The sequence below is a fragment of the Pleurodeles waltl genome, chromosome 7, assembly GCF_031143425.1.
Source record: "Pleurodeles waltl isolate 20211129_DDA chromosome 7, aPleWal1.hap1.20221129, whole genome shotgun sequence".
Taxonomy (NCBI): domain Eukaryota; kingdom Metazoa; phylum Chordata; class Amphibia; order Caudata; family Salamandridae; genus Pleurodeles; species Pleurodeles waltl.
The window spans coordinates 1,355,224,044-1,355,512,401 of NC_090446.1; the positions used below are offsets into that span (position 1 = coordinate 1,355,224,044).

The following is a 288,358-nucleotide window of genomic DNA, read 5'->3' on the forward strand; positions in this document are numbered from 1 at the left end:
CTCTCCACTGATGCAATCTCCCCTCACCCCATCACCCCTACAGATGTCCTCTCTCATCCCGCTGCACCATCTCTCTCCACTGATGCAATCTCCCCTCACCCCATTACCCCTACAGCTGTCCTCTCTCATCCCGCTACACCAACTCTCTCTACTGTCTGATGCTCTCTCTCCTCAGCCCGTTCCCATACAGATAGCCTCTCTCAATCCCGCTGCACCAACTCTCTCCACTGATGCTATCTCCCCTCACCCCATCACCCCTACAGATGTCCTCTCTCATCCCGCTGTACCATTTCGCTCCAGTGATGCCATCTCCCCTCACCCCATCACCCCTACAGATGTCCTCTCTCATCCCGCTGCACCATCTCGCTCCAGTGATGCCATCTCCCCTCACCCCATCACCCCTACAGATGTCCTCTCTCATCCCGCTGCACCATCTCGCTCCAGTGATGCCATCTCCCCTCACCCCATCACCCCTACAGATGTCCTCTCTCATCCCGCTGCACCATTTCTCTCTACAGTCTGATGCCCTCTCTCCTCAGCCCGTTCCTATACAGATAGCCTCTCTCAATCCCGCTGCACCATCTCTCTCCACTGATGCTATCTCCCCCCACCCCATCACCCCTACAGATGTCCTCTCTCAATCCCGCTGCACTATCTCTCTCCACTGTCTGATGCCCTCTCTCCTCAGCCCGTTCCCATACAGATAGCCTCTCTCAACCCCGCCGCATCATCCCTCTACACAGATGTCCTCTCTTTTCAGCCCATCCCCCTACATATGTCTTCTCTCATCCTTTAGATAGGCTCTCTCATTACTTTTACACTATCTCTCTCCACAGACACTCTTTCACCTCACTCTCTCTCCAGGTGCATCACTTATCTCTCCAGACGTCCTCTTGCTTCCTTACAATATAATACAAGCAAAGGCATTTCACTACCCTGAAATGCATTCAAGCCTTCCCTCCCACCGCCTCGTGTAAATACAGGAGATGCCCACGATAGACAATATTATCACCGTCTCTGTAAGATGTGTTTTTTTCCAGTCTCTAGGTTAGGTCAAGTCACTTTTCCTAATGTACTGTGGGTCTTGTGGTGACCTGCGTAGACTAACTTTATAGCCCTCTATGCTGTTATTATCGAGTTTCCTACTTCTCCACGGAAGGGCTCTTCCAGAGAGTCACTCTTTGCCACTCCCTTCTTCTCAGGTTCTCTCCCACCTGTCCACTATCCTCTCTGCACAGATATCCTCTCTCTTCTGAGCTGCCCCCTCTCTTGGGGTACTCTCTCTTCACTGCCGTCCCCTTGCGATAGATGCCCTCTCTCGTCTCTCCTGTCCCTCTCCACAGATACCTTCTCTGTTCATTGCTGTCCCCTCTTCCCGGATACTTTCACTTCTCTGCTGTCCCTCTTGACACAACTACCTTCTCTGTAGTCCCATCTCAAGGTTACCTTCTCTTCTTTGATCTCCCTCTCCATAGATTCCCTCCCTCTTCTCTGTCTTTCTGTCTACCCCCTCTCTTCTGTCTCTCTTCTCTGCTGTCCTCTCACCATTTATACCTTCTCTGCTGTCCCTCTTTCCATGAGTACCTTCTCTGCTGTCCTCTCTCAAGGATGCTCTCTCTTCTATGTTCTCCCTCTCCACAAATACACCCCCTCTCTTTTCTACTGTCCTCTCTCCATTCATACCTTCTCTGCTGTCCTCTCTCAATGATGCTCTCTTTTCTCTGTTCTCCCTCTCCACAAATACACCCTCTCTTCTCTGTCTTTCTGTTTACCCCCTCTCTTCTCTGCTGTCCCCTCTCCATTCATCCCTTCTCTGCTGTCCTCTCTCAAGGATGCTCTCTCTTCTCTGCTTTCCTTCTCCTCAGATACAGGGGCGTAGGAGACAATACATTTCTGGGGGGGACAGGGGCAGCCTTGGGGACTTTCAATCAACCCTATACAAATTGCTCGTTGTTTACAAACTGCAGGCTCCGATAAATATACACAATCATATATATTGGAAGTGAAATAGGGAGAAAGGAAGGCATGTTTTCACAGTCTGAAAGTATCTTTAATTGTTATTTACATTCACAAAGTAATTAGCTAAAATGTGAAAATAACATGTTGATTAACCTTGCATCTTCATGGAGGGTAAAAAGGAAGAACATACCCTTTGCGCCCCACACCCACCATGCTCTTCGCCTCATGCCAATTGGAACCGCACTGGAGATATCAAAAGCAATTACGTACAAGAGTTGTAAACTGTGCTCGGAAACCATAGTTCTAATAACACTTCTACTCCTGTGTGTGATCTTGGGCAGCTCAGCTCCACATCAGTCATAACTAGAAGCATTTCAACTGAAGAAGCTCTTGCAGTTACAGGCTATATAAACATGGATTCTCTAATCTCTGTATAAACTGCAGTCACTAATTTCTCTAGAAACTGCTGTTTTTGATGCACCAAGTCACTGCGTGTAAAGAAAAGACATTCACTGATTATAAAGAAAAGACATTGGAAAATGACTATGATAGGGTTATTACAGTCGAGTTCTGACATTACAATGCCTTCTGCCAGAGCTAGCAGCCAAGGTAAAAGGCAGACCAGGTCACAGAGCATAATTAATGCAGCTGTTTAAAGCAAAAAATGGAATGTTGCTTTTCTTTCTTCTGCTCTACTTTCATAGCTTTGAATGTCAGAAGCTATGCACTAAGGTTTTAAGTGGTTTGTGGGAAAGTTGGTGGTGTGACCATGTATTATATGGGGTAAAATACCCCCTGCGTACATAATGATATTGCAAGTCACCTTGAAGTTCATACCTTATAAACAAGCATTGGCAAAGCCGAAAGGTCTCGCCTATGCAAGTTCTATTGCCTTTGCCAATGTGTTTTAGCCATGCTGTACACTAGTGAGACTACTATTCAGCATGGCTCAAAGTTAATGGCATAAAGGAGAATGATGTGTCATCGACTGGTGTGGTGTAGTGTCATGGAGTAAGTAGAGTGTCCTAAAATGGAGCAGTAAACTAACTTTAAAGGAACAGGGCTCCCTTGAATAAAATGCAACACCACTCCCATAAACAATGATATTAAAGTAGTATGCAAATGGATTGTTTCATACATTTATTCAATCACAATATAAAAGATCAAATGTAGTGGGAAAACATCAACAGGGGAAATCGAGAAAGACTGGTATTCGGGCATTACACAAGTTATCTGGATGACCCAATGTCACCAATTACAAGAAAAATGTAAAAAGTAACCTATATAGTACAGTGGTTTAGAGGAGGCTGGCCTGGTTTGTATTGGGTACCTATGGTACTTACACCTTATACCAGGTCCAGTTATCCCTTATTAGTGAAATGTAGGCAGTGTCTAGAAGCCAGGCTCTCTAGGGGTAGCTGTAGCCAAGGCTTATCTAGGAGACGTGCAAAGCTCATGCAATACCACTGTAGTCACACAGCACTCATACACATGAAAGAAAATACTCAGTGTTACAAAAATAAAGGTACTTTATTTTAGTGACACAAATGCCAAAAATACCATAGAGACTATACTCCCTTAGGAGGTAACACCAATTATATACACTAGTATGCAGCAATAGCAATAAAAAGTTAGAAAAGTGCAATTAGTGAAAATCACAATGGTTAGAAATGGGCCTAGGGTAAACACAAACCATATACTAAGAAAGTAGAATGTGAATGTCGGTTTCCCACCTAGACAAGTATGGTGTGTAGAGGGGCGCTGGGAGTATTAAAAAACACCAAAGGTAAGTAATAGAACCCACCTCAGAGCCCAGGAACGCAGGAGTAAATGACAGTAACTTTCCTAGAACACACAAGAACACGAGAAAGAAGATAATGCAAGAACCAGAAGATACTTCAAGACACAAAGGGGGGAATCCTGGACCTAAAGACCTGTGGAAGAATGGGACTAGGTCCAAGAAGCACAGAAGAGTCCAGGGAGGACAGGAGCCCCTGCTAACCCGAATAAAGGTGCAAAAGAAGAACCACTGGTGAAGAACAACAGTCAGTACTGCACCCAAGAAGATGGATGCGGGTTCCTGGTTGGTGCAGATGATATCCCACACCGGATGGATGATTGCAGTCTGGTTTGAATCGCTGGATTCCGCCAACAAACCTTGGCACACGCAAAGCTCACGGTTAGCGGAAAATGGCACTGCATGGGACCAGGAGGGACCTGGTGGACTCTACTCAGAAGGAGGAGTCAGATGGGGCTCTCAGCAACTCAGAGAGCCCACAGAAGACCAGCCAGTGCACACAGGAGTCCTCCAGCACAGGGACAAAGGAGTTGCAAAAGGAGGCCCACGCAGCACAAAAACAAAGGATCCCACACCGCCAGAGAACTGCTCAGGAAGCTGTGCATTGCCGGAAGGAGTGCTGGGGGCCAGAGTTACATTGTGCACAAAGAATTTCATAGAAGGATGCCAACAAGCCTTGGCAACTGAAAAACACGTGGTGAACAGGGTTACTGTCATGCGTGGGAAGGTAAGCTCTTACCTCCACCAAAGTTGGACAGTAGGACGGCAGGACCATCGGGACCACTTCAGTCCACCACCCGTGATGTAGGATCCATGCAACTCAACAGGAGAGGGGACCCAAGCAGATGGTCGTCGTTGAAGAGAGGTGCCTGCTGAAGCAGGGGAGTGACTCCTTCACTCCAAGGGAGGTTCGTTCATTCTTCTGGTGCAGGCTGAAGACAGGCTGTCCTCTGAGGATGCCCGACCGGGAAACAGTTGCATATGCTGACAAGAGCTGAAGATACAATGTTGCAGAAGTCGTCTTTGCTTCGTTGTTGCAGTTTGTGGAGTTCCTGGAGGGTCCAGGTGCAGTTTCTTCAGTGAGAAGGTGAAGTAAAGGATGCAGAGGATTCCTGCTGGAGTCTTGCAATCTGAATCTGAAGAACCTCCCAAAGGAGAGACCCTAAATAGCCATAAAAGGGGGATTGGTCAGCTAAACAGGTAAGCACCTATCAGGGGACGGCTCAGACACCACCTGCTGGCACTGCCCACTCAGATGCTCCCAGAGTTTGCTGCCAACTTGGAATCCAAGATGTCAAAACACAGGGACCCTCTGGAGGAGCTCTGAGCACCACACCTGGGGTGGTGATGGACAGGGGAGTGGTCACTCCCCTTTCCTTTGTCCAGTTCGCGCCAGAGCAGGGACAGGGGGTACCTGAACCGGTGTAGACTGGATTATGCAAGGAGGGCACCAAATGTGCCCTTCAAAGCATTTCCTGTGGCCTGGGGAAGGAAGCTACCCCTTCCAAACCTATTTCCAAAGGGAGAGGGTGTAACACCCCTCCCCCAAAGGAAATCCTTTGTTCTACTTTCCTGGGCTTGAGCTTCTCAAGCAACAGGAGGGCAGAAACCTGCCGGAGAGGTGGCAGCAGCTGGGCATGCCTGGAAAACCTCAGAAGGCTGGAATGGCAATACTGGGGGTCCTCTAAGGAGCCCCCAGAGTGCATAAAATCATACAACCAATGCTTGCAAAAGCCTTGGGTTATGATTCCAACATGTTTGATACTAAACATACCTATGTTCCGAGTTACCATTATGTAGCTGGGAATAGGTAGTGACCTATTTCAAGTACATGTGTAAAATGGCATCCCGCACTCAGGAAGTCTGGGAAAATGGTCCTGGAGGTCGTGGGGGCACCTCTGCTAGTGCAGGGGTGCCCTCACACACAGTTACTCTGCACCCTGCCCTCAGGGCTGGAGGGCCTGCTATGGGGGTGACTTATAAGTGACCTGGTGGAGTGCAACTGGCAGTGAAAGGGTGCATGCACCTTTCCACGCAGGCTGCAATAGCAGTCCTGCAGAAGCCTTTGCATGGGCTCCCTATGGGTGGCAAAAGAAATGCTGCAGCCCATATGGATCTCCTGGAACCCCAATGCCCTGGGTACCTAAGTACCATACACTAGGGACTTATAAGGGGGCACCAATATGCCAATTTTAGGTGAAATACTGGGTTACCAGTATGCAAAAACCATAATTTAAGAGAGAGAGCATAACTACTGGGGTCCTGATTAGCAGGATCCCAGTAGACACACGCAAACACACTGGCAAACAGGCCAAATGTGGGGGTAACCAAGCTAGAAAGAGGCTACTTTTCTACAAGGTTAGCAAACACAACAATGATTTACAAGCTTTTATACACCGACTTCTACATGAATGACTCAAATAGTGAATCAAGAAGTCATTAGCTCATAGTACCTATGCTAATGCCAACTTATGTACAATATCACAAATTCAAGTCAAGGTACTTTGGCCGACAATATTTTGATCCCCTAGACAAGTATCAGGATCATCCTAAGCCTTCGTTAAGCTCGAGTTAAAAGGGTTACAGAGTGCTTGTAACCATAACGGCGAAGATAAATCGGACTCACGTCTCATATGAGTGAGAAGGCAATCAATGGAGATCTGAATCTCTAATCAAGCGCCAATGCCATAAAGTAGTAAGAGTGGAGTAGTGTCACAGTGTAATAGAGTGTCATAGAGTGGAGTGGCAGAGTGTCGTAGAGTGGAAAGGCATAAAGAAGAGTGAACTGGAGTAGAGTGAAGTAAAGTAACGTGAACTAGCATAGAGAAAGTTGGGTAGAGTGTTGTTGAGCACAGTACATTGTTGTATATTGGAGTGGCGTAGAGGGTTGTGCAGTGGCATTGAGCAGAGTATCGTAGATTGAAGTGGCATAGAGTGGTGTGGAGTGGCATACAGTGGAGTAAAGTGGAATGGAGTGGCGTATAGGGAGTTGTGTAGGGAGTTACAGAGTGGAGAAAGTGTTAGAGTTTAATGGAATAGAGTGTCAGAGTCTAATATCATGGAGTGTAATGTCATAGTGAAGTGTCATAGAGTGGAGTTGGGTGGTCTAGAGTGAAGTGGCATAGAGTACAGTGGTGCAAACTAGATTGGTGTGGAGTGTAGTGGTATAGAGTGCATTGGTTTTGAGTAAAGTGGTGTAGATTGCATTGGTGAATGCTGCACTGGTTTAGCGTACCGTGCAGTAGCGTAGAGTGGTGAAGAGTAGAGGGGAGCACAGAATAGATTTCAGTGGTTCAGAGTGATGTGTCATAGAGTGATGCGGTACATGGTAGAGTGGAGTGGTGCAAGGTAGAGTAGACTAGTGTAGAGTGCAGTGGTGGAGTACAGTGATGCAGAGTAGAGTGGCATAGAGTGTAGTGGCATATAGTACACTGGTGTAGAGTGCAGTAGAGTGGCATATAGTTGAGCGGTGCAGAGTAGAGTGCCGTGGTGCAGAGTAGAGAGGAGTATAGTTCAGTGGCAGAGTGCAGTGTTGCAGAGTAGAGTGTCATAAAGGGCAGTGGTGTAGAGTAGAGTGGCATAGAATGCATTGGTGTAGACTGCAGTGATGCAGAGTAGAGAAGAGTGGCTTAGAGTACAGATGTGCAGAGTAGATTAGAGTTGCATAGAGTGCCGTGGCATAGAGTAGATTGCTGCAGAGTACAGTATAGTGGTGAAGAGTAGATTGTTGCAGAGTGGAGCATAGTGATGTAGAGTGCAGTAGCATAGAGCGGTGCAGAGCAGATTGGAGTGGTGCAGGGTACATTGGCGTGGTACAAGATAGATTAGACTGGCATAGCATAGAGTAGAGTTGGGTAGATTGCAGTGGCATAGAGGAGATGATTTCAAAGTAGAGTGAAGTGCCCTACAGTGGAGTGGTGTAGAGTAGATTACAGTGCAGTGGTGCAGAAAAGAGTGCAGTGGGACAGAGCACAGTGGCATTGAGTGCAGTGGTGCAGAGTAGAGTGGCGTGGAGTTCAGTGGCAGAAAGTGCAATGTTGCAGATTAGAGGGTTGCAGAGTACAGTGGTGTATTGTAGAGTGACATAGAGTGCAGTTGCATAGAGTGCTGTGGTGCAGAGTACAGTGGCATTGAAAGCAGTGGAATAGAGTGCTGTGGTGCAGAGTAGATTGGCAGTGGGATAGAGTGCATTGGTTTTGAGTAAAGTGGTGAATAGTGCACTGGCAGAGTGCAGGGGTGTAGTGTACAATGGTTAGAGTAGAATAGCATAGATTGCAGTGGTGTAGAGTGGAGTGGTACAGCATAGATTGCAGTGGCGTAGAGTGGCACAGAGTGGAGAAAAGTGGTGTAGGGTGCAGTGGCATAGGGTAGATTGTTTCAGAGTAGAGTGAAGAAAAGATAGAGAAAAGATAATATACTTCAATATGCTGAAGTATGTAACGATAACAACAACATAAATAATAACGCTAGGCATAACGACCCAAAATGAAATATGGCTTCTCCCTGTTAGCCACGCTGTAATCAAGCACTTCATTACCTAGAAAACAAAACATTAAACATAAATGTTAGAAAAATATACCCTTCTAATAGCTAAATTGTTGTGTAAAAATGTAAAATCTGGGCTCAGTCTTGACTTCACTGTTTCACCAACTGGTGTGATCTTAGGCAAATACAAATATTGTGTTTCACAGAGTCTCCTTTCTAGCCTGCAGGCATCACGGTGAGTGGGACTCGGTTCTCTCTTTAGATCTTCCTCATTGTTTTGCAGCTCCTCTTGAAGGCATCCTGCAGTGCTCCTCTTCAAGGCAGCAGGTGACAGTAATCATCCAAAACTCTTTTCTCCTCCTGTGCCCTTTGTTCTTATGAGCACCCTTAGAACAGGACAAAAGGGCAGAGGGCGCAGGGGGCCTCCTGCCTCACCTTCATTTGGTTACCATCAGCTTAGAGGATTTGTCTGTACAGGGCTATCATAAGTAGCGCTTTTGTGCGCTAATGGCCGTCTGAATGACAGATGTGAGAGGGGAAATTATTGTGTCCCCTTGTCACCCCCACCTTCGTCCCCCGTGTCCCCCACCCTCCAAAATCTGGGGGGGATACATCCCCCGCGTCCCCCACACTTCCTACGCCCATGCTCAGATACCCTTTCTCTTCTCTGTTGTCTCTCTTTCTTCTCTGCTGTCTCTTTCCATAAATACCCTCTCTTTTCTTTGCACTCTCTCCACAGACACCCTCTCCTTATCTGCTGCCCCCTCTCCAAGGATGCACTCTCTCTCTTCTCTAGTGTCCTATACAGATACCCCCTCTTTTCTCTGTCCTCCCTCTCCACAGATACCCCTCTCTTCTCTGCCCTCCATTTCCACATATACACTCTCTCTTATCTTCTCTGCACTATCCAGTGCTTTAAATGGGGCGGTACTCACCGGTACTGAGTGCCGGTACTTCTTGGTGTTCCCCCTTTAAACTTCTCCTTTCGCTGGGAGAGTACCGGTACTCCTAGTGGTGCGCAAGTGCTGCAGAAAACGAGGCTTTCAGATGGAGCGTCTATAGTCAGAGTATTCCAGGGCGGGATGGCTGCTGCCGCCTTACATTCTAATTGGCAGTGCACCAGGAATGTGGAGATGTGGGTCCAAGGGCGAGAGCTCCTGACACTGAAACTATGGCGCTCTCAGAGCCTGAGTACGCAGCTGCCCCCCAGTGCTGGAGTACAGTACTATTGACTGACTGTCAGAGGGTCTAACGCCCTGCAGGCAAGCTTAATTCATAGTTGCAGTGCCTAACTGGTACTTTTTTGCAGTTTTATATAGCGCAAACTTAATCTGAGGGTATTAAAGCGCTTTACCTGAGAAGCACAAGTTCTACATGAAAGGATACTTTTTTGTTGTTATGGCATAGGGAGGTAAAATCCCCAGCTTCATCTGGGAAAATCACTTACTCTCCCCGTTCCCTAAAACAAAATAGTATGCTTTGATGTAAAACCTCTGCTTCTTTTGTAAAGCACTTTAATGTCCTGGGCAGTTTAGCGCTATGTAAAGCTGCAAAAAATATACCAACTACACCCTGTACATATGAGCTGAACAGAGCCGAAGGGCACTATCCATGGGAGAAAATGCTGATATTGTTAAATGCCTTCCTCACAGCCACGCCCCCCACACGCCCCTACGAGATCCTCAAGACCCACCCCAGCCAACTTGGTGAGTACTGTCACTTCTCTTTTTCCATTTAAAGCACCGTCCCTATCCACGGATGCTCTCTCTGTTCTCTGCTGTCCCTTGCCACAGATACCCTCTGTCTAATCTGCAATTCCATATCCACAGATATTTCCTCTCTTATCTGCTGCCCCTCTCCACAGATCCTCTTTTATGGTGTCTCGCACCACAGATACCCTCTCTCTTCCCTACTGCCCCTCTCCACAAATACCCTCCCACTTCTCTCCTGTCCCTTTCCACACACTCTGTCTTCTCTGCTGTCCCTTTGTAGAGAATCCCTCTCTCCTCTCTTCCCTCCCTCTCCACAGATACCCTTTGTTTTACCTGCTGCCCTCCGTCTCTCTCCTCTGCCGTCCCTGTCCATAGATTCCCTTTCACCGCACTCTCTCTCGGTCGAGACCTTCTTTCCTGCCCCTCTACTCAGATACCCTGTCTCCGTCCGTTTGCCATAGATGTCCTCTCTGTTACCCCTCTCTCCTCAGAACCCTCTATGTAAAACCCTCTTTGAGACTAACCTCTGATCTATATAAATAATATTTTTCTCTTTCTATCACTTTAAATGCATCATTTTTGCTCATTTTTGGCCTTCCCTGTTGCACCTGTCTCCCCGAATTTTCCTCTCTCTTCACCTGTTCAGTCTTCCTTATACTTTTCCTTTCCGTGTTCTTTGATTCCAGTTTACAGCTCCTGGCTTTGACAGTGATTTGTACCCTTCCTTTTGACCCAGGGTGGCTACAATATGGGAATCAATATCATATGTCACAAGCTCAGCCAATATTGGCATTTAGCCAACAAAACTTTACATTCTGAGGCTTGTAGTTTTGCTGTTCTTGTTTATGATTACAGGCCTTTGACCGAGCTCTCTAGTTTCCACTCAAGTGTAGTTCATCTTGTCCATTTTGTTGCTTTGCATTTCGGGACTCGCAGTTCCCATGACACCATTATAAAATAATGCCTACAAATCTCGAATTGAACTGGTAAACTTGAGACCTCTGCTTTAAATTGGAGAATGCAAAGTGCAATAGGCCGAGGGCACTGGAGGTCTTCAGATGTGACATGACATGGGGTGCCTAGGCAGATGTGACCTACTTAGTCTCTGTGTCGCTGGTGTTTATGTTAGTAGACCTTCATTCAATTCCTGGGCTTTCCCCCTGACAATTGTATAGCCACTGCCAACAGAACCGTGAGCTGTATGACAGTAAGGGAACAGACATAATTATCGCGCTATGTACAACCATGTAAATTGATATATACACAGTACTTATATTGACCCAATTAGATAAGTTAATGCTGTGGCAGTCTGTCAGGAAAATACCCCACACTGCCCTTCTGTCCTGCAAATGTGCTTCTTGGGCGCATCACCTCCTCTGCCGAAGGCTGTCTTCCTGTATTTGTAGCGGTTCCTAGTGCCAAGTTAGTACCTGTTATTTACAACAGTGCTTGGAAATCGCAGAAGTACGGTATTAAACGCAGTATAACAAAATTATTACTATGCGAATTGGCTCTGAATCACAGGATCAGTGGTATCTACAGGATTCTTTGAGTCTCTCTTCCCTGTTATCTTGCAAAGGTTGTGTGGGGTTTCCCTCCAGTGCACGTGTCCCCATGAGGATCCCGTTATGTTAAGTGAACACATCCAGGAAAGGTCATTCAAGGGCACGTGGCGCTTGTTGGTCCCTGACATCTGTTTTGAGGCCATCGTGGCTATCCCTAGCTGACCCCACAGGGGCCCAGTGTTTGGGAATCAGGAAATCCCCAGCAAGGTGTTCTCTCGGGGCAGTGGGTATGGCCCCGGGTGGGGTAATAATTCATACACACTAATGCACACCTCTCACAGTACTCCGCCCCTTTTCCCACCACCCTTCTTTCTTTATTTCGTTCTTTCACCCCTCACTTTTGTATAAAGACACACACGCGCACCCACACGTGTTCTATATCGCTGCTTGATTAGAAGAATGTTGGCTTGCAGCATGATTTATGTGTGAAGTGTTTTGGTGCTGACCACAGTGGGCTCTGATCTTGGCACTGGTCGTTGCCGGCCGTGACTGTGTGGGAAGTGTCGTTCTAAGTGCGTGGTGAGTAGAGGAGATTCTGTAGCTGGGCCTATGCTTGTAGTAGAGCGAAGCAGAGTGGGAGAGGTAGGTCTACAAGTAGAGTTAAGTTTATTGATAGTTAATAAAACCCCTTTAATAAACTCAATTTGCAGTTAAAAGCATATAATTTCACGGAGCAGTACTTAGTAAAATCGGAATCACTTGCATGTCGTTTCGTTTATTAATACAGAATTCATTTATTTTATGAATCAACAAATTAAAATACCCTCACACGTATTAAAACGAGTTAAAAACGTTTGTTCCGCAAGTGCATATTTAATCAGCAAAAAGTGTGGCTAAATATTTCCTAATGATTGTTTAACAAAACGAGACAGCAGCATATTACCCGTACTAGAATTTCATTATAGTATATTTACACATTCAGTAATTGACATAATCTCTATATCACCGGCCTCTTCTCAGTCTTTACGAATACTAAATCCTTGCAGCATACTTTGGGTAACACAAGAGAGAAAAAAACATCAAGCCACCTAAGCTGCAAACCCACTGAGTGTAATTTTAAACAAACAACCAAGACATAATCGAAGTGAGATCAGCAACACCAAAGTTGATCCCATCATAACTCAACTGCCAACCAAGCAATGCTCAGCAAAACGGACAACCCACTTGGGTTCGAAGAAGAATCTGGTCTCTCTTCCCAGGAACTCTATGAATAAGCAACCACTTATGATTGTCTGTTGCCATTGATTTACCTGAGCCTTATCCATTTTAAAGGTTCTAACTTCGCTAAGTAGTGGCCAGGTAAGTACGGCCATTTTAATCCTTGTAGGTGGAGCAAGAAAACTGTGAGTAAATTATAGCAAAATAAGAGTACATCTGTTTCTGAACGGATTAGTGGAGAGTCTAAGGTGGCCACCTTACTCAAGGTCATTTTGGTCAATACCTTCACTGTCTCCAGGCCTTAACTTTTCACCTACAAAAACTGAAACAAGACTACAATGTCCAGAAAGCAGAAGCCTATGCAAGAGGAGAAACACGTTTCTATTTATCTATAGGATTCAATATAGCACAAACCTAGCTGGGAAAAAGCAGTGCGTCGTAGAAGAAATTACTCTGAGATGCTCAAACTAGCAAATTAAAGAAAAGCAATCTTGAAAAAATGACTCGATCCAAGTTAGCCTACTTTACTCCCAGAGTTGCCCCTGCAACTTTACAGCCCAGTACACCTCAAGCAAAGACAGTCTAGCAAAAACAAAAAAATGGACGTAACTGTAGACCAGCTGGCTCATTATTCTTTGTCCTGTGAGGTCAGAAATGTGTAGGAAGCTGGCCCTCTATGTAGTGTGCAAAACTAGGCACACTGTGCAGAGGGTCCGGGCAACCACATGTTGCTTTGCAGAGGTAAAAACTACACCACCTAATGCTCTAATTTTTATGGTACCTTGGGCGAGCAGTTAGGGTAATCTTGAAGAAGTGCAAAGCATTTGTTGTACTTACAGTATCAATAAATCAAGACACACACTCAAAAGAATAACTTGAGACCAATTTACAAAAGTACTTCAGATCGGGTAAGTACTTTTAAAGTTCTGAATTTTTGAAGTTTAATAAACTTAGGGCCTGATTAGGTGTTCGGTGGACGGTTTGAACCATCTGCCGATCTATTGAGAGGAAGGTTGCCGCCATGCTGGCTACCTCCCCGCCAGACCCATTATGAGTTTCCCGCTCGGCTGGCTGACAGAAACCGAGTTTGCCGCCCACCAGCCTAGCGGAAAATTGGCAGAAGCATTGTCTCCGGCTCATAATCGAGTCGTCAGCAATGTTGTCACCGCAGGGTGCACCAGTTCCCTCTCAATGTTCACTGTTTGAAACAGCAGACAGTGAACATTGCAAGGGTGCTGGGTAGGGGATCCCCTGCACTGCCCATGGCAAGTGCATAGTCAGTGCAAAGCCCCTCCTGTGGCCACCTGCACCTGTTCCCCATCAGACTTTTTAAAGTCACCATAAAAAGGCTGGTGGAGAACATGGTCATAATCAGCAGGGCGGCACTACATGCAGCACCCACGTGGCTGATTCCAACCTCCGCCACCGCCAGCATGTCAGGATCATGGATCCTGGCACTGATGGCGGCCAAGGTCTTAATGTGGCAGTCAGACTGTCGCAGCAGCGGTGGGCCTGACTGCCACAGTGAGGCTGGCTGTCTTTAGACTGCCAGCCTTGTAATGAGGCCCTTAGTTTTGTTGTGCGTAACTACGTACTATAGTCAGCAATGGTGGACTTGATATAAAATTACATTTTATTTCAAGCAGTACATTTACCAAATTCTCCTTTTGCAGGTAAGTAGAGGTCGTCGATGGCCATTATTGGTCAGCTGTAGAAATTCAGGGGGCTACTAGATCCGGCGGGAGCAGCGAGAAGTAGTCTTTGGAGCTGGTGCCAGGACAGTGCGAGGGGCCACTTGGAAAAGCGCTGCACAGGCGGACTTAAAGGTAAGTCTGGTGGGTCCCTTTGGAGTATCGATGTTGCAAAGGGTGGCAGACCCTTAGGGCACAGCTGGATCTTCGGTGCCAGCACAGAGAGGCTGGGTGCAGAGCGAATTGGTGAGACAGGAGCTGTGCGCAAAGATGTCCTTTGGTAGCAGAAGGTAGGTCACTTTGAAGGTTGCTTACAGGTCAATAGGGGTACTCTGGCGGGAGGTTGTGGTGTTTTCTGAAGTCCCTTGACTGTGGCTTCCTGATGATACTTTAACATTCCAGAGTGGAATGTCCTTCTTGGTGTCCAATGTGAAGTTACCACTACCAAGGGCAATGGTATGGTTTGGCTGCTGAAAGGCTCCCTGCCACCAAACTTGGCACACTTTCACAGTTATTCCTCATGATCCATCAAGTGGAGTTTGGCCCAGCTGTGGCATCTGGTTCAGCAGTCAGCAGCCAGTCAGTGAAGTGGACCTCATTGGCTTGCTGGTTCCTTGTTGTTGTTGAGTGATACCTACACTCTGAAGGGATATTTTTGGTGATTTTTGAAGTGAGGAGCTCCTCTGGAGGTTTCTAGAGTCTGTCCGAAGTCCAAGTAACCCTTCAATGGCGATTGTCCATTCCTGGGTGCAGCAGGCAGGGTTTGGTGCATTTTCTTTGTGCAGGAGGACTTCTATTCTTGAGCCTTGGGTCTTCTTTGCTGCTGGTCTTATTTCGTCTTTGGAATCTGATTTCTTGGTCTAGGGATGCCCTCTAAAGACTGTATTTAGTGGGCGTTTTAGGGGTTACCTAGTAGTAACCAGTGGGTCATCTACCTTCGGGTGGCTACACCCACTAAGTGACCACTTCCTGCGGGCAGAGGTCACTTCCCTACACTTGATCAGCTATTTTCCTTCCTTGCAAGATGGAAGAAATGAAATGGAGAGGTCACCTCACATGCAACACCTTAGGCTGACCACTCCTCCTGTCCTTTGTGTGATTTCCACTCTTGCTCTCACTAAAAGTTGGATTTTGCAATGGGGGAGGCCATCTGCTGCTAGCAGCAGGCTTGGGGGTTGAGTTTCATTGGCGGTAAGCCCTTTGATGCTCTTAGGCAGGGGTGTGCACATTTCTGGGGGAGGTGGGTTAGCACCTCTGCCCAGGAAGGGCTTTGGTATCTGGCCCCAGAGAGAACTTGCTGTCCCCCCAGGGGTCCAGAATCCTGTCTGGTGGTGGCAGGCTGGTTGAGACCGGCCAGCAACCATGCCAGGGTAGTTAGCTTTTGCAGGGGGCACCTCTAAGGTGACCCCGGGTACATTCTGTAATAAGTCCAATAGTGGTGCCAGTATGGATTTATCATTCTGAGTTATTTGATATCAAACAATTGAGGGTTCAGAGTGGCCATCATGTAGCTGGGAAACTCATACAGACCAGTGTCCAGCACATGCATTTAAAATGGCTGCTCTGTTCACTTACTGTGTCCCAGGTTTGGCAAGGACACAGTAAGGGCATATTGCTCATGCAGCTATGTCCTCACATACAGTATAGTGCACCTTGCCTTAGGGCTAGACGACCTTCCAGAGGGGTGACTTACCTATATTGCATGCAGTGTATATTGGACAGGGCACACAGGCTGTGTGCAATGTAGAGTTTGCATTTTGGGATTGCACTAGGACACTTAGCCTGCAATGGCAGTGCTGAGTGCATCTGGATGCATGGCCCTTGAGGGTGACACAATATGTGCTGCTGCCCTCAGAGGTCTACCCTTAGTACCCAATGCCCTGGGTACTGAAGTACCATTTACTAGGGACTAAGGGCCAGATGTACTAAGCAGTTTGCATGTCGTAAACAGCGAATTTCGCTGTTTGCAATGTGCAAAATGCACTTTGCAATGCACAGACCTCGTTTTGCGATTCGGAAACTTGGTTACCGAATCGCAAAACAGGTTTGCGAGTCGCAATTAGGAAGGGGTGTTCCCTTCCTAATTGCGAGTTGCAGTGCAATACAGAATTGCTTTGTGACCGCGAACGCGCTCGCAATCCAATCGCAGTTTGCACCCTTTTGTAATGGGTGGTAACCCATTCGCAAAAGGGAAGGGGTCCCCATGGGACCTCTTCCCCGTTGACAATGGCACTGCAAACATTTAGAAAACGTTAAATTTTTCGTTTTTGTAATGCATCCCGTTTTCCCTTAAGGAAAACAGGCTGCATTACAAAAAAAAAAAAACTGCTTTATTAAAAAGCAGTCACAGACATGGTGGTCTGCAGTCTGCAGCAGGCCACCATCCCTGTTAGGGCTGCCATTCCCAAGGGGGTCGCAAATTGCGACCCACCTCATGAATATTCATGAGGTGGGCCTTTGCGACCCCCCTGTGAATCGCAGATGGTGTCAGGGACACCATCCAACATTCTGAATTGCGACTCGCAAATTGCGAGTTGGTCTGACTCGCAATTTGCGGGTCGCAATTCAGAATTTTGCTACATCTGGCCCTTAGAGTGGCAGCTAAAGGTGCTGCCAATTGTATCAATACCTTTGGAATTTTAGGGAAAAACACCTGCACTGGGGACCTGATTAGCAGGATCCCAGTGTACCCCAGTCCAAGTTGCATCCAGAATCCAGGCAAAAACTGTGGGTAAAGGATACTGCAACATGGTGCCGGTTTCCCACAAAATAAGGACCAACTTGATGTCAGTTCATAGAACCGATCAGTTGAACAATCGGAAACAAGGAGATTAGTATACAGTACAGGCCAGAGCAAGTGATTCAGTTCCGTAGTAAGAGATGGATGGCAGTTAAGTGTAATGATATGAGTGGTGTCAAAACAATGCCTTAGTTTGGACAAACAGCTGACCATTTTGAGTAACACAGAGAGTTTCTTCGCATCAACTGACAATGAATATGAGCAAGCTAAACTCGCTAGTAAAGTGGGTGCAGGAAGAAGTCAACCCAACAAATGCAACATCTTTAAAGGCTAGTGAATGTACCCAGTATATTACAAACAATGGTAGAGGGTCTAAAAATGAGGAAATATTTTTCTGAGTAATATAACTACAAGAGGCTTGAAATACAAATCAAAATTAATACAAAACAAAACCAGCACCTCTACAAAAAAACAGTAACAAGTGGATACTACAATAGAGTCATCCAAGCTAGTGGAAAAAGTAAAAGTACTAACAGTGATTTGATCTTGCAGTCTGGGGATACTTTAACAAATGGTAACCAGCTCAATCAAGTTACTAAGTTAGCCTCTACATTCGGTCCATACACTGTATGTTCCATGTACCTCTAAAAAGAACTGGAAAAAATGAAGGAAACTTAGGGCCTGAGATAGAGTTTGGCCGATGGTTACTCTATCACAAATATGACAGATATCCTGTCCTCCTTATGACAAACACGTTAGGAGGTAATGCACTTTTAATAAGGGGGACGAGATATTCATCACATTTCTGAGAGAGTACCCATCGTCCAAATTCTATCTTAGGCCCTAAATAAGAAAATGCCTGATACTATTATTAAAGTTAGCTTATTAAAAACAACCCATCCCTGAAGACTTATTCCATTTTTGCAAAACCAAGCACAACCTTCAAAACGCCTGGGACTGCCAGTGACCCGAGCTACAAACACAGACAAGATCAGTATTTAAACTTGGAAACTGACACTGCTGGAATACAACCAAGGATTCTTTTTTTTTAGCCTCTACAACAAAAGGGAAAAGCAAAGTCAGAAGGAAGATCATTGAGACTTCAAGAAAGACACAGATTTAGAAAAACAAGTTTTTCAAATGTATGCTGAGAAAGAGGCAAGCATTATATTAACAGCAAAACCTTTCTTAACTTAGACCACTGGATGGTCAAAATGTGGTAACAATAATGCAAACTTTTATGGCTCTTCCCAGTACCAAACTAAACTAAGGGACTCAATGTGATAAAGTGGCCATGAGTCAAAACAGTATTATTGTTCCAATAACAAACCCATTGTCTACACAACTAGACTTTTGTCTTAAATTAACTTACTATGGCCAAGATTTCTCAAAAATCAAGATATAAGCTCCATCGGAGAACATTTATTTTGTCATTGAAAGACTGCTAGAGAAAAAGGTAACTGTTTAAACTGTGCAAAAATTGCAAATAGCCAATGATAAACAGGATCAAACCAAAATGTGACATCTTACAAAAAAGTTCTGTTTTGTCAGCTTGAATAGCACAGTGTGACATGGAGTAGAGTGGACTTTGATAGAGTGGAGAGGCATAAAGTGGAGTGGTATAGAGTGGAGTGGTGTGGCATAGAGTGGAGTGGCACTGAGTGGAGTAGAGTAGAGTGGCATGGAGCAGAGTGGTGTGGCCTACAGTGGAGTAGCATAGTATAGAGTGGAGTGGTGTAGGCTTGTGCAGAGTGGCGTGGAGTGGTGTAGAGTGGCATAGATTGGCAAAGAGTGGTGTAGAGTTGTGTAGAGTGTCATAGAGTAGAACAGCATGAAGTGGCATAGGGTGCCAACAAGTAGAGCAGTGCAGAGTGAAATCACATAGAGTTGTATAGAGTGGCGTAGAGTAGAGTACAGTGGCATGGAGCATCAGAGAGTGGCATGATGTAGAGTAGAATAGAGTGGTGTAGAGTAGAGAAACGTATAGTGGTGTAGAGTAGAGTGGCGTAGAGTAGCCTAGAGTGACATAGAGTTGAATGGAGTGGCACAGAGTGGCATAGAGTGACATGGCATAGAGTGGGATGGTGTAGAGTAGAGTGGCATAGATTATAGTTGAGTAGAGTGGCGTAGATTAGAGTGGCATGGAGCAGAGTGGCATAGAGTATTCTGTCATGGAGTGGAGTGGCGTAGAGTGCTATAGAGTGAAGTGCGGTCACGTAAAATGGAGTGGTGTAGAGTGGACTAGAGTGACATAGAGTAAAGTGATGTAGAATAGAGTAGCATAGAATGAGGAATAGAGTGTAGTGGAGTGGTGTAGAGAAGAATGGCACAGGGTGGCATAGAGTAGAGTGGAGGTGCATACAGTGGAGGGCCATGGAGTGGCAAAGATTGGTGTACAGGAGAGTGGAGGGGCATGGAGTACAAAGGAGTGGTGTGGCATTGAGACATGTGGCGCAGAGTAGGCTAGAGTGGAGTTACATAGAGTGGAGTGGTATGGCATAGAGTGGAGTAGCGTAGAGTTGGCTGGCATGGAGTGAAGTGAATTATGTGGAGTGGAGTAGAGTGACATGAAGTGATGTAGATTGCCATGGAGTGGCATAGAGTTGAATGGCATGGTGTAGGGTAGAGTGGCGTAGCATGCCACAGAGAAAAGTGACGTAGAGTGGGGTGATGTAAACTACTGTTGAGTGATGTAGAGTAGAGTGCAGTGGCAGAGAGTAGCAGAGAGTGGCGTGGCATAGAGTGGTTTGGAGTGGTGGAGAGTAGAGTGAAGTATAGTGGTGTAGAGTAGAGTTGCCTCGATTGATAAAGAGTGGAATGCAGTGGCGTAGAGTGAACTAGCACAGAGTAGGGTGGTGTAGAGAAGAGTGGCATAGAGTACAGTGGCACAGAGTAGAGCGCCATAAAGTGGAGTCACATGGATTGGAGTGGCGTAGAGTGGTGTGGAGGGGAGTGGCATAAAGTGGTGTGGCGTTGTGTTGAGTGGATTGGCATGGAGTTTGTGGAGTGGTGTAGAAAATAGTGAAGTGGCATAAAGCGGAGTAGCGCAGAGTACAGTGGCTAAGAATAGTACAGTTGTGACTGTAAGTAACTCAAACAAGGGACCAAACTTAAAATCATTGCAAAGTTATGACGCAGAAAATGGATGAATCGCTGAAAGGCAATGAAACTAGACATGCAGAAGCAAGCATCATGAAGTTTAAATGTGTTGTTAGTGTGGCATTTATATGTCATAATGGTTTTATCTAATCCCTGTAAAATGTAATTTTATTTTAGTTGTACAAATAGACCAATAGATGCAGGCATAGATAAACAGAGTCCAATATTGTTTTTGAAAACAGAGCAAGTGCAGAAATCAGCAGGAGAACCATAAACAGAGAAAGTGTCCTGGAAAGCATATTTTTATCACATCGCGATCAGCAGACAGACACTAATTAAGTTAATTCAATCTGTGCTTGGGGTGTCCTTCACAAAAAGGAAAGGAAGTTATGCTTGACATTGCCTGTCCAATTAGGAGGCAGAATTTGTGAAACACGTGCTGTCGCAGTCGAGACGTAAAGCGAGTTCTCTCTGCACGCCCTCTGTGTCTATTCAATGTCTGTGCTGTCTTGCGTAAGTACTGAACTATTCATATTTTCCTTAACTCAAAGACGAGCTGACTAACGTAATCTGAAACTTTCCCCAGTTTCTTACCTTCTTCCCGTCTCAGTCTTTTGCTTAAGTAATCTGGCTCCTCCACAGATTTCACTTTACAGTTGTTTACCATTAAGCCTCAGAGGCAGTTTTTGAGTGTGTAAGAGGAGCAGTCAGGTTGGAAAGAATCCCATGCAACATTTTGCAGCAGTGTTGGGATCAATATATCAATGAAAAGCTGTAAATAAACAAGCATTGCCAAAGCGAATAGGTCTCCTTTTTGGGACCTATCAGCTTTGCCAATACCTTTTAGCCATGCTGTAATACATCCTCGCTGCTGTGCAGCACTGCTGAATGAAAAAAATCCCCATTGCTTCATTTTGTAGAGACACCCACCACACATGTGCACACCTAAAAAATAACATAACCACTTTTTGTTCTTTTTATTTGCTAATCCAACTAAGATCACCAAATAAAAAGAATGTGAAAAAGTTTTTTTTTAAAGCAGGGAGGACAAAGCAGGTGAAGGTAAGTATCACAGGTGGGGGCACGAAAGCAACACCGCAGGGCTGAAAAAAATGGAACCAGGAGGCAACAAAGAGGGTGAAGGTCTGTGGGAGCAGCACAGACAATGTGGGGGAAGCAAGTAAGCAGGAGACCAACATGGGCTGCGAAGGGCATGAGTAAAAAGTAAATGGGGGAGAGAAAGAGAGCATACAAGTGAGAAAAGTGAGAAAACGTTGCAGGCCGGGGAGCACACAAGGACAAGTGCACCAAAGAGGGGGAAGGGGAAAAAGATGTGTGACAGAGACAGAGAGCATTGCAGAGAGGGAAAGAGAAGGCACTCTAGCTGTACAGATGGAAAACACATGCATTCTCATTGAGTGTTTAAAGAAACAGAGAAAAGTAGCACCTGAAAACCTGAGCAAGGTAAGGGCACAGTAATTTAAATATGATTGAGGGGAGGGACAAACACAAGACATGAAAGAAAAGCCCTAACAAGCTAATAAATAAGAAGCATGCAATTGATAGTAACAATGAAGCCAAGCAGTGGCAAACAATGGGTGAGCTCCAAGCCCACTGTAAAACAGGACAGAAGAAGCGGTGCATAAGGGCCCAGGGTCCCAGTGACACATACAACTAAAACAACATATATACAGTGAAAAATGGGGGTAACATGCTAGGCAAGATGGTACTTTCCTACACAACCCCCCCCCCCCGAAACGAAGGACAATAAGACTAGCCATGACCTGATGAGTCTTCATTGTCTAAGTGGAAATATCTGGAGAATCCATCTGCATTGGAGTGGCTACTCCCAGGTCTATGTTCCACTGTATAGTCCATTCCCTGTAGGGATATGGACCACCTCAACAATTTAGGATTTTCACCTTTCATTTGTTTTAGCCAAAGTAGAGGTTTGTGGTCTGTCTGAACAATGAAGTGAGTGCCAAACAGGTATGGCCTCAACTTCTTCAGTGCCCAGACCACAGCAAAGGCCTCCCTCTCAATGGCAGACCAACGCTTTTCTCTAGGGGTCAACCTTCTACTAATAAAAGCAACAGGTTGATCCTGGCCCTCAGAATTAAGTTGTGATAGGACTGCCCCTACTCCTAATTCAGATGCATCAGTTTGGACATAGAATTTTTTAGAGTAACAAGGGCTTTTCAGGACAGTTGCAGAGCACATGGCCTGCTTCAGCTCCTCAAAAGCTTTCTGACAGTTTGCTGTCCATAATACCTTTTTAGGCATTTTCTTGGATGTGAGGTCATTAAGAGGGGCTGCAATGGAGCCATAGTTTTTAATGAACCTCCTGTAATACCCAGTGAGGCCTAGGAAGGCTCTCACCTGAGTCTGAGTTGTAGGGGGAACCCAATCAATAATTGTTTGGATTTTCCCCTGAAGTGGTGCAATCTGTTCCCCACCAACAAGGTGTCCCAGATAAACCACCTTACCCTGCCCTATCTGGCACTTTGAAGCCTTGATAGTGAGGGCTGCCTTTTGCAGGGCCTCCAAAACTTTCCATAGGTGGACCAGGTGATCATCCCAGCTGGAGCTAAAGACATCTATATCGTCCAAATATGCGCCTTTGCAGGACTGTGTTCACCAACCTCTGAAAAGTGGCAGGTGCATTTTTCAATCCAAAAGGCATTACAGTGAATTGGTAATGTCCTCCAATGGTTGAAAAAGCAGTTTTAGTTTTAGCATCTTCTGATAATTTGATCTGCCAATACCCTGCAGTCAAATCAAAAGTGCTTAGATACTTGGCAGATGCCAGTGTATCTATGAGCTCATCTGCCCTGGGTATAGGGTGAGTATCAGTTTTGGTTACCTGGTTGAGACCTCTGTAGTCTACACAAAACCGCATTTCCTTCTTTCCATCTTTGGAATGGGGTTTTGGTACAAGTACCACAGGAGAAGCCCATGGACTTTCAGAGTGCTCAACCACTCCTAGTTCTAACATTTTCTGCACCTCTTGCTTTATGCAGTCCCTGACATGGTCAGGCTGCCTATAGATCTTACTTTTGACAGGCAAGCTGTCTCCAGTATCTATAGTGTGCTCACACCAAGAAGTGGTACCTGGCACAGTAGAGAAGAGTTCAGAAAACTGACCCAGGAGATTTATGCAATGGTCTTTCTGCTCAGCAGTAAGACAATCTGCCAAAACTACACCTTCCACTAGAGCATCTTGTTCTGTGGAAGAGAAGAGATCAGGAAGAGGATCACTGTCTTCTTCCTGTCCCTCATCAGTTGCCATGAGCAGGGTGAGATCAGCCCTGTCATAGTAGGGTTTCAGGCGGTTGACATGGAGCACCCTAAGGGGACTCCTGGCAGTGCCTAAGTCAACTAAATAGGTGACTTCACCCTTTTTCTCAACAATTGTGTGGGGCCCACTCCATTTATCTTGGAGTGCTCTTGGGGCCACAGGCTCCAAGACCCACACTTTCTGCCCTGGTTTGTACTGAACCAAAGCAGCCTTCTGGTCATGCCATTGCTTTTGGAGCTCTTGGCTGGCCTGAAGGTTTTTACCGGCCTTTTTCATGTACTCAGCCATCCTTGATCTGAGGCCAAGTACATAATCCACAATATCTTGCTTTGGAGCTTTTAAAGGTTGTTCCCAACCCTCCTTGACAAGTGTGAGTGGACCCCTAACAGGGTGTCCAAAAAGAAGTTCAAAGGGGCTAAAGCCCACTCCTTTCTGGGGTACCTCCCTGTAGGCAAAAAGGAGGCACGGTAACAGGATATCCCATCTCTTGCGGAGTTTTTCAGGGAGACCCATAATCATGCCTTTGAGAGTTTTGTTAAATCTCTCCACCAGACCATTAGTTTGTGGATGATATGGTGTAGTGAACTTATAAGTCACACCACACTCTTTCCACATGGCCTTTAAGTATGCAGACATGAAATTGCTTCCCCTGTCTGATACTACTTCCTTTGGGAAGCCCACCCTGGAAAATATTCCCAGGAGGGCCTTTGCCACTGCAGGAGCTGTAGTGGTCCTTAAAGGAATTGCTTCAGGATATCTTGTGGCATGGTCCACTACCACCAAGATAAACCTATTGCCTGAAGCAGTAGGAGGGTCAAGGGGGCCAACTATGTCAACCCCTACCCTCTCAAAGGGAACCCCAACCACAGGCAGTGGAATAAGGGGTGCCTTTGGAGTGCCACCTGTCTTGCCACTGGCTTGACAGGTTTCACAGGACTTACAAAAATCTTTTGTGTCCTCAGACATCCTAGGCCAATGAAACAAGTGAACAAGTCTGTCCCAAGTTTTCATTTGTCCCAGATGCCCAGCTAGGGAAATGTCGTGGGCTAGAGTTAGGAGGAACTTTCTGTACTCCTGAGGAATCACTAACCTCCTGGCAGTTCCAGGTTTAGGATCCCTTGCTTCAGTGTACAAGAGGTTGTCCTCCCAGTAAACTCTGTGAGAGTCACTGACATCCCCATTAGCTTGTTTGACAGCTTGCTGTCTTAGACCCTCTAGTGTGGGACAGGTTTGCTGTGCCACACTCAGCTCCTCCCTGGCAGGCCCCCCTTCACCCAAAAGCTCAGCAGTGTCTGCTTCCAGCTCCTCTGGTGTAGGTTCTGCACAGGGTGGAAATTCTTCTTCCTCAGAAGTAGAATCCACTGTAGAGGGAGGGATAGTAGGAAGTGGTTTGCTTCTACTAGCCCTAGCTTTAGGGAGCACTTGGTCCATTGTTCCAGGATCCAAGCTTCCCTGTCCTTTTTGCTTTTTGGCCTGAGCCCTGGTTAAAGCAAAAATATGCCCTGGGATGCCCAGCATTGCTGCATGGGCCTCCAACTCCACATCTGACCAAGCTGATGTCTCCAAATCATTTCCTAGTAGACAGTCTACAGGTAAATCTGAGGCTACCACAACTTTCTTTGGACCAGTAACCCCCCCCCCCAGTTGAGATTTACAACAGCCCTGGGGTGGCTAAGTGTGTTGTTGTGAGCATTGGTTACTTGGTACTGGTGACCAAGTAGGTGTTGTTCAGGGTGGACCAGTTTCTCTATGACCATAGTCACACTGGCACCAGTGTCCCTGTAGGCCTGAACCTCAACACCATTTATTAGGGGTAGCTGCTTGTACTTATCCATATTAAGGGGACAAGCAACTAAGGTGGCTAAATCAATAGCCCCCTCAGAGACTAACACAGCCTCTGTGGTCTCCCTAACAAGACCAACCCCAACTAAGTTACCAAAAGTGAGCCCAGCTACTCCCTTGGATTGGCTATTAGTAGGTTTGCTCCCACCACCACTGCTATTAGTAGGGACACTAGGTGTAGCAGTAGGGGTTGTAGTGGTAGGAGGCTTGGTGCTTTTCTTTGGACAACTGGGATCTGTTGTCCAATGGCCTTTTATTTTACATAAATAGCACCATGGTTTCTTTTCCTTGTTTTGATTAAAAGAGGATTTGGGCCCACCACCCCCACCAGAGTGTTTTTGTGGGCCTGATGAAGACTCATTTTTAGATTTGTCCCCACCCTTGTCAGAAGACTTACCATCCTTCTTTTTGTTGCCATCTTTGTCACCCCCTGTATGAACCTTTCTGTTCACCCTTGTTCTGACCCATTTGTCTGCCTTCTTTCCCAATTCTTGGGGAGAGGTCAGATCAGAGTCCACCAAGTACTGGTGCAACAAATCAGACACACAATTATTAAGAATATGCTCTCTCAGGATCAAGTTATACAGGCTGTCATAATCAGTAACTTTACTGCCATGTAACCACCCCTCCAAAGCCTTCAATGAATGGTCTATGAAATCAACCCAGTCTTGTGAAGACTCCTTTTTGGTCTCTCTGAACTTTATCCTGTATTGTTCAGTGGTTAAGCCATAACCATCCAGGAGTGCATTCTTAAGAACTGTAAAATTATTGGCATCACTTTCTTTCACAGTAAGGAGCCTATCCCTACCTTTTCCACTAAATGATAGCCATAGGATAGCAGCCCACTGCCTTTGAGGGACATCCTGTACAACACAGGCCCTCTCAAGTGCAGCAAACCACTTGTTAATGTCATCCCCCTCCTTATAAGGGGGAACTATCTTATGCAGATTCCTGGAATCATGCTCTTTTGCAGGATGACTATGGGGAATACTGCTGCTGCCACCATGGGTTTCAAAACCCAACTTCTGTCTTTCCTTCTCTAATTCTAAAGACTGTCTATCCAAATCCAGCTGTTGCTTTTTAAGCTTCAGTCTGGTTTGTTCCACCCTCAACTTATTGAGTTCCCTTTCTAACAATCTGTCATCAGGGTTGGTGGGAGGGACATTCCTAGATACAGAAGTATGATGAGAATGGACAGAAGGAGACCTGTCCCTTACAGAGGGCACCCTAACAGCTTGGCTAACAGTGTAATGTGAGAGCACACCATCTGTATGATGTGACCCATCCTCTGTACCAACTATGCTAGACTGTCTAGTAATGGGCAGGCTAAGAAGTTTCTTTCCTGAATCTTTTCCTGGGGGAGTCCCTGGATCAGATTGGGAACCATTAGCTACTTTTTCAACAGATGGGGCACTTTTAGCCCTATCTTGTTCTCTAAGCATGTTAAGTAACAATTCCAAGGAAGGATTCTTCCCTACACTCAAACCTCTCTCTATGCAGAGACTCCTTGCTCCTTTCCAGCTAAGGTGATCATATGCAATTTTGGACAGATCAACATTTTGGCCTGTGCCAGACATTTTTAGAGAGAGTTAAAGTGATAGAAAAAGAGAAAAAAGTTTGTCAGAGCTTTTTAGAAAGACAGAAAAAACTTTTTAAACTTTTAAGAACTTTTTGAAAGTTTAGAAGTACTTTTCAGCACTTTAGACAAGAGTGAAAAGAGGAAATGCAAAACTTTTTAGTTATGTGTACACACACTGAACTTGTTTTGTATATTTTTCTCTTATGAAAAGTACAATGACAAGAGTGGTAAGTAGTCTCAAAGCACTTATCCCACCACTGCACAACCAATGTAGGAGGCTGGACTGGCTTGTAGTGAGTACCAAGGGGTACTTGGACCTTGCACCAGGCCCAGTTATCCCTTATTAGTGTATAGGGTGTCTAGCAGCATAGGCTGATAGATAATGGTAGCTTAGCAGAGCAGCTTAGGCTGAACTAGGAGACGAGTGAAGCTCCTACAGTACCACAAGTGTCACTTGCACAATATCATAAGAAAACACAATACACAGTTATACTAAAAATAAAGGTACTTTATTTTTATGACAATATGCCAAAGTATCTCAGAGTGTACCCTCAGTGAGAGGATAGGAAATATACACAAGATATATGTACACAATACCAAAAATATGCAGTATAGTCTTAGAAAACAGTGCAAACAATGTATAGTTACAATAGGATGCAATGGGGACACATAGGGATAGGGGCAACACAAACCATATACTCCAAAAGTGGAATGCGAACCACAAATGGACCCCAAACCTGTGTGACCTTGTAGAGGGTCACTGGGACTATTAGAAAATAGTGAGGGTTAGAAAAATAGCCCACCCCAAGACCCTGAAAAGTGAGTGCAAAGTGCACTAAAGTTCCCCAAAGGACATTGAAGTCGTGATAGGGGAATTCTGCAGGAAAGACACAAACCAGCAATGCAACAACAATGGATTTCCAGTTGAGGGTACCTGTGGAACAAGGGGACCAAGTCCAAAAGTCACAAGCAAGTCGGAGATGGGCAGATGCCCAGGAAATGCCAGCTGTGGGTGCAAAGAAGCTTCTACTGGACAGAAGAAGCTGAGGTTTCTGCAGGAACGACAAGGGCTAGAGACTTCCCCTTTGGAGGACGGATCCCTCACGCCGTGGAGAGTCGTGAAGAAGTGTTTTCCCACCGAAAGACCGCCAACAAGCCTTGCTAGCTGCAAATCGTGCGGTAAGCGTTTTTGGATACTGCTATGGCCCAGGAGGGACCAGGATGTCGCAAATTGCGTCAGGGGAGAGAGGGGACGTCGAGCAAGACAAGGAGCCCTCTCAGCAGCAGGTAGCTCCCGGAGAAGTGCCAGAAACAGGCACTACGAGGATGCGTGAAACGGTGCTCACCCGAAGTTACACAAAGGAGTCCCACGTCGCCGGAGACCAACTTAGAAAGTCGTGCAATGCAGGTTAGAGTGCCGTGGACCCAGGCTTGGCTGTGCACAAAGGATTTCCGCCGGAAGTGCACAGGGGCCGGAGTAGCTGCAAAAGTCGCGGTTCCCAGCAATGCAGTCTGGCGTGGGGAGGCAAGGACTTACCTCCACCAAACTTGGACTAAAGAGTCACTGGACTGTGGGAGTCACTTGGACAGAGTTGCTGGATTCGAGGGACCTCGCTCGTCTTGCTGAGAGGAGACCCAAGGGACTGGTAATGCAGCTTTTTGGTGCCTGCGGTTGCAGGGGGAAGATTCCGTCGACCCACGGGAGATTTCTTCGGAGCTTCTAGTGCAGAGAGGAGGCAGACTACCCCCACAGCATGCACCACCAGGAAAACAGTCGAGAAGGCGGCAGGATCAGCGTTACAGAGTTGCAGTAGTCGTCTTAGCTACTTTGTTGCAGTTTTGCAGGCTTCCAGCGCGGTCAGCAGTCGATTCCTTGGCAGAAGGTGAAGAGAGAGATGCAGAGGAACTCTGATGAGCTCTTGCATTCGTTATCTAAAGTTTCCCCAGAGACAGAGACCCTAAATAGCCAGAAAAGAGGGTTTGGCTATCTAGGAGAGAGGATAGGCTAGCAACACCTGAAGGAGCCTATCAGAAGGAGTCTCTGACGTCACCTGGTGGCACTGGCCACTCAGAGCAGTCCAGTGTGCCAGCAGCACCTCTGTTTCCAAGATGGCAGAGGTCTGGAGCACACTGGAGGAGCTCTGGACACCTCCCAGGGGAGGTGCATGTCAGGGGAGTGGTCACTCCCCTTTCCTTTGTCCAGTTTCACGTCAGAGCAGGGCTAAGGGGTCCCCTGAACCGGTGTAGACTGGCTTATGCAGAATTGGGCACATCTGTGCCCAAGAAAGCATTTCCAGAGGCTGGGGGAGGCTACTCCTCCCCTGCCTTCACACCATTTTCCAAAGGGAGAGGGTGTAACACCCTCTCTCAGAGGAAGGCCTTTGTTCTGCCATCCTGGGACAAGCCTGGCTTGACCCCAGGAGGGCAGAAACCTGTCTGAGGGGTTGGCAGCAGCAGCAGCTGCAGTGAAACCCCAGGAAAGGCAGTTTGGCAGTACCAGGGTCTGTGCTACAGACCACTGGGATCATGGGATTGTGCCAACTATGCCAGGTTGGCATAGAGGGGGCGATTCCATGATCATAGACATGTTACATGGCCATATTCGGAGTTACCATTGTGAAGCTACATATAGGTAGTGACCTATATGTAGTGCACGCGTGTAATGGTGTCCCCGCACTCACAACGTCAGGGAAATTGGCCCTGAACAATGTGGGGGCACCTTGGCTTGTGCCAGGGTGCCCTCACACTAAGTAACTTTGCACCTAACCTTTACCAGGTAAAGGTTAGACATATAGGTGACTTATAAGTTACTTAAGTGCAGTGTAAAATGGCTGTGAAATAACGTGGACGTTATTTCACTCAGGCTGCAGTGGCAGGCCTGTGTAAGAATTGTCAGAGCTCCCTATGGGTGGCAAAAGAAATGCTGCAGCCCATAGGGATCTCCTGGAACCCCAATACCCTGGGTACCTCAGTACCATATACTAGGGAATTATAAGGGTGTTCCAGTAAGCCAATGTAAATTGGTAAAATTAGTCACTAGCCTGTTAGTGACAATTTGAAAGAAATGAGAGAGCATAACCACTGAGGTTCTGATTAGCAGAGCCTCAGTGAGACAGTTAGTCACTACACAGGTAACACATTCAGGCACACTTATGAGCACTGGGGCCCTGGATACCAGGGTCCCAGTGACACATACAACTAAAACAACATATATACAGTGAAAAATGGGGGTAACATGCCAGGCAAGATGGTACTTTCCTACAGCAAGTGATTGTAATTCCCATATCTATAACATTTGTTCCTTTTCTTATTGTTATCCTTCTAATTTTCAGTACTTTTTTTATTTTGCACAGATCTCATACCAGTGTTCCCTTCATTGTTCATCTCACCCTTTTTGACGATCATTCACTAAATGAACCATTTCAGAGACATTACTTTGTTTCATCTCTTTCATACATTCTGCTGTTTGCTCTATTCCTTTAGCTAAGCCAGTCACTTCTTTCAAATCAGGGTTATGGGCTAGCAACTTCTCTTGCAATCAGGGATTATTAGTGCACTTTACAAGCTGATCACAAATTAGTTAATCGCATAAGGGACTAAACTCACACAAGTTAGCCATACCTTTCAAACATGCTATATAGTTAGTGACTTTTTCCTGTTTACCTTGAATTCTGAAAATGAATTTGTGTCTCTCAAGAACTATGTTCACTTTTTTCCCCAAAGTGCTCTTTCAGTTTGTGTAATTTTGTACTAAATAAATAAACTATGGTCACTTTTTTCCCCAAAGTGGTCTTTCAGTTTGTGTAATTTTGTACTAAATAAATGTTCCTAACCTTCTTCATCTTCCTCATCTTTAAGTGGGGTAGCAATTACATTTTCATGGAGCCTCCTGCTGTGTATTCTGGGATTGGGCAGCAAAATATGTTATTTTCTTAATGGAAAGAACTCTCCCCCAAAAGCAGTCAACTAGGATTGAAATAGCTTTTCTCACTCTTTCCATGGTAACGCTTGTTCCCCCTCATCACCGAGGAAAGGTGGGAGTTGAGACATGTTTGCAGTGGCCATAGTGCTTATTAAAGAGAACTATGCAATAATGAAACTTTAAATAAGCACATGACTAATTAAATAGTAGTAGCAAAACCAGCATTAAAGTAACACATTGCAATTTCTAATGTATGTCTAGATGACAGGTAACGTAACGACTTTCACGCTGTGGGGGTATAAATACTATAACAAACAAGTTCATGACATGTACTTGAAATGTACATTAAGGTAAATTAAGTTAGTTGTTTAAGTTTCCATTTTCAAATTGTGACTAAAGTAATGACGTAACGAAGTGAACGCACAACTTCATTCACACATTTGATTAAAATCAGAAAACGAAGCGAGTACTTGATGGACGTGAATTGCGCAATTAATGAGGAATTAAGCTTGTAAGGTGCTACGTGCTACTTAGAGATGTGCTCCCCATCAGGAATGATTTTCCTGCACATATCCAAGGTTTCCACGGTGAAGGTGGGCACTTGTCTTGCAACAATTTCCTTCAATTGAGTGGCTAAGATGAGTATAGGGGTGTGGTTGTTTTGCTGCCCCCTGCACAGCTGGACCCAGTTCCCTGCAATCGTCACCAGTGTTAAAGTTAAGACCATGTAGAATCTTCGTTGTAGAGAAGTCTTTATTACAACCTTCAGTCACAACCTTCGTCGGGACACAGTCAGTGACACAGTGTTCATAAAGTGTAAAAGGCCATTTATTTAGAACAGGATTGCCTTATATACATAACATTGTACAACTATACTTTAAACCAACTTCAACCCCCCCACCCCTTTCAAACCTCTCCCCAGTCCTCTTTTCACTCATCCCCTCCATTTGCCTCCATTCATCCTTCTTCCACTTCAATTCACCCACACATCCCCCTTTTTCTTTTACCCCCTGCCTTCTTCGGGCATCCCCCAAGCTATCATCCTTCACCTGTTTCTTTCTCCCCCCCTAGAAGGATGGCCAAGCCCGCATCTGACTCTCCACCCTCCCCCATCTACTGCCGCACACCTCCTGTCAGCAACCTGCCCTAACTGGCATCGACCCAACCCGGCACAAACTACATGAAAAAAAAACCTTTAAACCTGTATCTATGTAGGGGGGGTGGGTGGCCAAACTTTCCACCATGCAAACAGGCTAGCATGGGGAAGAGGCCAGTCCCATGCCCTTTACCCCTATAGATTCCCCTCCCATATCCTGCGCACTCCCCAACCAATCCTCCCCTCCCTTCGTCACTTCCCTCCCAAAATCTCCCGTGGAGAGACTAGACTACATCTGCTCTCCACGGGGCCCTCCAGAGCCACACTGACAGGAGAGGCAGTTGGGCTTAACAATCATATGGAATCAACTATCACAGCGGGGAAGGGAGATGGGCAATGCCGTACATAACATACATGTCATACGTATCATTTATCTACAATGAAGGCATTGTAAGACTCTAGAATAAAACACAGAAAATGAGTAATTCAAAAGGTAAAATTACAATAGACCCCTTCCTACCCTGCTTCTTGTATAATTTGTTTTAACCAGCATGATTATTGGGAAATTTGAAGATCAACAACGCCTCCCATAATCCCACTGCCCCCCCCAATCCTATTGACTAAGCTACGCTCCTGCTGAAAACCTGTTTGGAAAACAAATTGCACATCTGGGAAGGGAAAGAACCACAAAAGGAAGCCATCCGGTCTTTAAAATCAGGACAGGCCTTCTACTGATAAGGACGGAGAATACGGATCCACCTACCAAAAGATCTCAAGCTCAACCCTGACCTTCTGAAAAGACTTGCTCACCCCTTCACCGCTGCACCTCATTTCCCGTTAACGCCCTCACACTGTCGCCATGCCGTTCAGACCACTTCTATAAACACCGAACCTTGGCAGTGAGGAGTCTGGGAGCAGATGGCACCGCTGATCTGTGACACAACAGAGGTTTCCAGTAAAGTGCCCTTGATGCAAAATCTGATTATTCTCACTGTTCGTTAAGAGACACTTTTATGAAAGGAGACAGTGTCTTGAATTAGATACAAGAAGCAGTTCTTGGAAAACATTTAATCTTATTCTCACACACGTAGCTCCCCTTCCAAGCCCATTGTTAAAAACCAGACAGTGGTGTGTTTTTTGTAGACTGTCCGGATACATGCTTCATGTTCTGATTTTAAATTTAGTTAGTGTTTTAAATGGCCAGCTACTGTCAGCGCTGATTACCTGCACTTCTGTCATTTCAAAGGCAGAGTGCCTGCACTTCGACGAGGGGCAATATTTATGAAAGGAGAATGCTGACACTTCTCAGTAGCAAACTTGATCTCCGACATAGTGAGTAATTGCACTTCCATATTGCCACTTCAAGCACTGAACCTAATACCTCGTGTTTTTAATTACAGGCAGGGTCACTGGAATTATATGATTTCAGTGCCACAGCATTTCGTGGATATTCGTGGATATACTGCATTTACCACATAATCCATAATCTGCGCCATAATCTGCAGATTATAAAAAAAAAAATTCTAGGTCAACAGGATCAAAATTTACTAAAAACGTAGCAACACATGTTGTCGCCCAGTGGAGGGCGCTTCATTAAGGTTGCCTGGTCAATGTTCTCTTGCTTATTACTGTGTTCGGGTGTCAAACTGGTACTAATGAGGCAAATCCTTTGCTCAGATAGTGTTAACGTGTAAAATGTCAAAATAAGGCTGCATTATACTGCATGATTTATTATTTTCTTGCAGTGTAATTTTCTCCTCCCCTACTACATAATTTTGTCCTCCTCTTTTGCATAATTATGGTGGACCTGATTATAGGATATATGGTGATCTAATCTATCTATATAGAAATACCTCACTGCATATAATATAACAACGTGGCATAGCACACAATGACAATATAATACGCAACAGATACCACAAAGTTACATGATAAACAAATTCAAGACACAACACCAAATAATACCATGGCTAGGGTCAGCATGCAAGATAGACAATAATGCCAGGTAAAGTAATACAACAAAGCCTAATGAAGTATCAGATAAGATAAAATAACATAAATGATTAATGAAGTAACCTAACATGACAACAGAATAGCACAAAGTAAAATAACATAGTATGATGTAATATCAAGGTATCCTAATATATCAGAATAATATCAGGCGATATAGCATGACCAGACCTAACAGAATAACCATTCAACCTGACAAAATGTAATATTACCATGGACGTCATTCAGGGGTGGCCTGCGACCCCTGGCTCGCCCTTTGCTACCCCTGGCACAGCCTTTGCGACCCCTGGCCTCAGAGGTGGCAAATTCAGTGTCAGGAACACAGTGACAGCTCGTTCTTATGGTCATCAATTGGGACTCCGCCCTCTTTGTTTTCTGTCAATTTTGTATTACACTAATAGTGAATAATAATATAATATTCACTAGTAGTGTAATACAAAAGTACAATCAGCTGGAATATACCCTTCCATGGCAACTGTGGTAAGCAAAAATGCTTTTAAATTCATATTGTGTGCATACTTGCGGGTAGGAGTGTGTTTATGTGAGCGAGAGTGTGTGTAAGTGTAAATTTGTGTGCATGTATAGGTATGTGTGTATGAGTGAAAGTGGAGGTGAAAGGGCGAGTGATGTCACTTCCGCTACCCCTGGCATTTCGCTGAATTGATGTCCGTGAATATAACATAACAGGATAACTGTAAGAAATCTGCCTTTGGTGTGGAATCAGTTGAGCTCCTCTTTGAAGAAAGGAAGAAATCCTGAAACTCTGGGCTCTTTCCAAATGGGCCAGTTTATGCCAAGATCTTGCCGCCCGCCAACGTGACGCTCCAGTGAACTTGACTCTTAACGCTACAGTGACCACCAGCAACGATGGGCAATGCAAGAGCTGCACTTCGCACTGCAGCATTCATAGCCCATGGTGTTAACAAATGTGAATCTCCAGCAACAACCACCTGTGACGCCTGGCACGATCTTTGAAATACAGCGACGACTGTCTGTGACGCCCAGCCTGCAATTGGCGCTACAGCGACACCCATCTGTTATGCTCTCTCTGCTCCGTTAAGCATCCTCCATCACAAACTGAACTTTTCGCTCTGAACATTATAAGTTAAACCTAACAACTTTTTGCCAACCTACCAGAGGGCTAAACATATGTTAATTTTAGTGACTTTTGTGGTTCACCCTGATGAGGATTGTGGCTGTTGCTTCACAAGCACTCACACTCTACTAAACCAACAACCTTATTTTTCACAGTCAACATATACATTTAATTCAAAATAAGTCTGCTGAAGAAAAACTGGCTACAATATGGGCATACATGACGGTAATTGTGTTCTAGATACTTAATTGGTGACAAAGAGGCTGCATTTTTTTTTTTTTTACAGGGTTAAGGTATACCTGCTGTTAAGACCTTTCTGAGCCCAGCAATTATAATAGCAGTAAGATAACTCTGGGGGTAATACAGTTCTGGAAGTTTTCTGTGTTTTGTTCAATCACATTTTTGACTCATAAACTAGCATAGAGAATTAATGTTAGGCGTGGGCAGTGAACTCTGCTCTGCTCGCGGAGTTTGTGGAGTTTTTCCCATTCAGTGCTCCGCTCAGAGAGCGGAGTTCCCAAAAAATCCACATAGAGGAGTTTCTTCCTCACTCATGCTCACCAGTGTTAAGTTACGGAGCACAAGCTCCGAAAATCTTACTCCAGACTACCACCCAGTGAGGTTTCTCAAAGCAGATGGTCACGGATTTTCACAACCACCTGTTTTAAGAACTCTACCATTCACGTTGATGAAGCTGCTGCTCGAGTAGAAAATCTACTTGAGCGGCAGAAAATAAGTAGTACCGTCTTGAGCTGCGTGTGGTGCCGTTCGCGCTGATTTTACAGCACAGGACAAACACCCGGCACTAAAAATCAGTGTGAACGGCTCAACCTAACACACTCAGCCACTTTGTGGAACTCCGCGTAGCACAGCAGAGTTTTTTGGTCACTTTGCGGAGTTCCACTATGTGGAACGCTGCAACTCCGCCCAGGCCTAGTTAATGTGCCTGTCACAAAGTACATTTGTGTAACATGCAGATCACAGATTTGTATTTTATGTACATAAGTAAGTGGGCTGCTGCTTTTGAAACTGAAAATATTTTGTTACTTCCAGGGCCTAAGTCATGGGTTTAGATCCGTATTCTATTTTTTGCATTTTATTCAATCTGTTGTTATTCTAAGATTGCAAAGAAGGGCTGCTTTTTGAATTAATAAAGTCACATTTAGGGCTATCACAAACATTTTCTCAGGGGCCTTAAAGTATAGTCTGTGGTGAGACTGAGGGTCGCAATAATGCCAGTAGGGTGGTGTCAGGGGCTAGTAAGGGTGTAAGGTAAATGTAGACGAGGAAAAACATGCACACTGTGTGGTTAGCGAGTCATGCAGTTATTTTGAGAGTTTCACTCCATACTGCCTTCTAAATTAAGCTGCTTGTCTTTAGAAGGCTCATAGAATTGACAATACTGTTTACCACTCCCTGGGATAAGACTTCTCTGCTTGCTATTGCTACGTTTGGTGAATTAAGTGTAGTAAGGAAGCAATTTGATTATTGAATATGGACTGAAATAGAATCTCAGTCCCCACAATCTCCAAATGACTTAGACCCTCATTATGACCCTGGCGGTCTTCTGACCACCAGTGCCGTGGGGCGGTTTCACCGCCAACAGGCTGGCAGTGAACCGCCACATTATGAGTGTCTCTGACCCGGCAGGCGACAGAAGACCACCGGCAGTATTAGGAGCCGACTTTCCACCAGGGTTTCCGCAGCAGTAGCACCGCAACAAAAACCCTGGCGGAAATGCTACTGTTGATAGGGAATTTCTTCCCTGTCACGGGCAGATGACTCCCCCACCCCCTCCAACAAGCACAATGCCTCCCAACCCGCCTCCAGGTACAGCGCCCGCCTCCCCTCAGCACCCCTCCAGGAACAGCGCCCCCCGCCGCAGACATGCACACGCTCACAGACACCTACACGCACACACTCATTCACCAACACTGACATACCCACATTCACTCACATGCATCCATACACGCATTCACTTTGACACTCATACTCGCATTCACCACAGCACTCATACTCGCATTCACCACAACACTCATATTCACATTCACACACGCATACACCCTTACATTCGTACATGCATACTCACACGCATACACCCTTACATTCATACATGCATACACAGATGCATATACACTTACATTCACACACGCAGACAACACCCACTCATACACGCAGACCCAATACCCGACACCCTCCCACCCCTCTCCACTGTCGGACAATCGACTTACCTTGTCTAGCGAGGAGGTCGTCCACCAGGGAACGGGACCCGGCGCTTCCACCGCCGCAGCACCCTGCCATCAGGACACCACCACCCCATTTTACTGCTCATAATACGGCAGGCAGAGTTCTTTTCGCATGGTGGTGACAGCCATGGAACCGTCTCTGTGCCGCCGACTACCAGCACGACGGCTGACGGATTTCTGCCCAAATTGTGGCGGAAATCTTTCAGTAGTCGTAATGTGGCAGTCAGAAGACGGCCAGAACTGCCAGTCTTCTGGCACCTGCGGCTTCGGCAGTCTTAGGAAGAGACCACCAAAGTTGTAATGAGGGCCATAATGTTTACAAGTATGGAGACTATATGATCCCTACATTTTATAATCCTAATTGTTTTATCTAACATTTGCTGTACACAGATTTATCCCCTTGTATGATTTATTGTGTTTTGTGTGTGTGATGTTAAGCGTTCTTCCCCTGGAATGGGTAGCGCTATCCAAACCAAATAGAAAATAAATTAGCAGGTGCCATTTAAGTCATCATTAAAGTAATTGCTCATACAAGCAGAAAAATCTTGCATTTTACAGTACATGCACATCTCTTACATGGTGGTGGGATGTGGGTTAGATAAAGTTAAAAACCTGCCTCCAAGTCATAGTTTCTCTAAAGGACTTGTGAAGTGATAAACTAGTTTGTTTCTTTCCATTGCATTGGCATCTGCATGTTTGGCTCTAAATGCCTCCCAGCCATGATGATACTTGAGCAGAAGAGGACCACCTAAATCTGGCATTTGTGCTTGGGTGGAAGTGAAAATAATAAAGCATCCTTGCTGCCTATAGATTGCTGCACTGAATGGAATTTGGACAATGTTGGGGCAGTGCTAAATTATGTCCTAGTGGTGGAAATCACACCAGGACAAATTCTGTATATTTCCCTAGGTTGGCCTGGTTCCAGATCCGGCCCAGAAAAATTTGCCGAAACTGGGATCAGGTGTGATCTCCCTACTGTCCAGCACTGCACAGGACAGAGCAAGCAAGAGCGGGCAAAGTGAGCTACAGATGTAATATTTATTGCAGTCAGTGTAGGCACTGGAGTGGAGGCAGTAACCTGCGTCCAAACAGTCAATAGGATTAGGTGAGAGATGAATACTGCACTGGGCTGAGCCAAAATGTAATTGACAAAGTGTCAAGCCGCCAGCTGAAACAGGCTATTAGAAGTATGCAGCCCTGTCAGGTTTACCAGGTCCATACACGATGAGCTGCTCCAGGCAAGGTTTTTTTTTTAATTCTGGCACTTGTAGTCTTGTTTATTCCATTATAAAATAGGACTGCAAGTTTCAGCATTCAAAGAAAAATGCCTGGATAGGACCAACACATGGACCTGTCAAACGTGGCAGCTATGAGTAGGCCACTGGTTCGAGGGGAGGGCCCAACGCTAGTGTAAGTAGCCATCCCAAATTTATTAGGAGATATAGGCCCTCATTATGACATTGGCGGTAAATCCCGCTTACCATCACGCTGACGGCCGCCAACATACTGCCACGGGGGCAGATATCCGTTCACCATATTATGACACACACACACCAATCCGACAGAATACTGCCACATACACAAATCCGCCAGTTCAAAGGCCAGTGCTAAAGTGGCGGTCCCAACACCCATAGTGTTACACCAACAAAACAATGCCCACCACATTATGACACACAAATCACCACAGCAGACATTCAACAGTGGTAAACCATTGGCGGTACATACCGCCGCGCTCAGAATGGACACCCACATAAAAAAACACAACCACATTGGCCAATACCAAAAACACACACCTGACACCCATACATACACCACACCCACACACCCACACCTCTATAAAACACACACCCACAATGCCCACAACCCCTTACGAACACCAACTGCTACCAGGCGACTGAGAAGAAGAGCACAGAGACAACTAGACACACACACCACTCACACTCATACACCCCTCATGCACTCTACATCACATACCCCACTACATTACCCAACACACTCACACCAACACATCACACAACACCCAATGCACCACAAAGGCACCCCTGTTCCACTGAGGAGGAGTTAAGGGTCATGGTGGAGGAAATTGTCAGGGTAGAACCACACCTCTTTGGAGCACAGGTACAGCAGATTTCCATTGCAGAGAATCGTGGACAGGGTCAACGCCGTTGGACAGCACCCAAGAACAAGGGACGACATCAGGAAGAGGTGGAACGACCTACGGGGGAAGGTACTTTCCATTGGAGCAAGGCACCAGCTTGCCATACAGAGGACTGGCTGTGGGCCACCACCCCTCCCCCACAGCTCACAGTATGGGAGGAGCAGGTACTGGCATTACTGCATTCTGAGGGACTCGCTAGAGTTGGTGGAGGACTGGACACTGGTAAGTCAACATTTATTACCTATTCCCCCCAATACCTCCATGCAATCTCACACCCACACCATCATTCCCATCACTCCACTCCATACCACACACTGCACCTACACATCTGTCTAACCCCAATGCCAAGCCCTGCATGCCACCCCTCTCTGCCCTGCATGGACACCCATCACTAAAGCATGCTCAGCATAGGGAAACTAAAATACCCACAACACATCACCATACACAAGCAAAAGCTGGCAGGGAACACCAACGATAGAGGGGAAGCCAGGGATGTATAAATGTCATACACTTGAAGCATAATACAGCACTTACATCCCCACAGGTACCCAAGCAAATGTCAGTGGAGAGGAAGTGCCACCACTATCCAGTCCCCCAACAGAAGATGCCCCCAGTGATGACAGTGACTCTGGATCTGGATGACCAACCCGGCCCATCAGGGACCACTGGACAGCCGGTCACCCAATCACAGACCACCACAGAGCCTCCCTCATCAGGATCCAACAACACAGCACCCACCCAGCGTACCCAAACCTCTGTCCCCAGGACACATCAATCAGCAATGTGCCCACCTCTACAGGGACCCCAGGCCACACGGCACCCCCAAGACAATCAGGGACCTAGGGTCAGTGGCAGTGGGCACACCATTCAGGGGACAGGTGCACAGGCCAACAGGGAAACTGGGAGGAATGCTGTGCGCCAGAGCGAGGACAGGACCAAGGAACCGACTCTCCAGGAGGCACTTTCCGAGATCCTGGGAGCCTACCAACATTCCCAGGATACGATGGGACAGATCCTTGACAACGTGCAGGAGAACAGGCGGCTGCAGGAGGGACTGTACCAGGGGATCAGGGGAGGACTTGCCGGCCATCAACACCACCCTGATCTTCATTGCAGTGGTGGTGGCAGACATGGCCAACATCATGAGGGAGGCAACAGCACACCAGTGGGCCCCTACCACTATCCAGTCAACTGAACAGCCCTCCACCTCTGCTGCCACTAGTGCCACAGTACCCACAGGCCACCAGCATCCCTCCCCCTGCAGAAAATGAACTACCCCGCAAACATTCCCTGCGACCCAGACAGAAGCCAGAGACAATAGCCAAGACCACTTCCAGGAAATGAGACTCTCCTGGTTGTCCCCCTTGTGTCCCACACTGTCACCTTGTCCACCTTGAACTGCCATTGCTCCCCTTCCTATGGCCCCTTGGACACTACACCTGTGCTACAAACTGACTGGAACAATACCCTGGACTTTTTTCTATCATCACCCCATTCCATTGCACTTTCCCCTCAATTTCTTAGCACTACAATAAACAGCTTTGAACACAACTCAAATACTTGCATTTCATGTTTTGAAACAGTGAATTAATGGAAACAGTTATATCCATTGCAAATGAACTGTACAGTGTGAGAACATGGAAATAATGACCTTTAGCTGGCTGTAGTCAGCACATCAGTACACAGATGTCATTGCACTAACATCTGTAAAATGAGAATCCTTAAGCGACATTAAGCAGAGTTAAAAATTGGGTAATGCCATCATGCTACAGCCACACAGAATATACCCATAATCATAGAAATGTTAAGTTGCACTGTCTCAGTTGGGTGTCATTGGAAGTACTGACAGATAACTGATGTTGTGTTGTCCTCATCCTCATCCTCATCCTCAGCCTCTTCATCCTCACTGTCCGCAGGGTCTACTGCTGCCACGGGGGCAACTCCAGTCTCCTCCCCCTGCAGAAAAGGTACATGGTGTCTGAGGGCCAGGGTGTGCAACATGTAGCGTGCCACTACTATCTGGCAGACCTTCTTGGGTGAGTAGCACAGGGATCCACCTGACAGATGGAGGCTCCTGAACCTGGGCTTCAGAAGGCCGAAGGTTCTCTCAATGATCCTTCTGGTTCGCCCATGTGCCTCGTTATAACGTTGTTCAGCCCTTCTCCTGGCATTCCTCACAGGGGTCAGCAGCCACAATAGGTTTGGGTAGCCAGAGTCACCTGCAGGTATTGAGGGACAACATTTAGCCACACACTATCCCATGAGGTTAACATCGGAGGCATACACTAACATACACTGGGTGGAGACCAAGGCTCACCTATAAGCCACACCCTGTGCCTCTGTAGTTGGGCCATCACATTTGGGATGCTGCTGTTCCTCAGGACAAAGGCATCATGCACCGACCCAGGATGTTTAGCATTGACGTGGGAGATGTACTGGCCCGCTAGGCACACCATCTGCACATTCATGGCGTGGAAACTCTTACGATTCCTGTACACCTGTTCATTCTGGCGAGGGGCAGCAGCAATATGTGTCCTGTCAATCGCCCCTATAATATTGGGCATATATCCCATTGGATAGATTTCGGTCTTCACAGTGGCCAAATCTTCCACCTAGGGGTAAGCTATGTAGCTGCACATGGGTTTTACCAGGGCAGACCACACTCTTGCCCACACAATTGAGAACATTGGCTGTATTCCTGCTGCCAAACCCACTGTCACTTGGAAAGAACCAGTTACCAGGAAATGGAGAACTGATAACACTTGTACAAGAATGGGGATCCCAGTCGGATAGATGAGATCAGGTCTGGCTCCAACTGGGCACACAGCTCTGTGATTGTGGCCCTGTCTAGTCTATAGGTGAGGATAATGTGCCTGTCTTCCAGTGTAGCTACGTCCACCAGTGGTCTGTAGACAGGGGTATGTCTCCATCTCCTATTTATCTGCAGTGGTAGGTATCTAAGGGACACAAGAGTGAGTAGCCTGTCACAATTTGACAACTAAATCACAACAGCAGTCCACATTGTGCATTTATGTATTAAGAAGGTGTACATTTCGAAGTATGTGCCTATTTATCCTGTGACTCAGCAATTCTCGATAGGCCTGTTCACCCTCCCCTGGAATGGCGACCGCCTGTCCTCTGTGTGGAGGGATAGGTGGAAGTGAGGTAATTCCGTCACAGTCAGGTGCTATGGCGGTAAGCCGCTGTGCAATTCCTTATTGGATTATATTGGGCCCTATGGAGTACAGTGGCCAATGGGGATGTACGCTGGCGGTGATGGCCACCATTTTCTAACTCAATCCTCACTTGTTTCTTGACCTTAAACAGGAGAAGACCTACACTGCATGTGCTGCTGTTACCTGTGTCTGGAACCTACCATGGCCCGTGTGACTGGGGAAAGGGCCCCAGCCTTCACTTTGGAGGAGGTGGAGCGACTTGTTGATGAGGTCCTACCCCAATACGGACAGCTGTATGGGCCTTCAGACCAACAGGTGAGTACACTGTGGGCACGATGCATGTGGCATGGATGCATGGAGATCTGTGTGAAGGCATTGTGTAAGGGGGGATTATCTGTTGGCAGTGTACATATTGTGCGCTGGGCTACGTGTGTGCCAATGGTGATGGAAACGGGTATGGTGGGCCATGTGTGTGACAGGCTGGACTGTTAGTTTAATGGAGTTCTCCTGTATGTATCACCTCTGCAGGTCAGCGCCCATCAAAAGAAGGGATTATGGCATGCCATCGCCAAGGAGTTGCAGACCCTGGGGGTCTATGGCAGGTGGAGCACCCACTGTCGGAAACGGTGAGAGGACCTGAGACGCTGGGCACGGAGAACCGCGGAGTCCCAGCTGGGGATGCCCTCCCAACGAGGAAGGGGTACCCGTCAGACCCTGACCCCCTTGATGGCCCGCATGCTGGCGGTGGCCTACCTTGAGCTGGATGGGCACTTGAGGGAATCACAGCAGACAAAAGGGGTGAGTACAGTGGGTATCATTACATGTTTTGGCTGGTGGGGTGGTATCCGGGTGCTGGTTGTGTATTAGTGGGTGCCCCTAAGGCCAGGCCAGACATTGCAGCGTGGGCCATCTCTAGGGTAATGGTTGCATGTCAAATACAGGTAACCTAGCTTGTGCGTAGTCACTTTCAGGCAGGGCATCGTGGGTCCCAGGTGTGCTGCAGTTGGCGGTGTGTGCTCCTCATCATGCCTTGGTGACTAGCCATATCACTGGTAGTGCAATGCATATTGCTTAGGCCTGTTCCCTGTGTGTGAGGGTGCTGTGTACCCCAACGGTGGTGTTGGTGCAGTAATTGACCCAGTGTTTCCTTTTTCTCTCCCCCTTTTTTGTTCTGTCATGCTGTCCTTGTGTGCATTAGCATCATCTGGCGGAGGAGCAGGGGCACCGGCGACCAGAGGGAGCTGCATCCCACAGGACCCTGGAGGCGGAGTCCACAGACGCCGAGGGAACCAGTGGGAGGGAGGGCGACAGGAGCACCACGGCAGAGACAGGAGGAGATGACACAGACTCAGATACATCCTTTGATTGAAGCTCCCTGGTGGTGGCGGACACCTCTGTGACCACCTCAGCTGCAGGTACAGCCACCACCCCCTGTGCCAGCACCGCCCTCCCAGTAGCCCCTCAGCGAGTTGCCCGTGCCCGCTCACCCAAGAGGGTGGGCATCTCCTTCGCCCCAGACACCTCAGGCCCTGCCTCAGTGAGCCCTGCTACTCTGAGTGAGGAGGCTATTGACCTCCTGAGATCCATTGTGAATGCGATCCAGGGTCTGGCATCCCAGATGCAGCAATGCAATGCATTCTTGGAGGGCATTCACGGTGGATTGGAGGCCCAACAGAGATCGATTCAGGCTCTGTCCTCCTCTTTGATGGCAGCCATTGTCCCTGTTTCTACCGTTCCCCCTCCAACTACCACTTCCCAGTCCCACTCTCCTCAACCCCAACCCATCCCAGGCACACATACTGATAAGCATGCACAGAAGGCAACACACAAGAGTGGCACAGGCAAACACAAGCACCACACTTCATCCCACAGGCACTCATGCTAACACCATACAGTGACAGACACAACAACATCCACTGCCTCCAATGTCTCCCCCTCCTCCTCCACCTCCCTCCCAGTCACGTCCACACTCACACATGCATGCACTACATCTACATCCACTACCAGCATCACCACACCAAGCAGAGCACACACCTCACTGGCAGAAACCTCCACAACAGCCATGCACGCGTCCTCTCTGTCCTCTCCAACCCTGTCCCCCATTCCTAAGGGACACAAACGCAAGCATTCACACACCCATCAGCCATCCAAATCATATCAGCATACAGCCCATGTACCAGCACCCAAGTCCAGCAGACATACACGTCCAACAACCACTCCCTCATCCTCCGCTCCAATTACTCCTCCCTCCTCCCACCCCACCATCCCTAAAAAGCTTTTCCTTTCCCAATTTGACCTCTTCCCTACCCCTCCACCCATCCTGTAAGTATGGGCAGGGTACGAAGGACACAGCCCAGCACCTCAGCCAAACAGTCCATGGGGACAGTGGTAGCACCACCTATTCGTGGTGGTAAGGATACCAAACCTCCATTACAGAAGGGGAAGGAGCCAGCACCACCAGGGAAGAAGTGGAAGGGGCCTGCACCACCAGGGAAGAGTGTGAAGGGGCCTGCACCACCAGTTAAGAAGGGGAAGGGGCCTGCACCACCTGTGAAGAAGGGGAAGGAGCCTGCACCACCTGCGAAGAAGGGGAAAGAGCCTGCACCACCAGGCAGCGAGAGGAAGAGCCCATCCACCCCTTCCAGGAAGGGTAAGGGATCCACGACCCATGTACAGGAGGAGACGAGGCCTCTATGCCAGCGGAAGCTGTCAGGCTGACACCGCCACCACCACAAGGTGTCACTGGGCCCCCACCACCAGCTGTGGAAGTGCAGACATCGGACAGTGCAGAGGCTGCCCAGGAGGCTCCTCCATCCACCACCAAAGTGCAGCCATCGGATAGTGCAGAGGCTGCCCAGGAGGCTCCTCCATCCACCAACAAAGTGCAGCCATCAGACAGTGCAGAGGCAGCCCAGGAAGATTCTCCATCCACCACCAAAGTGCAGCCATCGGACAGTGTAGAGGCTGCCCAGGAGACTCCTCCAACAACTACCATAGTGCAGCCGTTACCTCCAGCGGACGCCATGTAGGCCACCCTCCAGGGGCTGCTGTGCAGGCTGCCCCTCCAGAACCAGTGGACAAGTCACCCACTCAAGAGACTGTGGCCTTGCACTCCCCAGGACAGAGGAATGGGCATGGAGCCCCCTCCACAACCAGTAGGCAAAACACCCACTTTAGAGACTGTGGCCTTGTACTCCCCAGGATAGAGCAATGGGCATGTTGCCCCTTCCAGAACCAGTGGGCAAGTCACTCACTTAAGATACTATGGCCTTCCACTCCCCAGGACAAAGCAATGGGCATCAAGCCTCATCCAGAACCAGTGGGAATGTTTCCGTATTTGGCTGAGGTGCCCCCCCAGCCCCCTTAGGTGCCTTCCCACTTGGCAAAATTATGCCCCTGCAGTGTTCTCTCCAGATGTGTCAGGATACAGGTTTGGCCTTGGACTGTGCCTTGTGGCCTTGTGTGCCCTTATGACTTTGGACTAGACATTGGCCCTTTATGAACATTTGCATATATTTGGTTCGTGTGGTGGGTTTTGCTGTGCTAATACATTGTCGGTACTTCAGCATTGTGGTCCGTGTTTTATTATGCCGTGTGTCGTGTGCCATTGGTTTACGTGTGCAGCTGGTTGTGTGTATGGAGTGTGTGTGTGTCTGGTGTGTTTTGTGCGTGTGTGTGTCACACTCATTTTCCTCCCACCCTCCATTGTGTGCTAGGCGGCTGTACTCACCGTCATCTTCTTCATCGGCGTTGGTGTTCCAGGTGAAGCATGACATAGAAGATCATCGCAAATTTCACAAATAGCACATACTCCAATGTCAGTGAGGGTTGACTGAGCGAAGCAAGTTTGTTTGCAAAACGTTATTGTTGGGGAAGCTGCCTGGCCCTCATCAATCTAAAAAAAAGAGAAACACAGTAATGGAAAACATTTATTTTTGTTAAAAAAGATGCACATTACACAGTAGCTTCAAGGGAACTACTTGTGTGTGAATGTGCTCCTTGTGAAAGGGAAGCATGTTGTAACTTTCAGTGAAGTCAGACAATTGCGGAAGAAAAATGTGAATGACACAACAGCAGGCTTATGGATGAAGTCTGACTAAAGATCCCTATAAGTAATTTTGCCATACACATCGTTTTTAGTAAAATTAAAAGCTCAAACTAACACCCAAACTAAAAAAGCCAATTGATCTGGTGTTGGCTGCCAGCCTCTTGCCTTTGCTAGTTTAGTTTTTTTGCTTTTGTAAATCTTTATTAAAAATAGATCAATAGATAGAGAGGGTTGAAGAGATAGATACATAGAGAGGCTTACAAAAACAGATAGAGAGACTCACAAGGACAGACAGGGAGGGTTGGATAGATAGATAGATAGATAGATAGATAGATAGATAGATAGATAGATAGATAGATAGATAGATAGATAGATAATTCAGATAATTTAAATTGGTTTGAAAGTACGGCCATACTCCTCAATTAAAATACATACCGGGGTGCAGTTATAAATGTGTTTCAGTGTGTGCATTCCAAGGAGAATTACTTTATAAAGAATAGATTAAAATGGACACAATCTGGTATACTCTGATATAGTAGCAGTCATATAATCAAAGGCAGCTGCTCTAAAAGTAATTAAAAACATAATTATCAGGCTGCAGGAACTGATAAAACCGGAATGTGTCCTTGCTGTGAGGAGCTGGTACAAAGTGTCCTTCTTTCAGATCTGGTGGTAAACACACAGGCAACACTGAAGTAATAATTAAGTACAGACAACACCTCTGGCACTTAAGGGAACTACCTTGTGTGCGGATGAGCTCCTTGTGACAGAGCAAAATGCAAGTGTAGTCAGTCAAAGTGAAGTTAGCCAATGGCCCACTACATCAGAAGAAAGATGTGAATGACACAACAACAGACCAATGGATGAAGAGGGCTAACTGAAAGCTCTTTTAAGTAAGTATATTGTAGATATCATTTTTGTAAAATCAAACCTAAAAAAGCAGCCTGTTTGACTGCTGCTTAATCAAAACCCACACCTAAAATAATCTCCTTAAGAGTTTCGGATTAAGGCCCTCATTATGATCCTGGCGATGTGGGCCGCCATGCCGGTGGTGGTGGGAAATCCCGACATAATGCTGACAGGGCCTCCTCCACCGCCAGGCTGCCTCCAACAGGCAGCCTGGCGGTGGACGGCATCATTATCCGACAGGGCAGCGCTGCTGCCCCTTGGATAATGATCCCATTTCCACCAGCCTTTCCATGGGGGGCTTCCCTGCCAGGGAAAGGCTGGCAGAAGGGGTGCTCCGGGGCCCCCCTGGGGACCACTGCACTGCCCATGCACTTGGCATAGGCAGTGCAGGGGTCCCTGTGCAGTGCCCCATCACGCATGTCACTGCCCGATTTACGGGCAGTGATCTGCGCGACGGGTGCAGCTGCACCCACCGCACAGAGGCATTGACTCCATATGAAGCCGCCCGCAATGTCCCAGCCAGGCATTCTGCTAGGCCGGCGGGAGGAAACAATGTTTCTGCCCACCGGCCCAGCAGACTGTTCATTATACGGCCGGCAGGGTTCCAGGGGGGCTGGTGGTCACTAGAAAGACCGCCAGCTTGAACACGGCGGTGTAAACCGCCAGCATAAACACAGCGGTGTAAACCGTTGTGTTTATATTGAAGGCCTAAGAAACAAAATATATTTATTAGACCATAATTTATTAATTAATTGTTTCAGCTGCACACCTTACAATAGAATAAAACAATATACATAAAACAATAAGAAAACTTAGTTTACACATAAAATAGCTAATCATGAAATAAAAAGACAAACAGCAGCAAAGCAACTCCTCATAGGGAGTTCACTAATCCTAGAACCACCTTGTACATATATGTGCAAATACAGTACCACCATCTGTGATCGTAAAAAAGTACCCCACCTCCCCCAATCTAAGCCAAGACATTTGTGAGGGGGACCCAGAGAAGGTGCCTGTGCATACAGCAATTGATAGTAACAAGGCATTAGAAAAAAATAACAAATAATACTACTGGGCCCACCCTCACTAAGAAGTAGGTGTGATACGGAATACAAAGAGGGAGTGTTTAGGCATTTAATATGAATATGGCAATTAATATGACTATGGCACCCACTGCATCCATACGAGAGGGAGTAGATAGTTCCATCTCATGTTAACATCAGGGCTAGACCTTACAAGATCTTATAATTCAATCAACCCCAGTTTAGCTGGTAGTTCCCTCAAAGAGGGCCACACAGCCCAGATATATGAGGTGACCAGATTATGTGCACTGATGCTACCCGACCTTACCCAAAGTGCTAGTGCAGTTTTGGAACAGTTAGCCCCACTAGATTTGAATAGAGGTTAGAGCCACCAACACCGAGCTGCGTCAAATTTCCTACAAAACAGAGTAAAGTGTGCAACATTGTCTATCTCCCCAGGCCTACAGTTACAGTACTCCAGTCCAGCTGCTATCTTGCGGGTGTGAACCAAATAGCCTCTTAGTGGCAGCACACCCAACCTATATTTTATATACAGAGTGCACTTCAGTTCAGGATATCGCAGATCCAAATAGTCTGGAAGGGTGGGATCATAGGTGTCATTAAAGTAATAACTTACAATAGATTTGGGCCTAAGTTCCTGGCAGACCCTTATCTTATTGAATTCTTGATACTGATCCTTTACCTGGCCCACAGTATCCTGTCCGACTCTATTGGAATCTGCCCACAGAGCCTCTAGATAGAGGTTTTCTAAAATCTTTTTAACATGAGCCCCCCATGATTGTCCCCCACATCCACCACTTGCAGTGACCTCTTCGAGGGTTTCCAAATACACTTCTGCCTTGGGATTGCGCACTAACCTTACCCAGTATAGCACTGACTCAGGGCTACTAGTTCTGATATTGGCACCAGGCTAAGCTCTGCAAAGAGGGCCATCAGGGGCATTCCTGGCCCTAATCCCAGTAAAGTTCTCAAGAAATTATTCTTGGCTACTTGCAGCACACCCATGTTTGCATATCCCCAAAGCTCTGCCCCATAGAGTGCTGCAGCCACTGCCTTTTGAACATATATTTTCAGGATGATACTAATGCTTGTGGTTCCAGCCTTACACTTAAGTATTGCCCCCGCTCCTTGCTTTAAGAGCATAGCTGCCATCCTCACATGATAGTCCCAATTTAGACTATCCGAAAACCACACTCCCAGATAATCAAATTGCTTAATGGTATTAATTGGTACGTCATTAATTGCTAATTTTCGCCTGAGGTTAGGAGACGGCTGCAAGGTCATACTCATGGTCTTATTACAGTTAATAATCAATGATTTTTCCTTGCAGTATTTTACAAAGAGATGAGTAGCCTATGGGCTGCGTTTTCTGTGCGTGCCATGAGCACCGCATCGTCTGCAAATAATAGTATTGGGACCCTCTTACCGGCTACAGCAGGAACATCTAACTGTTCTTCTGATAGGTAATGGACCACATCATTCAGGAAGAGGCTAAAAAGTAGATGTGCCAAAACGCAGCCTTGCCGCACACCCTTTTGTACCCAGAAAGAGTCAGTGCACACCCCACCCATCCCGTACATCACTCTGGCCGTGTTATTTGAGTGCAGTGCTGCTATAGCTTTCACTTAGAAAGCATCCACCCCTGGATCCAGCAATGATCTCCAAAGTTTCCCCCTGTCTACTGAGTCGAAGGCAGCCTTTTGGTCTATAAAGACCAAGTATAATGAAGACCTCCTAGTTACTGTGAATTTGTATGCAATCATATAGAGGCGGATAGCCTGGTTAATTGTTCCCACCCGGGACCAAAAGCTAGCTTGCACTTCTGTCATGACAGCCTGGGCTTCCACCCACTCCTGCAGTCAGTTTAAGTAAAACTTTTGCTAGGACCTTCCCAGTTCCATCGAGAAAGGAGATCGGGCGATAGTTAGCAGGACACCCTTGACTGCCCTTCTTGTAAATCGGAACAATAATGGCAGAATGCCAGGACTGGGTTACTACATTCACCCCAAGGGCTGCACTGAACACCTCTCTGATTACTTATGGGATTAATATTTCTATTGAATTGAGGCAGGTGGGCAGGACATCTTGCGTCAACATGGGATCCAAGGAACCAGCCAGGTCAGTACTGTATGAAGTACTATAATGGTGGACCCAAACTGCAATTTTCTACAGCATTCACCATTCCCTTCCCCACTTTGGCTACCAATTCCCAGATTTTCTTGGAATTATTCTCGACTTCTGTCTCCGTTAGTTCTGCCCATAGTGCATTTTGGTACACCAGTTTTTTAGCAGCCAGCAGCCACTTATAGCCTCTTCTACACTCTCTGAATTTCTCGTCACTGGCACGGCTATCATGGTGCCATGTTAAGGCATGGGAAACATCTCTCTTTACCCTTGCACACTCCTCATCGAACCAGCCTTTCCCCCAAACCATCTTCCTCTATTGTTGCCCACTGGCTTGGTCGCTGCAGGCTTGGTCCACAGAGCCCTCAACTCCCATACCATAGTATTATATGTGGTTAGGATCGAGGGACTATCACTCATCAGAGCATCTATAATAGATTGTACATATTTAACCACTATGGTGGTCATTACAACCCTGGCGGTCGGTGTTAAAGCGGCGGTAAGACCGCCAACAGGCTGGTGGTAAACAAATTGCAATTACGACCGTGGCGGAAACCGCCAACAAAGACAGCCACTTTAACACTCCGACTGCCACGGTGGTACAGACAAACAGCTTGGCGGTCACCGCCAATAGGCAGGCAGAAGACAAATTAACGCCCACAGTATCACAACCTACCAATCCACCACCTTTTCCGGGGCGGATTCCCCGCTGATAAAAACACGGCGGAAACAGGATTTCGAAGGGAAAACGCTCACCTCTACACACCCCACGAGGAACCAGGACACCATGGAGTCGGAACACCAAATTCTCCCTGCGATAGTCTTCCTGCTCCTCTACCAGGAGCGCGAACGCTGGCGGCAAAGACCACGGTGAGTACTGCACCAATGACACAGGAGGGGGAGGGAAAAAACAGGGACACACACACGCAACACCCCCAACCCCACCCTCACCCACTACAACACACACACTAATACATAGTTATACATGATAGTTACACCCCCTAGCCCCCCAGAAGAATGCAAGGACAAAAGAAAATGAGTGTTACCATTGTAATATATTAAAATCAAGTAGGCAAAAACATATATATACACCATCAACAAAATATAAACCAAGTTTAGTAATCCAGGTAGTGCTCCAATGAAGTCCGTGGAACACTGGGCCCACATGGTATGGGCGAGGCCCACACAAGATCCCCAACCATGACGGAGAAAACACTGCAGGGGCATCAGATACCAATAAAACAGGCACCTCAGGGGGAGGGAAAGGGGGCGCACCTCAGCCAGTTGAGTGCACAACGCCAAATCCATGAGAGGGCCACATGCCCACTGTTACATTCTGGGGAGTGCAAAGCCACAGTCTCTCAAGTCTCTACAGTGGGTGGGTTGCCCACTGTTCCATCATGGGGAGTGCAAAGCCACAGTCTCTCAAGTCTCCACAGTGGGTGGGTTGCCCACTGTTCAAACCTGGGGAGTGCAAAGCCACAGTCTCTCAAGTCTATACAGTGGGTGGATGTAGGAAGTTGGCTCTGTATGTACTATTTCAAAATAAGAAATAGCATGCACAGAGTCCAAGGGTTCCCCTTAGAGGTAAGATAGTGACAAAAAGCTCTATTTTGTGGTAGTGTGGTCGAGCAGTAGGCTTATCAGAGGGTAGTGTTAAGCATTTGTTGTACACACACAGGAAATAAATGAGGAACACTCACTCAAAGACAATTCCAGTCCATAGGTTTTTATATAGAAAAATATATTTTCTTAGTTTATTTTCAGAACCACAGGTTCAAGATTTACAAACAATACTTTAAATGAAAGGTACTTCACTCAGGTATTTTAGGAACTTTGAATCATCACAATAGCATGCACAGTTTTGGCAAAAATGGCAATGAGCTCTTTTAAAATTGGACACAGTGCAAAATTCAACAGTTCCTGGGGGAGGTAAGTATTGGTTAATTTTGCAGGTAAGTAAAGCACTTACAGGGTTCAAAGTGGGGTCCAAAGTAGCCCACCGTTGGGGGTTCAGGGCAACCCCAAAGTTACCACACCAGCAGCTCAGGGCCGGTTAGGTGCAGAGGTCAAAGTGGTGCCCAAAACGCATAGGCTTCAATGGAGTTCAGGGTGCCCTGGTTCTAGTTTGCCAGCAGGTAAGTAACTGCGACTTCGGAGGACAGACCAGGGGGGTTTTGTAGGGCACCAGGACACACACAAGTCAGCACAAAAAGTACACCCTCAGCGGCACTGGGACGGCCGGGTGCAGAGTGCAAACAGGCGTCTGGTTTGCAAAAGGTTTCAATGGGAGACCTTGGGGTCTCTTCAGCAATGCAGGCAGGCAAGGGGGGGGGGTCCTCGGGGTAGCCACCACCTGGGCTAGGAAGAGCCGGAGCTGGAGGTCGGATCCTTCAGGTCCTGGGGACCGCAGGTGCAGTGTGTTTCCCAGGCGTCGGGTTCTTTGAAGCAGGCAGTCGTGGTCAGGGGGAGCCTCTGGATTCCCTCTGCAGGCGTCGCTGTGGGGGCTCAGGGGGGTCCACTCTGGCTACTCACGGGCTCACAGTCGCCGGGGAGTCCTCCCTGTAGTGTTGGTTCTCCGCAGGTCGAGCCGGGGGTGTCAGATGCAGAGTGGAAAGTCTCACGCTTCCGGTGGGAAATGTGTGGTCTTTAAAAGTTGCTTCTTTGTTGCACAGTTGCAGTCTTTGTGGAACAGGGCCACTGTCCTCGGGAGTTCTTGGTCCTTTTAGATGCAGGGTAGTACTCTGAGGCTTCAGAGGTCGCTGGACCCTGGGGGACGCGTCGCTGTTGCAGTTTTTCTTGAAGTGGGGAGACAGGCCGCTAGGGCTTGGGCCAAAGCAGTTGGGGTCTCCATGTTCTCTGCAGGGCTTCAGATAAGCAGTCCTTCTTCATCTTCAGGTTACAGGAATCTGTCTTGCTTGGTTCTGGGGGCCCCTAAATACTAAATTTAGGGGTGTGTTTAGGTGTGGGGGGTTAGTAGCCAATGGCTCCTAGCCCTGAGGGTGGCTACTCCCTCTTTGTGCCTCCTCCCTGAGGGGAGGGGGGCACATCCCTAATCCTATTGGGGGAATCCTCCATCTGCAAGATGGAGGATTTCTAAAAGTCAGAGTTACCTCAGCTCAGGACACCTTAGGGGTTGTCCTGACTGGCCAGTGACTCCTCCTTGTTTTTCTCATTATCTCCTCCGGCCTTGCTGCCAAAAGTGGGGTCATGGCTGGAGGGAGTGGGCATCTCCACTAGCTGGGATGCCCTGTGGCGCTGTAACAAAGGGGGTGAGCCTTTAAGGCTTGCCGCCAGGTGTTACAGTTCCTGCGGGGGTAGGTGAGCAGCGCCTCCACCCAGCACAGGCTTTGTTACTAGCCACAGAGTGACAAAGGCACTCTCCCCATGTGGCCAGCAACATGTCTGGTGTGTCGCAGGCTGGCAAAACTAGTCAGCCCACACTGAAAGTCAGATATGTTTTCAGGGGGTATCTCTAAGATGCCCTCTGGGTGTATTTCACAATAAAATGTACACTGGCATCAGTGTTCATTTATTGTGCTGGGAAGTTTGATACCAAACTTCCCAGTTTTCAGTGCAGCCATTATGCTGCTGTGGAGTTCGTGTATGACAGACTCCCAGACCATGTACTCTTATGGCTACCATGCACTTACAATGTCTAAGGTTTTGCTTAGACACTGTAGGGGCATAGTGCTCATGCACCTATGCCCTCACCTGTGGTATAGTGCACCCTGCCTTAGGGCTGTAAGGCCTGCTAGAGGGATGACTTATCTATGCCATAGGCAGTGTGAGGTTGGCATGGCACTCTGAGGGGAGTGCCATGTCGACTTAGTCATCTTCTCCTCACCAGCACACACAAGCTGGCAAGCAGTGTGTATGTGCTGAGTGAGGGGTCCCCAGGGTGGCATAAGACATGCTGCAGCCCTTAGAGACCTTCCCTGGCATCAGGGCCCTTGGTACCAGTTACAAGGGACTTACCTGGATGCCAGGGTGTGCCAATTGTGGAGACAAAGGTACAGTTTTAGGGAAAGAACACTGGTGCTGGGGCCTGGTTAGCAGGCCTCAGCACACTTTCAAATCATAACTTGGCATCAGCAAAGGCAAAAAGTCAGGGGTAACCATGCCAAGGAGGCATTTCCTTACACAATCCCCCCCCCCCCCAAACAAAAGAGGATGAGACTAACCTTTCCCAAGAGAGTCTTCATTTTCTAAGTGGAAGAACCTGGAAAGACCAACTGCATTGGCATGGGCAGTCCCAGGTCTGTGTTCCACTATAAAGTCCATTCCCTGTAGGGAGATGGACCACCTCAACAGTTTTGGATTTTCACCTTTCTTTTGCATTAGCCATCTGAGAGGTCTGTGGTCATTTTGAACTACAAAGTGAGTACCAAAGAGGTATGGTCTCAGCTTCTTCAGGGACTAAACCACATCAAAGGCCTCCCTCTCAATGGCACTCCAATGCTGCTCCCTGGGGAGTAACCTCCTGCTAATGAAAGCAACAGGCTGGTCAAGGCTATCATCATTTGGGACAAAACTGCCCCTATCCCATGTTCAGAGGCATCAGTCTGCACAATGAACTGCTTGGAGTAATCTGGAGCTTTTAGAACTGGTGCTGTACACATAGCTTGTTTCAGGGTGTCAAAGGCCTGTTGGCATTCTATAGTCCAGTTTACCTTTTAGGGCATTTTCTTGGAGGTAAGTTCTGTGAGGGGTGTCACTATTGATCCATATCCCTTCACAAACCTCCGGTAGTAGCCAGTCAAGCCAAGGAATGCCCTGACTTGAGTCTGGGTTTTTGGAGCTACCCAGTCCAGAATAGTCTGGATCTTGGGTTGGAGTGGCTGGACTTGTCCTCCACCTACAAGGTGTCCCAAGTAAACCACAGTTCCCTGCCCTATCTGACATTTGGATGCCTTGATAGAGAGGCCTGCTACTTGCAGGGCCTTCAAAACCTTCTTCGGGTGGACCAGGTGATCCTGCCAGCTGGAGCTAAAGACAGCAATATCGTCAAGATAAGCTGCACTAAAGGACTTCAAGCCAGCAAGGACTTGATTCACCAACCTTTGGAAGGTGGCAGGGGCATTCTTTAAGCCAAAGGGCATTACAGTAAACTGATAATGCCCATCAGGTGTGGAGAATGCTTCTTTTCTTTTTCTCCTGGTGCCATTTTGATTTGCCAGTACCCTGCTGTCTAGTCAAAGGTACTTAAGTATCAGGCAGCACCTAGTTTGTCAATCAATTCATCTGCCCTTGGAATGGGATGGGCATCTGTCTTGGTGACAGAATTGAGTCCTCTGTAATCCACACAAAACCTCATCTCTCTCTTACTATCCTTGGTGTGAGGTTTGGGGACTAAGACCACTGGGATAGCCCAGGGGCTGTCAGAGTGCTCAATGACTCCCAATTCCAGCATCTTGTGGAATTCCACTTTGATGCTTTCCTTAACTTGGTCAGGCTGTCTGAAAATGTTGTTTTTGACAGGCATGCTGTCTCCTGTGTCCACATCATGGGTACACAGGTGTGTCTGACCAGGGGTTAGGGAAAAGAGCTCAGCAAACTGTTGTAAGACTTTCCTACAGTCAGATTGCTGTTGGCCAGAGATGGTGTCTGAATAGATCACTCCATCTAGTAAGCCATCTTTAGGGTCAGTGGAGAGGAGATAAGGGAGAGGTTCACTCTCAGCTTTCTGGTCCTCATCTGTCACCATCAACAGATTCACATCTGCCCTGTCATGAAAGAGTTTGAGGCGGTTCACATAGATCACCCTTTTGGGGGTCCTGCTAGTGCCTAGGTCTACCAGGTAGGTGACCTGACTGTTTCTCTCCAGCACTGGGTAAGGGCCGCTCCATCTGTCCTGAAGTGCCCTGGGAGCCACAGGCTCCAGAACCCAGACTTTCTGCCCTGGCTGAAATTCAACCATAGCAGCCCTTTGGTCATACCACATCTTCTGGAGTTGTTGGCTGGCCTCAAGGTTTTTACTTGCCTTTTCCATGTACTCTGCCATCCTGGAACCTAGGCCTAGTACATAGTCCACTATATCTTGTTTAGGCTCATGAAGAGGTCTCTCCCAGACTTCTTTTACAAGAGCTGGTGGCCCCCTTACAGGATGGTCAAACAGAAGTTCAAAGGGACCTCCCTTCTGAGGCACCTCTATGTAGGCGAAAAACAGACATGGCAAGAGGACATCCCATCTCCTTTTGAGCTTTTCAGGGAGCCCCATGATCATGCCTTTCAATGTCTTGTTAAATCTTTCTACAAGGCCATTGGTTTGTGGATGGTATGGTGTGGTGAATTTGTAAGTCACCCTACACTCATTCCACATGTGTTTCAGGTATGCTGACATGAAGTTGGTACCCCTGTCAGACACTACCTCCTTAGGAAATCCCACTCTGGTAAAGATACCAATGAGTGCTTTGGCTACTGCAGGGGCAGTAGTGGACCTAAAGGGGATTGCTTCAGGGTACATAGTGGCATGATCCACTACCACTAGGATATACTGGTTCCCTGAGGCTGTGGGAGGTTCAAGTGGACCCACTATGTCCACACCCACTCTTTCAAAGGGGACCGCCACCACTGGAAGTGGAATGAGGGGGGCCTTTGGGTGTCCACCTGTTTTACCACTGGCTTGACAGGTGGCACAGGAGACACAAAACTCCTTTACTTTCTGGGACATGTTGGGCCAATAGAAATGGTTGACTAACCTCTCCCAAGTCTTGGTTTGTCCCCTTTGCCCAGCAAGTGGAATATCATGAGCTAAGGTCAGTATGAACTTCCTAAACTCCTGAGGCACTAGTACTCTCCTAGTGGCACCAGGTTTGGGATCTCTTGCCTCGGTGTAGAGGAGTCCATCTTCCCAATAGACTCTATGTGTTCCAGTGATTTTTCCTTTGGTCTCTTCAGCAGCTCGCTGCCTAAGGCCTTCAAGAGAGGGACATGTTTCTTGCCCCTTACACAACTGTTCCCTTGTGGGTCCCCCTGGGCCTAAGAGTTCAACCTGATAAGGTTCCAACTCCATGGGCTCAGTTCCCTCAGAGGGCAGAACTTCTTACTGGGAAGAGAGGTTCCCTTTCTTTTGTTGTGTTGAAGCTGGTTCCCCAGTCTTCTTTCCTTTCCTCTTGGAGGGTCGGGCCATTATTCCAGGCTCCAACTCCACTTTTTCACCCTGAGCCTTGCACTGTGCCCTTGTCTTGACACACACCAGTTCAGGGATACCCAGCATGGCTGCATGGGTTTGAGTTCTACCTCAGCCCATGCTGAGGACTCCAGGTCATTTCCAAGCAAACAGTCTACAGGGATATTTGAGGAGACTACTACCTGTTTCATGCCATTGACCCCTCCCCATTCTAAAATTACCATAGCCATGGGATGTACTTTAGTCTGATTGACAGCGTTGGTGACTGGATAAGTTTGCCCAGTCAGGTATTGTCCTGGGGAAAACAGTTTCTCTGTCACCATGGTGACACTAGCACCTGTATCCCTCAGGCCTTCTACACTAGTCCTATTAATTAAGAGTTGCTGCCTGTATTTTTGCATATTAGGGCGCCAGGCAGCCAGTGTGGCTAAGCCCACCCCACTCTCAGAAACTAATGTAGCTTCAGTGTGAACCCTGATTTGCTCTGGGCACACTGTTGATCCCACCTGGAGACTGGCTATTCCAGTGCTAACTGGAGTAGAGTTTGAAGTGGAACCTTTCTTGGGACAGGCCTTGTCTCCAGTTTGGTGTCCCTGCTGATTACTGCTACGACACCAGGCCTTCTTGGGATCAAAGTTTTTACCCTTGTACCCAAAATTGGATTGTGAAGAGGCTTTGGACCCTCCCTCTTGGGCAGGTTTTTGGGGCCCTGTAGAAGACTCTTTACTTTTACCCTTGGATGTCTCAACACTCTTCCCCTGGGGAGTCTTTATGACCCCTTTCTTTTGTTCATCCACTGTGGAAGTCTTGGTCACCCTAGTCTTGACCCAATGGTCCGCCTTCTTTCCCAATTCTTTGGGAGAAATTGGTTCTAGGTCTACCAGATGCTGATGCAGTTTATCATTGAAACAATTACTTAACAGGTGTTCTTTCATAAACAGATTGTACAGCCAATCATAATCATTTACACCACTGCCATTAATCCAACCATCTAGTGTTTTGACTGAGAAGTCAACAAAATCAACCCAGATCTGGCTCAATATTTTTGAGCCCCCCTGAACCTAATCCTGTACTCCTCAGTTGAGAATCCAAAGCCCTCAATCAGGGTAGCCTATATGAGGTCATAGGAGTCTGCATCTTTTCCAGAGAGTGGGAGGAGTCTATCCCTACACTTTACAGTGAACATTTCCCAAAGGAGAGCACCCCAGTGAGATCTGTTTACTTTTCTGGTTGCACTAGCCCTCTCAAAAGCTGTGAACCATTTGGTGATGTCATCACCATCTTCATATTTAGTTACAATCCCTTTGGGGATTTTTAGCATGTCAGGAGAATCTCTGACCCTATTTAAATTGCTGCCACCATTGATGGGACCTAAGCCCATCTCTTGTCTTTCCCTTTCTATGGCTAGAATCTGTCTTTCCAAAGCCAATCTTTTGGCCATCCTGGCTAGCAGGAGGTCATCTTCACTGAGACTGCTCTCAATGCTTCCAGGGCTCCTGTGAGAGAAGCAGCATCTCTGACTATCACTTGTGGAGTCAGGGTTGGAGAAACCCTGGTCAACCTATCTAGGACTGGAGGTGGGAGTTCCTCCAAATCACTAGAGTCCCCCTCTGTGAGGCCATCATCAGAGGGGTTGTTTTTAGCAAACTCTGCCAAAAGCTCCTGGAGCTGTACTTTGGTAGGGTTTGAACCAGTCTTTATCTTTTTGATTTTGCATAGAGACCTTAACTCTGACATCCTAAGATGCAGATAAGGGGTGAGGTTGAGTTCCATCACTATCTCTTCTGCAGTAGACATATTGTTTCTAAAAGTTGGAATACTTTTTAAGAATCTAAATCTATCTGTAGAACTTAATTCAAACTTGGTCAAAGCTTTTTAAACTCTAAAAGAAATGCTAACAGGGATTAACACAAGGACTTTTAAAAATTTAGAAAAATAGCTCAAATTTCAAAAATCAGTTTCTGATGAAATTTTTTGGAATTTAGTCGTGTGATCGGGTATTGGCTGAGTAGTCCAGCAAATGCAAAGTCTCGTACCCCACTGCTGATCCACCAATGTAGGAAGTTGGCTCTCTATGTACTATTTCAAAGTAAGAAATAGCATGCACAGAATCCAAGGGTTCCCATTAGAGGTAAGATAGTGGCAAAAAGAGATAATTCTAATGCTCTATTTTGTGGTAGTGTGGTCGAGCAGTAGGCTTATCAGAGGGTAGTGTTAAGCATTTGTTGTACACACACAGGCAATAAATGAGGAACACACACTCAGACAATTCCAGGCCAATAGGTTTTTATCTAGAAAAATATATTTTCTTAGTTTATTTTAAGAACCACAGGTTCAAGATTTACAAACAATACTTTAAATGAAAGGTACTTCACTCAGGAACTTTGAATCATCACAATAGCATGTACAGTTTTGGCACAAATAGCAATAAGCTATTTTAAAATTGGACACAGGGCAAAATTCAACAGTTCCTGGGGGAGGTGAGTATTGGTTAGTTTTGTAGGTAAGTAAAGCACTTACAGGGTTCAAAGTGGGGTCCAAAGTAGCCCACCGTTGTTGGTTCAGGGCAACCCCAAAGTTACCACACCAGCAGCTCAGGGCCGGTCAGGTGCAGAGGTCAAAAATGTGCCCAAAACGCATAGGCTTCAATGAAGATAGGGGTGCCCTGGTTCTAGTCTGCCAGCAGGTAAGTACCCGCGACTTTGGAGGGCAGACCAGGAGGGTTTTGTAGGGCACCGGGGGGGCACACAAGTCAGCACAAAAAGTACACCCTCAGCGGCACAGGGGCGGCCGGGTGCAGAGTGCAAACAGGCGTCGGGTTCGCAATAGGTTTCCTTGGGAGACCCAGGGGTCGCTTCAGCAATGCAGGCAGGCAAGGGGGGGGTCCTCGGGGTAGCCACCACCTGGGCTAGGAAGAGGGCGACCTGGGGGTCGCTCCTGCACTGGAGGTCAGATCCTTCAGGTCCTGGGGGCTACAGGTGCAGTGTCTTTCCCAGGCGTCGGGTCCTTAGAAGCAGGCAGTCGTGGTCAGAGGAAGCCTCTGGATTCCCTCTTCAGGCGTCGCTGTGGGGGCTTAGAGGGGTCCACTCTGGCTACTCACGGGCTCGCAGTCGCCATGCACTTACAATGTCTAAGGTTTTGCTTAGACACTGTAGGGGCATAGTGCTCATGCACCTATGCCCTCACCTGTGGTATAGTGCACCCTGCCTTAGGGCTGTAAGGCTTGCTAGAGGGATGACTTATCTATGCCATAGGCAGTGTGAGGTTGGCATGGCACTCTGAGGGGAGTGCCATGTCGACTTAGTCATTTTCTCCCCACCAGCACACACAAGCTGGCAAGCAGTGTGTATGTGCTGAGTGAGGGGTCCCCAGGGTGGCGTAAGACATGCTGTAGCCCTTAGAGACCTTCCCTGGCATCAGGGCCCTTGGTACCAGGGGTACCAGTTACAAGGGACTTACCTGGATGCCAGGGTGTGCCAATTGAGGAGACAAAGGCACAGTTTTAGGGAAAGAACACTGGTGCTGGGGCCTGGTTAGCAGGCCTCAGCACACTTTCAAATCCTAACCTGGCATCAGCAAAGGCAAAAAGTCAGGGGGTAACCATGCCAAGGAGGCATTTCCTTACAGTGGGTTGCCCACTGTTCCATCCTGGGGAGTGCAAAGCCACAGTCTCTCAAGTCTATACAGTGGGTGGGTTGCCCACTGTTCAATCCTGGAGAGTGCAAAGCCACAGTCTCTAAAGTCTCTACAGTGGGTGGGTTGCCCACTGTTCCATCCTGTGGAGTGCATAGCCACAGTCTCTCAAGTGGATGACAGTCTCCACTGGTTCTGGAGGGGGCTCTGTGCCCAGAGAGCTTCATCCTGCTAAGGACAGAGGTAGTGGATGGATCTCTCCACTGGTTCGGGAGGGGGCATGGTGCCCAGAGTGCTTCATCCTGCTAAGGACAGAGGTAGTGAATGTATCTCTCCACTGGTTCTGGAGGGGGTATGGTGCCCAGAGTGCCAGCGGTGCTTGAGGCGGCGGTGCCCCGTTCAGCGGTGCTTGGAGAGGCGGTGCCCTGGCCAGCTGTGCTTGAGGCGGCGGTGCCCTGTTCAGCGGTGCTTGAGGCGGCGGTGCCCTGTTCAGCGGTGCTTGAGGCGGCGGTGCCCTGTTCAGCGGTGCTTGAGGCGGCAGGCTCCTTTGCAGTGACTCAGCTGCTGGCGGTCCTCTCTGTCCCAGCGGGGCTTGTGCTGGCGGTCCTCTCTTTCCCAGCGGGGCTTGTGCTGGCGGTCCTCTCTAGCCCAGCGGGGCTTGTGCTGGTGGTCCTCTCTGTCCCAGCGGGGCTTGTGCTGGCGGTCCTCTCTAGCCCAGCGGGGCTTGTGCTGGCGGTCCTCTCTGTCCCAGCGGGGCTTGTGCTGGTGTTACTCTCTAGCCCAGCGGGGCTTGTGCTGGTGGGCCTCTCTGTCCCAGCGGGGATGATGGCAGTGGCCTCCTGACCAGCGGGGATGATGGCAGTGGCCTCCTGGGCAGCGGGGATGATGGTGGTCTCCTCCGCTGTGCTGCTGTTCCCAGACTTCCTGGTTTCTTGTGGCCCTTCCCCACCTTGGAAGGCATCACAGCTGACTCCATACTCCCACCGGGACCCCTGGGAGCGGCTATGGTGGCTGGAGTCTTCCCCCTCTCCTGCCGGGCACTGGCCAAGTTTTGATGCTTCACAGGTGGGGGACTGTCCGTGCTGTGGCTCCGTGCCACACTGGCTGCCCTGGTGGCCGGTGCACTCCAGATTCTGGTGACTACAGGCACCACTGGTCCCGGAGATGTTGTGGCGGAAGTGCTAGTTCGGGACCTAGGAGACAGATGGGGTAGGGGAGGTGTGGGAAAGAGGTCAAGGTTGGACAGGAAAAGTCTTTTGGAGACACTGGGACGGGTATCTGGAGGGGGTTTGGGGGTGGAGGAAGAGGTTGTGGTTGTGGTTGTAGGAGGTGTTCGTTTGCTCACTTTGGGTGAAGGTGCATGCAGGCTGTCGTGAGGTGGATGGCTGTTGGGTTGGTGTGTGCCTGCATTTGTGTATCTTGGGCTGTGGCGTCACAGGCACACTGGGAGAGGACACAGGGGATGTGTGAATGGTAGTGAGGGTGGTGACTGCACGTGAGCGGTGTGTGGTGGTGGGTGTGCTGGTAATGACAGTAGTGGCTCTAGATGTAGTGCATGCAGGTGTGAGTGGAGACGAGACTGGGAGGGAGGAGGGAGACAAGTAGGAGGGGGACACAGTGGAGGCAGTAGATGTTGGTGTGTCTGCATGTGTCTGATGCTTGCGTGAGTGCCTGTGGGATGTGTGGTGCTTATGTTTGCCAGAGCTTCCCTTGTGTGTTGACGTGTGTGCATGCTGGTCTGTAGGTGCGCTTGTGATCGGCTGGAGTACAGGGGATTGGGTCTGGGTGGAGGAAGTTGGAGGGGGAGGCTAGAGACGGGGACAATGGCTGCCATCAGTGCTGAGGCCAGAGTCTGAAAAGCTTGCTGAAGGGCCTCCTGACCAGAATAAATGCCCTCCAGGAATGCATTTCTTTGTTGCAACTGCCTTTCTACACCCTGGATGGCATTCAAAATGGTAGACTGCCCAACAGTGAGGGACCTGAGGAGGTCAATGGCCTCCTCACTGAGGGCAGCAGGGGTGACTGGGGAAGGGGCTGAGGGGCCTGGGGCGAAGGTGATGCCCACCCTTCCGGGTGAGCGGGCACGGGGCAAAGGCTGAGGGGCTGCTGGGATGGCGGTGCTGGTAGGGGGGTGGTGGCTGTACCTGTAGATGTGGGGGCACAGATGTTGCCACCACCACAAGGGAGCTCCCATCAGAGGACGAGTCTGTGTTGCTGGTCTCAGCTCCTGTCCCCACTGTGGAGCTCCCTTCGCCCTCCGTCACACTGGTGAAGTCCGAGTCCGTAGTGTGGCCCTCCATGGCCATGTGGGATGCAGCCCCCTCGTGCTCCGGTGCCACTGCTCCTCCGCCTGATGATGCTAATGCACACAAGAACAGGGATACCACAAAAAGGGGGGGGGGGCGACAGAAGAAAGACATGTTGAGTGTATGCATTACCGCTACCGTTGGCGGACACGACAGACACAGAAGCCCCCTGCACTGCGCCGCGCTCTTGGGCTCCACTGTTCAATCCCTGGGAAATGGCCTACTAGGCTATGGATGACATCTGCACACATGGATGACACAGGGGCATGACTAGGTGTACTTGGCACTCTACAGAGGTGGTCTGGGGTGCCACATGGGCTGCCTTACGGAGGGACCTTGCCTATGAAACTCGCCCTGGCCTAGGGAAACCCACAGCCCACCTCCCCCACCCAGACACCTCCACTGCACGCAAAATCAGTAGGATGAGAGTGTACTCACCCCCTTGTGGTTGCTGTGATGCCCTCAAGTGCCCATCCAACTCTGGGTACGCCACTGCCAGGATCCTGAACATCAGGGGGGTCATGGTGCAGCAGGCACCCCTCCCACGTTGGGAGGCCATCCCCAGCTGGGCCTCCGCCATCTTCCTGCTTCAGCGGTGAATGTCCTCCCATCTTTTACGGCAGTGGGTGCTGTCTGTGGTAGACCTCCAGGGTCCGGACGTCCTTGGTGATGGCACGCCAAATATCTTTTTTCTGTTGGGCGCTAACCTACATGAATTGTACAGGGGGAAAAAAAGTTATTACCAAATGCACCGTCACAGTCATTGGCCCCCATCCCTACCCTTGCCATGATGCACATGAACTCACCGTTGTTTCATGCACGCCTCAAACCCCCCCCCCCCATCTTTCATCCGCCCCACTCCACACGGTCATAGCCCATACAGCATGCTCCCAGTGTATTTACCTGTTTGTCTGGAGGACAGTAGAGTAGCGTGTACTGGGGGAGGACCCCATCCACGAGTTTCTCCAACTCCTCCGATGTGAAGGCAGGGGCCCTTTCCCCAGACACACGAGCCATTGTCTCTTCCAGACCTAGGTCACAGCAGCACTTGCAGTGTAGGTCCTCTCCTGTTGAAGATCAGGTATCGAGTGATTGAACAGATAGAAAATGGCAGTCACGTCTGCGGCGGTGCGTACCTTCACCGCTGGCGTACATGTCATTGGCTCATGGGACCCATAGGGTCCAATGTTAGCCAATGCAGCATTGCGCTGTGGTCTTCGACAGCCTACCGCGACGGTGTACAATGCCAGCGCAGTTACCTCACATCCCATTGTCCCACTTTAGAGGTCAGGCAGCCGCCATTTCAGGGGCCCACATGGCTTCATTTTTAACTGCGTCACACATACCTAGGCCTAGACTCAACACACATACAGGCCACTTTTTGGATTATGATTCGTGTTCTGTGTAATCTGTGGGTACGTACCTCTGAGTTGGTTGACTCTGTGCTTGCTGTTGTCCTTCATAGGCACCGTCCGCTGGGACATGTGAGGAGATGGCTGCATCCTCCGGTGTACCGACCGTTGGTGGACCTGTCGACAATGGAGGAAAGACAGGTGATCATCACCTACAGGCTTGACCGTGCCACAATCCAGGAACTGTGTACCCAGCTGGACCCAGACCTGATGTCAGCTATCCGCCATCCCACATGAATCCCCCCTCAAGTGCAGGTGCTGTCAGTGCTCCATTTCCTTGCAAGTGGGTCATTTCAAACAACTGTGGCCATTGCATCAGAGATGTCCCAGCCTATGTTTTCCAACGTGTTGTCCAGAGTGTTGTCTGCCCTGCTGAAACACATGCTGAGCTACATCGTTTTCCCTCAGGTGGAGGATTTGCCTACAGTGAAAGTTGGTTTCTATGCCCTGGGACATATCCCCAACATCATAGGTGGCGTTGATGGGACCCATGTAGCTTTGGTCCCCCCCCGCAGGAGTGAACAGGTGTACAGAAACCGGAAGAGTTACCATTCCATGAATGTACAGATGGTATGTTTGGCAGACCAGTACATCTCCCATGTTAATGCCAAGTTCCCTGGCTCAGTGCATAACGCCTACATCCTGCGGAATAGCAGCATCCCTTATGTGATGGGTCAACTCCAGAGGCACCGTGTGTGGCTATTAGGTGAGCACCTGGAAGTAAGACAGTGGAATGGTTGTCTGGGTCTGTGGATGTCCCTATGAGTTAGTGTGTGTCTAATAGTTGTCCCTCTCCAATTGCAGGTGACTCTGGTTACCCCAACCTGTCATGGCTACTGACCCCAGTGAGGAATCCCAGGACAAGGGCAGAGGACCGCTACAATGAGGCCCAACACGGCAGATAATCGAGCGGACCCTCGGCCTCCTGAAGGCCAGGTTACGGTGCCTCCATATGACAGGTGGATCCCTATTCTACTCACCAAAGAAGGTGTGCCAGATCATCGTGGCATGCTGTATGCTTCACAACTTAGCTTTGCGATGACAGGTGCATTTTCTGCAGGAGGATGGTCCAGATGGCGGTGTTGTTGCAGCTGTGGAGCCTGTGGACAGTGAAGATGAGGAAGCAGAAGAAGAAGACATCGACAACAGGGACTCAGTGATCCAGCAATATTTCCAGTGAAACACAGGTAAGAATACAAACCTGCCTACTACATGTACTTTAACACTACTACCTCTCTACTGTCTGTCGTTTTCACCCAGTGTATGGTCACTGAGTTGTCACTTTCCCTTACGATTTCACAGATGTGGGTCCCACAGTGTGACATCTGCTTTTATTCCTCATGGACTACAGCTGTGTGACATAGGTATGTTGACATTACAAATGAAAGAGCTTTTTGACATTGTAATTACTAATACACTATTACGAAATCACAGACTGACTCCAGATTGTTTTGTGCTTTAAGGGTGTTTATTTTAGTGCTCAATATTGGATGGGGTAGCAAAATGGTGAGGGGTGATGGTGGAGGAATGTCCATGGCAGAGTCCAGTCTATTAGTCTCACAGGTGCATTGCCCAAATGGGCATAGGAAGTGGAGCTGGGGCAGTTTAAGGATGGACAGGGTGACAAAATGGGACAGAAGGATGACATTCAGGGTGGTCTCATTTCTTGGCGGGGGTCTTCGCATCATTTTCTGTCTTTGTCCTGGATCTCAGGGACGGTTTGCGAGGTGGTTCTCCCTCTGCAGGGGGTGGGGTGCTGGTGTGGTGGTCCTGTGGCAGTGCCTCCTGTCCACTAGCGCCAGCAGAGGTGGTAGGCAGTTCATTGTCCAGGCTAGTGTCAAGGGCCCCTTGTAGTGCCACAGTGTCCCTCCTGGTGTTGAGTACTTCCTTCAGCACCCCTACGATGGTGCCCAGGGTGGAATTGATGGCTCTGAGTTCCTCCCTGAAGCCCAAATACTGTTCCTCCTATAGGCACTGGGTCTCCTGAAACTTGGCCAGTACCGTTGCCATCATCTCCTGGGAGTGGTGGTAGGCTCCCATGATATTGGAGAGGGCCTTGTGGAGAGTGGGTTCCCTTGGCCTGTCCTCCCCCTGTCGCACAGCAGCCCTCCCAGTTTCCCTGTGTTCCTGGGCCTCTGTCCCCTGGACCGTGTGCCCACTGCCACTGCCCCCAGGTCTCTGTTGTGGTGTGGTGGGTTATACTGGGTTCCCTGTAGTGGTGGACACACTGCTGATTGATGTGTCCTGGGGACGGAGGTATGGGCCCGCTGGGTGGGTGCTGTGCTGGTGTTTCCAGAGGGGGGAAGCTCTGTAGTGGCCTGTGACTGTGTGATGGGAACCGACTGTCCTGAGGTCCCCGATGAGCCGGGCTGATCATCTAGATCCAGTTGGACAGAGGTGCTGTCATCACTGTGGGCCTCTTCTGTTGGTGGTGTGGACATGAGTGGACCATCCTGTCCTGTGACGTTGGGTAGGGGTCCTGCAGGGGTATAAAAGGATGTTTATTACCTCTGTGTGTGCCATGGTGTGCAATGGGTGGGTGACCGTGTACCTCAGTGCTTGCATTCCTGTGTGGGACCTTGTGTGATGATGGTTTAGGGGGGTGTATGGGTATGTGCAGTGGACATGCTTTAGTGATGGGTGTCAATGCTTTGTTCTTGCATGCAGGGCTTGGTGTTAGGATGTGTGGTTTGTGATGTTGGGACATTTGTGAGGAATTAGAGTGATGGGGGTGAGGGTGAGGGTGGGGGTATGTGATGGCATGCAGGTAGGGTGGGGGATGTAATAGTTAAGATTTGACTTACCAGAGTCCATTCCTCCAGCTACTCCTGCGAGGCCCTCAGGATGCAGAATCGCCAAGACCTGCTCCTCCCATGTTGTTAGTTGTGGGGGAGGAGGTGGGGGTCTGCCGCCAGTCAACTGAACCGCAAGGTGGTGTCTTGAGACCACGGAACGCACCTTCCCCCGTAAGTCGCTCCACCTCTTCCTGATGTCATCCCGATTTCTTGGGTGCTGTCCCACTGCGTTGAGCCTGTCCACTATTCTTCGCCATAGCTCCATCTTCCTTGCAATGGAGGTGTGCTGCACCTCTGATCCGAATAGCTATGGCTCTACCCGGACGATTTCCTCCGCCATGACCCTGAGCTCCTCCTCCGAGAACCTGGGGTGTCTTTGTCGTGCCATGGGGTGGTGTGGGTGATGTGTGGGGTGGTGTGTGTGGTGATAAGTGTGCTGATATGTAGTGGGGTGTTGTATGAGGTGCGTGGATGTTATGTGGGTGATGGTGTTGTGTGTCTTTGGATGCTAGTATTGTTGATGGTGGTGTCTCTCTCGGTGCTTCTTTCTCAGTTGTGGCCGTAGGGGTTTGTGGGTGATGTAGGTGTGTGTTTTATATTGTAATGGGTGTGTGGGAGTGGTGTGTGTATGTGTATCAGGTGTGTGTATTTTGAATTGTCCAATGTGGCTGTGTTTTGTAAGTGTGTGTGTATTTTGAGCGCAGCGGTGTGTACTGCCAATGGAATACCGCGGTTGAAAGACCGCCACGTGGATTCGTGGGTCGTGATAGTGTGGGTGTATTTCTGTTGGCGTGATGGTGTCGGTTTTGTTTTCGCCAGTTTATCAGTGACCATTGGTGTAGCGGACTTGTGTGGGTGTCTGAATATTGGTGGATTCCGTGCTGTGGGTCATAATAGCTGTGGTGGAATTCAGTGGCCACGGCGTTGTGTTGGCGGTCTTCTGCACAGTAGTAAGCGGCTTTTACAGCCAATGTTGTAACAACCGCCCATATGTTCCAGTTTCGGGAGTTCTCACAAGTACTTCTTGTCATCCCACCTTATTCTTCTTTTGCAATTGGATAGGACAATCTCACCCTCATAGTACCCTTGAGCCCTTCCTGTCACATTTTCTATCCCCAAGGCACTCATTCCCATACTGAGGATAAGTGGTTTGTGGTCACTTTCCACTCTATTGATCACAGCCATATCAAGGATGGTCTTCCACACTTCAACATTAATGATTACATAGTCAATGACCAAAGAGCATCTTCCATTGTCGAAGGTTGCCTTAGCAGCACCATCCAACTTGGTACATCCATTGGCAAAGTGAAGATAATTATTTAGCAACAGATCAGTAAATTCCTCAGTCTTTTTTGTAGACTAAAACCATCATATAGCAGACTCAGGGATTCCTAAACTGCGATCTTCCATCGTGATTCCACTATTGTTAATGGCGTCGCAGGATGGTGAGTTGAAATCTCCACAAATCAGCATCAGATTCCTGCCTGCTTTGTTCCCCCTCATGAACTTATCATCTATCGCAGCCTGTCTAACACTTCCAATATATGTAGAACAATCTTACCAGAGCTCCTGAACCTCCGTCGACCACCCTGGCAGGATATATAAATTCAGGATGCCTATCTCCCCCTTCCCCTCCAACCCTGAGTTTCACATGCTGAGTATTAGCAGAAAGTGAAAGTGAAAGTGAAAGTGAAGAGGGTAGCACATCTACTTGCTTTACTTTGCAAGTTAGCTTGCACGAAACCCATATTGAAAGACCACCAGATGGCTGTCCCTTGCTGGAGCGGGCGGGCAATGTATTGACCCTCAAGAACCCATTTGCGCAGATTTCGCCAAGATCCCAGGTTTCTTGGAAGCAGCAAATATCATGTGAGCTAACAAATTCTAACCAATCATTATCTTCGATTTTGCTAGCAAGACCTGCTATATTCCATGACAAAATTTGTATTCAACCCCCCTTCGAGTTATTATATGGGGAGGCGTCCGAACAATATGTGCAGAGGGGGAGTGACAATATAGCGGGGAGATTGCTTCTCTACTCAGTCAAATCTCACTCTAGGAGGGGCTCCTGAGTCACCAGCCAGTACAGCTGCTACCCTTGACCAATCCTCGCAATCATTCCCGGTTTTCTTCTCGCCATGATTGGGGATCCTAATTTGCCTGCTGTTGTTATGAATGGTAATAGTCAGGATATCATGCACTCTATTGTCGTCGGCTGAGGACCCCCTCATTTTACCCCATACTGCAGATCCATATCCATGCAGACTTCCGGTACTCACCATGTCCTTAGTACTCCTACAAAACTCATCCAAGCCAGTGTCCTTGCGGTTGATATCAGGACACGGCATCACATCAACCCCCATTACATGGAAGCTATCTGTGTGATTAAGAATAAGTTTTGCTGTACCGGGCAGAGCAGATTCAACTATAGCGGAGCGACAGGAGATGGCAGGGCCACCTAGGGAGGTGGCAGGATAGGCACCCCTTCTGCTGCGGTCAAACCGCTGTTGCTTGCTCTCCAGCTTCACCAGTTTCACATCGCTAGAAGAAAGGACTCTCAATTCTGGGACAGGTTAAAAGAGTGTTAGCAACCTTGATCTATTCAGGGGTTGATTTGACCCGATATCAGGGAAGAGATTGACAAACTCGAGGCAGTGTCCACTGTTCCTCCTTTCGGGCAAGATACCAACAGGAGCAGCAGTTCTGTCATCATACAGATCACAAACATCTGGGCTGTCTTTGGTTCTAGTTGCAGGGGGCACAGTAAATAGTAAGGCATCAGGATTCAGGCTGGGAGGTGCCTCTAGTTCATTTATAATATGTGCATCTTCCTATTTAATAAAGGCTACCTTCCTCACCTGGGAGCAGGGTGGAGGGCTACAAGCCTTTGGTGCTCATATTGTGCTCTTCCTTGATGCTATTCCCTTCCCAGAGCCTCTTTTTCTTTTTTTCCTGGGCATACTTGCCCTTAAGGGATGTTCTAGGCAGTCTACCTCTTCCGTTGTACCTACCCCTCTTTGTCTGTCCTCTCAATTGGGGGCATTAGTGATTCTGGAAGCCCCTACTTCGACCCCACTGCTTCCGCCCTGCCATGCAACATTATCCAGCAGTAGGGTGGTTGGATTGCTAATATCTGTTTTCTCTGTATTTGGCATAACCTTATAGTTAGTGATTGGGGCTACCCCTCTGTCTGAATGTCTCTTGGAGTTGGAGAAGAGACAGTTTATGGAATAGACTAGAAATGCTGAACCCCCTTCACTTTTTTTGCAGCCTTTCCCTCTTTCTTAATACCCATGGATGGCTCTTCACCTGGGGTTTTACCCTGCGGGCTACAGGTTCTTAATTCAGGCTCCACAGTGTCAGCCAGAGGCTGTTTAGATCTAGTAATAACTGTGACATCTTCAGGATGACTAGCCGGATGCACCTCTGTGATCCAAGTGACCCTTACTACTGTGCTAGCCCCATCACCCACTCTGCAGCCATAGTCACTATCATCACAGGGGTTGATCGTAATCATGTCTGTAGGAAGTTGGCTCTATACATACTATATCAAAATGAGATATAGAATGCACAGAGTCCAGGGGTTCCCCAGTGGCTTAACAGAGGTAAAGTAGATAATACTAATGCTCTCTTTTGTGGTAGTGTGGCTTATCAGAGGGGAGTGCAAAGCATTTGTTGCACACACACAAACAATAGAAGAAGCACACACTCAATGACTTAACTCCAGACAATGTTTTTTATATAGCAAAAATATATTTTCTTAATTTATATTTAGAACCACAAGATTCAAGTTGAAGGTAAGTGCTTCAGTAGTTTTATATCCCACATATATCAATTGCACTTTGTTTGAAATCGATAATTTATACCGTTTTTGAGAAATTGGCAATTATCTGTTTTAAAAGTTTTTAGAAACAGTTCCTGCGGGAAGAAAAGTTAGTATGATTTACAGGTAAGTACTTGACTTACAGTTCCAGTCTCCATGGGTTAGGAAGTCCACAGGTTAGGGTTCACGTTAACCCCAAACACCCACCACAAGCAACACGGGCCGGTCGGGTGCAGAGGTCAAAGTTTAGGCAAAATTAACATGGGCTCAAATGGAGACTGGGGGGACTCGGATTCAGATCTGCAGGCAGGTAAGTACCTGCGTCTTCAGAGGGCAGACCTAGAGGGTTTAGAGAAGCACTGGGGGGCCACAAGTAGGCACCAAACATACACCCTCAGCAGTGCTGTGGCAGCCGGGTGCAGGGTGCAAACAAGATGTCGGGTCTCCAATGATTCTCTATGAGAGGGTCCCGGGGGTCACTCAGAGGCTGAAGGCGAGGTTCAGGAGGTCGCCTCGGGAAAACCACAGGCTGGACAAGAAGAAGGGCCACCTGCTGAACATTTCTGCACCGGAGATCGGGTTCTCCAGGGCCTTGGGGCTGCGGGTGCAGTGCACCTTTAGGCGTCTGGAGCTTTCGCAGTCAGGAGGGTCCAGGGGATTCCCTCTGCAGGCATCATTGTGAAGGGGTAGAGAGGTCAACCCAGGGTGGGCACTTGCTCAGAATTGCCTAGGGGATCCTCTCTAGCTGGTTGGGCCACCTGAACATGGGTCGTGGGGGTCGGCTTCAGAGTGGTCAGGACTCAAGCATTTGGAGTGGGGCCTGAGTCCTTAATTGTTGTTTCTTCTCTGGACAGGGCCGCTGTCCATGGGAGTTCTTGGTCCTTTTGGGTGCATGGCAGTCCTCTGGAGTTTGGCAGAGGTCGCTGGTCCTACTGGGTGCATCGCTTGGCTTGTGCAGATTCTTTGAAGCAGGAGACAGGCCGGTAGGGCTTGGGCCAAGTCAGTTGTTGTCTTCCTTCTTATCTGCTGGGGGTTTCAGCTATGCAGTCCTTCTTCTTCTTGTCAGGTCACCAGGAATCTGGTGAGCTGAGTTCAGCGAGGCCCTTAAATCCTAGATTTAGGGGTCAGAGGGCAGTAGCCAATGGCTACTGTCCCTGAGGGTGGCTACACCCTCCTTGTGCACACTACCTGTGGAGAGGGGGAACAAACCTAATCCTATTGGTCCCTGTCCTCCAAACCTAGATGGAGGATTCTGCAGGGAGGAGGTCACCTCAGATCTGGACACCTTAGGGTTGGTCACTTCTCCCTGTTTTCCCTAATTTTCCCACCGGACTTGGTGCCAAAAGTGAGGCTTTGTCCGGAGAGCAGGCAACTCCACAAGTTGGAGTGCCCTGGGGCACTGTAATCCGAGGCTCAAGCCTTTGACGCTCACCGCCAGGTGTTACAGTTACTGCAGGGGTGAGCTGTGAAGCACCTCCACCCAGGACAGGCTTTGTTTCTGACCATCAAGAGCACAAAGGCTGTTACCCCATATGGTCAGAAACTTGTCTGAAAGTGCCAGGCTGGCACAGACCGGTCAGTCCTGCACTATCAGTTTGTCTAACATATAAGGGGCAGCTCTAAGATGCCCTCTTGGTGCATTTTTCATTAAATCGCACACTGGCATCAGTAGGGGTTTATTGTGAGAACTTTGATATCAAACTTTCCAGTATTCAGTGAAGCCATTATGGAGGTGTGGAGTTCGTAATGACAAACTCCCATACCATATACTCATTATGACTACACTGCACTTACAATGTATAAGAATGGACTTAGACATCTGTAGGGGCATATTGTTCACGTAGCTATGCCCTCACCGGTGGTATAGTGCACCCTGCCTTAGGGCTGTAAGGCCTGCTAGAGGGCTGTCTTACCTATGCCACAGGCAGTGGTTTGTGGATATGGCACCCTGAGAGGGCTGCCAAGTCACCTTTGCCTTTCCCCTCCCCCCACCAGCACACACAAGCTGCAAAGGCAGTGTACATGTCCTTGGTGAGGGGTCCCCTAGAGTGGCATAATACATGCTGCAGCCCTTGGGGACCTTTCCTGCCCACATGGCCCTTGGTACCATGGGTACCTTTTACAAGGGACTTAACAGTGTGCCAGGGATGTGCCAATTGTGGAAACAAAGGTACAGATTTTGGGAAAGAACACTGGTGCTGGGGCCTGGTTAGCAGGATCCGGGCACATTTTTAATCAATGTTGATTGCATTATGCAAAAAGTGTGGGGGGGGTAACCATGCCAACAGTGGCACTTTCCTACAGCGTCAAATTGTATTAGGCTCTCAGTGCATGCAGGATTGGGATCTGGAGTTTGTGTCTGTACAGTGTTCCTTTTAAGTACTGGGGATTTGGTACGGCTGTGGCTATCTCGCCAGGGGGGTACTGGGGAGGTATACCTCGATTCCTTTCATCTGTCCTTCCTCCCCAAACTAGGGCCAGTAATATCATTGTTAATAATGTCTCGATGTGGTCGGTTCCCTCAAGGAATTTCTCCAGTAAAGCAAATATTGATGCTAGAACATTATTTATGGATCAAATCTGTTTATTGGTTTTAACATATAAAAGTACAAAGCACAATATCCTAATCGCCAACATTTCGACCACCACGTTACTAACGTCCCAATCTGACATGTGGGAGGCCATCCACAGGATCACTGTTCTATCGCCAGAAGGGATCTCCCTTTTTGTCCGTCTCCTGACATCCAGAAGAACAAGGTGGCCAAGAACAGAAGTCTAATGAGCTCAGAGCTTCGTACATAAGAAAACAGAACATATATATAGCTTCCCCCCATACAGCTGTGCCCCTCTCCTCCCCCAGTTCTCTACCCCTCCTCTCTCAGCAACATCGTCCCAGGTCCCCCCCAACCCCACCAGGCCAGACATCTTCTAAGAAGCTTGTGTCAGCCCCAAGACCCTCAAATAAGCTGGGCATGTCAGCTTAGTAAACTCTGTCGATAAGATCTGAAGAAAAGGCTTCCATAAAGTACCTATGTCACCGACTCTCTGCTGAGAAACCAGGGTAAGCTTCTCCATTGCAAGGCTGAACCACAGCTTCTGAAGCCACAAGACATATGTCGGTACCCTGTCCGTCCACCATGAAGCTAGTATCGACTGCACTGCCGCATTGAGGGCCAGTGCAATCTGTCGCCCCTTCAGTGATCGTAGAGGAAAGGTCAGGGGGTTGGGTAGACCTAACAGTGTATACGATGGAAATCTAGGAAGCTCGGTCTGAAACACCTTGTCAATATCGTCTAAGATGCTCGTCCAATATCTCTTAAGTTTGGGACAATGCCAAAGCAGGTGCACCAGCGTGCCTGTATTACTACACCCCCTCCAGCAAAGGCTGGACTTGGTGGGATCCCATGAATGTATCCTTGCTGGGGTGTAATACCAATAGGAAGCCACCTTATACGCTGTCTCCATCCCCGCTGCATTATAGGCTGTATGGTGTGTCCTATAATATATATTGTCCCATTCCTCCTCAGAGAACTCCCTCTCTAGCTCGTTCTCCCATCTCAACTGCCCTTTAGACTTAGTCGAGCACTCCACCCCCTGCAAGAATCTATAAAGTTCTGAAAGCACTCGCTTATCATCCTTCTTCGTCAACAGCCACTTCTCAAACGGTGTGAGCGGCCTATCCATCAGTGCTCTGTTTGCCGGCAAAAGAGCCCAATGCCTCACCTGGTAATACATCAGCCTATCTGCCTCTGTCAAACCATATGTCTCGCGCATCTGATCAAAGGAGGCTACCCCCTGGTCGTCGAACAGACTCCCCACTCTCTTACAGCCCCCATCATACCATTGGCACAGACATTCTGCTCGCAGACCGGGCTCGAAATCAGGGTTCGCTCCTATCGGGGTCATAGGGGACGGGAACGACGTAAGCCCCGATCGACATGCCACTGCATCCCAGACTTGTAACGTCGCTCCCGTAATCGGGGAGGAGTACAAGCCCTGCACCCTGTGCCGGCGTCGAAGCCAAGGCTCCTTCCAAATGTGAGACCCCGCCACCGCCTGATCCATGAAACACCAATGTTTCTCAGTAAGTGGACGATTCCACTCTAAAAGAAAACGCAACTACGCCGCCTGAAAATATCGTAGGAGGCAGGGGACAGCCAGCCCCCCCTCCCCTCTAGAGCGGTACAAAAGTCTTCTAGGAAGCCGCTCCGGCCGCCCATCCAGATAAACTTGAGGACTGCAGACTGAAGGGTCGCTATCATCCGAGATGGAGGAGTCAGAGGAGGCGCCTGGAACACATAAAGTATACGCGGCAACACGGTCATCTTCACCACCGCAACCCTGCCCAGCTAGGAAAGTTTATGTTTCGCCCAGCTCTCCAGAGACCAAGGGGCTGTCGCGTAAACGCTGCGCAAAGGGCTCCATATATAGCGCCAACAAGAGGGGTGAGAGGGGGCACCCCTATCGAGTCCCCCGTCCGATCGAGAACGGTAAAGACAACGTACCATTAACCAGGACCGCAGCCCTAGGCAAACTTTAAATGCATCAAACCCACCTCCTAATGCCCGAACCCAGTCCATAGCACTCCAGCACCCGGAAGAGATAAGGCCAATGAACCCTGCCAAACGCCTTCTCTGTGTCAATAGAGAGGAGTAGCACCTCCCTACAAGATCTGCTGGTTTTATCTATCAAATGGAGAAGCCGCTTTGATTTATCACTGCACTGACGATGCAGTATAAAGCCTGATCCGGATCTATAAGACCCGGCATATAGGGATTAAGGAAGTGGGCCAATATTCCACGTCTTTGGCGTCTATATTCAAAAGCGAGATCGGCCTGTATGAAGCACACTCCTCAGGGTCCTTCCCAGGCTTATGTATCACCACAATGGTAGCTTCTGACATACTGGGCACGAGGGCTGCAGACACCTGAAAGGAGTTAAAGAGCCGTACCAGAAGCAGTGCGAGCTCCGCGCAGGTCTTATAAAAGAGCGCGGTAAAGCCATCAGGACCGGGGGACATCCCAACCTTTAGCCGTGAGATTGCCAATATAACCTCCTCCACCCTGATAGGCTGATCTAAGGAAGACGCTTCCCTCTCGCCAAGCGGGGTAATTGCTATCCCCGCAAGGAATGCGGCCAGATTCGCGTCGCTCTGATCGTCTGCCGCATATAACACTCGATAATATTCAGCGAACGCTTCTGCGATTTGATCATCTGTTCGAGCCTCCCCCCTCGAAGGTGAACGGACCGTTTTTATCGCTGATGCCAAATGCTGTGCTCTCAACCGATGCGCCAGGAGCTTCCCACACCTATTACTCCCAATGTAATATTTATGCTTAAGCCGCACTATCGCATATTCCGCCCTGTCCCAATCCAGCCGTCTCAACTGCTGCCGCATTTTCTCCAGCTCCCGCCATATTCTAGGTGCACCAGTAGACTTATGGGAGCGCTCCAATGCTGCCACCTTTTGTTCTAGCACTGCCCTCTGCTCTATCCTTGCTCTATTATCTCTCGCTGATAGCGACATTACCTCTCCTCGCACCACTACCTTCAGTGTCTCCCACCAAGTCTCCAAACGGGTATTCCCATCATCATTGAGGCTAAGATAGTCAGTAATCACGCGCCGTAGCGACTCCTCCGTTTCCCTATTCTGCAAGATCGCATCCCTAAAGCGCCAGCTCGGATTGCCCACCTGGCCCACATCCACAACAACCTCTACAGTGATAGGAGCATGATCTGTTAGAGCCCGGGGTTCTATTGTGGTCTCCCTAACTCGAGAGGTGAACTCCTGAGAGGCCAGAAAGAAGTCAATACGTGAGTACGTCTTGGTAGCCACCAAATAAAAGGAATAGTCCCTAAGCATAGGATGTGCTCTCCTCCAAACATCCTCCAGTCCACATTCAGCCAACCACTGTCGCCCTGCCGCCGTCAATGCTCCAGTCTGTCCAAAGCGGTGTCCAGATCGGTCTAGCTCATTGTCCATTACCAGGTTAAAATCACCTCCCACTAAAACAGCACTATCCGGTGTGGTGAGCACCGGGGCAACCGCCTGTCTCAGGAAGGGTTCTTGCTGCGCGTTGGGAGTGTATAAAGAAGCAATGGTAAAGCAGAAAGCCCCCACCCGTATTCTAAGAGCCAAGAGTTGACCCTGCTCTTCATATATCTTTGCTACTACTTCCTCACAGAAGGTCCTCAAGAGCAATATCGCCACCCCAGCATGTTTCCTAGAGGTCGAGGACCAGAACTGCTCAGGAAACCACTTTGAGCGCATGCGATATGTGTCCCTAGTCAGTAAATGCACCTCCTGTAGTAGGCAAATGTGACTACCAGACTGCTCAAGAGCCGACAGGATCGCTAATCTCTTAGCCGGACTATTAAGTCCACGAACATTCAAGCTTATACACTTAATAGACATGCATCCCAGAACCAGGTTCTCTCGGGGGGACCCGCCGGGGGAGCCAACGCCCAGAACAGCTCCAAGGCCACTCCGAACTACAGGACCAGTCAGCCAAGACAACTTGTATGCAAGTTCCAGGGGAAGCACACCAACATACAACCATAACGCACAACAGGTGCTCACAACCAATAAGTCCTCTAGCACTCATCTCCAAAGAGGCAAAGTCTCAGCAGGGGCAGCAGAGCCACTCAAGTTCGCCCTGCAAAGTCCAACGACTCCACCGCCCGGACCCCTCTGAAGTGGTCATATGACCTGAATTGATGCGACCCATAACAGCGCCACCATCCTGGCCACCCAGCCGCTAAGCATGAGTTCCAGCGGCTACGCTACTCAGTACAGATTGCCGTTCTAATGCCTGCTCCGATGTTGTATGCTGCTGCTGTTTCCTCTTTCTCTCCTTATGCCGCCAGCGCCGTCGATCCCCGTTGGCCGCGTCTATAGATGTGCCAGCTTCTTGATTGTCTCCCTCCAGACGCAGAATCTTTCTCGCTTCAGACACTGATTTCACATGGCGGAGCTGATCTTCCCATCGGAAGATAAGGCGGAAAGGGTGCCCCCAAGAATAAGACGCAGAGTGCACCCCCAAATACTCCGTGATGGGCTTAAATTCTTGCCGCCTCTGCAAAGTCCGTAGTGAAAGGTCTTGAAATAATTGAAGCATGTGTCCTCGAAAATAAATCTGCGGGAGATTGCGGGCCCTCTGCAAATTGCTTTCTTTAAGCCCATAGTTATGGACACATGCTAGGATATCGGGCGGGCGCTCCCCGGACCCGCCAGCGCGACCCACTCGATGAACCCTGTCTAGCGTAATCTCCCAGGTCCCCTCTAGGCCAAGGACCGATTCAAACAGCACCACCACTAATTCACTAATGTTCTCCTTCTCTGCTCCGATCGGAAAACCCCTAATGCGGATGTTATGCCGTCGCGACCTGTTCTCCAAGTCTTCAACTGCAGTCTGGAGAAGTTCCTGCTGCTCCCGCAGGCGTATAACCTCCTGTTGCATGCCTGCCACGTCCTCTCCGCAAGAGATTGCGACATCTACAACCTGTGCCACCCGCTCGCCCAGAGACGTGACTTCCACTCGCAGCTCTTTCACCTCTTGGAAAATGTCTCTACGAAGTTCCTGCAGGTCACTCTGCAGCAAGTCAAACAAGGAGGTAAGGAAACCCTTTGTAACTGGGGCCTCCCCATCCTCCTCCATCCCCCCTCGTACCTCAGGAGATCGCGTCGCCGTCGACCCTTCAGCTGGTCTACCCTGTACCGGGTGGGATCTGGTCAACATTTCTCTCACCGACTGGACTCGTTTTGGCTTGGAGGACTCCATAGCCCCAAATTCCTCCCTGGGGACGCCTATCCGTCTCGTTGAGTGCTTCTTCGTACTGTCCTCCGTGGGTCAGGCTGTCAGTGCCCTCTCTCCTGGCACTTCACACTCTGACCAACAGCTCCGGCCTCCACCGCGCCCGAGCGCTCACAGGCCAGTTGCAGTTCACAGACTCCCCCCAGCCCCGGGCCGGGCCACCACGGCCGACTGCACTGCCGATTAGCGGCCCAACCTCTCAGCGCCAGTCCAGGCTCGCACCAACAGGGAGCAGAAGGAACCCAGAAATGCTCAATGCTGCTCTTTATTTCACCCGGAGCCCCCGTTCTCCAATGGCGCCAGAAGGAAAATGGCCGTCACAGCCAGTGGAGGCCCGCCCCCACGCCTGCCTCCGCACTAGCGCCTCCGGTGCGGGGCTCACCACTCTCCGCCGCTGCAATGCCCTCCCGGGCAACCTCCGCGTCCCACCAAAGTGCTGGCCGACCTCCGCGCACCCGGCTGCACCATGCGGCCTAACCGCCGCGTGCCGCGCCCGCTGACCACAAGCGCGCTCCCAGGGCGCAAGGCCCAGCGCCGCCGCCCTCCTCTTCTGAGGGTGTCCCAGCTCCTCTTGGGGCGCCCGCTGCTTCTCGGCACCGGCCACAAAGCCAGGAAGACACGCGCCTCCAAGATACGGGGTCACAGGGCTTTCACTGGGACCAGGGCGGCAGAGCTCGGACGAATGCATCAGCTCGCGCTGCCATCTTGGCCACGCCCCCTCTAGAACATTGTTTAGTGCAATCGTAGCCTCAGAAACTATGAAACTGTGTGGGACTCTGCAGATATAGGGTTGGCCCTCGAGTACTGGCTAGCTGGATTTCTCTGAAATATGGAGACATCCAAGCAGAGCCCACCACAGGAGGTAGTTCTGTTATTAGCGGAATTGGTACCAAGCACAGCCTCCATCTAGGCCTCAGAGTCAGCCTCTGATGTTAGCAAAGCATCACATTTTGAACAAGATCCAATAGTTCTTGCACTTGCCTTGTTCCTGGAACCTTGTGCTCCTTCCTTCTCTGGGGCAGAGCCATAGGCTCACTTTCCCCCATCGACTTGCTCATCGCACTTTGTTTATTCTTTGGTGTGGCATATAACTTCTTGCGGGTTTGCTCACACGTGGGCAATGGCATTGGATGTCCAGATAGAACAGTTTCAACATCTCTAATAGAGTTCTACCCCATCCCCCTTCTACAGTGCATGACCCTGTATTGCTACTTGCTCCTCTGGACCTGTTTGCTTACCTGGTCCTGTTTGCTCAGCAGTCTGCTGCAAGCGGGGATCCTTGTTCACCTTCTGGTAGAAGCTAGTTATTTGCCCCATGAGAGGTCTAGGGGTGGCCATATTCACCATGGCGTCAGCATCACTATGGTTGTTATCACCGGATGAAGTTACAGTGGAGGAGAGATCAGGCCCTGTAGATTCGGGACCATAGAGAACATCGACAACCCCTGTCGTAGGCCTAGACTCCTTCCACCCAAATCCTTTTGCCAATCTATTAAACACTCTCATTGAGCGCCTTGGGGCCATCTGCCTTGCACTGATACTCCTTCTGCTTTTTAGTGTAATTTCCTGCAGTGTCATACACAGAGGTCCAACCCCAGTTATTTGATTGTCTCTAATATCCAACAGCTGTGTGCCTTGTTGTGCAGGTATCACGTCGTGTCAGCAGCTGTGCTAAGATTCACAGGAGGTACTGCAGTGTTCACCACACAGATCGCATGGATCGCATGGGTCAAGGTGGCAGTGAGCACACAGAGTGGCACAAGCCGCACCATGGCCTAGCGCAGCTGCTTCCACGCCTCTCCGGCTCTACCCTAGGGCACTGGCTCTAACGCCACAGCCATGCACACCATGCTCATCTTGTGTTGCCGACTGTGGGTCTTATAGTGCGCTCTATCTGTCCTTATAGCACAAGTCGTCATTGATTAGGCCAACCAGACGATCTATGAGCTCCTTCTTCTAATGTTCTTGCGGCCCCTGTACACTCTTACACAACCTTGTAGCGTTGGATCGTTAATTGATTTGTCCCCTTCTCTTTTTGCCCCTTCTGCACTGAATCCACAGGTTTCCAACGCGCCAGATGTGCAGGGCATGCAGTGTTAGTGCAGTGTTAGTGCAAGGCCGTATGCAGCGGGGGCACGGCAGAACCAGAAGCAGAGCAGGAGCAGAGCACAGCAGGAGATGTAGTAGAGGCAGAGATTGGGGGTTTCGAGGATGGAGCTAGGAATGTGCAGTGGTGGTGATGTTGATGAGCAGCTGCTCAGAAATCAGTTCCTTTCTCCACCCTACACCCTGCACCTCCACCCTACAAGTCTACCCCCACTAGGGAACGGGAGGCGGAGGGAGGTGAAGGGAGCCGGGGCAGCATGGGGATCAAGTTCCGGATGAATTCCAGCCAATCCGGGTAGGGTTGGGGCTGCAAGGGTCACGAAATCGCAAACCCCACTGCTTGCCCCCGACCACTTCCTGCTGTCTTTGCTGCCTTGCCCCCTGTCGCCACCCTCACAGGGCCCTCAGTCAGCATTTTCTGCCGCCCGGTGCCGCCCGCAGCTCTGCGCCACAGTGACACCGCTGCCCTGGAAACACTTCTTGTGTCGGTGGAAGCATTCCTTAGCGGTCCTCAGCATCAGCGTCAGCCTCAACCCTCAATTTCCCTTCTGTTCCCGAAGAGTGGGAGAGCAAATGGTTCCTGAAGTGATTCACTCTGATATTTCAACAGATTTCCCGTCTTGCTGTTCCCCTCTGGGTGGCAGTCAGGAGCACATACCTCATTGCGTCTCCTTTTGGGGCGAAGGCCCGCGACCACCGGGAGCTCAGAATGGCCGGAGCGGAAACCCCACCGCGGCCCTGAGCATGAAAATCGCGCCAAAATGGGGTGCACAAAACAAAAGGTTTTGGGGGGCGGAAGTGCCCCCCCCCCTAGAGAGCAAACCCCCCCCCCCTTCCTTCCGGCCCCATCATAGGGGCAACGTTGGGCGGAAGCGGAAAGGAGTGGGGGCAACAAGGAGCAAGCGGCCAATAAGGGGCTCGCATCTTTTTAACCCGACTGGGGAGGGGGGGGCACCCCGGGGGTAGCACCAAGGATGCTTAAAAGGGGGCTGCCCGGCACCTTGGTCAACACAGGTGACCGGGCAGCCAAGAGGAGGAAGACGACGCGAAGACCGACGAAAACCTACACAGAAGAACACCTGAGGGGACCGCTCACTGGAGCGACGCGACCCTCCAACCCTTGGTCGGCTGAAACGATCCTCGACCGAAGAAGCACTGTGAGGGGACCGCTCATCAGAGCGACGCGACCCTCCAGTGTACAGGGCGGGCGTATCGTCAACAAAGCGACCCATCGGCAGCCCTCCCTCCCTTGGCCCAAAAGCAACCAAAGGACTCACCTGCCCGGGCCGCTAAGGAGAAAAGACGCAGCCCAGCCTTTGAATGCCGGCGAGCTCCGGACGCCCGTGCACTCTGAACCGGGAACCAGGAAAGGGCAGAAGGCACCCAAGACGGAGCCCCCCCACCCAGGGGACCAGCACCTTACCTGTTCCGGGCCGCGAACGATAACAGACGCGGCCCGGTTTGTCGGCAACAACGCCTGCAGCAAACGCTCCGCTCACCCAGGAAGCCGGGAGCTTGAAGACAGACGAGAGCGCCCGAGGCAGAGAGGCAGCTTTGTTATAGCCCTTGTAATCTGCACCGCACAGCTCTCTCCTGGACCCACCGCACGCGGTCACACTCGGTGGCTTCTGTCCATAAACTCCGGCGCTCACTTTACAATTAAAACAAGCGTTTTACAAAATGCGGCCGGGCTACAATCCGCCCGCATCCACACGCGGCAATAGCCGAACGTTCCAAACGAGCACCCCACCCACAAAAGGCGGGGCCACAGGGAACACTGCACAGATAGTCCACGTGCTCAGGGACTGGGAAAAAAGAAACAGGGCACAACTGCGCCGGCCCCAAGAAAACACTGAAACAAAGCGCGGGGCCAGCACAAAAACCCCAACTGCAAGAACTAAGCCCAGGTTTAAAAAAACAAAAAAAAAAGGAGAGACAAACCTGCGCGTGGACCCAGGCAGCATCCCAGCTGGTTACGGAATCTGAGCAAACCAGCCAAGTTCACACCAAGAGAAGTACAGCCAGGGACAGCCGCGACCTGGCTGTATATTAGCACGCGGTCATAACCGGGGACAGCCCATCGGGCGACGCGACCCGTGTGTAGACCAAGGGAGTGCAAAGTCAGCCCAGCGGGGCAGAAAGCAGCCCCGAGCAAGGCCCGTGGGGCAAGGCATCATGGAGATCACAGAGGCCAACAGGGAGCTCGATTTAGAGGAGATCATCAAAGCGGCAAGAGAGGCGGCGACAACGCCCAGCAAAGACTGGATCCTGAAACAAATAAAAGGAGCAGGGTCAGGCGAGAAGGAAACACGAGAGGTGCACGGGGACAGCAGTTCGACCGACATGGCAGGAAGTGACGTAACACCCCCTGAAACAAAGAAGCGACAGAGAAATACAAGCAGAGGAGCGAAAAAAGGGGACAGGAGAGAGGCAGGCGAGCCCGCGGAAGTTGCAACCCCGGAGCCAAGCAAGAAAGCGAAGACATCAAACGGTGAGCAAATTAAAGAAAGAAGAGGAAAGGAGAGAGCGCAACCGAGTTAGGAAGGAAAGGAATTTTGACTTGATGCCTTTAGGATCATGGCATGTATAATAGTGGAGAAATTTCCACATTGCGCAAAGGACCTGTGGCTCTACGAATCAAAAATCCACGAGGCACAGAGGCAATTCTCCGGGGAAGCCTGGCTAGATTATGACAAAGGATTCAGGTTAAAAATGCAAGCTCACCCAGACATGGAATGGGACGAGGAAGATGTAGCCGGGCACATGCATAACCTGATGGTAGCAAGGGAAGCTAGGAACTGGGCCCACAAAGGCGAACAGCCCTTTCGCGGGAGCTTCCAGAAAAGCAGGCATGAAAAGGGCAAGCCCTACCAAAAGAGACAGCCATTTACACAATGGAAGGGGCCCCAGACAGGGAGGACGGCGGCTGCAATTTGCTACAAATTCAAAAAAGACGAGTGCACGTGGGGAGCAGCATGCAAATTCAGACACGTATGCTCGGCATGTGGGGGGGTTCACCCCGCCTCGGAATGCAAGCGAGGGGGAGGCGGCAGTCTCAAGCGGGAAAAAGACAAAAATAAATGAACCCACCAACCACATAGGCTGGCTGAGAGGAAAGGTAGAATTAGCAGTATCCCCCATTAACACTGTCAGGTTAAGACAGCTTGCCAATGAGTACAATAACCAACAAGACGCAAAATTAATATGCGAAGGGTTTGAGCGAGGCTTTAAGATACCATCCACGCTTGTATCACATAATAGGAAACCAAAGAACCTACGCTCAGCAAGCGAGTACCCAGAAGTTGTAAAAGAAAAAATTCAAAAGGGGATAGAGTTAGGGAGAGTAGAGGGCCCGCTTCCCATCCCACGCAAACTGATAATATCCCCCCTAGGAGTGGTCCCCAAAAAAGAGGCAGGCAAATTCAGACTCATCCACCACCTGTCCTACCCAGAAGGCGAGTCAGTGAACGATGGCATAGACCTGGTACACTGCGCGGTAGGATATGCATCAGTGGACGATGCAGTGGATTTACTGCGCGCTAAAGGGCGGGGAGCGCTAATGGCGAAAGCAGACATCGAAGCAGCCTTTAGGCTACTCCCGGTACACCCCGAGAGTTACCACCTGTTAAGGTTCAATTTTGAGGGCAAAACTTACTTTGACAAAGCCCTGCCAATGGGCTGCTCTATATCATGTGCATACTTTGAGAAATTTAGCACCTTCATGGAATGGGCGCTACACAAGCAACACCCAAGGGGTGGCAAACTGCACTACCTGGACGATTTCCTATTCATAGGCCAGCCTAGCGGGTCGGAGTGCCAGGAGCTACTAGACGCATTTCAATCCCTAGCCGCCTCGCTGGGCGTGCCGCTGGCGGAAGATAAAACCACAGGCCCAACCACAAAACTCGTATTCCTAGGAATTGAATTAGATTCAGAGGCAGGCACATCCAGCATGCTGCTAGACAAAGTCAAAGACCTGCAAACTAACATCAAGGGTTGCTGGGGAAGCAGAAGGCCACCCTGGGAGAGCTTCAGGAACTTATAGGCAAGCTAAATTTCGCTGCTAGAGTGATCCCCGCAGGCAGAGTATTTTCCAGGCGGCTCTCACAGCTGACTAGGGGCGGGAGAAGAAGCACCACCATGTAAGATTGACATCAGGGGCCAAACGGGACCTGCAGACATGGCAGGCATTTTTAGCAGACTTCAATGGGACCCTTATATGGAGAGAAGGCTGGATGTCCGCCAGGCAAATCGAACTATACACAGATGCAGCAGGTAGCATAGGTTTTGGGGCAATATTGAAAAACAAGTGGTGCGCCATGAAATGGCTAGAATCTTGGGCAACACGGGCCTGAACAGGAACATCACACTACTGGAGCTATTCCCCATGGCGGTGTCCCTAGCAATCTGGCAGGAGCAGCTGAGAAACATGAAGCTCACACTATGGTCAGACAACCAGGCGGTAGTACACGCTATCAACAGAGGGACTTCACAGTGCGCAGCAATTTTAAGGCTATTGAGATATATGGTGTTCAGACAGCTGGAAGGCAATTTAGAATTAAGAGCCAGACATGTGCAGGGTACCGCGAACTCTAAAGCAGATGCCCTCTCTCGTTTCCAGATGGGGAAATTCAGGAGCTTAGCCCCGCAAGCAGAGAAGGAGATGACCCCATTTCCACACAGCCTGTGGGGACTGGTAGAGGGGACTTAACAGTTTTAATAGCCCACGCCTTGGCACCAAAAACAGCCAGGCGCTACACGGCGTACTCAAACAGAGTGCTAGCAGTGGCTCTACCACGAAGAATCACAAAAAGCAGTAGAGCGCTTCATACAATAGGCATTTTTACAAAATAAAACCAAATCATGGGCCCAAGCCCACCTAACAGCGGTAGCACACTTCAGTAAGCTGGCAACTGGCATGGACCCCACAAGCTCCCATTACATAAAAGCAACTATGAAAGGGTGGCGCAGACTGGAAGGGCCAACGGTAGACAAAAGGCACCCAATAGATTTCAGTACACTGAAGCAGTTGGTGGGAACCCTAGGGGCCATATGCCGCAACAAGTTCGAGCATACTCTCTTCAAGACAGCTTTCACACTGGCATTCTTCGGGGCTAAGGATTCAGGATAAGTGAGCTAGTGGCCCCGGCAAAAACAGGTCACGAGAATGCAGGAATTCAGAGAAACGACGTGCACATAGGCCAAAGACAGATGCTAATCATACTAAGAAAGTCCAAAACAGACCAACTGGGAAAAGGGGCAAAAATAGTGCTGAAATGCATAGACGATCGCGAAGTATGTCCAGTCTGCAACACACAGGAGCTACTACAGCTCACCCCCGAAACGCAAGGAGCACTCCTAACACACAAGAATGGGGAGTGCCTGAGCCTATTCCAATTCAAATCAATACTCAGGAGGGCATTGGCCAGGGTGGGGCTTCACGCCAGTAATTTTGGCACCCACTCATTCAGGATAGGGGCAGCCACCACAGCAGCCCGCCACGGCATGTCAGAACCAGGCATCAAGGCAATCGGTAGATGGCGCTCCAATGCCTACAAAGGATACATTAGGGAGCAACAAGGAGGTAACTGCCCCTAAATACCCCAACAGTCACCCCACAATGTCCCCTTCCAACCACAGGTACACATAGAACGGCATGGGTGGTCGGTCACTCCTTCCTTCACAGAACAAAAGCTTGGTGGGAATCCTCGGCCATCACAAGCGGGCAACGCCCACGGTGGACAAACATAAAATGGTTCGGTTTCCCAGGCATGAGGTGGGAGCACTTCATGAACAGAATCAACGAGCTCATGGCCTCCCAGCCCCCCGCCCCAATGTCCTGGTAATCCACCTGGGGGGGGAACGAACTGGCACAACTGGGGAGGAAAGTCCTGATGGAAACCATGAGGTCAAATCTCACATCAGCGGCCAGACGCATGGGTGGGACCACATTGATTTGGTCGGAAATCATTCCCAGGCAACGATGGAGGGGGACCATATCAACTGGCGCACTGGACAGATCACGGAAGAAACTAAACATCGCAGCCAAAATATTTTGCATCCAAAACGGCTGGGAGAGTATCAGACATGGGCTAATCAACCTACAAAGACCAGAATACTTTTCATCAGACGGGGTACACCTATCCAGGCAGGGGACGGAAGTTTTTTGGGACAACCTGTGGGCCGCATTACGGCTCGCCGGTTGCAGCTAACTCAGAAAAAGGGGGAGCCGCCCTTGACCGATAACCCAAAGTGCGGCGTGGCGGAAAGAAAGGATAAAAGAACTACAAAGGCCACACCCAGCGCAGCGGGGTGGCAAGACTACTTACCTTGGGATGCCTCACGGCAGGGTAAGGCAGTCAGGGGAGGTACTCGGTAACACGGCACTCGCAGCCCGGGTCCACTGGAGAGCGGGACACAAGGACCAAAACAAGGTAGCGAGCTAAGCCTAAACGAAAATACGAGTACCCTCCTAGCTAAAAAATAACGGACAACGCTGGAGATTGATTGAAAACAATGAGCAAGTGGCATGTAATAAGATAATTATCGTCTAATGAGAAAGTTGTTAAAGGAAAGCAATTATGACACAAATGTATCAAAGGTATAATGATTTTATTGCCCTTAACAACAACACGTATGATTGATTTATGGCCCTCATAAAAGAAGGGCTGACATGCTGTAAATAATCCCTCAATAAACTGCGGCCAATATGTTTCCAACAAACTACGGACTGTTGTGTATCTTTGCGGTAATGGGCCGTCTGGAGGGGTTTCCATGGGGATACCGGTGACAGCTGCCCCCGGATACCGCCGATTCACTGCCTTTGCCGCCTGGGCCTGAATGCTAAACAGGCTTTTCACAGACCAGTCTGTATGGAGCTTGTCTAATGATCGTTCTCCATAGAAACCCACTGCAGTCCCTTAATATTCATTCCTCGTGCGCCGCCGCTTTCCTGTATTTATACAATATTAAGAAGTGCTGTTCGTTTTTTCCTTCTGGTTGAACTTCATTTTAACCTCCATTAAGCCGCCAACCCTGCTTTAGTGAAAACTCCACAAAATATCTTTGTTCAACTAGGCACTCTCGCTTACAATCAGTATGGAGGGACTAAGGGCCAGATGTATCATCATCCCGGTTTGCATTTCCTAAATATCGACTTTTAAGAAATTGCTTTTTAAGAAATGCAAAATGGGATGTATGAAAATTGTGATTCGGTAATAGCGATTTCTTGAAAGTCGCAATCGCTATTACCGAATCGCAATTAGAGAATGGGACTCCATTCATCCCTATGGGCTTGTAGGTACGAATGATTTTGCATTACCTAATTTGCAAATTCCTATTTGGAATTCGCAAATTGGTAATGCAAACCACAGGGTGCTGGGGGCCTAAGGCCCCCTTTGATGCACCCTAAAAACATATTTGTAGAGATGCAAAGCGCACACATGCCCAATGGGCATGTGTGCGCTACATGTCATTTTTAGAAATGCATTTGTAACGCATTTCTAAAAATTGCACATGCTTACCACCAAACTTGTGTTTGTGGTAATTGCATTTCCTAAATGCCAAATTCGCATTTAGGAAATTAATGATACATGTGAAAAGGTAATCGCAAATAGGTATCCCCTATTTGCGATTCCCTATTTAGGGGATCGCAAATTGTGATTCCCTAATCAGAGTCACAATTTTAAGGAATAGCTATTTTTGTGATTCCTTGAATTGCACTGCGAATTCCTTTCATAAATCATGAAAGGCGATTTTGCATCTGCAAACAGTGGAATTTTCAGATTCGTACCCTTTGCGAACACAAAATCCTTTGATACAGAATTACAAACATTTGCTTTACCCCATATAGAAAATACAACATTTTAAAAATGCCTGGCCACCGATACTTAGAAACGTGAGCTAGGAGCTGTGTCTGAAACTCAGAGTTTGGTTCTTGAGAAAGAGAGGTTCTGCGATCCATTAACACTGGGCCCCTTCAGCATTGTGATCCAGCCACAGACAGTTGACAAGAACAGGTGTTTTACAGAAAGAAAAACAGAGGAGACCCACACAAACAGAAAATATACCATCGAGAAACAGAATACAGGCACATAAACAAGAAAATATACCCCAAGAGAATACAGAAACAGTGCACAAAATTATTTATTTAGCTAGGAATATATAGGAAGGCACATCCAATGTTTTCCGAGAGAGGCATTTACACAACAGAGATGTATGCACAAATTGTGATTGTATCTGTTACACACTTTTGCCAAAGTTGCTGTTGTTTGCCTGCTGTGTGATTAGATCACACATCCATGACTGGAGCACACTCTGACCCTTAAGCACAAAACCACCAGTGCTTAATTTCTGCTGGTATTTGCCAGTGCTAAAAACCGCCACATATCTGTAAAAGCCTTCCCCTATTTATGCCAGTCTACCACACAATGGCACAGTCCATCAATGTGTGAGCAGGACTCATCAACAGCGTGTTGACTATATTTGAAAAAAACTTAAGCGCAGCAGGTCCAGGCCATATTTACAGCGCTAGGTGCCCTGGAACACCCACGATTTAATGCTTGTATTGCATGATGGTTAGAATTTGGCAGTCCTGACAGGAATAGTGGGTGGTGCCCACCACGGTTGCCTCCTGAGAAATATCTGAGTCAATACCACTTACATCATTAAAAAAATTAAGCAAATTTTAACCAGCGCTCTTCAAACCATGCATGAAAGAATAACTACTTCCTTGACAATCCAGAAAGTGCTTTGGGGCAGGGAAGCACTGGGAAATGTTGCAATGCTATACTGGAGCGGAAAGAGCAGGTGAAGTATTTCTGAGTCAGGCTGGGACTGGTGAGAAAACATTAGCTAAGGACGGCTAAAGTCAGTTGTGGAGAGCTCCTGGCTGGGGATGAGTTCTTCACGGCTGAGCACGGTTCAGCCTTGCATGAAAGCGGAAAAAACTAAACGGGCTAGAGAGGAAAGTGGATTCAGGTTTCTCACCTTATCATCTTGAGAATTAGCTGTTTCCAGCTAATTACACAAGATCCTGGGTTTGTCCACATAACAAAACAGTTAAATACAAATCTGCCTTGTCCGCTTATGTTCCTCTACCTGTTTCATGATTCAGCTGACATGGCACAGATTGCATTTGAGTAACCTTAACAAAAGAGAAAACATTCTTTAAAATAGTACAAAAGGCCTTGAACTTCAAATGGTTTTACATCAAAATTAGTTTTTTTCTTTACGTTCGTGTTCACTACCGCTAGAACACATAAACACTGACTCTACCTTGTAATTAAAATACTACTTAATGACTTTTAATTATATTCAGACTTCAGTTTGCTCATCTGTGTTTACACCAGTGAGGTGTGGCATCTCTAGAGACTTTTTGGATTTTAAAAAGAATTGTGAATGCAATGTTGATATTAAAGTCCTCATTATGAGTTGTCTGGAGCGATATCTCTGGGGAGGGGAATACTGGCCCAGGCAACTCTTAGTGGCCTGTTGTTTCCTGACCCCAAAGCATAGGTCTGGAAACACCAGACTTAGGTTTATTTGGTGCAGATCCGCAACCGGTAAAACCGTGGGTGAAGAGGTGCAGTGGTTGAGGGCACAGGTGCAGCCCTGCCATCTCTCTACCCCCTTCAGCACTATGGAGGAGCAGACAGAAGTCCCCTAGCGAGGCCAGATCCTACCCTCACTCCAGATCAAAGGTCTTCAGACTGTGGGGCGCACCCCCTGGATGTCCCTGGATGTATTCCCAGGGGGCGCAAATGCCCCTGCAAGTACTTGAAGATAAAGTGCAACCTTATTTATTTGTCGTGTTTCCGGGCTGCCTTCATTTACAGCACTTGAAGTGCATAAAAACCGTGGGAACTGCGATCATGAGTGCCATGGCAGGAGGGGTGGGGGACAGTGAGTGGTAGCTGACACTCTGGTGAGAGGGTCAGCATTAACCATCCTGGCACACTTCTTTCTAACAACATGTATATCAACTGTTTTTATGGAATTAAAATAGCGTTAGCACATCTGCCTCCAAAGATCCCAAGCACTTCAACCTCTGTGCACATGCATGTGTCTTTTCAGTTGAGACGATGGTGTGGCAGAGAGAAGGCCAGCAGGGTCGCATTCAGACGCAGAAGCCCAATAGTCTGAACCTCTTGGACCTAAAAGCAATGACCCAGGAGAATAAGGAAAGGAGCAAGATAAATGGATACTGTAAAAATGATGCACTATGTTGGAGATATTGTTTAATTTACAAATGGGCAGTGGAGACATTTTCCTTGGAGAGATGCCTTGTAGAGGGTTGAAATTTCGGGGCTTGCTTGTTTTTTCTTAACCACTTCGCTGCCAGGCCTTTTCCCCCTCCTGTGCCAGGCCTTTTTTTGCCTATTTGGGGCAGTTCGCGCTTAGGCCCTCATAACTTTTTGTCCACATAAGCTAACCAAGCCAAATTTGCGTCCTTTTTTTCCAACATCCTAGCGATTCTAAAGGTACCCAGACTTTGTGGGTTCCCCTGAAGGAGGCCAAGAAATTGGCCAAAATACAGTGAAAATTTCGTTTTTTTCAAAAAAATTGGAAAAAGGGGCTGCAGAAGAAGGCTTGTGGTTTTTCCCCTGAAAATGGCATCAACAAAGGGTTTGCGGTGCTAAACTCAGCAGCTTCCCAGCTTTCAGGAACAGGCAGACTTGAATCCGAAAACCCAATTTTTCAACACAATTTTGGCATTTTACTGGGGCATACCCCATTTGTGCAATTTTTTGTGCTTTCAGCCTCCTTCCAGTCAGTGACCGGAATGGTCATGAAACCAATGCTGGATCCCAGAAACCTAAACATTTCTGAAAAGTAGACAAAATTCTGAATTCAGCAAGGGGTCATTTGTGTAGATCCTACAAGGGTTTCCTACAGAAAATAACAGCTGAAAAAGAAAAATATTGAAATTGAGGTGAAAAAAACATCAATTTTTCTCTACTTTTTACTCTGTAACTTTTCCCTGCAATGTCAGATTATCGAAAGCAATATACCGTTACGTCTGCTGGACTCCTCTGGTTGCGGGGATATATAGGGTTTGTAGGTTCATCAAGAACCCGAGGAACCCAGAGCCAATAAATGAGCTGCACCCTGCAGTGCGTTTTAATTCTATACCGGGTATACAGTAATTCATTTGCTGAAATATAAGGAGTAAAAAATAGCTATCAAGAAAACCTTTGCATTTCCAAAAAGGGCACAAGATAAGGTGTTGAGGAGCAGTGGTTATTTGCACATCTCTGAATTCCGGGGTGACCATAGTAGCACGTGAATTACATGGAATTTCTCAAATAGATGTCTTTTTTACACACACCCCTATATTTGGAAGGAATAAATGTAGAGAAAGACAAGGGGCAATAACACTTGTTTTGCTATTCTATGTTCCCCCAAGTCTCCCGATAAAAATGATACCTCACTTGTTTGGGTAGGCCTAGCGCCCGCGACAGGATATGCCCCAAAACACAACGTGGACACATCACAGAAAACAGAGCTGTTTTTAGCAAAGTGACTACCTGTAGATTTTGGCCTCTAGCTCAGCCGGCACCTAGGGAAACCTACCAAACCTGTGCATTTCTGAAAACTAGAGACCTAGGGGAATCCAAGGAGGGGTGACTTGTGTGGCTCGGACCAGGTTCTGTTACCCAGAATCCTTTGCAAACCTCAAAATTTGGCTAAAAAAACACTTGTTCCTCACATTTCTGTGGCAGAAAGTTCTGGAATCTGAGAGGAGTGACAAATTTCCTTCCACCCAGCATTCCCCCACGTCTCCCGATAAAAATTATACCTCACTTGTGTGGGTAGGCCTAGCGCCCGCGACAGGATATGCCCCAAAACACAACCTGGACACATCACAGAAAACAGAGCTGTTTTTAGCATAGTGACTACCTGTAGATTTTGGCCTCTAGCTCAGCCGCCACCTAGGGAAACCTACCAAACCTGTGCATTTCTGAAAACTAGAGACCTAGGGTAATCCAAGGAGGGGTGACTTGTGTGGCTCGGACCAGGTTCGGTTACCCAGAATCCTTTGCAAACCTCAAAATTTGGCTAAAAAAACACATGTTCCTCACATTTCTGTGGCAGAAAGTTCTGGAATCTGAGAGGAGCCACAAATTTCCTTCCACCTAGCGTTCCCCCACGTATCCCGATAAAAATGATACCTCACTTGTGTGGGTAGGCCTAGCGCCCGCGACAGGATATGCCCCAAAACACAACGTGGACATATCACAGAAAACAGAGCTGTTTTTAGCAAAGTGACTACCTGTAGATTTTGGCCTCTAGCTCAGCCGCCACCTAGGGAAACCTACCAAACATGTGCATTTCTGAAAACTAGAGACCTAGGGGGATCCAAGGAGGGGTGACTTGCGGAGGTCGGACCAGGTTCTGTTACCCAGAATCCTTTGCAAACCTCAAAATTTGGCTAAAAAAACACATGTTCCTCACATTTCTGTGGCAGAAAGTTCTGGAATCTGAGAGGAGCCACAAATTTCCTTCCACCCAGCGTTCCCCCACGTCTCCCGATATAAATGATACCTCACTTGTGTGGGTAGGCCTAGCGCCCGCGACAGGATATGCCCCAAAACACAACGTGGACATATCACAGAAAACAGAGCTGTTTTTAGCAAAGTGACTACCTGTAGATTTTGGCCTCTAGCTCAGCCGCCACCTAGGGAAACCTACCAAACCTATGCATTTCTGAAAACTAGAGACCTAGGGGAATCCAAGGAGGGGTGACTTGTGTGGCTCGGACGAGGTTCTGTTACCCAGAATCCTTTGCAAACCTCAAAATTTGGCTAAAAAAACACATGTTCCTCACATTTCTGTGGCAGAAAGTTCTGGAATCTGAGAGAAGCTACAAATTTCCTTCCACCCAGTGTTCCCCCAAGTCTCCCGATAAAAATGATACCTCACTTGCGTGGGTAGGCCTAGCGCCGGCGACAGGAAACACCCCAAAGCGCAACGTGGACACATCCTAAATTTTGGAAAAAAACAGAGGTGTTTTTTGCGAAGTGCCTACCTGTAGATTTTGGCCTCTAGCTCAGCCGGCACCTAGGGAAACCTACCAAACCTGTGCATTTCTGAAAACTAGAGACCTAGGGGAATCCAAGGAGGGGTGACTTGCGGGGCTCGGACCAGGTTCTGTTACCCAGAATCCTTTGCAAACCTCAAAATTTGGCTAAAAAAACACATGTTCCTCACATTTCTGTGGCAGAAAGTTCTGGAATCTGAGAGGAGCTACAAATTTCCTTCCACCCAGCGTTCCCCCACGTCTCCCGATAAAAATGATACCTCACTTGTGTGGGTAGGCCTAGCGCCCGCGACAGGATATGCCCCAAAACACAACGTGGACATATCACAGAAAACAGAGCTGTTTTTAGCAAAGTGACTACCTGTAGATTTTGGCCTCTAGCTCAGCCGCCACCTAGGGAAACCTACCAAACCTGTGCATTTCTGAAAACTAGAGACCTAGGGGGATCCAAGGAGGGGTGACTTGCGGGGCTCGGACCAGGTTCTGTTACCCAGAATCCTTTGCAAACCTCAAAATTTGGCTAAAAAAACACATGTTCCTCACATTTCTGTGGCAGAAAGTTCTGGAATCTGAGAGGAGCTACAAATTTCCTTCCACCCAGCGTTCCCCCACGTCTCCCGATAAAAATGATACCTCACTTGTGTGGGTAGGCCTAGCGCCCGCGACAGGATATGCCCCAAAACACAACGTGGACATATCACAGAAAACAGAGCTGTTTTTAGCAAAGTGACTACCTGTAGATTTTGGCCTCTAGCTCAGCCGCCACCTAGGGAAACCTACCAAACCTGTGCATTTCTGAAAACTAGAGACCTAGGGGGATCCAAGGAGGGGTGACTTGCGGGGCTCGGACCAGGTTCTGTTACCCAGAATCCTTTGCAAACCTCAAAATTTGGCTAAAAAAACACATGTTCCTCACATTTCTGTGGCAGAAAGTTCTGGAATCTGAGAGGAGCCACAAATTTCCTTCCACCCAGCGTTCCCCCACGTCTCCCGATAAAAATGATACCTCACTTGTGTGGGTAGGCCTAGCGCCCGCGACAGGATATGCCCCAAAACACAACCTGGACATATCACAGAAAACAGAGCTGTTTTTAGCATAGTGACTACCTGTAGATTTTGGCCTCTAGCTCAGCCGCCACCTAGGGAAACCTACCAAACCTGTGCATTTCTGAAAACTAGAGACCTAGGGGAATCCAAGGAGGGGTGACTTGTGTGGCTCGGACCAGGTTCGGTTACCCAGAATCCGTTGCAAACCTCAAAATTTGGCTAAAAAAACACATGTTCCTCACATTTCTGTGGCAGAAAGTTCTGGAATCTGAGAGGAGCCACAAATTTCCTTCCACCTAGCGTTCCCCCACGTATCCCGATAAAAATGATACCTCACTTGTGTGGGTAGGCCTAGCGCCCGCGACAGGATATGCCCCAAAACACAACGTGGACATATCACAGAAAACAGAGCTGTTTTTAGCAAAGTGACTACCTGTAGATTTTGGCCTCTAGCTCAGCCGCCACCTAGGGAAACCTACCAAACATGTGCATTTCTGAAAACTAGAGACCTAGGGGGATCCAAGGAGGGGTGACTTGCGGGGCTCGGACCAGGTTCTGTTACCCAGAATCCTTTGCAAACCTCAAAATTTGGCTAAAAAAACACATGTTCCTCACATTTCTGTGGCAGAAAGTTCTGGAATCTGAGAGGAGCCACAAATTTCCTTCCACCCAGCGTTCCCCCACGTCTCCCGATAAAAATGATACCTCACTTGTGTGGGTAGGCCTAGCGCCCGCGACAGGATATGCCCCAAAATACAACGTGGACATATCACAGAAAACAGAGCTGTTTTTAGCAAAGTGACTACCTGTAGATTTTGGCCTCTAGCTCAGCCGCCACCTAGGGAAACCTACCAAACCTATGCATTTCTGAAAACTAGAGACCTAGGGGAATCCAAGGAGGGGTGACTTGTGTGGCTCGGACGAGGTTCTGTTACCCAGAATCCTTTGCAAACCTCAAAATTTGGCTAAAAAAACACATGTTCCTCACATTTCTGTGGCAGAAAGTTCTGGAATCTGAGAGGAGCTACAAATTTCCTTCCACCCAGTGTTCCCCCAAGTCTCCCGATAAAAATGATACCTCACTTGCGTGGGTAGGCCTAGCGCCGGCGACAGGAAACACCCCAAAGCGCAACGTGGACACATCCTAAATTTTGGAAAAAAACAGAGGTGTTTTTTGCGAAGTGCCTACCTGTAGATTTTGGCCTCTAGCTCAGCCGGCACCTAGGGAAACCTACCAAACCTGTGCATTTCTGAAAACTAGAGACCTAGGGGAATCCAAGGAGGGGTGACTTGCGGGGCTCGGACCAGGTTCTGTTACCCAGAATCCTTTGCAAACCTCAAAATTTGGCTAAAAAAACACATGTTCCTCACATTTCTGTGGCAGAAAGTTCTGGAATCTGAGAGGAGCTACAAATTTCCTTCCACCCAGCGTTCCCCCACGTCTCCCGATAAAAATGATACCTCACTTGTGTGGGTAGGCCTAGCGCCCGCGACAGGATATGCCCCAAAACACAACGTGGACATATCACAGAAAACAGAGCTGTTTTTAGCAAAGTGACTACCTGTAGATTTTGGCCTCTAGCTCAGCCGCCACCTAGGGAAACCTACCAAACCTGTGCATTTCTGAAAACTAGAGACCTAGGGGGATCCAAGGAGGGGTGACTTGCGGGGCTCGGACCAGGTTCTGTTACCCAGAATCCTTTGCAAACCTCAAAATTTGGCTAAAAAAACACATTTTCCTCACATTTCTGTGGCAGAAAGTTCTGGAATCTGAGAGGAGCTACAAATTTCCTTCCACCCAGCGTTCCCCCAAGTCTCCCGATAAAAATGATACCTCACTTGCGTGGGTAGGCCTAGCGCCTGCGACAGGAAACACCCCAAAGCGCAACGTGGACACATCCACAATTTTGGGAGAAAACAGTGCCTACCTGCGGATTTTGGCCTGTAGCTCACCCGGCGCCTAGGGAAACCTACCAAACCAGTGCATTTCTGAAAACTAGAGACCTAGGGGAATCCAAGGAGGGGTGACTTGCGGGGCTCGGACCAGGTTCTGTTACCCAGAATCCTTTGCAAACCTCAAAATTTGGCTAAAAAAACACATGTTCCTCACATTTCTGTGGCAGAAAGTTCTGGAATCTGATAGGAGCCACAAATTTCCTTCCACCCAGCGTTCCCCCAAGTCTCCCGATAAAAATGATACCTCACTTGTGTGGGTGGCCCAGGTGCCTGCAACATAATAAGGCCCAAAACCTGAAGGGATAGAAGGGATAGCACAGCAAGTTTATAAGGGCATATTCTTTTATACATCTTTAGACGGACTCTGCTTTGGGGACCCACATAAGTGAGGTGTCATTTTACTTGGGAGACTGAGGGGAAAACTGGGGAGTAGGAATTTTGTGCTGGAGCGGTGATCCTACTAAGAAAAATCAGGAAAATATGCTTTTTTATGCAAATTGTGAGGTTTACAGAGGAGTCTGGGTAAGAAAATGTTGGGGGAGCCACACAAGCCACACCTCCCTAGACTCCTTGGGGTGCCTAGTTTTAAAAAGTTTCTGGGTTTTGTAGGTTTCCCTACATGACGGCCGCACCCAGGACCAAAAACATAGGTGGGCCCTCCCCCCCAAACACAGGTATTTTTGGAATATATCACTTTGATGTGTGCACATACGTCCGTGATGTGCCAAACACTAAAATTGTGAAAAGAAACACACTTAGGTTATGTGAAGAAGACCCCTCACCCACCAACCAAGTTGGTGGCATGCTTCATCATCGGGGTCCCACCTGAGGCACCTAGCGTGTCTCAAGTGTGCTGCGACGCCTGATTACAGCGGAGCAGGTTTTGTCATCTGTACCACACATACTGGTTGGATTTGGCACGAGGGTGAGTGATGGTTCAGTAGATCAAATTTTATTAACAAGAGATTTCACAAAAGTGAAATGCACTGGTAATAACTGAAAGGCCAAAAAACTGAACCAATGACTCACAGCTCGTGAGCTGTAAAGCCACAACAAGGCACCAACCGCTTTACAGTCCATTCACACACCTTTTATACATGACATGCATTAGACCATTCACGCCGCCAGCCACGGGCCCAGCACATTACAAGACTCGCATCCACAGACAGCGCCAGTCAAGGGCCCATCACTTTCATACGCCCACATGCCTGATACAGCAATCACACCAGCTGAGTGTGTGGACTGGCGTTTGGCCGGCACTGCCAGCCAAGCGCCACCCCACCCACACCACCAGCCAAGCGCCACCCCACACACACCGCCAGCCCAGCGCCACCCCACACACACCGCCAGCCCAGCGCCACCCCACACACACCGCCAGCCAAGCGCCACCCCACACACACCGCCAGCCAAGCGCCACCACACCCACGCCGCCAGCCAAGCGCCACTCTACACATGCCATCCCCTTTTTTTTGTTTTTAAACAACAAAGAAACCACTAATCATAAATTAGTACAAAACTACAAACACAAAAGCTCTAACTGAATACATGACTAATGCCAACCGTGAAACCGAACATATAAAAATATAAAACACCAGTTTACGCTCACGGAATTTCCTAATAATTCTTCTGTGTGTGGTAGCTCCTGAAACAGCCACCCACACACAGCCCAGGCTTTGAAGGACAATCAGGGCAGTACATCCTAGTCTCCTTCCTGATACCTCTTCGAGCACAGACTCTACATCTCTTAGCAGGAAAGTTTTTTTTGGCCGTGGGAGGAATGTGCTCAGCAAAGTGACGATCTTTCAATCTAGCCACATCCTCCACCACTGCTTCTCTAGGAACTCTTGCCTGTTCCAGCACAACAAGGCTAGCTATGATAGACTCCTGAAATTTCACAAATGTCATCCTTGACTCTGGAGAACTATCCTTAAACACAACAAAAGCATTAAAAGTTGCCAAGTGGAACAAGTGAAGCGCTAATTTCTTATACCACACATAAGACTTACGAGCAGCAGTGTAAGGTTCTAACCTCTGATCTACTCTATCAACACCACCCATGTGCTTATTATAGTCTAAGATGCACACAGGTTTGCGCACTTCGGCAACCTGACCCCAAACAGCCACAGGTGAAGTACTCTCATCATGGATGGTGCTTAGCATGTATACATCCCTCTTGTCTACAAATTTCAGAGCTAGCAGCTCATCATTCCGCAAGGCACTGCACTGTCCCTTCTCAAGTTTTTTACAGACAAGCTCTTTTGGATAGCCTTTCCGATTAGAGCGGATTGTGCCACAAGCAACAGTGTCCACTCTGAACAACTCCTTGAACAACCGAACTCCAGTGTAGAAGTTATCTACATATAAATGGTGACCTTTGTTAAACAGTCGTCTACCAAGTTCCCACACAATTTTCTCACTAACTCCAAAAGTGGGAGGACAACCAGGGGGGTCAATATTGGAATCCCTACCAGTGTAGACCCGGAAATTATAAACATATCCTGTACTACTTTCTGACAGCATATACAATTTAATTCCATACCGTGCCCTCTTGCTAGGAATGTACTGCCTAAAAACCAAACGACCCTTGAACAGGACCAAAGACTCATCTACAGATATTTCTTTCCCTGGAACATAGATCTCTGAAAACCGATCTACCAAATGATCAAGGACAGGTCTAATCTTAAAAAGACGGTCAGAATCAGGATGATCTCGTGGCAAGGCTAAAGCATTATCTACAAAATGCAACATCCGAAGAAGAAGCTCATACCGGTTACGACTCATGATGGCAGGAAATATATCAGTTGCCATCAAGGGACTAGTAGACCAATATGAAGACAGCGACGGCTTCCTTATCAGCCCCATCAAAAAAGTTAAACCCAAGAACTTTTTCAACTCTTCCAGATTTGTGGGAATCCACCGGCTAGCTCTAGAGTGTGGCCTAAGTCTGGCAGCGTTGTCCCTCAAAAACTGCTCTGCATACAAATTAGTCTGCTCAACAATCTCTTCCAAAAATATATCGTCCATAAACAACTCAAAAAAGTTGACGGGCAAAAAGTTTTCCGTATTAACTCGACACCCTGGAAAACCAGTAAACGCAGGCAACTGTGGCTGCTCCATGTTTGGTGCAACCCATGCGTCAGGTCTTCCAATGGGAAGCCTTTCAGCCGCTGGCTCCTGCACCATTGGCACATCACTGTCCTCCTCTAAAACAGGCCCTTCATCAGCACTGAGAGTGGCTTCATCATCAGATGATTCATCTCTGACAGAAAATTCACTTCCAGAATCCTGCACTTCCTCCTCTGCCTCAGATGCAGAGTCAGTCTCATATTCATGGTCAGAAGATGACTCAAAAAGCACACTAACAACCTGCTGAGCGGTCATCCTACGGCTGGCCATGATCCTTCCTACTAAAATTAACTGGACAAATACACCACCAACAACCAGCACTGTGTAAGATAAGTAACAAAGTATAGGTTTATCACTAAGAATTATAAACTCAAAAACTATACTGCTCACTTGCCTGAAAAAGCTTGACTCACCAGCAACTACTCTGCACAGCCACAGCAATCACCAACGATATCCCACTAAAAAGAGAAAAAAAAAAGCAAATTAGACATAAGACAACACAATAATCATTGTGCATAACTCTAAGGACAATTTCACACACAATCCTGCATTCAGTACACCACCTACAAACATGTCATTCATGCATTGCAACAATACTCACTTGGAGTAAATTTATTTACTTACCTAAAACATGCAACTACGCAAACCGCAGGACAACTACTGCCAAAACTGCAACAAGCCACAGCAAAGTCAGCAAAAGCTTTGAACTAAAACAAAAAGGAGAAAAACTGTTATTATCATAAAAGTAAATACTTCGCCAGTTGACAAACACTCCGCCACTAACCATTTTTTCATTTTCCCGTGTCTAGTCTTCTCTGCTTGGGGGAAGATGGGCCTAAAAAAAAAATAGGCCAATCTACCCCCAAGGGGAGGGGGCAGAAATCACCCAGATTACATTGCACCCTTTGGGGGGGGCGACCCTTGCCCAAGGTGCCACACCCCCACACAAAGCACACACACACATACATAGTATCCCTGGGGCTATGGGGATTCTGCCCCCCTTGGGGACAGAAAGGCCTAAAAAATAGGCATATCTGCCCCCTAGGGGGGCAGAACTGCCCAAAAATACATGTGGGCCCCTGGGGGCGACCCTTGCCCAAGGGGCCACCCCCCAACACAAAAAATAAAAATCAACAATAAAATCCCTGGTGTCTAGTGGCTTTCTGCCCCCCTTGGGGGCAGATCGGCCTAAAAATAGGGCCAATCTGCCCCCAAGGGGGGCAGAAACGACAATAAATACATTGCGCCCCTGGGGGGAGCGACCCTTGCCCAAGGGGCCAGCCCCCAACACAAAGCACACATACATACATACTATTTCTGGCGCTATTGGGATTCTGCCCCCCTTGGGGGCAGAAAGGCCTAAAAAAAATAGGCCTCTCTGCCCCCAAGGGGGGCAGAACTGCCCAAAAATACATGAGGGCCCCTGGGGGCGACCCTTGCCCAAGGGGCCGCCCCCCAACACAAAAAATACACATCAACAATAAAATCCCTGGTGTCTAGTGGCTTTCTGCCCCCCTTGGGGGCAGATCGGCCTAAAAATAGGGCCAATCTGCCCCCAAGGGGGGCAGAAACGACAATAAATACATTGCGCCCCTGGGGGGAGCGACCCTTGCCCAAGGGGCCACCCCCCAACACAAAGCACACATACATACATACTATTTCTGGCGCTATTGGGATTCCGCCCCCCTTGGGGGCAGAAAGGCCTAAAAAAAATAGGCCTCTCTGCCCCCAAGGGGGGCAGAACTGCCCAAAAATACATGAGGGCCCCTGGGGGCGACCCTTGCCCAAGGGGCCGCCCCCCAACACAAAAAATACACATCAACAATAAAATCCCTGGTGTCTAGTGGCTTTCTGCCCCCCTTGGGGGCAGATCGGCCTAAAAATAGGGCCAATCTGCCCCCAGGGGGGGCAGAAACGACGTAAAATACATTTGCCCCCAAAGGGGAGCGACCCTTGCCCAAGGGGCCGCCCCCCAACACAAAAAATACAAATCAACAATAAAATCCCTGGTGTCTAGTGGCTTTCTGCCCCCCTTGGGGGCAGATCGGCCTAAAAATAGGGCCAATCTGCCCCCAGGGGGGGCAGAAACGACGTAAAATACATGTGCCCCCAAAGGGGAGCGACCCTTGCCCAAGGGGCCGCCCCCCAACACAAAAAATACACAGCAACAATAAAATCCCTGGTGTCTAGTGGCTTTCTGCCCCCCTTGGGGGCAGATCGGCCTAAAAATAGGGCCAATCTGCCCCCAGGGGGGGCAGAAACGACGTAAAAAGCATGTGCCCCCAAAGGGGAGCGACCCTTGCCCAAGGGGTCGCTCCCCTACACTAATATTCACTCACACACACACACATACAGAAATCCCTGGTGTCTAGTGGGCATTCCTGCTGCCCGATCGCATTGCGATCGGGCAGCAGGAATGCTCAAAGAGACATCGAGGGAAAGGAAAACCCTTTCCTTTCCCTCGATGCCTCTCTGAGAGCACCCCCACCCCGCACGAAGGTGAAATACTCACCTTCTCCCTTGACGCGCTGGAAGCAAATGGCTTCCAGCGCGTCATTCCCCGTTTCCATGAAATCAGCGCGCGATCGCGCGCTGACGTCATGGGGGGGGGGGCGGGGGGGGTTGGGCGTGAAAGGGGAAGGGATTCCCCTTTCAGCCCTGGCCTGGGGGTACTTCCCCCGACTGCCAGTCCCTGGACGTAATGGTTACGTCCATGGCGCCACACGGGCGCTGCCATGGACGTAACCATTACGTCCGTGGCGGGGAAGGGGTTAAAGGGCCATTATTACCATTAGTGCAACTAGTACAGTGGTACTGGGGCCAAAAGTGTGAGGGACCACTGCACCATATTTAGGGCCATGTTCATCCTAGTTGTGCAACGAACAGGGCTCAAGTGTGATATGGTTCCTATTTAGATAATAGGACTGCGTATTAGGACAACAGAACATCAGAATGTGGGGAACTAAGTCCGTCCACACCATCAGGAGTTGCTGGCTCAATTCCTGCCTAGCTCACAGTGCCTCACTCAGACCCCTAACCTTACCAGGGTGGAAGGTGATTATGGCAACTTAAACATGACACTCTGACTTCTCAGGGAAGTCATGGGAACAGATCTCACCCTTTTGTTGTATTACTCATGCATGAGCAGGCAAAAACACAAGAGAAGTACGAGATAAGTTTTCAATACATTTATTGAAACAATCGTAGTCTTTTATAGAGAGAATGAGCTGTGATAACTAGGCAGATGGAACAAAGCTAAGTTAACAGCATTATATAAGCATGGTAAAGATAATTAACAATCCAAACAGGGTAAAAGAGTCATAGAGATTCCTACCTAACCCTAAGTCTATACTATGAGCATAGCAGGTGTACCCTTCCGCGTTTGTCAGTTCTAAAGGATTAGCCTTAGTCCCATACCTGGAAACAGTGTCAGGAGTCATATGGAGAGCCATATTGTTTGGCCATTTTCTATTTTTGTCTGATGAATATGCTCTTTTATAAGTCTCACATTTGATATGGATTATGAGCTATAGAAAAAGTACTGCTGAAATCATCTGTAAGCTCCACCCCCTGCACTGAGCCCTGCCCCTCCCTCAGTCCGTGTCATTAAGTCTTGGAGGGGGGCCCAACTTCGAAACATATTGCTTAGAGATGCTCAGAGCAAACAATTTTGAAGACAACTGCGCTACACTCTCTCATTGCCCAACATCCCACACCTAAATTGGCACTTATCAGATATTTGCCACCTGGATAGAGCAGGTGGCATATGTTGAAGAATAATCTGAGGAATTGGGGAAATCATGCACATTTTCACCTGGCATTTCTTAACCTGCATTTTTTGTCTGTATTCCGGGCTATTTAGGTGTGTGGAAACCTGCAGGAATCAGAGATACCATGTGTCCCCGTGACTATATCCAGCCAACTTATAATGACGATCTCAGTCAATTGTACATGTAAGGCTTTCCAGATCTTCACGGTTGCTTTTCAACAAAGAGGTAATCACGCATCAATATAATAATGTATGGATAAATTCAGTTTATTTTCTCTGATTTTATGTGATATTTTATATATCTTCAGTGTGCAAATAATTTCTCATGTTGTAATTTGAAATACAATCATTTAAACCTTTGCAAAAGATCAAATAAATACATAGTGAAAAGGTTTTATTTGAATAACCATTTGAGAGAAATAAGGAAGTAGGATCAGGCATAATTACCACTGTTATGCTGAAGTAGGGATTGTGGTTTATCTTCATGAGGATAGGAGTGTTGTAATTTAAGTTGTAATAAAAGAGTGAATATTTACAAACTAGCATTGCCTTCATAAAAGATTGCTGCAGCTTTAGCCTGCAGTCATGAGTGGGCCATTATATTCTGATGTGTGAGGGAACACTTATTTACTGCTCTCCGTGCTGATAGCATTCACTCTGTAACAAAGTTTACAGATCTGCTCTGTTCCAGATAACGCTAAGGCAGGCTGGAGGGGATATTAGTATATTATCTATTTCTAATTGTTTTAATATGTAATTGATAATTTCTTTTATGGATATTTTTTGTTTTGGTAAAGTAAAACTCACTTTAGTAGACAATATTTTTGCTGTTAATTAGTATTAGACACTGTTCTTTTATTTTGCACCCATTTTGTTAGGTTGAGCCTAGGTAGCGCACATGCGCTGTCTGCAAGACCTGCTGTATTCAGTAAAAGGACTTTGATCCCATCTCCTGCTTACCATAAGTTGACTCCAGCATTGCTCTTCTTTGCTGCCTCTGACTGGTTCACTCAGCCGATACATCACTTCTGTTTTTAGCTGAGGAGCATTGGCCAGGTACAGATTAGTTCCTCTTGATTAGTGCCTATCTGCTGCAATGCAGGTACTATTTCTTCAACCTCCTCCCATTCCCCATGCCCTCTTTGCCAAGGTGCATGCAGTGGCAGCTCACCATCCGTCCACAGGTATGTGAGATACACTCACGCCCCAGTATTTCCTCCTGGGTCTGCCCTGCCACATCCATGCAGCCTCGTACACTGTTTTGTTTCTTTGAATTAAAACCCCCGGTGGATCTCCGATTCGCACTGCCTCTTGAAGATGGAAGTTTTGATCCCGGCCTTAGCGCCAGAGCTTGTAGCAGTTCTGCCTTGGATAAGTGAGGTCACGGGGCTCCCCCAGTATGTAAACACCCCTTCAGCCCTACATCAGGCGCCGCCCAGCAAACTTCAAACATGATGCATTGGCTCCCCTTGCCTCTTTTGTCCTGCCCCTATGCTCCCCGTCGGCCGGCTCTGATGTGGTCTCGGCCTCTCTGCTGACTCAATTCCTTATTATAGTTTTACAGAAAGGGGCAGCTTTGAAAAGAAGCGTAGCATAATGACAAAATACCTCCATGCACTCTGACAGGGCAGGCCTGTCTTGCAGGCTGCTCACTTCCCAGACACTATTAGTATGTGTAGGAAGCTGGCTCTGTATGTAGTATATCAAAATAGATATGGACCCATATTTATACTCTTTGACACAAACCAGCGCTGGCGCTGGTTTGCATCAAAAAGTTTACCGCCAGCTAACGCCATTCCTACGCACCTTGCAGGCGCCTTTTTTAAGGAATGACATTAGCCGGTGCTGCGGACAGGTCTAAGTAAAAAAAAAATGACTCAAACCAGGCAGCGCAGGCGTAGGGGAAAATGGGGGTTGTGCGTCAAAAAATGGTGCAAGTCAGGTTTGAGGCAAAAATCATGCCTCAAACTGGACTTGCGCCATTTTTTGATGCACAACCCCCATTGAAATGACTCCTGTCTTAGCAAAGACAGGAGTCATGCCCCCTTGCCCAATGGCCATGCCCAGGGGACTTCTGTCCCCTGGGCATGGTCATTGGGCACAGTGGCATGTAGGGGGGCCCAAATTAGGCCCCCCTATGCCACTTTAAAAAAAAAATACTTACCTCAACTTACCTGTACTTACATGGGATGGGTCCCCCCATCCATGGGTGTCCTCCAGGGGTGGGCGAGGGTGGCAGGGGGTGTCCCGGGGGGCAGGGAAGGGCACCTCTGGACTCCATCAGTGGTCAGAGACCATGGAAGTGAGCCCACAGGTCCCTTAACGCCTGCCCTGACCCAAGCGTTAAAAAACTGCGCACATCAGGCTGTGCACTGTTTTTTAAGGCCGCCCTTAATCAAAAGGATGTCAAAATGACACAGGAGTATAAATACGGCGCACAGGCCTTAAAGTCATTTTTTGGACAGGAATGCCTACCTTGCATGTCATTAACGCAAGGCAGTTTCCCGCATCCAAAAAATGACTCACACGGAGGAATTTTGCCGTCCGTGGGCTCGGGCGTCAAAGTTTAAATATGGTGCATGGTTTGCGCCGAATGTGCATCAAAATTTTTGGTGCACATTCGGCACAAACAGAGTATAAATATGCCCCATAGTGTGCACAGAGTTCCGGGGGCTTCCCAGAGGCTTGACAGAGGCAAAAATAGATAATACTAATGCTCTATTTGTGGTAGTGTGGTCGAGCAGTTAGGCTTATCAGAGGGTAGTGTTAAGCATTTGTTGTACACACACAAGCAATAGAAGAAACACACACTCAATGACTTAACTCCAGACCAAAAGGATTTTATGTAGAAAAATATCTTTCTCTTACTTTATCACTAGAACCACAAGACTCACTTCAGGTAAGTACTTAGCATAAACATCAATGTAACTTTGTTTCACTTTAGTCAAGTAAACAGTTTTTAAGAAAACAGAGAAAATCTATTTTTAAGGGTGGGGATACTGCTTTTTCAGAACAGTTCCTGGGGGAAGAAAATAAAGTACAATTTTAGAGGTAAGTACACGACATACAGTTTCAGTCTCCAGGTTATAGGTAGTCCACCGTTGGGGGTTCAAGTCAACCCCAAGCACCCACCACCAGCAACACGGGGCCGGCCGGGTGCAGAGGTCAAAGTTGAGCAATTTTAATGTGGGCTCCTATGGAGATAGGGGATACTCGGAATTCGGTCTGCCAGCAGGTAAGTACCCGCGGCTCGGAGGGCAGACCAGGGGGGATTAGAGGAGCACTGGAGGGGCCCTGAGTAGACACTAATCCCACACCCTCAGCAGCACTGGGGCGGCTGGGTGCAAGCAGGGCATCGGGTTTCCAATGAAACTCTATGAGAGGACCCCGGGGGTCACTCAGACGCTGCAGGTGAGGTCCAGGGGTGTGTCTGGGGCACACCACCGGTTGGACAGGAAAGAGGGCTGCCTGTTGATTGTTGCTGCACTGGGTTTAGATTTCTCCAAGGCCTAGGGGCTGCAGGTCAGTGGGTCCTTTGCCATTGGTTATCTTCATCCAGGTCAGTTGTGGTCAGGGAGGTCTTCGGGATTCGCTCTGCAGGCGTCATCGTGAAGGGGTGGAGAGGTCAACCCAGGGTGGGCACTTGGTCACCATCACCTGGGGGTCCTCTCTGGTCAGTTGGGCCACCTGGACTCGGGCCATGGGCGTCGGGTGCAGAGTGGTTAGGACTCCCCTTCTGGAGTGAGGTGGGAGTCCTTCAGAAGAGGTCTCTTCTTCTAAACAGAAAAGAAAGATTGCAGTAAGCTCCTGAGAAAACGCACTATCCCTATATGTATCCCCTAAGTGTAAACAATTAGGAAAATCAACAAAAAGAAAAACACTGAGCGTGCAACTACACCTTAGTTCCTACTGCAATAAAGAACTAAGCAGAGCTAAAGAAAAGCTCCACTGAAACGTACTACCAAAAGGTGGTGCAATGCTAAAGTCATGTGATAGAAGGGCCAAAGCCAGTGTTATAGTGTAGAGAACAAAAAATATATGTATTGTGCATTTATTAAGTCATACAACAATCCAAAAAAATCAATCATTGATTGCCAAAACAAATAGGCAAAGTGAATAACAATTGAGAAAATATTACAAAATGTACAATCAAGGTAAACAAGAAACCAAGAAAATCTTATGTCCTTTTTATCGTAGCAAGTTCATGGATAAGTAATGTGTTCTTGATAAATGGCCGAGAACAAAAAATATGTATTGTGCATTTATTAAGTCATACAACAATCCAAAAAAGTCAATCATTGATTGCCAAAACAAATAGGCAAAGTGAATAACAATTGAGAAAATATTACAAAATGTACAATCAAGGTAAACAAGAAACCAAGAAAATCTTATGTCCTTTTTATCGTAGCAAGTTCATGGATAAGTAATGTGTTCTTGATAAATGGCCAACGCGTTTCGCCCAACATAGGGCTTCTTCAGGGCTAAAAACAAAATCAAAAGAAACATATGTATTCTATGATGTAGTACAACACAAATGCGTAAACCATTAGAGACTACCAGTGAGACCGTAATTATATAGGGAGTGTGTCAGCAGATGTTGAAGAATTAGCCACCCGTGCATGTTAAACTAAAATACATAAAATAATTCTGATAAAAGTGTGTCTAATAAATTAGTGATAAATGTCAAAAAGAAAAAAAAGTATGTCACTAGAGTAAAGCAATCAATAGTGAAAAGAATGAATATCCAGTGGTGCATCAAGAAATGAGACGATATCCTACCCCAGTACAATGTCCAATCAGTAATAATGACGTAATATATATTGGTATATGAATCACCTGAAGAAAAGATTCAAATGGAAAAAAATGGGGGAGGGTAAGTGAAATATGGGAAAATATAATAATAATGAGTTAAGACCCTCATAAAAATGGGGGGAAAAAGAAAAGTAGAGGAGAGGCTTACCCCAATAAAAAGAGTAATAGCTGAGCGAGACACTCAGCAGAAAATGATAATAAAGGGACCATCAAATAGCAAGTCCAATGAAAAAAGGGGAATAATGAAAGTTTGGCTCACAGGATAATATCTGCAAAAATAAAAAGACCACAAAGGTCAAGATTAGATACTATAATAAGTGAGAATTCAGTGAAAGCAGAGAAAACAAGGAATAATCAAGTCGAAAAAACAAAAAAACAAAAAAACGAGCCATAAGTAATGCCAAAGACTTACCAACGATAACAAAATGCCAGCAAGTGCAGTCACGGTCACAGACCGTGAAGAGAGTCCAAATATGAAGCGCAGCGCGCTAAATTAAATTGCCAGAAAGTATGGTCGCGGTCAGAAACCGCGAAAAAGGAGCCAAGTCACGAAAAAGTGTTCAGCGCTGATGCGCTGGTCTAAAATGCCAGCAAGTGCAGTCGCGGTCGGAAACCGCAAAAAAATTTAAAATCACAGAAGTGTATTCAGCGCTAGGCGCTGATCTAAAGAGGATCCGACTAACGGAAGAATATTAGGCGCTGCGCGCTGATCTAAAAAGGTCAGCAAGTGCACACGCGGTAAAGAACCGCGAAAAAGGATCCCAGTAAACAAAGATGAAGCCGGTCCTGCGGCACCGGATAAGTGCCCGGGAACCGGAAGTGAATGTTCCTGTGGGAGAAAAAGTAATAAAAATGAAAGACGGACACAAACGACCGCCATATTGGGAGGGAAGTGGTCAAAACGGGGAGGAGGTGAAAGAAACAAAAATTACAAAAATATATATACCAATACAATTGCGATCACTCAATGCGGGGAAAAAATATTTATATAATAAATATGTCACACAAGATAAAAAAGGAGGAAAAAGGGAAAAATTAAATGATTACAAAAAGAGGTGTGTTAATGGAAATAGTAAAAAGAGAAAGAATAAAGGAAAGAAAAAGATTATGGCCATGAGAGTCACCCCAAGGAAAGAAGAAGAAGAAAAGTGTGTCATGTAGTAAATCCGATATAAATACAGATTCATATAAAATAGAACCAATAAGATATATAATGAACAAATAATCACATTGGTGTAACATAGTATATGGAAGGAGGAAAAGAATAACAAGTGACAAAAAAATTATGACCATATACATAAAGGTAAACACATAACAAAAACAAACGATATATGCAAAGGTATAGTAATACAACAAATAATAGTGAGATACACAAAAATAACATGTTACAAAAAATAATGAAATTCATGATCAGTATTGTGACCTAGGTCTACTGCTTGTAAGCGGCAGATCCAGGCCGCCTCTTTTTGGCGCAGCGTCAATTCTCTGTCACCTCCTCTTGGATTAGCATGAACATGTTCAATACCATGAAACCACATAGTGGAATCAATAGAATGAGCAAGTAACATATGTGTAGCAAAAGGATAAGTGGAATCATGGTTTTTTATGGCTCGCAAGTGTTCCTGTATCCTTAGTTTCAAAGGACGTATTGTGCTCCCCACATATACTTTGTTACATGAGCAACCCAAAATGTAAACAACATATTTCGTATTGCAATTGATAAATTGCTGAATAGTAAAGTTTCTTGAGTTGTGGTAACTGAAATCCCTGATTTTATCACAGCCAAATTTACATACATTGCAGGCATGACAAATATAAAACCCTTTTGGTTTAGATGGAAGCCAAGTGGCAGAGTGAGTAGAAGCAATGTAACTAGGACACGGATGGTTCCTAAGGGTAAATCCTCTACGGTAAGTGATCTTAGGTTTACAAGATATTATACCCTTCAATCCTGGGACCTCAGTTAGGAGATGCCAATGGCGTCTAAGACTTTTGAAAATACCCGGGGTATGGGCAGTGTCTCGAGTCACAAATGTTAAGACGTTTTTACTAGTCTGTCTGGTGCTCTGCCTGTTAGTAGCTAATGTATTTTTCCTATGAGTTTTTGTAATACGACGGATGGCCTGTGTTAAGTTGTGGGTGTCATAGCCCCTGGTAATAAAGCGATCACGCGTATACTGAATATGTGTCAAAAAAGTGTCATCCGTGCTGCAATTTCGTCTAACACGTGCCATTTCCCCAAAAGGAATGTTTTGAATTACAAAAATTGGGTGAGCACTGGTAGCATGAAGTAAACTATTACATGCCGTGGATTTTCTAAAAATGGTACTCTGTATACTGTTGTTTTGTATAAAGAAAGTAATGTCCAAAAAATCGATAGAATTCTTGTGATATTGTAAACTAAGTTGTACATTATAGGGATTGTTGTTAAGAAAGGCATGGTATTCATTCAGCTGATCAATAGTCCCTTTCCAAATGATGATAATATCATCAATGTATCGCCCCCAGAAGACAATTAAGTCCATCCATGGTGATGCTGTTTTACCCCAGGCATATGTTTTCTCGTACCAGCCCATAAATAAACAGGCGTACGATGGGGCGAATTTTGAACCCATAGCCGTTCCTTGGATTTGTTGGTACCATTTATTGTCATGCATAAAATAATTCCTAGATAGAATAATGTCAATCATCTCAAGAAGCATGTGGTTGTGTGCGAGACACTCAGCAGTCCTGGTGTTAAGAAAAGTGGTGACTGCTTGAATCCCAAAAGGTTTTTGTATATATGTGTAGAGACTATTGACATCCATAGTAACGAACAAAAGGTCTTCAGACCAAGTAAAGTCATCAAATTTGTTCAAAATGTCTTTGCTATCCTGTATATAGGAAGGCAGATTAATAACACATTTCTGTAAAAAGAAGTCAACATAGGCCGCTATTTTTTCTGTGGGCGAGTCAATTCCAGAAATAATTGGTCTTCCGGGGGGAAAAGTACCAGGCTTGTGTACCTTAGGTAGTATATAGATACACGGAAATTTGGGGCTCGAGACACGTAAATATTTTAATTCATTGTTAGAGAGTAGCCCTAGTTCATGCCAACCCCAAAGTTTATTGTTAATGAAGTCAGTTACAACACCAATTGGATTGTGTGTGAGATGTTTATAACACGAGGTGTCAGCCAGTTGTCTATCAATTTCATTCATGTAATCCCTGTGGTTCATGATCACCACATTTCCTCCCTTGTCAGCCTCCCGTATAACAATAGATTGGTCATTCTTAAGATTCCGGAGTGCTGCCCTCTCAGTAGCTGATAGGTTGTTCACCTGATGCCAGTTGTGAATACGAGTATTTAATATGTGATATAAGTCCAAAGAGACTCTCTTGGCAAAAAGATCAATGTTGCCATGAGTATGGGCCGGTATAAATTTGGAACGGGGTTTGAAAAGGGTAGTCTTTTCTATTTTCTCGGAGATCCCTAGGTCTGCCCGGATATCTTCAATTGTCCTCATATCCTCATCTAGGGACATAAGAAGCTGTACATCATGGAGATCAGAGACTAGTTGGATGGAGGGATCGGAAACAGGCAAGTATAAATATTTTTTCCCCGCATTGAGTGATCGCAATTGTATTGGTATATATATTTTTTTTATTTTTTTTATTTCACCTCCTCCCCGTTTTGACCACTTCACTCCCAATATGGCGGTCGTTTGTGTCCGTCTTACATTTGTATTACTTTTTCTCCCACAGGAACATTCACTTCCGGTTCCCGGGCACTTATCCGGTGCCGCGGGACCGGCTTAATCTTCGTTTACTGGGATCCTTTTTCGCGGTTCTTTACCACGTGTGCACTTGCTGACCTTTTTAGATCAGCGCGCAGCGCCTAATATTCTTCCGTCAGTCGGATCCTCTTTAGATCAGCGCCTAGCGCTGAATACACTTCCGTGATTCGGAATTTTTTCGCGGTTTCCAACCGCGACTGCACTTGCTGGCATTTTAGACCAGCGCATCAGCGCTGAACACTTTTTCGGGACTTGGCTCCTTTTTCGCGGTTTCTGACTGCGACCATACTTTCTGGCAATTTAATTTAGCGCGCTACGCTTAATATATCCACGCTATTTGGACTCTCTTCACGGTCTCTGACCATGACTGCACTTGCTGGCATTTTGTTATCGTTGGTAAGTCTTTGGCATTACTTATGGCTCGTTTTTTTGTTTTTTTGTTTTTTCGACTTGATTATTCCTTGTTTTCTCTGCTTTCACTGAATTCTCACTTATTATAGTATCTAATCTTGACCTTTGTGGTCTTTTTATTTTTGCAGATATTATCCTGTGAGCCAAACTTTCATTATTCCCCTTTTTTCATTGGACTTGCTATTTGATGGTCCCTTTATTATAATTTTCTGCTGAGTGTCTCGCTCAGCTATTCCTCTTTTTATTGGGGTAAGCCTCTCCTCTACTTTTCTTTTTTCCCCCATTTTTATGAGGGTCTTAACTCATTATTATTATATTTTCCCATATTTCACTTACCCCCGCCCCTTTTTTCCATTTGAATCTTTTCTTCAGGTGATTCATATACCAATATATATTACGTCATTACTACTGAGTGGACATTGTACTGGGGTAGGATATCGTCTCATTTCTTGATGCACTACTGGATATTCATTCTTTTCACTATTGTTTGCTTTACTCTAGTGACATACTTTTTTTCTTTTCGACATTTATCACTAATTTATTAGACACACTTTTATCAGAATTATTTTACGTATTTTACTTTAACATGCACGGGTGGCTAATTCCTCAACATCTGCTGACACACTCCCTATATAATTACGGTCTCACTGGTAGTCTCTAATGGTTTACGCATTTGTGTTGTACTACATCATAGAATACATATGTTTCTTTTGATTTTGTTTTTAGCCCTGAAGAAGCCCTATGTTGGGCGAAACGCGTTGGCCATTTATCAAGAACACATTACTTATCCATGAACTTGCTACGATAAAAAGGACATAAGATTTTCTTGGTTTCTTGTTTACCTTGATTGTACATTTTGTAATATTTTCTCAATTGTTATTCACTTTGCCTATTTGTTTTGGCAATCAATGATTGACTTTTTTGGATTGTTGTATGACTTAATAAATGCACAATACATATTTTTTGTTCTTGGCCATTTATCAAGAACACATTACTTATCCATGAACATGCTACAATAAAAAGGACATAAGATTTTCTTGGTTTCTTGTTTACCTTGATTGTACATTTTGTAATATTTTCTCAATTGTTATTCACTTTGCCTATTTGTTTTGGCAATCAATGATTGTTTTTTTTGGATTGTTGTATGACTTAATAAATGCACAATACATATATTTTTTGTTCTCTACACTATAACACTGGCTTTGGCCCTTCTATCATATGACTTTAGCAGTGCACCACCTTTTGGTAGTAGGTCTCTTCTTCTGTTCTTCTTTGGACAGGGCCACTGTTCACTGGAGTTCTTGATCCTCTGTGATGCAGGCAGTCTTCTGGAGGTTTTTCAGAGGTCACTGGACCTGCAGGATGCGTCACTTTTCTTCCGCAGGTTCTTTGAAGCAGGAGACAGGCCGGTAGGACTGGGGCTAAGTCAGTTGTTGTCTCCTTGCCTTCTCTGCTGAGGTTTCTGCTAAGCAGTCCTTCTTCTGAGGGCATCAGGAATCCCTTAAGTACAAGATTTAGGGGTGTTTTAGGGTTCAGAGTGCAGTAGCCAATCGCTACTGTCCCTGTGGGTGGCTACATCCTCCTTGTGCTCACTCCCTTTGGAGAGGGGAGCACATTCTTATCCCTATTGGCCTTGATCCCCCAAACCAAGATGGAGGATTCTGCAAGGAGGGAGTCACTTCAGCTCTGGACACCTTAGGGGTGGTCCTGGCTGGGGTGGTGACTCCTCCTTGTTTTTCCTAATTATCCCTCTGGACTTGCTGCCAAAAGTGGGGCTTTGTCCGAGGACTGGGCATCTCCTCTAGCTTGAGTGCCCTGTGGCACTGTAACACGAAGCCTGAGTCTTTGAGGCTCACCGCTAGGTGTTACGGTTCCAGCAGGGGGGAGTTGTGAAGCGCCTCCACCTAGTGCAGGCTTTGTTTCTGGCCCCAGAGAGCACAAAGTCTCTCACCCCAGGGAGTCAGAAGCTTGTCTCTCAGTGGCAGTCTGACACAGACCAGTCAGTCCTGCACTAAAGGATTGGGTAAAATACAGGGGGCATCTCTAAGATGCCCTCTGTATGCATTGTTTAATAAATCCAACACTGGCATCATTGCAGGTTTATTATTCTGAGAAGTTTGCAACCAAACTTCCCAGTATTCAGTGTAGGCATCATTTTGACAAACTCCCAGACCATATACTTAATATGGCCATACTGTACTTACAATGTCTAAGAATGGCCTTAGACACCGTAGGGGAATATTGCCCATGCAGCTATGCCCTCACCCGTGGTATCGTGCACCCTGCCTTAAGGCTTTGAGGTCTGCTAGAGGGGTGACTTACCTATGCCACAGGCAGTGTTTTGTGTGCCTGGCACCCTGAGGGGGACGCTATGTCGACTTTGCCTTTTTCTCCCCACCAACACACACAATCTGCAATGGCAGTGTGCATGTGTTAGGGGTCCTGGAGGGTGGCACAACATATGCTGCAGCCCTTAGGGACCTTCCCTTGTTACAGGACCCTTGGTATCACTGGTACGGTTTACAAGGGACGTATCTGTGTCCCAGGGGTGTGCCAATTGTGGAAACTATGGTACATTTTTGGTGAAAGAACACTGGTGTTAGGATCTGGTTAGCAGGGTCCCAGCACACTCTCAGTCAAGTCAGCATCATAATCAGGCAAAAAGTGGGGTGGGTAACTGTAACAAGGGCCATTTTCCTACTGTTTCAAACAATCAATCAAAAAAATGTATATAGCACGCTACTCACCCGTGAGGGTTACAAGGTGCTGGAGGATCAAAAAAAAGGGGGGGCAGGGAGGGTCACTGTTCGAACAGCCATGTCTTGAGGCTCTTTCTGAAGAGCAGGAGGTCTTTGGTTTTGCGAAAGTTGGTGGGGAGGGAGTTCCAGATTTTGGGGGCGAAGTAGGAGAAGGACCTGCCTCCTGTGGTGGTGCGTTGGATGCAGGGGACTGTGGCTTGGGCGAGGTCGGCTGATCGGAGGTTGCGTGTGGGAGTGTGGAAGTTCACTCTTTCGTTTGGTAGGTTGGGCCGGTGTTGTGGAGGGATTTGTGTGCGTGGATGAGGATCTTGAATGTGATTCTCTTGTCTATGGGGAGCCAGTGAAGGGATTTGAGGTGTGGTGAGATTCGTTCGTGGTGGGGGAGGCCAAAGACGAGGCATGCAGCTGTGTTCTGGATTCTCTGGAGTTTGTGTTTGAGTGTGGTGCCGGCGTAGAGGGCGTTACCGTAGTATCTGTGAGTATCTATGAGTTTCAACAGGCTGAGGCGCTGGGTTTCATTGCACCCTCTCCATTACAGTGCACCAAGAAGACCTGTGTGGAAAAAACTGCCAGAGAGTCCGCACTGCAAGTGAACACAGTCAAGATGAACGTTAGACTGTTTTCTAAAAATGTCCTTAAAATGTTTTACAAACATGAAATGAGTGATACAATATTGAGCATTGTATCTTGGAGGTTGGAAAATGTTTTTGGATGAGCACTGAACTTACACCTGGCAGTGACAGGATTTCAGTTAGTGCATCAGTGGAGAGGCGATTTGCTCCGAAACTTGCATGACTGACTAATGTAAAACGTAATTTCACTCCATGAAAATGCCATTTTGCTGTCATTGTGCCCTTGACAGGCTGACCAAACGCTGGTACAAAATTGCTAATTGACCCAGCTACCAGCCCATAGCATGTAATTTGGCCTTAGGGTTGTCCAAGAATCGCAAGCTTTGGCTGGACTTCAATGCCACTCCCCCCTCACACAGGAACATGGCCTGGTCCAGTTGCAACTCGCGCTTACTGAAAGGGGCGGGCGGTGCGCACGAGTGAGCGGGGGAGGATTTAATTAAATTTAATATAAAAAAAATTAAAAACACTTACCCTTCGCTCCTGTGTCGCTCCTCTGGCTCCTCCCGTCTCGCTGGTGCTGCAGGCAGAGGCTCCCAGCCTGCCCTGCGCCAATTCTGACGCTGCTTAGGGCAGCGTCAGGATTGACTGGGAGCGCCCAGCCAGGGAGCTCCAGGCAGACTGGGAGCCGATATAGGCTGTCTCCAGTTCAGCAACAGTGTTGCTGAGCTGGCGAGAGCCCTGTGCGCATGTGTGTTTGGCCGGCCTTCTCAAGCCGGCCAAACACACATGCGCTCTGAGAGGGAGTGCCAAGTACTCCCCCCAGTTCATGTCACCCCGTGACCCTGCCCCCTTTTACCAAAACCGATCGTTCTTTGGGAAAAGGTTTGCAGCTGCTGCTGCAGGAGGGGTGGTTGAGGGTGGCCGTGATGCTCCTTCGCTCCTATGGAAGAGCCGCCCCTGGCCTGGTCTCAGTCACATTTAAAAAACGCTCACACGTGTCTCATTTCTGACTGTACATCCAGGTAGTTAATTCATAGATCCATATAAAAGGAAGTTTAGTGTTCATGAGTTAGCGCATTTTGCGCGTGCCGCAGTTTCATGCGAGGTTTGCTGCTGATGTGTTTTGAATTGTTTTGGGGGGCTGGGAGGGTGCTGTGTACTTTGGAGCTGTATTTTGTATTGTAGATTATTTCACAATGTGTACCTTATCGTACGTGTGCTCTTGGCAGAGATGTAATGAGGCATGGGCAAAGTGGGCAATTGCCCAGGGCCCCCACCCTCCAATTGCCCTCCTGGGAAGATGTTATTTCTGTGTCTATCTTGAGCCTATTTATCTCAACTTCTTACCTTTTATTTTGCCTAACTCTACCCCTTACTCTGTCTGTCTGCACCCTGTGTCAGTGGAAGGATTTGTGGGGATCTGGGAAAAACATATTCCAACGTTTTTGTGTGACCCCATGTCAGAAACCTTAACTATCATTCAATATTGCCTGACATCAAGTGTTTGCATATGGTACACATGGCTGCTAGTTATTCAGTACCTTTTGCTACCATTTTGGTTTTTACCCACTAGTATTTATTTTCAAAATCCGTGAATATTATCTGTTGCAGATACATATTTCCTACAACGTATTAGAAAATGACTTTCCTCTCATGTCATTGTTGCATCACTTACAAATGCGCCTGGCCTCCTGTGTCCATTTTTGTCTACTCTCCTTTCTCTGTTTCCATGCCGTAATTTCACACGTATTTGGTTTTTTTCTGTGTACCTTATTTAGCTTTTTTTTTTAAATTCTTATTTTGTGTCCCCAGGGTCCTGTTAAGTGGTCTGCAATATTCAATCTGTTCCTGTTATTGTTTTTCCAAGGTCTGCATTGTTGCTGTTCATTCCTGGCATGTTACATCTTTAACGCACACAATTTCACAACTAACAAAATACAATCTAACGCACGTAAATTCCACTCCGCACCATATACATCCACTCCACTCCAAAGCAAAACACATGGGTAAAAGACATTGGGGGTCATTATGAGTTTGGCAGACAGAAAACTCCGTCAGCCAAAATCCTGGCAGAGTGGCCGCCATCTACGCGGCAACCTCCCCACTGGAGTCATTGAGAGTTTTCTGCTAGGTCGGCGGGTGGAAACCTAAGTTTCCGCACATCTGGCCTAGCGGGAATCAGACTACAGCATTGTCACTGCCTCGTAATCGAGCCAGCGGTAATGCTGTAGCGAGCAGGTTGCACCAGCATCCTCACAAAGCTCACTGGCTGCACAGCAGACAGTGAACATTGCGATGGTGCTGGGCAAGGGCCCCCTGCACCTGTTCTCTGCCAGCCTTTTCATGGGGGTGTTAATGCCATGAAACGTCTGGCTGAGAACAAAGTTGTAATCCCAGGGCAGCGCTGCTCTGGCAGAGGAGGATCTCCGCCACCTCCAGACCACCCGGATCCAAGATCCTGGTCCGACCGCCAGGGTTGTAATGTCCCGGTCTTGACCGCCACTGCAATTGTGACGGTCTGAAGATCGCCTCACTCATAATGACCACTACAGGGAGTGCAGAATTATTAGGCAAATGAGTATTTTGACCAAGTATCCTCTTTATGCATGTTGTCTTACTCCAAGCTGTATAGGCTCGAAAGCCTACTACCAATTAAGCATATTAGGTGATGTGCATCTCTGTAATGAGAAGGGGTGTGGTCTAATGACATCAACACCCTATATCAGGTGTGCATAATTATTAGGCAACTTCCTTTCCTTTGGCAAAATGGGTCAAAAGAAGGACTTGACAGGCTCAGAAAAGTCAAAAATAGTGAGATATCTTGCAGAGGGATGCAGCACTCTTAAAATTGCAAAGCTTCTGAAGCGTGATCATCGAACAATCAAGCGTTTCATTCAAAATAGTCAACAGGGTCGCAAGAAGCGTGTGGAAAAACCAAGGCGCAAAATAACTGCCCATGAACTGAGAAAAGTCAAGCGTGCAGCTGCCACGATGCCACTTGCCACCAGTTTGGCCATATTTCAGAGCTGCAACATCACTGGAGTGCCCAAAAGCACAAGGTGTGCAATACTCAGAGACATGGCCAAGGTAAGAAAGGCTGAAAGACGACCACCACTGAACAAGACACACAAGCTGAAACGTCAAGACTGGGCCAAGAAATATCTCAAGACTGATTTTCTAAGGTTTTATGGACTGATGAAATGAGAGTGAGTCTTGATGGGCCAGATGGATGGGCCCGTGGCTGGATTGGTAAAGGGCAGAGAGCTCCAGTCCGACTCAGACGCCAGCAAGGTGGAGGTGGAGTACTGGTTTGGGCTGGTATCATCAAAGATGAGCTTGTGGGGCCTTTTCGGGTTGAGGATGGAGTTAAGCTCAACTCCTAGTCCTACTTCCAGTTCCTGGTAGACACCTTCTTCAAGCAGTGGTACAGGAAGAAGTCTGCATCCTTCAAGAAAAACATGATTTTCATGCAGGACAATGCTCCATCACACGCGTCCAAGTACTCCACAGCGTGGCTGGCAAGAAAGGGTATAAAAGAAGGAAATCTAATGACATGGCCTCCTTGTTCACCTGATCTGAACCCCATTGAGAACCTGTGGTCCATCATCAAATGTGAGATTTACAAGGAGGGAAAACAGTACACCTCTCTGAACAGTGTCTGGGAAGCTGTGGTTGCTGCTGCACGCAATGTTGATGGTGAACAGATCAAAACACTGACAGAATCCATGGATGGCAGGCTTTTGAGTGTCCTTGCAAAGAAAGGTTGCTATATTGGTCACTGATTTGTTTTTGTTTTGTTTTTGAATGTCAGAAATGTATATTTGTGAATGTTGAGATGTTATATTGGTTTCACTGGTAATAATAAATAATTGAAATGGGTATATATTTGTTTTTTGTTAAGTTGCCTAATAATTATGCACAGTAATAGTCACCTGCACACACAGATATCCCCCTAACATAGCTAAAACTAAAAACAAACTAAAAACTACTTCCAAAAATATTCAGCTTTGATATTAATGAGTTTTTTGGGTTCATTGAGAACATGGTTGTTGTTCAATAATAAAATTAATCCTCAAAAATACAACTTGCCTAATAATTCTGCACTCCCTGTATTGTAATTTACAATGCAACAGCTCTAACTCTCACAAATGCGAGACCTATTGCTTTGCAAATGCTTGTCTCTGATCTGTGCATTCCCTTTGTTTCATGCAATTTTCCCTTTGTTTATCAAGTCATACTTTACACGTAAACTTGAACAACTATCAGTTCGTTTAATCTATGTAATGCAATGTCAGCTAATAAGCTAGTTATTCAAACACGGGAACGATCCGAGGAAATACATCTGAAAGAGAATGATGACCACAAATTAAAGATAGGTTGATTGGAACTTGAAGTCTGTAGTCGTGTCATAGATTAAACAGGGGAAGTGAGAGTCTTATTTAATAGAATCTAAAAAGTCAAGCCTGGCAGGACCATGATAGAGGAGGACTCAAGTTGCTTAATTAATTACTTAGTGCATTCCCATCCTGCTAAATTGTTGCTAAGGCTGAACACGAGCAGGAAACGAGCCCTAAAAAAAGGAATATTTTCTAAATTCGGTCATGCTGTCAGAAAACCTCAAGTAAAGAACAAAACGTCTTTTATTTGCATTTTCCTCATGAGCAGCGCATTGCCTTTATCCGGTCTCCAGTAAGTAAAACGTTAAGGATGGCATTTCCTGAACTGTTATGGGAAATATTTAACAACAGCATAGAGGGCAGAACTTTCCAACACCAACAGAAAGTGGCCAAGTTTACAGTAAGTACAAAAAGTTTATTCTTTTTTTTTTTAAACTTAAAACTATTTTAATGTGCATTATGAAAATGAGAAAAAATGTTACTTCATTCAAGTAATTATGTATTCATAGCAAATAATATTATGTATTGAATATGGTAATTACATTTGTAAATGTTACTTTTGAGCAATAATTAAGAATAATAGTTACCCGAACTAATAATTGTTATTTAACGGTCAGTATAAATGTAATATTTAGTTATATATTTAATTCATTTAAATGCTTTTTACATTATTTAAAAAGTTAAAAAAAAAATGTTTACTAAGTAGTTTTATTATTGCATTTAACATATAGATAAATTTATTTACACACACACACATATACGTGTACATATGTATATATTATTCAAAAAAGGCTCTTTCCGGGCTCGAGACGGCCCACGAGGGGTGGCGCAAAAACTGGCAAGAGCAGGCCGGTAATCAATTAATACAAAAGAGAAATGTTACAAAGACTTGCGCACTCTGGGCTTAAGAACAAAAAACTGAACTTTTAATCACAATGCGTTTCGGCTGTCACAGCAGCCTTGATCACGTGAGTGCTCAAGTCTTTGTGACATTACTCTTTGTGTATATATATATATATATATATATATATATATAAAACATACACACACATATATATATATATATATGTGTGTGTGTGTGTGTGAGAGATTGCAGTTAGATCAGAGTTTCTGAATGGAGAGTGCTTTTATGGTCGAGACTACGAAAGCATGCACTAGCGTGTGCGTCACACTAGCAAGACTCCCTTGTTATCTAAAAAGGGCTTGGAGCCCAGCCATTCTTTACCATTTGTTGACTTGCGTGACACTCTTCTTTAAAGCCTCATAATTCAAAGCCAAGCCCAGGCCTAGCATAATTTCCGTTCCTGTCTGTTGAGCAGGGATTAGCCACTGATTGATTCAGCTTAATCAATGCCCCTCTGCTGCTCCCAACCTGATTGAGGTCATTATTCTTAACTTCTAGGTCCCTGCAAACAGAAGGGGTGTGACTAGCAAAAACATGCCCAGCAGGACAAATAGAATTGCAAAGTTTTATTTCCTATAGTTAACTATTTTGTTTTATTTTGCCAAGTCTTCTTTTCTCACTTTGCACTTTGCACTTGTGTTTTGATTTTGCTCGTGGGTGTTGTTCTAAAAAAGAAAGAAAATTATCTTTTTCGAACTATTGCAAAGCAGCATTGTTTCTTTCTTATGTTTAATTCCTGAAATGATGATTAAACACATAATTGTGCAGTACACTCCAATCCCACAGCTCCAATTCACCCCAAACCAATCCACCCCACTCAATCCAGTTGACCCCAGACCAATTCAATCCACCCCACTCCAATACACCCCACTCCTAACCAAACGACTCACTCAAATCAACTCCAATCCACCACATTCCAATCAGCCCAACCTAGCCCACTCAATGTGTCCCATCATCCCCCCTCCAATCTGCCCTATCCAATCCCAAGCAGTCTGCCCCACTCCAATAAAAAATCTGCCCCACTCAAATCCAAAACAATCTGCCCCACTCTGATCCCAAACAATCAGCCCCACTCCCGTCTTCCCCCGCAATCCAGAACAATCTGCCTCATTCCAACCCAAAACAATCTGCCCATCTCCAATAAAAAATAATCTTCCATACTCTAATCTGTCCCACTCCAATCCAAAACAATCGGTCTCACTCCAATCCATAACATTATGCCCAACTCGAGTCCATACAAATGTGCCCCCCTCCGATCCAAAACAGTGTCCCACTCCAATCCCAAACTATCTGCTCCACTCCAATCCAAAACAACCTGCCCCACTTCAATCCAAAGCAATCTGCCCCACCTCAATCCAAAACAACCTGCCTCACTCCAATCTGCTATACTTTAGTCTGCCCCACTGCAAACCAAAACAATCTAACCCACTCCAATGTGCCCATACCAATCCCAAAATATCTGCCGCAATCCAGACTGCCCCACTCCAATCCAAAACAATGTGCCACACTCCAATCTGCCCCTCTCCAATCCCAAACAATTCTCTCCACCCTGTACATCCACCCAGCCCATTAGCACAAACCCAACAAGATCCAGACCCTCACTGGTATAGTTAAATCCTTGAATGCCACTAGCTTTCATATTAGTGTCAGGTTATTTAAAAAGGAATCTATTGCAGGGTTTGGATGTTAAACCTTTAAGTCATATCCATGAAATAATTGGAAATCAATCTAGAAGGGATCTACAGGGCAAGTCAAGCCTGGAAGCCTTGGGTTTCTACACCCATAATGGGCGTAGTCCATCGGATAACCCAGTAGCCTTCTTTAGAGTTACAGACAGGTCAGGCTCTATTTCAGACTATACTTTGGTTGACCCTGATCTATTCCAGGGACATACCAATTGCGCTATAAAAGTAAGATCAGATAGCAATCATTTTGTCAAAACGTTTACTCTGTATCTCACTCCCCCGTTGGCCCCAGAAGTACAAAGCCTGTCAACACCATCTCAGACGTTCTCCTTGACGCGCCTTATATGGAAGAATTCATCAATAGGGACCATCATGGACTTCAACACTAACCACCTCACACAAGAAACACTGAGCCCCAATACTGGTCCATCTCCTGTCCAGGCATTGGAAAACTTTGTTTAAATTCTTATTGTAAACTTTCCCACGGAGCCTTCAAGACATAACGGTATAAGCCAGAATGGGGAAGAATGGTTTACACCACAATTACGTACTATGAAGAAGAAACTCAAGAGAGAGCTCAGGAGCACCTGTTTGCAGGGTGGTCAACCCAATCAGGATTTACTGTCCAAAATAACCAAATCAAACAAACCTATAAGAAAGCGATCTGGTCGTCGAAACATAACTTCAATATGGGCCCTTGGACCAAACTATTATATGCAAGCTAGCAAATGAGTTCCAAATCATTCTGGGCCAGGATAAATAAACTAATCAATGGGTAGAATCAGCACCTCAATGCCAATATAACGGAAGTGGCCTGGTCAGCACACATCCCCACAGTCTACAATCTACACCACCCGCCTCCCCCTTGCTTAGTCAGGAGACGCAACAAAGCCCATCTCAGGCATAGGCGAATCACCTGCCGATCATTGATAAACAGGTACCCCAAACATTAAAAGTGTTCTGGGCAGAGGGGCCTCCAGGGCCCAAAGGCCTTCCCAATGCATTATTTAAAAAGGATGTCTGCTTTTGGTCCTTGTACTTAACTTCTCATTTCAATTATGACATGGTAACAAACACTATCCTGGAATCTTGGTGTGGCAGTTTCTTTCAGCCTATCTACAAATCGAAAGAATACTCAAATCCGTCCAACTATAGATTAATCACCTTAACAGACGTAGAAGATCTATGCCTCAAATTTGCTCTGCTTAACAGGTCCAGAACCAGTGCTCTGTATAAAAGGTATATGGTCAAATGGCACAATGTTATAATTCCAGTTGGCAATGACAGACCCTGTAAGTCCCTAAAAGATAATATCGCAAGGGGGATTCAAAATACATAAACGTCCCTAGTATATAACAGGGCAGTGACGTTTAGAGGCCCAGTAGATTTCCTGCACTGGAGTGTGCACTGCTGTGTGCCTGCTGTCATTTTTTAAGGCAGTCCTGCCTTGCAGACTGTCTTTAAAATGTGAAATGTATGCAAATTCGACTTAGGAATTAAGGGTACTTCCAAAGTAACAATCTACCTTATTTTTACATATGTCAGCCCAAAGGTCTCCCATAGGTGCCCTAGGGATGGGGTGTCATGTAACTATAAGTAGGGACATTATAAAAGTTGTTTTATATGCCCTGGTGAGGGACAAACTGCACCTTTCATTTTTAGGTCGAGTGAGCAAGCCATTTGAACTGTGGGCTTTTAATCACGCCCATCTCACACCCATCACTTTAATTCATTTCTGGGCTTGCCTTTCAAAAATCACTTGATGTCATTGGTAAATGCTTTACGTTTGTCCTGCTTTGAGGCTGTTTTTGTCACGAATTGCAGACTGCCCCTGTTATGTGGATTATTGCACGATTGCCGATATACTTTAATGTGGGCGAATAATGTTTTTTCTTTTTCTCCCCCCTTCATGCTGCATGGCGGCCATGGCGCTTACAGCGAACAGCCACAAGAGCATGAACTCGAACGGCGGTATTGGAGAGCTGGTCACATTGTTCACAATTACCTAATCAGAGTAATTTCCTGTGGCTCTCCACTTAAAACACTTGAAATTGGTACATACGTTATGTAACACAGAAATCCTCAAAGCGAAAGCAGCTCTCACAGCACAGTGGGAGAGCCAATACTACAATATTCAGTGCACTTGGGAAACTCGCTCCATAATGCTTTGCAGGACATTACTTTTACAAAACATTTTTGCTCATAACTCAGCCTGTGGTGGTCTTAGGACAACGGGACCACCTCCAAATGGAAGAATTCACCCACTGCAGTCCACTCACTCCAATCTATCCCACCCCAGTCCAATCCATGCCAAACCAACCCCCCCAATCCAATCTACCCCACTCAATCCAACCCACTTCACACCAATCCAGTCCACCCCACTGCAATCCAATCCACTCCAATCCACCCTACCCCACCCCAATACACCACACTCCATTCCACCCCACTCCAATCCACCCCACTCCAATCCACTCCACCCCACCCTACTCCAATCCAATCCACCCCAATCTAACACACCCCATTCCACCCATCCCCACCTTCCTCCACTCAACCACACTCCAATCCAATCCACTCCACTCCAATCCACCCCACTCCATTACAATCCACCCCACTCCACTCTATTCTACTACAGTCCACCCCACTCTAATCCATCCCACCCCAGTTCATTCCACCCCAGTTCAACTCAGTCCATCCAGCCCACCCTTCCTCAATCCAATCCAATCCAGTCCGGTCCAGCCCAGTTCACTTTAGTCCAATCCACTCTAATCCAATTCACTCTAGTCCAATCCCCTTTAATCCAATCCACTCCATTCCAATCCACTCTAATCCAATTCTCTCTAATCCACTCACTCTAATCCACCCACCCCAATCCAGTGAATCCATTCTACCACCCGACCCAAACCAATGATCCTAATCCACCCCACTCTGACACACCCCACTCTAATCCACCCCACTCTAATCTACCCCACTCCAATCCAATGAATTAATTACACCCCATTCTAATCTACCCCACTGCATTCATTGAGTCCAATTCACCTCACTCTAATCCACCACACTCTAATCCACCCACTCTAATTCACCCCACTACACTTCAAGTAATAAACTCTGCCCCACTCTAATGCACCCCACTCTAATCCATGCCACTCTAATCCAATGAATCCAATCCTCCCCACTCCAATCCACCAAATCCACCCCACTCTAGTCCAATCTAATCCACTCCAACCCACCCCCTCAAATTAACTCCACCCCAATTAAATCCACCCTAAACCAATCCAGCCCACCCCATTTCTATCACCCTAGTTCAATCTACCCACCCCACTCCAATCCACCCACCCCACTTCAATCCACCCCCTCCAAGCCACCCCAGTCCCATCCACCTCACCCCATTTCAAACCATCCTTTTCAAATCCACCCATTCCAATCCACCCCACTCTATTCAATCCAGCCCACTCTACTTCAATCCAATCCACCAGACCATGTCAATCCACACTAACCCACTCCACCCTATTCCTCCCCAGTCTACTCTACACCACTCCACTTCAACACTTCACTCAACAACACTTTTTGCCACTTAACCACTGAACTCTACTCCCCTTTACTTAACTCTACAACACTGTACTCCCCCGCTCCACTCTACCACACTGTACTTCAACCAATCCACTCTGCATCACTACTCCCGCAGTCCAATCTATGACACTCCACTCCACTAACTTTTAGCCATGCTGAACAACAGCCACACTGGTAAACAACATGGCAAAAACACATTGCCAAGCCAATAGCTCTTGTATAGTTGAGACCTATTGGCTTGCCAATGCCTATTTATTTTGCTGATAATGTAGGTGCCATTTTGAGAATCAACACAAAGGCCCTCATTTCAACCTCAGCGGTCTTTTTTAAAGAAGGATGAGGTACCGCCGTGCTGAAGACCGCCAGTGCAGGCGGTTTTCCGTGCAGTGTATTATGACTGTTGGCAGCCCTCCGTCCTTTTTCGGATGGAGAGCCGCCAGCTGCCATACTGGCGGTCGGCGGGGAAGTGGAGGCTGCTCCACCTCCACCGCCCCATCATCAGAACACCGCCCACCGAATCACATCCCATAATTCGGTGTGGCGGTGTTCTGGTGACGGGGTGCTGGCGGCGGAGCAGCCCCCATGGATCCCGTCCTCTCCCGGAGGATCAACGGACAAGGTAAGTTGATCGTCCGTTAGGGGATGGGGGTGGGGGAATGTTGTGTGTTGTGTGCGTGCATGGGGGTGTGTGTGTGAGTATGTAGAGGAGGTGTGTGAGTGCGTGTATGCATGCGGGGGGGTGTTGTGTGTATGGGAAATGTCTGCGGGTCGGTCTGTGTGCATGTCTGTATGTGTGCGGGTATGTGTTGTAGTGTATGTGTGCTTGTAGGGGTGTGTGTATGTGCATGTTGGGGGTGGAGGTGGGGAGGGGGGTCCTGCCACCTTTGGGGGGTGGCAGGGGTGTGGGCGGTGTGGGGGGAGGACTCAGGGGTTCGGGAGACCCCTATCAGTGCCAGGGAAGGAATTCCCTGGCACTGATAGTGCCTACCACCATGGATTTCGTGGCGGTTCCAAACCACCCGAAATCCATGGTGGTATGCAGGGTCCTGATACCGCCAGCAGTCTGGTGATGGTCGTCGGGCTGGAGACCAAAGTCTCCAGCCCAACGGTCGTCACCTCCCTGGCGGTCGGAGTGGAGAAGTATCGAATGGCCATGGCGGTAACCGCCATGGTCATAATTCCATTTTGTTTCCTGCCGGCCTGTTGGCGGTATTACCGACACTTCTCCCCCGTCCGCCAAGGTCATAATGAGGCCCAAAGTATTTTAAAAAAGTTGACCCACCTCAGTTCCTTTATAGAAAGGGTTGTGCTGATCTGTCCACCAGGGCTTAAGAAAAAGGGATTCCCAGACGTTTAATTTACCATGTTAATGCCCATTGGAAATCTTACTTGCCAATACCAAAAAAACTGCTGAACAGCATTACATCAAATCTGGCAAAAAGTTAGATCTTTACTCACAAAGTATGTTTTTTCTGATTTGGTTTAAATCTGTTCAGCCTTTTTTGAGAAATTACCATTTAAAGAGAGGCTTGGGTTCGGCATGAAGGGCCACTAATCAATCCTCATTGGCTGACCAGAACATGAACAATATTTTGTAGAAACCGTTACAGAAATCAGGGTCATGATCCTTGCCTTATAAAAATAAATGTAAAAAATATAATTAGATAGGGTGAGAACATCCCACCCCTCAGGCGCAAATCGGGGAAGAAGAGGTCCCTTAGGTGACCATAAGATGGGCAACATGTTGTGGCAGCCATTACAGCACTTGGGACATGCTCCCCATTGAAATATACTGTAGTGAGTGCCAAGTTTTCAGGGTCACAAAAAGAGCACATGTAAAGGGTGAGAACAGATTTTAGTCCCAATATAAATCATTTGTTGGTGGTGTTATACTCATTTTATTTTAGGATGTCTGGTGAGTTATCAGGTGTTCTTATCCTGTGAAAATGTTAACCGTCTGCGGGGATCTGATGATCTATGTTTGAAAGAAAAATGTTTTATCTCATGATTTTCTTATATAGGTTATAGAAGGTACTCCAAAAGCTAAAACAGAGTACAGTTTGGATTAGTTCACACTATCCTTCTCAGCCATGTGAGAATAAAGTCTTACATTTTGAGTAAAACTTGCAATTCCAACAGCAGCCTGTCATTTGATTCCCCAGTAGTCAATTGCAGCTCCCTACAATGAAAAACTAGAAGGTTAAAATTCTGTATTTATGACAAAGTTGTGGCAGGTCTGAATGCTGCCTTGATGTAATCAAAGCCGTAAAACCTAAAGCATTTCCTTTACTAAGTAACAAAATGAGGATGTTCGTTTTGACATAGAATTTATAGTAAGTGCTTTAGAAAGCTAAAATGAGGGCACATTTTCTATGAGTTCTAAAACATCATTCTCATCCATGTCAGTAAAACATTCTTACATGCAGACTGAAACACGTACTTTCAACATCAGCAGCAGTCTACTACTTAACTCTCTAGTGATCAACCTCAGCTTCCTCACAGAGATTATAATGAGCAACTAGAGTGCTAATGATCTCAGTTTATAACAAAAGTGTGGCACAAATGAATGCAGTTTTGTTGGAATAGGATCTGTCGAATTTAAAGCCTTTCCTGAGGAGCAGGCTGAAGTAAATGAGCATTGAGATGTTAATGCAGGCAACGTGTTAAAACTGTGAGTGGAGGTATGGGTTTTTAGTAACTTGAGGCATAATTTATCTTTAAAGGAGTTAATAATAGCTAAAAGGAGAGGCATCTGGATTAGTACAGTATCCTCTTTCCATATTTGTTTACTCACCCTACCCATCTTTGGGAGCGTAACAGCTTCCTAATTTAAAAATGGTAACATTTTGGGGGGCTAATGTATATATATTCACTAAAAAACCAAAGGTTACATTGATATAGTTAAGTTAGGTGCTAAGATGGTAACTTATATTAAACCACCTCCCTAAAATACTATGGCTTTACTAGAAAGTTAAATAAGTCAATGGGGAACAGTCCATAATGTAATGTTTTAGGGAACAGTGCACAAAGACTGGGGCTGGTCAGCAGTGCACCAGTTTAGAATTAAAAAAATAGGGCTGGGAGAAATTAAAATTATGATGGCGTAAGTCAGGGAATGTAATGAATTTCATGTTACATACAATTTCCAAACCATTATGCATTTTGTGTAATGACATGCCATTTACCATAAACAAATTACAGAGAATGTGCCATTCACAGTATAAAAAAATGCAAAGGCACGGGGACAACTGAGCACTGTTGCTCATGGTACTTTTGTTTTTTATGATTTTCTTTAGCTCAAAATGTGTCTCTATATCAGAAATGAATACAAGGACAAATTTGCAGTAAAATATAGTGCAAAATGACAGTTTTGCATTTCACGTAACTACGCTTAATCAAGTGTAATTTTGCAAAAATGTAATGTAATTACGGAAATGCAAATTTCACACACCCCTATTAGAAAACCAGCAGCATCAGTTAACAGATTAGACTATAGATGTTAACACAGTGTAATTAATAAAAAAACATCCTTATAGGCCTGTTGAATTTAACATAGGTTTTTCACAATAAATAGGTCAGACCTACAACCTTTGTTATAGCATGTTATAATAACAGATATGACCTATGGCCTCTCACACATTTCTCAAATCAATCAAGCCAGTAGTTTTATAATTGGTTTGTCACCATATCCATTTCAGGCCCGCTGTAGTAAGTATACATTTTCCCACAAGGCACTCAAAGGGCATACTGTTATAAAATTAAAAATATATATACACAGAATTACAGTTAGTAAAATAATACAGAAACCCTCCTACTGGGGTTAACCAAATTAAACATAGTGTATATCTCCTACCCCAACCGTTTGTATGATGCGAAAACCATCGCCAAACTCATGCCTATTATAGTAATCTGTGAGAATCAATGTTACAAAAATACCTACCTACAGTCTTTCACTATGAACAAGTTAGGCATACTGTCTTTGTCATAGATTTTCATAACAAATAGTCAGAGCTATAGACAAAATGCATGACTTTTTTGAACCAACTAATAAGACCCATTGCCTGTAACCTTGGCTTGTCATCCTACCCAACTGAGCCCTACTGTTTTGCTCATAAGCTTTTTCAAAAAGCAATTATCAGACATGTACAGTTGGCCGATCTAAATGCAGCCCCACCTACGAGTGCCTAAAAAGGATTATGGCAACTCTCATTTTTTACCCCCATGGTTGTCATAGGGAATTAATCAACACCACCACCTTTACTTATGACAGTAATCTATACGATTCTATGTATTAAAATACCTCTATATGGGCTTTTACCAGGGTAACTAGAGTTATGCAGCAGGAAAGGACTAAATTATGCATCAAGAAAAGGCAAATTATGGGGTCTAATGTTTAGAGGTCAGTGACACTCACTGAGTTTCACTCTGCTGAGTTACATAAAAACTGCGAGATTCTGTGGAGTTCTGCCAACAGGCAGAAGGTATGCATGTTGTGCTGCTCATGCTGCAATTTAGCTTCAGTACTGGGAGCAGTGCTGAAAAATCTGCAAAAAAGGAACCATGTGGTGCAAAAAAGAGAGCGGGCATTCGAGTTGATTTTGCTGCAGCTCAAGTAGAAAATCTACTTGTGTGGCAGCAAATCTAATCGAGAAGCAGCCCTCCAACCTCGACCTCCCACCAACACCTGTGCCTTCCCACATTAGAAAATGGTGCTAGGGGACACCAAATCTTGCTTGTATTTCTGGAGCCTCATGGGAAAAAATGCTGCCTCACAGCAATTCACGTAATTTGGCAAATTACTCCAATTACGCAGGTGAAATGAATCATTCCACCCACCTCTACGAATTTGGCATTTTTTGAGTTTGTATTATTTTGGAATTTTTACTCATGTTAACACTGCCTGGGTAAAGCTCTCACCTCATTACTACCAATTTAACAACCAAATACAACAATACACAACTGACAGTTGACCAGGCAAATGTTTTGATGGGCTGTTCACTGCAGGGGAACACAAGTAGTAATGTTTTTAGTAACGTTTGATTCATTTGTGCTAGAAACAACGTTTTTTTGTTAAAATCTGCAGACAATGCAGCAGACAATGGCTTATGTGGCAAGTGCAGCAAATTCATCTTTATGCAGAAAACACAATGGCCGAGAACTACATAATTCCAGGTGCCCCAGCTTTAACACAATGTAATACCAATCCACTCTTAACCCCTTCGGTGCCAGGCCTTTTCCCCCTTAGGTGCCAGGCCTTTTTTGGCTGTTTGGGGCAGTTTGCGCTTAGGCCCTCATAACTTTGCGTCCACATAAGCTACCCATGCCAATATTGCGTCCTTTTTTTCCAACATCCTAGGGATTCTAGAGGTATCCAGACTTTGTAGATTCCCCTGAATGAGACCAAGAAATTAGCCAAAATACTGCGATTTCTTTTTAAAATGGGAAAAAGGGCTGCAGAAGAAGGCTTGTGGTTTTTTCCCTGAAAATGGCATCAACAAACGGTTTCTCGTGCTAAAATCGCCATCTTCCCAGCATTCAGGAACAGGCAGACTTGAACCAGAAAACCACATTTTTCAACACAGTTTTGGCATTTGACTGGTACATACCTCAGTTTTAATATTTTTTTGTGCTTTCAGCCTCCTTCCAGTTAGTGACAGAAATGGGTGGGACACCAAAGCTGGATCGCTGAAAGCTAAACATTTATGGAAAGTAGATAGAATTCTAAATTCAGCAAGGGGTATGTTGTGTAGATCCTACAAGGGTTTCCTACAGAAAATGACAGCTGAAAAAAAAAATATTGAAATTGAGGTGAAAAATACAAAAAAAAAACTCCATGTTTTACTCTGTAACTTTTTTCTGTGATGTCAGATTTTTTAAAGCAATATACCGTTACGTCTGCTGGACTCTTTTGGTTGCGGGGATATATAGGGCTTGTAGGTTCATCAAGAACCCTAGGTACCCAGAGCCAATAAATGAGCTGCACCTTGCAATAGGTTTTCATTCTATACCGGGTATACAGCAATTCATTTACTGAAATATAAAGAGTGAAAAATAGGTATCAGGAAAACCTTTGTATTTCCAAAATGGGCATAAGATAAGGTGTTGAGAAGCAGTGGTTATTTGCACATCTCTGAATTCCGGGGTGCCCATAATAGCATGTGAATTACAGGGCATTTCTTAAATAGCTGTTTTTTTACACACTGTCTTACATTTGGAAGGATAAAATGTAGAGAAAGACAAGGGGCAATAACACTTGTTTTGCTATTCTGTGTTCCCCCAAGTCTCCTGATAAAAATGGTACCTCACTTGGGTGGGTAGGCCTAATGCTCGCGACAGGAAACGCAACATGGACACATCACATTTTTACATTGAAATCTAGCTGTAGATTTTGGCCTCTAGCTCAGCCGGCACCTAGGGAAACCTACCAAGCCTGCACATTTTTTTAAACTAGACACCTAGGGGAATCCAAGATGGGGTGACTTGTGGGACTCTTACCAGATTCTGTTACCCAGAATCCTTTGCAAACATTAAAATGTGGCCAAAAAAAACACTTTTTCCTCACATTTTGGTGACAGAAAGTTCTGGAATCTGAGAGGAGCCATGAATTCCATTCCACCCAGCGTTCCCCCAAGTCTCCCGATAAAAATGATACCTCACTTGTGTGGGTAGGCCTTGCGTCTGCGACAGGAAATGCCCCAAAACCCAACGTGGACACATCACATTTTCCCAAAGAAAACAAAGCTGTTTTTTGCAAAGTTCCTAGCTGTAGATTTTGGCCTCTAGCTCAGCCGGCACCTAGGGAAACCTACCAAACCTGCACATTTTTTAAAACTGAACACCTAGGGGAATCCAAGATGGGGTGACTTGTAGGGCTCTCATCAGGTTCTTTTAACCCAGAATCCTTTGCAAAACTCAAAATTCTGACAAAAAAACACTTTTTCCTCACATTTCGGTGACAGAAAGTTCTGGAATCTGAGGGGGGCCACAAATTTGTGTGGATAGGCCTAGTGCTCACGATAGGAAATGCCCCAAAACATTATCTGGACACATCAAAACTCTCAAATACAAAACTACATGTTTTTGCAGGGGGCACCTGTGTTTTTGGAAACTAGACACCCGAGGGAGCTGTGACTTGCGTGGATCACACAATGTTTTCTTACCCAGAATCCTCAGCAAACCTCAAATTTAGATAGAAAATCAAATTTTTCCTACATTCATCTCAGTCTCTCGGTAAAAATGATACCTGACTTGTGAAGGTGGGCCAAGTGCCTGAGACAGGGAAGAGTCAAAAACCTGTCGGAAGTGAGGGGGCATCAAAGCGGGTCCAAAAGGGCAGTTTGAAAAAAAAAACATTTTTAGGCTGACAAGTACAGCAGAATTTTTATCGGTATAGATAAGACAATGTTGGGTGGTAGGAATTTTGTGGATTCCTGCAGATTCTGGAAGGTTCCCTCAAAAAAATGTGTGATTTCCAGCAATGTGCGAGGTTTTCAGGGCAGGGCTGCATGTGAAGCACACCTCCCTGGAATTAACAAGATGTTCAGTTTTCAGATGTGTGTAGATCTTGTGGATTTTTCTGCATGGAGGCGTCCCAAAGTAAAAAAAGTGCAGCCCTCACCATTCCAAGTGGGACGATTTTGAGAGTTACCAAGCTCTCATGGCCCAAATGTAAAACCAAAACCCAAAATATTTCAAATGTCCTCTTGCTTGCCATGGGATAAGATGTTTTAGTGTGCGGGTGGGGAGCTGAAAGATTGTTACCCCTTCAGTTGGGGTGGGGGCATAACCAGGCCATACTGGTTGGTAGCCACCACTGCTCTTTTTTTTTAAATTCCCTGGCTTCTAGTAGACTTTCTGCACACCCAGGTTGTGGATTGGGGGTAATTGCCCAATCTGCCCACTGATGGGCAGACCAACTTTGGCCCCATTTATTTGGGGTAGGGTTATGGCCATACCCCCACCCTCTTATTTTGAAAAGAAAATCTTCCCTGGTCTCTGGTGGGCTTTCTGCCCCCTTTGGGGGCAGATGGGCCTTCCAAAAAAAGGCCGATCTGTCCCCCAGGGGGGCAGATATGGCCAACAGTAATGTGCCCCCATTGGGAGCGACCCTTGCCCAAGAAACTGCCCCCTAAACAAAACACACATGTACACACACCAATCCCTGGTGTCTAGTGGTTTCTGGCCCTCTTGGCCTAACAAAAATAGGATGATCAAATGGGCTAAATACAATTTGCCACCCTAGGGGAGCAACCCTTGTCTAAGGGGTTGCTCCCTATACATAAAAACATAAAGTAAATTTAAAAATATATGTATCCCTGGTGTCTAGATGTTTCTGCCCCCCGGAGGCAGATCAGCCTAACTATATTAGGCCGATCTGCCTCTGGGTGGACAGAAATAGCCTAAACATATTTTGCCCCCCCATGGGGAGTGGCCCTTGCCCAAGAGGCCACTCCCCTTATGCGTAAGTATAAAAAAATGAAAAAGTTCCTGGTGTCTAGTGGTTTCTGCCCTGCCTGGGAGAAGACAGAAATTACCTACAAATAATTTGGCCCCCTGGGGAGCGACCCTTGCCTAAGGGGTCGCTCCCCAGGCATATAAAAAAAAATATATAAAAAAAAAGAATTATCCCTGTTGTCTAGGGGTTTTCTGCCCCCCCCCCCCGGGCAGATTGGCCTTATTAAATTAGGTCGATCTGCCCCCAGGAGGGGCAGAAATGGCCTAAAAAGAATTTGGCCCCCTTAGGAGGGGCCCTTGCCCAAGGGGCCGCTCCCCTAATGCGTAAGTATTATAATAAAAAAAAAATCCTTGCTGTGTAGTGGTTTCTGCCCCCGGGGGTGGGGGGGGGGCAGAAAAGGCCTAAAAATAATTTGGTCCCCCAGGGAGCGAGTCTTGCCTAAGGGGTCGCTCCCCACATATTAAAAAAAAAACAATAAACAAAAAAAAATGATCCCTGGAGTCTAGGGGATTTCTGGGGGGGCAGAAATGGCCTACAAAACATTTGCCCCCCTAGGGGGCAGCCCCCTCATGACAATTACCGTAATAAACAAATTCCCTGGTGTCTAGTGGGCATTTCTGCTGCCCGATCACATCACAATAGGGCAGCAGAAATGCTGAGAGAGACATGAAAGGTGAGGAAAGGCCTTTCCTCTCCTTTCATACCTTTCTCAGCCTCTCCAGTGATCAAAGGAGAAATGCAAAAGCATTTCTCTTCCGATCCACAGCGCGAAGGGGCAGGCCTCTGATGAGGTTAGTGTGCGACCGTTAACCGTTACGTCCTTGGCTGCCAAAGGGTTAAAGGATTATCACCTTTAACATATACTTTTCAAAATAAATAAGCTTACTGCCTTTGGTGGAACTTTTCGTGATAAACATATCAGACCTGTGGCATCTGACATAACATTAAGCAGTAAAACAATTTACATAGCTTTTCCAATGAAAAGCCTATAGCTTTCATCATTGGCTTGTCACCCCATCCAACTCAGGCCTACCAAATTAAGTGTAAGGTTTCCCACAAGGCAATCATCAGGCATACAGTCATAAAATCAAAAATATGCTCACAATTTGGATGGGTAAACCAATATACAAACCCTCCTAAAAGAACTAAACTAGGATTGTCACAGTGCCCATCTTCTACATCCATGGTTTATTGGACGTAGATAACCAACACCATAACCCTTGCTTACTACAGTAATCTCTGAGATTCCACATAGCAAAATTCCTCAGTATGGGCTTTAACACAGTAAAATACCAATCCATGCTTGAATGGCTATTTCTATACCTGGCATAGTTGGTGTGGTTTTCCCTAACTTTTTGCCTTCTGACCTCCTGTTTTTACTGGCTTTTGGATTCTGTCCACTTTACCAATGCTAACCAGTGCTAATGTGCAAGTGTTCTGTACTGTAAAACATGGTGACATTAGCCTATTCACAACTAGCATATTTAGTTAACTTGTAAGTCCCTAGTAAAGTGCAACGTATGTGTCCAGGGCCTGTAAATTAAATGCTATCAATGGGACTGCAGCACTGATTGTGCCACCCACTACAGTAACCCATTAAACATGTCTCAGGTTTGCCACTGCAGAACCTGTATGTGCAGTTGTAAACTGTCATTTAGACCTGACATGTGCACCCAATTGCTAGACTCAAACCCTCCTTTTTATTACACATAAGCCTTCCCTAATGTAGGCCCTAGTTAGCCCCAAGGGCAAGTTGCAGTGCATTTAAAAAGTTGGACATATACTTTTAAGGTTAACAAATTCTGGTAGTGCAAAACTGTTCAAATGTTTTTTCACTGCTTCAAGGCCTTTTTCTCCCATAGATTAACATTCGGGTTACCTGGAAGCCGCCTTTAAGTGTAACTTTGGTGTCTCTGGACTCTCAATTTAAAATCCCAATTTAGGGTGAAGTTAGATTTCAAATTATTAGTCTGATAATGCCACTTTTACAAAGTTGGCATTTTCATACTTTAACCATTCTGTACCTCTGCCTGGCTCTGAATATACTTCTGGAGTGGGTGCATCCCCTCTAGACAGTCACACGCAAAGGGAGCTGGGGTGTGACATTTACACCCTGGCTGATAGGCCTTCCTGGGCTAGATGGGAGGGAGGAGCTGACACTTACAACTGAATAGGGCCAGGCCTGTCCCCACACAAAGAACTGCATAGCCCACTGTAGAGTGTCTGGACGTGGGGAGGAAAGGGAGGGACATTGTGCACTTCAAAGGCCTCTCTTTGAAGTCTCCCCTGCTGTGCTGCCAGGAGAGACTGGCACTCTGCTGAACTACTTTGCTGTGTTGGCCTTATTCCTGCTGCGTCTTGCATGGGAGTTAGAAGGACTGGACTTGACTCTCAACATCCTCACAAGAACCAATTGACTCCAAGGGCTTGCTGGCTTGCCTCCTGTTCTGAAGTCCCAGGGCCAGCAAAGACTTCCCCCAACTATGCTTTACCTGCTGGAATCTGCCAACTGTGAGTCCTGTCCTGCCAAGAGTGGCCAATCCAGCCCTGAGCCTTGAAAGGGGACTCTGCTTCTGTTTGTCTACAAAATGAGCTAATCTATGCTGTTGCACCGAGTGGAACCACTACTTCCTCCCTCGAGGATAATGCATCACCTCTGCCAACTGTGGACTTTGCACCACCTTCCTTGCGCTACTCAACAATAACACATCTACTCTATCATAGAGGGCTCAACGTCACACTTCAAGGACACTGCTTCGATGACTGCGTAGCTCAACCGCGTCACATGCCATGGACTGCGCAATCAGAACCAGCACATTGCCTCCACAACACCCTGTTATCGTTGATGCAGCACTCCATCCAAGGTACTTTTCAGAGGGCCTCGTGTGGGTCCTGTAGCTGGCCTGCGCTTCATCAAGTTCAGCTTCAACTTTGGATTTGCCCGGTCTAGCGCTACCTTAAGTAAACATTTAGCACTATATTGCAGTTTATTATTTATTCATTCATATCTTGAGCTCTACTTATTGGATTTTGTCATTTTGGTTGTTTTACTCAGATAAATATTTTCTGTCTTTCTACACTGGTGTGCAGTACTTTTGTGGTGTTTTCACTGAGTTACTGTAGTTTAAGTGTTGCACAAATACTATACACGTTGCTTCTTAAACCTGGCTGCTCTGTGTCAAGCTCCCAGAGGGTGACCTCAGGTTAATTTAGAATAGATAAGCCATTCTTTTAGTGCTGACTCTTTTTCTCTTAATCATGTATGATAACAACAGCTGTGTTGTGAATTCAGACATAAAAAGGCGGTGAGGAAATTACAGCCAAATATTTTACTTTCAATGTGTCTCTATTTTTATAATATTTATATCAACTAATGTGAGAAGCTTAATGGAAATTTCTTAGATTATTAGATTAATTAATTTTGGGAGGAAGGGGTTACACCCATACTCTAATTAAAGGTTGCATAACATTAGCATCAGCATTACATAGATTAAGGCCCTCTTTATGAAGCTGGCATTTAATGACACCCCAGCCTTGCTGTGGTGGTCCTTCTGCTGTGGAGCCGGCGGTAAGGACTGCCATTGTAAGAGTTGTGGGGCTTGGCAGACGGCAAGCCTCCACAACCTCACTTGGACCGGTGGTGCGGTCGCACCGCTGAGGCCGGTGGAGAGCACCTCCAACCCGCGGCAGGCCTCAGCCTGCCAGCCAGATTCCGAGACTGCCAACCACCAGGCTTTCCTTGCCAGTCTCCCCACCACTAAAACCCTGGTGGTCACGCATCCGGTGACAGGAATCTCCATTCCTGTCACCAGCACACACATGCACACATGTCCCCACACATGCACACATTCCCCCACCCATCCATACACTCACAAACACGCCCTACCCCTTCACACATGCATGCATTCACATACACACCCATTCAGCAAACACATACATGCACTCAGACATCCCCACTCACTCCCAAACATGCACTCAGACACCCCCACTCACTCGCATTCATCCACACAGACACTCCCACTCACTCACATTCATCCACAGAGACACCCCCATACACGCACATATACACACACACACACACACATTCACATTCACTTGCATACATGCATGCATTCATCCCTCCTCCCCTTCCGCAGACACGCACACATGCACCCACACAGGAACCCTTCTTCCCCACCCCTTTGGACACCCACTTACCTTCTCCATCGTGGAGGACATCCGAGAGGGTATGGGTCCTGGCGGTCTTGCATCACCAGCACCACCATGCCAGCAGGACTCCGCCAAGCTGTATTACGGCTTGTAGTATGGTGGGTGGAGTGCTGCTGCCGTGGCAGTGCTGGTGATGCACCCGCCTCTCTACACCACCGACCGCCAGCACGACTGCTGGCGATTTTACACTGCAAGTATGGCGGGCGGCTGCCAGCAGTCGTAGTATGACGGTCTGCAGACCTAGTCTGCGGTCTAGTGGCGGGTTTGGCTTCGGCGGTCAGGCAAATTGAACTCCAAAGTCAAAATGAGGACCTTAGTGTTGAAGCTTTTTTGTACAAACAATTTAGGGCTATATGTATAGAATTTAGGGATTGTGATTTCATTGGAAATAGCAATTTCTAATTGGTTTGCAATAGACCTACCCCATGAATATTAATGTTGTAGGTTGCAGTTTGTCACCCATTAGAAGTTACTGCCATCACAAGGATGGTAGCCTGCTGGGGCCAGTAGACCACCATGTCTGTGATTACTTTTTAATAAAGCAGTCTTTTCCTTAAGGAAAACAGGATGCATTTAAAAAAGGAAAAGAAAATGTTTACATTTCACTTTTTTAGGAGTAGGCAGCAGTCCCTATTTGTTTCAACATTCACAAAGGGGAAGGGTTCCCGAGGCAATACTTTCCCTTTTGCACATGGATACCACCACTCTTAAGATGTCAGTAAAAAATTCATGTTGCAAAACATTCATACATAGCACTGAAATTCAGTATTTGGAAGGGAGGCCCTAAGCACACAACTCCCAAATACTGAATCACTAAACACAAATTGTGATTTTGTAACATGTTTCTGAATCACAATTTGTGCTCTGTACACTTGGAAAAGCTTTTTTGCAGTCGGTAATGGTTCAGCCAAATTCTGTTAATTTGGCAGTTTCTGACTGCGACAATAATCTTTTACATATGTCCCCTAGCTACCTTGTACTGTATGGAAGATAGACTGAAGACACGTAGGTACATTTGCCTAGTTGCAGGTTATAGGTAAGTATAGGACCTATACGGAATCCAACGTTCCCGCGTGGTCAACCGGGATTTTTTGTTTGCCTTTTGTGGAAAACCATATGTTTGCTTGCTTTAGAGCTCTGCGCACTTTACCTTTGCTAACCAGTAGTAAAGTGCCTGTCCTTTCAAAATGATGAAGTTATTGTACTCCTAATTGGCATATTTAGCTTACACATAGGGTTGCAAGCCACTTGCCTGAACTCCAGGTTCTGATGGGGCGACGTGGTGTATGCTTAATGTCTCACAAGGGAAATCACTAATTAGATATGGCGTATGACCACATCCCAAAACAGCATATATACATATAAGTCACTGGTTTAACATACTTATAATGTTCAGAGTTGACATATGGCAACTTTTCTTTTGTGAGTTGTGTTATTCTCATTAATGAGAAGACATAAATAAACGCTGTTTCTTACAAGAGTTCCAGAATAAACTAAACTTCAAAAATAACAAAGGTCCCCCAATCTCAGGGTCACTACTCTTAGGGCCAGATGTAGCAAAGGTTTTTACCCATTCTGTGTCTATGGGAAAAAGTGTTGTACATATGGCCCTTAGTGTCTTTGATACAGAAACCTGGTCAGTGTCCTTTGAAAACAACAATATGACAATGGTACTGGTGCACCGTTTATAGACAATTCAGCTTTTCTCAAGAGAGTTCAAATGTAGGCCCTCATTTTTGGAGGTGCTCACCGCCGGCCATGGTGGTGCGGCAGCACCGGTGTGCCAGGCGGGGTTGTGTGGAAGGACCACCACGGTGACGATCACAGTCTCATGACCGCCAGCCTTGAAATGAGGGGCATAGTTCTTAAAGTTCATTCTCCATGTTCAAAAGAAGCCAAACACAGAGTAATTGCTGTTGCTGGTGTAGCTTTCAAATTTTAATCACTGCTCATTTATAATAGAAACGTTTTACCTGTTGAATGCCCAAAAAAGCCTCAGGAAGGCAAGTGTGTGAGAGCAACTTGTTCATAGCCTGCGGCTTATTTTTTGATGCGCTTCTTTTTCAGGGCATACAGGAGACTGCTGACAGAGCAGAGGAAGGAGCATGGAGGCTGTAGGCAGGAAGACTTGATCAGAGATTTATCACCGCAGTCCGGGACAGAAGCCAACTGAAGTCAGGTAAGGTTTGCTGTGAGACTCAGCAGTTGCTGCCTTCTCCGTGTTGCTTAAATAGCCAGCAGCACATATGAAGCACTTTTGGGCAGATGGCTGCTGTTCCACACATTCCTAAGGACCACAATTATGATAATGCTGTTTGCATTGCTAATGGCTGCAATTATGGTAATGCATAATTTACACTAAGAAAGCTTATATGAGTCCACTTGCAAATGGGCACTCCACTAAATATTCTAATGAAGTTGACATGCACAATATTAGTTTTTGTTGGCTTTAGGACTGTGTGCACTTTATTACATTTGATAAGTGCCAACCTTTGATTGAGAACAGGTAGAAATGTCATGTCATTGGCTTGCCTCATTGCAAGGTCCCGGTCAAATCCTAGAAGTCTTGTTGACGGGGAAAAGTTACAGAGCTTCAATGGACGAACCTGAAATTCAGGCCGGGTCGTGAATCAACATCACCTGTTTGACTCTCATCGACTTGTCGGTCACCTTACCTTATAGAGCTTTTTCATAAAGTTGTTCCAAGCTTCTCTAAACTTCTGGATCTTCTTCCAGAAATCATTTTTGAGAGCTTGAAGTGTCCACAAACTTGATCCAAGGCTCCAGAAGCTCTGAGTTGCTCCTTGGAAGTTGGAACTATAGTTCCCAAAATGCACCTGGTCAGAATTCTCAAATGGCCACTGGATGCTGGTCAGCTGGGATCTTCTTGCAGGACTTGATGTAGGGGACTCTGGTTTGCTCCTTTGTACCCGTTGCTTACATTGTGCCGTAGAAGCAAGGCAAAGTCCTCTTCTTGGTGAAACCCAGAGTGTGCAGCTTGTGCAGTCCTTGTGTGTGCAGGCCTTCAAGTGCAGACCAGGGGTTCAGCAAGGCAGTCCTTCTACTCCTGTATTTTCTTACAGCAGGGATCTGAATTGCTGGGCAGTTCTGCCATATTTACCCTTGCTCCTGGGTTGGCATGCATGCAAGCACCCCTGGCCAATGGGGTGCAGTGTGCCACACTCTAGGGTGACCTCTTTCTGCGAAGTGTGGAAAAAATCAATCCGAGAAAGCAACATTCTTTAAAAATACAAGATGGAGAAAATGTCTCCCTGGAGGTTACATCTGGCTGAGCCCATCCACTGGTGTGGCTACGTTTCCATGACACACCCCTTCTAGCCTTGCTCCTAATCTAATTACTGGGGCTCCCCTGCGGATTGGGGTGCAGGAAATGGGGTGTAGGAAGTCGTTTCTGTCTCAGGTGGCTTTCCCTCCTTTGAAAACTAGTTTGGCCACTCTATCCCTTCCCCCTTCCTGCTCTGCCATCTTCTGCAGCAGTTCTCCTCCCACTAGATGCTTCCTTTGTTTCAGCCCAGGCCACTTCACACTTCATTAAGGTATCTTGACTCAGCCTGCCAGAGACTGACCAATCAGGAAAGAACACTACAGGCCTCTTTTTGGTAACTTTGGTAACTTTCAGAAAGAGTTCTAAAACTCATTCTCTGTACTAGTTACAATATATCCAACAGTGGCAAGTTGTTTGATTTATTCTAACTTTTAATTTGATATCAAACATGAGACTTTATTATTTTTAAATACAACCTCCTGTGTTAGGCTATGGAGCTAATGTACTACAATGGGGAAAACACCAATTTGGCTGTTTTTCCCTCACCAGGACTTATCTTTTATGAAGTACCTTCTTATATTTACACTGCACCAAACCCCTAGGGCACCAATGACAAACCTGAGTGGTGACATATGTAAAAATAAGGTAGTTTGAGACTTTGGAAGTACTTTTAATTCCTAAGTCGAATTTAGGGTTAACTTTAATTTAAAAGCAGCCAGCAAGGTAGGCTTGCTTTTACAATGACACCAGACATCACAGCAGTGCACCCTTGGATGCCCCGAATACACTATGGTCCCTAAACCTACATGCCTTGCTGTATACTAAGGACCTTCAGGTAGGTTGTCAATGAAAATTGTAATTATGCCTACATTTAATATACCATTGTAATCAGAGAACAGGCCCTGGGCCTGGTAAGCAGGACCCAGGGTCCAATCAGAGTCAGAAAACTCAGGTTTCAGCTAAAAATTAGGTGCAAAAAGTGAGGGGGACTTCTGCAGTCAGCCCATTTTTCTCATTTGTATCCACTGGCTGATTGGTGTAAAACACTGCTTTGTCCTACCAGACTTCTTCTCCAGGTTTATTGGGGGGGTGAGGGGGGTTACAATGACTACCAGAGACGTCTGCCATCCCGAAAAGGCTCAGATTGGGTAGGGCTTGCCCTGGGACCTTTTACTCCTTTGATTAGGAGTCACTAGCTGACTGGTACCTCACATAATTGTTTCACTTCTAGGCAACTATTTCAGAACACCTCTGGACCTGAGGAAGATAAGAAGAGGATTGAGCCTGCTATCTGCAACCTGAGAAGGTCCCTGAGGGACCATACTATAGGAGACTGGCCTGGTATGTGGTGGGTACCCATGGTACTTACAGTTTATACCAAGTCCAGGTATCCCTTATTACTGTAGTCAGTGTGTAGAAGCCAGGCTTTCTAGAGGTAGCTGTGGAAGAGCAACCAAAACTTTTCTAGGAAAGCTCATGCAATACCACTGTAGTCACATTTAGTACTAACACACATGAAGGAAAAGATTCAGTGCTACAAAAATAAAGCTAGTTTATTTTGGTGACACAAATCCCAAAAATACCATAGAGGCTATACTCCCTTAGGAGGTAAGTAATACACAAATTATATACCCTAGTATGCATAAATAGGCATACAAACAGTTAGAAAACAGTGCAATTAGTGAAAATAGCCCTGAGGGAGGACAAACCATATACTAAAAAAATAGAATGCAAGAGTTGGCCCCCCACTTAGGTAAGTGGAGTGTGTAGATGGGAGCTGGGAGTACTAGGCAAGCCCTAAGGTAAGTACCACAACCCACCAGGAAAGCAGGAGTAAATCACTGTAAATTCCACAGAACACCCACTTAGAAGAAAAGAATAATAATGCAAAACCCAGAAGAGACTGCAAAACACCAACAGTGGATTCCTGGACAACAGGACTTGTTGAAGAAGGGGACCAAGTCCAAGAAGCACACCAGAGTCCAGGAAGGACAGGAGCCCCTACCCACCAGACTGAGGGTGCAAGAGGTGAGTCGACGGTGAAGAAGGAGAGTCAGCACTGCACCCAAGAAGATGAAGTCGAGTTCCTGGAGGATACAGGTAATTTCCCACACCAGAAGGAGGATTGCAGTCGGGCTTCTTCGGATTCCGCCAACAAGCCTTGGCACACGCAAAACTCATGGTTAGCGGAAAGTGGAGCTGCTGGGAATCAGGAAGGGCCAGGTGGACTCTACCCAGGAGGGTGAGTCAGAGGAGGCCCTCAGCAACACTGAGAGTCCACAGAAGCCCAGGCAGCACCCACAGAAGTCCCACAGGATGGGGACACAAAAGTCGCAGAAGAGGCCCACACTGCACTACAAAAAGAGGCTCCCACGCCGCCGGAAAACCACTCAGGGAGCTGTGCATGGCAGAATGGAGTGCTGGGGGCTGAAGCTTCAAGATGCCTGAAGATATTGTGCAAAAGAGGCCAACAATCCTCGGCAGCTGCAAAGGATGCGGTGTACGGGGTAATGTCCTGCTTGGGCATGCAAGGGCTTACCTCCACCCAAGTTGGACAGCTGGAACAGAGGGCTGTCAGGACCACTTCAGTCCACCACCTGTGATGCAGGATCAATGCAGCTCAGCAGAAGAGGGGATCTACGCAGCCGGTCATCATTGCAGTTAGTGGCTGCAGAAGCAGAGGAGTGATTCCTTCGCTCCAAGGGAGAGTACTTCTTCCTTTTGATGCAGGGTGAAGACGGGCTGTCCTCAGAGAATGCACGACCTGGGAAATGTTGCAGTTGCTGGAAGGAGGTGTGAATACAATGTTGCAGATGCCTCATGGTTCTTTGTTGCAGCTTGTCGGGTTCTGGAGTGTCCAGATGCAGTTTCTTCGGTCGGAAGTCGAAATGGAGGTTGCAGAGTCTTGCAATGCGAATCTGAGGAACCACCCAAGAGAGAGCCTTTAAATAGCCATGAAAGGGGGATTGGTCACCTAGCTGGGTGACCACCTATCAGGAGGGGGCTCTGACATCACCTGCTGGCACTGGCCACTCAGATGCTCCTAGATTTCCCAGTCAACCTTGGATTCAAGATGGCAAAACCCAGGGACCCTCTGGAGGAGCTCTGAGCACCACCCCTGTGGTGGAGATGGACAGGGGAGTGGTCACCCCCCTTTCCTTTGTCCAGTTTCGAGCCAAAGCAGGGACTGGGGGTCCCTGAACCAGTGAAGACTGGTTTATGGAAGGAGGGCACCAAACATTCCCTTCAAAGCATTGCCAGTGGCTTGAGGAGGCCTATTTCTAAAGGGAGAGGGTGTAACACCCCTCTCCCAAAGGAAATCCTTTGTTCTGCCTTCCTCTGCTTGAGCTTCTCAAGCAACAGGAGGGCAGAAACGTGCCGGGAGGTGGCAGCAGCTTAGGCTGCCTGGAAACCCTCAGAAGGCTGTAATGGCAATACTGGGGGTCCTCTAAGGAGCCCCTGTGTGCATGGAATCATACAACCAGTGCTTGCAAAACCATTGGGGTATGAGTCCAACATGTTTGATACCAAACATGCTTATGTTCGGAGTTACCATTAGGTAGCTGGTAATAGGTATTGACCTATGTCCGGTACACGTGTAAAATGGCGTCCCCACGCTCAAGAAGCCTGGGAAAATGGGCCTGGAGTTCGTCAGGGCACCTCTGCTAGTGCAAGGTTACCCTCACACACAGGTACTTTGCACCCTGCCCTCTGAGCTAAAAGGCCTGCCATAGGGGTGACTTATAAGTGAGCTGGTGCAGTGAAAGGGTGCTTGCACCTTTTCATGCAGGCTGCAAGTCCTGCATAATCCTTTGCTTGGGCTCCATATAGGTGGCAAAATATATGCTGCAGCCCTTAGGGATCCCATGGAACCCCAATGCCCTGGGTACCTAGGTACCATATAATGGGGCACCAGTGGTCCAATTGTGGGATGAAATACAGAGTTTTGGGAGAGATATCATAATCACTGGGGTCATGGTTAGCTGGATCCCAATGAACACAGTCAAACACACTGATCTCAGGCATTAAAAGGGGGTAACCATACCAAGAAAGTGGGGACTTTCCTACACAAACTTGCTCTCCTTTGTACCCAGGACAACATGTGGACTCCTATGGTCATACTGCTTACTTCCTTTTCAAGCTACAGGGATACAACAAGCTATAAAAGGCCTTTCCTGAAACTGCCCACTGACGAGTGGCAACTGGATGTGGACTGGACCTTGCTACCTGGCCTTTGTCTGACACTCTGAGGACCTCATTTACAAGGCCTTTGCACCATTTTGTCATGTTAACACAGCGGTGGTGCTAGCAGTGCTCTACACTGCTCCAGATTTACAAACAGATGCATTGGGCTCAATGCATCAGTTTGTAAACCCTTGCATCACATTATACCTGCACCATGTATAATGTATGCAGGGCAGATGTTCCTATGGGAAAAGCCACGCAAAAGTGACAAAGTGAAATTTCAAACATTTCACTGCATCATTCTGCACCTTCACTGCATCAGAATCTTACTGCCTGCTTTAAACAGGCGTAAAATTGATGCCGGGCTTTTCTCTATGGTGGCCTCCTCACTTTGCTGGAGTATTGTCATTTTTTTAATGCTAGTCCAGTAATGCGTGAGTTTAGCGTCACAGAGATGCATCAGAATTTCTGACACATCTGTGAAAATGTGCCATTGAGCTCTGTATTCTAAATAGAGCACATCCATTTCATTGTTAGGGGATTGTAAGGCAGCGCGAGAAATCTGACACATCGGGCTGATGCGTCAGATTCTTGTAAATGAGGCCCTGAATTTCTAAGAACCTCCCTTGGACTCATAGAGGGCTTCAGAATTGTATGTCTATGGTGGATTGGTACATTAAAGACTAAAGTCAGATGGTAAAATCTTTGACCAGGATGAACCTGGTTGGTGTAGCCAACCATTGCTCCTCTGCCGTCAGTGTCAAATTGCTCCTACGTTCCAGTCTGCCATTGACCATCATTGGCGATTTATGCTTCCTGGAACTATTCCTACTTAAACAATCAAAAATTCATCTCCTATTGGGTTTTTGTCATTTTGTTTATTAGATAACACTCTATTTTTTTTATTTGGTTTTCAACTTGTATTGTATTGCATTTCAAATTTGTTACTGTACATGGTTGGGTTGAGGTGCTCTTGGTATGGGAATAGTGAGGTCTCTGCTGCCGAAAATCACCTGGAATGTTTATACACACACATACACACACACACATACACACACCACAGACACACTCTCTCTCTCTCTCTCCTCCTATCCCTCTCTCCCTCTCTCTCGCCACCTTCTTTGAAGATATTCGAAAATGTTGGCTAGTGTACAAAATATTGGTTTGTTCACACTGGTACCCCTAACAACCATTCTCCTTTTATTTTTCACTGTTCCATAAGCCTTCCTTGTCATATAGTATATTTCAACAGGACAGGCCAGAGTAATTGTTACAAAATCTGATGCTCAGACCCCCAAACTTTCTAACCAGGATACTCCCCCGTTAATAATCTCTGAGCCCCTTAGACTTATGGAGATGAAACTAATGCCTGGAATACAGATGACCTCATAGAACACTGGGCCACACAGCACAGCAGAAGACAAACCACTTATGATCAAATTGAGCAGTATCTCATCTGAGAATAGCACAGTTTTCTTTGCAGGTGTGACAGTGTATTTTTCAAAACTATAATGTTTCCAGCCAGGCACTAGAAGAGCTGTTAGTGAAAACAGATGAGGACAGTTAGTTGAACGAGTTATTTATCCTCACTGGAAAAGGATCTGCAGTCATCTTGCAGCCTTTGTCCCTTGCCTCTGCGTCTAAACCATTAATCCTTGGTTTTCCAGGAACTTCTCCTTCCGTTCCTTGCCACAGCCAATTCCTGTCCCCTTACAAGCTTCCCATGGAATGACCTCAAGAGCCCAGGCTCCTTATTCCTACTCCACACAGACAAAGGTCATGCTTCATAGATGGGACCATCATGCAGGAACAGAGTCATAAAGGCAGCCCAGGTGCAGTGCAGGCATACTAGTGAACCAACTCCTTAAGCTTTAATAGATGCTACCACAGGTCCCATCAATGTGAACAGTGCATTTCTCATGGTGTCGCGTAGGTTCTCATTATGCTAATGAGGCTACTGGATTTGAGCGGCAGAACCGCATAGACTGTTGGATACTGAGTATAATTCCTCACCATGTGATGCCTGTTGGCCTAATCCGGGTTTTCTGGCTAACTAGCAGCACCTCATCTCCACCCATGAGTGGGGATGATTGTGGCAACCGGGCGCATGACAAGGAAGACTCCTCTGGGGGATCGTAAGTTCTCATCCCTTTCTCTCAGACACATTAGTCTCACACAGGCAAAGACAACAGAGGCAGAATATAGTTCAATAAGGGTTTATTGAAGTAATTGCATCTTAGATAAAATGGCATGTATTGCAATAACTAGGATGATAAAACACAATAAAAACAATAAGGTGACGAGGAGAGTGAAACACAAAAATAGTCTCATCATACTGTCACTAAGAGTGAGGTATAGTTTTCCCACCTACGCTATGTTTAGAGCACAGCATAATAAGCCTAATCCGCCCTTCAGGTTTCCCCCTGGAAAAACATCATCCCTCATACCTTAGTAAGGAAGACTGTAGTCTAGAAAGACACCGTCCCTCTGTAGATCAGAGGTTCGGCAGTCTAAGCAAGCAGCTGCAGCGAGGCAATCAGTGATCAGAATGCAGTCGTGGTCATCTGGCTGGAATCTCCCTCTAACATGTATGGGACAAAGGAGTGTTTTTATAATAAAACAGTTGACATTCTAAGGTCCCCATGTATGTTTCTGTTAATGTTGGAGACACAGCGTACCACTTTTGCTGGCAAACTATCTGACTGTAGCCTTGAAGAAAGCACAAAGTGAAAGGAATGTCCTATTGAGAATGTAGGGACAGATGTATCAAAGATTTTTGCATTCGCAAACGGTGCGAATCGCAAAATTTGGCCATTTGCAAATGCAAAAACGTGGTCTGCGATGCATGAAAGGAATTCACGGACCAAAAATAAGAAATCGCAAATATTTCGATTTTTTCCGTTGCGACCTGTTTTTGCAAGTCACATTTTGGGCTTCGGTATTTCAAGTAGGAAATTGCGAGTAGCAAAATGCGAATCACAAAACCCAAGTCGCAATTCGATGGATCAAAAAATCGCAAATTGCGATTTTTCACAGAATGGCATTTTGCACATGCAAAATACCACTAAGTGAAACCAGATGGTAACCAGGTGCAACCTATATAAAGAGGCCCAGAATGCCTCAGACTCTTTTCCACAATGGCTGCACTCTACGTCATGGCGAGGAGGATGAGGATCTTGGCAGGTTTGAGGAGAAGGAGACAGGAGCGTATTTTCAGAGTGCGCATTATACTTTTTGACCAGACAGAGGAGGAAATATTTGAGAGGTATAGGTTGAGCTCTGCCATGGTACTTGATCTGATAGCTGAGCTACAACCCATACTGCAGCGCAGAACACATAGGACTCATAGCATCCCCACCCCTGTGCAGGTATTATGCTCCTTCCACCTACTCGCCTCAGGGAGCTATCAAGGGGCCATAGCAGCAGCTGGAGGCGTCTCACAGAGTACCCTGTCCAGATTTTTCAATGCATTTATTAACGCCATGCTGAGCAGAATACACCAGTACATCAGATTCCCCCACACCCCACAGGAAATACAGCAGACAAAAATTGATTTTTACCAGATAGCACAGTTCCCCCACGTCCTAGGTGCCATAGATGGGACACATGTTGCAATCTGTCCACCATCAGCCACAGAGTATGTGTACCGCAACCTTAAATACCAACATTCCATGACTATACAGGTGATATGCAATGCCTCCTACATCATAACTGATCTTGTGGCCAGGTACCCAGGGAGCACCCATGATTCATAAATCTTTCGCCACAGTGGCATTCACACAAGACTGCTAGCTGGGGAGTTTGGTGAAGGATATCTACTAGGTATTGTCCCTCTGTACACTGGCGTATTGATGGCGTGCTGATGTCAGATGGCTCAGTTACTCAATATACCCTCTGTCCCTTCCAGGAGACAGTGCCTATGCAGTGCGCACCTACATGATGACGCCCTACCTAAATCCTGCAACACCAGCAGAACGGAGATACAATGCAGCACACAGGGCGACCCACAACGTGGTGGAGCGCACCTTTGGCCTGCTGAGGAGTCGCTTCCGGTGCCTCCACAAAAGTGGAGGGGCACTACAGTACAGCCCAGAGACAACATGTAGAATAGTGGCTACTTGTGCAATCTTGCACAATATAGCTACCACCAGGGGCATACCTGTGGAAATAGCGGAGCCAGACTCAGACGAGGATGATGATCCCATACCACCCCTACAGCCAGCAGACAGGAGCAGTGCAGCAGAGGGAAGGTAAAGGCGCGCTGACATCACACACAACCATTTCAGATGTGAGTATGAAAACACAAATCCACTGACAAATGTACCTGTAGTGAGTAAATTTATTACCTTAATGTCAGCTAATGTAAGTCCAACGAATACCAACAAAAGTAATTGTGAACAAAAACAATAGCAGTTCACAGTAAAGCACTATTCCTTCATAGTGTACTCATTCCAGACATACATGCAGTCCCCTGTGGCCACTACAGTCACTTCTTTCGGCCACGCACGCCAATCGAGTGCGCAGTTGCTTCACTGGCACCTCAATTGTCTGCCTCTGTGACAGTGCTGTGCCTGGCACTGCGCCGTCTGGTGTCCATTGCGGGCACAGCTAGGCTGCTGAGGCTGGATGTGTCCTCCGTGTCCCCCAGTCCAAGCTCGCCAGGTGTGGCTGACCGGTTTCCCATTATATTGTCTATCACATTAGTTATCTGTAAAAGTCCTTAGGCCACATCCCTGCTGCTGTTTGCTGCCTCAACCTGTGCAGCTACTGCACGACGTGATGTTAGGGAGGTGGAATTATCCAGCCTAGTCACAGAGCGACAAAATCCTCCAAACATGCTCATGAAGCGTCGCTCCTGCCTGTGGTGGCTTACCCTGTCATGGCACAGCTCCTGACATGGTTCCCTCACAGCAGTAGTGAGCTCCTTTGTGTCCTGCAATGCCTGGACCTGTACCTCATGCAGCTGTTCAATGTTGGCATTCAGGCACTCCAGCTGATGATGCAGGCCCCCCATGTTGGCATTATGTTACTGCATCTGCCTTTGTAACTCCGTGATCTTTTTATTTTGCAGGCACTGCTGCTGCAACATAGCCGATTCCAGGCCACCAAATAAGGATTTTCCCTCACCTGCCTCATAAGACTGTGCACCTGCATATGTCTGCATCCTGCGGGGTGCTGTGGTCTGCTGCGAACGGGGCTCCTGCATCTGGGTGCATCTGCCAGTTGGGGACGGTGTTTGTGAGCCTTCCTGCTGCTCATCAGAGTCCTGACTCAGTTCTGGCAGTGGCAGTGCCCCAGGCCTGCGTCGGAGTGGTGCAATGTTCTGAGACTCACTCGTTTTGGACTCTGAAGCAGGATGGGTGTCTGTCTCCCCTGCACTGGCACATGCTGTGGCTGCTGGGCCTGGCCCACCTGCAACGACAATATGAAGCATGTCAGTTATATTTGTTACAATTACGGTCACACAATGGTAATAAAGGTACAGGTACTTCTCTTCACTGTGTTGTGGGTGTTGTGTTCTTCTGTGTGTCGCTCTGCCTCTTTCATTGTATGTGCTACTTTCAGCTGTGGGTTGTGGACTAACACTCCCATAAGGCATTGTTGTGCTGCTTCTAAGTTGTGGAATGGACTACTTCTCACAACGTTTTACATTACTTGCTAATTCCTAAGGGGCTTTTGTGCATACACATTTGGGGTTACAATTCAATATTGCACTTACCTTTGCTGGTACTTGGTGTGCCGGAGGTGTCAATCACAGTGACCCCACTGACTGCTTCCGGGAGGAGTGTGGACTTCACCAGGTCTTCTATTGGGGTGGAGGGTGTCTCTGTGGGTGGTCCGCCTCCTGTGCTCCTGGCCTCCTGCAGTCGTCTTGCCACCCTCTCCTTGGCACGGGACCGCAGGTCGTACCACCTCTTCTTGATTTCTTCAACAGAGCGCTGTGCCACTCCAACAGCGCAGATCTTTGTCTGGATATCTGCCCAGAGTCTGCGTTTTTCACTCTCAGGCACCTGGAGTGAGCTTTTGCCAAACAACTGGTCATGGCTCCTGACCACCTCCTCTGTGAGCACCTCCAGCTCTTGCTCACTGAACTTCAGCTTGCGCTTCCTTTCTCCCTTCTCCTTTCCCTGGGCAGAGGTGTCCATGGTTGTTCTGCTGTGCTGCCTTCTTCAGAGACTTGATCAGTGCGGCTGGGCTGACTTTCTCTGAGTGCTGATTTGGATTTGGCACCTGCAAACTGCCTGGGATGAATCACTTCCTGCTTGTGATGTCATCAGGCTCCTCCAGGTGTGGTTTCTCGCAATTTGTGATTTTCAAATACCGAATCGCAATTTGCAAAAATGCAAATTGCGATTCGGTATTTGGGCCTCGCAAACCACAAATTGCGGTTTTAAAGAAATCGCTAATTCAGAATTGTAATTATGATACATGGCCTATTACGAGTTGGAAATATCGATTTCTTAAAAATCGCTATTTGCGATTCCCAAGGCCATTTCATGATACATCTGGCCCTTACTGCTTTCCTAGATGAAAGGACAATTAGATAGAGAGAAATAAAACAACACCACAAATGTGGCTATTGCTAGAAAAATAAAGCGATGCTTGAATGAAATATAATTGGGCTAAAGTGCAGAATGGCAGGCCTCGTTTGCTAAAATAACGTGTCTAAAATATGGCTAAAATAGCTGTACAATACCCTCTCCTTGCAGGTTCAAAGATGGTTAAAAAGCTAAAAAAATAAAAAAAATACCTAATAAAATCTATCAATAAAAACATATAAACACAAATGTCAATAATGACGACCTAAAAGACACTTGAGCAGGAATAAGAAGGACAATTTAAAAGATATAGCGGCGCCAAAGAAAGCCAAATTCAAAGTTCATTGTCATTTTGAAAACTGCCAATTATATCGGGGACAATTGAAGCCAGGAAATGTTCTACTTTGGCAGGTGGTAAAATATCCAGATCATCTCCAAGGAAACCCATAGAGCACTCGTGTTCCAAAGCCTGAGCTCCAGCTGAAGCAGCTGCATACCGTGTTGTGCCCAATGTTGAGTTAAGAGCTGCATTATCCACAAAGGGTAACTCATCAACGGCTTCCCGTAGCAAACTTACCCTCAACGTATATGTCTGATAATAAGCCCTCAGCGAGAACATTACCAGATCAGCATCCAATTAAAGTAAGCGCTGTGTAGAAAGACACAGTTTCAGTGCACATTCAAAGCGGCACCATAGGCATAGAAACACCGAGTGCACACAATCCAAAACCGGTGGGACCAGTCACACTCCAGTAGTTCCAGGAGTGGTGCTCCAAAATACTGCATCATGCTTTCACAACACAGTTGCTCCAGTGGAAGTGCTTTCAATCCTCCTTGCTGCGAAGGGACAGCCATTGCGCAGAAAAAGTAGCAACAGCAAGATGCCACCTATTATAGCCAAAGTAATCAGAAATCCCCTGAAAACTCTCTGAAATATTGAGTGTATGGCTAAAGGTATTAAGCTAAATAGAGAGGGAAAAAAAGGGAGAACGAAACCAAAACCAACCGCCTTAAAGAAATGGGCAATTCCAATAGCACTGGACACGTTGAATATTCGTCCCACAAGTTCACCAAAGTGTCTCAGAAAATTTGTGCTTAAAAGGGACTGAATCTCTGTCAATGACCTCGCAACCTGAGGTGCATAGGTCTCACGTGCAGATGTAAGCGCCACTTGTTTTTGAAACAATAAAGCCTTGAGTCTGCTCAACTTGTCAAAAATCACATCAGAAGTAGCAATATGAGGCCAAACGTCTGCTACTCCTTTCAGTTGTGTAGGGGGAAAAAGACATTTCCGCAACATGTAACAATTTGGGAGACCGAAACAACATAAGCTATTCTGGCTTGCATTTCACAACAGCTGTCACTGTTAAGGAGCACATAGCTACCATTAGAGAGCACCTGGAATGCAGGTCTAATCAAGGGGACTGGAACTCCCTTCAGATAAAAGGCAAAATTTGCTGCCGAGGCATACCATGCCCCGTATAAGAACAGCTGTTTACAAAACATCGAATGGCTCACAGAAGTCTCGCATTTACTACCGCTAACAAAGACCTCTTTCATGCCATTGAAACTTTTGTATGAAAAGGGAAGCGTGTATATAGCTATCTCCCAGCCTTTCATATCTGCCTACTGGAATGTGTTTCAAACCGGATGTGAATTGAAGTGTTGAAATAGGCAGATTTATAACCCCGTGTATTTGCCATTCAGCAGATGGTATTTCATCCACAGTAAAAGGCAACTTTTCTAATTTCTCGATGTTTATCATAACGTATGATGCCTACTTCTTAGCCATTATTTGTTGTTGTTGTGTTAGACTGAATGTTGAAAAAATATCCCTTGTGCTAACGTGCCAAAGAACACGATCTGCCTTCAGAGTTTGTAGTGTCCAACCCGACTGCATAATGGACGTTAGCTGACTTTGTCCATGGCGTAAAGATGACATGTATCTATTGCAGAGGATACAATGTTATTTAAAGTGTATATCCGTGTAAGTGTATATCCAGTCAGACAAGGTGGTAATCTCATTATCTGCTATGGCTGATGCTTTCTGTAAACTTTTCTGATTAATTTGCCTTAACCAGGCAGCCTCTTCTTGTTGGGAATGTTTCCAAATATCATTATACACTGCATATAAGAAGCATTTTCTGTGATATTTTCTGGGGCTTAACAAGAAATCCTGTAAATCTGCTTCATTGGACTGGAGAATGAGGTGTTCTTTAACAGCCTTTACTGAGGAACTTTTCAACATTGCTGGCATAATTTTCCTACACTGTATGTTGTTAATATACCCAAGTGTTCTGAGGAGGGTCCGGCTTATTTGTTGTAAAACCCCCTGTGGAGTTTACAAAACGTGTATGGCACCCATTGGTGTATACTGGTCACAATAACTACCTGCCTGGATGTGAAAGTGATGTGTTAAATGTTCTGTTCTGGACCCATTCATCGAGTTGCTGTTCAGAAACATTTATATACTTTTGACATTTGTACATTTTTGCAGGTGTAAGAATACTGGGCGCATTCAATTCCTCAATTTTTGGTTAGCCTAAACAACTTGTTTGTTGTACTGTTTCATTTAAAAATATAATTTGAACAGGTATCAGGCATGCTCTAAATAAAACTTCCTTTCCCCTTATTTGCCAGTTTTTTGTTCCCCACATACTTTTCAAGTCTATTGACTTCATCCAGTAATCATAGCCTTCTATGGCTAACCTGGAAACAATGGAATCAGAATAAATTAATTTTGTGTCTGTCAATACAATATTTTGACTTTCCAACACTGGCAATTTGAAATAACATGACTCAACATTCTTAACACTGTGCCCAGAAAAATATGAAAGTTTTCAGTATACGCTTTGAACTCCCTACTGGTAGCGTCGGACAGTGTTCCCACTGTGTGTAATAAAAAAAAATAGTCTTTGGGGTACTTGCGCTGTGAAAGAAGTGATTTCCATAATAATTACAACATATAATAACATAACATATCAACCACATTTTCTTTGGATTGGTACACATCCTGGCTAACCTGGAAACAAAGGGATCAGAATAAATTAATTTTGTGTCTGTCAATATCACCATAATTTTATTTGGATTGGTACACAATCCTGGCTAACCTGGAAACAAAGGAATCAGAATAAATTAATTTTTTCTGTCAATAAAATATTTTGACTTTCCTTCACTGGCAATTTGAAATAGCATGACTCAACATTCTTAACATTGTGCCCAGAAAAATATGAAACTTTTCAGTATACGTTTTGGAACTCCCTACTGGTGGAGTCGGACAGTGCTCCCACTGTGTGTAATTAAAAATAGTCTTTGGGGTACTTGCTCTGTGAATGAAATGATTTCCATAATAATTGCAACATATAATAACATAACATATCACCATCATTTTCTTTGGATTGGTACACATTTTCATTTTCAAATACCGTATAATACTGTAAATCAGATATTATGGAATCAACAGTTTTCACATCCCAATCATCAGAAACGACTCTGGATGTAATTACATCATTTGTAGAAAGTTTCAATACATATGGAATTTGAATAAACTCCGTCAGACCATATATAGCAAATAATACTTTATCCGAAACAATCCCATCAGGAATTGGTATGGCAGAAATACTCACTAGGGGCAAGTCTCTGTGGATTTTGTGTATGAAAAGTGTGGTTTCAGGATGTTATCCACCAGTTCAACTGTAGAGCGTTCAGGAAGGTATGTATGAGTAGAAAGAAAACAATGACAAACCCAATCCAAAGGACAAAGGCAAGTGCAGTCAGTAAGAACCATAGATAGTTCCAAGGAGAAATAAACAAATTGATTTTTAGCCAATTTATCAACTTACGTGCTCTTGACAGTTCTGTTTCAGTAGAGGCAGATGAGTCAGTGAAAGTGTCTTTAATGTCAGCAAAATATCCAGAAGCAGTTTGTGCAAAAACTGGTCTCCCTCAGTGGTTCATAGAAGATTATGCTATCTGTTTGTGTAGAATGTGACTAAAATTGATCAATATTATCAGTGTTATTTGTGGTAGTAGAAGTTAGTGGAACCAATGAAAGCTAATTTTCCACCCTTCCCAAGCTGAGAGAGGTGTCAGCGTTGCTGCTGAAAACCTGTATAGCAACATCCTGGTCTGTAGTGAGAGGTATTGGGGTAGGAGTCCCCTAGGTCTGCTGTGCAGGAGCAACCACATGGAGTAGCTTGACATTGGCAAGGGAGATAAAGCAATTTTATTTAGACCCAGGCAGTGGTGGTAGAATGACAGTTTTGGTACCATGTATTTCCAGGACTGGAACTGGTGCACGATAAGAAGGACCGAACTCCTTTTTCACAGCAATCTTTTCACACATTAGATCCCTAAGCTTTGGAATCCAGCTGGTAGATATTACTGGTACATTCCTTATTCCCAAGGAGGCAGCACTGGCAGATGCTTTGTCATCACGGAACTGTTGCAAGTCCTGCAAGACAGTGACACGTTAATTTATGTCAAAAGGTGTATCTGCTGCCTCTATGCCAGGACCATCAAGATCTAGAACATACATTTGTGTCCCGAACAGGCATTTGTATGAAGTACGCCCTCACTCCCAGGGACCTTCTGGGCTGATTTTTAAGTGCTCTCTGGACTCCATACAGGTGTGTAAGCCAACTACGACCCGTACTTAATAGTCTAGCTGTTATGGATTGCTTTAAATTTCAGTTTTGATGCTCCACAACACTATTTTCCTCAGGATGAAATGGAGAGGAGTAATGCAGTTGGACCCCTAACGAAGCCATGCTATCCCTGAAAACCCATCAGGCAAAGGCATGGCCCTGGTCCAAGTGGAAAGCTGCAACAGCATATGTGCCGATAAGGACTTGCGAATCTTTAATAACAGTTCGAGCGTCAGCCGAGTGTTGTGGCCAAACCCATAGAAATCTGGAGCATGAGTCAACAATGATGTATTTGTATGCACAATCTGGTGTCAGGGGAACACAATGGTCCAAGTACACCCATTGTAATGGTTTAATGGTTTAAAGAGGGTCTGCAGTGGACATTTAATGGTGGGCTCTTTAATCTGCTGGCAGATGTCACAACAAAGGACATACTGCTTGGTCTGTTTATAGAGACATGGCCACCAGTAACATGCTTGTAACAATGAAATTGCAGCCACCACCCCAGCATGGGCAGAAGAAACTCCATCATGCGCTGCTTTAATCTATTCTGGTTTTTGGTTTTTATTGGGAAGTACATGATTTCACACCCCTGGTATCACTTCTAGGGCTGCATTGAGGCATGATATGTGGTAGGAGTATTTTGCAGGATATGCTTTTGGTAAAGGCGTACTATCAGCCAAAGCTTTCAAAATGCCAGTGCTTCATCATCCAATTTCATTCTAGAATAAGTTGCTGCAGCAACCGTGCCGTAGCTACTGCTGATTTGGCTGCTTCATCAGCTAAAGTATTGCCTACAACATGTATTCCAACACGCTGGTGTCCTAGTGTATGTACAACATGGATTTTGGGTAGCGTGTCCTTCAGATCTGCTACTTTCCCCCACAAAAGTTTGTGTTTAATGATATGTATCTTTTTGAATCTGTGAACCCATTCTGGCGCCTGTAATGCAGATATTCATTGAAGGAATGGACACAATAATACGAATCACAGACAATCATCTGCTCAGAATCTGTATGTTCCAGTGCCATCACCAGAGCCTTGAGCTCCGCAAGTTGTTCAGTGCAGTCCCGTATAGTCTGCCTGTAAGTATTTTGTGGATGGAACTTGCCATCCTTCAAGTAGCCACTCATGACTGTGCAGGCAGCGGATATTGATATTTGGTGCCATTACTGGTTGGGCTGAACCACCAGTGAACAAAATTATCTGACATTGCTCAATAGGCAACGTATTTGCTGGAACCGGATATCCATGTTCATATTGCAAAAACGCTTGAGTTTGTAATTTTGAGTAACAGGCAGACAATGTACCGCCCACACTATTCCAACTCACCAATCCGCCACCTTTTCCGGGGCGGGAGCACCGCCGATAAAAACACGGCGGAAACAGACTACGGACAGGAAAACGCTCACCACTACGCACTCCAGGAGGAAGGAGGACAGCATGGAACCCGAATTAAACATCCTACCTGCTCTCGTCTACCTTCTCATCTACCACGAGTACGAAGTCCGGCGCAGACGACAACGGTGAGTACTGCACCTAGGACACACGGGAGGGGGGAGGACGAAAGGTTACGGGCACACACATATGCGACCCCCCCCCCCCCCAACTATGTACTCACCAATGCAGCGCACCAAGTCACAGTGACACCACCCAAACACCCCTGAAAAATGCTAGGACATAATCATATTTTGAATAAATATTTATGTACCAAAAAGCTCCAGAAAATTAGCGTACAACCATGAAAGATATCCACAACAAAACTAATGACACACACATCAGTGTATAACTGAAGTACCAAGTCCTGCACAACCTACGATTTCAGCATGTCCGTGGGCCAAAGTCTTGAGAAACAAGGGCAAAGCCCACACAGGAGACCTGAGTCCTTTGGAGAGAACACTGCAGGGGCATCAGATGTAAAAACTACAGGCACCTCAGGGGGAAGGGAAGGGGGGGGCACCACAGCCACATGAGTCCACGACGCCAGATCCACGAGGAGCCACCATGCCCACGGGACCCTCCTGGGGAGTGCAAAGCCACAGTCTCTCAATGTCTCTACAGTGGGTGGGCTGCCCACGGGACCATCCTGGGGAGTGCAAAGCCACAGTCTCTCAATGTCTCTACAGTGGGTGGGCTGCCCACTGGACCATCCTGGGGAGTGCAAAGCCACAGTCTCTCAATGTCTCTACAGTGGGTGGGCTGCCCACTGGACCATCCTGGGGAGTGCAAAGCCACAGTCTCTCAATGTCTCTACAGTGGGTGGGCTGCCCACTGGACCATCCTGGGGAGTGCAAAGCCACAGTCTCTCAATGTCTCTACAGTGGGTGGGCTGCCCACGGGACCATCCTGGGGAGTGCAAAGCCACAGTCTCTCAATGTCTCTACAGTGGGTGGGCTGCCCACGGGACCATTCTGGGGAGTGCAAAGCCACAGTCTCTCAATGTCTCTACAGTGGGTGGGCTGCCCACTGGACCATCCTGGGGAGTGCAAAGCCACAGTCTCTCAATGTCTCTACAGTGGGTGGGCTGCCCACGGGACCATCCTGGGGAGTGCAAAGCCACAGTCTCTCAATGTCTCTACAGTGGGTGGGCTGCCCACTGGACCATCCTGGGGAGTGCAAAGCCACAGTCTCTCAATGTCTCTACAGTGGGTGGGCTGCCCACTGGACCATCCTGGGGAGTGCAAAGCCACAGTCCATCAGGTGGATGACAGTCTCCACTGGTCAAGGAGGAGGCATGGTGGGCACAGTGAACCATAAACGGTGCTTGCGACGGTGGTGCCCAGCGGAGCGGTGCTTGAGAGGAAGGGCCCAGCGGAGCGGTGCTTGAGAAGAAGGGCCCAGCGGAGCGGTGCTTGAGACGGCGGTGCCCAGCGGAGCGGTGCTTGAGAGGAAGGGCCCAGCGGAGCAGTGCTTGAGACGGCGGTGCCCAGCGGAGCGGTGCTTGAGAGGAAGGGCCCAGCGGAGCGGTGCTTGAGAAGAAGGGCCCAGCGGAGCGGTGCTTGAGAAGAAGGGCCCAGCGGAGCGGTGCTTGAGACGGCGGGGCCAGCGGAGCGGTGCTTGAGACGGCGGTGCCCAGCGGAGCGGTGCTTGAGACGGCGGTGCCCAGCGGAGCGGTGCTTGAGAGGAAGGGCCCAGCGGAGCGGTGCTTGAGAAGAAGGGCCCAGCGGAGCGGTGCTTGAGAAGAAGGGCCCAGCGGAGCGGTGCTTGAGACGGCGGGGCCCAGCGGAGCGGTGCTTGAGACGGCGGTGCCCAGCGGAGCGGTGCTTAAGACGGCGGTGCCCAGCGGAGCGGTGCTTGAGACGGCGGTGCCCAGCGGAGCGGTGCTTGAGACGGCGGGGCCCAGCGGAGCGGTGCTTGAGACGGCGGTGCCCAGCGGAGCGGTGCTTGAGACGGCGGGGCCCTGTTCAGCGGTGCTCTTCTGCACCGCGGGCCCTGTTCAGCGGTGCTCTTCTCCACGGCGGGGCCCTGTTCAGCGGTGCTCTTCTGCACCGCGGGCCCTGTTCAGCGGTGCTCTTCTCCACGGCGGGGCCCTGTTCAGCGGTGCTCTTCTGCACCGCGGGCCATGTTCAGCGGTGCTCTTCTCCACGGCGGGCCCTGTTCAGCGGTGCTCTTCTCCACGGCGGGCCCTGTTCAGCGGTGCCTATCTCCACGGCGGGGCCCTGTTCAGTGGTGCTCTTCTGCACCGCGGGCCATGTTCAGCGGTGCTCTTCTCCACGGCGGGCCCTGTTCAGCGGTGCTCTTCTCCACGGCGGGGCCCTGTTCAGCGGTGCTCTTCTGCACCGCGGGCCCTGTTCAGCGGTGCTCTTCTCCACGGCGGGGCCCTGTTCAGCGGTGCTCTTCTGCACCGCGGGCCATGTTCAGCGGTGCTCTTCTCCACGGCGGGCCCTGTTCAGCGGTGCTCTTCTCCACGGCGGGCCCTGTTCAGCGGTGCCTATCTCCACGGCGGGGCCCTGTTCAGCGGTGCTCTTCTGCACCGCGGGCCCTGTTTAGCGGTGCTCTTCTCCACGGCGGGGCCCTGTTCAGCGGTGCTCTTCTCCACGGCGGGCCCTGTTCAGCGGTGCTCTTCTCCACGGCGGGCCCTGTTCAGCGGTGCCTATCTCCACGGCGGGGCCCTGTTCAGCGGTGCTCTTCTGCACCGCGGGACCTGTTCAGCGGTGCTTTCTCCACGGCGGGGCCCTGTTCAGCGGTGCTCTTCTCCACGGCGGGGCCCTGTTCAGCGGTGCTCATCTGCACCGCGGGCCCTGTTCAGCGGTGCTCTTCTCCACGGCGGGCCCTGTTCAGCGGTGCTCTTCTGCACCGCGGGCCCTGTTCAGCGGTGCTCTTCTCCACGGCGGGCCCTGTTCAGCGGTGCCTATCTCCACGGCGGGGCCCTGTTCAGCGGTGCTCTTCTGCACCACGGGCCCTGTTCAGCAGTGCTCATCCAGCAGGTCAAGGGAGCCAGACCTGGCCTCGACTCCCTGCTCAGTCGCCCTCGGACCGTGACGTAACTGGACCCTTCGGGGACGGACTCCTGGCCTCCTTAGTGTCCTCCTTCCCAGCTGGGATGTGGCATGTGGGGTCCACCTTCTCCGCGCTCCTGCTGCCCTTCCGCTCCTTTGATGGGGCTCTCGGGCCCTTGCCTCCCCCAGATGGTGTGGGTGGTGAAGTGGCCGCACATTGCTCCTTGGGGGCAGCCCTGTCGGTCCTCGCACGGCGGTCCTTGTTTTTGCGGGTCCTCTTGCCGGGGGGGGGGGGCTGGACGTGTCCTTGCTGCTGATCGATGTGCTGCTGGCAAAGGGTGGGCTCCAGAACCCAGGCACAACAGTGACACCCGAAGCTGGGCTGGTGGTGGCTGCGGTGCTCTTGGGACTCTTTGAAGATGGATGGGGGAGGTCATCGGGGGGAAAGAGGTTAAGGTTAGCCAGGAAAAGTTTTTTTGGGCCAAGGTAAAGGGTAGGAGAAGTGGAGATGGAAGTGGAGGTAGAGGATGTGGTTGTAGGAGAGTCAGGTGTGCTGTCATTGGGTGAAGGTGCTGGTGCTGTAGGCTGTCGTGAGGTGGATGGCTGTTGGGTGGGTGGCTGCCTGCGTTTGTGTGTCTTGGAAGAGGGGGTGACAGACACAGTGGGAGAGGACACAGGGGACGTGTACATGGCAGTGGGGGTGGTGACTGCACGAGTGTGGACTGTACTGGAGGGTGAGGTGGTGATGGAAGCACTGGCTGATGTTGGGGTGCATGCAGGTGTGAGTGTAGATGTCACAGGGAGGGAGGAGGGAGACGAGGAGGAGGGGGACACAGGGGTGGCAGTGGCTGTTGGCATGTCTGCAGCTGGGTGTTGCTCGGGTGAGTGTTTGCGGGATCTGTGGTGCTTGTGTTTGGATGAGCTGCTCTTGGGTGTTGAGGTGTGTGCAGGCTGGTCTGATGGTGTGGATGGGATAGGCTGAGGAACAGGAGACAGAGACAGGCTGGAGGCAGTCAGAAGAGGGAGGCTGGAAACAGGGACAATGGCTGCCGTCAGTGCTGAGGCCAGAGCAGTGAACGCTCGTTGATGGGCAGCCTGACCCGAATGAAGGCCCTCCAGGTACGCATTGCTCTGTTGCACCTCCCTTTGCACACCCTGGATGGCATTCAAAAGGGTCGTCTGCCCAACAATGAGCGTCCTTACCAGGTCAATGAGCTCTGCACTGAGGGCAGCAGGGGCAACAGGGGCAGGGGCTGAGGTGCCTGGGGCGAAGGAGACGCGCGCCTTCCTGGGCGAACCGGCACGGAGCGAAGACTGAGGGGCTGCTGGGAGGGCGGGGCTGGTGCGCTGGGTGGCGGCTGTACCTGTAGAGGCGGGGGGCACGGATGTTGCCGCCACCCCTAGGGAGCTCCCATCCGAGGACGTGTCGCTTTCGCTGCTCTCACCAGCGGTCCCCGTCGTGGTGCTCCCCTCGCCCTCCGGATCACTGGTGCCCTCGGTGTCTGTTCCTGGGCCCACCGGGGCCTTGTGTCCTGCAGCTCCCTCGTGCTCCGATGCCATATCTCCTCCGCCTGATGATGCTAATGCACACATGCACAAGAAGATGAAGAGAAAGGGTGGGGGGAGAAAAAAGAAGACCAGGTTGAGTGCATGCAATGTCAACACCGTTGGCGGAGAGGACAGACACAGGTGCCTAATGCACTAAGCCGCGCATTCGGGGTACACTACTCAGTACTACTGACTAAGACAACAGGCCAAGAGACGTCAAACGCGCACATGGGAGATGCTGGACCTTCAATGGCTGTACTTGTCACCCTACCGAGGTGGGGGCCGGGGGCACAGGGCCATGCCTAAGGGAGAGGACTACACTACAGAAAGCGCCCTGGCCTAATGTCACCCACAGCCCTCCTCCCCCACCCAGACGCCTCCACTGCGCAGAAAGATAGGAGAATGTGCTGATACTCACCCCCTTGTGTCTGCTGTGATGTCTTAAAGCGCCCATCCAATTCAGGGTAGGCCACCGCCAGGATCCGGGACATCAGGGGCGTCATGGTGCGACTGGCACCCCTCCTAGGTTGGGAGGCCATCCCCAGCAGTGTTTCTGCGGTCTTCTTTGTTCCGCGGTGGATGTCCTCCCACCTCTTGCGGCAGTGGGTGCCCCGTCTGTTGTGGACCCCCAAGGTCCGGACTTCCTTGGCGATGGCACGCCAAATGTCGATCTTCTGATGGGCGCTGACCTATTAGACATGTACAGGGTGGAAAGGAGGAAATCATCAATGACCTGCATGTTAGATGTAATTGGCCCCCCCCCACCCACTTTGCCATATGGCACATGCTCTCATCTGTCGGGCGTTGCACTCCTCATTCGCCCCCCACCCCACCAACTTACATCCACCCCAATCCACACAGGCATAGCCCATTCCATGTGCACCCGGTGTACTCACTTGTTGGTCTGGAGGACCGTAGAGTAGCGCATACTGGGGGAGGACCCCATCCACGAGCTTCTCCAACTCTTCAGACGTGAAGGCAGGGGCCCTTTCCCCAGTCGCAGCAGCCATTGTATCTTCCAGACCGAGGTCACAGCAGCACTTGCAGTATAGGTCCTCTCCTGTGGATGATCAGGTCTCGAGTGATTAAGCAGATAGAAAATGGCGGTCACGTCCGCGGCGGTGCGTACCGCGGCGGTGCGTACCGTGACCGCCGGCGCACTTCGTTATTGGCTCCTGAAACCCATAGGCTTCAATGTTAACCAATGCGGCTTTGCGCCGCGGTCTGCGACCGCCTACCGCCACGGTGTGCCCCGCCAGCGCATTGACCTCACATCCCATTGTCCCACTTCACAGGTCAGGCAGCCGCCATTTCAAGGGCCCACATGGCTTAATTTTGACTGCGACACACAGGCCTAGGCCTTGCATTGCCACACATACACGCCTTTCAACCCATTGGCATTCTTTAACTGTGCAAGCTGTCTGTACGTACCTGTGGTTTGGCTGACTCTGTGCTCCATGTTGTCCTTCCTAGGCACCGTCCGCTGGGACTTGCGATGAGAAGGAGGAATCCTCGCGTGTACCGACCGCTGGTGGACCTGTCGACAATGGAAGAACGCCATATAATACTTCGATACAGACTTGACCGTGCCACTATCCATGAACTGTGTGCCCAGCTGGAGCCAGCCCTGATGTCCCCCATCCACCAACCCACAGGGATTCCCCCTCTGGTGCAGGTTTTGTCAGTCCTCCATTTTTTGGCCAGTGGGTCATTCCAGACCACAGTGGCCATGTCATCTGGAATGTCTCAGCCTATGTTTTCTAAGATTTTGAGCAGAGTGTTGTCTGCCCTGATGAAACTCATGCGGAGCTACATCATTTTCCCCGAGGAGGGTGACTTGCCTACAGTGAAGGGTGATTTCTATGCCCTTGGACATATCCCCAACATCATTGGTGCCATTGATGGGACCCATGTGGCTTTGGTACCCCCAAAAGACGATGAGCAGGTGTACCGAAACAGAAAAAATTATCATTCGATGAATGTCCAGGTGGTCTGTTTGGCTGACCAGTACATCTCCCATGTAAATGCCAAGTTCCCAGGGTCAGTGCATGACGCGTATGTGATGCGAAATAGCAGCATCCCCTATGTGATGGAGCAGCTACAGAGACAACGTGTGTGGCTAATAGGTGACTCTGGTTACCCCAACCTGCCGTGGCTACTGACCCCAGTAAGGAATCCCCGGACAAGGGCAGAGGAACGCTACAATGAGGCCCATGGGCGTACTAGGAGGGTGATTGAGCGAACCTTTGGACTCCTGAAGGCCAGGTTTAGGTGCCTGCATATGACTGGTGGATCCCTAATGTACTCACCAAAGAAGGTGTGCCATATCATCGTGGCCTGCTGTATGCTTCACAACCTGGCTTTGCGACGCCAGGTGCCTTTCCTGCAGGAGGATGGTCCAGATGGTGGTGTTGTAGAAGCCGTGGAGCCTGTGGAGAGTGAAGAGGAGGAAGACTCAGAGGACGACACAGACAATAGGGATAGAGTGATACAACAGTATTTCCAGTGACACCCAGGTAAGACTCACCCACGCCATTTCCCAATTGCTTCTAGCCTCCTGCATCTGTACTTTCTGTAGTTCCCCACAGATGTTTTTCAGTAATTTTTGCCTTTCCCTTCCCTTCTCAGTGCTGTCTGACTCAGTACCTGACTTCTGCTTGGTTCGCCCATGAAATACAGCGTATTGACATTGGTATGTTGTCATGACTAATTGACAGAACAGAAATGGAACAGTAATATGTAATACATTTGTTAATAAGACAGCATGACTCAAAACAGTGTTCAAAATGTGATTTATTTACAGTGCTAGATATCGGTACATGTGATTCTAAGGGTGATGGGTGGGGGTGGAGGAATATCCATGGCAGAGTCCAGTTCTCAGTCTCACAGGTGCATAGTTCTTTTGCCTGTGGAAGGATGGAGCATAGGCAGTTCATGGTTGGACAGGGTGGCAATGTGGGACAGTGGGAAGAGTTCAGGGGGTATGTCCTGCTGGCGGGGGTCTTGACATCCTACTCTGTCTTTTTCTTTGGTCTCAGGCTCCTCTTACGGGGTGGTTGTTCTTCAGCAGGAGGTGGGGTTCTGGGGGGCTGTCGAGGTGTTGGGACCTCCTGTCCACTAGCGCCGGCGGAGGTGGTAGGCTGTTCCTGGTCCGGCCTAGTGACAGGGGCCCTGTGTGGTGCACCATGGTCCCGCAACGCGTCCTCTATCCTGTGGAGGGCCAGGACGATGGTCCCCATTGCGGTCCCGATGATTCTCAGCTCCTCCCTGAACCCCATGTAGCGTTCTTCCTGCTGTGCCTGGATCTCAGTGAACCTGGCCAGTACCGTCGCCATCGTTTCTTGTGAGTGGTGGTAGGCTGCCATGATGGTGGTGAGGGCCTCTTGGAGAGTGGGTTCCCTGGGCCTCTCCTCCCCCCCCTGTCGCACAGCAGCCCTCCGAGCTGCCCGGTTTCCCCCGGCCTCTGTCCCCTGGCCGGTGTGCCCGCTCCCACTGCCCCCAGGTCCCTGTTGTTGTTGGGGTGTTGGGTTAGCCTGGGTGCCCTGTAGTGGCGGACACACCGCTGATTGAGCTGTCCTAGAGACAGAGGCATGGGCCCGCTGGGTGGGAGCTGTGCTGGTGTCGGCAGAGGGGGTCGGGTCTGGTGTGGCCTGTGGCTGCCTGAGGGGAACCGACTGCCCAGAGTTCCCCGATGGTCCGGGCTGGTCATCAGGTTCACTGTCGACAGAGCTGCTATCCTCAGTGTGGGCCTGTTCCGGTGGTGGGATGGACACTTCTGGACCCTCCTGGCTGGTGTGTTGTCGTTCGGGTCCTGCATGGGGTAAGAGAGTTTGGTTATTGTTTCTGTGTGTGCAATAGCGTGCGTGTTATGGGTGCCCTTGTTCCCCAGTGCAGGCATTCCCTTGAGGGAGGTGTTGTGAGGGTATTTAGTGGGGGGGAGGGGTTAGTGCAGTGGTCATGCATAGGTGATGGGTGCCCATGATTTGTGTTGGCATGCAGGAGTTGGTGTTGGGATGGGTGGGTTGTGCTGGTGAGACATTGTCAGGGAGGATATGTGCTGGGGGGTTGGGGGTGAGGGTGGGGGTGTGGGTTGGCATGCTGGTGGGGTGGGGGGGATATAGTAGTTGAGATGGGACTTACCAGAGTCCATTCCTCCGGCTACTCCAGCGAGGCCCTGAGGATGCAGGATGGTCAAGACCTCTTGCTCCCACGATGTAAATTCGGGAGGGGTGGGTGGGGGTCCGCCGCCAGTCTTCTGGACCGCGATGTTGTGCCTGGAGACCATCGATTGGACCTTCCCCCGTAGGTCGTTCCATCTTTTGCGGATGTCCTCCCTATTCCTGGGATGCTGTCACACCGCGTTGACCCTGTCCACGATCCGCTGCCATAGCTCCGCCTTCCTGGCTATACTGGTGTGCTGCACCTGCGAGCCGAAGAGCTGGGGTTCCACTCTTAGGATTTCCTCCACCATGACCCGGAGTTCTTGGTCCGAAAAGCGTGGGTGCCTTTGGGGTGCCATGGGGTGGTGTGGGTGAGGTGTGGGGTGGTGTATGTGATGAGGAGTGTGTTGGTGAGTGGTGCTTTGTGCTACTATGTGGTGTGTGTGATGGTGTGGTGTGCCTCAGTGTGTCTTGCTATGGATTGTCTGCTGTGTCTCTCTCTCCTTCTCTCAGTAATTCTGGTCGCAGGGGTTTGTGGGTGATGTGGGTGTGTGTTTTATAGTTGGTTGATTGTGTGTGAGTGGTGTGTGTATGTGTATCAGGTGTGTGTATTTCAAATTGTCCAATGTGGCTGTGTTTTGGTGATGTGTGTGTATTCTGACAGCGGCGGTGTGTACCGCCAATGGAATACCGCGTTTGAATGACCGCCGTGTGGATTCGCGGGTCGTAATGGCATGGGTGTATTTCTGTTGGCGTGACGGTGGAGGTTTGGTCATCTCCAGTTTATCGCTGCCCGCCGATGTGGCGGGCTGCAGTGGAGGACGGATTTTTGGAGGTTTGGCCGTTGTGGGTCAGAATGACCGTGGCGGTTGACCGCGGCGGTGTTATGGCGGTCTTATGACCGGCGGTAAGGGCATTTTACCGCCGAGGTCAGAATCACCCCCTATATTGTTTATACGTGCTGTGCTACGTGCATTTTGTATCACAAAGTATGTGTGTGAATGTTTAAATGTCTATAGTCTAAAACTATTCTATATTAATAGTTGGGTTTAGCGACCGGAAACAATGGACCCTGGTACTCTAATTGTTTGAGGATTTCCCTCACAGGTGCTTTAGCTTCATACTTTATTGGATATTGGAGTTGAGGTTGGGATTTAATTGGTATTACATGATAGGGGGAATCTTTATCCCATCCTACGTGATTGCGGTATAACGCAGGTGCTTGTGCAACTGCCAAATCAATGGCATGTATCTAAACAAGCTTTCTAGGAACAATGGGCAAGAAGGAGTTTTCAATAAACTCTTCTCCATAAGGGAGATTGTGGACAACTTTGGCGGCCAATCGTTTTCCCCCAATAGAATATCATAAATGGTGACGATGCGGTCCCAAAAGATAGCATTGATCGTGCGTTCGATGTCTCCCGCTCACTGTTTAGTTACTTTATACACCCTGTCGGGCATGGAGACATGCATGTCCGCGGTCTCAACTTGTAAGAAGTCATCCGTTGTTTTCACCTCCAGATGCTCTTGAAGATCCCAACAAACTATTGTGACCTCTGCTGCACTGTCTAGCAGTGCCAAGGCCCACTTCCTGTTCTTCAGGAAAGCCCTCTCCCTGAGTGGCATGTCGTATCGCAACTGCTGCCACCTTCTTCTTTTTAAACTGGGGTTTTCGTTGGGGAAGTTTCTCTTCTTTCCTAACTAAAACTTAAGACGAGTGTTGTGAGTCCTTTCTCGGTTTCATGTACTCTGTGCGCTGCTCTGACCGCCCGCCTCTCTCACTGCATTTTTCCGGTGAGTCTTGAAAAGAACAAGATTGGCGTGTATCAATATATTGATATCTGTCAGGCATTTTTATATTATCTCTACTTCTAAGAATATATCTATTCTGAGGGGTCTCCCAATGCAGAGATTCTCCCCATTCTTTTATAGGGGTTTGTTGTTTTTATCCAAGCATTTTTTAGAACCTTCAGTTCCTTGCTTAGTAGAATCTTTATTAGTTCTACCTTGAAAATGTGGTTAAATTGGCCTGGCCCCCAGACTATCTCGACCAATACTAAAGTAGGTCTCAGACATAATCTTTGGCAGCTCACGTTCTTCCTCCTGTACACGAACGTCCCAGAGCAACATGCGCACTGCTAGTTCAACTGCTTCCCCTTTAGGATTTCTTAATATATTTGAAGACACAGTAGCAAAGTTGCCCATTAATTGCATCCCCAAATCCAGGTCTGAGGCAGCCCCGTATTCATCTTGAATTTGTTTTAACACCTCCGAAAGATTGGCAAGTGTTGGTGTACTGTGTGCGGTGGTGTAGAGTGTGGCAAATACCGTGCCCTATGTGTTGCAGTTGTCTACTATGGGAACCATTCCAAATCGCAAGCACATAGTTAGTATTCTATGTTTGTCCTGATGACCCGTATGGGGAAGGACTGCTTCCAGCGAGTTTATTTTTTGAGCTAACCAAAACAGAATTTCTTCCCTCTTGGTGGGTGCTATACTCATGATCGAATGTACAGTTGCTGTAACTGTGTCTGGTTGCACTGGAGCAGCTCTTGCTGGGTTAGTATTTAGTGTTCGCGTTACAAACTGCCCTAACAGTCTGTATATTCCAGTGAGCTCCATATATAAGTGGTGGACCTCAGCTACCGCCAAGGTTGCTACATCAGGGTGTGGTGTATATGTGGCCAACAAAGGCCAGGTCGGGTCATCTTTATTCAGAGGACCTAACCTAATGTGTAGTATTGAATGTGGTAGGGTGCCATCAAGCCAACTGTTATGGACTTGATAAGATAAAGGTATTTCTAAGTATGCATACGCTCTCTATTGTGCAGGTATGTTTGCATGTGTATAGTGATGAAATGTGTTTGTGTTCCCATCTGCTGCTGGAAAGGTGACCCAAGAATAAAAAAAAAATCTGTTCTGTGATCTGGATGAGCCTCAACAACAAATGTAACTGGACCCCCCTAAGTGTGCAGTAAGGGGCAGTCTCATATTTACTGCACTTACAACCCATTGTGGGTTCGCCATGTTAATAGTAAATGTGTGTTCAGAGATAAGGACACCAAATACCGATGTATCCTTTTAAGGTTCAAGCTTGAACAACCTACAGCTTTAGATAGGTACTACCTATTCAGCTGAGGAGGAAATCCTCAACGCCATGGACGTTTCCGTATATATTATTGTGGTATCTTAAGCCTTTAGTGAGACCAAGATACTTAGGAGGATCTGAAAATGAGTGCCTGACCAAATGTTGGTGGCGACATGTTGTGTAGATTCTCATTAGGGTGATGAGGCTACAGGATTTGGGAGGCAGAATCGCGTAGACTGTGGGATACTGAGTAAAAATCCACACCCTGTGACGCCTGTTGGCCTGATCAGGGGTTTTCTGGCTAACTAGCAGCACCTCATCTCCACCCATGAGCGGAGATGATTGTGGCAACTGGGCGCATGACAAGGAAGACTCCTCAGGGGAATCATGGTCGATCAGATCTCATCCCATTCTTTTAGTTACATTAGTCTCACACAGGCAAAGACAACAGAGACAGAATATAGTTCAATAAGGGTTTATAGAAGTAATTGCATCCTAGATAAAATGGCATGTATTGCAATAACTAGGATGATAAAACACAATATAAACAATAGGGTGATGAGGAGAGTGAAACACAAAAATAGTCCCACCATACTGTCACTAAGAGTGAGGTATAGTTCTCCTACGTACTCTATGTTTAGAGCACATCATAATAAGCCTAATATGCCCTTCAGGTTTCCCCCTGGAAAAATAACATCCCTCATACCTTAGTAAGGAAGCCTGTAGCCTAGAAAGACACTCTCCCCCTGTAGATCAGAGGTTCGGCAGTCTAAGCAAGCAGCTGCAGTGAGGCAATCAGAATGCAGGTGTGGCCATCTGGCTAGAATCTCTGTCTAACGTGTATGGGACAAAGGAGTGTTGTTATAATAAAACAATTGACATTCTAAGAAATGGTCCCCACGTATGAGTGTTTATGTTTCTGTGAATGTTGGAGACACAGTGTACCACTTTTGCCCGCAACCTATCTGACTGTAGCCTTGAAGAAAGCACAAAGTGAAATGAATATCCTACTGAGAACATAATGCTTTCCTAGTCGAAAGAACAATTAGATAGAGAGAAATAAAACACCACCACAAATATGGCTATTGCTAGAAAAATAAAGCATTGGTTGAATACAATATGACTGGGCTAAAGTGCACAGCGGCAGGTCTAGTTTGCTAAAATAACGTGTCGAAAATATGGCTAAAATAGCTATACAACAATGGGGGGCTTCAAAGGAGTCTGTCACCTCCTATTGCTGATATTCGTTTTTGCTGGCTTTAGGACTCTGTGCTCTTTATTACATTTACTAAGTACTTCCTTTGATTGAGAACAGGTAAAAATATCATGTTTGACTAAATATAATTTTAATCTAAAATCCTCTTTAATACTAAAGTCAGGTTTTAGGTCCCAAATCTAAAAATGCCATTATTAGAAAGTTGGCATTTTTTTGTCCTAACCATTTAGTGCTTGCAGCCTACGCCCTGAGTCGCATGACTATGAATAGCTGGCAGTTGGCCTTTGTGTATTCCTTCCAGACACTTTGGCCCTCATTACGACATTGGTGGCAAATGCCACTTACCGCCAGAGTGACAGCTGCCAACATACCATCACCGTGGCTACCATCTGCCAACCGCATTATGACCGTAGACGGAATACCGCCAGAAGGCTGGCGGAATTCCGTAGACGGTCATGGTGGCGGACAGCGGTAAGGTGGCGCTGCTGCCAGCAGCAGTGCAACAGCAGCAAAACACTGCTGACCATATCATGTTTCATGATACGGCTTGGTGTTGTTTTGCTGGCGGATGCTGCTGCTGGCAGCAGCAGCGCTGCGTCCCGTCTCCTGCCGGAGGATCCTCTGCAAGCAGGTAAGTCGGGTTCTCTGACAGGAGAGGGGGTGAGGGGTGCTGTGTGCGTGTGTGTGACTGTGGGTGTGTGTGTCTGTTTCTGTAAACGTGCATGCAGGTGTGAGTCATGTGGAATGCATGCGTGTATAACTCAATGTGAGGGTATGTGTCTGTTGTGTGTTGTGAATGCGTGTGTGCGACAGTGTTGCGGTGTGTAGGTATGTATGTGTGCATGTGTGGGTGGATGTGGGTATGCGTGTGTGTATGAGTGTGCATGTGTGCGCGTGTGTGGATATTGAGGGGTTGGTAGGGGGGATGGGGAGGACTCTGAGGAGGGGGGCAGAGGACACCCTATAAGTGCCAGGGAAGGAATTTCCTGGCACTGATAGTGCCTACCGCCATGGTTTTCGTGGCGATAAGATTGCCACGAAAACCATGGCGGTAGGCGGGGTCATGATCCCGAGGGTGGGATTGTGATGGTCGCCAGGCTGGAGACTGAAGTCTCCAGCCCGACGGCTGTTACCATCCTGGTGGACGGAGCAGTACATTGGGGGTTTGGCTTGACCCAAACCGCCAATGTCATAATTTGGGAAAAGGTACCGCCAGCCTGTTGGCAGTACCTTTACCCAAATTACCACCATCTGCCAGGGTCGTAATTACCCCCTTTATGTTTTATGTATTCATAAAGCGCATGGTTACCCTAAGTCTTCCCAGCACTGGGTGAGCGAATGAGCAAAGCCACAAGGAGCATTGTAGAGGCCTTATTGTGGGACAAGCCAAGCTTTAAGCATTTTCCTGAAGTAAAGTTCGTTGTCCAGGTATCTCAACTCTGGGCAGTGAGTTCCAAAGTTTGGGGACCGGGTATGTGAAGGATCTGCCTCCCCATCTAGACCTGTGGATTCTTGGGATCCTTAGTAATCGGCCGTAAGAGAAGCGTAGGGATCTAGGTGGTGGGTAGGGGAAGAAAAGTCCTCTAATCTTGGGAAGGGCTTTGGAGTTGAGAATGTAATGTGCCAGACATAGGGATTTAAATTTAATTCTTGATTCAATGGGAAGCCAGTGTAGTGTTCCCATAACCTCATTCACTGATGCAGATCTCAGAATTTTAAGAAAAATTCTGGCTGCGGCATTTTGGACTACCTGCTGATTTTTAGTGATATACTTTGGGGAGCCCTGGTAAAGTGAGTTGCCGTAGTCGAGGTGGGATACACCAAGCATTGTACTACTATTCTTCTGGAGCACTCCAAGATAAGATCCAGAATCTTGTGTATGGTTCTTAACAACCGCAAACAAGTGGCAGAAAGCTTTTTCGTTTGTGCATCCATGACTAAAGCTGTGTCCAGCCACATTCCCAGACTCTTTATGGGGGAGTTAGAGGCAGAAGGATTCCTCCGACAGTTTGGCCTAATGATCAAAGGGGGAGGTGTCAATAGAATGGGCCAGGCTGCCAGGATGGCAGGGGCGGAGCTGTTACTTGTCCCACTTACATTTCAATGGGGTTGCCTCAGCACACTCACACAGAACTTGACACAAGTCTGTTATTACTCTGTTATCAGCCTAGACCTCTTGGATCCTGGGCGGAGGTGGAAGGAAATTCCAGAACAGATGTGGGGGACATTTCTCCCACTTCGAAGGCTGGCACTAGGTATGAATTTTGGGCTGCAGACCAACTATTCAGTTCATTTCTGGACCAGCAGAGGACCCTCCACAGGGCTGCCTTCTACTTCAGAGAACTGCCCAGCTGCTTGAGGCATGTTTTGTGCTTCATGCTCTGCTGCTAATAGAGGACTGCCCTGCTGCCTGGAGACTGCCTTGCACCCTCAGTGAGCTGTTCTGCTGCGTGATGTCTGCCTTGTTACTTGATTTCAGGACTACCAAAGTGCCTCCAAGGGCTACCTGGCTGGCCAGCAACTTTGCACCCACACCTAGACCATGCCTGAAGTGGGTTCTGCCTTGTAAAAGGTTCCACATCAGTCCTGGACCCTTGAAATGTGTGCAAAAGTTGCCCTAACAGACACAAACAGAACATAAAACATAGAAAATATTCCCCCAAAAAGTGGCCTGAGAACTGACAGAAGAACGGGGCCTACCTGGTCTTCGATTTGCCCAAGGTGCATTGCCAGTCGGCCTGACTTTGCAGTAGCTCCCGCTACCTTTGTCTCTGCAGCAGCATATCTTGTTCAGTGGTGTGCCTTCGGAAGGGTATTTGACCTCATATATCAGTCGTTGGCTACAGTCTTTTTTGTCACGCTCAAGATTTTCATCTTCCAAAAAGGTTACTAAGTCCAAACATAGAAATCTTCACTGTGACTTCATCCAGTGGCTCCATGACGACGACGCTCCTCCTCAGCCACCGACAGCTGCCTTCACCTGCTAAACTTTATCTTCTCCGACATTTTCCTTCAAAATATCTTTTACCTCCAAAAGTAAACTGAGAATGGGCCCAATCCATTTTGTGGATCCAAACATGAGGTCCATTGTGGTCAGTCATAACTTTTGACTTTGCCCTGGTCTCGCGCAACTGTATGTCAGTGGCTGCCGCTTTTAACTTTTCAGTGTTATTTTTCATTAAAAACTTTAGAAATTCATAACTCCAGTTTTACTTGTTGGATTTAATTTGCTTTGGCATCATTTTATGTCATTTAAAGTTTTCTCTATTCGTATGGTGTAGGAAAATGGCCCTTGCTGCAGTTACTCCCCCCAAACTTTTTGCCTGCTGTTGATGCTGACTTGACTGAGAGTGTGCTGGGACCCTGCTAACCAGGCCCCAACACCAGTGTTCTTTCACTAAAAATGTACCATTGTTTCCACAAAAGGTACCAAGGGCCTATGACTAGGGAAGGTTCCTACGGGCTGCAGCATGTGTTGTGCCACCCTAAGGGATCCCCAATCTAACACATGCACACTGCCATCGCAGATTGTGTGTGTTGGTGGGGAGAAAAAGCAAAGTCTACATGGCATCCCCCTCACACAAAACACTGCCTGTGGCATAGGTAAGTCACCCCTCTAGATCAATCAATCAATCAGGGATTTGTAAAGCGCAGCTACTCACCCGTGAGGGTCTCAAGGCGCTGGGGGAGGTGGGGAGATGGGTGCTGAGGATCAGTCGAAGAGCCAGGTCTTGAGGTTCTTCCTGAACTGTGACAGGATGGGAGATTGCCTGAGGTGGATGGGGAGAGAGTATTCCAGGTCTTGGTGGCGATGTGGGAAAAGTCCTTAAAGCCCTAAGGCAGGGTGCACTATACAGCAGGTGAGGGCATAGCTGCGTGAGTGATATACCCCTACTGTGTCTAAGTCCATTCTTAGACATTGTAAGTACAGTGTGGGCATATTAAGTATATAGTCAGGGAATTTGTCAAAACAAACTCCACAGTTCCATAATGGGTATACTGTATACTGGGAAGTTTGGTATCAAACTTCTCAGAATAATAAACCCACAGTGATGCCAGTGTTGGATTTATTTAGAAAAATGCAAATGTCCAACCGGTAGTGTGCCAGAGACACCCCCTGGACCTCACCTGCAGTGCCTGAGTGACCCCCGAGGTCCCCTCATAGAGTTTCATTGGAAACCCGATGCCCTGTTTGCACCCTGCACCCGGCCACCTCAGTGCCGCTGGGGGTGTAGTATTGGTGCCTACTTGGGGCCCCACCAGTGCTCCTCTAATCCCCCCTGGTCTGCCCTGCAAGCCACGGGTACTTTACCTGCTGGTAGACTGAATTCTGAGTACTCCCTGTCTCCATAGAGGCCCACGTTAGTTTGGCTCCTGTTTGACCTCTGCACCCGACCGGTCCCTACCTATACCCAATAGACTGGAACTGTAAGTCGTGCACTTGCATTTAAAACTGTACTTTAGTTTCTTACCCCGGAAATTATTCTGAAAAATGCAGTGTCCACTTTTGAAAATAGATATTCTCTGTTTACTTAAACACTGTTTACTTGACTAAAGTGAAACAAAGTTACATTGATGTCTATGCTAAGCACCAGTATTTACTTCTGAACTGAGTCTTGTGGTTCTAATAATAAAGTAACAAAAATATATTTTTCTATATAAAATCCTGTTGGTCTGGAGTTAAGTAACTGAGCGTGTGTTTCTTCTATTGCTTGTGTATGTACAACAAATGCTTAACACTACCCTCTGATAAGCCTAACTGCTCAACCACACTACCACAAATAGAGCATTAGTATTATCTATTATTGCCTCTGTCAAGCCTCTGGGGAAGCCCTGGACTCCGTGCACACTATATCTCATTTTGATATAGTATAATCAGAGCCAGCTTCCTACATGTGGGATTTTTTCTTGTGTTATATTTCTACTTTATTACTGCATGAGTGCTGCATAAAAACTTAACACATTGCCTCCGAGTTCAACCTGCCTGCTTTTGTGTCAAGCTACCTGAGGGTTAAGCACAGGTTAATTTAGTGACTTCTGTGGTTCATCCTAACAGGGACTGTGGTTGCTGCTTGAGAATGGTATTCACCTTTCCTTAAACAAAAACCCAATTTTCTACAAAGTTCATACTTTTCAAATGTCATCAAATTAATTTCTACTCCTGACTTAGGAGTTAGCAATAACTAGGTGCACACCAGCACTGGTAAGGACCTGCTAAGGCCCTGTGCAAGAAGTGCCCTAGATAATTAATAACACCCTCTCTTCATTTGCACAGTAACAGAATTGTTGAGGGTTACTACAGAAGTAAGAGATCTCTCTGAGAATGAGAATATGGTTGGCGCTGTTTAGCCTCATTCTTTTGCAAGTCCACATACAGCAAATTACTATTTGATTGTTTTTTTGTGTGTATGAGGTGCACTCCGCTCATTTGCACTTTGTGGGTGCAGCCAAGTGGAAAATATGTTTTTTCCCCCACTGTGCTTGAATGCAGAATGAGAAAAATGTTTGTGAATCTGGCACTGTATTGCCCAGTCCCCCTCCTCATTCCTCTCTGTCCCCCCTCCTCATTCCTCTCAGTAACCTGTCAGCTTTAGTTGTGATCCCCCGGTAACTTCAGACTGCTGGATTTATCAGTTCCCACAGTATCGGTGCCTCCGAAATGGTAGCAGCAGTCACTGCATACAAGTATAAGGTACACGTAATGAATCATTAGTGTTTTTGAACTATTTGGGAATTAGCACCGAGGACACTTCCAGGGAAGGGTTCTTTAAAACAATCAACATTTCAGTTATTGAAAGAAAGAAGAACTGCTCCCTTAGTTGAGAACAATTGGAATATTACCGATATTTACGATACCAAACATGACTTTTATAACTTGCTATGCTTATAAAATAAATTAGCTTTATAGAAATGTTGGGCCCGACTCACGCACTGCATTTTGTAGCATATCAAGTGCACGACCTTTACCTCGATCCAAAGTACTCAACCTCCACCTATCCGACTCCTGGTGATAGAAATCTCTGCACATTTTGGTATACTATTTCGTAGTAAATGTGGAAGAGACAAGGAGAAGTGGAGAGAAAATAGGAAATAATTACTACTAAATAGGAAGGGTTTTGGGAAATTAGGAAGGCTTTTAGATATCTATCTATCTATTTATCTATCTATCGATCTATCAGTATATTTGTGTATATATTATACATCACACATATCAATAATCATACATAATCGCCAGATAAACATATATATAAAAGTGTTCATAAATATTGAAAAATATAAAAAATAATATCACTTCAAAACATAAATTAACATTTTAGACTTTAGAATTTTTTCAAAATTAATTAAATGAAATACATACCCTATACATATTCATTACAAATGTTAGTGAGTGTTTATATATTTTTTAATTTATTGTTCACAATTCATTTTCATAAATTAAATTGACATATTTAAATATTTAAAAATGTGTCAAATTTACTATTCAAAATGTGAGCGTGTAAATAGATGGTGAGAAACTCTATTATATTTGTATTATTTAACATATGTTTAATATAATGAGGTAATGTGCTTTGAAATGTTATTTTACTATTTACAAGTTAATGGTAATTATTTTAAATTATTTTATATTTATATGTAAATCTCCACTCGAAAATGGTGAATAGCAAAAAAGTATAGAGTTACTCCTAGGAGTAAAAGTAAATATTCAAGTGGCTAAATATTAATGTATATATTTACCTTAGTGAATCAGGCCGCAGGCTTCACAATTCTAATTGTTACTATGTCACAGTCCCTTTATTCTCTTACACATGTTTGTTTTTTTACATTTTTGAAATAGAACCATCCCGCTCCGAGGAGCAGTTTACTCTACCAGGGCAGGAGCATCTACAACAAACAGTGCTGTACTCCAAGAGATATTCCTTTGTGTTTTACTCTCTTGAAAGTTTAAGTTTGTTAAGTAACATGGTGCCTTGTAGCTGACTGGAGATTTCTGGCCACATTTTGTTGAGGGAGGCTGGGGCAAGGTTTTGCACGTAACCTGAGCTTTTATCCTAAAATGCTTGGTGGATGTTAAAGCGACCTTTAAACAAAATACTAGATTTTACTGGCATCCAATGAAAGGCTTTCCAAGTTGGGTTTTATTGCTTCCATATGTTTAGGAAAAGTTGAGTTCTGTCAGCCTAGTGAATAAAACAGTATGGGCCAGGTGTAGGTAGGTATCAGATTGCGACTTACAATTTTTGAGTCATAGCGACTCGCAAATTGCAACTCGCAATCCGAGATGCAGAAAGGTGTCTCAGACACCTTCTGCGACTCGCTATGGGTCGCATAGACCCACCTCATGAATATTAATGAGGTGGGTCGCACTTTGCGACCCCATAGCGAGTTTAGGCACTCACAGGGATGGTGGCCTGCTGGAGACAGCAGACCACCATGTCCGTGACTGCTTTTTTTAATAAAGCAGTTTTTTTTTTTCTTTTTGTAGCCCGTTTTCCTTAAGGGAAAACGAGCTGCAAAAAGAAAAAATTCCGAAACCATTTGGTTTCGTTTTTTTCAGAGCAGGCAGTGGTCCATAGGACCACTGCCTGCTCTGAAAAAATATTTTTGTGGGCATTCACAAAGGGGAAGGGGTCCCATGGGGACCCCTTCCCTTTTGCGAATGAGTTACCATCCACTTCAAGTGGATGGTAACTGCGAGTTGGTTTGCGACCGCTTTCGCAGTCACAAAGCAACTCAGCATCGCGATGCGCTCGCAAATAGGAAGGGAACACCCCTTCCTATTTGCGAGTCGGAATCACATTTTGCGAGTCGGTACCGACTCGCAAAATGTTACTCTGCATCTCGTAAGGCCTTTTGCGCCTCACAAACTGCGCTTTTCGCCATTTGCGAGTCGCAAAAGGCTTACTACATCTGGCCCTATATTTGTCCATTTGCGACTACACTATAGGAGGACTTCTCATCACATGGTGGTTTATGCGGAGTAGCAACCTGGGGCCAGATGTACAAAGCACTTTGCTGTCTCAAACATCCCAATTCACAGCATTGGGCCATTTGCAACTGCAAAAATTCATTTTGATATGGCCAAACACCCAATTGTGATTCACTAACTTGTTACTGAATTGCAATTTGAGTTCGGGAACATATACCGATTTAGTATTTGGAAGAGGCGTCCCTTCCAAATGCCGAAACAGTATGGTATGTATTACTTTTCTGTGACCCAATTCTGGTTGTAAAACAGTAATTCTTTACCACCTCCTCAAAGGTGGTAGTAACCCATTCGCAAACAGGAAGCGGTCCCCTGAGAACCCATTCATCTTTGAAAATGTTTTTAAAAAATTGTTAATAGCAGGCAGTGGTCCAAAGGTCTTAAAAGTTTCATTTTCTTTTTTAAATGCATCCCGTTTTCCTTTATGGAAAAAGGACTGCATTTAGTAAAAAAAAATATGCTTTATTTAAAAGCAATTTCAGACATGGCAGTCTGTTGAACCCATCCCTGTGATGGTTGTAATTCCTAATGGGTTGCAAATTGTGACCTACCTCATTAATATTCATGGGGTAGGTTGATTTGTGACTTACTGGAAATTGCTATTTGGAAAAACATTTCATACATTAGGAATACTGATTTCCTAATTGTGATTCAAAGATAAACTTGGAAAGAGAACTTGGAAGGAGAAAACACTATAAGGGAAAAAAACTGCAGATATCTCTGTCAACCAAGTAATCACATCATATAACAATTATAGGCTTTCTCTTGGAGTCATTCAACATAATTACCTATTTTCCCCAACAGAGTTGTATAACATAAACAGGATACGAAAGTAACAAAAATGGTTCAGTTGCTTTGTCAGTACTTCTTTCTTTGTTGCTTTTAATCAGACAGCATACATTAACCTCATAAATGTCTTTTGCTTTTTAGGTTCCAAGCAACTAGCCTTCAAATTAAGAAAATTAAAGATAATCAGATAAGTATAGTAATCAATTAATTTTGCATGTACGTGCGTTATCACACAGTACTCAATCGCTGGCTTGTGCACAACCACAGTCTTTACAACTAAGAAATGGAAAATACTTAAAGAAGGAAAGTACACAGTTGTTTAGCGCATTTGCATGTTACCACACAGTGCACAGTCGCTGGCTTTAAGAGTGTTATTCTTTTCTTTTCTTTGCAGGTTGTCGAGGCAGAATCTTCACAAAGGATGCTGAAGAGGATCCGAAGCTTGATGCGAACCACATCCACAAAATTGACGAGCGTGACAGCAGGAGCCCAGGAATCCAGAGACACGATGCAAGAAACTAGGAAGGTGTCCATGCAGAAAAGCTGACAATGAGCAACTTCCTGTGGTGCAGCTCGTGGTTTTAAAGGCTAGGAGGAAGGATATACAAATACAGGGGTGAAAACCATAATTACACTGAAAAGGGGAGAGTTTAGTGGAACAATGTTGTGAGTTATTGTAGGCACATTCAGCCGCCCAAATGCATTTGTACCAATCAGCAACATTGTTCAGTACCTGACACCTTATATTTGTTCCAAACACTGGATTATTTTTTTCAGTTTGGCCATCTGTTTGGAGATGATAACCCGTGGACTGGGGAATATCGATTTGCAACACCCCACACAAGGTCTTCCGAAAATGTGAAATGAACTGGGGATCATGATCAGATACAATTCTAGATGGTAAACCATGAAAACGTACAATTGACTGTAGAAAGATATCTGCAGGCTCCCTAGAACTAGGCAGGCTCTGTAAGGGAAGAAAATGAGGCTTGGATAGCAAGTCTACTACAACTAATACTGCTGTGCGACCCTGCTCAGTTTTAGGTAGATCTACGATAAAATCCAGGGAGATGCTGTGCCAAGGAGCTGATGGTGTAGGAAGAGGATTTAAATCATGTGGGTGCCTGATCTATGTCTTTGAAGTGTGCACATATACCACATCTTTGGACATACTATTTAGTATCTGGCACAATAATAGACCACCAAAAGTGTTGTCAAATAAGCTTTATTGCTTTCTTTTCACCTGGGTGCCCTGCCACAATTTATGTGTGGCACCAATGGAAGTCTTGTTGTTGTAGGCCTAAAGTTGGAACAAACATACCCCCTTGAATATAAGTGATATCACTATTTTATGGTCATGTTTCTGCAGGATGTCTTTCTCTTCTGTGCTGCCACTACCTCTGCCAGGAATGTTTCCTCAGAGACCACTGCTCCTAGGATACGCTTAGTAAGTATTATAGGAGGATGTTCACTTCTCTGGTCTTGACCTTCATCTCCAAGCTGTGAGAAGGCATCGCCTTACCATGCTGCTGACCAGCTTGAAATTAGATCACATAGTCTTATTCTATGACAAATTGTGTCATAAGGTAAGGCCTTAGCAGACTTAAGAAATCTTAGATTTCTATGATCAGTGATCACAGTGACAGTATGTAATGAGCCTATTAAGTAGTGTTTCCACCCTTCGATTTTCTTTTTTATTGGCAAAATTTTTTCCTCTCCTTCAGAATAATTTTCCTCAGCAGGGCTAAACTTGTGTGAGAAACTGGGGACACGATGAAGCCTTCCCGTAAGTTTGTTTCTCTGTTAGAGAACCCCACCTACAGCCACTTGTGAAGCACCTGCCTCCACAATGAAAGGTTGCGAACTGTCATGATGTGGCAGGATAGGAGCACTGGTAAAGGCATTCTTTAGGTCAATCATGCTCTGCAGCCTCATTCCAATGGAAAGCTACCTCCTTCTTCCGGAATTGTGCTATAGAAGCTACCGGGGTAGAGAAGTGGTTGATAAAACACGTGCAAAAGTTGGCTGACCCTAGGAAACGCAGTACTTCCTGCACTATTTTCAGGGACTTCCATTGTGAAATTGCTGCAACCTTTTGTGGGTCCCTGCTCACCCCTTTCGATGACAACTTATAGCCTAAAAAAAGTAACTATAGGAACAAGGAATTCACATTTTTCTAGTTGTATGTACAGTTGATTATCTCGTAATTGCTGTAATATGGCTCTTACTTCTTTCACATGTTCAGACATAGAAGATGAATATATCAGGATGTCATCAATGTGGGCCCCACACAAACATCCAAAGACTCCCTCAGGAACTCATTGACAAATAACTGAAAAACTGCAGGGGTGTTACATAACCCAAAGGGCATTACCACATTTTCAAAAAAACCAAACTTAGTACAAAACACCATTTTCCGCTTAACCCCTTCCCTGACTCGCACCAAGTGATAGGCCCCCTATAAGTCTAACTTATGGGGTGCCTATAGCATCCTTAACTTGATCGAGTAGACTGGAAATAAGGGGCAAAGGAAAACGTTTTTTAAATGTAACATCAGTAAGGACTCTGTAGTCAATGTAGCCACGTAGCTCACCCGCCTCGTTCAGGTACAAGAAACAGAGGAGAACAAGCAGGAGAGTGGGGCTGGCTGATAAATCATATATGAAATCATCTAGATATTCTCAAAGATGGACGCTGTCTTTCTCAGTCAGTGCATACATTCTGCTACAAAGGAATACAAGCCCCAGGGAGAAGAGGAATTTTGGCAAACAGGGCCGATGTGGAGTCAGAATAGTGTCCTTCTGTTCATCGAATACCTCTGCAAGTTCCTGATAGCAAGGAGGAATCTTAAGAGTGGAATCTTCCATCAGCGCAGCTACAGCTTTTTTACCCTCAATGTTGGAGGATAGGACCAAACCGTGTTCCTTACAAAAGTTTGAATGAAAGGTGATGGTACGCTTAACCCAGTCATTGTCTGGATTGTGGGTCTCCAGCCGTGGGATGCTTAGAATAGCTTGGAACTGAGGTGCTTCAATCAAATCTAAGTTTATTTGTTAAGTGTGATTACTCCAAATACTCAACAATACCCCAATTGTGGAATGAGTAATGGGACCTGACTTCAGGTCGCTTCCATCATTAGTTTTTGCTTCATCTGCCTGTTCGTAAGGCACTGTTGGATTGGCATATTGTGAAGCTAACATAATATCCATTAAATTTCCAGTGGCCCCTGAGTCGATCGAAAGCTGAAAAAGGCAAGCCTCTGTGATGATACTAACAGAAGGAAGAGGTCTGAGCCAGAGGTTATGTGGCTAGGTAAGTATGAACACCCAAAACATATCCCTCAATTGGTTCCAGGTTTCCTAGTTTCCCGATTCTCCTCTTTTCTTGGGTTTCAAAGGACAGTCACATAAGATGTATCCCTTATTACCACAGGCCACAGTATAACCAGAGCCTGAATGTTCTTCATCTTTGTCTCTCTTCCTCGCTTAATGGACCCTTTCTCTCCTTGAATAATCTAATTTTACTACCAAGACTATAGGGTTACAGTTTGAAGGAGGATCAACTAACTAAGCTTAAAGATCCTTCAAATAATTTTGAAGCCCCCATAGAATAAGCAACTCCTGCTATTTTTAGGCCAGCTTGCTTCTGTTACTAAACGGTTAAACATAGGCCCTCATTACGACTTTGGAGGTCTTGTCGACAATGTACCACCGGCCGCCAGGGTCTTAATGACCCCCGTAGTTATATATTTAATCACATCCTTACTTCCTTGTCGTAGGTTGAGCCACTCTGAATCTACTGACTGAACAAAGATATGACAGTCAAATAACCCTTCGAGTTCTGCTTTGAATGTCGTATAGTCATACAATAAAGGATTGTTCCAATCTACTAAGGGAATTTACCAAGTGGCTGCTGTGCTACCTAAGTACGACAAAACAAATGCCACCTTAGATTGTTCTTTAGGAAAGCAGGCTGGCTTACACAAAAAGTGCAGTTGACATTAGTTTATAAAGGTAGAACATTTTGTGGGATCCGCCATAAAGCGTTCGGGCAGAGATAAAGGAATAGTGGAAGGGATTGTTACATGTATTACTGGGGCAGTAGCACCCTGACTAGAACCAGCAACAGCAAATTGAGTAAAGATGTCTCCTCTGGACTTCCTTCCTTGATCTACACTCTGAATCCTGGGACCTACACTGGTGTTCGGACCCAGATCCGTGCACTGAATAATTTGAAAATAGACCAAAGATAACAATTTCTCAGGAGTCTGAAGCTTGTTTGATTTTGCATTTGTTGATTCACTTGACTGAGGATTCTCATTATCCTCTGAGCTGTACCATGCCACCTGGTCTACTGTGTGGATGCCAACATACTAGCACTACAGCTATGAGCAGAGTAGCCAGGATTGCCTAGGCATTTGGTGATTATCCCTGACATCTGTGAATGCTCCTCCATTCTGACACCAATACTTGGGGGCATATTTAAGAGCCCCTAGTGCCACCGGAGCGTCACTTTTCGTGATGCTCCGGTATCGCTAAGCACTGTTCCATATTTACAAGGGAATGCAATGCCACTTTTATGTGGCATTACGCCTACTTGTAAATATGGGCCCCTCCGACAGTTTTCTGCATCAGAGGGGCATGCAATGGGTGTTGCTGTGGGCATTCTATGTAACACCCATTGCTTTTGATGCTGCCTCAGTAAACCTGAGGCAGCACCAAAAACTAATGCCACCCACGGGGTGGCATTAGCATGTTAAAACGAGGAGGAATGTTTTTATACCTCCTTGTTTTTTTAAAACTTTTTCTATGTGTGCTGCATTCTTCTTAATATAAAAAAATACTAAATAAACAGACACACTACCATGAGATACCAGGATTTGAACCTTTAAATTGACGGTCCAATCACTTTACCACCAGGACACAAGAGACTCTTATGCTGTGCAGTGAAACATAACTATAACTTTCAGACCAAACATCTTGCTGGTGTGACAGTGTGAATTGATTGCATGGAGAAACCATTGCAATAGCAATCTCTCTCTCTCTCTCTCTTTCTCTCTCTACCTCTCTCTCTTCCATCCCATTATGGGATGGAAGAGATAAAGTGTGACAGGACCGCTGGGGAGCCAAGTTGACTCCTGACTCCTGCAGGAGCTACTTTAAATAGCAGCTCTCTGCTTGTGGGAGCAATGTTTTCATCTGTTTCCATGCATGCATATATGAAAACTATGCTTTCTGCAAGCAGGAGCTCTTTGACAGCTCCCACTTGCAGAAAGCAGAGTTTGTTTGCTTTTGCTGGGTTGGAGCTATCAGCGTGGCCCCCTTCGAATGTTGCATTTGCCTCGGGGAGGTGGTGGTCCCCCGGACAGAGGCTGCGTAATGGACTCCCTTCATTCTTTTATTGTAGGCCTGTGGAGGAGCCAGTCTTCAGGGCTGCAGCAGGGTGCATCCCCCTCCACATATGATCCCAGGGACGTGGCCGTTCCTGGGGTTGTGGGGAGGCTGTTAGCCACCCCCCCCATTTAGAATTGCAAATTTGTCCCGGGGAGGTGCTGGTCCCCAGGGCTGTGGGGGATGCCACAGGGCCTCCCCCACATTAAATCATTGTTTTGTTCCAGGGAGGTGGCAGACCCTGGGCTGCGGGGGGCCATGCCCCCCATATTGTTTTTGTGATTGCCCTGGGGAGGTGGCGGTCCAAGGAGCTAATAAAAGTCCTAGGAGGGGGCCTATGCACCCCAATCCTTTTAAAGCCCCCAGTGCCCTGGGACCTGGCCCAACTAGGGCAAATAAAAAAAAGGCGCTGGAGACCACCCTTTTTTTAAATGTTGGGAGAATCTGTGGATCCACAGATTTTCCCGACATTTGAAACAAAAAATGCTTTTTGGCCTTGGCGGGGTCCCTGAGGGACCCCTAGACAAATGCTGGGAGCTCAGGGTGACCCTATCATGGCCCCTTTTCTTTGTTTTGGCTTATCTACCATGATGCAGGTTAGATCTTAGGCACGAACAAGAGCTACTCCACCACCATTTTCAGTTTCCCTGTTCCTGTGTAGCATTTCCTCATTTATGGAAAGCGCTCAACAAAGATCATGACTGTACTATTTACAACCTAGATGTCAGTTAACCAAAACATCTGAAGATTGCTTGCCCTGCTGTGTTTGTTTATGTTGCACCTGGTGTACCGAATGGACCACTAGCCAGTTCCCAAGCATCTAATTTTGCTTTGGCAAGATGATAACTCAGGATACTTTGGAGACCTTCTCTTTAAATTAGAGCTGTGTGAATATAATTCACGAGTTATTGCTATAGGGAGATGACATAAGAATGTTATACAGGAAATGAAGATGAATTTATAATTATAGAAAACAATAAATAAGAGAAGAATAATGTTCTTATGATGTAAAAGGCCTCTTAAACATATGCTTCTTATATGAAAAAATGTAATACCAGGCATAACTCAAATGTAGGCATGCATGAAACACTGGACATAATTTCTTTCCCTAATTGCCCAAACTAGATTACAATAAAATGTTATCCTTCTTAGTGTGATGCATACTAATTTCTACCACCCACTTCAACATATCTGGCAAAGGCAGATTCCTGTGCAAAATGGTCTTCAAGGACCACCCTCACCCTAGGTAGCTGCTGAACTCGTAGGACGTTGAGGATAACTGCCAGCAGTGATTGTGGGTGAAATTGGAAGTTGTTAGTTTGTTTTACAGTGATCCAAAATGGCACATAGCGAAACAAGCAAGGTCAAGTTCTGTAGGAGGTTTTTAACGACACCTTCCATGGGAAAAGTTATTAAAATTGGGGGCAAACAGTGGAATTCAGAGGCCAATGTTTAAAATAAATAGGCTACAAAACACACAGGTCTCATACAATTTTCCAGTCTTTTCTGTGCAAGGGAAGGCAGACCGTCCCTGAAATGTGAGAGTTCACTAAGAAATAATTGAAAAATAATGGTAGCATATTTAAAATGATAGTAAATGGATGCACAATTTCGTTATTCAATTTGGTTATACTATTTCATATGGCATATAACTTTTTGAACATATATGGTATATTTCTTACATCATACTTCCTCCTTTTCTTTTTTTTCCATCTTTCCCCATCCAAGTGGATTCTAGACTGCTAATCGACTTAGAAGGGACAGGGTGGATGATGAAGCCATAGACAACAGAGGTAGGCAGATTGTACAGGTTTATGCACCATAGGTACCCCTTAGCAGAGGCAGATGGTGATTTAAAAACAATTGTGGGGCATAACTAGCCCTACATTTGTTGAGTGAAGCAAGTGAGTCTGGACTTTTTAGCAGCGTTAGAGGGAGTTCTTCCCCCAAGAAAAGTTTGAAAGAATGGAGTCAATCAGTGCATTATAAAGCACAAAGTTACAGAGGTACAAAGCTACAGTTTATGTAATAGTCCTCATCAAATATTCAAATAATTTTATAGTGTAGCCTGACACTTCCCAATAGTTGACCTAATTTGTTTCAAAATTTGCCATTGGTTGCCTCCATATTTTGAGATTTACGTACCAGGGTCAGAATTTTTGTTACTATTGCCCCCGTCCGTCGTATATGACATGAGTGTCTCCTCCCACTCGCTGTTGGTACTCATGCTATCACTCACACAAAGTCACTTATGGTCACTCACTCACACAGTCCTTCACTCTCAATCATTCTCACTTGTTAGTTGCTTCTTGCTAAGCACTCTCTTTCATTCTTAGTCACTCACAATTCAACCCAGGCAGAATTTTAACTGTGCATGCTAATTGGAGAATTTTGGAGACTCTGCACTAATGTGAAGTTCCCCTCAAACGCAAAAAGAACAGGCGATGGACGGAATGCTGAACAATGTCAAACATTCACCCCCAGTACAGAGATCTTGGCCTAAATCCATCGATTTTTTGCCATCCATGCCATTCCAGTTTGGACCCAGCCATATGCAAATAAGTCTTAACCCTGCTCCCCATGGGAACAGTCCAGCCCGAACTGCCAAGCCAGGTCCTCCCTGGACTGGAAACAAGCATCCTAGGACCAGTTTCAGGGTATCATCCTTCATCAGCCAGGCTAGCTTGACTCAAGTGGCATGGGGAGCAAGGGACCCACGTCTGGGCATACCCTTCCCACTTGGGGCGACAAATGCAAAAAGAACAAGTGATGAACGGAATGCTGAACAATGTCAAACATTCACCCTCAGTACAGAGATCTGGGCCTAAATCCATAGTTCCCCTCAAACTCCACCAATAGTCACAATCCGGATTTTTTTCCTGTTCGAGCAACCCGATAACAAAAGGAACCATGTGAGGCTTCAGAATGCGAGTTGGTGAGCTCAAGCCTCAGCGACTCGATAACAACGGGAACCATGTGAGGCATCAGAATGTGAGTTGGGAAGCTCAAGCAAAAATTGGCATGCCCTAGCTCGGTTTCTGCTCACTAGGAGGACTTCCTTTGAGATTTCACAAACGCGGAAGGTTGCGTTCAGAGGGCTGTTTCCCGAGTAGGCTTTCTACTCAAGATGCAGCATAATCAACTTGAGAAGAGTTTGGTACTGTTTGCTCTGATTTCTCAGTGTTGAACATGCTACCAGCACTAAAATCAGAGCACAAGCAGGGTGAGGTGCATTTTCTGTCTCTCTGGGAACTCTGTGGAATCTTGCAGAGTTTTTATGTAGCTCTGTGTGATTCTGCTGAGTGAAATTCCACGGTTTCTGTCCAGGTCACTCAGTCACACACATGTGCTGTCACTCACTCATTCTCATTCAGAAAGGCAAATTTCTTCTGGGTTTGGCTGCGTCAGGAGGGCCGAAGATTACGACTGGAACCGAGAGTAGTACTTTCAGTGTATTCATTCTTGGAAAATGAGATGGAGCAAAGGAAATGTACATGGTCAGTTCATTTGAAGGAGGAATTTCCTAGTGTCTAGAAAGAATTTAGAATAATTGTGAGAAATTTGGTTGTTGGTTGACTGGGGTGTGAGTCCTGGTCAAGCATCAGCCATAGTCCCTTGAAAGGTGAGCCACAATTTAATTTAATCATTGCTTAACCCTGGGTAGCTTGCCACAAAAGCAGTCAAGCTAAACTTAGAGGCAATGTGTAAAGTATTTATGCAGCACACAAACAGTAATAAAGGGAAAACACAACACATGAAAAATCCCAAACAAGTTATTTGACACCAAAATCATCAACATCCAAATATTAGAACTGGAGTTATGAATTTGTAAAGTTTAAAGTTCAAAATTGCAAGATCTCAGTTTTAGAAAATGGCCACCTGGGCAAATTTAGCATCAAAACCAATGGTCCAGGAGTGAAGGGAGACCTCTTGGGGATTCAAGACTTAATCAGGCTGGGCCCAGGTGCAGATTCAAGATGGTGGGAGTTTGTTATGTTCCTGTGGCTCTGATCTGGAGGCCAGTTAAACTAGCCCTTGAAGTCACAGCTGAAGTCTTGGATGCAGGTGAATATGCAGGGCTCTACAGCAGGGCTGGCCTCTGGAAGTTCAAGGCAAACTCCAGGCAGCAAAGCAGTCCTTCCAGAAACAGCAGCAGTCTGATAGAATGCACAGTAGGTCACAGCAGCAGGCAATTTTCAGAGAGTCCTCCCCAGGCCCATTAGTGAAGTGAAAAGTGGGTCTGGGAGCCACATTTATGTACCCTGTGCCCTGCTCCTGGAAGTTGGAAGAAGTATCCAGAAGGGCTCTTTGAAGTTCCACGAGTTTTCTGCCTCCTTGGCCCTGACTCCTAGCTGACTGCAATGAAAATACAGGGTTGTTAAGCTTATTGTGTGGTGACAGAGCACAGCTTATTCAGGTGCAAGTGGGGCTCTGCTTAGCTTCGCCCACCCTCCTCAAGTCAGTTAATGGCTCATTAAGGTTCTGCTAATCCCACTGTTGTCCGACTGTCTGGAATGAATTCACAAAGTCTCAGCTGTCTGTTACAACCTGATAGGTAACCTAAGGCAGGCTGCAGGCAGAGAGGGCTATAGGCATGAATATGCCAACTTTCTAAAAGTCCACTGAATCCCATTCCAACACATATGTGAAAAACGTGTTTTTAATGCTTTGAAAGCTGCATCAGCATAGAATGGTGAATCGTTTTTATACTCATACTTTAGGAAAATAAACAAAGACTGATATTTGAAACAAGTGATCCACAAGTGAGAAAAGAGACACCACACTATAAAGCAATAAAGAAATTGCTTATAGTTCTGTGATCTTTGGTGTATCTCACAAAGACAGCCTCTTATTAAGTCATGAAGTATGCTTGTCAATACATTGCTTGATAATTCAAAACATAATCGAAGAGGTCTTGTCTGATTAACGTGTCGACAGCATTTCGACCCTCATGCTGGATTCTCGGGTCTCATCAGGACACAAAACGACCTGGGGAAAGGTGAAAGGTTGGAATTATAAAAGCCTATACTATAGAACTATAGGCGATTTCTTTATTGCTTTCTGGTCAGCAGGGTGGCTGATAGAAGATCTGGACTGGATTTTCTGAGACACAGGGTAGTGCAGAGTCACAGAGACACAATGCGACTCACTGTCAAGAGAGGAAACAAGGCAGTGAGTATCTTATAAAATACGAAGGTGCTTAACAAGTAAGTACCATAGGAATACTTGATGCAGCTTATTCTGTAAGTGGGACGATATCGCTGTAACAAGCCCCCAGGCAAACCTCGAACCCTGCACAAGAAGTAAAGATGCATTGCACTCCTCTGCGCTGAGAGAAAGAATCATAGTTGTCAAACCAAAAAAAAGAAATCTGAAGCCAGGTCACAAGCAGGTTCCTAATTGCCAAAGCCAAATCACAGGAGATAACTGGAGCAGGTTCAAAGTACCAAGGTCAGTCCAAAATGAATATGTGGGTCAGTACAAGGAAGAGGGATAAGGAAGACTGAGGGAACCAACAAGGGGGAAAACCAATAAAGGTGGGGGAACAGTATCAAGCAAAGCAGTTGAAACAACCAATGTTGCCAGACATGGTCTTCTGTGTCAGTTATCTATTTATAGGTCTGTACAGTCTTTGTATATATATATATATATATATATATATATATATATATAAATGAGACAGGAGAAACCTTCCCAGATGGGCTTTTGTTCTGGGCAGAGCATCCACTCCCAAAATGAGGTCCTTCTGCTTCAGCACCAAGCTTCCTCACCGTATATATATATATATATATATATATATATATATATATATATATATATATATTCACTGCATACATATTCATCGTTGATGCATTGTACTTTTTATGCCTGACATTGTTTAACTGCTCTATTTTCGCATTTACACGTGTTTTACTACCTTCAAGTTAAATGCTTATGTTCAGATTTTCGTGTGCTTTATTTTAATATCAGGTAAGTGCCTTAATAAATTCATTACTCATACCAGGAGTGCTGCGTTCCTTCGTATTGTTTTTGTCTTAGTTTGAAGCAAAGCAGAACACCCCTCAAACCCATTTTAGAGAATAACTTTGTTGATTGTATTTGGTCTAACAGGCAATGGATATTTATTATCTATTGTGGTTGCATCAAGTTCTCTGTAGTCAATGCATAGGTAGTACTCTCCTCTTGCTATTAGTATGAAGAATGTGGGACCTCTAGCTGCAGAGGTGGAGTGGCGACAGATCCCCTTTTGTAGATTGTCCTGTAAATAATTGTAGAGCACCTTATCAAAAGATAAATACAATCATGAGGGATCTTAGCTTCCAGAAGAAAATCAATCAGGCATTCATACGGCAGATGTGATGGTAGCTGATCTGCCCCCTTTTTACTGAACACATCTTCAAACTGTTGGTTAGGTTCTGGGATAGGCACTAAAGGGCGCTGAGAGTCTGATTTAGAGTTTGGAAGAGGAGTTTTTCCTTCACAATGGTGACGGATATCCTGTTCGCCAAAATATAAATCCCATTATATCCTATGGGATTTATGCTTCGTCAGATGGGCTACCCGTCATCGCTGTGACGGAGTAACCCCTCCACCAAACTCTAAATCAGGCCCTCAGTCAGCATCGCACCACATGTTAAAGGCAGCGCCTATGTTAGACCTTGTTGTGGAAACCATTTACATTCATCACACTGAGAAGTAAAATTAAGGTCCTGTTCTCTCCAGCAGATCTGAGGATTATGCTTGCAGAGCAAGTTGGTTCCTAAAATCACTTAAGTTAAATTGTATATTTTCTATATGATAATTCTCTAATGCCCTAACCACTTCTGTTGTTTCCCAACAACTCCTTCAGCCAGCTAAGCTTTGCTATCAGTCCCCATAACAGCTTCTGGCTTATCAATGAAGCTCCCTGATGCCCCACAGTCTATTAATGCAAACAGACAAAGGGTCATGTTGTTGTTAAGATCTTTATCAGAAGTTTAATATGTGATTTTGCTATATCTCCAGTCTTTTGGACAAACATCTTGTCCTGGGGGTGTGGGGATTAAATGGACTTCATAGATTACAGATGGCTTCCGAAGTTTTCTGCCAAGTGATGAAAGTCTTTGACAAAATGGCTGTTGTATTTTGGGCGCGGTAGGTGGATTGAGCTAGAACATTACATGCAGGCCACATGCATGTGGGAGCCATTCACTTGAATTCCAGGTGTTCTGATGGAGCAATGACAATTTCCCAGTCCCAGTGAGGACTAACGTTACCGCGATGAAGACTACATTGCCCTCAAGGAGAAACGGGTTTGGGAAGAGAATAAGAGAAATACTAACTTCTGCTTTGTGGACTGTAGAATCAGACTGCTTTACCCTGCACTGTGTGTCGTGTTGGGCGTCAGGTCTTCTTATTTCTCAAAATACTGGATTCTTGGATTTTACAATTCTGGGCTGCAAAATAATTACTTCATTAATACATTGAATTTTCATAAACTATTGCGCAATTATACATTGCATAATGTCATTTATTGTTGACACATAGTGCGTTCTTTAAATATGTTTCCATAAGGCTGAACGGGTCTCTTCCTCTTTCTACAATACTTTCACAGAGTCTCTGAAGCAATGTCCAAACTCTAAAACAATCAACTTGACTAAAGGGCTTCTTTGTGTTCTAGAGTAATCTCTTGCCAATAATAGTTTTGATAAACTTTTTTTTTTCTTCAAATATCTTTTATTAATTTTGCAAATAAAGATAGTAAAGAACATACCTCTGCCAAATGTGACAAACATTATACTTCCCCCATTCCCTCCCCCTATGTTCGCTCCCAGCATACAACATGTCATTCCGTGGGCATCATAGTCTTTCCAAATAAGAAACCTGAATAGATTCAGTTTGTTGTACATTTATGTTGTTGAGTCTTCGGCATTATCTAACTCAGAAGTTGCCTGGTCCCCATGCCAATTTGATATGGTTCTGATATAGTCCTGCCTGTACATACTCATGCCGTAGGATCCGTATAGAGCAGCTTCTTTCAACGGATGAAGGTGGTCATTACAACCTCGGCAGTCTTTTAAGAAGACCGCCGAGGGACCGCCGTGCGGAAGACCGCCAGTAGTGGCGGTTTGCCGCGCTGCGTATTATGACCGTTGGCTGCCCTCCGTTGTTTATCCGACGGAGAGCCGCCAACAGCCATACTTGCGGGCGGCGGGGAAGTGGAGGTTGCTCCACCTCCACCGCCACACCAACAGAACACCGCCGAGCTAATCACGTCCTGTGATTCTGCGCGGTGGTGTTCTGTTGGCAGTGTGGTGTTGGCGGAGCTGCCCCCATGGCTCCCGTCCCCTCGCGGAGGATCGACGGAACAGGTAAGTCGATTGTCTGTTAGGGGAGGGGGGTGGGGTCTGTTGTGTGTTGTTTGGGTGCATGGGGGTGTGCGTCTGTGTATGTAGGGGGGGTGTGTGTGTGGGTGTATGCTTGTGGGGGGATGCGTGTTTCGGAAATGTGTGCATGTCTGTCTGTATGTATGTCTGTATGGATGAGTGCGTGAATGTGTGAATGTCGGTGTACATGTCTGAGTGTGTGTGTGGATGTTGGCATGTATGTCGGTGTGTGTGCGTGTATGTGTGTTGGTAGTGCCTGCATGTGTGTCGGGTGTGTGTCAGTAATGTTATGTTGGGGGTCGGGGTGGGGAGGGGTGCCCTGCCACCTTTAGGGGGTGGCAGGTGTGGTGGGGGGTGTAGGGGAGGGAGTCGGGGTGGGGGTGGAGGGTGGGGGAAAGAATTCTCTGGCACTGATAGTGCTTACCGCCATGGATTTCATGGCGGTTCCCACCGCTGGAAATCCTCGGCGGTAAGCCAGGTCACAATACCAGCGGCGGTATTGTCACGGCTGCCGGGCTGGAGACCCAGGTCTCCAGCCCAGCGGTCGTATCCGCCCTGGCGGGCGGAACGGGGAAGCGGCGGATGACCATGGCGGTATCCGCCATGGTCATGATACAAAAAAAAAGACCGCCAGCCTGTTGGCGGTCTTACCGCCACTTTACCAAAGTCCGTCAGGGTTGTAATGACCCCCAAAGTCTTGCCCTAGTCCCAATCTCAACATTACCTGCTCCAAGAAATCCCATCTAAGGCTATCAAAAGCCTTTTCAATATCCACTGCAATAATCACCGCCTTCTGCAAGGCTGGGGATGTAGAGTGTAGAATCGAGACCAGTCGTCTTATGTTCTGTGCTGTGCTACACTGGGGGACAAACCCAGACTGATCGTAATGGATCAGTGTCATCATGTAGGGTAGAAGATGAGCAGCTAGTATTTGGCTAAGTATTTTATAGTCCATGTTATGCATGGATAAGGGACGGTAGGAGCACACATCCCCCACCGGTCTGCCAGGTTTCAAGAGTGGTATCATGACGGCTTCGTTTGTGGACTGAGGTAGCGATCCCCTCTCCTTCGACTCTGCGTAGAGGGTGCATATGTATGGGGACAGAAGATCCAAGTATACACCATAAAACTCCACAGGGAGTCCGTCAGACCCGGTTACCTTTCCTCTTGCCATATTTTGCACCACGGCTTTAATATCCGCATTCGTGATTGGTTTCGCAAGGGACAGTCTGTCCTCCTCTCTCAGCCGTGGAACGTCAAATTCATCAAAATCTTTCAATTGGGCGGAACTCAGAGCCTCCACCGGTGGGGCATATAATTGAGAATAATAGCTAGTAAACCTGGTGTTTATTTCACTCTGCCCATATAGACGGCAGCCTGCAGTGTCCTCAATCTCCATTACCAGGCCTGAGGTCTTGGTGGAGCCGCAAGCCATGCCAACAGTGACCCTGCCTTATCTCCCTCTGAATGCTGTCTAGATATGTACCTATTGTAAAAAAAAAAACTCAACTGTTCTGTTGCCATTGCAATTTTTTCTTTGACCTCTGTGAGAAGGGGGGCCAGGTCTGGGTTATTTGGTCTACAACGTTCAATGTCTCTAAGGGAGTCTTCATATTTTTGGGTATCTTGTTCTAAGGTCTTACGTACCCCTATGTTCTCCGCTATACACTTTCCCGTGATGACCATTTTGAATGTCTCCCACTCAATTGCTCTGGAGGACGCCGTTCCCGTGTTCTGATCAGAGGATTCCCCTATTGCAGCCAATATCGAGTGTTTGAATGCATCCTCTTTAAGCATTTCTGCTCTGAGACGCCAATGTGGTATGCTCGGTTTATCTCTGTGCCAAGCTAGTGACAACAACAGGGGGTCATGATCTGAGATAGTGCAGCATAGATACTCTGCTGCTTCTACTACGCTCTGTATCTCAGGGGAAGCAAGGAATGCATCCAGGTGTATATGTAGGTCATGTAGTGTGGAATGAAAAGAATAGTCTCGGGCTGTTGGGTGGAGGTGCCTCCAACTATCATTAAACCTCTACTGTCGCTGCCATTCAGAGAACAGTCTAGCCATTTTAGTGGTTTGGGGACGCAGCAGGGGGGCTGCGACCTGTCTAATTCAGAGTCTGCAATACAGTTAAAGTCTCCCCCTATCAGAGTAGCCCGTGTGAAGTAGGGTCCCAGTTTCCCGCGAGAGCGCTGTTGGAAAAGCCCCCTGTTCCTGGTTTGGTGCATATATGCCCCTATTGTGATATCTCTACCCTCCAGTCTCCCAGCCACCAAGAAATATCGCCCCTCCTTATCTATAATTTTGTGCGTCCTCTGGAAAGGCACCCCAGGACGAACCCATATTAATACACCTCTTGCAAAGGCTGAATAAGTTGTTGCATATATTTGGCCACACCATCTCTTCGCGAGGGCCCTGACCTCCTGTTCTAAGAGGTGTGTTTCCTGTATTATGGCTATATGGACTCCTCTTCTCTTATGCTGACTGTAAACCTTATACCTTTTACACATGCTGTTCAGGCCTCTGACATTCCAGGTAATTATTTTGTAAGTCAAGGAGGAATCCATAATGTATAGGTGTGGAAAGTCATGTTGTGCTAACCCCCCCGCCCCCCATGGAAGGGTGGGGCTTATCCTCAGAAATTTACTCATCCTGGTTTTAAATACTGCAAATGTCACTGTGCTGGGAGCAACCAATCTGTAACACATATAACTAAAACCCCAATACCCCAACTCCCTCTCCCCAGGACCGGTATCTATACCTATCCCCGTCCAAATTGTTAAAGCAATAACTAACATTAAGTAGGTAGGGCGACAAATCAAAGACCGAGAGCCAGCATCCCGGAGTGCCATCGGGGCCCAATCAGACTGAGTCATGTTCCATCAGTATTGTTACGCAGCCACCCCTGTATCTGCCATGGGTCATTATGTTATGCAGTCAGGAGGAAGATCCCTAGACCCTGGATTCCAGTAGCCAGCCTCTCTAAGTTAACCTCAATCCTCCCTCTCTCAGGACCCACGTACCGCCTGCAAGACATCTGTCACTGTTCAATAAAATAAGCTGCTATTGTTTGTCTGCATGGCTACTCTCTAAGATCATCAACACCCATGTACACAGAACTCAAATAAGATCCTCTGAGGATCTCAGGGTTACTTTAGGCATACTAATGAATGTTTCTTGAGATGAAACAGATGCGGTACCAAAATTGGAGTCATGATGGGAGAGGGCCCCGGAGGACTGAGTCGAAGCAGAATTTCCCCCACTCATAACTGCTGCAACGTGTACTGCGTCTCGCATTTCCTGCAGTGCCTGGTGACACGGGGGCGCCACATTTGTTCCTCGCTTGCTGGATCTGTTGCGCCGCCTGCTGGTTGTTCGGGCCGTTCCCCGCTGTGGATCGGTGGCTGAAAGGTCAAGAGATTCCAACCAGTCCCATACCATCTGGGGTGAGGTGAAAAAGTGGGTCTTATCGCAGTATGATACTCTCAGCTTAGTCGGGAAGAGTTTAGCATATTGAATTCCACAGTCACTGAGTTTTCTTTTGGAATCCTTGAAAGAGGCCCTTTGTTTTTGCATTTCCCTGGTGAAGTCCGGGAAGATCATTATCTGTTGGTTTCCCAGCTTTATTTCACCCTTCAGTCTTGCTTGTGCTAGGATATAATCTCTGTCTTTAAAATGGAGCAGTTTGGCAACAACCGGGAGAGGTCTTGCCCCCGGGGGAGGAGGTCTAGCGGCACTCTGTGGGCTCTTTCAATGGTGAAGAAGGGAGACAAACCTTCGGGAGCCACTTCTCCTCTTATCCATTTCTCGAGGAAAGTCTCCATATTCGCCGCTCCTTGTTCCTCCTTTTCAGGAAGACCCACCAGTCAGATATTGCTCCTGCGAGCACAATTTTTGGCGTCCTCCGCTCTTGTTTCCAATGATTTTACTCGGGAGATGAGCTCTGTCAGGTCTGCGGAGAGGGCTTTTTGGTCTGTGGCCAGTTGTTCCAGGGTTCTTTCATTGGAGACCACTCTACCCGTCAGCCTGCAATAGTTGTCCCTCAGCAGGGAGAAATCCACTGTCAGAGTCTCTTTTGTGTTCAAGGGCCTCTCGGTAGTCTTGGATCGCCTAGAGTATAGTTTCCAGTGTAGTCTCAGGGGTTGGTACACTGCTGCTTACCCCAATGTTAGTAGCCTGCCCAGGTGGTATAACAGCACTCACAACCTCCAAGTCCTGGCTCTCTCTCCTTTTTGTTTTGCCCATCATGACAGATGCTATCTCCCCCTCCCTTTTGGGACGAAGCGCCGCCAAACACCGCAGGTTATTAAAGCTTTATTAGTTCAGGAGACAAGCCGCCCAACTCCAGCCACTGTCCACTCAAGCCTCCAGCAATTGTGGGGGTATCAGCCCATATGGATCAAATCTCCCCTATTTAGTCCTGGGGCCCGCTCTGGGGGATGATGCAGCCTTATAGCTCTGCAGAATTATGTGGCTGTGCCTCACTTTGCCGCAACTCTCAGGATAGAATCACTGCTGCCCGTTTTACCACTCTTTTCTGGGCCCATGAGAGCCGGGCCATCCGTGTCTCATGCGGCGCTCCGCAGCAATGAACTATGTGCTGAAGGGCAATCCCAGCGTGATGGGGTTACAGTCACATCCCCTAACCACTTGTTACTAAGGGGGGCTGGAGGGGCATAGATGGAGACTCCCGCCACTTCGTTTGATCTGTGGGGGCCGGCGTATGGCAACGGAGCGAGCCTCCCGCTCCGGTAAACTCGATCGCGGCCCCCACTCACCCCAACGCCTTCCATCAATAATTCACAGGGGTACTCGAGTGGGGTGCAGTCGTTCTCGCAGTTCCTGGTTTCAAGGTCTTTTAGACAATGGTGCATCTGCCTCACATCTAACTCTGTTCTGTGCTCCCTTGCACAGCACGGTCAACGCAGCTTCTTCCTTTCTCGACCCGCGGCCGCCATCTTATCTCGTCTCGGGGTCTAAAGAATCCGTGCGGCACCGCAGCACCTCCCCCATTTCTGAAAAGTGCGGGTGTCGGCGCAACCTTCGCTCAGGGCCTCCCGACAGCACTCAGATCTGCTCTTGGGGCTGTTGAATCAACAGGATTTTAAGGGCCCACCTACGGCTGCCAGGAGCACCAGTCTAGGCGTGCGGCTTCATCGGTCGATGGCCACGCCACCTTAGTTTTGATAAACTTGCTCTATTTCCGATCTCCTAATTCTCGGAGGAGCGCTTGTTACAGGAAGTATATCTTCCCTTAATATCTATGTAGCTGTATCCCACCCCAACAATACATCACACTAGTTCTTGTTGTCATAAATTATTTAAAAGACAGCGCTGTGTTTTGTTTAATTGATTTTAGTGCACCATGCATTAATTGATTAATCTTTCTTTACCTTGAAGTGACGTTACTTACTTGAAAACCTCAGAAGAACCCAAACTGGGTTTTTTCACCTTTCCTATTTTCTCTCTATTATAGGAAATACGAGATTGTCAGCAGAAGATGGAAGAGGAGAGCTAGAATCTGCAGGAAGCCAACCAGAGGGCGAGCATCACCAGAACTAGACTGGAGTCTGTGCGTAGGACTAGAAATGCTGGAACTCAACTGGAAGCTTGTCGGAGAACGAGGAACACTGGAACTCGACTATAGGCAGGCTTGAGGACAAGGAACTTGACTTGCACTGGAACTCGACTAAAGGCAGGCTGGAGGAACAGGAACTTGACTTGACTGGAGACAGGTGAGTGGAACAAAAGGTGTGAAACCAAGCAAGTTCTCAGACTCACAAGCATCCGTAAATAATCAAATGTGCACATGTGCCTTTTGGCAGTTGATTGCTTGTTAAGGAAATGAGCAATTATCCTCCTGATTGTGGCACATGTTCTCTACAGATCACATTGTGAAGAGCACATGTTTTGGCAGTTACAGTTGGAGCAGATGGAAGGACAGTTGGTTGCTTGTTAAGGAAATTTGCAATTATCCTCCTGATTGTAGCACACGTTCAATACAGATCACATTGTGAAAAGCACATGTTTTGACAGTTACTGTTGGCAAGAGTTTAACAGGTGGGATACAATGTGCATAATCAAGAAGCATGGTCATAATAAATGGGACATTTAACAAGCATTGGTTATTGAAAACTTGAGATTCAAAGATGTAATTAATATACATAAATACGTCTGAATGTTGCAAACAACAGCACCTCACTGTAATCAAGCTCTTGGATGTACTAGTATACCCACACCAGCAATCAAGAACAGGTGTACACTGGTCCTGGTCTGGCATTAGACTGTGTCCTCTCAGCCTGACTGTTTATTTATGTTCTTGGTCAGATGCCCATGGGTGAAACCAAAACATGCTCTAAGGCTGGAGGTCATTCTAAAACACCCCTTTGGCCTGCCACATTACATTCCTCCTTTATCATAACCAAACAAAAGAAACAACAAACCATAAAGAAACTTTGTGTGTGCAGACAAAACCATTGGGTTACAGAATATCCACTGTGAGGGACTACACAAGACCGTGAAAACCCATTTTGGTTCAAAGATACAAGTCTGTAGTCAGGAGCACTCCTGCCGGCTGTCACCACTTTGTCTAGTCCATTATTTAGTTCTGGAACTGTTGGGATGGCGTCAAATTCCGCTAAGGGCTGTACTCTTCAGATCAGTGTCATGTCCAGTTAGACCAGTGCTGGGCCTCTCAGAGTCCACCTCTCCTTGCAGAGCTGTCAGCTCTTCTGGCACAAGGATCGCTTGGGAAGACTGAGCTAAAGTTAGTCTCTCTGGGTAGGTCCGTAATGGATAATCTATTTCCTAGTCATCCACGTTATACTGTGTGTGTTCATCTGCAGAGTCTGGTGGTCCTCCGGGAGATCCCTTGAATTGTTTGAAGTGCCAAGTATTTCACTTGAGTGTGTCTCGGCCTCTGGAGGCTGTCACCATTGCCCCTTGGATCTTGGGGCCAGATGTAGGAAACACTTTGCGACTCGCAAACGGCAAAATTTGCCGTTTGCGACTTGCAAATGCGTGTTTCCTATGCAGAAATGCATTTTGCGCGTCGGGACCGACTCGCAAAATGCATTTCCGAATCGCAAATAGGAAGGGGTGTTCCCTTCCTATTTGCGATTCGCAGTGGTATGCAATACCATTTGCGACCGCATATGCGGTCGCAAATGGTGTCGCAGTTACCATCCACTTGAAGTGAATGGTAACCCACTCGCAAATTGGAAGGGGTCCCCATGGGACCCCTTCCTCTTTGTGAATGGACCACAAATTATTTTTTCAGGGCTGGTAGTGGTCCAAGGGACCACTACCTGCCCTGAAAAAATACCGAAACTAAAGGTTTCGGATTTTTTTTTAAGTGCAGTTCGTTTTCCTTTAAGGAAAACGGGCTACACTTAAAAAAAAAAACTGCTTTATTTATAAGCAGTCACGAACATGGAGGTCTGCTGACTACAGCAGGCCTCCATGTTTGCGAGTGCCCATAGTCGCTATGGGGCCGCAATTTGCGACCCACCTCATTAATATTAATGAGGTGGGTCTTTGCGACCCAATAGCAACTCGCAGACGGTGTCTGAGACACCGTTCTGCATTGCAAATTGCGAGTTGCAATTTGCGAGTCGCTCGGACTCGCAAATTGCAAGTCACAATTTGCAAAGTACCTACATCTGGCCCTTGGTGACCTTTCACAGGTTGCGCTCAAATGGGAGCCGGAACTTGCTTCCTGGATGCTGCTCTTTCACTAATACCCTGTCTCCTATAGACAGCCTTGGGTCCTTTGCTCATCTGTGCTGGGACACCAGATGGCTTTGTTCTTTCTGATGAGACTGATTATGACTGGGCGGCACAGGGGTTTGTACCCAAGGTGAATGGTGCAGGATGGAGTTGCGATCCTTTGCTTGAAACAGAGGGCGATGGGTAATACTGATGTGGTAGAGTGTGGAGCCAGTTGGCAGTCCTTTAGGAAGGCGTAGATAGCATTTTCTATGCACTTCTGATCCGCTTATGCTATGTGGATAGTTTGTGTGATAGTTCTCATAAATTGTTCGACCTTGCTGTTGGCTTGATGCCAGTCGGGGGTAATCCTGCGGTGCATGGTTCCTCTTGATATTAGGTAGTTAGCTAGGTCTTGGCTGTTGAAAGATGGGCCATTATCCATTCGGAGTTCTTGTATGAGACCGTGAGTGGCTACAATATTTTATAGTTTAGGAATTGTCTCTTCTGCAGAGGTGGTCTTCACGATCTCGACCTCCGGACACTTTGAAAAATCATTGATAACTACCAAGAGGTGTCTGTTGCCTGGCAGGCCACCAAAGTCTGTGTTGGTGCAGTGCCAGGGGGTGCTGGGTGATCACTCTATGATGATTGGTGGGGGAACGCTCCCCCCTGTGGCTTGGCAGAGGTTGCATTAGAGGACAGTCCGTTTGATTTTCACATCAAGGCTGGGAAACTACACTTTGCATCCTTTATTTCTGTTTACCGACTCTGTGATGTAATCAGTGGGCAAGGTCCACCATTCACTGAGTCAGATTGGCTGGCATGATGAGCCGGGGTCCCCCAAGCAGGCATTTGTCTGCCAAGATGGTAAACACTTCTTGCATGTGATGCAGGGATCTGAGCGTGCTCTGGGCTTTTTCAGTCTTTTCGGACAGGGTCCTCATAATGGTGTCCCACTCCCCTGACCTTGTGGATGCCATGGCTTTTTTGAGACAGTTGTCTGCTTAGGTAGCTTTGATGATGTTGGTCAGCGAGATGGGGACAGGTTGTCACCATTCCACGATGTTTCTCACATACTTTTCTGCATCTCCTGCCTTCTGCTCTTCCTGAGGCATGGTTGGCCGGGCACATTGTGAGAGGTGTTCTGTTGGGTTGTGGGTCCCAAGTCGGTATTGCACAGAGAAGTGTTATTCCTGTAACTCTCCACACTACTGGCTCTGGGACAGGAAAGCCCCCAGACCTGTGGGGATGGCGTATACTGAAAGATCAGTGTCTTTGTGGGATCGAAACAGGCATGTGATGATGTCTGCAGATACTGTTTGTTTTGTGTCTTGAAAAGACTTCTCCTATTTGGGACTCCAAAGCTAGAGGGTTGATGACTTGGTAGCGGCCCTGTGAGTTGGGTAATAAGGTTCTGCATGAAATGTCTGCAGTATGTGACCATTCCCAAAAAGTATCTAACTTCAGTGACTGTGGAGGATGTGGGTGCAGCCTGGATGTCATAGATCTTGGCTGTGCTGGGGGGGATTCATTTTGCAGAGAAGCGGTACCCAAAGAAACATATCTGCGCCTTCAGGAATTTGCTTGTCTCCTTGTGCAAGGTAAGGCCACAGCATTATAGCCGGTGGAACAGAGCGCAGTCTGTGTAGGTGTTCTTCCAGGTTAGGTGCCTGGACCAAAATGTTGTCACAGACATTCAAAACTCCAGCAAGGCCTGCCAGCACTTCCCTGATAATGTCTTGAAACACCTCTGCGGTGCTGGAGATGCCAACATTGAGACATTTATCTCACCTCAAACCAAGGTGAGTGGAGAACATGGTCACATGCTTGGATTTGGGCACCAGAAGAATCTGTTGGTAGCCCAACCGTAGGTCCATTTTTGAGAACCACTGAGAGCTGAAAAGCTCTTCTACAATGTCATCCACGGTCGGCGTTCACCCTTTATTGCGGTGTTCGGGAATCTCATGTCAACCCATATGCGTACTTCTCATGAATGTTTTGGCTTGCCAGCGAATACTGTGGGTGAAACTCAGGGTGTTGAGCTTTCCATTTTTCGAAGATCTCGTCCTCCTTATGTCAAAGGTTGAATGCCACCCAGCGATGTTGCAGCGCTACTGGTTACACCGATTAGTCGATTTATACGTGGTCCATTTGGCCTTTAAGGCATCCAAGTCCTGGAAATGGTGTTCTAATTCATCCAAGAGGAAGTCAATAGCACTGACATGGACCCCAAATGCAAATTGGACCAGTTATAGACGCTCGGCTGTATGGCAGCTGAGGAGCATGTTTGCCCTCCTTCCGTGATGTAGACTTTTGTTTTACTATCTTGCCCTTGGTGACTGATGGTGGTGGTGAATATGCCTATAAGCAGAAGGCACTTGGAGGTTCCCGTATACTCGCGGTGGGGTGGAATGCTAATAGGGAAGCCATCCCCTTATGTAACGACAGGGGCAAGATGTTGATTGATGCCCCTGTGTTTTTGATGTCCACTGAGGGTTTTCTGTCAACAATGACTTGGCACCTGGGGGTGCGGCAGATGCGGCCTGGAGTTGGCTCTACAATGTGTATGAACTGTTCCTTCTGACTCATCATTGACCATGTTGTCATCGTCCACCAGTACCAACTCAATGTCAACTCAGTTGGCCATCTTCTTCTTAGGCCCTTTCGCTACTGGTGTTGAGTGGCAGACTTTGGCACAGTGGTTCATATTGCCACATGCAGAGCACTTTCCCCCTTTCACTGGGCAGTCTCCTGAGCATGGGGTGGAACCTCAACACTGTCTACATGGTCTAGCATGGTCTAGCAGCTTGTGGTGCCTTAGAGCGGTCTCTTTTGCTGTGAAGTGATGAGGTGGTTCTTACTTGGTTGACTGGTTCGGACTTGTTGGCACACTGGAGTGTGGCCTCCATGTGGGAGGCCCGCGACTTCAACAGTTCCTTCGATCTGCCCATGGTGAGGATGTCTACCATCTTTATGCACTGCACATGTAGGGTGTGCTCATGGAGTTTTGAAGACAAACAGCTCCAGATAAATTGAGCTCAAATATTGTCCTGCTCGTCAGGGAGAGTGCTCGCCAGCTCGTGGAGCCTGGCTTAGAATTCACCCACAGATTCTTTGGATAGCTGTCGGGAACTGCTCTTAGTCTGGATTGGCTATGGGGTTGAAATGATCAGTCAGTGCCGCCTTGAGTGTGGTGGAAGTGTACAGAGGGCCTGCCTTGCCTACCATCTTGGACAGTTTGTGTATGGTGGTGCCACAGAGGTGAAGGGGCATGGGTCGACACCTTTCTGCCTCAAGTCCTATTGGGGAAAAATATGTTTCCAGACGATCTGTCCATGTTGTTCACATGGCAGCTTGTGAGGATGGTGCCCTAAGATGGTGAAAGCCTCAATGGTGGGTGTTGATGCCATTTGCGTAGGTACTGTGTGCGTGCTGTGATGTCACCGGTGCCTGAGATGGAGATGCAAGCCATGGTGCGGCTCTCTACTGGCTCTCCAATGTCCTTTCAACTGCCCAGGACGATTACTTAGGTAGAGAGGCAGTCCTATTGTTGACTTGCACATGATGATGGATCAGTAGTCTTTCTTGTCAACCCCAATGATAGATCCATGGGCCAGGCACAGAGAGGTCTGATGTGGGTGTCAATGAGGTGGGTCAGTTCAGGGTGTGAAGTGGGGCCTTGGCCAGGGTTGGAACTATCACAAAATTGTGCTTGCCGAGCAAGTAAGGCGAATAGGTAGTAGGCGTGTGGGTGGCAGGCTGTGTAGAGTGGGGCTGCCATCTGTGATGACTTACTGAGATCCAGCGTGGCCAGAGGATGGTGCTGGGTTGAAAGGATCTCTGGGCTGCTTTCTGCTGCCACGAGTGCTGCTGAGCGGTGTGTGCCAGGAGCCACAGGGAATCAAAGCGAAGGTGGTGGGTTACCGTCCTCATCACAAGTAGTTGTGTTCTGGGCCACGGTAGGTTTATCGCACCTAGAACGTTACACGCAGGCTTCCTGCTGCACAATCAAGAACGGGCGTACACTGGTCCTGGTCTGAGACTGCCTCAACAAGCCCGCCTGTTTATTTATACCCTTGGTCAAATGACCGAGGGCGAACCCAAAATGTGCTTTATGGACGGGGTTGGTGCTAAAACAACCTTTGAGTCTGTAACACTACAGTGCCCAGCGTTCTCGCTGTAAAGACATCATTCATGGCACCCTCTTCATTCCTTTCCTTCGTAGGTGAAAGGCTTTTTACCGCATTGGCTCTGCAAAAGACTTAATGGAGTCTTTAGCCTTTTCACGGAATTCTTGACAAACAGCCTTTTAGGATACAAACGTTTTTCTCTGCATCTTTGTTTTTCCTGTTATTGATGCTGATTTGATATTGATTTGTTTGTAAAGTGCACGAATGCCGAGGATTACTACCAGAAGGGTCTATAGCCAGTCACACGGACAGAAGGAAGGTCAGATTTGTTAGAGAGCTAACAGCTGTTCACATTGGACAGTAGCATAACCAAGTTTCAAGACGTTTACTGAAACTAAATAGATTGGACTGAACTCTAAGATGTTCAGGTAAGTAGGCATAGATTCCAAAGTTATGCTTTGGAGTAGATAAAGCTCCTACCTCCCCATTTATTTTACAGACATTAAGGGGCCTATTTAAGGACAGTGACGCTGCACCCACTGAAGCGCCACTTTACTTGCACCCCTTACCGCCCCCTACCGCCACCATGTGTGCACTGTATTTACAATACGGCGCACCATGGCCCATAGTAGGGGGCAATAGCCTGATTTTTGGTTACGCTATTGATGTACTCTGCAGGAGTAGCACCAAAGTGTTGGTGCTAGTACATAGGGGCCCATTCTAAATAATGGTATGCCCCCTTTTAACGCCTGCTCTGAGCAGGCATTAGAAGTGCCCAAAAAAATGGCGCAAGGAAATCTTTTAGATTTCCTTGCGCCATTTTTTTAGTCCTCTTAACGGGGGATCGCCCCCCTTGCATACATTATGCCTGGAGCAGGCATAATGTGGTGCAAGGGTGTATAAAGTGGCGCAATGCAAGCATTGCACCACTTTGTGAATATGATATGTGGGAAATGCCACCTTAATGTCACATTTGCAACAAAACAAATGCCGCAAATGTGGCGCAAGGTGGCACAAGGGGCTTATAAATATGCCCCTAACTGTCCTTGAGTTGGTCGAGCACGTGTTTCTTCTGGGGCAATACCAAGAAAGGTTTTTTTCAAGTATGCTGGACCATCTCCTTACAGATCCTTCTGTGCCAGACATAAGCAACTTGAACCTGGCTCTTTTCTTCACAGAAAGCCAATGAAGCTCTTGTAATTCCTCAGACAATGGATTGAAGTTGGGAATTTTCTTTAAAGGTAGAGCTGCTGCTTTCTGTAGGCAATGGAGTTTTTTCAGAAAGCCCTGGTGAATGCCTAAACATAGAGCATTACAATAATCCAGCCTTGACAGCACCAAGTCACTGATTTTTGAAGATCGTATGGGATGAAAGGGAGAATCTTCCTTGACATACGCAACAGGAGAAAACAGGAGGAAGTGAATGTGTTAATCTGTGTGCTTAAGGACACACTGGGGTCAAAGATGATTCCTAGATTCCTGACGGAAGAGACCCGAGTGGGAAGAGAGCCAAGCTTCTGAGGCCACTATGATTGGTCTTAGAAAATGGAGTCCCTGCCAAAGAGGAGAACTTCGGTTTTAGATGAGTTCAGCATAAGGCTAATATTGCTCATCCATTGTTTGATGGCTCACATACAGCTATTAAAACAGTGTGCAGTGTCATCAACATCATTCTGGATAGATACAACAATTTGTGTGTCATTTGCTGCACCATTGAGGCAAAACCAAAAGAGTGTATCAATCTTGTCAAGGGTGCCACATAAATATTGAAAAGTGTAGTAATCAATGAAGAACCCTGAGGGACCCCACACTGCAGTGTGATGGACTTAGATACAAAGTCCCCCAGGTCAACCGATTGTTTTCTATCAGAGAGGAAAGACTGAAACAGCTCAAGAACTGAAACTCTGGCACCAATTTCTACCAAGCACTACAATATGACCGCATGGATTATGGTGTCAAAGACTGCCAATAGATCTAACAGGGTCCTTGCTGCCTTCCCAACCCTATCAAGAAAACTTCTCAGGTCCTCTATAGCTACAACCAGAGCAGATTCAGTGCTCTGATTTGACCTGAATTGAAATTGCGCTGAATCTTAGATTCCATTCTCCTCAAAATATTTACAAAATGCAATATTCATGTGCTTTTCAAGAATTATTGCAGAGAACTGCAGCGGAAATAAGGGACAATAGTTCTTCACCTCTTTTAGATCTAATGAAGGTTTCTTCAGCAGTGGGATACTGAAGGCCTTCTTCCACTCTGTAGGAAGTAGTCCAGAGTCAAGAATGGTGTTTAGTAGTATAGTGAGGGGAGGCGTAACCACCCCTGCTATCTCTTGGACAATTTTCAGGGGCAGGGGTCAGATGGAGCACTTGATTTTGTTTGGCTTATAAGTTCAGGTACTCCATCCTCCATAAGAGGGATAAACTTACAAATTATGTTTTGCACAGAGGCTGAACTGGTTGAACCCAAGGCCGAGACTGAGTACCTGACCATAGCTTTTAGTTTACTTTGGATTTCCTCCACTTTATTTTTAAAGAATTCCACTAGCTGATCACAGAAAAGTTGACAGGGAACCATAGTACAATTCGATGATAGATAGGAAAGGATCTGAACTGCTATAAAATAGTTCTCTTGTGGAGTTCTTTACTAAATTGAATTTTTGAGAAATAATTGGTTTTCTCAAAAGGATCAGCTTTTTATAGTCTTGAATATATTCATTGTATCTGACCGTTTTTTCATTCCAATAGTTTTTTTCTCCACATTCTCTCTTGCCTTCAATATTTTTGTTTTAGTTCCTTAAGCTGAGGAGAAAACCAAAGAGCAGAATAGGGACGAGCTTGGTAACAGCGACTCTTAATCACTCAGAAAATGGCCCTCATTACAACCTTGGTGGTAGGTGATAAAGTGGCGCTAATACCGTCAACAGGCCGGTGGTTAAAAAAATGGGATCATGACCTCGGCGGATACCGCCAACACAGACAGCCACTTTAGCACACTGACCGCCACAGCGGTAGCAACAAACACTGAGGTGGTCACCGCCAACAGACAGGCGGAAGACAATGTACCGCCCACCCCATTACAACCCGCCAATCTGCCAGCTTTTCCGGGGCGGTACCAACGCCATCAAAAGCACGGTGGAAACAGTGTTTGGAAGGGAAACCACTCACCTCTCAACACTCAACGAAGAACCAGCATGCCATGGAAACTTATTTACAGGTCCAGCCCATGCTGGTCTACCTCCGCATACACTAGGAATATCAAAGGCGGTGGCGACGACCACGGTGAGTACTGCACCTAGCACACAGCGGAGGGGGGAGGGAAAAGAGAGTGGCACACACATACGCAACACCCCCACCCCCACCCTCACCCACAACACCATACACACAAACACATGCAGCAACATTACATTTACACCCCGTAACCCCTGGAAGAATGCAAGGACAAAAGGAATAGAGCCCAATCAGTGATATATTAGAAATAGGCAGATATCCGTAACAAATATAAAAACTGTATTTTACAAATATTTACAATATGTACAGAAGGCTGTACATTGTCCTTTGCAAATGTCCGTGGGCCACTGGGCCAAAAATCATGGGCCAAGCCCACACTTGACTCCTGCCTCAATAAGGAGAGAACACCGTAGGGTCATCAGATTGTAAACACACAGGCACCTCAGGGGGATGGGGAAGGTTAACCTTAGCCGGAAGATGGAATAATGCCACTGCTCCTGGAGGGGGCTCCATGCCCACAGTGATGTCCTGGGGCGTGCAAAGCCACAGTCTCTCAAGTCTCTCAAGTAGGTGAGGTGCCCACTGCTTAGTCCTGGGGAGTGCAAATCCACAGTCTCTCAAGTGGGTGGGTTGCCCACTACTTGGTCCTGGGGAGTGCAAAGCCACAGTCTCTCAAGTGGGTGGGTTGCCCACTGCTTGGTCCTGGGGAGTGCAAAGCCAAAGTCTCTCAAGTGGGTGGGTTGCCACTGCTTGGTCCTGGGGAGTGCAAAGCCACAGTCTCTCAAGTCTTTCAAGTGGGTGGTTTGCCCACTGCTTGGTCCTCGGGAGTGCAAAGCCACAGTCTCTCAGTCTCTCAAGTGGGTGGTTTGCCCACTGCTTGGTCCTGGGGAGTGCAAAGCCAAAGTCTCTCAAGTGGGTGGGTTGCCACTGCTTGGTCCTGGGGAGTGCAAAGCCACAGTCTCTCAAGTCTCTCAATTGGTGGTTTGTCCTCTGCTTGGTCCTGGGGAGTGCAAAGCCACAGTCTCTCAAGTGGGTGGTTTGCCCACTGCTTGGTCCTGGGGAGTGCAAAGCCACAGTCTCTCAAGTGGGTGGCTTCTCCACTGATTCTAGAGGGGGCTTTGTGCCCAGTGTGTTTCATCCTGCCAAGGATAAGGTGAGTGGAAGGCTTCTTCTACTTGTTCTGGAGGGGGCTTTGTGCCCAGTGTGCTTCATCCTGCCAAGGAAAGGGTGAGTGGATGGCATCTTCCACTGGTTCTGGAGGGGGTTTTGTGCCCAGTTTGCTTCATCCTGTCAAGGAAAGTGTGAGTGGATGGCTTCTTCCACTGGTTCTGGAGGGGGCTTTGTGCCCAGTGTGCTTCATCCTGCCAAGGAAAGGGTGAGTGGATGGCATCTTCCACTGGTTCTGGAGGGGGCTTTGTGCCCAGTGTGCTTCATCCTGCCAAAGAAAGGGTGAGTGGATGGCTTCTTCCACTGGTTCAGGAGGGGGCTTTGTGCCCTTTGTGCTTCATCCTGCCAAGGAAAGGGTGAGTGGATGCATATCTCTACTGGTTCTGGAGGGGGCCTTGTGCCCAGTGATGCAGCAATTGGGTGTGGCAGTTCACATTCCCTCACCTGGGTGTTTGAGGCACGAGATTTTCAGTGACCAGATAGCACGATACTCCATGGAGGCAGGGCCAAACTCCATCCTCCGGCGACTAAGGCTGCAAACTGGTGGTAATGCCGGTGCTGGTGGGGGTGCTACCAGTGGTGGTGGGAGGCTCCAGCCCATCTCCTGCAGCCTCGGATGGACGCACACTGGGGCTGCTGGTAGTGGTCCTACTGTCAGCGGTGCAGATGGTGGTGCTTGCGGCGGTGCTTGCGGTGGGGATGCTGGTGGTGCTGGCTGTGCTGCAGGTACCGGTGCTGCCAGTGGTGGAGGGAGGCACTAGCCAGTCTCCTGCAGCCTCGGACGGATGGCCACTGGGGATGCTGCTGCTGACAGTAGTGGTGGCCGCGGCGGTGCAGGTGACGGTGCAGGTGTGGCGGTGCTTGCGGCGGGGATGCTGGCGGTGCTGGCCGCGGTACAGGTGGTGGGGCTGTCGGTTCTGATGGTGGCCACCAGGCCCTCACCTGGGCCTCCGACGCCTGAAATGCCTTGTCTTGGCTTTTCTGCCCCTTCCTCACCTTAGCAGATGCTGTTGGGACATTGGCTCTGGCAGCTGGAGTTTTGGAGGAGGCCTTGCTTGGTGGGTGGTGCTCCTTGCTCTTGCTGCATGCTGTCCCCTTCTTCACCTTGGCAGGTGGTGGAATGCTTTAGTCCTTTGCAGGGGTCGGTGGCACACTGGCTGGCCTGACGGGTGCCCCCTTTGAGCCTCTGGGAGTTGCAGGTACCACAGCAGACGCCGACTTGGTGGCTGAGGTGCTGGCCTGGGTTCTGGACACCCTGGCCCGAGGAGAAGGACGGGGGGAGATGGGTAGGGAAAAGGTCAATGTTTGCCAGGAAAGGTTTTTTAGACACACTGGGATGGGAAGATGGAGAGGGTTTGGGAGTGGAGGAAGAGGGTGTGGTTGTAAGATGTGTCTGTCTGTTGAGTTTGGGTGAAGGTGCATGGGCTGGATGCTGTTGTGAGGTGGATGCCTGTTGGGTGGGTGGGTGCTTGCGTCTGTGTACTTTGGGAGGAGGGGTCACAGACACACTGGGACAGGACACAGGAGACGTGTGCATGGTTGTGGGGGTGGTGACGGCTCGTGAGGGGTGTGTTGTGATGGGCGTGCTGGTGATGGAGGTAGTGGATGAAGATGTAGTGCATGCAGGTGTGAGTGTAGATGTTACTGGGAGGGAGGTGGACGAAGAGGAGGCGGGGACACAGTGGAGGCAGTGGATGTTGGTGTGTTTGCATGGGCATGGTGCTTGTGTGAGTGCCTGTGAGATGAAGTGTGGTGCTTATGTTTGCCTGAGCCACTTTTGTGTGGTGATGTGGGTGAATGCTGGTCTGAAGGTGTGCTTGGGATAGGCTGGGGTTGAGGGGATTTGTCTGGGTAGAGGAAGCTGGGTGGGGAGGCTAGACACAGGGACAAGGGCTGCCATCAGTGCCGAGGCCAGAACCTGAAATGCTCTCTGTTAGGCTGCCACGCCAGAGTGAATGCCCTCCAGGTATGCATTTGTTTGTTGCAAATGCCTCTCAACACCCTGGATGGCATTCAGTATGGTTGACTGCCCAACAGTGGGGGAATCTCAGGAGGTCAATAGCCTCCTCACTGAGGGTAGCAGGGCTGACTTGGGCAGGGCCTGAGGTGCCTGGGGCGAAGGAGAGGACCACCCTTCTGGGTGAGTGGGCACAGGGAAACATGCTTAGGGGCTGCTGGGAGGGCGGTGCTGGTGGGGGGGTGGTGGCTGTATCTGTTGTTGTGGTGGGCACAGAGGTGTCAGCAACCACCAGGGAGCTTCCATCGGAGGAGGAGTCGCTGTCTGTGGTCTCCCCTCCTGTCCCCGTCGTGGTGCTCCCCTCACCCTCCGTCCCCCTGGTGCCCTCACCCTCTGTAGTTTTGGCCTCCAGGCCCATGTGGGATGCAGCTCCCTCCATCGCCGGTGCCTCTGCCAGATGATGCTGATGCACATAAGGACAAGGTGACAAAACAAAAAGGGGGGTGAAGAGACAGAGGAAACACTTGGTCAATGCCAGCAACACCACAACTGTTGGCGTACACAACACACATGGAGCAGCCCTATGCACTAGGCCATGCCCAACCATTTACTAAGAAAGTCACCAGCCCATGGGGTACAATGCCTAACTGCACACCAGAAACCCACAGGACCATGCCCAGTGGTAGATGCCCACTTACACTATTGGGGTAGGAGTGCTCGAGAGCCTGCCCAACAAGGGACCTACGCTGCCATGTTCGCCCTGGCCTTGGGGCACCCACAGCCCAAATCCCCCACCCAGGTACCACCTAATGTGTGCAAAGTAAAGTTTCAAATTCTGTACTCACCCCCTCGTGGCTGCTGTGATGCCTTCAAGCGCCCATCCAACTCCGGATAGGCCACCGCCAGGATGCGGAACATCAGGAGGGTCATTGTGCGAGGGGCACCCCTTCCTCGTTGGGAGGCCAGCCCCAGCTGGGCCTCCGCAGTCTTCTTTGCCTAGCGGCCCAGGTCCTCCCATGTCTTGTGGCAGTGGGTGCTCTGCCTGTCAAAGACCCCCAGGGTCTACACCTCCTTGGCGATGGCACGCCAAATACCCTTTTTCTGATGGGCACTGACCTGGAGGGAAAAGACAGCAGAAAAGGGAATTAGTCACCCGTCCGGACCATCCGACTCACTGCCCACCAGATCCCACCCATCCCCTGACGCACATACATTGACCACCTTACATGCTGCGCTCTGGCCAGGACGCCTCTGCCCCCCCACATGTGGCTTACACACACAGCAATCCCTACATTCATGGCCCATGCATCATGCTCACAGTGTACTCACCTCTTTGTCTGGAGGACCGTAGAGTAACATGTACTGGGGTAGGACCCCATCCACCAGTTTCTCCAACTTCTCCGCAGTGAAGGAAGTGGCCCTTTTCCCAGACACATGAGCCATGGTCGGTTAGAGACACAGGTCACAGCAGCACTTGCAGTGTAGGTCCTCTCCTGTTCAAGGTCAGGTAGCAAGTGAGTGATTAGCTAGAAAATGGCGGTGACGTCTGAGGCGGTGCTTACCGTCACTGCCGGCGTACATCGCCATTGGCTCCTGGAACCCATAGGGCTCAATGATGACCAATGCGATTTTGCGTGGCGGTCATCGACCGCCTACCGCAACGGTGCACAACGCGAGTGCAATTACCTTATTTTCACTTGTCCCTCCTCACAGGTCAGGCAGCCGCCTTTTCAGGGGAGCTCAGGGCATGGCACCTAACTGCATCACAGCAGACATTGGCACATCAACTGACTCTCAGGTTCACATACTGTTTCTGTAAAGTCATCATTAGTGCAATAGATGTGAAAATGACCCTTTGCTCACCGTTCTCTTCCATAGGCATCAACTGCTGAGGCAGAATATGAGATGGTGGCATCCTCTGGTGTACAGACCCCTGGTGGACCTTGCGACAATGGAGGACAGACACATTATAATTACCTACAGACTTGATGGTGCCACAATCAAAGAACTGTGTGCCCAATTGGAGCCAGACCTGATGTCAGCTATCCGCCAGCCCACAGGTATCCCCCCTCTAGTGCAGGTTCTGTCAGTGCTCCATTTTCTGGCAAGAGGTTCCTTCCAAACAACAGTGGCCATGGCATCAGGGATGTCTCATCACAAAACAAAATAAAATGATGGACGAAGTGTTGAAACTTTTCAAACACTCACCCCCAGTCACAGATCTGGGTTTAATCCATCGTTATTTTGCTCGCCACGTCACCCCATTTTGGACCCAGCCGTATGCAAATCAGTCTTGACCCTGTTCCCCATGAGAACAGTCCAGCCCGAACTGCTAGGCCAGGTCCTCCCTGGACAGGAAACAAGCATCCTGGGACCGGTTTCAGTGTATCACCCTTCATCAGTCAGGCTAGCTTGAATCCAGTGGCGCAGCGAGCAAGGGACCCACGTCTGGGCATACCCCTGCCACTTAGGGTGCACAAAGCAACATCACAAAACAAAATAAAATGAGGGACGGAGTGTTGAAACTTTTCAAACACTCACCCCCAGTCACAGATCTGGGTTTAATCCATCGTTATTTTGCTCACCACGTCACCCCATTTTGTCGCCCTAAGTGGGAAGGGTATGCCCAGACGTGGGTCCCGTGCTTCCCATGCCACTGGATTCAAACTAGCCTGGATGATGAGGGGTGAAACCCCGAAACCGGTCCCAGGATGCTTGTTTCCAGTCCAGGGAAGACCTGGCCTGGCAGTTTGGGCTGGACTGTTCCCATGGGGAACAGGGTCAAGACTGATTTGCATATGGCTGGGTCCAAACTAGAATGGCATTGGCAGCAAAAAAACGATGGATTTAGGCCCAGATCTCTGTACTGGGGGTGAATGTTTGACAATGTTCAGCATTCCGTCCATCACTTGTTCTTTTTGCACCAGGGATGTCTCAGCCAATGTTCTCTAACATGACCAGAGCGTTGCCTTCCCTGCTTAAACACATGCACAGCTACATCGTGTTCCCCAGGCGGAGGATTTGACCACAGTGAAGGCTGACTTTTATGCCCTGGGACATATCCCCAACATCATTTGTGCCATTGATGGTACACATGTGGCATTTCCCCCCCCCCCCGGAGAAATGAACAGGTTTACAGGAATAGAAAAAGCTATCACTCTATGAATGTGCAGATAGTGTGTTTGGCGGACCAGTACATCTCCAATGTGAATGCCAAATATCCTAGCTCTGTGCATGACGCCTTTATCTTGAGGAATAGCAGCATCCCATATGTGATAGGCCAACTCCAGAGGCACCGGGTGTGGCTAATAGGTAAGCCAAAGGTCCCCACCAAGTATAAATTGGTGTATGGGTATGGGGTTGTCCTTAAGGGTGAGTGTGTGGCTAACAGGTATCCCTCGATATTTGCAGGTGACTCTGGTTACCCCAACCTCTCATGGCTACTGACCCAGTGAGGAATGCCAGGACAAGGGCAGATGAATGTTACAATGAGGCACATGGGCGTACAAGGAGGATTATAGAAAGGACCTTCGTCCTCCTGAAGGCCAGGTTCCGTTGCCTCCATCTGACAGGTGGATCCCTGTACTACTCATCCAAGAAGGTGTGCCAGATCATTGTTGCATGTTGCATGTTGCACAACCTGGCCTTGAGACACCAGGTGCCTTTTCTGCATGAGGATGTGCTTGGAGATGGTCTTGTGGCAGCGGTGGAGCCTGAGGACAGTGAGGAAGAGGAGGCAGAGGAAGAAGATGTTGACAACAGAACATCTATAATTCTGCAGTACTTCCAGTGACACACAGGTAAGACACTGTAAGTTCACTTTACATTTCAGTTATCTGTTGGACATTGTACAAGGCAGCCTCTTTCCCTATGTCTATGGCCACTGACTGTACCCTTTAGCATCTCTATTTTCAGATCTCTGTGCCCCACTCTGGCTCCTGCTATGTGTACTGCTGCCCACCAAAGGTCATTCCAAAGTATATTTCACTGTACATTTGAATTGCAATGCTTTGATAATGTTGTACTAATACATTAGTGAATCATTTGACAGACTCCAGATTGGTATTTGTTCCAAGGGTGTTTATTTAGGTGCTCATAAGTAGAGGGGGATGTGCAAGGGGCTGGGCTGACGGTGGAGGACAGTCCAGGGTAGAGCCCATTCTCTTCGTATCACAGGTGCATTGTCCAGTGGGGCATAGGAAGGGGAGTAATGGCAGTTCAAGGTCGACAGGGTGACAGAGTGGGACAGAAGGGTGACAATCAGGAGAGTCTTATTTCCTGGCGGGGGTCTTGGCAATGTTCTCTGGCTTCTGCCTGGATCACAGGGACCGTTTGCGGGGTGGTTCTCTTTCTGCAGGGGGTGGGGTGCTGGTGGCCTGTTGGTCCTGTGGCGGGGCCTCCTGTCTACTAGCGCAGGCAGAGGTCTAAGGCTGTTCCTCGGTTTGGCTAGTTTCAGGCGCCCGTTGTTGTGCCACTGCCTCCCTCATGGTCTTGCCCATGTCAGCCAGCACCCCTGCAATGGTGACCAGGATGGTGCACATTTTTGTTAGGTCATCCCTGATCCCCAGGTACTGTCCCTCCTGCAGCCGCTGGGTCTCCTGCAACTTGGCCAGTATCTGGCCCATCGTCTCCTGGGAATGGTGATATGCTCTCAGGATGTTGAAGAGTGCCTCGTGGAGAGTGGGTTCCCTGGGCCTGTCTTCCTCCTGTCGCACAGCAGTCCTCCCAGCTTCCCTATTGTCCTGTGCCTCTGTCCCCTGAACTGTGTGACCACTGCCACTGACGCCCGGCCCCTGATCGTCCTGTGTTAGTGGACTTGCCTGGGGACCCTGTAGTGGTGGTTGTGAGAAAGTAGCCTCTTTCTAGCCTTGTTACCCCCAGTTTTGGCCTGTTTGTGAGTATTTGTCAGGGTGTTTTCACTGTCTCACTGGGATCCTGCTAGCCAGGGCCCAGTGCTCATAGTGAAAACCCTATTTTGTCAGTATGTTTGTTATGTGTCACTGGGACCCTGCTAGCCAGGACCCCAGTGCTCATAAGTTTGTTGCCTATATGTATCTGTTCCCTGTGTAATGTCTAACTGTCTCACTGAGGCTCTGCTAACCAGAACCTCAGTGGTTATGCTCTCTCTGCTTTCCAAATTGTCACTAACAGGCTAGTGACCAATTTCACCAATTCACATTGGCATACTGGAACACCCATATAATTCCCTAGTATATGGTACTGAGGTACCCAGGGTATTGGGGTTCCAGGAGATCCCTATGGGCTGCAGCATTTCTTTTGCAACCCATAGGGAGATCTGACTATTCTTACACAGGCCTGCCAGTGCAGGCTGAGTGAAATAACGTCTGCGTTATTTCACAGCCATTTACCACTGCACTTAAGTAACTTATAAGTCACCTATATGTCTAACCTTCACCCGGTGAAGGTTGGGTGCAAAGTTACTTAGTGTGTGGGCACCCTGGCACTAGCCAAGGTGCCCCCACATCGTTCAGGGCAAATTCCCCGGACTTTGTGAGTGCGGGGACACCATTACACGTGTGCACTATACATAGGTCACTACCTATGTATAGCGTCACAATGGTTACTCCGAACATGGCCATGTAACATGTCTAAGATCATGGAATTGTGGCATTGGGGAGACAATTCCATGATCCCCCGGGTCTCTAGCACAGAACCCGGGTACTGCCAAATTGCCTTTCCGGGGTCTCCACCGCAGCTGCTGCTGCTGCCAACCCCTCAGACAGGTTTCTGCCTCCCTGGGGTCCAGGCAGCCCTGGCCCAGGAAGGCAGAACAAAGGATTTCCTCCTGAGAGAGGGTGTAACACCCTCTCCCTTTGGAAATAAGTGTGATAGCTGGGGAGGAGTAGCCTCCCCCAGCCTCTGGAAATGCTTTGATGGGCACAGATGCTGCCCATCTCTGCATAAGCCAGTCTACACCGTTTTAGGGATCCCCCAGCCCTGCTCTGGCGCGCAACAGGACAAAGGAAAGGGTAGTGACCACTCCCCTGACCTGCACCTCCCAGGGGAGGTGCCCAGAGCTCCTCCAGTGTGCCCCAGACCTCTGCCATCTTGGAAACAGAGGTGTTGATGGCACACTGGACTGCTCCGAGTGGCCAGTGCCAGCAGGTGATGTCAGAGACTCCTTCTTGTAGGCTCTTACCTCTCTTAGTAGCCAATCCTCCTTACTAGGTAGCCAAACCTCCTTTTCTGGCTATGTAGGGTCTCTGCTTTGGGGAATTCTTCAGATACCGAATGCAAGAGCTCACCAGAGTTCCTCTGCATCTCCCTCTTCACCTTCTGCCAAAGGATCGACCGCTGACTGCTCAGGACGCCTGCAAAACCGCAACAAAGTAGCAAAGACGACTACTGCAACCTTGTATCGCTTCATCCTGCCGGCTTTCTCGACTGTTTCCTGGTGGTGCATGCTCTGGGGGTAGCCTGCCTCCTTTCTGCACCAGGAGCTCTGAAGAAATCTCCCGTGGGTCGACGGAATCTTCCCCCTGCAACCGCAGGCAACAAAAGACTGCATCACCGGTCCTCTGGGTCCCCTCTCAGCACAACGAGCGTGGTCCCTGGAACTCAGCTACTCTGTCCGAGTGACTCCCACAGTCCAGTGACTCTTCAGTCCAAGTTTGGTGGAGGTAAGTCCTTGCCTCCCCACGCTAGACTGCATTGCTGGGTACCGCGTGATTTGCAGCTGCTCCGGCTCCTGTGCACTCTTCCAGGATTTCCTTCATGCACAGCCCAGCCTGGGTCCCCGACACTCTAACCTGCAGTGCACAACCTTCTGAGTTGTCCTCCGGCATCGTTGGATTCTTTTTTCTGACTTTGGGTGGACTCCGGTTCACTCCTCTTCTAAGTGCCTGATCGGGTACTTCTGCTGGTGCTGCCTGCTTCTATGAGGGCTCCCTGACTTGCTGGGCACCCCCTCTGTCTCCTCATCCAAGTGGCGACATCCTGCTCCCTCCTGGGCCACAGCAGCATCCAAAAACCCTAACTGCAAACCTTGCAGCTAGCAAGGCTTGTTTGTGGTCTTTCTGTGTGGGAACACCTCTGCAAGCTTCTTCATGACATGGGACATCCATCCTCCAAAGGGGAAGTTCCTGGTCCTCTTCGTTCTTGCAAAACACTCTTCCATTCGGTGGCAGTTTCTCTGCACCCTCAGCTGGCATTTCCTGGGCATCTGCCCACTCTCGACACTGTTGCGACTCTTGGACTTGGTCCCCTGGTCTTACAGGTACTCAGGTCCAGAAATCCACTGTTGTTGCTTTGCTGGTGTTGGTTTTCCTTGCAGAATCCCCCTATCACGACTTCTGTGCTCTCTGGGGGTTGTAGGTGCACTTTACACCTACCTTACAGGGTCTTGGGGTGGGCTATTTTTCTAACCCTCACTGTTTTCTTACAGTCCCAGCGACCCTCTACCAGCTCACATAGGTTTGGGGTCCATTCGTGGTTCGCATTCCACTTTTAGAGTATATGGTTTGTGTTGCCCCTTTACCTATGTGTTCCTATTGCAATCTATTGTAACTTTACACTGCTTGCATTACTTCCTTTTGCTGTTACTGCATATTTTTGGTATTGTGTACATATATCTTGTGTATATTCTCATCCTCATACTGAGGGTACACACTGAGATACTTTTGGCAGATTGTCATAAAAACAAAGTACCTTTATTTTTAGTATATCTGTGTATTGTGTTTTCTTATTTTATTGTGCATATGACACCAGTGGTATAGTAGGAGCTTTGCATGTCTCCTACTTCAGCCTAAGCTGCTCTGCTATAGCTACCTTCTATCAACCTTAGCTGCTAGAAACACCTCTTCTACACTAATAGGGGATAACTGGACCTGGCACAAGGTGTAAGTAGCTCTGGTACCCACTACAAGCCAGGCCAGCCTCCTAAATTGGTTGTGCAGCGGTGGGATAAGTACTTGTAACTACTTACCACTTTGTCATTTTGTACTTTTCATAAGAGAAAAAAATACAAAACAAGTTCAGTGTATGTACACCTAACCAAAAAGTTTTGCTTTTCTTCTCTTACACTTTCTGCTAAGTGCTGAAAAGTACTCCTAAACTTTCAAAAAGTTTCAAAAAGTTTCAAAAAGTTTTTTTCCTGTTCTTTAAAAAGTCCTGAAACTTTTTCTCTCTTCTCACTGTCCCTAAACCTTCTTCTATCATGTCTGATGTAGGAACTTCTCTTAAAATGGTCAATACAACATATGACAATCTTAACTTCAAGAGCCTAAGGAGTCTCTGCATTGATAGAGGTTTAGTGATAGGAAAGAATCCTTCAAGAGAATTTCTATTTAATTTGCTCATTGAGAATGATAAGTCCCTAGCTGGCACTTCAATTGAGAAGATGGTAGATAGATCACACTCTGACTCAGGGGGATCCCTTGAGGGAGGTGTGGGGGGTTCTATTCCAAATCTGCCCCTTAGCAGACCACATAGCAATGCTGGTAGTAATAGAAGCTCTCATCATAGTAGGGATGATTTTGTTCCTGGAGGCCAGGTTGTTAGAGTGCAAGCTGTTAGGGACAGGTCTCCCTCTGTTGGTTCCAATATATCCTCAGTGTCCAAGCATTCCCAACCCACCCACCCTGAAGACAACATGTTAGAAAGGGAACTCAAAAAGTTGAGAGTGGAAGAGACCAGGCTGAAGCTTAAACAGCAACAGCTGGCTCTAGACAGGGAATTCCTAGACCTGGAGAATGAGAGACAGAGATTGGGGTTTGGACCCCATAGTGGCAGCAGCAGTATTCCAAGTAGTCATCCCGTAAAAGAGCATGATTCTAGGAATCTGCACAAGATAATTCCCCCTTACAAGGAGGGGGATGACATTAACAAGTGGTTTGCTGCACTTGAGAGGGCCTGTGTTGTATAGGAGGTCCCTCAAAGGCAGTGGGCTGCTATCCTATGGCTATCTTTCAGTGGAAAGGGTAGGGATAGGCTCCTTACTGTGAAGGAAAGTGATACCAATAATTCTGCAGTTCTTAAGAATGCACTCCTAGATGGTTATGGCTTAACCACTGAACAGTACAGGATGAAGTTCAGAGAAACCAAAAAGGAGTCTTCACAAGACTGGGTAGACTTTGTTGAGCATTCAGTGAAGGCCTTGGAGGGGTGGTTACATGGCAGTAAAGTTTCTGACTATGAAAGCCTGTATAACATAATCATGAGAGAGCATATTCTTAATAATTGTGTGTCTGATTTGTTGCACCAGTATCTAGTGGACTCAGATCTGACCTCTCCCCAAGAATTGGGAAAGAAGGCAGACAAATGGGTCAGAACAAGAGTGAACAGAAAAGTTCATACAGGTGGTGACAAGGATGGCAAGAAGAAAGATGGTGAGAAATCTCAAGATAAGCATGGGGATAAGGGTAAAACCAAAGATCCCACTTCAAATCTTAAACACTCTTCAGGGGGTGGGGATAAAACAAATTCTTCTTCTTCTTCTCAACCTACACAATTTAAAAAGCCTTTGTGCTTTGTGTGTAAAAACAGAGGCCATAGGCCAGGGGATAAGTATTGTCCAGGTAAACCCGCTGAGCCAACCACCACTAATACATCAAACTCTAGTGCCCCTAGCAGTAGCGGTAATAGTGGTGGGACTGCTGGCAACAGTCAAAGTAAGGGTGTAGTTGGGTTCACTTATGGGTCCATCATAGAAACTGGGGTAGTCAGTCCCAATACAGTTTCTGTCACACCTAGTGGCATTGGCCTTGCCACACTGGCTGCTTGTCCCCTTACAATGGATAAGTACAGGCAGACAGTTTCAATAAATGGTGTTGAGGCCCAGGCCTACAGGGTCACAGGTGCCAGTATCACTTTGGTGACTGAAAACCTAGTGGCTCCTGAACAACACATCATTGGACAACAGTACAAGATTATTGATGTCCATAACTCCACTAAGTGTCTTCCCTTAGCTATAGTTCAGCTTAGTTGGGGTGGAGTTACTTGCCCTAAACAGGTGGTAGTGTCACCTAGCCTACCTGTAGACTATCTCTTAGGTAATGACCTAGAGACCTCAGGTTGGGCTGAGGTAGAGTTTTATACCCATGCAGCCATGCTGGGTATCCCTGAGGAATTGTTCCTTCTCATTTCTACTGAAATGAAAAAGCAAAGGAGAGAAAAAGGCCTGAAAACTCAGGATCCTTCTCCAACAACAGGTAAAAAGGGTATCACAATATCCCCTACCCACCCTGCCGTTCAGGATACCATTCCTGTGGTGGGAGAAACCTCTCCTGGGGTGGCACCTGTACAAAGGGAATCATCAGCTGGTATAGCTGTACTCCCTGAGGTGGAAGTACCTCTCTGTGGGATAACTAATATTGGTGAGAAAAAGAGCACCATTTTAGTTAACAAGGAGCATCCCTCCAACCCTCCCAGAGAAACTTTAGTGCAGAAACCCTGCACGTCCTCACAACACTTAAGACAGCAGCCCTGCCCTAGTGTGGAGCTTATAGGACAGCATCCCTGCCCTGCTACAACTAGAGAGAAACAGCATCCCTGTTCTCTCTTACAGCCATATGGACAACATTTTTGCCCAGCTATGGCTTTACTGAGACAGCATCCCTGTCTGGCATTCTCATCACTAGAAATAGGTCCAGTGGACAATTCCCACTGTTCTAAACTAAAACGTACTGATAGGAACTCAGAAATATATCTTCACATTGTTGCTTAGCTAAAAAACTTCAAACAGGGTATTTTCCATCCCCACAGGGAAGTAACCATATAGTGGATGATAAAGGGAGTAACCAGTCTATTGCAGAGCTACTCTCCACTTATCACCACTTAGACAATGAAGACTCAACTGGCCAAGGTTAGCTCTATTGTCCTTCTTTTGGGGGGGGGGGGTTGTGTGAGAAAGTAGCCTCTTTCTAGCCTTGTTACCCCCACTTTTGGCCTGTTTGTGAGTATATGTCAGGGTGTTTTCACTGTCTCACTGGGATCCTTCTAGCCAGGGCTCAGTGTTCATAGTGAAAACCCTATGTTGTCAGTATGTTTGTTATGTGTCACTGGGACCCTGCTAGCCAGGACCCCAGTGCTCATAAGTTTGTGGCCTATATGTATGTGTTCCCTGTGTGATGCCTAACTGTCTCACTGAGGCCCTGCTAACCAGAAACTCAGTGGTTATGCTCACTCTGCTTTCCAAATTGTCACTAACAGGCTAGTGACCAATTTCACCAATTCACATTGGCATACTGGAACACCCATATAATTCCCTAGTATATGGTACTGAGGTACCCAGGGTATTGGGGTTCCAGGAGATCCCTATGGGCTGCAGCATTTCTTTTGCCACCCATAGGGAGATCTGACTATTCTTACACAGGCCTGCCAGTGCAGCCTGAGTGAAATAATGTCCACGTTATTTCACAGCCATTTACCACTGCACTTAAGTAACTTATAAGTCACCTATATGTCTAATCTTCACCTAGTGAAGGTTGGGTGCAAAGATCCTTAGTGTGTGGGCACCCTGGCACTAGCCAAGTTGCCCCCACATCGTTCAGGGCAAATTCCCCGGACTTTGTGAGTGCGGGGACACCATTACACGCGTGCACTATACATAGGTCACTACCTATGTATAGCGTCACAATGGTAACTCCGAACATGGCCATGTAACATGTCTAAGATCATGGAATTGTCACCCCAATGCATTCTGGCATTGGAGAGACAATTCCATGATCCCCCGGGTCTCTAGCACAGAACCCGGGTACTGCCAAACTGCCTTTCCGGGGTCTCCACTGCAGCTGCTGCTGCTGCCAACCCCTCAGACAGGTTTCTGCCCCCCTGGGGTCCAGCCAGCCCTGACCCAGGAAGGCAGAACAAAGGATTTCCTCTGAGAGAGGGTGTAACACCCTCTCCCTTTGGATATAAGTGTGATGGCTGGGGAGGAGTAGCCTCCCCCAGCCTCTGGAAATGCTTTGATGGGCACAGATGCTGCCCATCTCTGCATAAGCCAGTCTACACCGGTTTAGGGATCCCCCAGTCCTGCTCTGTCGCAAAACTGGACAAAGGAAAGGGGTGTGACCACTCCCCTGACCTGCACGTCCCAGGGGAGGTGCCCAGAGCTTCTCCAGTGTGCCCCAGACCGCTGCCATCTTGGAAACAGAGGTGTTGCTGGCACACTGGACTGCTTTGAGTGGCCAGTGCCAGCAGGTGACGTCAGAGATTCCTTCTGATAGGCTCTTACCTCTCTTAGTAGCCAATCCTCTTTCCTAGGTAGCCAAACCTCCTTTTCTGGCTATTTAGGGTCTCTGCTTTGGGGAATTCTTCAGATACCGAATGCAAGAGCTCACCATAGTTCCTCTGCATCTCCCTCTTCACCTTCTGCCAAAGGATCGACCGCTAACTGCTCAGGACGCCTGCGAAACCGCAACAAAGTAGCAAAGAAGACGACTACTGCATCCTTGTATCGCTTCATCCTGCCGGCTTTCTCAACTGTTTCCTGGTGGTGCATGCTCTGGGGGTAGCCTGCCTCCTTTCTGCACCAGGAGCTCTGAAGAAATCTCCCGTGGGTCGACGGAATCTTCCCCCTGCAACCGCAGGCAACAAAAGACTGCATCACCGGTCCTCTGGGTCCCCTCTCATTTGAAGAGCATGGTCCCTGGAACTCAGCAACTCTGTCCGAGTGACTCCACAGTCCAGTGACTCTTCAGTCCAAGTTTGGTGGAGGTAAGTCGTTGCCTCCCCACGCTAGACTGCATTGCTGGGTACCGCGTGATTTGCAGCTGTTCCGGCTCCTGTGCACTCTTCCAGGATTTCCTTCGTGCACAGCCCAGCTTGGGTCCCCGACACTCTAACCTGCAGTGCACAACCTTCTGAGTTGTCCTCCGGCGTCGTGGGACTCCCTTTTCTGACTTAGGGTGGACTCCAGTTCACTCCTCTTCTAAGTGCCTAATTGGGTACTTCTGCGGGTGCTGCCTGCTTCTGTGAGGGCTCCCTGACTTGTTGGGCGCCCCCTCTGTCTCCTCATCCAAGTGGTGACATCCTGGTCCCTCCTGGGCCACAGTAGCATCCAAAAACCCTAACCGCAACCCTTGCAGCTAGCAAGGCTTGTTTGTAGTCTTTCTGCGTGGGAAAACCTCTGCAAGCTTCTTCACGACGTGGGACCTCCATCCTCCAAAGGGGAAGTTCCTGGTCCTCTTCGTTCTTGCAAAACACCAAGCTTCTTCCATCCAGTGGCAGTTTCTTTGCACCCTCAGCTGGCATTTCCTGGGCATCTGCCCACTCTCGACACTGTTGTGACTCTTGGACTTGGTCCCCTGGTCTTACAGGTACTCAGGTCCGAAATTCCACTGTTGTTGCTTTGCTGGTGGTGGTTTTCCTTGCAGAATCCCCCTATCACGACTTCTGTGCTCTCTGGGGGTTGTAGGTGCACTTTAAACCTACCTTACAGGGTCTTGGGGTGGGCTATTTTTCTAACCTCACTGTTTTCTTACAGTCCCAGTGACCCTCTACCAGCTCACATAGGTTTGGGGTCCATTCGTGGTTCGCATTCCACTTGTGGAGTATATGGTTTGTGTTGCCCCTATACCTATGTGTTCCTATTGCAATCTATTGTAACTTTACACTGCTTGCATTACTTCCTTTTGCTATTACTGCATATTTTTGGTATTGTGTACATATATCCAGTGTATATTTCTCATCCTCATACTGAGGGTACTCACTGAGATACCTTTGGCATATTGTCATAAAAATAAAGTACCTTTATTTTTAGTATATCTGTGTATTGTGTTTTCTTATGATATTGTGCATATGACACCAGTGGTATAGTAGGAGCTTTGCATGTCTCCTAGTTCAGCCTAAGCTGCTCTGCTATAGCTACCTTCTATCAGCCTTAGCTGCTAGAAACACCTCTTCTACACTAATAAGGGATAACTGGACCTGGCACAAGGTGTAAGTACCTCTGGTACCCACTACAAGCCAGGCCAGCCTCCTACAGTGGTCACACTGCTGATTGGTGTGTCCTGGGGACAGTGGCATGGGCACGCTGGGTGGGTGCTGTACTGGTGTTTCCTGAGGGGGGAGGCTCTGTGGTGGGTTGGGACTGTGGCAGGGGAACCGATTGGCCCAAGGTTCCGGATGGGTCAGGTTGGTCATCCTGTTCCAGGTGTGCAGAGCTCCTGTTGTCACTGTGAGCCTCTTCGGTGGGGGGGACTGAATGTGGCTGGTACCTCCTCTCCGGTGACGTGGAGTATGGGTCCTGTGGAGATGCGTATGCATTGTTAATGTGTCTGCGTGTGCCATCTTGTGCATGGGTGTGTTTCCCTGTATGTTTGTGATTTCCCTGTCATCTTGGCCTTGTGTGAGTGGTGATTTTGTGGGCTGGGTGAGTCTCTCTACTGGGCATGCTGTGGTGATGGGTGTCCAGGCAGGTCTGTGATGGGTGTCCATGCATTGGTGTTGCATGCAGGGCTTGGTATTGGGATGGGTGGGTTGTGTTAGTGGGGTATATGTCAGGTGGTGGAGTGATGGGAGTGAGGGTAGGGGTAGGAGGGGGTGGGGGGATAAAGTAGTTAAGATTTGACTTACCAGAATCCAGTCCTCCTGCTACTCCTGCGAGGCCCTCAGGATGCATGATCGCCAAGACTTGCTCCTCCCATGTTGTTAGTTGTGGTGGAGGAGGTGGTGGTCCACCGCCAGTCCTCTGTACTGCTACCTGGTGTCTTGCTACCACGGAACACACCTTTTCCGTAGGTCATTCCACCTCTTTCTGATGTCATCCCTGGTTCTTGGATGCTGTCCCACAGTGTTAACCATGTCCACGATTCTCCGCCATAGCTCCATCTTCCTTGCAATGGACGTATGCTGCACCTGTGATCCGAATAGCTGTGGCTCTACCCGGATGATTTCCTCCACCATGACCCTTAGCTCCTCCTCAGAAAACCTGGGGTGTCTATGGGGTGCCATGGATGTGGTGCAAATGATATGTGTGAGGATGTGTGGGGTGATGTGTTGGGGTGTATGCTGTGATGTGTGTGAATGGTGTATGGGTGATGGTGTTCTGTGCCTCAGATTGAGTGGGTGCTCCTGGCTTGTCTCTCTCTGCTTGCTATCTTTTTTTTCGCTTTAAGGGGTTGTGGGTAATGTTGGTGTGTGTTTTATAGTGTTGTGGGTGTGTGGGTGTGGTGTGTGTATGTGTGTCAGGTGTGTGTAGTTTGAATTGTCCAATGTGATGTAGTTGTGTTAGTGGGTGTGTATTTTGAGCGTTGCGGTGTGTACCGCCAATGGTTTACCGCGTTTGAAAGACCGCTGTGGTGATTCGTGGGTCGTGATACTGTCGGCGTGTTATTGTTGGCGTAATGGTGTGGGTTTTGCTATCGCCAGTTTATCACTGACCTTTGGTGTGGTGGACTTGTGTGGGTGTCTGTATAGTGGTGGAATTCTCAGTGTGGGTCATAATACCCGTGGTGGAATACCGCCGCAGGCACGGTATGTTGGTGGCCGTCAGCACGGAGGTAGGCGGCATTTACCGCCACGGTTGTAATGGGGGCCTACGCCTTTACTGTTAAGTTAGAGTCTTTCTTAAATATTAAGGCCCCGATTTATGCTATTTGCCGCAAAACTGTGCTAACTCAGTTTTGCGGGAAAAAGTTTAGCGCTGGCTTGCGTCATTTTACCAAGCCAGCCGGGCGCCGTATTTATAGAATGGCACACACCAACGCTAAGCTTTGGCTAGTGTAAAAAAAAAACTCTAGCCGGGTAGGGGTGGTGGTAGGGGTGAAGGGGGTTTTGCATCTAAAAATTACGCTAGGCTGGTAGAGGCAAATACAATGCTGCTAACCAGCCTTGCGTCATTTCCAGGTGCACAGCCATCCTAAAAATGACTCCTGCCTCAGAAAAGACAGATGCCATGCCCACCACCCCAATGGCCAGCACTGGGGGCCAGTGTCCCCTGGTCATGTCCATTCCACCCAGTACCATGCAGAGGGCCCCTTGTTGGGGCACCCAATAGCACTTTAAAAAGAAAACAAAACACTTACCTATAATTAACCTACTTACCTGGGATGGGGTCCCCCATCCCCTGGTGTCCTTATGGTGTGGGTGGGAGTGTTTCTGGGGCTTGGGGTGGGCACCTACAGGCCCATTCTATGGTGTTTGACCATGGAAATGTGTCCACAGGCCCCCTAATGCCTGGTCTGACCCAGGCATTACATAATGGCGCTAAGGGACCAGATTTTTTTTTAAAAAAAGGTTTCTCTCTTTTGGTTAAAGCTGGTTTACTATTAGAAGCAAGGTTAATACATAGCGGATTATGGTAGCGAGCACAATGTGAGATAATCTTAAAACTGGTTAATAAATGCAAATCAAAAGAGCTAATTAGGATGAAGTCAATAATTCTTTCTTTAGAGTACCCCGTGAATGTGGGTGTAAGTTATATCTGTGCCTTCTCCCTTGCATATACAAGATCATATTTATAGATACAAGTGTTTAAAACGTCAACTTGCTGAGAATGAATAAAATGGGTTGACAGTTCTCTACCTTGTATAAAATTACTGCACAGATATGAAATTTCCTGCTTACACAGTGTCATGTTAAAATCTCCAGCCCATATAATTGTTAACTCATTATCCAGGAGCTTAGCAAAAGAATCAAGAAAATCTGACACTTCCTCAAAACTTCCCTTCAGAAGATCGCATGGGATATTGTTGTAAACATTTATTAGCAGCAAGCCCTTACTCCCCTCAATCAATAATAAAATAATCATAAAGTATGATGAAGACCAGATTAGAGATGCCCCTATTTTAGGCAATTGTAATGAAACAAGAACCAAAAGACCCCCACTTGCGCTTTCCGCTGAGGAGGGGGTTGCAGGTTGATATAAAGAAAAATAGCCATCCAAATAGAAAGGGTCCACTGACCTGGTCTCCTGCAGGCAAATTATATCGTAAGTAGAAATAAAATCCCACCACCCAGTATTCTTAGTGTTCGACCGGAGCCCGTAACATTCCAACTAATTAATGTTAAGGATTTGGATCCCAGCCCTGCCACCATTTCCTTGCCAATAGTAACAGCTACTGAAGCATAAGGGAGGGTTTCTGTCTTGTCCAGCCCGGTCTGTGGTGGAGGAATATCATATCTAACACCCTGCACTGGCCCAACCAGTGCCCCTCCTGTAAATCCGGCCTTGACCGCATGTCAATCATTCTCAACTAGGGAAGTCAAGTCCTGGTGACAGCTGGCGGACAAGATGTTAGACCGGATAAGGGTATTGGCTGACCCTGCTTTGTAATTGTGCTGAACAGTTTTAGAGCAATGAGGTGAAAGAGTTGGATCATAAAAGTGGCTTAGTGAAAAAATCTGGAGCCCTTTTTCCTTCCTACTGCGATAAGACACATCAGCCAACAGATATTTTACTAGGCAGGGATTAGCAAAATTTATCACAACACAGTCACCCTCATGTACTTTCTTTAAAGGTCCAACCCATTTTACTCTACGTGCCGTAAGAATCTTGTTATTGAGATCTCCTTGGTAACTGGATTTGGTCCTCAACCAATGAGCACATTTCCTCATTAATGCCTGAGTGTCTTCATTATGGCAGGGGTCTAAAGGGGGCACATTTGCTAGAACCAAAACATATGGGGTGCAATCAGGTGGAAGATGCAATGCCAGTTCTGCTCGAAAATTGGTGGGATTATTGTGAGGAATAGTTGAGCAAGTAGGACGGGCTGCCTTACTGCTCTGCAGAGTGGGGTTAGCCTCCATTGATAAAGATTCAAGACTGACTATAAGATGATCAAGTTGTGAACCAAAGTCATTGGGTGGAAAGTTTTGTAAAGCTTCTCTGTTTTTGGACAATGCCTCCCGCAGATTACCGGAATCAGGTAGTCTTAAAGTTGGTTGAAAAATCATCCTAATCATGTTGTTATGAAAATGTTCCAGTTTTTTGGATATTAAGGTGAGAAGTTTCTCATCCAAGGCAGCACAGAACGGTTTAAGAATAGAGTCAATTAAGTGTATGGGATCATCCCATGTTGGTCCCTTCTCTCTGTTATTCCCTGCAAGGGGAATCAATCCAAAACAAGGGCCATTCTGAGAGCAACTGCTCCCTAGTCAAAGAATAATTTGCTTAATTTTCAGGACCAATTGGATTCTGTTCTAAATTAGTTGAGAATTATGCACACAGGGTTGAATCACTACAGAAACTAATGAGGAAAAATGTCAAACGAGTGGGGAAACCAACAGGAATTGACATTTGCCCAACTGATAGGCAAGATGGTGAACTCTTCGTTTTGAGCCCTTTTGCTATGGGCAATGAATGTTTGATTTGTGGGCTGCTAGCTTGGTGGATAAAGAGGCAGCTTTGAAACAGAAAGATGGCAGGAGACAATGGGTGGTTAAGTATTGTTTGAAGACTTTGAGAGATGCGATGTGGAGAGGAACTATTCAGCGGTTGAAAAGGAACTACTGGTATGTGCATGGGCTGTTGTATGTTGCAGAATGTTCATTTGGGGGACCCAAATCACTTTGAGAACTGATCACAAATCCCTAGTAAACATTCTGGGGGTCATTTTGACCCTGGCGGTACGAGACCGGCAGGTCTAAAATGACGGAAGCATCGCCAACAGGCTGGTGGTGCTTCCAGGCCTATTACGACTGCGGCGGAAGCGCCGCGGTCGCACTGCCGGGGCCAGCGGTATTCTGCCACTTTTGCCCCAGCGGCCCAGGGGATTACGAGTCCCCAACCGCCAGCCTTTTTCTGGCGGTTTGCACCGCCAGGAAAAGGCTGGCGGAACGGGGAGTCGTGGGCCCCCTGACAGGGCCCCATGCAGCTTTTCACTGTCTGCTATGCAGACAGTGAAAAGCGTGACGGGTGCAACTGCACCCGTTGCACGGGCGCAACACCGCCGGCTCCATTTGGAGCCGGCTCCTATGATGCGGCCTTGATCCCCGCTAGGCCGGCGGGTGGAAACCAGGTTTCCTCCCGCCGGCCCAGCGGGGATCTCCAAATGGCCGCGGCGAGGTTGCGGCCACATTGGCGGCCGCACGGCTGTCAGATCTTGGCGGGCGGCTGATGCTGCCCGCCAAGGCCGGAATTACCCCCTCTGTGTCCAGGAAGGGCAAGCAACCTAATTGCAAATTTAGCTAGGTTTGTGGCAAAACTATAAGCATCCCGCTACAAGATGGAGTAAATTATGGGATAAGTATATGTTTATGCAGACTGTGGCCCTCATTACAACCCTGGTGGTAAATGCTGCATACCGCTGTGCTGACAGCCGCAAACATACCGTGCCCGCGGCAGTATTCCGCTATGGGTATTATGACCCACACAGAGAAATTCGCCCCTATACAGACACCCACACAAGTCTGCCACACCAAAGGTCAGTGATAAATTGGTGATAGCCAAACCCACATCGTTACACCAACAGGAATACGCCCACAGTATCACGACCCACGAATCACTGCAGTGGTCTTTCAAAGCGGTAAACCATTGGCGGTACACACCGCCACACTCAAAATACACACACACTTACACCACATTGGACAATTCAAACTACACACACCTGACACACATACACACACCACACCCACACACTCACACCACTATAAAACACACACCCACATTACCCACAACCCTTTACAGTGAAAAAAAAGATAGCACACAGACAGAGATAAGGGAGGAGCATCCACTCAATCAGAGGCACAGAACACCATCACCCATACACCATCCACGCACATCACAGCATAACCCACAACACATCACCCCACACATCCTCACACATATCACTTGCACCACATCCATGGCACCCCAAAGACACCCCAGGTTTTCAGAGGAGGAGCTAAGGGTAATGGTGGAGGAAATCATCCGGGAAGAGCCACAGCTTTTCGGCTCACAGGAGCAGCAGACATCCATTGCTAGGAAGATGGAGTTATGGCGGAGAATAGTGGACAGGGTCAACGCCATGGGACACCACCCAAGAACCAGGGATGACATCAGGAAGAGGTGGAACGACCTACAGGGGAAGGTGCGTTCCGTGGTTGCAAGACACCAGGTAGCCGTACAGAGGACTGGTGGTGGACACCCATCTCCTCCCCAACAACTAACAACATGGGAGGAGCAAGTCTTGGCAATAATGCATCCAGAGGGCCTCGCAGGAGTAGCAGGAGGACTGGAGTCTGGTAAGTCAAATCTTTACTACTGTGTCCCCCACCCTACCTGCATGCCATCACATACCCCCACCCTTACCCTCACTCCCATCATTCCATCACCTCACATATAACCCACCATCACACCCCACTCATCCCAATACCAAGCTCTACATGCAACACCAATGCATGGACCCCCATCACATACCTGCATGGACACCCATCACCACAGCATGCCCTGTAAATCACCACTCACATAAGGCCAAGCCGACAGAGAAATCACAATCATAGAGGGAAACACACCCATGCACAATATGGCCCACGCAGATACACTAACACTGCATTTGCATCCCCACAGAACTCCTACTCAACGTCACCGGAGAGGAGGTGCTAGCTACATCCAGTCACCCCACAGAAGAGGCCCACAGTGACGACAGGAGCTCTGCACACCTGGATCACGATGACCAACCTGGCCCATCAGGGACCTCTGGACAGTTCCCCTGCCACAGTCCCAACCCACCACACAGCCTCCCCCCTCAGGAAACACCAGCACAGCACCCACCCAGTGGGCCAATGCCACTGTCCCCAGGACACGTCAATCAGCAGTGTGTCCACCACTACAGGGACCTCAGACAACCCCACATACCCAGGACAATCAGGGACCTGGGATCAGTGGCAGTGGGCACACGGTTAAGGGGACAAAGGCCCAGGACAACAGGGAAGCTGGGAGGACTGCTGTGTGACACGGGGAGGACAGGCCCAGGGAACCCACTCTCCACGAGGCACTCTCCAACATCCTGGGAGCATACCATCATTCCAAGGAGACCATGGGCCAGATACTGGTCAAGCTGCAGGAGACCTAGCGGCTGCAGGATGGACAGTACCTGGGGATCAGCGATGATCTAACTAAAATATACACCATCCTGGTCACCATTGCAGGGGTGCTGGCAGACATGGGCATGACCATGAGGGAGCAGTGGCACAACAATGGGCCTCTGACACTAGCCACACTGAGGAACAGCCTTCCACCTCCGCTGGCGCTAGTGGACAGGAGGCCCCGCCACAGGACCAACAGGCCACCAGCACCCCACCCCCTGCAGAAGGAGAACCACCCTGAAAACCGTCCCTGCGATCCAGGCAGAAGACAGAGAACATTGCCAAGACCCTGCTAGGAAACAAGACTCTCCTGAATGTCACCCTTGTGTCCCATTCTGTCACCCTCGACCTTAAACTGCCATTACTCCCCTTCCTATGCCCCATTAGAAAATGCACCTGTGATACCAAGAGAATGGACTCTACCCTGGACTTTCCTCCACCATCAGCCCAGCCCCTTTCACCACCCCCTCTACTTATGAGCACTTAAATAAACACCTTTGGAACAAATACCAATCTGAAGTCTGTCAAATGATTCAAATATGTATTAGTACAATATAATCAAAGCATTGCAACTCAAAAGTACAGTTAATAATACTTTAGGATGACCTCTGGTGGGCAGCAGTACACATAGCAGGAGCTGGAGTGGGGCAGAAAGATCTGAAAATGGAGATGCCAAAGGGTACAGTCAGTGGCCATAGACATAGGGAAACAGGCTGCCTTGTACAATGTCCAACAGATAACTGAAATGTTAAATGAAGTTACAGTGTCTTACCTGTGTGTCACTGGAAGTACTGCTGAATAACATTTGTTCTGTTGTCAACATCTTCTTCCTCTGCCTCCTCACTGTCCACAGGCTCCAACGCTGCCACAAGACCATCTCCAGGCACATCCTCCTGCAGAAAAGGCACCTGGCGTCTCAAGGCCAGGTTGTGCAACATGCAACATGCTTTGATGATCTGGCACACCTTCTTGGGTGAGTAGTACAGGGGGCCACCTGTCAGATGGAGGCACCGGAACCTGGCCTTTAGGAGGCTGAAGGTTCTTTCTATAATCCTCCTTGTACGCCCATGTGCCTCATTGTAACGTTCCTCTGCCCTTGTCTTGGGATTCCTCACTGGGGTCAGTAGCCATAAGAGGTTGGTGTAACCAGAGTCACCTGCAAATATTGAGGGACAACTGTTAGATACACACTAACCCTTAGGGACAACGCAATACCCATAAACCTACTTATACTGTGTGGGGACCTTGAGCTCACCTAATAGCCACACCCGGTGCCTCTGGAGTTGGCCCATCACATATGGGATGTTGCTATTCCTCTAGATAAAGGCGTCATGCACAGAGCCAGGATATTTGGCATTCACATGGGAGATGTACTGGTCCGCCAAACACACCATCTGCACATTCATTGAGTGATAGCTTTTTCTATTCCTGTAAACCTGTTCAGTCCTCCGGGGGGAGGGAACAAATCCCACATGTGTCCCGTCAATAGCACCAATGATGTTGGGGATATGTCCCAGGGCATAAAAGTCAGCTTTCACTGTGGTCAAATCCTCCACCTGGGGGAACACGATGTAGCTGCACATGTGTTTCAGTAGGGCAGACAACACTATGGACAATACATTAGAGAACATTGGCTGAGACATCCATGATGCCATGGCCACTGTTGTTTGAAAGGCACCACTTGCCAGGAAATGGAGCACTGACAGGACCTGCACTAGAGGGGGATACCTGTGGGTTGGTGGATAGCAGACATGAGCAGAGGGTCATATTCACGCTTATGTTGCGCTAATGATGATTTGTTTACTTTACAGAAACAGTGTGTGAAATCGAAAGTCATTGGATGTGCCAATGTCTGCTGTGAGGCAGTTAGGTGCCATGCCCTGTGCCCCCCTGAAATGGCAGATACGTGACCTGTGATGGGGGACAAGTGGAAAAGAGGTAATTGCGCTGGCGTTGTGTGCCGTTGCGGTAGGCGGTCGATGACCGCCGCACAAACTCGCATTGGTTATCATTGGGCCCTATGGGTTCCTGGAGCCAATGGCGATGTACACCGGCGATGACGGTACGCACCGCCGCGGACGTCCCCACCATGTTCTATCTGTTCACCCGCTTGCTACCTGGCCTTCAACAGGAGAGGACCTACACTGCAAGTGCTGCTGTGACTTGTGTCTGGAAGCAACTATGGCTCATGTGTCTGGGGAAAGGACCCCTGCCTTCACTGCGGAGGAGTTGGAGAAACTGGTGGATGGGGTCCTACCCCAGTACACATTACTCTACGGTCCTCCAGACAAACAGGTGAGTAGACTGTGAGCATGATGCGTGGGCCATGAATGTATAGACTGCTGTGTGTGTAAGCCACGTGTTGGGTGGCAGAGGGGTCCTGGGCAGAGTCCACCATGTAAGGGGGTCAATGTATGTGCGTCAGGGGATGTGTGGTATCTGGTGGGCAATGAGTTTGACGGTCCAGATGGGTGAATAATTCCCTTTTCTGCTGTCTTTTCCATGCAGGTCAGCACCCACCAGAAAAAGGGAATTTGGTGTGCCATCGCCAAGGAGGTGCGGACCCTGGGGGACAGGCGGAGCACCCACTGCCACAAGAGGTGGGATGACCTGCGCCACTGGGCAAAGAAGACGGCGGATGCCCAGCTGGGAATGGCCTTGCAAAGAGGAAGGGGTGCCTGTTGCACCATGACCCCCCTGATGTTCCGCATCCTTGTGGTGGCCTATTCAGAGTTGGATGGTCGCTTGAAGGTGTCACAGCAGCCACAAGGGGATGAGTGCAGAATCTGAACCCTGACTTTGCGCACGTTAGGAGATACCTGGGTGGGGGATGTGGGCTGTGGGTGCCCCTAGGCCAGGGTGGACATGACAGGGTAGGTCCCTTGTTGGGCAGGCTCTGATAGTGTTGGTGGCCATCTACCCCTGGGCAGTAGTTTCAGGTGAAACCTGTGGGTTTCAGGTGTGCAGCTGATGGTGTTAGGCATTGTACCCCATGGGCTGGTGACTGTTAGTGCATGGCCTAGTGCATAGGGCTGTTCTCTGTGAGTTGTGTATGCCAACGGTAGTGTTGTTGCTGGTATTGACCAAGTGTATCCTCTGTCTCTCCCCCCCTTTTTGTTTTGTCACCCAGTCCTTGTGTGCATTAGCATCATCTGGCGGAGGAGCAGAGGCACCGGAGGGAGCTGCATCCCACATGGGCCTGGAGGCCGAATCCACTGAGGGTGAAGGCACCAGTGGGATGGAGGGCGAGGGGAGATCCACGATGGGGACAGGAGGGTACACCACAGACAGCGACTCCTCCTCTGATGGAAGTTCCCTGGTGGTGGCGGACACCTCTGTGCCCACCCCAACAACAGGTACAGCTGCCACCCCCCCACCAGCTCTGCTCTCCCAGCAGCCCCTCAGCGTGTTTCCCGTGCCCGCTCACCCAGGAGGGTGGGCATCTCCTTCGCCCCAGGCACCTCAGGCCCTGCCGCAGTCAGCCCTCAGTGAGGAGGCTATTGACCTCCTGAGATCCCTCACTGTTGGGTAGTCATCCATTCTGAATGCCATCCAGGGTGTCGAGAGGCATTTGCAAGAAACAAATGCATACCCGGAGGGCATTCACACTGGAGTGGCGGCCCTACAGAGAGCATTTTAGGCTCTGGCCTCAGCACTGATGGCAGCGCTTGTCCCTGTGTCTAGCCTCCCCCCTCCAACTTCCTCTACCCAGACCCAGTCCCCTCAGCCCCAGCCTATCCCATGCACACCTTCAGACCAGCATTCACCCAAATCAACAGACTAAGGTGGCTCAGGCAAACATAAGCACCACACTTCATCTTACAGGCACTCACACAAACACCATACCCATGCAGACACACCAACATCCACTGCCTCCACTGTGTCCCCCTCCTCCTCTTTGTCCACCTCCCTCACAGTTTCGTCTCCACTCACACATGCATGCACTATATCCTCATCCACTACCTCCATCACCAAAACGCACATCACAACACACACCTCACTGGCAGTCACCACCCCGACAACCATGCACACGTCCCCTGTTTCCTCTCCCAGTGTGTCTGTGTCCCCTCCTCCCAAAGTACACAAACACAAGCACCCACCCACCCAACAGCCCTCCACCAATGCAAAAGTATCCAGCCCATGCACCCTCACCCAAACTCAGCAGAAAGACACCTCCTACAACCACTCCCTCTTCCTCCACTCCCAAACCCTCTGCATCTTCCCGCACCAGTGTGTCTAAAAAGCTTTTCCTGGCAAACGTTGAACTCTTTCCTATCCCTCTCCCCCCGTCCTTCCCCTCGGGCCAGTGTGTCCAGAACCCAGCCCAGCACCTCGGCCACCAAGTCGCCGTCCAACTTGGAACCTGCAACTCCCAGAGGCTCAAAGGGGGTACCCGCCAGGGAAGTCAGTGTATCACCAACCCCTGCAAAGGATCATACCATTCTGCCACTTGCCAAGGTGAAGAAGGGGCCACCATGCAGCAAGGGCAAGGAGCACGACCCACCCAGCAAGGCCTCCTCCAAACCTCCAGCTGACAGAACCAAGGGCACAACAGCATCTGCCAAAGTGAGGAAGGGGACGAAAATCGATTGCAAGGCACTTCATCTGACGGAGGATGCAGGTGAGGCCCTGGTGCCCACCAGCAGAAGCGCCAGCCCCGCCACCTGCACCGTGTGCAGCACCGCCAGCAGCCCCGCTGCAAGCACCGCCACCTGCACCGCCGCTGCCACCTCTTCTGTCAGCAGCAGCATCCCCAGTGGGCAGCCATCTGAGGCTGCAGGAGAAGGGCTGGAGCCTCCCTCCACCACTGGCAGCATCAGCACCTGCATCATGGCCAGCACCGCCAGCATCCCTGCCACAAGCACCGCTGCAAGCACCGCCGCAAGCACTGCCACCTACACCACTGACAGTAGGACCACTACCAGCACCAGCAGCCCCAGTGGGCGGCCGTCTGAGGCTGCAGGAGACGAGATGGAGCCTACCACCACCACTGGCAGCACCCCCACCAGCTCCGGCACTACCACCACTTAGCATCCTTAGGCGCCGCAGGATGGAGTCTAGCCCTGCCTCCATGAACTATCATGCTACCTGTTCCCTGCAAATCTCGTGCCTCAGACACCCAGGTGAGGAAATGTGTACTGGCACACCCCAAGTACTGCGTCACTGAGCACAAAGCCCCCTCCAGAACCAGTGGAGAAAGGCATCCAGTACTCCTATCCTTGGCAGAATGAAGCACCCTGGGGATGGCCTCCCAACGTGGGAGGGGTGCCCGTTTCACCATGACTCCCCTGATGTTCAGGATCCTGGCTGTGGCGTACCCAGAGTTGGATGGGTGCTTGGGGGCATCACAGCAGCCACAAGGAGGTGAGTACACTCTCATTCTGCTGATTTAGCGCGCAGTAGAGGTGTCTGGGTGGGAGAGGTGGGCTGTGGGTTTCCTTAGGCAAGGGCGAGTGTGCTAGTTAAGTCCCCTTGTTCTGGCAGACCCTGTGGCACCCCACCCCACCTGTGTACAGTGCCAAGTACACCTAGTCAGGCTCCTATGTCATCCATGTGTGCAGATGTCGTCCATAGTGTTGTAGGCCATGTCCCAGGGATTGAACAGTGGAGCCCAAGTGCGCAGCATAGTGCAGGGGGCTTCTGTGTCTGTCGTGTCCGCCAACGTTAGCGGTAATGCATGCACTGAACATGTCTTTCTTCTGTCTTCCCCCCTTTTTCTGGTCTCTCTGTTCTTGTGAGCATTAGCATCATCAGGCGGAGGAGCAGTGGCACCGGAGCAGGAGGAAGCTGCATCCCACATGGCCCTGGAGGGCAACACTACGGACTCGGAGTTCACCTGTGGGACCGAGGGCGAGGGGAGCTCCACAACGGGGACAGGAGCTGACTCCAGTGACACTGACTCGTCCTCTGATGGAAGCTCCCTTGTGGTGGTGGCAACATCTGTGCCCCCGCATCTACAGGTACAGCCGCCACCCCCCTACCAGCACCCCCCTCCCAGCAGCCCCTCAGCCTTTTCCCCGTGCCCGCTCACCCAGGAGGGTGGGCATCACCTTCGCCCCAGGCACATCAGGCCCTGCCCCAGTTAGCCCTGCTGCCTTGAGTGAGGAGGCTATTGACCTCCTGCAATCCATCTCTGTTGGGCAGTCAACCATTGTGAATGCCATCCAGGGGCTGGCAGCCCAAATGCAACAGTCCAATGCATTTCTGGAGGGCACTCACACTGGTTTGGCAGCCCAACAGAGATCAATCGAGGCTGTGGCATCCTCTCTGATGGCAGCCATTGTCCCTGTTTCCACCCTTCCCCTCCACGTTCCTCTACCCAGTCCCATTCCCCTCAACCCCAACCTATCCCAAGCACACAGGCAGACGAGCATGAACACAGGACAACACACAAGAGTGGACATGGCAAACACAAGCACCACACTTCATCCCACAGGCACTCACACAAACACCATCCAGATGCAGACATACCAACATCCACTACCTCCACTGTGACCCACTCCTCCTCGTCCTCCACCTCCCTCCCAGTTGCGCCTACACTCACACCTGCATGCTCTACATCCTCATCCACTACCCCTACCACCAGCACACCAATCAGAACACACACCTCACTGGCACTCACCACCCCCACATCCATGCACACGTCCCTTGTGTCTGTGCCCCCTCCTCCCAAAGTACACAGCTGCAAGCACTCAGACACCCAACAGCCATCCACCTCACAACAGCATCCAGCCCATGCACCTGCACCCAAACACAGCAGACTGATACCTCCTACAACTACTCCCTCTTCCTCAACTCCCAAACCTTCTCCCTCTTCCCACCCCAATTTCCCTAAGAAGCTTTTCCTCTCCACCTCTCCCCGTCCTTCATGTCAGGCAGGGGTGGTCAAAACCCAGGCAAGCACCTCAGCCACCCAATCCATGGGCACAGTAGTGTCCCCAGCAACTCCACCAGCCAGCATGACGGAAAGGGTGCGTGCCCCAAGTGCTGAAGTAAGGAAGGCCAAGGAGCCAGCCCCAAGTGCTGAAGGAAGGAAGGGTAAGGAGCCACCCCCAAGTGCTGCAGGAAGGAAGGGTCAGGAGCCAGCCCCAGGTGCTGCAGGAAGGAAGGGCAAGGAGCCAGCCCCAGGTGCTGCAGGAAGGAAGGACAAGGAGCCAGCCCCAGCTGCAGGAAGGAAGGGGAGGAGCCAGCCCCAGCTGCAGGAAGGAAGGGCAAGGGTCTTGCACCAGCAGGCAGTAAGGACAAGGGGCCTGGTGCTGGGACTCAGTCAGAGACCCCACCACCAACCATGGTGATGCAGCCGTCTGAGGCTGCAGGGGATGGGCTGGAGCCTCTCCCCACCACCACCACCAGCTCTGCCAGCAGCTCCTCCAACAGCACCACCACTAGCAGCAGCAGCACCAGTGGGCAGCCGTCCGAGGCTGCAGGGGATGGGCTGGAGCCTCCCCCCACCACCACCAACAGCAGCAGCACCGCTGCCACCACTGAATAGCCGTCAGCGCCAGCAGACATTCTGTAGGCCTGCATCCATGGGCTCTTGTGCGGCCTGCACCCTGAAAATCCAGTGGGTATGACACCCACCTGAGAGACTGTGACCTTGCACTCTCCAAGATCTGCATCACAGGTCATGATGCCCCCTCCAAAACCAGTGGAGATGCCATCCACTCACCTCATCCTCCCCAGGATGAAGATCACAGGGCACAATGCCCCCTCCAGAACCAGTGGAGATGCCATCCACTCATCCCATCCTTCCCAGGATGAAGATCACAGGGCACAATGCCCTCTCCAGAACCAATGGAGATGCCATCCACTCACCCCATCTCCCCAGGATGAAGCTCACTGGGCACGATGCCCCCTCCAGAACCAGTGGAGATGCCATCCACTCACCCCATCCTCCCCAGGATGAAGATCACAGGGCACGATGCCCCCTCCAGAACCACCAGTGGGCTGGTCACCCACTTGAAAGACTGTGGCCTTGCATTCCCCAGGACATAGTAATGGGCATGTTGCCCACTTCAGAGCATGTGGGCAAGTCACCCACTAGTGAGACTGTGGCCTTGCACTCCCCAGGACCAAGCACAGGGCATGTTGCCCCCTCCAGGACCAGTGGCGTTGTACCATCTTCCGGCTGAGGCGCCCCCCGTTCCCCGTCCCCTTGAGGTACCTGCCTATTTTCGACCTGATGCCCCTGCAGTGTTCTCTCCGTGCTGTTGCAGGAGGGAATTGGGGCCTTGGACTTTGTAATGTGGCCCTGTGGCCCACGAACATTGAGGACTGGGCAGTGTCCCTACATTTGTAATTATGTATATACTTTTTTTTTGATGCACGTATTGCTACTGCTTTATCTTATTACACTCTTTTTAATCTGTTGTAGTTGTCCTTGCATTATTCCTGAGGGATACGGGGTAAATATGTCATGTTACTGCATCTGCTTGTGTGTATGGTGTTGGGGGTGATGGTGTGGCGTGTGTCACTCTCTTTTTCCTCCCTCCCGTCCCTGTGTGCTACATGGCTGTACTCATCGTGGTCGTCTTCACCATCGTTGGTGTTCGTAGTGGAGCAGCACGTAGAAGAGCATGGGAAAGACATGCAGCTCGGGCTCCATGGCGGCTCCACAGGTGAGTCCTTTCACTTCTGGCTCTGTTTCCGCCAGGCTTTTGATGTCGTTGGTACCACCCCAGAAAAGGTGGCAAATTGGACTGTCTTAATGCAGTGGGCGGAACATTGTCTTCCACCTGGCTGTAGGCGGTTACCGGCGCGGTGCCTGTTGATTCCGCCCTAGCAGTCGGTGTGGTAAAGTGGCTGCCTGTCTGAGTTGTTTCTGCCATGGTCATAATTTGGTAGCATTACCCTCACTTTATCACCAACCGCCAGGGTTGTAATGACCCCCATAGTTCCTTATGCTTGGGATTGGAGGTACTGTGATGAAGCTTCACCTCCGGGTATGGAGTTTGCATCCTTACAGTTTAGCTCTCCCTGTTTGTTTGTTCTTGAGTGCAAACATCACCGTTCCCATGCCTCTGGGAGTTGATTCTCATACAAAAGTAAAAAACAGGCCCATGACTGTACAAACAGTGTGCAAGGATAATCTACAACATTGATTTTAGTTGGTGGTGCTTCTGTGCAAAAAAAGAGCTATATTTGTAGGTCTGAGCTGCAATACAGAGTTTTTTTGCTGCTCCATGCTTGTCTGGCCAAAATGCAGGCGACTGTTTTTACCTTGTTTTATGACCATGCCATTCCGACACAGATCAGGCAGTACTGAGTTTCATCTGGCTGCTGCCAGTTAGAAGGTACAGCCACTTATGTGCTTTTTTAGGGTCGAGCCTGCGAGTGTATGCGCTTGTGCATGCGTCTCGTATGTGAGATTCTGTTGTGTTCAGTAAGGGTCTTGGAGCCCTGTTGTCGCTTACCATTTGTTGGTTTGTGTGGCACTCTTTTTTACAGCCGCATAATTTAATAAGGCATGTCTGCCATCATTTCTGTTCCTCTGTCTGGAGCAGAGTTCAAGCACTAATTGATTTCAACTTAATTAGTGCCCGTACTCTGCTCCCAACGTGATCGAGGTACTATTTTGTTCTAACTTCCAGTGCCCTGAAAACAGAAGGCTTGTGACTGGCAACAATGTGCCCAGCAGGACAATCACAATTGTAAAGTTTTATTTTTTAAAGCTAACTTTATTTTGTTTTGTTAAGACCTCTTTTCTCAGTTTCGTCTCATTTTTTTGTATTGTTTTTGCTTGTGGGCGCTGTTGCCAAAAGATGACAATTGTTCGAAATATTGCATTGAAAATGTTTGTTTTGAAATGCCAGACCTCCGCTCAGGAGTACCTGTGTACTTTGAGTACGGCACAGTGGGAGAATTTCTTATTTAAGAATTGGAGGGGCAGTACTATAAAAGGCTTAAGCCCAACTCTGATCTACGCTGACACCCAATACAACTCCTTAATTGCCAGGTCAGATATTATCTTTATTATACTTGAGAGACTGAAGTAGTCTCACCACATCATTTTAGACAACTTCTCATTGGCAGGACCAGACACACGTTATTTGCATGATTTAAAAGGGTGAAGAAAAATCGGATAGTGCCATCTACATATTGGGGAAAGAAGAGATACTGAAAGATCATTTTCAGAGCTTTTAACTGGAAATAAATATTTTCATTATGGCAATTTCGTAGAAATGTACCAATCAGAGAGCACTCCAAGGATTTGTAATGAGCACATGACTGGTGCAATAGCCAATGGTGACAGAAAAAAGGCCAAAAGCATTAATGTCACTGTCAGATGTCGACCAACACTTCAGATTAATATGAACTGAAATATTTGTTTACTTATACAAGTCTATTTAAGAATGTTACAAGGCAAATATTAAAAGTTATTTGTAGCAAATAGTATGCCTGGCGAGAGGCCACACAACTCTGGGTCATCAGTGTAATTAGAAACTTTAATGAGAAGACTATGGTTTAGGAGTTCTAAGCCAAAAAAAAGAAGGGAATGGAGACTGAACCATAGAGTCACCGATATATCACCTGTTTGGTCTGAGCTCTCCTTAAAGAACAATCAGTTATAAAACAGTGGCCCTCATTCCGACCTCGGCGGTCTTTTTGAAAGACTGCCGAGGTCCCGTCAGACCGAAGACCGCCAGTGTTGGCGGTCTTCCGCCATCCATATTATGACTGGTGGCGACCCTCCGCCATTATCTGGTCGGAGAGCTGCCAACAGCCATACTGGAGGTCGGCAGTGCAGTGGAGATTGCTCCTTCATCACAGCCACGTCATCATAACACCACCCACTGAATTACGTGGCAGTATTCGGCGTGGCAGTGTTCTGGTGACGGGGTGCTGGCGGCGGAGCACCCCCATGGAACCCGTTCCCTCCCGGAGGACCACCGAAGCAGGTAAGGTGATCGTCCGACAGGGGAGGGGGTTGGGGGGTGTTGTGTGCTGTGTGCGTGAATAGGGGTGTGAGTGTTTAGAGGGGGTGTGTGGGTGCGTGTATGTTTGCAGGGGGTGTGATGTGTGTAGTGGGGATGTAACATGTATGTATTTGTGCATGTGTGCTTGTAAGTGCGCGTGTATGTGTGTGAGTGGTGTGCGCGTGAGTGGGAGGGTGAGGGGTATGTTTGGGGGGGCCTATGGGGGTCAGGGGTGGGGAGGGGGCCCTACCACCTTTGGGAGGTGGTTGGGGGGTCGTGGGTGTTGGGGTAGACTCCTGGGAGGGGGAGGGGAGACCCCTAACAGTGCCAGGGAACAAATTAAAGGGTGCGGGGCCAAGTGGGTAATGTACACTGAGGGGAAGTGCACAGCACTCCCCCTCAGAGCGCATGTGTGTTTGGCCGGCCACCTAAAGCTGGCCAAACACACATGCGCACAGGGCTTTGAGGAGCATCAGGATTAGCACAGGGCAGGCTGGGAGCCTGTGCCTGCAGAGCCAGCGAGAAAGCAGCGGAGCATGGAGTCGGAGAAGATGAGTGTTTTAAAACACAATTTAATATTTATTTCCTCCCAACCCCCCCGTGTACTGCCCGCCCCTTCTGAGCCCGCAAGCCGCTACTGCCCTTGACCTCCCAGATTTCATACTGGCAATACTAATGGGCATCCTACATGTTACAGCATGTTATACTCAGGTCCTGAAGAAATCTGATCACATCACCCTGTCCTGATGGAATGCTATTGGCTTCCTTTTCCACCCTATGTCAACTTCAACACTAGGGGTAGGTGGGATTTTTAATTCTGCCAGTGTAATTGGAGGAATATAGTATTCTGTGTTACTCTTGTAATGCATAATTCCAAATAAATTCTGACGCAGCGCTCCGCCGGCGCAATTATTCAGCACTGGGGGTGGATTAGACTTTAGAGAGTGTTTTACTGCTCCAGTGCTGTAAAGAAAATAGGGAGGAACTCCGAAAGGCTAGGCCATGTCCTTTCTTTTAGTATTGGCATGGCCATGTTAAATGTAGGCTGACCCCCCCTTTGTGTTCAATGAAGTGAACAGGCGGGGTGTCCCCTTGAAACTGTATCCAGCACTACATGAAGTGCATATGCAGCCTGGCTTAGTTTGGGATCACCATCTGGTGTGCCTCCAGTGAGTGCCCAAGTTTCATGTGGACAGATAGAGGTGCATCGATTTACCTGACGGTGTATCTCTGCCTCAGCTATTACTGTGCCTAGTGAATGTAAGCGACTGTCTCATATTGAATTACAGTGCCTCTGGGGTCTCGCTGCGCAGTAAGCTGGCACTGGGCCACTGGGGTCATGCAGCTGCTAACACTGACTCACCACCCCCTGTGCTGCCACTGCTAAGTGCAAGCGAAGGAGCAGCTCCTTGGGGGAAGCTTCTGCCTGGAGAAGCAGAGAGGCAGTGGGGGCGTTCCAGGCCTGGGCACACATAGGCACTGCCAGTAGGCACAATGAGCCAGGTGCCCAGACTGCAGCAGGAGGAGCAGGTGGCAGAGTACGGCGACCTGCGTGGAGGCTGATGAGGGGGATGATCTGGTCTAAGCAGAGAACTATGGGGATGGGGACTCCCTCACCAAAGGGAATCTAAGAGGAGGAGGAATGTAGGGTGTTCACTGTGCCACAGGCAGCAGTTCTTTTATCCCACTCCTTCACTGTAGCTAAGGTGGAAGAGGGGGCACTTTTTTAAATGTTCCACAAAGCATTATAAGTATTACCATATAATTAGGTGTACTTCTCATAAAAGATTGTGAGAGACTGCTTTGAATGAGCATTTGGGAATATGTGTGAGAGTATCAGAGTGAGACTCTCAAGATTCCAATGCCTACATAGAAATTACTACTTTGGAGATCTTCCTGAGGGTTGCCAAAATGTTTTCCTTTTAACATCTGACATTTTCAGTGTCGGACAGTGTTTTGAGAAACACGCATTATATTCAAAATGGTGCATTAGCCAACACACTGGAACACTGGAATTGTTATGAGTCTCACACCATTTATGTATCGGATGACTTCACTAATTATATTTTTCCTAATTATAGAGGCACTCTGTAGTTAATGTTAACATTGTCCCCAGGAACTTATTTAGCGTGACGCCCAAGACAGAGTCCTGACTAGGGGTGGGCAGAACTCTGCGGAATATTGAAGAGTTTTTATGTAACTTCACAGAATTCCACAGAGTAAAACTCCATGAATTCTACCCACCACTATTTAAAACCAGCTGCATAATTTACAAAGCTATTATGACCAGCACCCTACATATCTTGCAGACAAGCTCCCTATCCTTGGTGGATCTAGGCATGCCCTCTGCCAGACACCATAATGCTGAAGACTAAGAAGACAGCCTGCCTTTTCCATCTATGCAAGCAGGATCTGGAACAACATCCCCATCCGAACTGCCTGAATGCTGCTTCAATTTAGGAAAAAGTTGAAGACTCACCTCTTTAGAGAATACTCACTGCATTACCATTCCTCAACTAATTTCCATCACCTCAAACTCACTGCCTTTTTTTTTGCCTTTAACCATGTACAGTGCTCTGCTGCCTTTTGAATAGGTTTGCTCTATAAAAACATTGCCATTCACATACATAAACACATATAAAAGGATCTACTCGGAACACGTCCTCACAGTTATGTGAACTACATTTAGATACACCATGCCCCATAATATAGGCTCAGTTTTTTTCTGCATACAGTCCCCAAATTTAAAGCACCAAAGACTGACAGAACTCTACCATTGTACTGCCTGGAAGCGTCCAGGTAGCATTAGCATTTAACCGAAAAGACAGGGTGCCTCCAACAATATCTTAATGGCATCTTCCCTATGAAACATCGTGGCTACAGAGAGGTTTAACTGTCTTCTCTCAGAATGCTTCAGTCAACTTGATGAAGGCCCACTTCTGAACTCACTGTCCAAGAGACTGTCAAATGTGGTGTGTCCCCCAAGTTAAACATATTAAGGGCACTAAGGAGGGCATGAGTGAAATCCTGAAACCAATGAGAGACATCCCAAAACCACAAAGAAACTAGTAAGAAACAGTATGATCCACTGCAATCCATTTGAAGATTGTTTACAATACCTAACCCACTATTGCTGCTATGAGACATACTTTTAGTTATACTTTTAATAGTTTTATTTGCCATAGATAGAATGAACACGACGACAGATTTTTTTTTTATTAGTAGGTCAGAGTTTTTAGGTGTTTTACTAACTGTGCTGATTGCTAGATTATAAAGCTTTTTTAAAATTGGTACTTTATATTGGATGGTGTACTTCCTCCTGTCACAGCGGGTCACCATTGGTGAACATCTTTTTTGCTACAGTATAGTCTTCTTTAGTAGGAGTACACTACATAAGAACAATGCCGGTGTGGCTGCCTGGGGGGGAGATGTGGGAGGAGACCACGAGGAAACTAGGAAAAAACTGTACGATTGGCTCTACCCCGCTTAAAGATTCTTTACAGTACCAACCACACTATTGCTGCTATCAGACATACTTTTTGTAATACTTTTGATAGTTTTATTTGCCATAGATAGAGTGAATGCTACCACTGCTGCTCTTATTTTTTTTAAGTAGGTCAGAGTATTCAGGTGTTTTTACCAATAATGCTGATTGCTAGATTATAAGGGCTTTTTTAAATGTGGGCACTTTACACTGGATGGTGTACTTCCACCTATTACAGCCGGTCTTCATTGGTGGTCATCTTTTTTGCTAACGGTCTAGTCTTCTTCAGTAGGAAGAGACAGTATAAGAGCAATGCTGGCGCGACCAGACAGTAGGCACACCACAGGTGTACCAAAGGCGTGTCAAAGGCAAGCCTGTCTGCACCTGTCTGCGCACCGGCCACGTTCAGCATCAGCCATGCTGCCGGATTATTGCCAAAGTCACACTTTGTAAACTCACGGACCGGCAATATACATGGCTTTACCCGTGACCATTTGCTTGAGATAGATAAGGTATTACCTTGCGCTTTAATAAAAATTCTCTATGCTGTCACACCTGTACCATATTTTGAGGCAATTATAACTGTTTCATTCAAATGCTCAAAATGTACTCCTGTCGAGAATGCTAGGACTATAACTTTAAGATGCGGACTTCTAAACGTCAGATCTTCAATTAAACACTCTACTGAAGTATTTTTACTGCTTCAAACGGGGGATTGGGATGCTCTGTTTCTGACAGAAACCTAGACCTCAAAAGATTCCGATGTTGATCTAGGCTTCGCCTGTCCCCCAGATCTATAAGATCTTACACAAACCCTGTGCTCTGAGGAGGGGCGACAGAGTAGGCCTAGTTTTTAAGGACAAGTGGGATTTTGTCTCTCTAAGCCTGGATCAGTTTTTGGGCCCTGAGTTGCTAGGCTTTTCCCTTAAAGATAGTAATCTCTTCTCTGTTTTGGGAATTTTGTGCTACTGTCTACCAGGACCCTAAGGGCCTTGTCTACAATCGCTCATTGATATCTGTGGTAATATGGACTTAGTCCATCCTAGATTTCTTATTCTGGCAATTTTAATTTGTAGACTAACGGGGCCGCTGGCTCCACATTAAAAGATCTTCTTGGATCCTGTGACAACTTTGGACTGCAACTACTTGTGCTAGGACCTATACATAGGAGTGGTCATATCCTAGGTCTTAGTTGTTCCACTCACAACCTTGCTACTGCTAGTACCATTACTCCCCTCTGCTGGACATAACACCTCCTGGTGACTGTCTCCCTACAGGGTAGAGACTTAACCCTGCAGAGGGCAAAAATATCCACAAATCGGGTTGGTAGGGCACAAGATAAAGTTCTCAACATTATGCATGAACTGTCTAAACCAGACTGTCTGAACCATCCTATCTCCCAAGCACTGTGTGACAATTTTGCAAATTTCTTTGAGGAAAAAATTGATACAAGTATCAAGCGCTTGGATATCCTGACTCAGGTGATCCCGGTTGCCAGTGGCCTCCTGGGGACCAACACAGGAAAGGATACTTTATTTAGTACCAGACACAATATCCTTAATTGTGCTGGAATATTTTGAATGCCTCATGCAAGATGAGTTTTACAACGTCTATGTCATCTGGATCACCCATTGACCCTCTGCCCCACAGAATTTGGAAAGAGATTAAGTAAGAGCTCTTTCCAATACTCTGTCAAATAAGCTGCCAATATCTGCAGATTGGCCCGGTATCTACCATGTGGAAAAAAGCAATTGTGACTCCATTACTAAAAAAAATAATCACTGGACCCAACCATTGACAGCATCTACAGCCTATCTCTCTCTTGCCTTATCCGGTTAAGATTGTGGATCGTTGGATCAGCATGTCCCTATCGGTCTATTTGGAAAACAACCAGATCATGGAGGAAGAGCAGTTTGGATTTTGACCAGGGCATGTAACCAAAACAGCTCTGCTTTCTGGTATGGATGAGCTGCGTATACGTGGTGATAGTGGTCAATCAGTGGTCCTGATTATTTTAGACATTTCTGCCGCTTTTTACATCGTTAATCATAAAAGGTTATTGGCAAGGCTGAAAGCAATCGGAATCGGAGGCAAGGCTGCAAAGTGGCTCTAGTCTTATCTGTTGTATAGGCAAAAAGAAGTGTCTCTGCCACCTTTTTGCTCAGAGTTCCGGGCCATTAAACATGGGGTTCCACAAGGATCCTCAGTCAGCCCCATACTTTTTAATATTTACATGAGCCCTTTGATCTCGATTGTTAAATCTCATGGGATCAGCCTAGTGAATTATGCTGACGACACCCAACTAACTTTATCATTGGAGGGTACCCAAAGGAGGCCACTGGAGGCTTTTCATGACTGTATGAATAACATTATTGTGTAGCTCAGAGCAAATTCCTTGGAATTTAATGGGAACAAGACTGAATTTCTCTGTTACTTGGCAAACAAGTCTCCGGCCACACTGCCGGTCAACTTTTGCCCAGTTCTCTGTCGGAACTCTGATTCTGTCTGATAATGGTAGGAATTTTGGGCTGTTGTTTGACAAAAAGTAGAGCCTTGAAGCTCATGTGACTAAAATTGCACAAACCTGCTTTTCTCTTATCCGGGCACTGCGTAAAATCTTGCCTCTGTTGCCCCCTGCCTCAAAGATGTTGGTGGTATGCTGCGTAATCCTGAGCAGGTAAGATTATTGCCATGCTGTGTTACTATGTGCACCTGAATACCTGCTTAACAGGCTCCATAGAGTTCAAGTTGTAGCAGCCAAATTGGCCTTAAACCTGCCCATAAGACCTTTGGCCTCTCTAGCTCTGAAGGAGCTACATTGGCTCACTCTAAGACAAAGAATTCTGTTCAAATCTCTGTGTATTGTTATAAATCTCTGCACAAACTTGGCCCACTCCCTTTACAAAACAAAATATGTTGATATGCCCCTAATAGGAGACTTCGCTCCTCTTCTGCAAATCTGCCCTAAGTTACAAAATTCACAAAATCCAGGCAAGGAGGCCGTGCTTTTATGATTAAGGTAGCTCATCTCTGGAATCACCTCCATGACACTGTATGACACCGCCCAAATTTTATGTATTTTTGAAAAGCGTTAAAAACTAGGCCTTTTCCTCATTGATGTTTGGCACCTGGAGGCATATTGGGAGCGTCAGTTTCTGTTGTACATTACTTGGGATTTGCCACTCTCCCCTACCTCTTTGTTTCTTTCCCTCTGTGCTAGGATACCTGTTAGGAGAAAGCCACGCTCTACAAGAACCTTAAATAAATAAATAAACAAATAAACCAACTGCATCATTACAGTCTAAAGAACTGAAATAAAAAATATTCCAATCTATGAGATGTTCACGTTGTTCTAAAATTTCTCCAGAGATGGCCTGCTAAATACAATTTGACAAGGAAACAACTGACTGCTAAACTGACCCTACCACAGTCCCTAGTATCTTGTAGAAGAGTCTCCGATGTTAATGTCTTAGATATTTCAGGTGGAGCTTAGTCCCCTGAAGGCGTTTCCTTTACTATTTCAAGAAGGACTAAAACTCTCTCTAGACAGATTACCTATCCTAGTTTCCCAGATAATCCAAAATTATGTATTGTGAATTTCTTGAAACAGTATGAAGATCATCCCAGGGAGCTATGTCAATCTAATGGGGTCAACTCTTGATTGCTCTCCAGAAAGCATTCCACCCCTTGTCTTCTGCCACCTTAGCCCGCTGGGTCAAATGGATTCTTTCAGAAGCGGGCATTGACACCTCTAAGTTTGGGGCTTATTCCATGCGAGGGGCCATGGAATCAAAATCCTTTAATTTACAGTCTCACCTTCAAGACATAATGAGAGTGGTGGCTTGGTCCACAGATTCTACTTTCAAAACCTTTTACTACAAACCAATTTTAGATGTGGCTTCTATTGTCCTACAACAGCTTGGAACAAGCTTAATCCAAAGCTTCCGGTCCTGCCATAGAATAAAAAATGTTCTAGCTTACACATTAAGAATTTTCAATTCTATTAAGGACATGGAGGAGAGGATAATCCCACTCTGGAAGTTTACACCTGATGTAATGTATGAAATTATATGCTTATGTTATGTATACGAATGTATATTTTACAGTCATACTGTTAATATTTTTCCTCCCCGTTATTGTGTAAGATATTTTGGATGTCTTTAACCTCACAATTCTGGGGGTTAAGATGATTTTGCTCTATTTTTCTATTCAGATTCTGATCAGAAGAATGGGTAAATGAGGCATGAATCATTTCATCTTCAAATTCCTGGCCCAGTTGGTTTCCAGTTTGAAAGCATCAACCTACCCTCAAGGTGGTGCAGCGACAGATGGTTATTGTTCACTCTACCTGGAGTCCAGAGTTTCTCAGCCATGGGGCAGAGAAAGAAGATGGTTTTTGTGACCAAATTTGTTTTATACTCTGTTATGTGATATGATTGGTGCTATTGTTATGCAGTCACAATTAATTGTTATGGGTAACGTAGTTTTTCTCACAGTTTAATTTAATTGGTTGCTGTGATTTGGGGAATAGTAAAAAGCAAAGGAGGAGAAGCATCTGTGAGGCTGCAGTAGAACACAAGGGAATCAATTTACACGCTTCTATTGGAAGTACAACAGGGAGATATTTTAGAACTCACTTAAAATGTGTACTCATTTTTCTTCCTACAGCACTAATCATAATTTATATGACAGAATGAACACCCTCATGTTGTTCCTTTCAAAAGTAAATATTTTAAGTTTTACCAGTTTGATTCAATCAAGGTGGCTTCAGGTGTGCCATGCTTTTATCATGAGTAAGACTGTTAGTGCTGTAGTTGTTTATTAGAATACTCTGCATGGCAGGCTGCAGTGGAACACAGGGGAATCAACTGACAGGCTCCTACTGCTGAAAGTACATGCTTTACTGAGAATGTCAGACTTCATTCTCATATGGCTGAGAAGGTTAGTGTGAATTTACAGAAAATATGCTCTCATTTTAGCTCCTGGAGCACTTTCCATAACCTCTATGTGAAAATCATGAGAAAACAGTTTTCTCTCAGACATGATTCATAAAATCTCAGCAGGGTAACATCACATTAGAACACACAATATTTCCTAAAATTAGTATGGTACCTTGAACAAATGTTTTATATTGTAACAACATTTTGTTATCACCCTTTGTACATTATTTTTGTGACCCTCAAACCTGGCATTTTCTCCAATGCATTTCACTGGGGTGCTATTGTGGATATTGGTCCCATGATGGCTGCCATCACTTTTGAGTTGACAGCCAGTCAGATTTCACCATGAGATCTGTGCTTAGCATCCACCCAGATATACAAAGTAATTTTTCCTTTAATTTCTTGAAAAATACTGAATGGATTTACACCACATAACAAAAAGCACTCTTTCTGGACCAAGAGCTACCTTCCTCCCAAATTTGGTGTAATTCCATCCAGCAGTTTGGGGTGTAGTCATGTCTAAAAGCTTTATGGGATTTAAAATGGGAAACACTCTTTTTTTTACCTTGTGAGTGCCTCTGAACTTATTTGGTATTTTATCATTTAATTTATTAGGGGACGCGTTAGAGATTCGTTGGACCTTTTCACTACACTTAGAGTGATTCCACTAGGAGCTTTGCATCTAGATGCAATCCTTTCAACATAATCAATAAACAAACATGTCAATATTCTTTACACACAATGGGGGTCATTACAACATTGGTGGTAAAAGCCGCTTACCGCCGTGCAGAAGACCGCCAATACACCGCCGCGGCCACGGAAATCCGCCACAGCTATTATGACCCACATCTCGGAATCCGCCGAAATTCAGACACCCACACAAGTCCGCCACACCAAAGGTCAGTGATAAACTGGCGAAAACAAATCCTCCACCGTCACGCTAACAGAAACATGCCCATGCTATTACGACCCACGAGTCCACGTGGCGGTCTTTCAACCGCGGTATTCCATTGGCGGTACACACCACCGCGCTCAAAATACACACACATCTCCAAAACACCCCCACATTGGACAATTCAAAATACACACTCCTGATACACATACAAACACCACTCCCACACACCCAACACAATATAAAACACACACCCACATCACCCACAAACCCCTACGACCAAAAATTCGAGACGAAGGCGAGAGAGAGAGCACAGCAATAGACAACCCCACCACACGGAGGCACACAACACCATCACCCACACAACATCCACGCACAAAACACCCCACACCAGTACACATCACCACACTCATCACCACATACACCACCCCACACATCACCTACACCACCCCATGGCACGCCAAAGACACCCCAGGTTTTCGGAGGAGGAGCTCAGTTTATGGTGGAGGAACAGCTATTTGGAGCACAGGTGCAGCACACCTCTATAGCTAGGAAGATGGAGCTATGGCGAAGAATCGTGGACAGGGTCAATGCAGTGGGACAGCACCCAAGAAATCGGGAGCACATCAGGAAGAGGTGGAACGACCTACAGGGGAAGGTGCGTTCCGTGGTCTCCAGGCACAACATCGCGGTTCAACGGACTGGCGGCGGACCCCCACCTCCTCCCCCACAACTAACAACATGGAAGGAGCAGGTCTTGACCATTATGCATCCTGAGGGCCTCGGAGGAGTCAGTGGAGGAATGGACACTGGTAAGTCAAATCTTAATTATCATATCCCCCACCCTACCTGCATGCTATCACACACCCCCAATCCCTCCCCTATCACTCCAACTCCTCACTAATGTACTAATAACACAAACCACCCATCCCAACACCAAGCCCTGCATGACACAACAAAGCATGGACACCCATCACTAAAGCATGCCCACTGCACATGCCCATAACAACCCCTAACCATCACCACATAAGCCCCCACACAGGAATGCTAGCACTGGGGTACACGTTCACCCACCCATTGCACACCATGACACACACAGATACAATAATCATGCTTTTATACCCCTGCAGGACCACTACCTAACGTCACCAGACAGGAGCGTCCAGACATCTCTACACCACCCACAGAAGAGGCCCACAGTGATGACAGTAGCTCTGGCCAACTGGATCCAGATGACCAGCCCGGACCATTGTGGGCCTCGGGACAGTCGGTTCCCCTCGCACAGGCACAGCCCAACACTGACCTTCCACCCTCTGGTAACACTAGCACAGCACCCACCCAGCGGGCCCATACCTCCGTCCCCAGGACAGAGGTATGGGCCTGGGTTCCCTGTAGTGGTGGACACACAGCTGTGTGTCCACCACTACAGGGAACCCAGGATAACCCACCACCCCAACAACAACAGGGACCTGGGGGCAGTGGTAGTGGGCACACGGTCCAGGGGACGGAGGCACAGGAACACAGGGGAACTGGGAGGGCTGCTGTGCGACAGGGGGCAGACAGGCAAGGGAACCCACTCTCCACGAGGCCTTCTCCTCCATCATGGGAGCATACCACCACTCCCAGGAGACGATGGCGACGGTCCTGGCCAAGTTTCAGGAGACCCAGCGCATGCAGGAGGAACAGTATTTGGGGTTCAGGGAGGAACTCAGAACCATCAGCTCCGCCCTGGGCACCATCGTAGAGGTGCTGAAGGACATACAGAACACCATGAGGGACACCGTGGCACTCCAAGGTTCCCCTGACACTAGCCTGGACGATGAACTGCTCACCACCTCCGCCGGCGCTAGTGGACAGGACGCCCTGCCACAGGACCACCACACCAGCACCCCACCCCCTGCAGACGGAGAACCACCACGCAAGCAGTCCCTGAGATCCAGGAACAGGACAGAGCACGATGGCAAGACCCCCGCCAAGAAATGAGACCACCCTGATTGTCATCCCACTGTCCCACTTTGTAACCCTGTCCATATTGGAACTGCCCCAGCTCCACTTCCTATGCCCATATGGGCAGTGCACCTGTGAGACTAATAGACTGGCTTCTGCCATGGACATTCCCCCACCATCACCCATCACCATTTTGCCACCCCCTCCAATAATTAGCACTTCAATAAACACCCTTGAACCACAAAACAATCTGGAGTCAGTCTGTGATTTTGAAAATGTGTATTAGCTATGACAATGACAAAATCCGTTCGAAAATGTAATGTCAACATACCTATGTCACACATCACAGGTCCATGAAGGATGGAAGCAGATGACACACGTTGGTAACCACACCTGTGAAACCGTAATGGAAATGTACAACTCAGTTACCAAATACTGCTTCAAATTGACAGACAGGATAGAGGTATAAGTGTGAAAGTAAATGTACTAGTAAAGAGAGTGTTCTCACCTGTGTGTCACTGGAAATATTGCTGTATGACTCAGTCCCTGTTGTAATTGTCTTCTTCCTCTGCTTCCTGCTCATCACTGTCCACAGGCTCCACAGCTGCCACAACACCGTCATCTGGACCATCCTCCTGCAGAAAAGGCACCTGGCGTCGCAAAGCAAGATTGTGAAGCATAGAGCAGGCGATCATGATCTGGCACACCTTCCTTGGTGAGTAGAATAGGGAACCACCTGTCATATGGAGGCACCTGAACCTGGCCTTCAGAAGGCCGAAGTTGCGTTCGATCACACTCCTAGTCCGCCCATGGGCCTCATTGTAGCGTTCCTCTGCCCTGGTCCTGGGATTCCTCGCTGGGGTCAATAGCCATGATAGGTTGGGGTAACCAGAGTCCCCTAATAGCCACACCCGGTGCCTCTGGAGTTGACCCATCACATAAGGGATGCTGCTATTCCGCAGGATGTAGGCGTCATGCACTGAGCCAGGGAACATAGCATTTACCTGCAAGATGTACTGGTCTGCCAAACATACCATCTGTACATTCATCGAATGATAACTCTTCCGGTTCCTGTACACCTGTTCACTTCTGTGGGGGGATACCAGAGCTACATGGGTCCCATCAATGGCACCTATGATGTTAGGGATAGGTCCCAGGGCATAGAAGTCACCTTTAACTATTGCCAAATCCTCCACTTGAGGGAAAACAATGTAGCTCCTCATGTATTTCAGCAGGGCAGACAACACTCTGGACAACACGTTGGAAAACATAGGCTGGGACATCCCTGACGCCATGGCCACTGTTGTTTGAAATGACCCACTTGCTAGGAAATGGAGCACTGATAGCACCTGCACTTGATGGGGGATTCCTTTGGGATGGCGGATTGGTGACATAAGGTCTGGCTCCAACTGGGTACACAGTTCCTGGATTGTGGCACAGTCAAACCTGTAGGTGATGATTAAATGTCGCTCCTCCATTGTCAACAGGTCCACCAGTGGTCGGTACACCGGAGGATTCCGCCATCTCCTCACATGTCCCAGCTGACAGTGCCTAGGAAGGACAACAGCGACCACAGAGTCAAGCAATTCAGGGGTATGTACCCACAGCTACACAGAACACGAAACAAAATCCAAAAAGTTGTCTGTATGTGTGTTGAGTCCAGGCCTAGGTATGTGTGACACAGTTGAAAATGAAGCCCTGTGGGCCCTTGAAATGGCGGATGCCTGACCTGTAAAGTGGGACAATGGGATGTGAGGTAACTGCGCTGGCGTTGTACACCGTCGCAGTAGGCGGTCGTAGCAAGCAGCGCAATGCTGCATTGGTTAACATTGGACCCTATGGGTCCCAGGAGCCAATGACGAAGTGCGCCAGCGGTGATGATACGCACGGCCGCGGACGTCACCGCTGCGGACGTGACCGCCATTTTCTATCTGTTCAATCACTCGATACCTGATCTTCGACAGGAGAGGACCTACACTGCAAGTGCTGCTGTGACCTCGGTCTGGAAGAGACAATGGCACGTGCGTCTGGGAAAAGGGCCCCTGCCTTCACTGCACAGGAGTTGGAGAAATTCGTGGACGGGGTCCTCCCCCAGTACACGCTACTCTACGGTCCTCCAGACCAACAGGTGAGTACATAGGGTGCAAGTTGTATGGGCTATGCCTCCCAAAGTACACAAACGCGGGCACACACACACCCAACATCCATCCACCTCACGACAGCCTTCAGAACATGCACCTGCACCCAAATCATCAAAAGTTACACCTCCTACAACCACCTCCTCTTCCTCCACTCCCAGACCCCCTCCAGCTACCCGTCCCAGTGTTCGTCAGAAACTTTTCCTGAGCAACGTTGACCTCTTTCCCACCCCCCCTCCAATTCATAGGTCCCGTAGTAGCACCTCAGCCAAAAAATGTCCGGTACCAGTGGTGCCTGTTAGAGGTATGTGGAGTGCACCGGGCACCAGGGCAGCCAGTGTGACACGGAGCCACAGCACAGCCAGTCCCCCCCTGTGAAGCACCAGAAGTTGGACAGTGCCCGACGGGAGAGGGTGAAGACTCCTGCCGGAAAAGCCGCTCACAAGGGTCCCGGGGGGAGTGTCGAGTCAGCTGTGACTCCTCCCAAGGGGGGGAAGGGGCAGAAGAAGTCGCCAAAGTCTGGGAAGAGCAGCACGGTGGAGAAGGCCGCCATCATCTCCGCTGCCCAGGACGCCACCGCCAGCCCCATCGTCACTGGTCCGGAGACCACCGCCAGAGTCAGGGCCCAGGAGGGCAGCACAATCGTCACTGGTTCGGAGACCACCGCCAGAGTCAGTGCCCAGGAGAGCAGCACAATTGTCACTGGTCCGGAGACCACCGCCAGAGTCAGTGCCCAGGAGGGCAGCAGAATCGTCACTGGTCCAGAGACCACTGCCAGAGTCAGTGCCCAGGAGGGTCCCGGCAGCCACAGCCCCGCTGGGCAATGAGGGACCGCCATGGCACACACCGATGCACTGGTCAGAGACAGCAAAGTCAAGCACCGCTGAACAGGGCAAAGACCGCCATGGCTAGCACCGCTGAACAGGGCAAGCACAGCTGAACAGGGCAAAGACCGCCATGGCAAGCACCGCTGAACAGGGCAAAGACCGCCATGGCAAGCACCGCTGAACAAGGCAAGCACCACTGAACAGGTCAGAAACTGCAAAGTCAAGCACCGCTGAACAGGGCAAAGACCGCCATGGCAAGCACCGCTGAACAGGGCAAGCACCGTTGAACAGGGCAAAGACCACCATGGGAAGCACCGCTGAATAGGAACAGGGCAAAGACCGCCATGGCAAGCACCGCTGAACAGAGCAAGCACCGATGAACAGGGCAAAGACCACCATGGCAAGCACCGCTGAACAGGGCAAGCACCGCCAACTCAAGCATCGTTAGCCCATGTGCGGCAGGGGCAGTGACGGAACTGGGACCGTCACTGGGGAGTGATGCACTCTGGGCACCAGTCCCCCTCCAGAACCAGTGGAGAACAGCATCCACTACCTGAGTCCTTAACAGGATGAAGCACTCTGGGCACCAGTCCCCCTCCAGAACCAGTGGGGACTGTTATCCACTTGAGAGACTGTGGCTTGGCACTCCCCAGGATGGTACAGTGGGCAAACCACCTACTGCATAGACTTGTGAGACTGTGGCTTTGCACTCCCCAGGATGGTACAGTGGGCAAACCATCCACTGCATAGACTTGTGAGACTGTGGCTTTGCACTCCCCAGGATGGTACAGTGGGCAAACCACCCACTGCAAAGACTTGTGAGACTGTGGCTTTGCACTCCCCAGGATACATCAATGGGCATTGAGCCCCGTCGTGGATCTGGTGTGGTGCTGTCATACGGCTGAGGTGACCCCTCTTCCCTTCCCCCTGAGGTGCCTGTTGTATTTCTATCTGATGCCCCTGCAGTGTTCTCTCCGTTTCTGGACAGGTATTGTGTGTGGGCCTCGCCCATGCATTTTGGGCCCAGTGGTCCACGGACATTAAATGGTGCATACCTGCACTACTAATCGTTATGTGTATTTTTAGAATGTGTATATATTTCTGTATATATTAGCTTACTGTATTTTGATACATTACAATGGTTGTACTCATTTCCTTTTGTCTTTGCATTCTTCCGGGGGGGTTGTGGGTTGTTACTGTGATGTTTGGAAATGCACTGGTGTGTGTGTTGTAGTGTGCAAGGGTCAAGGTGGGGGTGGGGGTGTTGCGTGTGCGTGTGTGTCTGACTTTTGCCCCCCCCCCCCTATGTCGTAGGTGCAGTACTCACCGTTGTCTTCGGCGCCGGCGTTGCTGATGTTCGTAGAGGAGCAGGAACACTATCGCAGGGAGTATTTGGAGTTCCGGCTCCATGGTGCCCTCCTTCCACGTGGAGTGTGTTAAGGTGAGCATTTTCCCATTGAAAAGGCTGTTTCCGCCGTGTTTTTATCCACGGTGAATCCGCCCCGGCAAAGGTGGCGGATTGGCCTGTTGTAATACTGTGGGCGGTACTTTGTCTTCCGCCTGTCTGTTGGCGGTGACCGCCGCGCTGCTTGTCTGTATCGCTGTGGCGGTCGGAGTGTTAAAGTGGCTGTCTATGTTGGCGGTTTCCGCCACGGTCATAATTCCCTTTTTTTTTTCGCCGGCCTGTTTGTGGTATTACCACCGCTTTAACACCGTCCGCTAGGGTTGTAATGACCCCCTATGACCAATGTGGCCACGAATAACCACAGCTTTATGTAAAAGTTAGAGAGTTTATTTCCCTATACTAACAATGCTAATGTCACGTAAATTAATCTCAAAACCAAGTGAAAAATATACATGAATAACGCTGGCTGACTAAATCTCCTAAAAAATCTAAATTTAGCTAAAGCATTAAAACTTAAACATTCAAGAGTTACAGTACAAATTAATAACAAAAGTACTGCGCAATAGAAATGACATACATCTAGATTCACTAGGTGAACAACATCAACTCTAACTATATATACAGGGAGTGCAGAATTATTAGGCAAATGAGTATTTTGACCACATCATCCTCTTTATGCATGTTGTCTTACTCCAAGCTGTATAGGCTTGAAAGCCTACTACCAATTAAGCATATTAGGTGATGTGCATCTCTGTAATGCGAAGGGGTGTGGTCTAATGACATCAACACCCTATATCAGGTGTGCATAATTATTAGGCAACTTCCTTTCCTTTGGCAAAATGGGTCAAAAGAAGGACTTGACAGGCTCAGAAAAGTCAAAAATAGTGAGATATCTTGCAGAGGGATGCAGCACTCTTAAAATTGCAAAGCTTCTGAAGCGTGATCATCGAACAATCAAGCGTTTCATTCAAAATAGTCAACAGGGTCGCAAGAAGCGTGTGGAAAAACCAAGGCGCAAAATAACTGCCCATGAACTGAGAAAAGTCAAGCGTGCAGCTGCCACGATGCCACTTGCCACCAGTTTGGCCATATTTCAGAGCTGCAACATCACTGGAGTGCCCAAAAGCACAAGGTGTGCAATACTCAGAGACATGGCCAAGGTAAGAAAGGCTGAAAGACGACCACCACTGAACAAGACACACAAGCTGAAACGTCAAGACTGGGCCAAGAAATATCTCAAGACTGATTTTTCTAAGGTTTTATGGACTGATGAAATGAGAGTGAGTCTTGATGGGCCAGATGGATGGGCCCGTGGCTGGATTGGTAAAGGGCAGAGAGCTCCAGTCCGACTCAGACGCCAGCAAGGTGGAGGTGGAGTACTGGTTTGGGCTGGTATCATCAAAGATGAGCTTGTGGGGCCTTTTCGGGTTGAGGATGGAGTCAAGCTCAACTCCCAGTCCTACTGCCAGTTCCTGGAAGACACCTTCTTCAAGCAGTGGTACAGGAAGAAGTCTGCATCCTTCAAGAAAAACATGATTTTCATGCAGGACAATGCTCCATCACACGCGTCCAAGTACTCCACAGCGTGGCTGGCAAGAAAGGGTATAAAAGAAGGAAATCTAATGACATGGCCTCCTTGTTCACCTGATCTGAACCCCATTGAGAACCTGTGGTCCATCATCAAATGTGAGATTTACAAGGAGGGAAAACAGTACACCTCTCTGAACAGTGTCTGGGAGGCTGTGGTTGCTGCTGCACGCAATGTTGATGGTGAACAGATCAAAACACTGACAGAATCCATGGATGGCAGGCTTTTGAGTGTCCTTGCAAAGAAAGGTGGCTATATTGGTCACTGATTTGTTTTTGTTTTGTTTTTGAATGTCAGAAATGTATATTTGTGAATGTTGAGATGTTATATTGGTTTCACTGGTAATAATAAATAATTGAAATGGGTATATATATATATTTTTTAAGTTGCCTAATAATTATGCACAGTAATAGTCACCTGCACACACAGATATCCCCCTAACATAGCTAAAACTAAAAACAAACTAAAAACTACTTCCAAAAATATTCAGCTTTGATATTAATGAGTTTTTTGGGTTCATTGAGAACATGGTTGTTGTTCAATAATAAAATTAATCCTCAAAAATACAACTTGCCTAATAATTCTGCACTCCCTGTATATAGTATTATGTCAAGACTGATTCTACAAATTGCCATGTACTGGAGATGGAGTAGATGAGTTACATGCAGGACGGTATAAAGTATAACAGATAAATGTAACAGAACTAGTCCACTGACATATTGTGAGAAGTTGGGTTATTGGTTGAGAGGAATGTGAGCTCTTTCAGGGTAAAACACAAAAAGTTGATGCATTAACCTGTGGTTAACCTTCTGATAATTTTTTGGTAGTCATGCAGCACTTACACAGTAATAAAGTGAAAACACAACACAAGGAAGATCCCACAGCAATTTAGAAAAAATTGAGTAAAAATGAATAAATTATTTGACATCAAAACAACAAAAATCCAATCGATTGAACTGGAGATATGCAACTTTAAAGATTTAGGTAAAAAAAGTGCCTACAAGCACAAAGCGCCAACTATGGATATCTGGTCACGCCAGAACGCCACAAAGTCAAGTCAATCTTTCTTTATTTGGCCTCGTATTTGACCATAAAATCAAAAAATTAAGGGCCAGATGTATGAAAAGTTTTTGCACTCGCAAACGGTGCGAATCGCAAAAATCAGCCATTTGCAAGTGCAAAAACGTGGTCTGCGATGCATGAAAGGCATTCGCAGACCAAAAATAAGAAATCGCAAAATTTATGATTTTTTGAGGTGCGACCTGGTTTTGTGAGTCGCATTCTGCGATTCGGTATTTCCAGTAGGAAATTGCAAGGCGCAAAATGCGATTCGCAAAATCCATATCGCAAATAGATGCATCAAAAAATCGCAATTATCGATTATTCGCAGAATGGCATTTCGCACATGCAAAATACTACTAAGTGAAACCAGGTGGTAACCAGGTGCAACCTATATAAAGAGGCCCAGAATGCCTCAGACTCTTTTCCACAATGGCTGCACTCTACGTCATGGCGAGGAGGATGAGGATCTTGGCAGGTTTGAGGAGAGGGAGGAGGAGACAGGAGCGCATTTTCAGAGTGCTCATTACACTATTTGACCTGACAGAGGAGGAAATATTTGAGAGGTATAGGTTGAACTCAGCCATGATACTTGATCTGATAGCTGAGCTACAACCCATACTTCAGCGCTGAACACTAAGGACTCACAGCATACCCACCCATGTGCAGGTATTATGCTCCCTACACCTACTTGCCTCAGGGAGCTATCAAGGGGTCATAGCAGCGGCTGGGTGGGTGTCACAGAGTACCCTCTCCAGATTTTTCAATGTATTTATCAACGCCATGCTAAGCAAACTCCAACAGTACATCAGATTCCCCCACACACCACAGGAAATACAGCAGACAAAAATTTACTTCTACCAGATAGCACAGTTCCCCCACGTCCTAGGTGCCATAGATGGCACACATGTGGCAATATGTCCACCATCAGTCATAGAGTATGTGTACCGAAACCGTAAATACCAACATTCCATGAATATACAGGTGATATGCAATGCCTCCTATATCATAACTGATCTTGTGGCCAGGTACCCAGGGAGCACACATGATTCTTACATCTTTCGCCACAGCGGCATTCACACAAGACTGCTAGCTGGGGAGTTTGGTGAAGGATATCTACTAGGTAATGTCCCTCTGTACACTGGTGCATAGATGACAAACCCATGTCAGATGGCAGAGTTACTCATCACACCTTCTGTCCCTTCCAGGAGATAGTGCCTACGCAGTGCGCACCTACATGATGACGCCCTACCTCAATCCCGCAACACCAGCAGAACGGAGATACAATGCAGCACACAGGGCAACCCGAAACGCTGTGGAGCGCACATTTGGCCTGCTGAAGAGTCGCTTCCGTTGCCTCCACAAAAGTGGTAGGGCACTACAGTACAGTCCAGAAACCACATGTAGAATAGTGGCTATTTGTGCAATCTTGCACAATATAGCTACAACCAGTGGCATACCTATAGAAATCAGTGACACTGAATCAGATGAGGATGACGATCCCATACCACGTCTACAGCCAGCAGACAGGACCAGTGCATCAGAGGGAAGGCAAAGGCGTTCCGACATCACACACAACCATTTCAGACGTGAGTATGAATGACAAAAATCCACTGACAACTGTACCTGTAGTGATAGAAATGTATTACCTTACGTCAGGTAATGATTGAGTGATAAATGAAGTAAACAGGTGATGGAAAAAACTAAAATTAACAAAAAAACTGAGTCACGCACTATTACGTCATAGTGGCAAGACCAGTGTAATTGCGGCAAGAGTCACTTTCTCCTCCCACGCACACCACTCGGGTGCCCAGTTAACTCACTGGCACCTTGAATGTCACCTTCAGTGGCAGTGCTGCGCCTGGCACTGCGCCGTCTGGTGTCTGCTGCAGGTACGGCCATACTACTGAGGCTAGAACTGTCCTCAGTGTCCCCCAAGGCTACCTCACTGGGAGTGGCAGATCTCTGTCCCATGACAAGTTCAATCACATTAGTGATGTGCACAAGGCCCTGGACCACGTCCCTGCTGGTGTGTGCAGCCTCCACTTGTGCCGCCACAGCGCGACGGGCGATGAGTGCTGCTGAGTTCGCCATCCTGTTGGAGGACCTGCAGTAGCTGCCAAACATTGTTTTGAATCGGTGTTCCTGTCTGAGCCGGCTAACCCTTTCATGGCGCAGCTCCTGGCAGAGGTCACGCACTGCACTAGTGAGGTCCCTAGTGTCCTCAAAAGCCTGCACCTATCCCTCACGCAGCTGTGTGATGTTGGTGTTCAGTGCATCCAGTTGCCGATGCAGGCCCATCATGTGTCTATTGTGGACTCTCAGGTTCCGGTTCAAACTAAGTATGCGCTTGTTTTGCAGGCGCTGTTGCTGCAACATAGCAGCCTCAAGGCCCCCGAACAAGGACGGACCCTCACCTACCTCATGAGGTTGCTGCTGGGACACTGTGGCACTCAAGCATTGTGCTGGCCGACCCCTGCCCTCCAGTATCTGGCTGCGCCTGTCTGGTGCAGACGGTTTGCTTGGCCCTTCCTGCTGCACATCCGAGTCGCCGCTGAAGTCTGGCAGTGGTAGTGCCCTGGGCCTGCGGCGCACAGTGGAGATGTGGAGGTTCTAAGATGTGGACTGGACTACTTCACACACTACTTCACATTACATGCTAATTCTAAGGGGCTTTTGTGCATACACATATTGGGTTCACGAACAACATTGCACTTACCTTGGCTGGTACTCGGTTGACTGGAGGTGTCAATATCTGTGACCCCTGTCACAGCTTCAGAGAGGAGTGTGGATTCCACCAGGTCCTCCAGTGGTGTGGATGGTGGTTCGGTTGGTGGTCCGCCACCTGTGCCCCTGGCCTCCGCAAGTCTCCTTGCCACCCTCTCCTTTGCCCGGGAGCGCAGGTCGTACCACCTTTTCTTAATCTCATCTATGGAGCGCTGTGCCACTCCAATGGTGCAGATTTTTCCCTGGATGTCCAGCCTTAACCTTCTTTTTTCGCTCTCAGGAACCTGGAGTGAAGATTTCCCAAACAGGCGGTTATGGCTCCTCACAACCTCTTCAGTCAGTACCTCCAGCTCCTGTTCACTAAACATGAGCTTGCGCTTCCTCTCCTGCTTCTCCTGTGATGTTCCTGGGGTCTCCATCCTGGCTCAGGTGTTTCTGCTCCTGCTGAGTGCTGCTCTATGTGGCTGGCCTGCTCTCTCTCAGGATGCTGGTTTGGGTGTGGCACCTGAAACTGCCTGGGATGACTCATTTCCTGCTGGTGATGTCATCAGGCTCCTCCAGGTGTGCATTCTCGAACTTTCTCGCAATTTGTGATTTTTTACTGAATCGCAAAAAAATCGCAAATTGCGAGAATGCAAATTGCCATTCGGTAAATGGGCCTCGCACACCACAAATAGCGATTCGTAAGAAATCGCTTATTCCGAATCGCAATTTTGTTATATGGCCAATTGCGACTCGGAAATAGCGATTTCTTAAAAATCGCTATTTGCGATTCGCAGACCCCAGTTTTCATACATATGGCCCTTGATCACACAATGATATCTTGAAACAATAAGGGACAAAACAACAATAAGAAGCTCACACCCCATTTAAAAAATCATGACCATATTTTTTCCTGCCGTTCAACACCTGAATAATAAAGTTCAAAACAGCAAAACACACTGTATGTGACTCTAGAGGTTAAACAATCACTAGTCCCTCCAAATGTGTCATAAAACCCTTACCTTTCAAAATTGGACATAAAAACTCCTTTCTATAAACAATTAATCAATCAATATTTGTGGAGCGCGGATACTCACCCGTGAGGGTCTCAAGGTGCTGGTGGGAGGGGATGGGCCTCATCCAAACAGCCACTTCTTGAGGTTCTTCCTGAAGATAGTGAGCGACAGACTTTGTCTGAGGTGCAGGGCGAGGTTGTTCCAGCTCTTTGCTGCAGCGTAGGTGAAAGATCGTCCTCCGGCAGGGGTTTTGCAGATGCGAGGGACCGTGGCCAGGGCCATCTGGATGGAGCGGAGGGATCTGGTGGGGGTGTGGAAGGAGATGCGGTGGTTCAGGTAGGCTGGTCCTGCGCTGTGAATGGCCTTTTACGTGTGTGTGAGAAACTTGAAAGTGATTCACTTCTCGAATGGTAGCCAATGCAGGGTTCTCAGGTGTTGGGAAATAAGTTCTCAGTGAGGGAGGTACAGAATGAGTCTGGTGGCCGCGTTCTGGACGAGTTGAAGTTTTCTGATGTTCCTAGTTGAGGTGCCAGAGTAGGGGGCATTGCCATATTCGAGCTTGCTAGTGAATAAGGCATGGGTGATTGTCCTGCAAAAGTCTGTTGGGATCTATCTGAAGATCTTCTGAAGTTTGCTGAGTGTGTTCCAGCAGGAGGAGGCGACAGAGTTTACCTGGCGAGTCATGGATACGGAGGAGTCCAGGATGATTCCTAAGTTGCGGGAGTGCTCGGTCGGTGCGGGGGGGGGCACTGAGGGATGTTGGACACCAGGAGTTGTCCCAAGCTGAGGTGGCGTTTCCAAAGATGATGAGCTAGGTCTTGTCGGAGTTGAGCTTGAGGCAGCTTTCTCTCATCCAGGTGGTGATGGCTTCCATTCCTGAGTGAAAGATCCTTTTGGCCGTATCCGTGAGGGAAATGATGAGTTGTGTGTCATCGGCATATGACTAGATGTTCATACCGTGGCTTCTGACGATGGCAGCAAGAGGGGCCATGTATACGTTGAACAGTGTGGGACTCAATGAGGATCCTTGAGGGGCTCCGCAGTTGACTCCTGTGGGTCTGAAAGTGTAGGGTGGGAGCCTTGTTGAGTGCTGCTGAGAGGTCAAGGAGTATGAGTGTTGCACTATGGCCGTGGTATAGGAGTAATCGGATGTCATTGGTAGCTGCCAGGAGTGCTCTCCCAGTGCTGTGATTGCTGAGGAAACCGGACTGTGAGCTGTCCAGGGAGTTGTTGGCCTTGATGAAATTCCAGAGTTGTGTGTTGGTTGCTTTCTCCAGTACTTTGGCGGGGTAGGGTAGCAGCGAGATGGGCCGAAATGCTTTTATTTCTGATGGGTCGGCCGAAAGTTTCTTCTGGAGAGGGCGTATTTTGGTGTGTTTCCAGTCCTCTGGAAAAGTGCCCGTGCTGATAGAGCAGTTGATTGTGCTATGGAGCTTGGGGCGATGGATGCGCTGGCTCTGATGTATATGTGGTGCGGGCAGGGGCCCGAGGGGGCTCCAGATTGGGTGTTGTTCGTGATGTTGACTGTTTCCTCTGTGGTGAGCGTGGACCAGCTGTGGATGGTCTGGCTGGGTGTTTCGGTCACAGGTCCCGTTGCCAGGATTTTTCAGGAGGAAGCTGTCCTAGATGTCCTTAATCTTGTGGTGGAAAAAGGAGCCGACTTTGAAACAGAGGTCCTGTAATGGGGGATGCCAGTGGCTTAGGAAGGGGATATGTGAACTTGTTGATGACTGAGAAGAGTTCCTTAGAGTTGTGTGAGGAGGCGTTGATGCACTCCCGGAGTGCGTCCTTCCTTGCATTCTTTATTTTTCATTGGTGGGCGGCGTTTGCGGCTCTGAAGAGGCGAGGTCTTCGCTGGATTGGCTGATCCTCCATTTTTTTCTCTAAACGCCTGCGAGTACGGTTTGATTATTGGAGTTCGGTGGTGAACCAGCTGGCTTTCTTAGGTACGCATTTGGCTGATGTCAGCAGGAGAGGGGCTAAAGTGTTGGCGCATTCAGTGATCCATGTGTTGAGATTGCACGCTACTGTGTTGGAGTCGTCAGAGGGGGAGGGAGGGATTTGGCGAGCAATTAGGTGAGTTGCTCGTTGGTGATTTCGTTTCATTTCCTGTGGGGGGTCCTGGAGGTGCAGGTGCGGCTGCTGGGTGTGGTGATTGTGAAGTGTATGCAGCGGTGGTCAGTCCAGTCTGGGGTGGAGATGGTCTTGATGGTGATCCGGTTGTTTGAGGTGAAGATGGGGTCCAGTATGTGTCCTGCGATGTGTGTGGGTGTGACGACCAGCTGTCTGAGGCCGAGGGTGGCGAGGTTGTTGAGTAGAGGGATGGTGTTTGGGTTGGTGCGGTCCTAGAGGTGGAAATTCAGGTCGCCAAGGAGGAGGTAGTTGACTGACGCCAGGGCCTGGGGGCTAGCGATGTCTACGACGTCATCTATGAAAACTGGGTGGCGGCCAGGTGGCCAGTACACCAGAGTGCCGCGGATGGAGGAGTTATTGTTGGAGTGGACCAAGAAGTGAAGGTGTTCCATGGTGGTGCAGTGTTCTTCTGGGATGGCTTTGACGCGTAGTGAGAACTTGTGTACGATGGCGAGTCCTCCACCAGGTCGGGAGTACATCGTGCAAAATAACATAAAGTGCTTGGTAGACTGTGTGGAATCCCGCCACACGGGCAACAGGGTAATGAGACAAACCATGACCCAGTAGCTGGAAAGGGCCATAGGAAGTGAATTGAGTTGGCTCTAAGCCATGTCAAATAAAAACTATGTTCTGGATCCCTTATCCATGTTAAATAGGGTTCCATACCATTGCATGTGGAAATTGGTACGTACAATTGCACTGAAGCCATGTCAGCAGCATTTGCTAGTCGCAAAGTCATAAGTTCAGGCCGACCATGATGTAGCGCAGGCCAGATACAAGGCCCAGGCTAGGCACACTGAGAATTGTACCTTATTATCCTGAAGGTGAGGACTTGCTATGTGCAGGGCTTTCTGGCAAGTGATTTGGGGTCCTGTGTCGAGTTGCATTGCACTGCAGGTATATAGAATGTCCTACCTCCCTGCCCCAGTCCTAGTCTGTCTGGAGCACAATGTGCTAGTGTGAAGTCCTTTGTAAGTGTGCTGGGCCAGAGCCTTTGAAGTGCAAGTGTCGTAGGTGACAGATCCACCCCCTTATTAAGCCAGGGTTTTCCTATCCTGCCAACTCCTAGACCCTCTATTGTGATACTGCTTAGGAGGAATACAGAAAGGCTCTCACCTACACTGAGCCATGTGACCCAGGAACAGCTGCAGGCATCAAATGGTTAGCACAAGAAAATGCAAACTTCCTAGAAGTTTCTAAAAGTGAGCTAACATCCGACTTTACCATTAAAGAGGGTTTTAAATTATAGTTCTTTAGAGACCAATCTCAACATTTCTACCTACTCTCAATCAACCGTTATCACTTATTAAATGTAATAAGGTAACTCAATGTTATCTTCTCAGAGAGGTAGGCTTACAATAGTGAAACATGGTGTATTTGTATGTCAAATTGAAGCAAAAAACAAAACATTAAAGTCACTAATTCCCTTGGGTCTGTGGCCAGATGAGCGTGTGGTTAGATAATGTAAGGCTATATTTACAAATGGAACTGAATCCAGATTCTGGAGAACTTCAAGTAACAAAGAAGTAAGTCTGTCTCTTCACATTCTCATGGTGCTGGATATCTACATATACATATTTATCAATTGTTGCTTTTTATTTTATTTTTCAAGAAAATACTTTACTATAACATCTTTTGATACTTATTTAGATGATACCTCAATAAATATTTTCGTTTTATGCATTGTTTAGTAAGAAAGCCACTTTTTCCAAGGTGGCTATTCTGACTGTTATCATGAATATGCCAGCTTGAGTGGCTTTCAACTCTGTGCAAACTTCATGTTGAAAGCTATGTGTTGACAATTTAACAAATTTAAATCTTGCCTAATGGAACCAGCTAAGACTTTAACTGCATTTAATGTTGTATATATATTTATAAGTCTCCTTGTACATACAGCCCAGTAGATTGTCCTTGGCTCTCAGATGTCCCAGGATTGAACAAAATTAAAGCAGACAGACTGTGACCCAAATGAGTTCAATAACCTACCTGATGATAACGCATATTGGATAGCAATCAAATCTTGCCAGAAACTGTTAGGAATACATTTTATTGAAGTATGAGCTACGGGAAAAACCTTTCTCTGAAGGATGCTCAGACACAAGCATTCCACACCAGGATAAAATGTATCCTTGACAATCTCCGGAGCGCTAACAACTTTGACCCCCTGACCTGCTTTGGGCCAGGAGTACACTTCGGCTCCACCAGCCTGCCTCTGTGTCCCTGACCCTGCCGTTTTTGCTGCAAAAGAAGCTGGGCCTGCGCCTCATCCCTGGTGCCTAGTGGTAGGCGTGTCTAGTATACCATGTATTTTGTTCCATATCTCATATTGTGTTTCTTGTATTTGGTTTTTCGTTTTTCATACTGCTTTTACCCTAAACTGTGCCTATTTTGTGCTCCGCTTTGTATTTGCGCTTTATAATTGTGCCTGTTTTCTTTTCTGTCTCTCACCGGTTCCTCTAAACCCAGCCGCTGCATCCCCTGCACCCCTGACCCCCCTTGCGCCCCCATTGGACACTCCCTCCCGCCTCTCAGCTGCTCTTCCCTCTCACCTCCCCTTCTTAATGGTGACCGCGCAGCTGGCACGCCAGAGGAGCGCCAAAAGCAACCCATCCTCCTGGTCCACGCTCCTCCGACCCCCCCAAGTGCCACTACTCCTCCACAGAACTCATTGCTCACAACCCAGGCCAGCACCCTGCCTGCACCCAGGCCAACCCCAAACACATACACGGACCTTTCCCATGCCACTCATGTCATTTCTCCAGCACTCACACCAACACCAGCAACACCAACAAGCAACGTAACAACACCAAACCCCACAATCACCTCAACTGCATCCTCCTTAACACCCGCTACATCCACAAGCACGCCATCGAGCTTTGGAACCTGCTCACCACATACTCCCCTGACATTGCCTTCCTCACTGAAACATGGATGAACTCTTCATCAAAACCCGACATTGCCATGGCCATCCCAGAAGGTTATAAAATCACTCGTAGAGACCGCTCCAACAAACCAGGAGGAGGTATCGCCATTATAAAAAAAAACTCCATCATTATTTCCACCAACACCAATGACACCCTAGACAACGCAGAACACCTACACTTTCAAGTACACATCAACGTTAACACCACACTTAGAGGAACCCTCACATACAGACCACCAGGACCCCGCCCCCATTCTGTAACACCATCGCCGATACTATCAGCTCCCACGCCCTCACTCCCACAGACTACATACTCCTTCGTGACCTTAACTTTCACCTGGAAAGCACCCACAATTGCAACTCCACGGCCCTGCTGGACAACCTCACGAACCTCGGCCTCAAGCAACTGGTCACCTCACCCACCCACTCAGAGGGACACACGCTAGACGCCATCTTCACCTCCAGCAGCCACATCACCTTCACTTACACCACCAAACTCCACTGGACTGACCACCACTGTGTCCACTTCTCCTTCATGAAACCCACCACCCACCAACAACACACTACACCCTACCGCAAGTGTAACAAGATCTCCAAAGAACACCTGATCTCCAATCTCGCACAAACTCCACCTCCCATCACCAACGACCCTAACACCGCCACCCTCAACCTCACACGATGGCTCGAAACTAGCACAGACTACCTCGCCCCTTTGAAAACAAACAACAACACCCGCACCATCAAGACCACCCCCTGGTTCACCACAGAACTTCAGTCTTCCAAACGAGAATGCCGAAAAATTGAGAAAGCCTGGCACCAAGAACCCTCAATGAGCAACTTCTCCGCCCTCAAAACAGCCGTGCACAAACACCACCAACTCATCCGGACCACCAAACGGTCCTTCTACAAAGAACGCATAGACAACAACACACACAACAGCAAGAAACTCTTTGCCATCATCAAAGAACTCACCAAACCCAAATCCTGCACCATCGACCCTCCACACTCCCAAGACCTCTGCAACTCCCTCTCCAACTACTTCCACCGCAAAATCGCAGACATACACGACAGCTTCACATCATCAGCACCCACCATCACCACCACCGATACAACCAACACCACAACACCGTGCCGCACCAACCTACTGAACACCTGGACCCCCACCAACGACGAAGAAATTGGCAAAACCATGAGCTCCATCCACTCAGGCTCCCCAACAGACCCTTGCCCCCACCACATCTTCAACAAGGCCAGCCAAATCATCGCTTCCCAGTTCCGGGCTATCATCAACAGTTCCTTCGACAGTGCAACCTTCCCAGATATTTGGAAGCACGCCAAAGTCAACGCTCTTCTCAAAAAACCCAATTCAGACCCTGAATACCTCACAAACTACTGACCCATTTCTCTTCTCCCCCTTCCCTGCAAAGGTCGTTGAGAAGATAGTAAACGTACAACTGTCTCACCTCCTAGAAGACAACAACATGCTCAACGTCTCCCAGTCTGGATTCCGCAAGAACCACAGCACTGAGACTGCCCTCATCGCCTGCACAGACAACATCAGGACCAGAGTGGACAAGGGCGAGACCGTTGCCCTCATCCTCCTAGACCTCTCTGCAGCTTTTGACACTGTATGCCACCAAACCCTCGGCACACGCCTTTTCGATGCCTGAATTCGCCACAAAGCCCTGGACTGGCTCACCTCCTTCCTCTCTGAAAGAACCCAAAGAGTTGGTCTCCCTCCTTTCCGGTCTACAGCCACCAAGATCATCTGTGGGGTCCCCCAAGGATCCTCCCTCAGCCCCACCCTCTTCAACATCTACATAACTCCTCTCGCCAACATCCTCCACCCCCACGGCATCACCATCATTTCATATGCTGAAGACACCCAGCTCATCATCTCCCTCACTAGGAACCAAGCCACCACCAAAAATAACCTGCACGCCGGACTCCTCGACATCGCCAAATGGATGACAGCAAGCCACCTCAAATTGAACTCAGACAAAACAGAGATCATCATCTTCGGCCCTAATAAGGCAGCATGGAACAACTCCTGGTGGCCCACCACCCTCGGACCACCCCCAACACCCACCACCCACGCATGCAACCTTGGCATCATACTGGACTCGTCTCTCTCCATGACCCAGCAAATCAACGCCATGTCATCAGCCTGCTTCAACACCCTTCGCATGCTACGCAAGACTTTCAAATGGATCCCTTTAGAAACAAGAAGAACAGTCACCCACGCCCTCATAAGGAGCAGACTAGACTACGGCAACACCCTTTAAGCAGGGACCACAGCCAAGCTTCAAAGAAAACTCCAGGGAATCCAGAACGCAGCCACACATCTCATCCTCAACCTCCCTCGCCACGAACACATATCCACCCACCTTAGATCCCTACACTGGCTACCCATCAACAAAAGGATCATTTTCAAAATCTTTGTCCACGCTCACAAAGCCCTCCATGACACTGGACTGGCCTACCTCAACGAACGAGTCAACTTCCACATACCAACTCGACAGCTCTGCTCCACCGACCTCGCCCTCGATACAGTCCCCCGCATCCAACGCTCCACCACCGGCAGCAGATCCTTCTCCCACCTCGCTGCCAAGACCTGGAACACCCTCCCCGCCAACCTACACAAGACCCAGGACCTCCTAACTTTCAGAAAGCACCTAAAAACATGGCGTTTTGAGCAGTAACCGCCGACCCCCTCCCAGCGCCTTGAGACCCTACCGGGTGAGTAGTGCACTTAAGAAATTATTTGATTGATTGATTGATTGATTGATGGATCTACCATCACTTCCCCAAACACTGTTTAGATTACTATTAATAGATTGAGCTCATGCAGATACCTCAAAGAGGAGAACACTTAATGAGGTGGTCAAAGAAAGCAGTGTTTCCTGCTTTACCTCCCATAAGAATTTTTGCTTTTCCTACATAAAAAGAACTGCAAACTGAGAAGCGCCTTTCATTAATTTGGTGTAAATCCATAAAATAATTTTTGAGAAATTAACATTAAAAAATGCATTGATGGTTTTGAATGGGTCATAGATAGCTGGACCACTACTCAGTAGACTGTTCTAAAACCCAGACTGCAAACTGTCCAAGGATGTATATTTGGAAATACAAGACCCCATTGGACAAGGAAACAATTTGCTCCCTTCATTAATTTCGGGTTAATGATCCCACAGGAAGTTCTGGAAACCCCAGAACATGGTCTTCAGACCCATACAAATATTTTTTTTAAATACCAGGCAAGGCCACAGGATAGGCTGTACTGACACATCTGTTCCACAAGTCATTGTGTGTGATCATATACTGAGGTGGTGATATGGGGTTCAGATACTACTTCTGTATTTTTGTGGCGATGTATATGTTGTTGTATGTTGCACTTATCTAGAATGTATATTGGTGTATCTGTTCACTTTGTGGGAGTCAGGCTTATCAGAGGATGTTTGGTCATATGAGACTGGTGGAATGGTATGATACTCAGAGGTGTTTCTAAACCATGAAAGATGTGATGCAGTATGATATTAAGAGAAAGGTATACAATACATTAGCGAATCGGTAACCATTTACAAACTGGTTACAAACTGCTAACCATGTGTTTTTCCTATGTACGAAAGGCGATGTGGTCACTCTGTTTTGTGAACTGAGTAAATAGCAATTCCTTAATTTACCAACGCCAATTAGCAGTTCATTGTTAGGGATTTCTTAATAGTGAATCACAATTTAGATGTATTAAGGATTCACAAATAGCGACTACTCTCAGAATGGTAATTTTTAACATGCCATTTACCACCAAAGGGAATCAGGTGTTAATCAATTGTACTAATCACATCTAAGCATTCCTCTGTCAGAAGATACTCTTCTTTAAAAAAGGGGATTACATGACACACCCATGCTCCACTTATAAAAGAGGTGAGAAAGGGGGATTTTTTTTTTTTTTAATATAAATGACCCTCACCCACTCTAATAGTGGCATGCTCCATCACTAGGTTCACACAACACCTAAAAGTCAGGGTAGGCTCAACCATGTTTCAGGGGGCTCTTTTTATATTAGTATCTGGGGGTGTAACAATGAAAAGTTCCACATTCACTCTCTAGGTATCACTTTAATAGCGGAGTGGATGGGAAAGATTAAAACAAATAACTATAAAGAGGGTTTAAGGATATTATGGTCCTATGACCATTTATTGCGCCAAAATGTTTCAGCCCTATACTACTGTCCTGTTTGGTCCTAGGCTTTCGTCAGGGTGGGTAAGTTTTCCAAGTACTCCCTCAATGATGTATATCCTGTCCGTACACGTTATCATGTGGCATGCATATAAAGTCAAGTCACGCTAAGGCAGAATTAGACCTGTCAGCTCTTTGCGTGGCTTCCCCTGTCTTTTGGCTTCTCACCTCCTGTTTTTTTTTTATCCTGTGCTGAATGTAGTTTTTGGCTGGCTTTAGGAGTCTGGGCACTTTACTACTGCTGACCAGTGCCAAAGTGCAAGTGCTCTCTGGCTAAATGGTATTGGTGAGTGGTTTCTCCATGATTGCCATATTTGATTTGCTAGTAAGTCCCTAGTATATTGCACCCTGTGTGCCCAGGGGTTGTAAATCAAATGCTACTAGTGGGCCTGCAGCACTGGTTGTGCCACTGACAGGTGTAGCCCTGTAAACATGTCTCAAACCTCCTACTGCAAATGTCTGTGTGTGCAGTTTTGAACTGCCAGTTTGACCTGGCAAGTGCCCCCGCTTACTAGGCCCGAGCCTTCTCTTTTACTTCATGCAAGCCCTCCCTAAGGTTTACCCAAGGTAGCCCAATGGGCAGTGTGCACTGTATCTAAAGGGTCTTTTAAGGTTTTTTCCCACTGGGAGCAGACAGAGATTTGGTGTGTGGGGTCCATAAACTCACAATTTAAAAATCATCTTTTGGTGAAGTTTGATTTTAAATTGTAAGTTTCAAAATGCCACTTTTAGAAAGTGGTCATTTTCTTGCTTAACAATTCTGTGCCTCTGCCTGACTGTGGAATACACATAGAGTCAAGATGACAGTTGGGCTGTTTGTAAATTCACTCTTGACAGTCGCACTATGGGAGGTGCGGTGTGCCCTGCATATCCTGATGGGTCTTCCTGGACTGGAGTGGTTGGAGGAGCTGACACTTCCACCTGAATAGGGCTGTGCCTATCCTCACACAAAACAGTCTCCAACTCCCTAGAGTTTGCCTGGGGCAAGGGCAGGAAAGGCAGGGTCTTGTCCACTACAAAGACTTTTCTTTGAGGTTTGCCTACTTCAAAGGCATAAATGGGTATAAGTACTGGACCTCTGATCCCACAAGGTTAGAATACTTCTGGACTGAGAACATTCTGCCAGGAAAAAGAGCTTGATGCAGTAGGAGGGTCTGACACTCTGCCTATTGATTAGTTGTGCTGAACCTCTTCGTGCTGCTTCTGTCCAGGGAGTGAAAGGACTGGACTTTGCTTTATACATCCTGCTTTCCAAGGTTGACCAAGGGCTTGAACTGAGCTTGCCTCCAGTTAAGAAGTCTCAGGAACATCAATGCCTAGGCTCTACTACTGAAAGTCCTGACTTGCCAAGTGGTGCCAACTGCAGACCCTGGGCCCTTGGAAGTGTAAGCTGGTGACCTGAAGAAGAAAATCTACGCACAGACACACTGCAGCAGAAAAAAAGATGCAGCATCTGTCTCGCAGCTGAAGAATCAATGGAGCGCCTCTCTTGCAGCTGCAGAATCGATGCAGCACCTGTTTCACCTCGGCTCCATCAACACACCATGTCTGGATTTTCGTCACTGGGGCGTCAATTTTTCATCGACCGTACCACAGTAAGGAACCAATGTTGTCTGGGAATCAACACATCGCCTGTCCTGTGAGGAACAAATTGATGCATCACCTCCCCTGCCAGTAAGGATTGACACATCACCTCTCCTGTTAGGAAAGATATGACACCTCACCCCCGTTCAGTAAGGAACCAATGCAATGCTTTGCTTTTCGAAGCCTCACCTCCCCTCTGTGGTCTTTGTTTTTTAAGCATCCCAGGGACATTGTGCTTAAATGATACAATCATTGATTCCTCTGGATTAAGACTCATTAGGGCCTTTAAAAATGTATATATTTACTTGTGTATGTTAGATATTTGTTGTTTTGGTCTTGTATTACTCAATAAAATATTGCCCATTTTTCTAAACTGGTGTGGAGTTCTTTCGTAGTGGTTTCACTGTGTTACTGTGTGTGGGTACAAATACTTTACACATTGCCTCTGAGATAAGCCTGACTGCTCCTGCCAAGCTACCAAGGGGTTGAGCACGGGTTATCTTAGCTATATGGCTCCCTTACCCTGACTAGAGTGAGAGTCCCAACTTGGATAGGGTAAAAAGCACTGCCAACTAGAGACCTAATTTCTAACAGACAGTATTATAGTTGCCAATCAGAAGCTGCACCTGTCAAAATAAGAAATATGTAGTATAAAACCTATGTACTGATCTTTGTGGTTTTTGAACGCAATGTGCATACCTCCCACATGCGTGTGTCTCTTCACACTCATAAACTTGTGACCAACATGCGTCCAATACTGGTACCACACCAGTTTTCAACATATCATGTTGTGTTGTGCATATAATGTTTTTTTCATCAACATAGCAACATCAATTTCTAGTGCATACGATTTCCGTATGTAGAATCTTTACCTGAAACTACCACACATGAGCAAACATTACCGCAAACTTAGCATACGTGATCAAGAAGACCTCTTCACACACACATGAAAGGGCTTCATAAAAAGGGTTGTGAGATGCACATAGTGATTACCGACGCGCTAAAATTTCAGCCACTTACCCTTTTAGTGAGTAATAATTACACATCTGGTTTGGTGGGGGTTGGCCCTGTAGTCAAACCCTAGTTATCCTAAAACCAAGGAAGAGGGAGGGGGGAAAGGAGTAGGCTTAATGTCAGTAGATGGAAAACTTACAAAGAAAATGGCCCTGATGATAAACTTGGAGGTCTCACTTACTTGGTCAAGGGTCCCTACCCTCATATCACCTATTTGGTTTTGCTCCTCCACCTTATGGTCCCGATGTGCCTTTAGTCAGGGCATTTTATCTCCCAGGGTCAGGCTAGCCAGACTGCATTACGGATTACATCGACCAATCAAATTTTGCAAATCGCTGACCCCCTAGGAGGGGCACTCGTATTGAGAGTGAGAGGAGATTCACTCTAATATCTGTGGTTACATCGCTGGCAAATAGTGTCCAGCGATTCTGATGCTTGTCTGCCCAGAGGGGTTACTGGTGCTGAGAGCGTGCATAATCAGGACCTCAGGCAGAAAGTTGCACAGTGTTGTGTGCACCTGAGGCCCGATTCTCAGGGGAAATGCAGTGCCTTGAGTACCTGTAATAGGAACTTTGTCAAAGGGGCGAAGACTTGTGTATTTCGCCTGCTACATCCATGTCTGTCATTCTATACCTTTATTGGATAAAGTAAGTTGTAACAATTCAAAAGGAATATATCGTTAGAATTCTGATAATCAAAATATGTACTTATGGGTGGGAAAAATAACTCAAAAGAAAAGGCTCTTTATGTTGTTGTGTAGCCATTTTAGCTATAGCTCCATACACGTTATTTTAACACACTAGGCCAAGCCGCTGTGCACCTTAACCTAGATATATTTTATTCAGCTTTATTTTATTATTGTTACGATAGCCACTTTTACTGTCTTGTTTTATTTTCCGTTTATCTAACTTTTTTGCCTAGGCCAGCTCACTGTTCTCAAACAAGACATTCTTGCTCACTCTGTGCTTCTTCCAAGGCTACAGCACAGTACATTTCCGGTGCGCGTGGTAGAAGTTTAGTCTCCAACATTCGTAGAAAACACACATCCTTATGTGGGGACATTTTCTCAGAACATCAGCTGTATTGTTATAAAAATACTTCCTTGTCCCTTACACGTTAGAGGGAGATTCCAGCCAGAGAACCACGACTGTATGCTGATTGCTGAATGCTTCGCTACAGATGTTTATGCAGACCGCAGGCCTTTGCTCAGGTATGGGGGATGATGCTTTCCTAGGGGAACCTGAAAGGCAGAATTAGAGCTTAATGTGCTGTGCTCTATTAAAGCCTAGGTAGGTGTTAGTCTAGTGACAATATGATAGTGTTATTTCTATGCTTCACTCTCCTAGTCACAATTTTAATATTGTTATGTTGTGTCGTCCTGGTTATTGCAGCTCACGCTTTGCTATCTAAGATGCAGTTGTTTTATTAAAATCATTATTGAAACATATACTGCCTCTGTTTGTCATTTATATATGAGACTAAGGTAACTGAGAGAAACGGATGAGACCTGAGTGACCACGGCTTCCCTGAGAAACCAAGTATATCATGCGCTCGGCTGCCGAGTCATCCCTATCCTTGGGCAGAGATGAGGCACTGCTATTTAGCCGGAGCAAAATCCGGATTGGAGCGACAGGTGTCACCCGTAATGGGTTAGAATTAGTCTCCCACACCGTGGGTGATTCTGCCACTCAAAATCCAGTAGTCTCATTAGAATAATGAGAGCCTACGCGACATGGCACCGCCAACGTTTGGTTAGACTCAAATTTTCGGGTCCTCTGGAGTATCTCTGTCTCATTATATACAATGATGCCTCAATACTGTATACGAAGTCGTCCTTGGTACTGAGGATTTCCATTCCAGCTACGTAGGCTATCCCATCTGAGGCTGGAGGTTATTCAAGCTTGAACTTTCAAAGGAAAAAACCCTATTTGGTGTGCCTTCTCTGAACATATCGTCTATCTAGTATGGCGAATCCACAGCAGATAGCAATAGCAGTTAATGTGAGACAACCTCTGACTGCACACTTCCTAGCAAATGGCCTAACGGCCCAGGGGGGTCCAGTCAAATTTGTGGTGGACTCCCATCCAGCTTATAGAACAGAACTCTTCTATTCGTGGGTCACAATTCCAGCAGTTGATGGGAACACAAACACATTTCATCATTATACACTTGCAAACATACCTGGACAATACAGGGCATATGCATATTTAGAAATACCATTATCTTATCAAGAACATAATAATTGGCTTGATGGCGCCCTACCCCACACAATATTACCAGTAAGGTTAGGTCTTCTAAGTAACGATGGTTCTACCTTGCTTTTATTGGCCACCTATACACCACATCCTGCAGTAGCAAATTTAGCAGTAGCTGAGGTTCGTTGCTTATATACTGAATTAACAGTGACACATAGATTAGTACAGTTTGTGATGCAAACATTAAATAAAAATCCAGCACAACCACATGCTGTCACGCCAGGTATAAACCCTGCGACTGTACATTCGATCATGGGTTAAGTACCCGCCAAATGAGAGGAAGCTCTGTTTTGGTTATCACAAAAAATACATGTACTGGAAGCAGTATTTCCCCATACGGGACCTCAGGATAAACATAGAATTCTAACGATGTGCTTGCCATTTGGGATGGTCCCTACAGTAGATAACTGTAATACTTGTGGCAGGGTATTTGCCACGCTCTATACAACCGCACACGGTACACTGTCATTTGCCAATTTGCCGGAAGTGTTGAGACAAATTCAAGATGAATGCGGGGCTGCCCCGGCCCTGGTCATGGGGATGCAACTAATGGGCAATTTTGCCACAGTATCCTCAATTATTTTAAGTAATCTTAAAGGGGAAGCAGTCGCACTAGCAGTGCGCATGCGGCTCGGTGACGTTCCTCAGGATCAGGAACACTAGCTGCCTAAGATTATCGCAGAGACCTATTCTAGCATTGGTCGAGATAGTTTAGGGGTCAGACCAACTAAACCACAATTTCAGGGCAAATCTAACAAAGATTTTTCCAAGCAAGCTCCTGAGAGAAATAAGAAACGCTGGGATAAAAAAAAAAAAAACTTCCTAAAAAAGGGAGGGGAGAATCTCCACGTATGGAGACCCCACAGAATAGATATAATCTCAGAAATAGAGATGATATAAAAACACCTGATAGATATCAATATACTGATACACGCCAATCTCGTTCCTTCCAGGACTCACCAGAAAAATGAAATGAGAGAGGTGCGCGATCAGAGCGGAGATCAGATTACGTGAAACCGAGACAGGAATCACAACGCTCATCAGAGGTTTCTGTTAAAAAGGAAGAGAAACCTGCCCAACAAAAAACCCAATTCAAAAAGAAAAAAGTGGCAGCAGTCGCAGTCGGACATGCCACTCAGGCAGAGGGTCCTCTTGAAGAACAGGAAGTGGGCACTAGCACTGCTAGACAGCGCAGCAGAGGTCACAATAGTTCACCGGAGTCTTCTAGAGCATCTGGAGGTGAAAGCAACTGATGACTTTATACAAGTAGAAACAGCAGACATGCGTGTCTCCACGCCTGATAGGGTGTATAAAGTAACGCTGCAGTTAGAAGGAGACATTGAGCGCAGAATAGATGCAATCTTTTGGGATCGCGTAGTAAACATATATGATATTTTGTTGGCCGAACAAGATTGGCCACCTGACTTTGTCTGTACCTGCCCATATGGAGAAGACGTTATCAAATGTTCTTTCTCACCCCTTGTTCCAGAGGAACACGCTGAATCCTATGCCATTGATTGGGCACAGGCATCTGCGTTACATCACAATCATGTAGAATGGGATAAAGAATCCCCCTACCATGTAATTCCTAATAAAAATGAGCCCCAACCACAACCTCAGTATCCAATAAAACATGATGCAAAAGCACCTGTAAAGGAAATACTCACACAATTAGAGTACTAGGGCATAATTGAACCCTGTGTCTCCCCAATGAATAATCCATTGTTCCCAGTAGCTAAACCAGACCATTCATACAGAATAGTCTTAGACTACAGACACTTAAACAGTCATACAAGTACATATGCTATACAAAACTTACATAGCACAGCACTAATGAACAATATAGTGCGTAAAAAAAACAGAACACTGGACATTTCCAATGGTTTCTTCTGCCAGAATATAGCACCACAATTCTTAGAAAAATGCTCACAACTACAACCTCCAAATACAATAAAAAAACTCCAATATCTATTGGGTTTTCTAAATTTTGGCAGAACTTACATTCCGGATTATGCTTCACGCATAAAACCTTTATATGATTTGATACGTCCTGATTTTTCAAGTAAATTGTGGACAATGGAACATACACACATTCTTAGAGAACTGCAGACAGGTTTGCATGCAGCACAACATCTACACACACGGGACACCAAAACTCATATGGTCACCAGAGTAACTGCTGGTGCCATCGGTTTCACCTATGTGACATTTAATGAAGGTGAGACGGTCCCGATTGCATACAAATCACACTTGTACTCAGCAGCTCCCACTGAGAAAATACTCACTGCTGTACAGATGGATGTCATTAAAGAAAGACCTCTAGCCCAAGGCAAACACATTATTGTCATTCCTCCAATCCCAGCCCTGGAGGCTGTTACAAAAGCCAGCATTCCAAATGCAAAAGCATTACATCCACGCTGGGTACAATGGGCCACGTCTTTGATAGCCACTGATGTAGACTACATTTTTGACCCAAAATTACAAACTTAAGAATTTTTGCAGTATGAACTAGAATACCCAGTTCCAGCAAACACACTACCTATCGAACAATATCATAGAGTCATGTATACTGATGGCTCTACACAACCTGCAATTGGCACAAAGCACCAATATTCTGCTGCTTGTGCAGTCGTAAGCGGGTATATGGAGGACAATACATTTTGTCCCCTACATATATTTACGCAAACCCAAGGGGATTGCACAGCACAATTGGCAGAGCTAAAAGCTCTGTTGATGGCACTGGAACATATGGATTCTGCGCAGCCATCGCTAATTTTTTGTGATTCATACTATTGTGTCCAGTCCTTCAATGAATACCTGCATTACTTGCGCCAGAATGGGTTCAGAGATTCTAAAGGCAACACCATTAAACTCAGATTACTGTGGGGGAAAGTAGCAGATCTAAAAGAAACGCAACCAAATGTCCATGTTGTACACACACTTGGACACCAGCGCGTTGGAATACACGAGGCTGGAAACACACTGGCTGATGAAGTCGCAAAGTCAGTAGTAGCTACGGCTGCTGTAGCTGCAATAACATGTTTAACTACGAAACCAGACGCAGACATATGGGCTGCCGTGAAAGCTATGGCTGATGGTACGCCCTATCCTAAGACATTTCTGGCCAAATACTCCTATCGAATGGGAGACTGCCTGAACGCTGAGGTTAGGATACCAGGTGTAGGCATGAGAGACATTCCCAACAAAGACATAAGACCAGAGTTGATTAAAGCAGCGCATGAAGGGGTGTCATCTCAATCTTACAAGCCTGCTATTGGTGGCCAGGCCTCTACAAAGAGACCAAGCAGTATGTCCTTTGCTGTGACATCTGCTAACAAATTAAAGTTTCAACTGCCAAACGCCCGCTGCAGACACCACTCTTGATTTCAAATAAACCATTACAATGTCTGTACTTGGACCATTGAGGTCCTCTTAACACCGAATAGTGCATGCAAGTATATATTAGTCGCTGTTGATTCTTGCTCCAGATTTTTATGGGTGTGGCCACAACGCTCGGCTGATACTCAGACTGTTATTAAAGATTTGCGAGCCTTTATCTGTACATATGCGGGTACGGCTTTCCACTCGGACCAGGGCCCTGCTTTCGCCTCAAAGGCATTCAGGGACGCCATGGTTTTGTTGGGGGTCCAACTCCAGTACTCGTCTCCATGTCATCCCGAGGGAAATAGTGTTGTGGAGCGATTAAACCGTGATTTAAAGCAATCCTTAACAGGCAGAGTCTTAGGTGCGGGTTGTAGTTGGCTTAATCACCTGTATGGAGTTCAGAGAGTACTTAACAATCTGCCTAGAAGGTCCCTGGGGGGTCGTCCTTCATATGAGTGCTTGTTCTGAACTCTAATGTATGTTCCAGATCTTGATGGTCCTGGCGTGGAGGCAGCAGAAACACCTTTTGACATAAATGAACGTGTCACTGTCTTACAGGAATTGCAACAGTTCCGTGAAGATAATTCTTCTATCAGTGCTGCCTCCACAGGAATCAAGGATGTACCTGTAATGCCTACCGGCTGGATTCCTAGAATCGAGGATATAGTACGTGAAACGGTTGCTGTGAAAAAGGAATTTGGTCCTTCTTATCGAGCACCAGTCCCAGTCTTGGGGATACACGGTACCAGAACTGTAATTCTACCGCTGTTGGCTGGTACCAAAGAAAATCGTTTTGTCTCCATCGACAATGTCAAACCACACCATGATGCCGATCCTGCACAGCAGACCAAGAGGAACAACCAGTAGTTCCCGAATCCCTCTCACTACTGGTCAAGACGTCCCTCTACAAGTTGTAAGCAGCAAAACCAACACCTCTCCGAGCTTGGGAAGGGTGGAAAATGATCTTGCATTGGTTCCACTAACATCAAACAACACAGAAATGATTGATCGATTCGATACAAATTCAACACAAACAGATGGTGCTATTTATTTTGTGCCACCACGAGAAATACCAGCTCCACCAATGAACACAACTCCAGCTTTTGCATGAACTGCTTCCGGATATTTTGCCGACCTCAATGATGGCATCTCAGACTCATTCGCCTCTTCGACACCTGAACTGTCAAAAACACGTAAGCTAATGAACTGGGTTAAAATAACATATTTTATTTTTCCATGGAACTATCTATGGCTTTCCTTGACTGTACTAGCTTTCCTACTTTGGATTGGTTTTGTTATCACTTTCTTTGTATTAATACATGGTCATTTTCTTCCTGAAAAATCAACAGTTGAACTGGTGGATGAGGTCCGAAAACCACATTTTTCATCACACAAGGTCCAAAGAGACTTATCTTTTTTCAACATTTATGCAATATCAATTCCTGATGGGATTGTTTGGGATAAAGTAATATTTGATATATACGGTCCCATGGAAGTTATTCCAATACCATATGTGTTTAAACTATCAATGAATGATATAATAATACAAGGCATTGTTTCTGATGATTGGGATGTGAAAACAGTTGATTCTATGATATCTGAATTGCAGTATTACACTGTATTTGAAAACGAAGATGTTTATCAATCTGAAGAAAATTATGGTGATATGTTTTGCTATAATTATTATGGGCACCATTTTATACACATAGCAAGCAGCCCGAAAACTATTTTTAATTATACACAAAGGGAACATTGTCCGACTCCACCACCACAAGGGAGTTTCAAAACACATTCTGAAAAATGTACTTATTTTTCTGGGCATGATCTAAAAAATGCTGAATCGTATTATTTTAATTTGCCACATACTAAAGATATACAGATACTATTGCCGAATACGAAATTTATATATTCGGAATCCTTTGTTTCCCGGTTGACTATAGAAGGCTATAAATATTTGCTGAAGTCGATTGACCTGAAAAGTGTATGGAGAACCAGACATTGGCAAATTAGGGGAAAGGAAGCTTAATTCAGAGCATGCCTGATACCTGTACAAATGATATTCTTAAATGAGACAGTATAACAAACAAGTTGTCTAGGCTTAGCAAAGATTAAGGAATTAAACACACCCAGTATACCTTCCCCTGCAAAGTTTTATAAATGGCAAAAATATACAAATGCAACCGAAGATCAGCTCGACGAATGGGTCCAGAATGGTACATTTAATGTTTTACTGACACGTCCTGGCAGGTGGTTATTGTGGCCAGTAGATACCAATGGGTGTCACAAACGTTTTATTAACTCCTCAGGAGGTTTTAGAATTAATAGCCTGGACCCTCGCTATATATCATCCGAACATGCATGTATGGATACAAGATACAGTGTAGGGAAACTATGCCAGCAATGGTTAAGAAGTTTCTCACTAGATGTCGTTAGAGAACACCTCGGTATCCTGTCTAATAATACTGATTTACAAGATTTCCTGTTAGGCCCCAAAAAACACTGCAGAAAGCGTTTCTTATATGAAGTATATAATGAAAATTGGAAGCTTTCCCAACAAGAAGCAACTGTCCGGTTAAGGCAAATAGACCAGAAAAATCTAAAACAAGCATTAGCTGTTGTGGATAATGGGCTTAATACCCTGTCCGACCGAATATACACCTTAAATAACATTGTCTCTTCTGCTATAGACATTATACAAACAGATATGTCTTCTTTACACCATGGACAGAGTCAGCTAAGGTCCATTATGTAGTTGGGTTGGACACTTCAAATGTTGAAGGCGGGTCGCGTTCCCCGGCAGCCTGTCAGCGCAAGGGAAATATTTTCTTCCTTTAATTTAA

General features: G+C 47.5%; 1 long non-coding RNA gene across 3 annotated transcripts; it reads left to right on the forward strand.

Annotated features, from left to right (window-relative positions):
- The first annotated feature begins 9,893 nt into the window (after positions 1–9,893).
- LOC138247402 (uncharacterized) lies at positions 9,894–153,234 on the forward strand. Of its 3 annotated transcripts, none has more exons than XR_011194493.1 (5): positions 9,894–9,948; positions 104,809–104,941; positions 142,333–142,444; positions 151,644–152,024; positions 152,808–153,234. It is a non-coding gene; the product is annotated as an uncharacterized lncRNA (long non-coding RNA). The 3 variants fall into 3 exon arrangements; XR_011194491.1 differs by lacking the exon at positions 9,894–9,948 and adding an exon at positions 14,356–14,503; XR_011194492.1 differs by lacking the exon at positions 9,894–9,948 and adding an exon at positions 14,356–14,503 and having other exon boundaries at positions 151,644–151,986.
- The last annotated feature ends 135,124 nt before the right edge of the window (positions 153,235–288,358 follow it).